This window comes from Notechis scutatus, chromosome 2 (genome assembly GCF_049901735.1).
Source record: "Notechis scutatus isolate UNSWTSFEM ecotype Mainland chromosome 2, rNotScu1.2, whole genome shotgun sequence".
Taxonomy (NCBI): Eukaryota; Metazoa; Chordata; class Lepidosauria; order Squamata; family Elapidae; genus Notechis; species Notechis scutatus.
Window position 1 is genome coordinate 247,636,347 of NC_142010.1, and position 237,208 is coordinate 247,873,554.

General features: G+C 37.1%; 3 protein-coding genes across 4 annotated transcripts; 2 read left to right on the forward strand and 1 right to left on the reverse strand.

The window, feature by feature from the left end:
- Window positions 1-554: 554 nt before the first annotated feature.
- Window positions 555-125,374, reverse strand: WDR70 (WD repeat domain 70). The gene is made up of 18 exons (XM_087958505.1): window positions 124,528-125,374; window positions 124,379-124,441; window positions 121,210-121,293; window positions 120,239-120,350; window positions 117,611-117,806; window positions 96,411-96,470; window positions 95,984-96,117; window positions 94,911-95,064; window positions 91,663-91,739; window positions 58,923-59,097; window positions 38,061-38,160; window positions 32,763-32,847; window positions 31,148-31,286; window positions 13,904-14,004; window positions 8,052-8,131; window positions 6,398-6,514; window positions 5,265-5,427; window positions 555-871 (listed from the first exon to the last, which is right to left on the reverse strand). Exons 1-18 carry the CDS (start codon window positions 124,550-124,552, stop codon window positions 784-786), a joined length of 1,953 nt encoding a protein of 650 aa, XP_087814631.1. The 5' UTR covers window positions 124,553-125,374; the 3' UTR covers window positions 555-783.
- A 1,216-nt stretch (window positions 125,375-126,590) lies between these two features.
- On the forward strand, window positions 126,591-157,099 carry NUP155 (nucleoporin 155). Of its 2 annotated transcripts, none has more exons than XM_087958506.1 (35): window positions 126,591-126,861; window positions 128,985-129,122; window positions 129,538-129,634; window positions 129,848-129,918; window positions 131,303-131,395; window positions 132,048-132,218; window positions 132,879-132,980; window positions 133,292-133,365; window positions 133,772-133,863; window positions 133,973-134,070; window positions 135,018-135,170; window positions 137,230-137,330; window positions 137,578-137,748; window positions 138,990-139,100; window positions 140,237-140,331; window positions 141,598-141,686; window positions 142,328-142,390; window positions 142,507-142,657; window positions 144,492-144,558; window positions 145,099-145,217; window positions 145,647-145,750; window positions 146,791-146,924; window positions 147,259-147,450; window positions 148,786-148,924; window positions 149,123-149,258; window positions 150,009-150,162; window positions 150,476-150,580; window positions 150,705-150,859; window positions 150,946-151,075; window positions 151,691-151,804; window positions 152,056-152,176; window positions 152,931-153,041; window positions 153,954-154,090; window positions 154,908-155,014; window positions 156,684-157,099. In XM_087958506.1, exons 1-35 carry the CDS (start codon window positions 126,723-126,725, stop codon window positions 156,820-156,822), a joined length of 4,173 nt encoding a protein of 1,390 aa, XP_087814632.1. In that variant the 5' UTR covers window positions 126,591-126,722; the 3' UTR covers window positions 156,823-157,099. The 2 variants fall into 2 exon arrangements, with proteins under 2 accessions (XP_087814632.1, XP_087814633.1); XM_087958507.1 differs by having other exon boundaries at window positions 146,794-146,924.
- A 3,330-nt stretch (window positions 157,100-160,429) lies between these two features.
- CPLANE1 (ciliogenesis and planar polarity effector complex subunit 1) lies at window positions 160,430-232,360 on the forward strand. The gene is made up of 55 exons (XM_087958508.1): window positions 160,430-160,501; window positions 162,023-162,171; window positions 163,471-163,635; window positions 164,589-164,724; window positions 171,127-171,246; window positions 171,661-171,887; window positions 173,285-173,391; window positions 173,974-174,130; window positions 174,919-175,022; window positions 175,127-175,309; window positions 175,799-176,036; window positions 176,764-176,919; window positions 177,484-178,226; window positions 178,975-179,186; window positions 179,559-179,639; window positions 182,755-182,919; window positions 184,566-184,718; window positions 185,227-185,455; window positions 187,203-187,342; window positions 188,698-188,906; window positions 189,515-189,679; window positions 192,605-192,743; window positions 198,707-198,816; window positions 199,923-200,084; window positions 200,807-200,915; window positions 201,253-201,559; window positions 202,057-202,969; window positions 203,683-203,834; window positions 203,965-204,128; window positions 206,017-206,090; window positions 207,764-207,846; window positions 208,872-208,943; window positions 209,836-210,010; window positions 211,089-211,382; window positions 211,505-212,248; window positions 212,406-212,569; window positions 212,929-213,043; window positions 214,114-214,165; window positions 215,067-215,120; window positions 215,419-215,547; window positions 215,869-215,961; window positions 217,671-217,771; window positions 217,970-218,165; window positions 218,633-218,874; window positions 219,472-219,565; window positions 221,246-221,404; window positions 221,709-221,742; window positions 223,303-223,434; window positions 224,795-224,957; window positions 226,990-227,051; window positions 228,145-228,309; window positions 229,142-229,233; window positions 229,585-229,707; window positions 230,820-230,983; window positions 231,786-232,360. Exons 3-55 carry the CDS (start codon window positions 163,555-163,557, stop codon window positions 231,921-231,923), a joined length of 9,576 nt encoding a protein of 3,191 aa, XP_087814634.1. The 5' UTR covers window positions 160,430-160,501; window positions 162,023-162,171; window positions 163,471-163,554; the 3' UTR covers window positions 231,924-232,360.
- Window positions 232,361-237,208: the final 4,848 nt, after the last annotated feature.

The following is a 237,208-nucleotide window of genomic DNA, read 5'->3' on the forward strand; positions in this document are numbered from 1 at the left end:
AAAAAAGAAGTTATCTATGAAATGATATCTTATGATATATCTATCTATCTGGTGGAAATAACTTGCCAATAGAAGATTAGTACTGTGCAAAACCTTTTGAGTTGAAAATGACCATTCCAATTTAACCAAGAACATTCTGACACCGTTCCAGATATAGTCTGCATTTGAAACATCTATGATTTCAGATCCAAATGCAGCTTTTTTGAACTTGGAACATTCCAGAATGCTTACAATTGCATCAGGGCATTTCCAGCATATCAAAACAATCATTTTTAAGTTGAAATGTTTCCAATTACAAATGCTTTGCCTACCCGCCTATAAGATTCTGTGCCATTTACAATTCATATTATTGACATACATTGTGGCTTTCATAAACAAACAAACAAAATAATGGAATTCAAATATGGAGCAGAAATTATTCAAGATCGTCACAATGTTTAGGTGATAAACCAGCAAATGAAAAAATAATTTAAGGAGGAAAAAAAGAGGATTGGGCTTTTTTAAAAGTTAATATGATCTACTCTTCTAAAGATACACATACATAAACAAAGGCCTTTGAAGAAATAATTCTTTTTTATTTATGACTTTAGCTATTTAATAAAATACAGACTTTATGCTAAGCAATCCTATTTTACTTTATGGCAATTATAGTCTTTCAAAGGGGCAAAATATTCTTCTGCATAAAAGCAATTTTGCTTGCAGTAATTTGACTTCTTTTGCATAAGGAAAAAGAATTCATCTCTGTCTCAAAATCCCTTGTGAAGCTCCTCCAATTTAAATTCTTCAAATTTTACGTTTTTTCCACTCTGGCTTGTCATCCGTTTCATCTTCATCAGATTCTACTTCTGCAAAAACTGTTTTTGGCTGGGTTCTAAAAAAGCATTAAAGAACAATAATGATTAAACAAGAGCTCTGCAGAAGTGTTCAGGTTTGCTCTTAAAATGAGAAGAAGAAAAAAACCTCCTCCCAAATAAATATTCCATCACTTCTTGACTGATTAAGAAGATTTCTGCTCTCATCTACCAAAATCAGATTTTTAGCTGGATTATAACTAAGGGGACATATAAAAACGTACATCAAAGACATGTACATACCTCACAACATTTATTAATGTATTTCTGGGATCTTGTATTATGGCAACTGTCAGAAAAAGTACATCTTATCACCAGGCTTATTATACAAGTAGACAATGTCCTCTAGATGAAAGTTTGCACACTATTCTAATAACTATTTTCATATGAACATAAACTGAATCCAGTTGAAAAACTCAAGACACACCTGATCAAGATGTCATTTCATATAACATAAAGTTTACATCTCGCTAGATACAAACTACAGATGCTCTTTATTCCAGAGACATTTTCCATTTTAGTCAATACTTTTAACTATAGCTTATTAAATAGTAATCAATAAACTCCAAGCAGTGTTAATGTAACTGAAATATAGTTATATTAAAGACAATGAAATCAATTACTTTTTAGGTATATTTCAATATGGTCTGAAAAAAAATATTTATTTTATAAAGCTTAGTAATCAGATTCTTCAAAATTCAAATCATATCTATTCTTGTAAAAGATCTACATCAATGGCCCCTTCTCAAACAAAGCTCATTCGACACCCTCATCTTTTTGACAAAAGTGCTGGTGGGTCACGGGCCCGCAAAAAATGGCGGCCGGGGTGGCTGCTGAGGCGCGCTGATGCCGGGTCTCAGGCAAAGCAGTTTCCCTAACTAAGGCTGCTGGGGCTTACAGGGGCTTGGAAAGCCCAAGACTTGGGGGGGGGCCCCAATAACCTCAGAAAGACAAGCAGCAAGGGAAAGCTCTTAATAGGCTTAATTGAACATCTGGGCATTCAGCCAAGAGCATTTCATACCTTGTAAAAGTGTTGCAAGCTAGATAAACAAACCACTCAGTGCTTGCTAGGAAGAGCCATTGAAAAAATCAGATAACATAGCCACTAGCCTCCGAGGGGATTAATTCCCAAATAATAAGAATCACATAACTCACCAGAAACTCCACTAAGACTCCAAGATACCTCTCACAATCACTGATATTAAGCCTGGTTTCACCCAGTCTTTTATTTAAGTATTACATGCACGAAATAATAAACAACTTTTTGGTATATATCTTTTTTTAGGTAATTAAGGCAAAGAAGCGACGTTGAGTTGGGCACACCTACCTAGTCACATGACCACACAGCCACGCCCACCCGATCACATGACCACCCACACCCACCCAGCCAGTCATTAGGACAGAGAGCCCCTTGCTAAAAAATTTGAAGCTCACCCCTGCCTTGGGGGCCATGATGTTGTCACGGGGTCCGTGAAGGCTTGAAGAAATGTTAGGGTTTAAACCTTGAGTTAAGTCTTGGTGAACTGTGGCCAGGTTATGTGGCACAAAAGATATTTAAAGGGTGATGAACTAAATGGTTGAGAACCATTGATCTATGTCTTTCTGAATAATAAGTATACTATCCTAGTATGATTTGATTGTTGATTGTACCCTATGACTATCATTAAGTGTTGTACATTATGATTCTTGATTCTTAACGAATGTACCTTTTCTTTATGTATACTGAGAGTATTTACACCAAGACAAATTCCTTGTGTGTCCAATCACACTTGGCCAATAAAGTATTCTATTCTATTCTATTCTATTCTATTCTATTCTATTCTATTCTATTCTATTCTATTCTATTCTATTCTATTCTATTCTATTCTACTGTCTTGAACTGCCATTTTTATGCCCCCTGTGTGAACAAAGTCTAAACTGTCCATCAAACAACAAAGAAACGGTAGTTACTTGAGTAACTTTAATATTTTTATGTTTAATTTGGGGATATCATTCCATTCCAATGACATGATATCCATTAGAAAAGTCCATTAATCTGTCCATAAGTTTTATACAGAACTTTGCTTTAGGCTCGTTTGGGGCATAAATTTGCAATATCAGAGTCTTAAGAGCAAGAAAATTAATTTCTGCCCCAACATAGCTGCTATATTCATCAGTGATATGATCTGGTTGTAACTGAAGGTTAATATGCAAAACAATTCCTTTTCTTCTTCTTTTATTCCTGTTGAAATAAATTCTTCAATAATTTTTTTTAAAATCAAATATTTTATACCCTTTTTTCTAATATGTGTTGCTTGCACGTAAATTATAGCTTGCTTTAATCTTTCAAATAATGATTCTCCCCCTTTTGAGGAGTTTTTGTTCCATTTATATTTCATGTGACACAATTGTAATCAGGCCAAAATGTTAGAAAAATGAATACATGTAGCATCTAATTCGATATCATTTCTTTTATCCCCAAAGTGCTTTTTTTCAAGAGGCAACTGGACTTTCTTGTTTTCTTTGAAGACCACTTCTCATCCAAGAAGCTTCTTCAGCTCTGACTCGATGGTGGGGAATGGAAGGATTTATATTCCTTGCAGACTGGTCATTTGTGTTGTACAACACAGTCCTTTCAGCAGTTGCAAAGAAGCTCCACACCTATTTGCACTATTTAGGTGACCCTGAGGACATAGATAAACCTCCAAGTGGCCTCAATGACTCTCTAAAAGAATGCAGATGGCCAGCTGTCTGTAAGGAATATAAATGCCATATAATGTGTTTAATCCAATTTCTGGCATGAAGATGAGCTCTTTCTCCTTACACTGTACAAGCCTATGGAAAAGGAAGACTGAATATCCCTTATAAATGTTATGCTGTCTATATTTACTTATTTTTAATGTATACATTTATAGGGGAAAATAATTCATGAGAAGAATGGCTGTATAATGTATTTAATCCAGTTTTGGCATTCAGATCAGCTCTAATTTCAGGATTTAGATGGCTCTGATCCTAACTCACCCTTTTCTAATTCCATTTTGTGCTTTCTCCTTTTTCTAATTTATTTTCCATCCACATCAGCCCCTGCCTTTTCCTTATTCTCTTTAATATACTCAAGATAATGACTGGTGATTAACTATTTATCAACAGAATTTGAAGTATGCTTACACCTATGGCTATGCTTTTCCTGTAGTATGTAGTTTATAAAACTTTAGTATTCAAGCCTGTTTTACAGTAGTACAGTCACAATTCAGGATCCAATCTGGGTCGGTCACTGGGATCAGAGGTTTAGTTTTCCGAGCTTTCGGACTTCTCCTGGAGCCCCCCATCCTCAGGGAATTTCTCTCTCTCACCAGAATCTCTTACATGTTCTGGTACAGAGAAGTTCCCTAAGAATGGGCTCCAGCAGAAGTGTGAAAGCTCAGAAGACTAAACCTCTGTTCCCCGTGACCAACCCAGATTGGATCCTGCAACATTATCCTGGGACACATATATTTGCCTTCATTCATAATAGCTTCTTTGCCGTCACATTGTAGGTTGGTGTGAAGTACAATACTAGTTATTGCTCTAATGTTTCTCACCTGAACATTGTAATACGATAATGTAAATGAACATGTTAGACTTCCCTCCTCCTAATTCTTACCCATCTATGTCGCTAATAAGAAACCATAATGTGACCTGCCCTCTTGAAACAATAATCCTTCTGAATTCTGACTGTGGGCTTTAGGGCAGGATGACCAACAACTGTTCAATGTATTGTTGTAAAACATGTAGAGGGAAAAATTTATGATATGTAAAACTAATAAAGTAAATTAAAAAAAAAAGAAGAGCAACAAAGATGACTGGGGACTGGAGGCCAAAACGTATGAAGAATGGTTACAGGAACTGGGCATGGCTAGTCTAGTGAAGAGAAGGACCAGGGGAGACATGAGAGCAGTCTTCCAATATTTGAGGGGCTGCCACAGAGAGGAGGGGGTCAAGCTATTTTCCAAGGCACCTGAAGGCCAGACAAGGAATAATGGATAGAAACTAATCAAGGAGAGATTCAACCTAGAAATAAGGAGAAATTTTCTGACAATGAGAATAATCAACCAATGGAACAGCTTGCCTTCAGAAGTTGTGGGAGCTTCATCACTGGAAGCTTTCAAGAAGAGATTGGATTGTCATCTGTCAGAAATGGTATAATAGGATCTCCTACTTGAGCAAGGGGTTGGACTTGATGACCTACTAGGTCCCTTCCAACTCTGTTATTCTATTCTAAATATATCAAGACATTTTAGTACAACTTATTGATACTGTTACAATTTTCAGCAAAAGTTAGAACTATGGAAACAAAATGGAAGATAGTATTTTTAAATAGATATTCTTCTTATATTCAACCCCACCAGAGTTTAAGGCATATTATCCAATTCCTGCTTTATAAAATTTGCTTACTTGGAATATGCTGGAGCAACCCAGTAGGGACTTTCTTCTGCTTCTTTTGCATGTCGCAAAATAGCTTCTCGGGGATTGCTATCATCAGTTTTATCCAATGCAATATTCTTCACTATGAATGATGACAGAGTACCTCCATGCGTTCCAACACGACCACCACGGCCTAATAAGAACAAAGAATAAACAGTTTTGAAAAATGTAAAACCAAATAGGATAGATATTAAGGAAATCTCTCTTTTTCTAGATAGATAGATAGATAGATAGATAGATAGATAGATAGATAGATAGAGAGATACAGAGATACAGAGATATAAAAATTTGAATATTCTAGTGCATCAGCATTACATTACATTTTTTATAATTAATAGTTTATGCTTGCTTTTATCAAGTTCATTTGATCTTCCACAATGTAAGTCATTATCCCTCTCAACCCTTCTTTGATTATATTTCACCTAGAATATACTGTCTAGTTCTAGGACCCCATTTTAGGAAGGACATAGATAAACTAATTCAGGAATATGGGGGGGAGAATAAGGCATCAGTAGAGAAATTGGGCATGTTTAGTGTGGAAATAGAAATTTTAATTTTAAGAAAAGCATAGTAGCTGCATTCAAGTACTTGAAAGATGGTTATGTAGAAAATTCCAATGTTGCAACTACAATAAGAATATTATTTATCACAGAAATAAAATATATTTTATGAATCTTGCTACTTGTCAGTTGCTCCAAGACTTTACACACAAAGTGGCATATACATGAATTAAATAAATAAACTAGATGAGGCAAGATTGTTCGGAATTTTTAAGAACAAGAAGACAAGGTTAGAAACAATGGGATTAAATTAGAATATGAATGAGAACAGATGATCTTCAGGAAAAATTCCACAACATTAACAACTATGCCACAACAGAGTAGACTATTAGATAGTAAACTGTCTTTTGCAACAGATATTTAAGTAAAGATTGGATGGACATCTCTCCAGGGTGCTTTAGTAATCAGGTTTTGCATGAGAGAGAGGTGAATTAGATAATCTCCCATGTACTCTACAACTTTTGCTTTCTATGATTGCATGAAATAAGCAACTAATGGCTTCTACAGTATTTTCCTGACAGCAGATTTCAAAAATCTGGTTACCTGGTCCTGCTACTGGAGGTTCCGGTTTGTGAGATTTCACAGGATCCATTCTGTCCTTTTCCAGCTGTTTTCTTGTACTTCGCTGGCGTGCTTCCCGAAACATTGGAAGTGCATGAGCTTCACGTGGATAAAAAGGGAAATGTCATATTTAAAAACAGAGAGCTTTAAATGTTACACAACGTCCAACATTTTCTTTTTCCACCTACACTTGTAAACTGAAAATCTTGAACTAGGCAGATAATCTCATAGTCTTCTAGATGTAGCACATTCAGTTGACTAGCCGGGATTAAGCAAGGCATATACATTATGTCTAGGCATGAGACGAGTGTAGAATGCCTCTTATGTTGAGGGAATTACTTTGTACAGTAGAAATTACTAAGTGTGATCTTGCTCCGAGAGTACAGAAAATATTCTTAAGAAGTTAACCTAAATTGTAATTTTAAGGGAACCTGTCTCAGAAATAACAGAATAATGGACTTGGAAGGGACTTTGGAGGTCTTCTAGTCCAGGGGTCCCCAAACCCCAGGCTACACAGCCCACTACTAGGTCGTGGCCTATCCGGAATTGGATGTATAAACGTCTGGCATCAACTTGTGCAAGTGGCGGGCCGGCGGGTTAAGCCAAGCCTCAAAGGTTGGGGATTCCCTTGGAGGTCTTCTAGCCCAAACCTTTTCACCAACTTTATATTAGTAAAACTTAGAAAGCCAGTGTAACATAGTGGTTACCGACATCAAATTATAAACTGAGAGTCTTTGTACCTTAGCCACAAAGCCAATCGAGAACTTTGGGCCAGTCACTGTCTCTCAGCTCTAGGAACAAGGCGACGGCATGAAACCACTTCCAAAAACGGCAAGAATAATCCAGGGGCTTGTCCAGGAAGATGCTAAAAGTCAATATTGACTTGAGCACCAACAAAACAAAAACAGGGGGAAAAAAACACACATCACCCCTTCAAATATTAAAAAAGAGGATTTTTGTTCCATATTTCACCCAAATACAAATGGGAGAGAAAAACAAAAGTATTTTCAAATTAGGGAAAGGTTTGGTGATAGCAGTAAAACCAACACATTCCTCAAAGAACTTCCAAATTTATTGTGATTATGCTCTAGTTTGGAAGAACAAAAGACAAAAACATGTTTGGATTATAAACGCAAGCCATAGCAATAAGCTACTGTTGCAAGCAAGCCCCCAGAAGTGGGAGGAAGAGAGAAATCTCTTCTTTGAGCCAGCCTTTTTGAGAAAAATCAATTTAAGTACCGTGTTTTAATCTAAGGCAGCATCCAAAAGAGAAAATATTGTATGTTTAAAGGATCTGTAAAACTGGAATCCCGCGTATGGTTTCAATTGTTTGCAAAATATAGTAAAGTATTCCGGTAAGGGTTAGTAGCCGGCCCTAAAAATCGAACTAAAGGTTTTGGAGAAGATTCCATTTTCTGATCTTATATTTGGGACAAATTGAACAGAATCTTTTTTAAAAGCTTAGCACATAGCGGTGGTACTGAATAAAGCTACCCACTTCCCTCTCCTCCACCAAACAGCTAATAAGCAACTTTAGTTCTTTTTAAAAAGTCTTTTATGACCCTTTGTATTAGGGTCTTAATACATCAAGATAAAAAAAAAATCTATACTTATTAAGGATTCAAAAGAAACCTACGTGTTATAATATAATCTTGTGTGAGAGTCTCTGCTTGTCTCTCTTTTCTTTTAGTCTTCACAACGCACAGCTTTGCTCCCCTAGGGATGATAAAGAATAAAAAAACATTGTTATAAATGCCATAACAAAAAAAGGAACATTTTATCATACATGGCAACATTAGTCCCAAAAGTATTGGAAGAAAGACATCCAAATATTTAGAAAGGTCCTAAAAATAAAATTTGAACTGAAAAGACAAATAGTCTAATTAGGTATCATTCCAGAAACCCTAAATGAAAAATATCACACAGATCTGTGTTGAGAGCTGCAAAAACAAATTTGGCACAGCATTGGAGAAGACAAACTTCGGAAATTGAGGACTTTGGAGATCAAAATTGGAGAACACGCAGCAAGGCCAAAACTGACAGTATATATCCATAAGAGAAGTCTAACCAACGGTAAGGAAGAAAATTAATGTGGATTTTAAAAATCATTATGTTAGATATGCAAGACTGAGAATATGGAATAGATAGAAACCCAAGTTGTACCACAAGCACTATGGTGTGCTTTTAGCACAAGAAGCATGTTGTCGACAAGATGTAATAGGCAAACACAAATGGCTAATTTATTATGAGATATTACAATTTTGTCAGGATGAATATAAAATGAAATTAAGAAAACAACTGATGGCAGAGTGATTCTCTTATATAGTTACTAGAAAGATTTAAAGTAGACAAAAGACTTCTGTACTTCTGATCTTTGTAAGACTGAGTTTGAAATATAATTGTATACAAAGGTGGCATACAGGTAATGCAAAACTGTATAAACGTTTACTGAAACTTGAAACAGAAGAACAATCTATGGAAAAACTGGGCTAAATGTTTGGTTAAAATATACAGATGGATCAATGGGAACATACAGGGTTGAAATTATTGAAATTTACACAAGGTTATAATCTAAAAAAGAATGTTTATAAAATGATGTATAATTGATATATGTCACCAAAGAAATTGTCTAGAATGTATAAATTTACATTAGAAATGTGAACAACAAAAAGGGACCTTTTTAATGTTTGGTAGACATATAAAACGCTAGGAAATTCTGGATTTACATATACTCACTGATTTAGAGAGTTTTACAGATTAATGTACAATTGAGACCAAAGGATGTTAAACAAACAGTTGGGAAAAAAAGCCATGGAATTGTACATGATAACTACAGCAAGATTATTGTATACACAAAAATGGAAAAAGAAGGTACTACTCATAATAGAGAGATGGTTGTTAAAAGTGATGGAACTTGCTGAAATAGCTAAATTGACTTTTTTTTCAGAGTAAAGGCAGTATTTACATTTATTACTGATTGGTAAACTCTTGTGGACTTTTTTGCACAAAAAAGAAAAAAAATATGATTTATGATTAGATAAGATAGATTGTAGGAAGAGAGTTATGTTGTAACCATAAAATAAGAGATAAACTTATAGTTGTCTTTGTCTGTAAGAACAGAAGCTACTTCTTTGTATGTTTTTCTTTCTTTCTTTTCTTTTCTAATTTTCTTTAACCTTTTTCTTTCTTGCACTTTTAGCTTTCTCTTTGATTTCTTTCTTTTTCTTTTCTTTTTCCTACTTTATATTAGTTGGTATCATTTTTTTTTATAATTGGCTGGTCGTTTAAAAAATCTTTAATAAAATAAAAGCCCCCCACTCCAGGAAGGAAGGCAATGGCAAACCACTTCCCAAAAATCTTGCCAAGACTACTTAATTCCAGATTGAACTCTCTTCTTTCCAACCGAATTATCAATGTGATCACTAGAATCAACAATGACTTGATGGCACATAATCAATCAAAGATTATAGATGGATTTGTGCATGAATGTCTACGGAGATTCCCAGTCATCCAGGTCATGTTGTCCCAAGGGTGCTTTTTTCAAGAGGCAACTGGACTTTTTTGTTTTTCTTTGAAGACATTTCGCTTCTCATCCAAGAAGCTTCTACAGCTCTGACTGAATGGTAGGGAATGGGAGGATTTGTATTCCTTGCAGACATTTGCATTCTTTTATAGAGTTGTTGAGGCCACTTGCAGGTTTGTCTATGTCCTCAGGGTCACCTGAGCAGTGCAGCAAATGGGTGTGGAGTCTTCTTGGAATTGCTGAAAGGACTGTATTGTAGACTGGCAATAGATAATATCATATCCTTCCCCTTTTGTTGAGAGAGGGCTGTTCAACCAGCAGTCCTTTCTGTCCAAAATGTTGACTTTGCTCAAAAGAATGGCCTTTGTCTTTTAAATACAGATGGACTGCTGAATCTTGTCCTGATGGGTTTGTTCTCCTATGCTGTGCCATGTGTTTTTTTCAGCAGTCCGTCTACATTTAAAAGACAAAGGTGAAGTGAAACGTGTTCAAAGAAAAACAAGAAAGTCCAGTTGCCTCCTGAATGAGCACCTTTGGGACATTTATGCATGAACTTAAACGGATTTCAGTGGTTGACTCAAAATGATGTTGATTTGCACTACCTTAAGAGACTTCACAAGAGAGCCAGCTTAAACTCATTTTAAAACTGCATTTTAGCCAGGCTAAAACTCAGGAGATGCTGAATTCTGATCTCACCTTAGTCACAAGGCCAGCTTAGTCACCTCTCTCAGCCTTGAAAGGAAGCAATGGCAAACTATTTCTGAAAACTTGGTGAGAACAAGGACTTGTCCAGGTGGTGGTCAGGAATTAAGACTCACTTGAAGGCACCAAAAATAAAGGACAGTTTATTTCCTTTATTTAACAGACTTATAGGTCACACCAATTTCAACTGAAAAGTTGGACTGTTTGCAAGGTATATATAATGAGAATTAGGATTTCTACACTTTTTCCAGTTGTGTGTCCAAAAAGAGAAATTGGGGGATTTACATTTGTTTTTGTTTGGCTATGATTAGTTGAGTTATCTGGACTAATGAACAGTGGTAATAATTACCACAGCTAGTTTCAAAGAAAGCCAGCTTCCATCTGTAATTAGTGAAGATGGCTTGTTTAGATTAATCATAATTTTAGGTCTTTCTGCAGTTTATAGTTTCTCAAAAGCAAACATGAATGCCTCTGAAGTTCCTCTCCTTGGCTAAGCGAGGTGGAACGAAACCAAAAATCTGTGATTTTAATGATTTAAGTAAAAACATTCTACCAAGAGTAGCTGGAATGTGGCCTTTTGCTGACACAGAATTTGTCTAACAATTTCAGGAACCAATTAGTGTATTTTGGAAGTTGAAGTCCACACTTAAAGTTGTTGAAGTTAAGAAAGACTGCTCAACCTTGGACCCTTGAAGATGAGTGGACTTCAATCTCCCACTCCCCAGCCAGCAAAGCAAAGCTGGCTGGGGAATTCTGGGAATTGAAGTCCACCCATCTTCAAAGGGCCACAGTTGAGAACCACTGCTCTAGGAGATGCCTGGGTCACAGAATAATCAGATGTAAAAGTATATACATTAAGTTAAGATGTTAAGATGGGGACTTCCCCAAGACCCCACTTTAGTTCTAAGACTTCCTGGCATTGCAAAGGCTTGAGAGGTGGTGACAGGCTTACTGCCCAAAAAGGCTTTCTGAATTTAAACAATGGACTATCTGTGAAGAATTAGATTGTCAAAACATCCTTTCCTAATGTGATATCCTCCCTGCCTATGCAAGGGTTGATACAGCCATACTGAAAATGCCTGGAGAAAATCAGACAACCATCAACAAGGTCCATTATTTATATTTCCTACGTTGTAGCACAGACGGAGGATCAGGGGTGAACAGGGAACATAGAATAATAGGGTTGGAAAGGACCTTGGAGATCTTCTAGTCCAACCTCCTGCTTAGGCAGGAAACCCAATACCATTCCAGACAGATGGTTGTCCAATCTTTTCTTAAAAACCTCCAGCGATGGAGCATCCACAACTTCTGGAGGCAAGCGATTAACTTGTTCTCACTGAGAGGAAATTTCTCCTTAGTTTTAGGTTGGATCTCTCATTAATTATAATTTTGAACAGTTGCAAAATGAATGGACGTAAGCCAAGGACTACATGTATATGTCTTATGTGCTTTCCCCCCGCTCCCAGATTTCTTCTTTTATAATTTGTGCATTAAATATCTCACAATTGAGAAAAGGCTCAGCAACTTGATTCAAAAAATACATCCAACATCATGACTTTTATCTTTATTGGCATATTTTGGATTACAACATTGGTTTCTTATTTTCATTTTTTTTTCAAGGCAAGAATAGAATACATTGGGAACAGAAATAGAATAGAAATTGAGTAGAGTAGAGTAGAGTAGAGTAGAGTAGAGTAGAGTAGAGAAGGGAAGGGAAGGGAAGGGAAGGGAAGGGAAGAGAAGGGAAGGGAAGAGAAGAGAAGAGAAGAGAAGAGAAGAGAAGAGAAGAGAAGAGAAGAGAAGAGAAGAGTAGAAGTTGGAAGGGACCTTGGAGGTCTTCAACCCACTGCTTAGGCAGGAAACCCTATACCATTTCAGACAAATGGAAGTAGGATCAAAAAGTTGGAATGATTGTGCCATTGAAGACTTGCCCCTTTTAGATGTGATTCATGCATGCAAATAACTTGGGGCTTCAATCAAGAAGTTATAGTAGCCATCTTGACATGCCCCCCACCCTGCAGAAAATTGGAAAATGATAGGAACTAAGATTTTGAATTTGATGCTGGGTTAAAATAAATCATCTTAATACACAAAATCATCCAATTTTTCTTAAATTTTTCCACCCTTTCACTTACAGAATCACGTATGTGGGAAGTTGTTTTACATTTGTTCCCACATTTATGAGTCTAATTGCCCCATAAGCCTTTTTTAAAATTATTTTGAGATGGAAACTTACATTTTATTCTGTAAAAAGCACTTTTCTACCCTTGGGAAAATAAAAGTGCTGTAAAATATTTCTGTAATGTTTAGAATACTACAAAATGATAGCAAGATGTTCAAATGTCCAAATTCAATGATAGAAATTTTTAATTAAAAAAAAAGATTGGGGGGGAGAAAGAACCATCTATTTGACATTTTTCATTTTCACATTGACTTTTTGTTGTAACATTAATAACAGGGGCTGCAAAAACAGTGGGACAGACCAGAAATCTGTTTTTATTTCTTTACTGTCTGAGTAAAGAGCCCAGCTGCATAAATATATTACACAAATGCATGTTGGGGGGAAAAAAAAACTACCTGGGAATCAGGCTTTTACCAATTCAGAGACAATCTCTTGGGTATTGCCTTTGTTGCTTGCAGAAAAAAAAAATCCCATTTATGCTGAAATTAAAAACAGTGGTTTTATTCTGGATAACAACTAACTATACGTGATTTAATCTCAAAAACCAAAATTAAAACATAATCTTCTATTTTAGACATAACGGGAAAATCTTTTTTTTTTTTATAAAATTATCAGGCTCACAAGCACCAAAGTCAACTGGGGACAAAAATGCCGGTCTTGGCCAGGATATTTAATTCTCAGTTTAATAAATCACCCAGCAGATAGAGTTGCTGTTTTTGGTTCATTGCACTGGTAATACTTCTGCAATTTTTAGATGCAGCATTCCAGAAATGTTAATACAGATAATGCTAAGTTCCAATGTATTTTTGAATCACAAATTGTAAACCTTTTTAAAAACAAACAACAAAAACAGGTTTCAACAGGTACTCACACTATGTATCCATGAAATTAGAACACAATACAACAATTCCTGGGGCTCTGAGAGATGATACCATGCAAGGTAGATTACTGTATTCCTACTGTATTGTTTTAATCATGATCTGAATTTTTATTGTGGCTTATTATCTTTGTTTTATGATTTTAAACTAACAGGAGTCATAACATTTTTGTGACATATAAACGAGAAAAATAAATTTACTACCTTTGACTTTTGAAGGGATCATAGTATACTTTTGCTAATCCATTTCCTGTTCCAACCATGATTTGATTCAGTTTAGGATGCCAGAGACACCGAACGACACTCTGCAAAGTGAGATGACAATGGAAGTCAACAGAAGATCTGGACACACAGGTTTTAAATCCCAATACAATACACTGGGTATTCTTCAGCCCATGAGCCTGTCTGGCCAGCACTGGCAGGGGGCAAGGTAGCAACAGCAGCAGGGAGGCAGGACAGCATCAGCAGCATGTGGGGCAATAGTGGTCCTCCACAACACTCCCAGTTTCTCATGCAGCCCCTTGGAAAAATCAATTGCCCATCCCTGCAGTAAAAACTTATCACAGTTGAAGCCTCCTTAATCTCCAGTTGGAATTATTTCCATGAGGAAATGACTCCAACAAAGAATTCTGACTTCTATACCACATTAATGAATATTAGCAGGCTGTGATACATTCAGCTAGATTTTTTTTCCCAGTATGCAAGGGGGATTAATCTGTAAAGGTAAGGTAGTCCAGAACAGTTTAGGACCTTAATAATACAATGGTGACAACATGAAAATGGTTGCCACTGCATAACCTTCAGCAAATGCCACAGAGAAATCTGGCCATAGTGATTTGCACTACTTTCAGCCTGCATTTGAACACATACAAAGCATGAGTCCTATAATGTTATTTAAGAAGATAGAGAATATAGATTTAGTTATCAGGTTCATTTGTATCTGGGCTCTTTAGAGTGAAGATTTTCCTCTTTTTTTAAAAAAAACAAGTTTTATTAATTTTTCAAAAACAAACAAATCATCATTAACCATTACATACTTGAACCTTTTTCCATTATAAATTTAACAAGTCAGATAAAACCTATAATTCTATTTTAAACCATTTCCATATAAGCATACAAAAACCTCTTATCCAGTTTCTCTTCACTTCTCTTTACTCTTATTCAATTTCATTATTATTATTTCATCTATTTCTTTCTGACTTGGTTACCATTATTCTCATTCAATATTTCTGCAAGGTTTTATTAATTCTCCCAGAAACACACAACACACAAGACATAAAAAAAAAAAAAGATCTTTTAGGAAAGTAACTTGGCCCCAGATATCTCTCTCTTCATGGACTTCAATTATATTCATGCTCATCTTACATGTCATTACTTATTTTATTTACCATTCTAAGTCTTCTATATTAGTTTCTCCACACATTTCACTCTTGCTTAATTCTATCTTAATTAATCCATCTTAATTTGAGTCATTATATTTGTATCTTTTGTCCATTCTTTATTGTCCCTTTGTCTCTGTTCCTTATAATAAAAAAAAAAGAATTTCTCCTGAAATCACTAATCAGAGTATGATGCCTTTCTATCTCCCCCTAAATTAATCAAATTAACATTTAAAATAACACCAAATACCCAATCCGATTCTGCTTGGTACATTCTATCTAAGTAGTAAATCCAAAATAATTAGATACATAGTTAAACAGTAGATCTAAATATTGAATCTTATAACATTCCCATTGCCTTTTCCAAAAACAAATGCTATAATAAATTTTTCTAATAACATCAATACCATAATCTTATTAAACTCTTTAATTAAAACTCAATATTCTAAACCTTCCCTTTAATATTATTAAATTTTAAAATCAATCATTACTAAACATTTCAACATTTTGATCTCTTATCAACTCTTAAACCATTTTAGTTTTCTATTTCTAATACAATGCTACGATATCATCTTATGTACCTTGCAAAATCTTTTTTGAAAAATTTATACTTTACCCTTTATCCCTAAAAAGATTCCTTTTTCCCATCTAGTTTCAAAACTTTGTGGCTTTTCTCCACCTTTTCCCTTCCTTTCTTCCCCCACCAAACCTTTCTACCCCCTTCTTCTAGCCTCTGCCTTACTGGCTTCCCTTCTCTGTTGTGTTCCTTTTTCCTTTTAACAGTTAAGACAGAATTGATCAGTTTAGATAAGAGATACAAGAACAATTATACAAATATTGAAGATATTTGTATTTCTGCTTGATTGTATTATCTATGAATTTTTGTGTTCCTTTTCTTCAATATGTTTTTTTTTTTTGCTATTTTGTGTTTGTAAATAGGACAGAAGCATTTTGCCCAAACTTGGCATACTATTTATCAAAACCTGGCTGAGGAGAAAAAAAAATGATTCTTACATCTGAAGTGATTGCTTCTGATTTGCTGTTTATTTTATTTATGTGCATTTAGATTTTAAATTTGCCACATTTCCTGGCTGGCAACATAAATGTTTTAATATACAAACAGGATAACAAGCATAAATAAAACAACAAAAAAGCTAAACAGATCTTTATTGCATTCTTGCCATTTGCCTCTTTCTCATCCCTTCTACTTTTTTTTAAACCATTGTTAATATTTATGAGGACAGCCACTTTGCTGTAGTGGTTAAGGCATCTGGCTCAAAATTGGGAGACTGGAAATTTAGTCCCAACTTAGGCACAAAGTCAGCTGGGTGACGTTGGCCAGTCCCTCCCTCTCAGCCCTAGGAAAGAAGCAATGGCAAGCTTCTTCTGAAATCTTGCCAGGAAAATTGCAGGAACTTGTTTAAGCAGTCACCAGGAATCAAACACCTACTTGAAGGGTTTCTCCCACCAAAAAAATTCAACATAAATTTTGTAAATAGATATAAGCAGGGGTGGGATTTTACCAGTTCTGTCTGGTTCTATAGAACCCCTTGTTAACTTTCTAAGCAGTTCGGAGAACTGGTAGTTAGAAGCAATCTCCTTTTTTTTTTCTACCCTTATTACATTCTTGGCAGACAGCCTAGACTTACTGTCTCCGGAGCTTTGGGGCTTGGCTTTCTTAAAGGGGAAGGGTTGTTTTTAATATTTTTACATTGCTGTTGGAAGGAAATACTTCCCTGGATAATCAGCACTTTGAAGAAATAATTGAATAATGAAGCAAAGCTTTTAGTGACAGGAAACCAAGACGAGTGACATTCAGCAAGGCTTCTTGGCTAGCTAGAAAAATTGACATTCAAACGTGAGTTTACATACCTTTTCTGAGTTTTGGTCTAAAACTGGTTTTTGGTGAAGTTTAATCCTGTGTTTACTGATGGGATAATTTTCCCTATTCAACTTCAACAAGCAACAGCTACGGTTGTGATTTAATTATTTGTATTGTGTTTGAATTTTTTCCTGCCTCATGGTTTCTTTTTCTATCTGGGGAGGAGGTCTTCCTCACTGCTTTAGTACTATCTGGCACTGTCCTTTTGGGGTATACTTCCAAGAGGCAGGATGCAAGCTTGGTACTCATTTTTTTTTATTGCCTTTCTGGGGGGCATGTGACCTTTCCTTAAATCTGGATGATTTCCTTAGGATATCTTGTGAGGTGAGTGAGACCAGCTTTAAGTGGTGCAAATGGATCTAAGGATTGCTTTTCCTGTGTGTGCTTTTTATGGAGAGCTTAAATAATCTCTCTGCTAAAGGGTTTCACTTTATGAGCAAGAGTTGGCTGCTTGATAGTTATCACTGTATTTTAACTATTTTCATTCCTCAAGATGCTCTGGCACCCTGCCTGATTTGTAACTCTGGCTTGCATGTATTTTTAATCTAATTTATTTAGGGCAGCTTTTTGCAAGCAAAGAAGCTTTTTGTATTTTTGTACAGGTAATCCTTGACTTACAACAGTTCATTTAGTGACCATTCAAAGTTACAGTGGCACTGAAAAAGTGACTTATGACCATTTTTCACACTTATGACTGTTGTAGCATCCCCACTGTCATGAGAGGCCAGGTGAGGAGAAGCGCCCTTGACATGAGTGATGTCGAGTTGGCCATGACCACCCAGTCACATGACCACCAAGCCACACCCACCAACTAAGCCATGCCCACAGAACCAGTTGTTAAAAAAAACTAATCCCTGGATATAAGATTAGTGCTTCTATATTGTGTAAAAATGAAAAAATATAGCGTAATCTATACAGTGGTAACTCATCGTTAATTGATTCCAAGAGGTGCAATGAGTACCAAAAACAATGAGTACCAAACAAATTTTCCCCATGAGGAATAATATAGTGAGTCACAAGGCAGCCGACATTGACATGTTCTAGCTTATGCATTGAATACCAAACAAACAATGAGTACCAGAACAAAATTTTAATGTCAAAATGTGTTGAGTAACAAATCAGATGAGTTTCAAAGCAGTTGAGTACCAAGGTACCACTGTATGTCATCGATATTGCTTAATTCAGGATTGTCAATTAAACTCTCCAAATAAAAGACATCAACAGATGCTAGTAACAAAGCTACTTATCTTCTAAGATTAAAAAAAACAAAAATCCAAACTGTCATTCTTTTTCTTGAGCTGGGCTCTCATTTATGTCTTTTTGTAAGGATGAATTAAGTGCTTTGCTTTCTTCGTTTTTATATTTTACAACAAAGCTCCAAATGAGACAGCTGTTGCTTATATTTCAACTGCACCCAAGAGACAATTAACTGAGTCAGAGTTGTTGCAAGTGCTATAATTAAAAGCCAGTTATAAGATTTGAAACAAGTCTTCAATCGGTTTTTGCTTCTTGCCCAAAATCAGCATACAGAGGCAATTTTGTGCATTTTGTTTTCACAAATCAGCACAAAATATTGACCTAACCCTTGCCCCTGCTTCTTAAGTTTCTGAACTTGAAAATTCTCATATTTGACCAAAGGATTTGTGAAAAACATCATTGATATTTGAGGGTAAAATGTAAAACTTGGTAACTTTAGAAATGCACATTTCTTTAAAAGCCTTTCATCATTATCTTTAGAGAACATAAAAGGGGATTCTTACATTTGAGTATAAGTTCGCAAACTAAGATAATTATGGGCTATCAAGTGGTGTCAACTGTTAGCCAGTCATATAGACCTTCTCCAAGATGATCTATCTTCAGTCTGGCTGTTCAGATCTCAAGACAAATTCCTTGTGTGTCCAATCACACTTGGCCAATAAAGTATTCTATCATCTATCTATCTATCTATCTATCTATCTATCTATCTATCTATCTATCTATCATCTCCCAGTAAGAAACCCATCACCATTGCAATTAGATACATTCATCTTACTTCTAGCAATTCTCTCCTTATCTCTCCTTCCACATTTCCCAGCATTATGGATTTTATAAAGGAGCTGGTTCTTTACATAATAAATCCAAAATTTTATTGTCTAAACCTGCTCACTTCTCCCTCAAGTGAGAATTCTGGACTCATTTATTCTGCAATTCATTTTTCTTCATTTTTCTCCCAAGATTCTTCTGCAAAAGTTCAAAAGCATAAATACTCCTTCTGTCTTGCTTCTTCAAATTCCATACAACATGCAAAATGCTGATCTTGGTAGGCAAAGGCAGGTCACAGCATCTGAAAATATTTTCCAAGATTGTCATGTATACCCTAAGAAGTGCTAGTCTTCAGGGTATTTCTTGACTCTACTTGCAGAAAACAATGAGTCCGGGAAAATCCTCAAACATGAGTAAACAGCCAATCCCTTTTGGGGATGAGTGGCCCTGCCCAAAGTATCTACTAGGATGATGCTATTAGTGTGTCATGCTGTCTCTTGATTAATAACTGCCCTGTTTTGACAGGAATTAAAACTTGTTTTGCCCCATAGCCTCCGAGCACCAATTCAGAACTTCTATGGCATCTCTGGCATAGCCTGAAGTTGTAATGTAAAGCTGAGCAACATTAATATACTGATAACACCTCATCCCAAAGTAATGGATGAAACACTGAATCTTGAGGAAACCCCCCAATGGAGCAAGGGCTCAGGTGTTTCTAAGCACCACCATCTGGGTAGGTAGGAGGAGAACTACTATAAAACAAAGCCGATGACCACTCAACTCTTGTAGGTACATTGGAAGGATTCTGTTGTCAATGGTAGTGACAACAAGAAATTTAATAAATACAAAAGGGACCCACCAAACCATATAGGTCAGCGGTCGCCAACAGGTGGGCCGTGAGAAAATTTTGGTGGGCCGCAGAGAAATCTCACCCCCAGAGCACCCCCACAAAGCAATTAATCCAGGCTGTGCAGAAACACAAGGCTGTGCCACCCGCATGAAATGGTTGGATTTCTTGCTTTCTAGCTAGTCTTTAGATCTTCGGCTCTTCAGCGGAACCTCCCTTAGGACTGAAGGTTTGCTTGCAAGCAAATTCAGTGCAGACTCACGGCAAGCAAATTTGAGAGACTGAGCTAGCTGATGGCAGATAGATAGACCATTGAATGATTCTGTGAGCAACTCAATCTGCCTGCTTTGCCTGATTTTAGGTAAAAGTTGCTCTTTTTAATAAAAAAATCAATATTTCCAATATTTGCATGGTGTGTTGTGAGTTAATTTTGTGAGTTTGCTTGCAAGCAAATTTTATGTGACAGACCGAGCTAGCCAATGGCAGACAGACAGATTTCTGAATGAATCTGTGATTCTGTGAGCAACTCAATCTGCCTGCCTGCTTTGTCTGATTTTGGGTAAAAGTTGCTGTTTTTTTATAAAAAATTCAATATTTATATAAATATTTATAATATTTACATACAAGTCATGCCCAGCCAGTCACATGACCACCAAGCCACACCCACAAATTAGGCCACACCCACAGAACCGGTTAGTGGTCCCTGGGATCTAAAATTATGAGTTTGGTGGTCCCTGAGGTCCAAAAGGTTGGCAACCCCTGATCTAGGTCTCAGTGTCACCCAAAGGCATGACCAGTGTTGTTTCTGTCCCACGGCCAAGCTTGAATTTGATTCTGTTGTTTTTTTTTTAGGGCTTTCTATATCCAGCTCCCCGTTATTTTCTCCACAACCTTCCCCAAGAAGGACTTTTGGAGCCTGGATGTCAATTTTCAAGGTAGGTAGCTTAATATCTTCCATGACTACAGTATTATCTCCCAGAACCAATTGCTCATCTGGCCACATGAAGCATATTTTTTTGATATATTTCTCTCTTGAGATTCATGGATATATCAAGTCTGCTGGTGGCACAAAGGTTAAGCCACAAAGCTTTCCACTTCCGCAGGCTCCACAAGTTCAACAAAATCCCAGATTATCACATATGACATCACCTTTTATACCACAGTGTCTAAAAAATGCCTAAACCTAAACAGATAAGAACATCTTTATCTGTAAAACAACTTGCAAACTCATTTAGACAGAGACTTGAAGTGGAAATCTTTGCATACAATAAGCAGGATGCTTTACCACTCTTATCAGCACAGTCTAGATTTGTACATAAGAAATTACCAGTTGCTTCTTAAAAACAGTTGAAGGAATTGATTTGCAAGTCTGCTAGCAAGGGGAAATGATACTTACCCTAATTGGAAAATAACTTATTTATAATCAAACCAAGTTGACACATTAAATGTGCCTTCCTTCTGACATTCCTTCTGTAACACAATAAAACTGCGCCAGCATGTAGATTATTTTTTACTTGGGGGAAAAAATTGTCATTGGAGACAGTCACGCACATTCAGAAAGTATCCTTCCAAGAAAGGCTGGCATAAATTTAGTCTTAAATGCTTGTACAAGTCTAAGAGCAAAACCACTTACTTTTCTTTTTTCATACTTCTGATTTTAGTTCCACATTAGAAAATAAACTGGCAAATAATAGTTCATGATTACCCTGAAAATCTAATTTAAATTAATTTAATGCTAACTTATAGGGGGAAAGCAACGTATATGTTTGGCGTTTAGAGAGTTGATAGAACAGATGCAAAGATGGGGAAAGAAAACCCCAGGAAGATAGAAAAAATTTAGCAATGGCTGAAGCAAAAAAGGGTTTGCGTGCAAAATGCCTCTAGTATTTCCAGTTCTAAAGGATCCTATACGATGAATGTGGGTAACATATTGATTGCTGATGACTATCTAATTATTGGGGATGGGGTGGGAGGCTGGAGAGAACAAGATAGTTTGGGAATTATTTTAGGGTCCTTTTTCCCTGTGTGAATTATATAATAATTGTATTGGCTGTGTTCATCAAGACAGTCTTAATGTTCTTTGCATTGTTTCCATAACACGGGATCTGCAATTTTACATTTCGCCCTCCACTTTGTCCGGTATGCAATATCAGCAGGGCAAAAACCTACCACTCACATGTCTTCATGAAGGCAGTTCATCTATCAGTTGATTACTATGTACATTGCTGTTGATTACAGTAACTCATGATAAATAAATCAAAGCTTACTACATTATTGCTTGGCCACAAGCTAATTTGATACTGTTTAGCCTAGAATAAAGGGTGACTCCAGTGACAGAAAGCCACATCACCAATCTTCTGTGGCAAACTACAAGACTGAAATTCAGTAGTATAATATGAGCATGGGCTGGTGCCTCATGGGACCTTCAGGCCAAAAGTAGTCCAAGTGGAAGGTTTTTGAAGTAGCCGACAATAAGTATGTAACACTGGTGTCACCTACAATAAGACAGTTTCTGATTTAACCCAGTTACCCAATGCAAAACTCAATTTTCTCCCAATGTCTCACTGCTGGGTGGAATGAAGGATATTTCTGCATTCTGATCTTTTTTCAGCTTCTCCCTTTACTTCTGTCCCATACTTAAATTTTTAGAGTTAGATCCGTAGAGCCTGCATCATGCTGAGATTTCTATATTTGAGAAAGTCTTATGTCAACAACCCCGATTTTACAAAAAAAGAAAAAAAACGTTTTTTCAAAGTACAAGCTAAACAATTTGTGACAAAAATAATGTAAACCTAGAATTTGAAAGATCCCATAATTGAGAATTCACTGAATTTATGATGTTAGCTACTACTGAAGAAATTTACAAATGGAAATGGAACTTGACATAGATATGCTTACAGATGTGTTATTAGCTTTCAATTTCTTCACATTTGTAAAATATGTGTACTCACATTTGGGTAATTATGTCAATAAAACACAGCTAATCCCACTACAAAAACCTCCTAATGAAGTCATATGACAGACATACTTACTTAGGATGACATAAGAAGCAACTGACTTAGGCTATCCCTAGACCACAAAAATCTGTTTGAAAAAAAACCCACCGCTCTTTGTTCTATTATTCATTACCAATAGTCTTCAAATGTACATTGAATGACAAGGGATTGATGTTTTGTTATCCACTCTTATCTGTTCTTTTACTCTCATGCCAATATATGTAGTCTGGCAGAGAAAGAAAGGCTTAAAAAAGAAGACTGAGATAATCAGAAACATTTTGTTCAAACCTGGAAAATGTACGAAAAATATTTACATTTAGGATTTTCTTAATCAGGCTCTCGGGCCAACTGGAGCGATGTCTGACAGTATTCAGACCCTTATCCACAATATACCCTTGTGAATTTTTGACTTTGAAGCCTAGGTAGTACTAGTTAGGCAATACTGTGGTCCATATTTAGCCAATGTGTCTGGGAAGAGACTTAATTGTAGTCTAATTCCCAGGTTTAAACTGTTATCTTTCTAGCTGAAAAGAGAAGGGAGCTGAAGAAAGTATAGAAAATTTCTCTGCATGTCAGCCATAGAAAACCCATACAAACAATAAACAACCCCAGCAGTGGGAAACATGGACTCATCTATATTTATAAGCCAGAAATCACTACTACAGTCATTTCATTCAGTTTTGTTTTCTGATTTGCAATGAAAGCGCAACAGTGTGAAGAACTACAAACTTTCATTAAGTTTGTTTGCTTTTTTAACAAACGTCTTGATTCTTTTAAGATGGCAGTCAATTTGGCCAGTTCTTCCACTAAGTCATATGAATGGTACAAAAGTGACTGGGTCATTGGTTCAAATAAATGAGACCTTCTCTATAAGGAGTTTATCAATGAGATTTAGAGCTGCCAAAGCTATCTATTTGGGGGAGCTGTGATTTTAAGTCTTATCTCTCTCTGCCACACTTATACGTTTGGCCTTGGTCCAGGTCAGGTAAACAGTCTGAAGATCTAAATCGTTGCTGAAGTGCACAAAATACATAGCTCAGCGCCTTTGAAGATTATACAAGATTTATACTTTGCATCCATATAAACTGAGATAAACGAATTACAAGTTTTTTTTGTGCTATAATTCTGACTGAGCTTAGCATAAAACTACTGCTTAGTTTGCTGACCACAGGAGTTATAAATCAGGATGGATATTTACTCATAAGATTAAATCATAGGATTATATTTCATATCATGGAAAAATAAAATATTGTAAAACATTTTCATTGCATATTGCAATGGACTTAAATATATTCATTAATTTGGACCTATTACAAATTTGTTTTGCTTGTATCATGGAGTGTGATACTGGTGGCGTGATAAATATGCGTGTAAGTCTAGGCAACAAGAAGCCCAAATCTAAAGCTTTCTCTTTGGATTTTCAGAAGCTTCTTCATCCAAGAGCTTCAGTAGTTTTGTTGCTGTTGTTGTGCCCTTCAAGTCAATTTTGACTCCTGTTGACTACATAGATATGCCCACATAGTTTTCTTAGCAATATTTCAGAAATTGCTTGTCTTACTATCTTCCGAGGGCTGAGAGAGAATGGCTGACGCAAACTACATAGTTAGCTCCTAGGTCTACCACAAGATCTAGAACTCAGGACTTCCCACTCCTAGTTCAGAGTTTTAACCCCTAGATCAAACTCATCCTCTTAGCACAAATTGGGTCTCTGAAATGTTTAAAAAAAAATAAACCAATCCCTTGAAGCTTTGTACGACGCATCCTTTCATGTACAGGTTTTTAGGTGGCTTTTTGGCAATGTGCATTTCGAAATGAGGATTTCCAAAATTCTAAGTGATTCTGCCAGTAATATGTTTATGCTTTCTCTTTTCCCATTTTAAGGATTTCATTGAGGGGAGAAGGATTTGGGCAAGTAATCCAGCCCTAGCAGGTTTTCATGCTCTATGGGAATAAAGGCAGCAAAAAACCTGTTATCTATGAGAAACAAATCCACCTGAACTGTTCTAAATGGTTGCATAAACCGCAGGGCCACATAATCATAGCAATATGGGTCACATAAAGGCCAGCATTTACCAAGAAGAAGTAGAAAGTGTGCAGCAATATGAAAACTGTAACATCCAACTGGTATTTCTAACTCTGAAAGTATACAGTGTGAGGATGACAATTGATAATCAAGAAAATATCTGAAGCGGACAATGTGAAAAGTAACATTGGCTGCACATGAGGGAAGTAGAAGTCCAACCCTGCTTAAGGACACTATACTGAAGAGGCATCTTACTGGCATTCATGCTTCCATTTGCAGACTGAGGAGTATAAAGAGCCATTCCAGAGAAATTCTGTCCTGTCTGAATGAGACACTAAAGATAGGCAGTCGAAATAACTTGGCCAAATAACTCCCTTGAGTTTGGGGGGACAAAGAAATTTGTGACTTTTAACTACATTTATTTATTACAGGCTACTGACTCATCCCTTAATGGGTCTAGTGCTAAAATAGCTCATTAACACAGTCGCTTATCTGGATTCACAGGCTAACAGAATTGGAAGGGACCTTGAAGGTCTTCTAGTCCAACCCCTGCTCAAGCAGGAAACCCTGTAACATTTCAGACAAATGCTCGTAAAATATCTTCTTAAACATCTCCCATGTTGGAGCATTCACAACTTCCAGAGGCAAGTCGTTCCACTGATTAATTGTTCTAACTGTCAGAAAATTTATGGTTAGTTCAAGCTCTCTCCTTGATTAGTTTCCATCCATTGCTTCTTGTCTTGCCTTCAGGTGCTTTGGAGAATACATTGACCCACTCTTTTTTAAGGCAGCCCCTTAGATATTGGAACACTGCTATCATGTTACCCCTAGTATTTATCTAATTTACATAACCGGCCATCTCACCAAAAACAATTCTGAGTGGTATAACAAAGCTAAGAAAAATGAATAAATCTGTAAAACCGTGATCATCATTAATTATAAAAACATTAACAGCTATAAAAAAACCCCAAACAAACGAGGAAATAATAGATGAAAGGATGTTAAAGGAGACACATCACTAGTTCACCCATCCCTTGCGGTTCCCGGACTTGCTGCATGTTTACAGTTTAAAAATGACTAGTTGTGGACTTCAACATGGATCAGAACGATAGAGAACAGTGACTAAGAACTGCTGCTAAAAAAACATTATGGCTTTAAACGCTTGCTTCTCAAGAACCAATGTTACTCGTCTTCATGCTAGTGAAGCTGTACAATAGGGTTGCTTGAAGAATGTTGTCCTGATTTGTTGTACTTGGCAGCCCTTGTAGTAAGATAAGAAGGTCGTGAGCAAAAAAAGGCTCTGAACACATAGGGAGAGTTGTTCATATGAAGAGTTAGACTTTATGTTGACATTCTAGTGAGGGAAAGGGAGAGGGAGGGAAGGAGGGAGAATGAACCCACAAACTGGGCTTATTATGGCTAACCTGAGATTACCCATTACTGTGCTTTTCATTTAAAACTATTTTTTTAAGGTAGGGATTCAAAAGAACACCATGTGCATAGCAATTACAGACATGTAAAAAAGGAAGTACACCCTTCTTTGAGTTCTATAGTTTTACCTATCAGGACATATTGTACTAAAATCATCTGGTCCTTAGCAGTTCTTAAACGTAGGTAAATATAACTTCAGATGAACAACAACAACACATGATATATTACATCACATCATCATTTATTTTACAACAAGAAACAAAATGGAGAAATAAAACTACACGTGAGTTTATTCTATACTAGCCAAACTTTGGATGCACCCCAGGGAAATAATAACAAAAAAATATTGACAAAAGTTACTGGTTCTAAACTTGACACTACAGTAGTAATATGCCAATATTTTCCTCTTTTCTAAAGACTGCAATTTCACAGTAGCATATATTTGTTTAGCAACATGCATGTAACGTTACGCATCAAAGTTATAAAGGCTGAGTTGGAAATGTTTGTAGACAGAGACAATGAAGATACTATAACTTGTTTTAGCATCTATTAAATTATAACTGGATACTTGTATGACATGGTACCAGTACTGTATATAAACCAGAATATTTGGTGCCAAAGTGACAAAGCTTGTTGCATTTATTAACCATGCTGCATAAGCTTCTAAGGCCATTTCCAACGATTTATAGCATCATATAAGCTCCCCTAGCATACACTATGGCAATATACAATTTGTCTTTATTACTGATATACTGCCATTAGTGAAGGATGGATGATGATGTAAGATGTTCCCAATCACGACTATAGGAAGGGTATAAATGTGAGTTTTATCTATCTGACAAAATTGTGGCAAGGCTGAAAATAGACTACCATGTATGCCATTCTGAGGAGAAGGGATGGGGAAACTGCAGCTTCTCAGATTCATTTTATTAGATTTACACACTGTCTTCCTGTTTATAGAAGCACTCAACGTGGAAATTTGTGATGCTGAAAGTCAGCAGAAAATTACCATCTGTGAGATCTTTTGCAACTAGCCAAAATGATTCCCCTCATCCTTAAGGAGGTACATCTAACAATACCAAGAAGAAAAGCCTTCTCTGTGGTTGCTCCCTTCCCTGTGTAACGTCTTCCCTGCGAAGATAAGATTGGCTCCTACTATGACACTCTTTCACAAAACCCTGAGGAACTGGTTTGCCAACAGGCCTGGGTGGAGTGGATTGGAGCTCCTCTTCTGGCTTATTTGATGAACTGATTATTGAAAAGGGAGTTATTGCTCTTTATTGCTTCTATATTGGAATTATATCTTTATAAGCCTCCCTGAGTCACTGACAGTGAGTTGGGTTGCCACATAAATTTTCATGAATAAATACCGGTAAATCTGGCTAGATAACAAGACTTTTGGAAGAAGGGAGAGTAATTTTGTCCCTGCAGGGGAAGGAGGGACAATGAAAGCAGAGTCTCATGAGAGGGGCGGCTATATAAATTTGATTAACAAATAAAAGTAAATATATGAAGGTGCACCTCTTTTCATATAAATCTCACGATGTCGCATTCATGTATGAAAAGGGTTGAGCCCATGTTGTAATGCTGTCTTAATGACTGCAGAACAGCATGGGCTGTATTGCCTAAATGCCTATGGATCACCCCGCGAGAGTTCTCACATTACCCTATCTAGAAAAAAAAAAGTTTGGAATAATAATGCACTTTTCCCATAAAAACTTAAAAAGGGGCGGTGGGGTTGGTGAACAAAGGCTGTCATGATTAAGATAGAAAGAAATGCTAGACATCTTTTTGGTCAAACATTTAGAATTGGCCATTAAGTTTCCATTAAGCATCAGGTTCATTCACAGGCCAAAATCAACTGGCTATTTACCAAGCAGTTTTAAACAGTAAGTTTACAGCCCGAAAGCAATTTAAAATTATCTCTGTTGTCTGGACAGCCCCCCCCCCCCCCATGTCTGATAAAATAAAACCAAACAGCTGTAAAAAGTGTTTTTCTTCACATGCTTACCAGTCTTTTTTCATGTAATGAACCAATTAGAGGTAGTTTATCCTTTAACCCAATAACTGTTATTAGTCTGTCCAGAGCTATAACAGGGGACCCAAGCTCATTCCTCTATCCTTCCTTCAATTTAAGAGATACCATCTGATTTTTATTTAAAAATATGATTAAGAAGCAATGGATGTTCTTTGGCTGGCATGGACTATTTCCTTTCCATCGATTTCTTAATTATATATGCCATACTTACTTTAATCGTATCAAAAGTTAGCAAATGGATATTGAATTCTACATTTCCTCTTTGATTCCAACCCCAAAACAGATTATTGAAATGTTACAGCCTAAAGCATTCAAATAATATCACATCCCAAAAGCAAAGAGCAAGAAAAGCAAAGCCCAGAACCTAATAATGCCTATTAATCTAGCAAGTGAACTCAGCAATATCAAGATGGACAAAAGCCATTCAGTTCACTGCCTATCAGAGTACAAGGGACAGAGATAAGTATGGTGCTCCAAAATTATTCAGACCAAACTATTTAAAGAATGCTGTGCTCTAATCCATATCTAGTATATTCTCCATCTGTCTGGATATTCATCATCCTATTCAGATAGAGTTTGAATAAGTAACATCCAAACACACTTTCACTTTCTTAACATATTGATTGATTGATTCATAAATATATACCAGTTGTCCTTCTTCCCAAAGCTTAGAGAGGAAAATCCATTAATCATCCTTAAAGATATAATACTCAGTTCTTCATCTTGTAGTGGAGTTTGGAACAAACTATAATATGCTACAATATAAAAATAATGATTCCAAGCAAGTGCACTCATTGTGGGTTGTCCACCCCACTCCTAAACCTAATGTAGTTTACAAACAAAATTTTATCTTGTAAACCGAATTAAACTACAAATAGTCTCAAAGAAACAAGGTAATTTTGAAAAGTTGCTCAAAGGCAGTGTCACATCAATTTACTATTTACTATAGAGCTGTGGTGACACTGCGGTTAGAATGCAACACTGCAGGCTAATTCTGCTCACTGAAAACCTGTTGGCAGTTTGATTCTCACTGGCTCAAAGTTGACTCAAGTCTTTCATCCTTCCAAGGTGGGGAATAGAATAGAATAGAATAGAATAGAATGGAATGGAATGGAATAGAATAGAATAGAATAGAATAGAATAGAATAGAATAGAATAGAATAGAATAGAATAGAATAGAATAGAATAGAATAGAATAGAACAGAATAGAATTCTTTATTGGCCAAGTATGATTGGACACACAAGGACATTTTTCCTTTGGTGCATATGCTCTCGGTATACATAAGAAAAAATAAAATACATTCACCAAGAATCATAAGATACAACACTTAGTAATAGTCATAGGTTACTATAAGCAATCAAATCATACATAGGTTACTAATACGCAGTCAAAACATATTAGGAAAACAAATAAAACAATATAAATTATAAAGATACAAGCAACACGGTTATAGTCGTAAGTGGGAAGAGATAGGTAATAGGTAGGATGAGAAGAATAATAGTATACAGTCTTACAAAGTAATTTAACAGTGATGTGGGAGTTAGTTATTTAGCAGAGTGATGGCATTTGGGGAAAAATGTCCTTATGTCTAGTTGTTCTGGTGTGCAGTGCCCTAAAATGAGGACCTAGATTGTTGGGGGCAATACGCCGACTCTGTAAATTGCTGAGAGAGGGCTACAAAGCGATATATAAACCTAAGTGCTAATGCTATTGCTACTTTAAGAAAAAAGACTAAGAGTGAAAAAGGAAAAACTTTACATGGAGAAATTAAACTAGGGATTCCTCAAGTTTGGTCCAGAGCATCTGGAGGGGGATGAGAAGGCTCTATGATGTTCATTGCCTTAAAACTTTTAACTATTTCAAGACTTGGAATCCAGAAGACATTAAGTAATATTAGCCTCTTGTTTCATTAGCTCCATGGTAAATTACCATCTTGGTGACATTATCAGCCTTAAGGCTCGTCCCCAGCCCAATCACATGCAATACAGGACATCTATGACAAACAGAGACTGGGATACAATTCAGAATATAACAGAATAGCAGAGTTGAAAGGAACTTTGGAGGTCTTCTAGTCCTATGCTTTGCTCAAGCAGGGGACCCTATACCATTTCAGACAAATGATTGCCAATCTCTTCTTAAAAATCTCCAGTGATTTTTCTTGGCTTGCCCTCTTACAGGTTGTATTGTTATTACTAAACTGTCAACTCTGAAGTGAGCCTGGCTGAAGCTATCTTTTCCGGCCTTATGGTTGCCACAAACTTTGGAAGGGGGAAGGGAGGGGAGAAGTAGATCGACTGTCTACCAGTCAAAACAAAAAGTTTTCTTGTGGGAACCAAGAAAACAACAAATGGCAAGTGAAGTGAAGAGGAGGGGAAAGCAGCCTCTTAGCTACTTTCATTGGACAGTGTGATCGGTGACATCTGGGAAGGGAAATATTTGCTCTTTTAATTAGGGGAGTTGATTTTCACTAGCTGTGCCGATATGATGTATCCAATAAACATGTTCTTTGAGGAATCTACCTGCCTCGGAGTTCTGCTTTTGGTGGATGCATTACTCAGAATGCTGACATAAACTGCATAAATCACCTACGCTACAGAAAACATGCATTATTATTACTGACTGATGGGATGAATTTATTATAAGGGATCACATAATTATTCAATACAGGATTAGTACCTTCCATTTAACTGAATTTTCTAGAAAATCAAGTTTGCATTTAATTGCATGTAATCTAAAGTTAATAAACAAAATTCAAAACTCATCATCCTGAGAAATAACGATCATTCTCATGCATCAATAAAATAAGTGATATACTGAACTTTGGCTTACCGCATCAGTGACATCGATCTCATACATTTTTTTAAATGTTTCCCGATCAAAAAAGAGAAGTTTTGCATTGCCATGTCCTTTCTTAACAGAAATGCCAGTAACAAGTAATTGATCATCTGGGCTAAAACAACAGTCGGTCCTATAGACAATATAATACAGATTTGTTTTTTTGAAATCCAATTTATATAATATTTCAAATCTATGTTAAAAAGATAATCGTGTTTGACAACTAAAATCAAACAACATTCCAAATAACGTAATAGAAAAACCAACTAATAAGAGATTTCTCCTGAAGATTTCAACAACCAGAATAAAAAAGTGTCTCATGTGTCTAGTTTACAAAATAAAGAGAGTTTTGAAATCTATAATTCAGTAATAATTCAGTGGGCCATAACGTCTATTTCTAGCAATATGATACCCAACCATTTTATATGACAAATGGTAAACAGACCCATTTTCGAAATCGTTTTTCATGTTTCCTCTCAAAGCAATAAACAAGCACATAGATTCTTTAAAATTAATTTGAGGTGAAAGCTAAGAGTTTATAGACAAGTAGCGAGTAAAAGCAATATGCTAAATCAATTTATATCAAAACCTTTAAAAGCTCTAGCATTATCCCTAAAATCTGGGGGAGATATAATTCTTGCTCTCTGCAAGCTAAGCAAATTGGAATGAAGCCTGGTTAGGAAGACCTGTTCTCTTCCTCCTTTCTTTCATCAGATGCCAATTTCCTTCTGAAGTTTATTGTTGAAAAAGGTGTAGCTTAAGTTTTAAGGCTTAATATTCACCATGATTCCTGTCCAAAGTAGACATGGAATCAAGGAGATCTAATACCATAAACATATGACCTTGCAAAGTATTATTCCCCCAGCCTTGCAAACCTTTTAAAGTGGCTACAGCCAGTATACTGGTATATGCTTTCACAGCTATCATCCATGAAGCAATGATAAGTTTTAGGGCCAAATGGTGATAAACCAAGGCCATTCAGCTTGGCCCAATTTATCACCATTTCATAGTTATAGCCATGCTTATGCTGGACACCACTTATGCTACATCCTTATTTAGATTAATAAGGCTCATCTTCACTAAATCCAAAAAAAACCTAAAAGTCCATGTCATCAGGCAACTCACTATTAGCAATTTAGAAAAAAAAGCATATGTACTATTAAAAAAAGTAAACTAGATTTCTTTTAAGTGAAAAGATTTTTGGATCCTTGAGGTAAACTGAGTGCAACGTTTACAACTTAACATTCCTATGAAATATTGCCTTGCAAAGTAATTCATATTTCATAACCACTGAGCCAATGTCTTAAATCAGAGATGGGGAACTATGGCCCTTTTATGACTTGTGGACTTCAACTCCCAGAATTCCTGAGCCAGAATGCTCAGTCAAGTCATAAAAGAGCCTCAGTTTTCATCCCTGTTTTAAATGGAGGTTTAAAACTTTACTAATACAATCTATTTCTTGCAAACTGGTAAGCCACACCAAAATTGCAAACATGTTGAGTTCAAGCCAAGCAAAATTAAATTCAGAAAATGTTTCTCCAGTGAACTAATCTTGATCCATTTCTGTGCATCCCTTTTCACTAAAAATTATAAAACCTACCATACTTACATGGGGAAAAAACTTGGTAGGCCACTGACCGAATTAAGAGGTGCTTTAAACTGTCTGATATCCCAGGTTTTTAAGGTATCATCACCTAGTAAATAACAAATATTGAATATCTAATGGTTAAAATGCAATTATTATATTAAAAAGCAAAGATATTAATTCCTGCTTCAATCTTTTCAATAATTTTCTCCAACAAAGATTTTGGTCCAAGAGGAATTGTAAATAATACACCTAGAGCTGTTTCAGAGAATAAATAAAATAACACAGTTCTATTTGAAAATTTGCAAAAGATTATATTAGTTTAAAATTAAAAGAAAAAGCTTTCTAAGCCTCCCCTGCCAGCACAAAAGAGGATAAAGGGATATTCATGTGAACTGAAGATTTTTTTTCTTAGAGCGAAAGCTGTAATTTCCCATAGTGCTCAAATGGGATGTAATATCTCCCCCAAATCCCTGTATTGGGGACTGACTAGTGGTGGGATTAAATTTTTTTACTACCAGTTCTGTGGGTGTGACTTGGTGGGCGTGACTTGATGGGCGTGGCAGGGGAAGGATACTGCAAATCTCCATTCTCTCCCTACCCCACTAACCTGCTTTCCAGCTCTGTTCTCCTGTGCAGGGCAACAAAAGAAGACCCAACTGATCAGCTGAGACTCAGGAGGCAGAAAATAGAAGGGGGCAGGGCCAGTCAGAGGTGGTATTTGCCGGTTCTCCGAACTACTCAAAATTTCCACTACCGGTTGTCTGGAACTGGTCAGAACCTGCTGAATACCACCTCTGGGACTGACTCCCAGCAATCTTAGATGGCATGGCCAACAGTGGGATACTGAAGGTTGTCATTCAGTGTTACTGGAAATGTCCCATTTTCCAAATCCTATTGTGGATTCTTCAGTGACAATTCTTCTGAAGTGAAGGGTGAATCTAATGGATTTAGAAGAATTCTAAATGTGGTTTCACAAACCAAGCCTGAAGTAAATATTCAACTGTAGGAAAATTTATTAGATTTTATACGGGCAAAAAACTAAATCTGAGAAGCTAATTTTAGCTTTAAAAGCTTCAATAGACAGGTTTTCAAGTTTACTGTGTAAGTCAAGTACAATTTAAAAAAATGAAAAATAGTATCTTCAAGAGAGGTAAATGTCTTCTTTGCATCATGGTTGTACTGATTTCTTACTCTCACTCTCCTTTTTTTTTTTTTTTTTTGCCCCCAAACCAAACTATTTCCTCTGGTTTTTTTTTAGGTAAGCATGTTAAGACAGCATTCAGATCATTGTGATATTATTCAACTCATATTTAACTTGTATTTTCTTCCATAGACTAGTAACAGCATGTGCATTCAATAATATTACCATACATACTCCTTCAGTTGTGGATGAGATAAAAAAATGTTATTGGCTATGAATACTGAAACTTAATGCATTTCTTATGAAATGGTATATAGAAGAATTGGGACATTTGTTCCTAAGCTCTATCAACTATATAAGGAGAAATTGAAATTGAAATGTCATCATCTTCATTTAATGAACTTTATATCACAGTCACACCAAAACCCTGTTAAGATCATACATTATATGTTAACTATAATCCTACTTTATTGATTAGCTATTCAAATCTTAACAGTTCCCTTTAGCAAAAATTTCTTCAATTGAGTCCATCAAAACTAGGAATATATCAAATAATACTCGTCTGGCAATAGATCTGTTTTGAATAAAGATAGGAAAGACAACGCTGCATTTCTATTGCTTGATGATGAAAAATATTTTGACAAAATATACAGGTTAGCTATCTGTATAGGTAATCCTCACTTACCAATTTCCTGCTAGTTTTCTTATTGACTTTCTTGCCAGAAACTGGCTGGGAAAGTTGCAAATATGGAACATGTGACAGTAAATAAGTACATAAATTAAATATATGCATAAATGCATGCTGGTTGCCAAGCACCCAAATCACAATCAATCTCTGTTAATTTTCTGGCATTCCTCAATACCTGGTTATGCCATCATGTGTGGAGACCATGAGTTACTGAAGTAGCTCCATTATCATTGACATCTGCTGCCTCTCTTAACTTTTAACTGTGATTTTTAATTTGTTTCTGAAATAATAAGTTTTTTATATGTTAACAATTTTATAGTTCTATTGCTTGCTGTTCAGAGTCACTTTTTGTCAAGTAGGTAGCCATGTATATTTGATGAATCTCAGGGATTTTTTTAAAAATACACATCTTAGGTCATTTAAAGGAACACATAGGTGTTCCAAAGGTGGAATTCAGCAGGTTCTGACCAGTTCTGGAGAACTGGTAGTGGAAATTTTGAGTAGTTCGGAGAACCAACAAATATCACCTCAGACTGAAGATTTTACAGTCTCCTTCCCCTGCCACGCCCACCAAGCCACGCCCACAGAACCAGTAGTAAAAACAATTGAATCCTACCACTGAACACATGGTTTATTAACTTACCCTCCAAACTTAAAAAGATCAAAGAAAGAGTCGTTTTCCCTTTTCATCCATTCTGTGGGTCTCTGAGAATGACGGGATACTAGAGGTCACTTCTATTTGCTATCCAATGGTACAAAGAAATGTTAGGGACCACATTTGCTCTCTATCCAATGTTACAAAAGGACATGAATGATTCTACGAGTACACAAAAGTTGAGATAATTCCTCTAATTAACTGAGAGAGGTCACAACGGAGTTAATTACTGTCTACATGACAGAGAACACATAATATGCAAATCAGACCAAAAATACAACTCTTGACCACGCACGTTTTTAGCGTTTTAATGGTTTGAATGCTTTTGTTGTTTTTTGATTATTTATTTACATGTTTTTAACAGTGTGAGCTGTTAAGTATTAGATATGTGAGATGGGTAACTATGCAAATTGAATACTTTATTTAAAAAGTACAAACCAAGACTAGTGCTCAAGTGACAAGTTCTACACTATGTTCAAACACTAAGTAATTCAACTGTAGAAATATATGCAGAAGAACAACTGCATCTGGCAAATGCTCAAATATCTTTCACAAAAAATAAATCACAATCAAGGTTCCTACAGCCTTGACAGACTAGGCCTTGACATGATCATTTCTCTGGAGGAATGATATAAAAGAAAGAAACTCAGGCAGATGACTCTTGTTAATATTTTAAAAATATGTTAGCAAAATTTTTCTTCCTTCACTGCATCAAACTACAAGATCTTTCCATCCTACTTCCTCATCTGCCAGCCTTAATCACAATTATTATTATATCATCATCATTAACCATGACTATTAACGTTCATGATAGTTTCCTCTTAATCTATATTATAAACTAGTTTGTGTGGTTAACAGAAAATCCTGATCGGTACTGATTGTAGAGATGATACTTCAAAACCTTTTAAAGAAGTATGAGATAGAGAAAGTAAATAGACAAGCCTTTATAAACCAAAACTGGAGGGATTATTTTAATGCTGCGCTATAGTTAAAATTAGATTTATCCATTATTTTTGTGTCTGTAAGTCTTTGATAAGAATCAGGAAATGTTATTCAGTCTTGAATATTCACTGAGTGATTGACAAATACCGTCTTTCAACTTATCTTACATCACAGGGGTACCATTTCAAGGAGAACATTGGAGGAAAGAAATATTTAATTTTTGAGATTTTAATCTCTTTCTTTGCTTTACTTGAGAGTCTACTTCTATAAAATGAAACGACCAAAGAGTTATCACCTCTGTGAAAAGTGAAAAGCTATAAAAATGTTTTTAAGAGCCCCGTTGATGCAGTGGTTAAAAGGCAGTACTGCAGACTACTTCTGCTGACTGACTGCCGGCTGCCAGCAATTCGGCAGTTTGATTCTGACTGGCTCAAGGTTGACTCAGCCTTCCTTCCTTCCAAAGTTGGTAAAATGAGGACCTAGATCATTGGGGCAATATGGTGACTCTGTAAACCACTTAGAGAGGGCTGTAAAGCACTGTGAAGCAGTATATAAGTCTAAGTGCTATTGCTATTGCTGTTAATGTTCTTGCTTAAAACTTAAATTGAAATTGCCAAATTCAGTGTCCTCTTCCGCCCCCACAAATTGCAGTACTTATCCTCTTGCATTTGGGCAGGTGTGTCTGATAGTTGACAACACATCTACTATTACTGGGGTTAAGGCCCAGAAAACAATATTTAATATTACATAAAGTAATCCTTTAACACATATTAAAATGAGAAAAATAAAATAAAATTTGGTATGATTCCTGCAAAAGCTATTTTACTTAATGCTATTTTCAATAATGAATTATGTTTAATAACTTTAAATTATGTTACAGCGTAAATCAGGTATAAACATTCTATACTTCTAGTGGAAGGCTGACAAATTTTCTTTTGTGACTACAAACTAGGTTGGCCTAACATTTGTGTTTCTTCTTTTTTCCATGAAGGGGCTTGGTAGGGGGTCATTTTAAGGATAGCACAATCACTCCTAGTTTAACTTAAAGGCTGCAGCAGACATAAGGTTGAAAGTCTGCTGTGGTCACTTGTTTTGTTTAGAATTCTCAGAATTTTCGATCCTAATAGTTAAGTGAGAATGTCCTAAAATCTGAAACAGTTAATACTGAAATTAGCAGCCCAATATTTAATTTCGATGCTTCACTCTGTATAAACAGTAGCTCACAGTTGATGCTTTGATGAGCATTTCTTCCTATCCACCAGTCATTGCAATGAAATTAACAGTGGAAAAATACTAAAATGATTTAAAGGCATATAGTAAAGCTAACTATGCTCAAGAATGAAAGAGTTGAAAATTTGGTAAAGGAATATTGCTTTAGGGCAGGGCTGTCAAACTCCTGGCCTGTGGGCCGGATGTGTCATGCACTGGCCATGCCCACGCCCCATTTAGCGAAGGGGGGAAAAGTCCCAATACGTAAGATGACGCTACCATGACACCCCTGCTTTAGGGTAACTCCTGCTTAACTTAATAACATCTAATTCTGTCAGTGAGTGACACAGATCCACACCTGATAATGGATGCAGCTGACCTGGGACTCCTATTTCTACTCCTTGTCCTTATCCATTTTAAGCACTTAAGTTGTAACGAAGATGATGTGCTTGATTAACCTACTCATTTCCTGACTCAGGATAGTGGTATAATTTAGGTATACAACCACCCTCAGGCAAGTGAGCAATGAGAACTAGGTGTAAGCGTCTTCAAAGCAGGACAGAAATGCCTTTGTTCTCTTTTCCCTCCCCAAGGTTGGCAACCAAGTTTTGCTCTATGAATTCAGCACTAGCTGTGGCCAACTTGTACTCAGCACTATATATAGAAGGCAATGGGGTCACTTACCTCCCCGACTGGCAAGAACGGTACCACTATAGGAAAATGTCAAACTTGATGTATCAGTGCCTGGAGCGTGTGCTTGTCTGCAGTGAAACTTGGTATGAACCTATGTGCAGAGCAAATGAATATTACAAAGGTTTGCTAATTTTAGACAAAGTGCACCTGGTTCTTTGAGAACATCAAACACTTTTTATTTCATTCTTGGATTAAACAACTAGTAAGCAGTTTCATAATCTTGGGTATTAGAGAAAATATGACAGCTGACATTCAGCTATTCTTGTTCATCACCTTTTATATACATTTATATAAATATATACAACAGCTTAACTATATATACAAGGCTAAGGATTTGTAACACTTCCAAATATTTAGCTTTAGGGTCCAAAACTAAAATAATGTAATCATGCAAAAGTAATGTACACACATCTCACTCTTTTATATGAGCTAGAGGCAAGTATATATGAGTAAGATATAAAAATATTTTTAATCAGGAGAGAATATTCCCATCCTTTCTTTGGAATAGAAGATTCAAGACCACAAAATAGTTCATCTTCTTCTGGAAAGTAAAAAAATCTGGGAAAGTTGGATGCCAAGACTGAAAAATGTCAAGAAGCCTGGGTTAAAAAAATTTTTTAAAAGTCCCAAACATTTCAGTATCATTTGGCTTCCTATGTGCTACTATGAAAATGCATTCCTTAGGGTTTTTTGAGGGGGATTTTTCTATTATTATTTTTTTAACAAGAAACCTTATTTATTAAAAGATGAGCAATTTTTTGTAAGCTCTTTCCTCTTGAGGTATATTTTAGAAATATATTTTATAAATGTGGATTATATTTTAAAATATTAGAATGACTTCCGCATATGTCTTACTGGGTTCATAAGGAAAAGTGACAAAGCTCATACTGTAGTGAAAAAATATTGTCTTCTCTCTGATCTGGGAAACTGAATGCCTTAATCGCACATACATTTCTCACATGTACCAAGCCAAAGTTATAAAGGACTACAGGTAGTCCTTGATTTATGACCACAATTGAGACCAAAATTTCCATTGCTAAGCAAGACAGTTGTTGAGTTTTGCCCCATTTTACAGTTTGCCCCATTTTATGACCTTTCTTGCCACAGTTGTCAAGTGAATCACTCCAGTAGTTCAGTTTGTAACACGGTTGTTAAGTGAATCCGGATTCCCCATTGACTCTGCTTGTCAGAAGGTTGCAAAAGATGGTCACATGATCCTAGGACACTGCAACTGCAACACATGCCAGTTGCAAGCATCTGAATGGGGATGCCTCCACAGTCATGTGAAAAATGGTCATGCCACTTTTTTCAGTGCCGTTTTAACTTCGAATGTTTCCCCAATGTGTTTCCCCAAAAATAAGACCCTGCCTTACATTTTTTTTTGCCACCAAAAAAGGCACCAGGTCTTATTTTCGGTGTGTGTGTGTGTGTGTGTGTGTGTGTGTCTTCCACTGACTCACCTCACTTGCATGCATCGCCCCCAGCCTCCTTTTCGTAGTCAGAGGCCTTCAGAAACTTCTTCTGTGGCCAGCAATGTTGGCAAGGCTTTCCTGAAGGCTTCTGCAGCCGAATACAGAGCTCTGGCTCTATCTGGAGCTCTGTTATCGGCTACAGAGGCTTTCAGGAAAGACTTGCTGGATGCAGAAGAAAAGGGATGGCAAGGCAGATGTCAGGTTGTGCGAGACCTGGCTGCAACTGTCCAAAGTTAAGTAGTGTCAGGTTTCCAAGTGATAAAATCCATTTAAAAAGAAAAGAGCAAAGTCCATCTTCCAAAACAATTTCTTTTATTTAGGAAAGCATCAAATTGGCAAAGTCTGTTGTAATTCTGGATCTGACACAACCCGGAATTATACCACATAATATTGGAAATTGGAAACAACCCCCAAAAGTCACATTCCCCCATAGAAGTAAATCAATGTTGCCTGGTATCATCAATCTCCACCTCCAGGTCTCAGCAAGGTCATCTTTCGTTCCCACAGGAAAGAGAACCATCTAACCTAAACAACTCTCTCTATCTCCACTCCTCCCACCTTAGGAATGTGGCAAGCCTGAAACCCTTACCCCCATAACCAGCAAAGAGAAAGAAAGAAAAGGAATATATAACAAGGCTAAATAAAATGGCTATGCATATGTCAATTTCGGGCTTGACAAGTAGTAGGGCATCTCCACCCCCCTATCCCCACCCTAGCTTTTTATGCATGCACCCTGGAATGGGCGGGGTCTTAATTAGGGCTTATTTTGGGGATATTGGATGCACGTGTAAAAATCAAGCTAGGACTTTTGTGGTAGGTAGTATTTTCGGGGAAACATGGTAAACAAACAGCCATAAGTCAAGAACCATCTCTATCACATTTTCAGTCTTTTTGATATACACACGCTAAACTCCATATGAAGCCAAAATCAAGCTACAGAATGGGTTAGGATACCCACAGAGCACTGTTGTCCCGTGCTCTATTTTTGCATTTATGAATGCTTTAATTTTCAATCAGAATTTGTGACTTTGAAAACTTCCCACAAAACCGACCAATAGATCTTTCCACTTTTTTTTTACTTGAAGCCAGATTTCCAAGTTTAATCATGGGAAAGTTTAAAAAATGGAATGGATGGTCTGAGCTTTGAGAACTGGAGTTTGGACTGGTCGTCCATCCTTCCTTCAGAATAAAGTGCAGTTACTCTCAGTTTAGAATAAAAAGGAATAGTAATGGTAGTCATTGCCAATGGTCTGCTTAAAGGACTAGCATTGGAGCACTCTTGCTGTAACTTTTAGTTACTAACTCCAAGGTATTAAGGATATAAGACATTAAATTTCTGACATCTCCAGGAGCTCCTGGAACAGCTCTTGATTTAAATTTTGGAAAGTCTTGGCCATTAGATTAGACACCTGATTCATCATGAAAACTTTGTAAGTTCAACATAGCATAGAAATTCCTTTATTCTGGCAGGTTGGAAGCAATTAGATTCATGAATAGAAGCTGCAGCCCAGCAAATATTTTCTCCAGATGTAGGCATTGATTTAGAGAAAAATATTACGTTGCCATTACAAGCAGTTTTATCCAGTTACAGAAATCTTCCATCCTCTTTTTTCCCCCCTAATCACTAAAAACTATAGGTTACTCAAAAGTATGTGACACAAACCAGTGATCTGAAAAATTTTCTCATGCTTATCTTTCTTCATTTGAATATACTCTTTTCGTTCCTTAGAGATGTTTCAAGAATTTCAACTACGAGGAGAATGGAATAGAAATCACTGAACCTTCTCTGCTTATTATCGTGTGCTATAATCAAAAATATGGTCGCATTTCACTTTGTCTTACCAGTTACTGCAGTATTTTTAAGTGTGGTGTTTGCTATAATGCTGCCTCTATCCATTACTGTACATCTTATCCGCCTTCCAAGAAATCTGAATCAAGAATGCAAAATCAATGCAGAATCAAATTATAATTCAGGATCATTGTAATTTATTTTGCACGTCTTTTTGCATGTGTTAGATACTGGTTCAGAATTTTACCATATCCAAGTAGGAAAAATTCCAACTTCAAACCTTGTGCAGTTTTCAATAAAGATGCTAGTTTGTAAAGAGTGCTCAGATAGATCAATTATCTTAATGCAGGGATCCCCAACTTTGGCAACTTTAAGACTTGTGGACTTCAGCTTGGAATTCTGGGAGTTGAAGTCCACAAGTCTTAAAGGTGCCAAGTTTGGAGACCTCTGTCTTAATAGGTCCTAGATGGTGGGCTTTTTCTGCTCTGGCACTTGCACTTTTCCCCCAAGATTAGGTCAGCCTCCTCACTCCTAAGCTTTTGAAGGTCTCTCAGAGCCCAGTAGGACTCCAAGGGATGGGTGAACTTGTGAGAAGGGCTCCATTATTACTAACATCCCTATATATATATTATTTTCTTTTCCTATTTTGCTTCTATAGTTTTCAAGGCTCTTTTAATAATTATTGTATAAAGGCTTAAGATGATTGCTTTATTTATTTACTGTTTTATCGGATTGTATACTGTAGTGACTGGTAAAACAAAGTGAAATGCTACCAAACTTCTCATGATATCACATCATAGAGAATGTATACTGCTCAGAGAGACTTTCCATGGCCATATAAGTTTGATTAATAATGTTGGATTTACAAAATATGCTTCTTAAAGCTTTGAAGAATTTTGTGAGAAGGGAAAAAGAAAAAAAATGAAAAGTAATAAAGTTTGTGTTTTGTCTGGTCTAGCTGTACCTTTCTGGATAACCCAGGTAGAAAGTGGGAGGTGGGGAGGTTTTACAAGATCAGCGTGTCTCAAATAGGCTATAAGTGAGTGACTATAAGCCGAATCTGGGAACATGTAAAATTATGAAATGGAAGACAAAAAAAAACAACAACAACCTAGCAGCCAAAACAAAATTATTAGAAAAAGATAAAATACCTTTGTCTTATAAAATCACCATTCTGCAAATTTTTTATCCAGAATAATTGTTTTTTTGAAAGTCAAGAAGCCAAAACTGCTCTATGGGAAAATATTCTCAGCTATGACAAATATTCTTTTTTTAAAAAAGGAAGTCCATGTAAAACATTTGGATTTATTGTTAAACTGTTTTATCTGAAAGTAATAATACGAATTGGCCAGCATGAAATAATAAACATCATTAATTAAAACAAAGCATTTGGATATAATTCAACTGCCCTCTCTTTATTTTTATGTTGAGTATGAAAAATGTTAATACACTTGAAAATATTAAGTTCTCACCACTCACTCTGTATAAATTATGTCAGTTGGCAAGTACTGATCTGTTACTTGGGTAGTATTTGCATGGCCTGATTTAGTAGTATATTTAACTGGTTCTCTAAATTTGAACAACTTCTTGAGATTTTTGTACCAGTAGGTAAGCATAGAAATTGCTCATTTGTGTACATGTAGTGGTTTGGGAAGTTGATTGTCTTGCTATCCTTCCGAATGATGTCAAGAAGTTTAAATCAGTGTTGCACCTGATCAAAAGTTTACAGGATTATGAGATAGTTAGAATCTCATTATGGCATTTAAAAATGTAAAAAAGAGGACTATCGTGGTAGGCTATAATTTATATCTAATACAGAGACATTTCCTTATTAAAGACAGTTCTCAGCTAAAACAACACCTTGCACTCAATTTTCTTCAGTCTTCACTGAGTTTAGTACTGGCATCTTCAAACCTAATCCTGCTTAAACCCATTGGAATTTATGTCTAACAAGGTTGCAAATCAACAGGAAGGGGAAGTTATATGGGAGAAGATCCTAATGGTACTCTTAGTTTCTAAACCATTTTAAGGGTATCCGTTGCATACATTTGCATCTCACACAATCAGTAGTGATGGATAGCAACTGCTATACTTAGTTTAGACTTAATTCACCGCCGCCACCGCCGCTGCTGCTTCTGCCCCCGCCACCGCCGCATTTGCATGAGGAGAGGTAGGCGTGAGGCGGGCAAGCTTTCTTCCCCCTCCCCCCACCCCGCAAAATTTGGCCGGAAAATTAATAAAAATAAATAATTTGCAGGAGGAGAGGTAGGTGCGAGGTGGGTGAGCTTCCCCCCCCGAAAATTTGGCCGGAAAATTATAAAACAAAAATAAATAATTTTTAATAAATAATTAATAATAAATAATAAATAATAATTTTATTTTATTTTATTATTTTATTAATTTAATTTAATTTAATTTAATTTAATTTAATTTAATATTTAATTTAATATTTAATTATTTAATTAATTTAATTTAATTTAATTTAATTTAATTTAATTTAATTTAATTTAATTTAATTTAATTTAATTTAATTTAATTTAATTTAATTTAATTTAATTTAATTTAATTTAATTTAATTTAATTTATTATTTAATTTAATTATGTGCGGCCCAAACCAAATTTTCATCTTCTAATGTGGCCCAGGGAAGGTGAAAGGTTGGACACCCCTGGTCTAAATTCTATTGCTATTACTATTAACAACTGCAGTGACTTATTTAACAATTGTGGCAAGAAAGATCGTAAAATGGGGCAAAACACAGAAATTTTGGACTCTATTGTGGTCATAAGTCGAGAACTACCTGTAACTAGAACCCTACAACTCTGTTATAGCTTACATAGCAATAGCACTTATATACTGCTCTATAGTACTTTATAGCACTCTCTGGGCAGTTAACAATGCCCCCAACAATCTGGGTCCTCATTTTACTAATCTCAAAAGGATGGAAAGCCACATAATTAGCTCTAAAATTACTTGATTTATCTTATACATACCCTGATAATTAAAGTATCTGAATTAAGTCTTAGTAATTTTCTGTACTTTTGCACCAGTTTCTACTGTACTTTAAGACTTAAAAGCTGATTGACTTTCCTCTTCAACAAACACTCTTGATTAGCAACTAATTGTAGTGTATTATTTTGGAAAATTATTCAGAAAATAGAAGAGGGACAAAAATAATTAAGAAACTGAAACCTCATGCTCCCAAATCACAATACAGAGAATATTTTGAAGCCAGAGGTCTTTTCTCAATAATATTTTGGTTGAGATTAAAAAAATACGCTCAAGTTTCAGCTAGCTGGGTCCACACACATATATACACAGGACTATAAATTAAGTACAAAGTTTGGCTCATTTAAGGTCACATCAACTCAAGTGACTATGAGAAACTAATTGTGGGCAAATCTAGATAGAGAAATTGGGTTGGCACTGAATTTCCTATTGCATAGGTTAATCTAATTCCTCTTGGATATTAAAATAATCTTCTATATATATAAAAGCGAAATATCACTCATGCATCATCACAAAATCTCCAGAACCGTAAAGCCTACAAACTTGAAATTTGGCATGTACGTTCTTCTTGGTTTCTAGGTGCTCACTAAGAAAGGATTTTTCAAAATGACCATCAGAGCATTAGTATTTCTTATATTATTATTAACATGCTCTGATGCTAAGGAGTTCTACTCCCCCTCCCCACCTGAAAAGAAATCTGTTCCTAATGCAAAACACAAGCAGAGGAATTTCAGTTTTAGTTTCACAGCACCAAGTTTCAGTTTCCAAACAGCCCTCAACTCTCTCACACATTGACAGGACGCTAGCTACATGAATACCGATGGATGCTGGTAGGCAGAAGCAGAATTCCCCCCCCCTCCATTTTCCTCCCCAAAAACTAAGCCCAACCAGTTTCGTACCAAAGCACGGGTATCGAGCACACACACACACATATACATATACATACACACACATAGATATGTGTGTGTGTGTGTGTGTGTGTGTGTGTTTTGAAAAGGTAGAAACAATGTTTGATTGTTAAGTATAAAGGTGCATTTGGTTAATACAAAAGATAAATAGTTGAATGCTATAGAAAATCTTGTTAGTGCTGAACATACTATAATTGTATTGAATGGTTAACATCTCATTTAACCATCTGTTATAAACTAAGATTGTATCAGTTACAGCCATCAATAGCATTTTAAGAATGGTACACATCTATTTCATTTAAAACCAAAAGACTCATCACTGTTTTTAAAACTCTCATATTAAGAGGTTTCCTTGTATACCATAAAAATCAACCTGGGTGGATGATTTGGGATTTGAATCTAGCTAGAATTTTTTTTGGCACAATATTTTTTTGCATAACTTTCAATAGGCCATCAAGATCAGTCATGAGGATAATCCATAGATGGAATTATATAAATTGCAACTTAGACTTATCTACCACTTCATAGTGCTTTGTAGCCCTCTTTAAGGAGTTTAAGTTTAAGGAGTCAGTGTATTGCTGGCTCCTCATTTTACCGACCTTGGAAGGATGGAAGACTAAGTCAACCTTGAGCCAGTCAGAATTGAATTCCTGGCAATGAGCAGTAATTAGCCTACAATACTGCCTTCTATCCACTGTGCCACTCACTCTGTGCCACGACTCAGTAGATTGTACAATTTGATGGCAATGTCCAATCATTCATTCTTTTGGGTTGAATGTTTTAGAGCAGGGCTGTCAAACTCACGGCCTGTGAGCCAGATACGTCACACGCTGGCCATGCCCACGCTTGGTTTAGTAAGGGGGAAAAATGTCCCAATATGTCATGTGATGCCACCGTGACACCATGAGTTTGATACTCCTGCAATTGAGAAAATCATCCAACAGCTTTTCCCAAAGAAGCCAGCTTTTCGTTTATTTATGTATATTTTACTCGGTTCCTGTTGTTACATTCTACATTTGTTAAAAACAAAATACTTGAAGCTAATAAATTTTTTTGCACTGGAACAGTAATATCTAAAAAATGGAAATACTGATTGGACTGAAATAATAACACAAGAAAACCTGAAGAGTTTTTCCATTGGGGATAAATGATTAAAATATAATCCTGATTTATGTTATGGTTATGTTAATAATATGGTTTTAACCAATTAGCATTTTCTTTACAACTACAGTTATGGAGTAAAAATTAATTCTAAAAAAAAAGTTGTTCCACAGATATATCTGGTTTCATTCTGTGTAACATCTCTACGAGTTATATGTTAAGTAAAAGACAGATGGAAAATATTCCTTGTTTTTCATCAAGCCTTCTGTCTACTATCAACATCTGCTCAGAATAAGCTTCATGCAGTAGCTTTGCAGGTTCACTTTTTTCTTGTTATTTAACAAAACCGACACATTAAACCACTGTTTAATGTGTTTATACCACTGTCTTGTCCTTATACTGTAACTTTTCTGAGATTCATAATTGGATCATAAATATTCAGAAATGGTTCCGTTTTTTGCTTACGGAATTATATTTACAGTAAGATTACCTCTGTTTCCTATGGCAGTATTGTTTTTTTTAATCAAACTGCTTATTTCTTTCTGCATGTTTTGCTATATGTATTGTGTCAAGACAGGACAAAAAATTATATCCATCTATTTATTCAAGGTAGTCATCTTCCTTCTAAGATCATCTCTCAGAAGACCTGGAAGCAGGCCGATTTGTTAAATATTTGATGGAAAGAGTATAGAACAGTGAATTAAAGGAAATATAGATATATCTTTCTCAAGTTGGGATTCACGAGATGGGATACCATCATTTTCATCATATAGCAATAGCAGTTAGATTTATATACTGCTTCATAGTGCTTTACATCCCTCCGTCAGCTGTTTATAGTGTCAGCATATTGCCCCCAACAATCTGGGTCCTTATTTTACCGACCTCGGAGGGATGGAAGGCTGAGTCAACCTTGAGCTGATGAGATTCAAACTGTTGGCAGCAGTCAGTCAGCAGAAGTAGCCTGCAATACTAATCACTTGTGTCACCATAGCTCTTATACATTATACATCCAAGATAACGATAGCATGGGAGCGGTAACCTATACATCTTTAGGTTGTCAGTTTTGGGGGAAAAATATACATACTAATTGTGAAAATGGAGCAAGCTAAGTGCTCACCATATTCTGAAGTTTGTGAAAGAAGAATTAAATTGAGAAAAGAAGATGGTACAGTTGGGTAGCAAATTAAAATGCTCCATTCTGCAATATTTTACAGGCCCCATTTGCAATATTGTTTAAGTAAACAATGGAAGAAGACAGAAGTTCTAAAGAATCTATGGATTATTTAACACCATTTCATCTTATACATTTGTGATCCTGAATAGCTTCACTAAAGAAACTTATCTACTTATTATGAAAACAGCATTTTCCGGTTCTTGCCAGCTGCCCCAAACTGCCCAATTCCATGTTCACCCTTTTTCCCCTTTTTACTTTGAACTCATCTTGAACAATATACTTCCTGCCAGATCCTTTAGCTATGAGGGGACTTTGGTGGTCCCTGGGCTTGGCTGTTTTCTTACAGACGTTTCCTTACACTGATGTTACCTAGTTTGAGTAATGAAGCATCTGCAAGAAAACGACCAAGCTCAGAGGCCACTTGATTTGTGAGCCTGAGCCACAAATATTCTCCTTTATTAGATCCTTAACTATTTCAACTTCTCCTTCCCTGAGAGATTATGTCTCTCTCTCTGTGTGTGTGTGTGTGTGTTGTGTGAGGGAGAAAGAGAGACTTTATTTGTTCTCCCAGCTATTTGCCCAATCTCAAGCTGACAGCCAGAAGCAAAGCTTTGTATGACTGGCAGATAACACAACGTAACAAATATTTCATCTTTTCCATTCTATCAGAGAAAGGCTAGTCAGGTATGCTGTGCTCGAATTTAAGAATGGCAGGTAAGGTGCTGGTGAGGGTTTAAGATTCTGGGAAGACTGGTGGATAGGATACTTTCAGATTTTGTTCTCAACTGAACCTTGTAAAAGCTCAAGGGTTCAGTTTTTGTTTGGCTGAAATAGTCTGGCTGAATTTCTGACCCCCTATATGTTTGTTAAATATATTTCCTTGTGTTTCTGTTTTGTGTACATCGCTATCAGAAGAAAACATTATTTTTGCTGTGAGCACGCTTCCCTGGCTGAAGGAAATATGCCCCAAATATTTTGCTCCAAAACATGTCTTCCTGCTAAGAAAGGTGAGAAAGATAAGGCTGGAGACCACATGGAGTGGTGGGAAACCATTCCACAAGTTTTGCTTTTAGCAAATTGGTGTTTCGTTGCACTGCAGCTGTTTTGTGAATGAGCATTTCTTCCATAGCAGGCATTTCTATAAAAATGCTAATCTCTTCAAATAAAATTTTAAAAGCGTTCACCGATTCAAAAGGATTTCATATTTTCTATTAAAAAACAAAAACACAAGAGGTGCCTAGACTAATCACTTCGACAGGTCTCTGAATGAAAAATGACATAAAAATCAAATAAATTCTCTGAGGAGGGAAATGGGATTTGGGGTAGTATCTGTCTTCTTATTCCCTGGAGGATTTTGGTATCATGCAGTTTATAATAGTCTCTCCCTTTTCCTTGAATCATGTCAGTGTTTTCTTTGTAACAAAGAGAAAAGCAGCAGCCCTATATAACTAGAATTTCCCTTGTCTCCCCTCTCTTCACTGCAGGTAGTCCTCGACTTAAAACAGCTCATTTAGTGACCATTCAAAGTTACTATGACACTGAAAAAAAGCCGACTTATGACTGTTTTTCACACTTATGATTGTTGCAGCATCCCTATGGTCACAAAATACAGGTGCTTGGCAACAGGCTGATATTTATGACAGTTGCAATGTCCTGGGGACAGGTGTTCAACTTTTTGTGACCTCTGGACAAGTAAAGTCAATAGGGAATCCAGATTCATTTAACAACCATTTCACTGTCTTAACAAATGCAACAATTCACTTAACAATTGTGGCAAGAAAAGCCGTAAAATGGGGCAAACTCACTTAACAAGCGTTTCACTTGGCCCTATAAATGTTGGGCTCAATTGGTGGTCATCACTCAAGGACTACCTGGACATGAACTGCTAAAGGAGAAGTACAAGTACTATTTTTCTGTCTTCAAAAGGTTAAGCACTAGAGAGAAATATATAAATATATCTCACAGATTTATAAAGAACCCAGCAGGTTGTTTTTGGTAGGAAGAATAGATATGGAACTGTGTTATGTCTCTTGTCTCTGAATTAGCTGATGCAAACAACCTGGCGCTGTATTACTATAAATTGTTTATTATAGAAGAGTGATGGCTTTTAAATATTCCAGCATCTCTTATGACTTGAGGTGAAGGAGAAAAACACCTTGCCCGAACAGACTGAGAGAAAACACAAAGTACTTCACCATCTTGCATCCTGTCTGTCTGTGCAACTGCAGCTGCCAAAAGATTCCTCGAGTTGCAGAAAACGTCGCCTTTTTGTAGGGAGAGCATCAAGATTTTGCTCTCCCAGCAGAGGCAACTTGCCAAGGACTTCATCGCACCAGGCATTAATCTTCTGGGGCTCACACTTAAAAGGAAAGCTGCACAGAGATGACTTGCTTGCTGACAGAGTTGGCACAGAAAGGATGTCATGAAAAGGGACTGCCCCATTGGGAGCCCCTTAGGAGGGTTTGGGGCCAAAGGCAGTCCACTCTTATTCTTTCTATTTTATGTATGCAGTTGGGTTCCGGAAGGAAGGAAGGGACGGAGGAATGGAGGGAGTGGTGTTTTCAGTCAGAGAGAAATCTGGGTTTCTGTTCTTGTCTGTGTTTGGATATCCATTGGGTGGGGGAGGGGATCAAGATGGAGAAGACTAGCCCAAGAATAAATACAGGTAGTGTTGTGGTTAGCCGGCAGCAGGTGCAGATGGCTGAGAAGAGCGAGGACTCTGATGAAGAGCCAGGACCATCAGGGAATGGACTGCTGCTTTCAGAGATTGTGGGGGCTGGCAGCAGTGATGAGGAGGTTCCCGAGGAGCCTGTGCCAAGTGCACGTGCATGAAGGATTGCTCGGAGGAAAGAACAATTACAGCAGCACTGGCAACTCAGGAGTAAGGCTGCAAGGTAATGGCCCCTCCCTCAAGAGGATAAAAGCCAGGTTTGGAAAAGCATTCTTTGCAGACAGCAAAGAAGCTCTGAAAATCAACTGGTGGACATCTTAGTTCGTGTTTGGAGAATCTTGTAAATTAGTTCTTATTTCTGGGTTTTTGGCAGCCTTGACAAACAACTTGGCAAGGCTCTTTCTTGTCGGAGCTAATTAGTGGAAATCAGCCTTCAGAACAGAATTCGCTATTAAACCTTAAAAGGTGGGGGCTGCTGCCTTTGTCTGTGTTTGTTCTTTGGAAACCCGGTTGGGTCAGAACAAGTAGTCCTCAACCAGAGGTGGTATTCAGCAGGTTTTGACCAGTTCTGGAGAACCGATAGTGGAAATTTTGAGTAGTTTGGAGAAAGAGCAAACACCACCTCTGACTGGAGACTTTACAGTGTCCTTCCCTGCCACAGCCACCAAGCCATGCCCACAGAACCAGTAGTAAAAAAATTTGAATCCTACCACTGTCCTCAATTCATGACACAATTAAGCCCCAAACTTATATTGCTAAGTGAAACATTTATTAAGTGAGTTTTGCCCCCCATTGTATGGCTTTTCTTGCCACATTTGTTAAGTGAATCAAATCACTGCAGTTATTAAATTAGTAACATGGTTGTTAAGGGAATCTGGTTTCCGCATTGGCTTTGCTTGTCAGAAGGCTGCAAAAGGTGATTGCATGAAGCCTGGGACACTGCAACTGTCATAAATGTGAGTCAATTGTCAAGCATTCCAATGTAAATCACGTGACCATGGGGATGTTGCAATGGTCATAAGTGAGAAAAATGGTCGTAAGTCACTTTTTCCAGTGCCACTGTAGCTGTCACTAAGCGAACTGTTGAAAGTCAAGAACTACCTGTATGTATGTAATAACCTTCAATATATGTGTGTGTGTGTGTGCATGCACGCTTGCGCTTATTTATTTATTTATTTATTTTACAGGAAAAAAATAGACTGAGCACTACTAGCAGGCCTTGCTTTCTTCAAACTGTAATTGAATCAAGGAAGTTTAGGTAGCTCCTAGAGAGACTCTTGTAAAGAGGTCTCCTTTGTCAGAAGCCCATAACCTGGCCTAGTGGCCTTTTCTTGCCTCATTCATACCCAACAGAATACAATCTCTGGAAAGCAATATTTTTCCTCCACTCTCATCTGTCAGATTTTGTTAATTAATTTTATTTTATAAACAATGTATTTAAAAAATGTGTTAGTTTCTTTAATTATTGTTAGCATCCATTTGAATAAAAGTATGTATTTAAATTGAAGATCTAGGCACTTAAATAGAAGAATGGTTCATTTTTGTCTTTTTTTAGCAACAGGGAGGAGCACTTCACGCTAGAACTTAGGAATTACTGGCAAGACTAGATGTGTATAGAGAGATAGCTAATATTTGCTTCTGGCATGCTATATGTGATTTTTCAGGTTCTGTAGCAGAGGTCTGGCACACATACCTCTGGAATAAAAAATATGGGATACTTATGGGTATGGAAACTTTATCTTGAGCTTGCAAAAAAAAATAATACTGTCTATTTGGATGTCTTTCATCTTATATTTATTCAAGAAATTTCCAGATGGAGCTAAATGTTCTTCAAAGGTTCACATGAAACCATTCATTTGTTATATGAACAGAAGTAAAGATTGATACCCATAGTAAAATACCCAGTGAATTTATATTTTGAATTGCATCAAATGTTTATAAATGCATAATACAAGGCAAAACTCTAAAGAAAATGGCAAAACAATTCATTTATTCATGTAGTATATACAGTCCAAACAGTAACAAATATGATTTAGATCAGGGGTGTCAAACTTTCATTGAGGGCTGCATCAGGGCTGTGTGTGTCCTCGGGCTGTGTGTGGGGGCATGGGCAGAGTGAGCATGGGCACTTCAATGTCACTCCTGTCGGGGGTGCCTGTGGTGGCCAAAGTGCTCTGCCAGTGAAAATGGGCTCCCGAGCTCCGTTTCCAGCTGCGATGGCCTCCTGCAACCTTCTGCCAGCGAAAACGGATCTCGGGAGAGCCGCATGTGGGAGGGAACTTTTTTAACTGGCAGGCTGGTCCTTCACTGTCTCCACGGCAGCCCCATGGGCCAGATCTAAACATCCCGTGGGCCAGAGCTGGCCTGTGGGCCTTGAGTTTGACACCCCTGATTTAGAAAGACAATGTTATAAAAATGTATGAATCATGAATTTAGCCAAAGGGAAAATTAATTTTCAGCATGATATCAACACCCTTTACAGAACCATGGTGGTCCCGTGGTTAAAATGCAGTATTGCAGGTGAATTCTGCCAACTGCTGGCATTTTGATCCTAATTGGCTCAAGGTTGATTCAGCCTCCCATCCTTCCGAAGTTGGTAAAATGAGATTGTTGGGGGCAATACACTGACTCTAAACCACTCAGAGAGGGCTGTGAAGTGGTATATAAGCCTAAGTCCTATTGCTATTCTTAAAATTTCCAGAAGCAATTCATGCTGATTTTACCAAACATAAAGCCTCAAATGTTGACTTTTGTAGCCTGCAAGACTATAAGGAGGAGTTTAAAGAAGAAGATGGTGGAAGGGATGTTGTAATGCCAGCTCCACCCCTTTTGTATACGCATACAGCACAGAAAGAAGCATGAAACGGGTGGGATTTGTATTACAGCATCATTTTTGCTATCTTGCCCTTTTGGGCACCTGTCATGTTGCAGACGCAACTATTTGTCTTGATGATTTAAGCTCCATCTTTGCACCTTGTAGAAAGCGTTCCTTTCATACACAGGAAGGAGCTGATATCCTTCAGTAGGCAGCTCTTTCAGCCTGCCCCTATAGAGAAGACCTCAAATCCAAGCAGAATTTTCAGCTCCTGAATGGAAAGGTAGCACAGTTAAAAAAAAGTGGGGGGAGCATGGGGTATCTCAGGAGGGTGGGCAAGTCCCCAAGAGGCTGGACATAGGATGTGTATGAGTGACCGTTTCTGACAGGCTGGAAATCCTCCTTGGATTTCAGCAGGGAGGATTTTCAGCACCTGAGTGAAGTCTTCCGGGATCTGCTCCACCTTCCCAGAGGCATTTCATGCTCCTCACCTAAACCTTCATCCATGTAACAACGTTCATGATTGCTTAACAACTACAACTGGGAATGCCAAAATTGCAGTTGTTTAGCCAAGCAGTCCATATGGGCAGAGACGTGATGTCTCATTAATGTTTGCTTTGCTCAGCAACTGAGATTCCAGTCTCAATGGTAGTTGTTATGCAAGGACTATTTGCAGTGATTTTAAGAGTTATTTTGGAGTTTGGTTCTGAAGTCGAAGTGAAGCTGTAAACTATAGTGCCGTTTCTCTGTACTTTAGTTCTCTTACTAACAACTTAAATAAATGAAACTTTTTCTCATGCAACAATGCTACTGTAGCATAAATATCGGAAAAAGTGACAAAACTAAGGACTTGGAGAAGGGAAATTAGGTGGTTGAGAATCACTCCTCCTGTCACTAGAATTTTAATAAACCATGAAATGCTTGAGGTGGCTTCCACTTTTCAGCCATAGTTTATTGCTGATACACAGCATGCCACCACGATCTGTGGTAAAGTATATTTACCTGCCCTCTAAAAGGTAAATTTAACTTCAACACAGAGATACCTTACATATGAACTATCACTTTAAAAAGTTGTAGCAAGACATTTGTGTTTGAAAAGAAGCATTTATGAGCCAACCCTGGTTAGTTTTTCTAATCATCCTGGGATAACTTCATGTCATCCTTTAATGAAAAGCTTCATTTTTGCCTAAGATAAACAAACTGGAACAGTTCTACAAACATGGCAAAATTGTACTTTCAACTCATGTTTTCCATTTGGTCAAAGTGAAGCTAAATGATCCATGTAAGGAACTGGTTTCCCCTCCTTCCTCCTTTCACTATAGTTTTTATTTATTATCATTTATTAAATTTGTTTGCCATCCATCTCACCACCTGTGTTATCAAACAGAGTTTTAAAGATATTGCTTACCTTATATGCCTTGGGAAAGGATACAAAACAGAATACTTGACTATTCTGTGGGGTTTTAGCCTTGCAGGTATAGTTTCTGCCATTCCAACACTGAGCAGTGTAGAGACTTTTACATTTTTTATTGATTTCAGCTGCTATATGTATTAATATTTCATAGTGCCTTGGATTCAATATACAGTAAATGAATAAAATAAATTCCATTGTGCTTTATGATGGTTAGCCACACTGAACATTTAAGCAATTGTTTTTTAAGAAGTAAATAAAGAATACTTAAATTTCCCTCTTCTCTGTTGTAGATCTGAAAGGTGGATAACCCATATCCCCCAGTCAATTACTCAGTTCTACTTCCCAACAGACTTAGCCAACATTGTCAAATATGAGGCATTCTGAAAAGTATAATATTTAGAGTATGCATGTTGCCCGCTCTTGTACTATGAGATCAAAAGGCAGATATATTATCTCAGAATCATGGTGGAATCCTATGTTTTGGCAAATCAAGAAATTATATTTCCCCATAGAATTTAGCATACACGGTAACTTGAAGTTGTCACAAGCCTACCATCATCTCAGATGAAAATCATTACCTGAAGCAATTTAAAAGCCAGATGTTATGATGTTAAGATTGTATATGAATTGAGAATAAAATAAAATAGACCATCACAAGTTAGTATATATCTGAATATATTTTGAGTGTTAGTTTTTATTTTATTTTAACTCTGCTGGTGTTTCCAATATAAATCTAATAAAAAGTGCTTAATAGTGAAGGTTTTAGAAGTTTTCCGTGGTTCAAACTCCTTTGAACAGAATAATTTTTTTCAGATGCTGGCTTTCTTCATCTATTTAACTTAACGGTTTCCCCTGTCCAGTCATGTCTGACTCTAGAGGTGGTGCTCATCTCTGTTTCTTAGCTGAGGGAGCTAGTATTGTCCGAAAACATTTCCATGCTCATGTGGCCAGCATGACTATATGCCGAGACACAGAGAACACTGTTATCTTCCTACCGAAGTGGTACCTATTTATCTATTCACATTTGCATACTTTCAAACTGCCAGGTTAAGTAATGAGAACTCACTTGTGCAGTGCAGATTCTCAACTTTCCAGCTCACAAACTCTCCAAGCTTAACTTAAATGCACTCACATATTAAGGGTTCTACTAGGGCCATGATGGTGAACCTATGGCACGCGTGCCAGAAGTGGCACACAGAGCCATTTCCCCCAGCATGCGAGAGCTCTCCCGGAAGGGTCCCACTGCGCATGAGCATGCACCGCCGTCCGATAGCTGATTGTCGGGTATCTGGCGCACATGCGCGGGGGCCATGGGAGACACGTGCGCATTCAGAGACACGCGGCGCTTGGAGGGGATGTGCACACATGTGCAGATGGATGGTGCGGGGGGGGTGATCGTGCGCACATGCACAGAGACACGGTGCATGGTAGGGAATTGTGCGTGCAGGCACAGAGATGCATGGTGCACGACAGGAGAATCATGCATGCATGCACAATGCGCGGTGCATGGCAAGTGGATCATACACGCAGGCGCAGGCACACGGCAAGGGGATCGCGTGTGCATGCGCAGTGGGGTGGGGTCCCAGCATGCATTGCCTTCTGGGTGCTGGCACGCAAGCATGAGCGCACGAGTGCATGTGCAATTATCAGCACAGGAGCCGAAAAAGGTTTGCCACCACTGTACTAGGGAATTGACAATACCAGTTCTAATCGCCTACTTATTAATCTCTTTTTTTTATTAACTTGTTTGTCTTCTAAAAAATGACACCATGCATTGCTCTGCATGCACTGTTTTTCTTTTGTTTTTTTAATAAAGTTTTATTGGGTTTTAACAAAACTTAACAAATAAAACATCTTATTTGAGTACAGCGAGATTCCAGGTTATCACATTTCCATACAGACACAATTTCATATGCATATTCATCTTATGTATTCAACTTCATCTTATCATTCTTTTTCCAACTTCTCCCTATTTCTCCCTTTACTTCTCTTAATTTTCTTTTATAGTTCTCATTTTCTTCTTATTCGATTGCATTTCTTTTGCCTAAATTTCTATATCTTTTTATTCATTATACTTTCATCTGTCTTGTTTACAATTTCATATATTCTCTTCCAACATTATTGAAAAGCAAAATTCCCCCTATGATTGCCAATCGGAGTGCAATACCTTTGGATCTTATAATTATTATCATATGAAATCTCATTAAACATTAAATTTGTGCATTCTAAAATTATAACATTCCAATTTCTAATCTCTATTTTATATCATGTAACTCATCATTCAGATTCTGCTTGGTACTTCCCCTTGAAAATACACAAAAATAATTCTAAGAAAATAGCAAATATATATATGAAAATTAATAAGCAAGATAATTATTCAAATTCATTCTAGTACTGGTATGGATTCCCTTATAGATCTTTCACAAGAAACATGCACTGTTTTTCAGGCATTTATAAAGACGTGACATTTTGCTCCGAACAAACTTTTCCAACTACTTCCTGGAACACTGACCCTTAGTTACTGTTCAGACCACAGATGGACCCACAACATTTGTTGGTGACCAAAAAAGAAAAAGAAAAAACTTCCTTGCCATCTCTGTGCTTTCAGCCAAATGTTTTGTGAATGATGGTGTTTCAGGCTATTTTAGTTGAGGTTAGATGTTCTGTGCAAATGCCAGCACGTGAAGTGAGCTCATAACCATAATAGTGGCAGTAAACTTGTTTTGGTCTATATTTTTATGTTATGTGCTAAATTCCTTTCAACCAACTGATGTGTGGTTGGCAAAAGTACACTAAGTGGCACTGCGTCCTTTCTGCATTCTTGTTAAAGATAATGCTGGAAGATCATGAAATGCCTATAGATCTATCATATTAACATAAAGATGCCAAACGCACCTCAGATTGTAATGAAAAGATCCTTTCTGTAGATGTAACAAGGGAGGATGGAAGGTTAAAATAACTTAAACCCAAAGCAAATTATAGTTCTTTTAATAATGCAAAAATTATGCCAGCCTTGGTGAAGTCCAAATTGTAACAACTCAAATACGCTACAGCTTTCTTTTTTAAATCTATTGCTTTACCATCAAAGTTTCATAAATTTGTTATTGTTAATGTAATAGTGTCTGTACGCTCAGCAGAAGAACAATTTCTAAAATGAGGGCAGCTGCTTCTTTAGGAAAGCACTGCAGATGTTGCTGATCTCCCTGGCTTGGGAAATTATGCACACTTGTGGTGCTCGATGGGTTCCTTGCAGTTGTTGCAACCAATGACTCCAGACTGAAAAGACAGATGACTGTGTGCCTACACAAAGGCGGCTCAGACAGGACCTTGTATCAAGGTTCTATTACAATAAAGGGCAGGACCTGCTCATCCCCACTATTTTATTCTCCCTGCCACTACTCCAGCAGTTTCTTGTTCCCAGTGGGTGGATATCCAGCATGTACCACAGGCAGCTACATGTTACTTTACATCTTACTTTCTCAACTTCTCAGAGCACCCAAGGCAGAGAAGGAATCCACATAGGGTGTATATAACAGGATTGGGTCTGAACTCAACTGTGGAGCATGAGAGAGGAGAGATGGCCCTGCCTGGAGTTTCATTATTGCCATATCACAACAGAGTTTTTTCAGCTTGGATGATCTTAGGTGTTCTCCATGCAAGTCCTCTCCACAACACTTCCAACTCAACATTAACAGTAACCCTAACATTATTGTAGACGTTATCAACATGGCCTATGTTGACAAATAGAATGGCAAAATAGTAGCTCTTTTTTGCAGGTTTTTTTTAAATGTTTAGCAACATATTTGTAATAATCTTCATTTTTGACTAAAAATGATGGTATTAATATTTGATATCATATCTTACATCTTACATCCCACATCATATTCACTTTGTTTTTGTATCCTAATATAATATTTCAGTATTATAGCCCTTGGACCAACAAACCAGTCCTCTTGTGGACCAATTTTCGGCTTAAGACCCCCAAATAGTCACTGAATCGCATGGATTTATGGTAAATTGGGTAAAATTTGGCACTGCCGTAGTATTGAACTTAGGACCATTGGTTTAACAATGATTCAAAAGTTACAAAGGCTTCAGAAAAAGTGATTTATGATCTGTCCTCCCACAACCGTCACACCCCTGCGCCATCATGTAATCGCAATGTACATGCTTTGCAACCTGCTCACATTTACAACCAGTGTCCTGTGGTCATGTGATTGTGATTTGTGACCTTCCCAGATAGTTTCCAAAAAACAATGTTAATTGGGGAAGCTGGACTCTTTTAACAACCGTTGTAAAAATGTTTATAAAATTGAGTCTGGTCACATGACAACTCGCTTAATGACCACATCACTTAGCAACTGAAATTCCAGTTCTAACTGTGGTCATAAATTGAGGACTATGTGTAAACCTATTAAAATTAAGTAAAATGTGGAAGCTGGCAAGGAATTCACTTAGTATATCATACCATCAATTTGGATTTGGAAAACATGATTACTTACATTCATATTCCTATCCCAGATCTGGATGGACCCATCTTGGCAGCCAGCTGCAATAAGTTTACCATCTCTGCTGTAGGTGCAGCTTGTTGGAATCACCCTTTTGCCTTGAGCTGAACGTGGTTTAAACACATTTTTATGTTTTTTCTCATTAGAGACATCCCACATTCTTACAGTCCTAGGGAAAAAGCACAGAAATAATGCAAATCATTATGCATTATGTATAGGAATGATGGTAAGTACATTCTAATACATGCTTACACATAATATTCTCTCTCTAGCTTTTAATTAATAAAATTAATAAATTGTGAAAGATATGTATATATCGCCCTCTTGTTAAGCAACACAGAGAACAGCTATAAGGCGAATCTGTCAAATTCTTTTTTCAAGTGGATATTGCTTCAAATTCTACCCATTCTTATGTGAACTTAAAGAAAAAAATAATAAACAGAACTTACAATAAGCAAAAATCAAATGTCCAAAGAATCACGGTGGTACAATGGTTAACAGGACCAGAGAGACACTATATATATGATTCACCTTTCTGATCTGCTGTCTTGAGGAGGCAATAAACATGGAAATAATGACCTGGATCCAGAATTTGATACAAAATTCACTGATGAACAGTCAATTGATGAATGGGACCTAAGTGGGACCTAAGTAAGTAAAAAAATGGCTAAGCATGAAGTGATTTTCCTTTCACCTCACTTTTCCTCTGTTTTTCCACACATTTTTTTATTTGTTCAATGTGTAACCATTCTTCTTGACTTAGCCAGCGAAACAGGGTGGATTAAGAACAATGGGAAAGAACGGCCTCCTGAAATTAATCAGGCCAGTGTCTTCTCAGTGCCTGAATGAAAGATTGCTTGTGAATCCCACAGATATTATATTGCAATTTTATGGCAAAGATGGAGAACCTCTAGCCTGCAGATGCTTTTGAAACTACAAATCCCAGAATTACTATCAGCTGGCTCAGTAGTGGGAGTATAGTAGTGGGAGTATATCCCATTATCTCAGGAGTGGGAGTATACACCATTCTTGCTGTATGGGAATAAAAACGGGATAAAAGTGCACAAAATAAAATATGCAAAGTATGTTATGTAATTGATGGAGATTAATCTATCACTTTGCTCTTTTTATAAACAGAATTGGAAAAAGTATTTGACATTTTCTTCTTTATCTACATAATGAAGGATGTGCATTGCTTGGACTAATTTAAAAATGCTAGCATTTGTAAAAACCAAACATAAAAATGATCTACCAAATTTTAACATAAATCAGTCAAAAACACTGACCTTAAACAAAGTGCATTTAAATTCAGTGTTGCATCAGGACTAAAAACAAAACCCTGAAGATTACACAACACTTCTCAGCTCAAAAGGCTGACACGTAATGCACAATACATACCCTGTTTACATGTAACTTTTTTTTTTTTTAAGTGGTGGGTTCTACATCTGTGGAGCAGATTCTATGAAATGCTTCTAAATGCCAAGAAGTGATTTGAAGCAATTCTAAAAGGGATGGAAATGCTCTTTTGGAAAACAATAAGCATATATTCATGATGTGAGAATGTAAATACTTTGTATACAACTCAATGTTCCTGGGTTCAGTTTTAAGTCCCCTAAATTTGCATTTCTTTTAGATTTACAAGAATTCATATACAATGTGTTCCTCCTATCAGTTGTAGAATGAAAAGAACAAACTCAAGAGGCAGCCCTACTGTTACGAGTGATCATGGGGATTTAAAGAGCTATGTTTATTGTTGCCAAAAATACATCCCCCTTCAAGTAGGATTTATAACAAATGAATTTATAAAGAATCCAGGTTGTAAGTAGCTCTGAGGAGGCCTTGTTGTAAATCGGGGATTATCTGTATGATGAAACTGCAAACTGCAAATACTTTGATATTAGGAAACAGAAAAAATGAATAAATATAAAATACAAAATAAGCAAAATTAATGAAGCTAGTTGAAACTACTGGATGCACATGAATGGAAAAAGGATGTTACATTACTATGACCAGGGCTCCAATTCTTCACTTCCAAATCTCTTTCCCGGTTCCAATTCTTCACTCCCAATTCTTTTCTTATTTTATCTACTATTGCAGGCAAATGGCAGGCCAGCATAAGATAGTAAACTTGAGTATTCAGTTCTGTGACTCTGCCAATTAAATATGGAACTTTAGGAACGTTAGAAAAGATTTTATTAGGTGATTCGTAACATCTTTTTAAAATGAAAGTCTGATGCATTAGAAATACAAGATGTTGTAGTGTTACAGTATCTTATAGCTTTGAAGACACAAAAGGCCAAAACAGAAGAACCTTAAAACAACAATGAAAGGCAGAGCTGTTTTGAATGGTTGTTTGGCAAAAGATTCTCTGAGTAAACTATGTACATGAAAACTATGCATCTGAATGTAATTACAATAATATAGTCCAGGCTACAGAAGAATTCTTAATCGTATACTGAAAAAAGTTAAAGATTAACAATAAAATCAAAACTGGAAGAGAGAATCTCAACTATTAATATCTATACGTAAGAGTATTTTACTCATTCTTTGGCTCATTGTGGTAGATTTGAATAATCAAGACCTGAATCTGTAATGTTACAGAGTGTTGGGGATGTTGAATATCCCTATAAAAAGAGCTTATAGTGTCTATTGTACTTTTTAATTTCTCCTTCTATCAGGCCAGTTTCCCTTCTGGAGAGAGAGAAAATAAATATTACAAATAATAATAAAAATTTTAATTCCCCCCTCAATCTCTTTCTGAGTCATAATTTTGTGATATTATCGACCGTTGAGGGCCTACTGATATCCTCCTTCAGCTAAGAGAGGTTGCATAGCCCTAATTGTGAACAATGTATAACTTTTCAAATATACAGGTCAGCACACACAGCAGAGAATATGCCCATGTTTCTCTGACCTCCAGAATATTCTATTAAGGAAGAGCTTGATTTCTGGATTATCCTGACAGCTGTACTTGCATTGTCCTTCCAAGTTCCTATCTGAATATATGGAGGCTGGAGAGAGATGAGGGTGTGACTAAATATGACCCATTTTGTCCCCATCTTGAGCATTTTACTGTCTCTGAATTGGATATCAATCAACTCTGAATCCCCCAATGTTATTTTTATTGTTCCTATAGTCCTCAGCCTATTTGACTAATGACCAGAGGTTATGGTCACCATAGCCTACCATCAAGGGATCCATGTATGGGAAAGTCCATAGTTAAAGATTCTCAAACATGGTTATTCTCAGGGGCGGGATTCAACCGGTGTTACTACCGGTTCGGTACTTACGTTTTGCGTATCTAATTAGTCCTACTTTACTACACTAAAGAGAGGCATAAAGTTTTAAAGTGCTCACAAATTTGGAGGAATAGCCAAAAAACTCCCAAGGAATTCCTGTGCACAAAGCCACTAATTAACCTAAAACCACAAATTTGGGAACCAAACAGAACTGCTCTCCTAAAGAATTATGGGTCCCTAAGTATAAGGAAAAGGCTTTTTTTTTTTTTTTTACAAAGACAAGAGCTAGAGACACAAGTTTATTCTTATAGAATACAGAATATCAGAGTTGTAAAGGGACCTTGGAGGTTGTCTAGTCCAATCCCCTGCCCAAGCAGGAGACCCAATTCCATCTCTTCTTAAAAACTTGCAGTGTTGAAGCACCCACAACTTCTAACGTTAAACCGTTCAATTGATTAATTGTTCTAGCTGTCAGGATTTTTTTTGGTCTTAATTCTAGGTTGAATCTATCTTTGATAAGCTTCCAGCTGTTACTTCTTATCCTGATCTCAGGTGCTTTGGAGACACCCTCACAAATATTGGAAGACTGGCACCATGTTCATCACTGTCCATCATATTCTTTATAGTTCATTTTTTATCATTCTTCAATAGTTTCTTTGATTAAATATATCTTAGCACTGGTATACTGATTTTTTAAATATTTAGTACAAGTGCTTGCTGGTCAAGATAATGTCTCTTAGCATCAGATACTGGAAAATCAAAATATGGAACTATTTTTGCTAATAATAGTCCGTAAATGAGTTACTTTCTGTAACTCATTATTTCAGGAATCACGTATGTTTTCACATTTCAGCAGGATTAACACTATTACGTGTATCCTTGATCCTCTCTGAGCTTGGTTGTTTTCTTGCAGATGTTTCATTACCCATCATCAATACACAACTAAAATCAGAGAGCACCAAGGACCCCTCATTCCAAACCTGAGGGTTTTTTAAATTTTTTGTAGTACATTATTGATATTATTTCAGTAATTATTTCAAGAATAATTCAAGAATTGACATTTCTGGATACAGATAGTCCTGGATTAAAACGATTCATTTAGCAACTGTTCAAAATTACAACAGCACTGAATAAAGTGACTTACAACTGGTCTTCACACATCACAGGATCTCCAGGGTCATGTGATCAGAATCTGGGTATTTGGAAACTGGCTTGTATTTAGAATAGTTGCACCTTCTCAGAGTGACCGCCATTTGCAATCTTCCCAGCTGGCTTCCGATAAGACAATGGGAAAAGCAGGATTCACTTAATGACTGCATGTTTCACTTAAGAACTGAAGAAATTTGTTTAACAACTGTCGCAAAAAGAAGTTGTAAAATTGGGTGTGACTCACTTAAGAACTGCTTTCCTTAGCTATGGAAATTCCAGTTGTGACCCCCTGTATTTCTTAAAATTACAACAATGCAGTACAAAATGGCTAGCTGTAACCACTAAATCTCTGTGCCCTAATCTCTTGAAGACAATGAGAAAAGCCAAAGCAATACTGTACTACTGTTAAAGGGCAGTGGAAAGCACAAAATACTTAACAACTGTTCTCCTGGATATGAAGAGGCATACCAGGCAGTTGAGTTTTGCAGGGGATCTCATTATTATAATTAAGGGGATATTTGAGAAATTTACTTTGAGTGACCATCAACAATTTAATCATAAACCAGTCTGATGCAGCACCGCACAAAAGAAAGTAAGAGTGAAACACTGAGAAAATGGAGCAGTCCCTGAAGATCCTAATTAGTGAAGGCTGTAAATAACTTTGCCGTTTATTTGGGTTTAGAATTATCTCCACCGAAATCAGGACTTTGGACTGAGACTGACATGAAACAGCCATTACCCCCCCAAAAAACGATAAGGTTCTCAAAAGGAAATCTGTACAATCACAAACGTTAGCATTAGCAATTTGCTTTCATAGACCAATATACTGCCATCTTATTTCTCACCATCACAGGCAATTAAATTAACACTGAACAGAAATCAAGCACTCCACCAGCACACGGAGCAAAATAAAATAGGCAGGGGACATTCCGTGCTAGATTTTCTGTGTTCTTTACTTTAGGCCAGGATACATGTGCACATTGATATGGTTACAACCAAAAGACAAGTGAACCTTAAAAGAATCCTTTTATTCATTATTTTTTAAAAAGGAACAATTTCACATTGGATGTGATATGTTTATTTAACTCCTCTGTGAGGCTTCTAGGGAACTAGTTTGTTATTTTAATAGGAAATGAGAAAAGGAAATATTAAAGGAGCCTTTCTCTTTTACAATGAGTGGGACCATTTGTTTATTAAGCTGGAAGTTCTCAAATCCCTTCAAAATCCCCCAAATGAGAGACATTAAACATTCAAACTCAATAGGAATGCTGTTAAGAAATTAATGGTTAATGCATTTTAAAACAACCATCAGGGTTATACTCCTTGAACTCGTGTTCATCACCAGGAGCTCAATATCAAATACGCAATTGACTTATGATTGTAACTGAGCCCAGAATTAAGGTTGTAAGTTGAGGCATCAGGTGACCAGACCTAATTGTTTGGAATTTTTCCAGCAGTCATTAAGGAAATGCCACTGTCATTAAGCGAACACTGCAGTCATTAAGCAAAACCATTTTACCCAGTGGATTTCCCCCCCCCCCCAAAAAAAAACCTGTAAAAAATTGCAGTCATGTGATATGGGACACTGCAAATGACCGTCAAGGTGAGCTGATTGCCAAGCGACTTAGGGGGTGGGGTGGCTAAAGAAACTTCAAAATTGAATCGTAAGCAGATTTTACAAAGTCTGTTATAGCTTTGAACACTCACGAAGTGACTGGTCGTAAGTAGAGCTCTACCTGTACCCAGTCTATAGTCCAGGAATCAAATTCTATTTTCAAAAATAGGATTCAAAAGATTGTTGCCAGCAGCATCATGGGAAAAAAAAAATCAGAATAAGTTTTAAATATAAAAAGCTAATAATTATCCCTAAAAGATTTATCAAAGTATTGCAAAGTTTCTATAAATGTATCCAAATTTAAAAAACACCACCAGGTTGGTGATTATCACTAAATACCATGGAATTGATGTAATTCAGTCCTGTCCAATCTGATGCCTTCAAATATGTTGGGCTTCCATTATTTTTAAGCAGCTGTGTTGAAGCCCCTTATCTCTAGTGAGAATCTGACTGAAGAATGTACCCACTAAAATGTTATTATTCACCACACAGAAAGAATGCTGGAATGGCGATATAAAAAAGAATCATTCCAAAAATGGAGAAATACTTCCATGGTCATTTTATAAAGCTATAATTTTCATATTGTATGAGTTTGGTACTCTTAGAGGTCAAAATTATAGCAATGACTAAAATTCTGTGAACCTTTTTGAATTTTCAATATTTCTGCATAAATATAATTTAAAACAAGTTCTATTCTCCACACAAATCCTAAAGAGAACTAGCTAAAGAGAACCCAGTTAAGCAAATGAATTAAAAATATCATACATATTTATTTATAGAGGGAAATGTTCCTAAGCTCATATTTGTGTGTACAAAAGTATGAACAAACCTCTAGGGTTATCAATTTATTTGAAGGGGAAATCAGATCTTTCAATCAATGGGATGATTCTCAGATATATGTGGGGGAGTACCTATCTTAGTTATAGAACAAAATTCTAGATATTCACGATCAAATCTGATCTTCACAACACAACTCGACAGCAGTCCAGGAATGCTTTGCGAGTTGACAGTGTCATAGCTCAAGCAAGGGAGATATCTGAGGACTTCTGAAAAACACTTGTTGATGCTTACTTTTAGATGGAAATACAGTTCTGGGCCTAAACTGCAGGTTCCATTACACAACAGAGTACATAGCATGAACAATGCTTTAAATACTCCTTGAAGCCAGGACCCAGACAAAGCACCGCCACATACTTAATTCTGCACTCAGGAGAGCATTAATGCTTTTTATTAAACAGGAATCAAGCATATATACACACCCTGTCTTCAATTGTATAACAGGTCACTTTTAACATTTGGAGGATGTGTGTGTTTATGCAGGTCAGCCAGACATTAAGTCACAATTTTAACCATGATAAGACAAAATGCAGAATTTGTTTTAAGAGGTTTCTAGGCTGCTATATCCTCTCAACCCCGCAAACCTAGAAATTGTTTATTTCTACATTGTCTTCCTTTTCCAAACCCACCTTAAGTTCTATGCAGCTGAAAAAGGTGGAGTATTACTGTATATACACTTTCTAACTAAATAAATGAAATAGTTTATGAATGGGGTTTGAATGAATCATAATTATGCTTTAATCTCAAGTTGAATCATTTAGCATTATGATTAATTATTTGTTTCAATTGTTAAAAAGCAAATCAAATTTGAAATTTACTGGGTTACTGCAAGAGAATTACTGAAATAGAACATAACAAGAGGGGAAAAAACGTATTTGAAAAAAAAGTCAGCCTAAATATTTTAACTAGAACAAGGTAAAAAATGGGAACATTTTGAACTACATTTTGTCCTTTAGGTAATCTAGATGACGAACCTCTTATCCGAAGGTGAAAAATTTCTAAAGTAGCTTTTCAAGAATGTTTGCGTAACTAGTTTTCCTTTTCTGGATTCTGGTTATTTCTCTGGGGTATTTTTTTCACAAAAACCACAAACAACCCCTTCTGTGATTAAAAAGTTTGATATATAGATGAATTACAGGCACTTCTCAGAACATATTTTATGCATTGATACGGAGAAGCCAATAGAGTGAGACAGCTGACTAGCAGCAGGAGAGATGGACACTACAAGTATCTTTGTTGTAGAAATGCCCCTCTTGGAGCTGTTGTTGCCCATCGGGCAGCTAGTGGAACTGGCAGCAGAGTTGAACAGTGAGGAGGTTGGGGAGGAACATGGGCCAGTCCTGGAGGCTGAGGAAGGCTCAGATGAGCACTCTGCGTCAGAGGCAGAGATGGAGCCTGGGCAGGCTGGCAGTTATCAGCTGCCTTCGGAGTCGGACAACAGTGAGGCGGGGGAGCAGCTGGAGCCGGTTCCCAGCCTGCGCATGAGCAGAGCTGCCAAAAGAAAATAACAATTACGAACTAAGGGTCGATATGGGAGTAAAGCCACAGGTGGACGATGAATGCCCCCTCCCGTAGGGATTCAAAGAGGAGCAAAAGGAGAAGGGGCTTTTACAGGAAACAAATTTGTTCGTTGTAGCAGTGCGAAGATCTGTCTGTGCATCTCAGAGACTCTGTGCTGAGTCCTTCCTTGTCAGCACTGCGTTTGAAAATATTTACTTGGCAGCTCTCCAAGCTAGATACGGTCTGTGCTACTAATTACACCCTTGAAAGACTGTTTGCCAGGCCTTTGGCTGAATGTGAATGCAAGAAATTCACATTCATTTAATAAAAGGGTTTTTGCCGGGACAAAGACTCTGCTTAGTGCTTTTTGGGGAAGCCTAGTTCAGAACACTAGCTAATATGGTATTCATCATTATTACATTAATAATGTCATGTATTCTGTGCAGGGCATTCCTTGAAGATTGTTTGACAGCAGTTTTTGAAAAGTTAAGAGCTGGCATGCGATTTACACCACAATACACTGATTTTCAACCAGCTATTCTGGCCCACTATTATAATTTCAGATACAATTTCAGATTCTGGCTCTTTTCTATAAAGCTGTGAAGTTGGAAGAAGCCACAGCACAAAGGCCACTTCCAATCCTATAATTCCATGTTTTACATTTGCAATCTTTGTCTGGTGATCCACTGCATGTCCCATGGGGAAAAGGGAGAGCGTCATGTAAATCTGGCCAGAGTCTTTTCTGCAGTAGCATTCAATTGTGGAATTACCTCCTTTGAAAGATTAGGGCAATTCCATCTTTGCTGAATTTTCGACAAGCAGTGAAAAAGGTTTGTTCTATTTAGCTTTCAACAGTTTTTTTTAAAAAACAGAGAACATTCTCCAGTCTTTTGTTATTGTTCAGTCATTAAGTCGTATCCATTCCACACCAGCCCCCCTTTTTCTTCCATTGTCTCCCTGATTCTGCCCAACTCATGCCCACTGCTTCTGTGACACTATCTACTCATCTCAGACTCCGTTGTCCCCTTCTCCTTTTGCCTTCAATCTTTCCCAACATCAGGGTCTTTTCCAACGAGTCCTCTCTTCTCATTTGTGACCAAAGTATTTGAGCTTAAGCTTCAAACTTAAGATTTTATATATACATTTATACCATTTTCCCGAAAATACGCCCTATCCTGAAAGTAAGCCCTAGCTTGATTTTTAACCATGTGCCCAATATAAGCCCTACCCCCCAAAATAAGCCCTAATTAAGACCCCACCCACTCCAGAGTGCAAAAATTAAGCTAGAGTGGGAATGGGGTGGTGGTGGAGCTGCCCTATTACTTACCTTTGGACAGTTGTAGCCAGGCCTCGCACACCCCAACACCTGCTTTGCTGACCCATTTCTTCTGCATCCGGCAAGGCTGGCAAGGCTTTCCTGAAGGCTTCTGTAGCTGATAACAAAGCTCTGGATCGATCCGGATCAATCTGTTATCGGCTGCAGAGGCCTTCTGGAAAGCCTTGCAGGCCACAGAAGAAGTTCCTGAAGGCCTCTGACAGAGAAAAGGAGGCCGGGGGGCAATGCGCGCAAGTGAGGTTAGTCAGTGGATGGCATCCCCAAAAATAAGACCTGGTGCCTTTTTGGTGGGAAAAAATATAAGACGGTCTTATTTTCGAGAAACACAATATATAAAAGCTCAGCTCTTAAGGGTGGATTTTTAAATTTGGGAATGCCTTAATATTCTATTGTAGACATCATGTGGATGCTGTGAGGGCCAAAAACAGTTTACAATCAAGGCAGTTGATGCTCACAGGCCAGTAGGAATCTCGCTAACCCATTTGCATAAAATATGGTCAACATCTGGTTTCCAAGATGCACAGAAGAACTGACATACATCCCAGGACAGGACGCTGCTCTTATTTTTGTCCATTAACTAAAAGCAAATTTCTACTGCATTTATTTCTACACACACTAACGCACCCCATAGGTAAATATACGCCTTGGGCAGCAATAATAATTAAAGGTTAATGCCACTGAAATGTTGACAGTGACATAACCCAAGATAAACACTTATAACACATCTATATCACTGCATTAGCAAAGCTTACTAGGAAATTGCCCATTAAAGCAATTAGGTACGTACCAACAACATAAGCAGATGTCAACATTGCTGGAATACTCTAGTCTAATTAGCTAAATTCAGAATATTATTTATTATCTGTTCAGTTACTTTTACTAAACTAGGGAGAATTGCATTATCTATCTATCTATCTATCTATCTATCTATCTATCTATCTATCTATCTATCTATCTATCTATCTATCTATCTATTAAATTTTGAACCAAGAAGAAATAATTTGGCATCTTCCAAACCAGGATTGAACATATACCTTATTTATCAAAATCACCACCAACAAAACACTTGGAAAAAACCCCGTTCCAAAATCTCCTGAACTGAAATATTTGATCTTGTCACTTTCTTTCCATACCACTCCTCCACTGATGGATGAAGCTCAGTTGGAATCCTACTTGTTTCTAATAGGGAAAGAAGAATGGAATCACGGCAGATTAATAATATCAGGGCAGATTAATAATTAACATTTCAGGAAATAGACCAGCTTTTTATAATGCATTTTCCAAGAAGTTGAAAGGCCCTTTAGTAAGGTTACTGTTGTAAATGAATCATGGCCCACTGATTGGTCAGGATAGTTAGTTGCACCTGTATCCAAGATGATCCCACTTCCTTGTTTTCTTAACAATGCAGCTGCATTAACTGCAAGTAATCCTCAACTTACAATTGTTTGTTTTAACAACAGTATGGAATTATGATGGCCTTGGAAAGGGTGCTTTATGGTCCATAAAGCACTTCTGGTCATCACAAAATGTTGCACCACTGCCCCCACAGTCAGATGATTGGAATTTGGGTGCTTGGAAACCTGTTTGCACTTATGACCACTTGCCAAGTGTCCTGCGATCATGTGACCACCATTTGCAATCTTCTCTGCTGGCTTCCCCAGAAAGTCAATGGGAAAGAAACAAAGAAGTTTGCAAGCTGTTCTTTGCAAACTTGCTGAATGAGCTGCCATCTGAGGAGAGCTGAACTCCCTCAGCGGGGTGCAGAAACAAGCTCTGTTCCTTCACCTGGCCAAAGGAATTCCCTTCCATGCGTGAGGGGAAGTGAACTATTTAGTGGGGTGCAATAATGGAACTCAAATCTTGAGCAATCTTTCTATATCCAACTGAAGGAGTTCCCTTCTACACATGGAGGGGAGCTGAATGACTTCAACTAGGACAGAAATGAAGCTTAAATCCTGAAGACTTGAGCTCTGTTCCTGCACCCTGTCAAAGGAGTTCCCTTAGTACAAACAGAGAGGAGCGGAATTCCTTCAGAAGGCAGCTCATTCAGTCATCCTTCAAAGATGAGAGGGAGTCAAAATACATACAGAGTTAAGAGGTGGCATAGTAAAGAAGTGAGCACAGCCTGGGGGAAGCCTTGGATGCCAGTGCAGGCCACATGCGAGTATCTCTTCACTCAGGGGCTGAAAATCCTGCTTGGATTTTGCCATGAGCATAGTCCCTAGGGTCTTCTCCCACTCCTTTTCTGGGGTGCTGTCTGCTTAATAACCCACAAGACTACTTAATGACCTCAACTTGGAGTGCTGGGATTGCAGTTGTTGAGCAAAGCATTTAATGATCGCTTGCTCAATGGCTGACATTCTGGTCCCAATTACGATCGTAAGTCAAGGATTATCTCTAAATCTTATTTTAATTCAAGATGATGAAGATAATAATTATCTATGAAGCTTGCATGATGCTGAACTCTCAATGACCTCTGGAGTCACTGTTAATAATTCTGACATTAAAAAAATCAGTATCATTTTTTAAAAATCAATGATAGCTTTTTATTAAGTCTATGATTTGATCAATGATAATGTTATAGAAGTTCTAGGAAGAATTTTCAGACTTAGGAATGAAAACTTTGGTATACCCTATGCAAAGCTTTCATTTCATGGTTTGGATTCAGTGAATATTTTCCAGTGAAAGTTATCAGATGCACTGCTGCTAAACAGAACAGTACTAAATATGTAAACTACAAACATGAGTTAAAAGAACATTTCACCCCACATTTATCATTTTAGCAAAACAATATGAGGCTAGCCATGAAATCAACACACATGGCTAAAATTAGACATCTGAATTAAGTTAAAAGATTAACACAGTAACTTTTGACAAACTTGCTAGAAACATTTCGTGCAAAGCAAAAATCAGGCCTATGATCTCCAAAGGCCCAGAACATCACTTTCAGGAGAAGGCTTTATGTTACATACGTTGTGTGCGTGAAGAAAGAAATTTGTGCTGTTAGATTGCAAGTGAAGTAACTAAATATAAAATCTTAATTTAACAGTTTGAAGAATCTCACCCAATAGTGGTCTTTGTTAACTAGCCTCATGCTACAAGGATTCATAACACTTACAATAATTTCAAGAGGCTGGATGAAACAACTTCCTTAGCAGTCCAACAATTCTATTCTTAGCCTTAGATTAACATAATTATATAATTATTATGAAAGCACCCAAACATAAGAGCTAACTATTTTATCAATCAAATACCTTGGAAGTTGCCATCATTATAGGCTGCTCTCATCCCCATTAACAATAAAAAGTTTGTAATATATTAAGATGGGTGCAGAGGGTTTCCTCTCATTTTTTTTTCCTACACACCTAATTATTTAAAGGAATAATCACTGCCCCTTCGTTTTATTTGTTGTGGCAATGAAGAGTTTTTTTTATCAGAACAGATGGCACTGATGAGCATTCATATTTTGTCTAAATGCAATCTGTACATCTAAGCAGATACATAGCTGGTTTGTTCTTTGGAGTCACATTTACTTCTTCTAGATCAGGGGCATCAAATTTGCGGCCCGTAGGCCAAATGTGTCACGCACAAGCCACGCCCACCCCAGCTCAGCAAAGGCAAAAACCCCATCATGATACATCACGTGATGTGATCGAGTTTGACACCGGTGTTCTAGATAGATGGTTTGTGTTGAGCGCATGACAATATATTCAGGACTCTGTGTGTCTTTCACACTGAGCACATCCTTGAATGCAGAGGTGTGGAGAATGGGATCTTCTAATCTTCCTTGGGAAACCACATTTTTCCCATTGGGAGAAAGGCAGGGTACACTACATTGGGTCCAGTATTACCTGCAGTTACCAAGAATTGTGCCAACAGGTAGAAGACTAACAATGCACTTTATATTTAAAAATGTAAGTATTTGCAATTATATAGCTGCAATGTGCGTGAAAGAATGCCATGAGAGAACACACCACCAAGAGAATCAGAAAAGAGAAGCGGGATGATTCAATTTGAACATTTTTCTCATCGTTCTGGAACCTTCTCCTGTATTACTGTAATCCTTTTTGCGTTTTCATCGACCTTATTATGTAAAAAAAAAACACTTCTCTTTCTCTTCATGTAGACTAAAATACCTTTAAAGTGCAAAAGGATACCAGAAGGACTTTTTCAACTTAGCAGCTAGTGTTTTAATCAAGACAAACCCTAGCAATTAACATAAACATACATAGTTTATAAAGACAAAAATAGCTTTACTAAGCCTTTTGTAAACATATAACACTCAACATGAGCCAGAACAATGAGAGCCATTTTTCACAGTTTTGGGCACCAGGTTAGCTGACTTTGCTGGGAAATCTTTTGACTGTTCTTCCGCTATAAGACTTGGATCTGCAAATTGGTGTGACAGTCAAAGAGGGACACGCAACCTTGGGGGTGGTTGGTGGCTTGAGTGTGCTTTCTCTGCCTCTTAATTTATTTACATATTAATTTTTAATTTTATACTTAATTCTGCTTTTAACTGTTTTTAATTATGTTTTTATTATGTTTAATTATGTATATTATTATAAATGGCCCAAAGTTACTCAGATGAAATGGGTGATGTAGAAATTTAATAACAAATACCAAAAATTGGATGGGAAGGAAGAGAATGAATTTCTACTTTCAAGCAAGAAAGGTTGTTTGTTTTCTAATTGTGCACCTGTCTTTTCCATAAACTACTTGTCCTCAACACCTCTGAGCTTTTTTTGGATTTGGGTAGTAAATTTAGAAGGCAAGCCACAGCATCAGATGTTGCAACTGTCTTAACTTTCAACTGAATTCTCAGCAATGCCTGTACAAAATGTTGGCATTTTAGCACAAAAATAAAGGCCTTTAAAAACTTCTTGCTGATTCAGAATTCATACAGTTTGGGTTTATCTGGTTCTTTGTCCAATCCAAAATGTATATAAACTATTACAAATAAAGTATGTATTTATGGAAGATGGAATCTACATGGTCTAGTTCAGTGGTCGCCAATCGGTGGGCCGGGGACCACTGGTGGTCTGCGAGAAAATTTTGGTGGTACGCAGAGAAATGTTCCCCCAAAGCACTCCCCCCAAAGCAATTAATCCAGGCTGAGCAGGTACACAAGGTTGTGCCACCCACATGGCCTGACCACCTGCTGGCCCTCACCCTTCAGCCAAGCACAAACCTTACCTTGAGTAGAGCCATGTGAGCTGGAAATGGAAGGTAAGACCAATGGCGAGGGAGGGAAATCCGCCCTGGGGTGGCTTGCTGACGTTGGTGGGGAAGTCGGTCCCATATTCCAGAGCTGCAGTAGTCACAGGACTGGCTCTTTGGTCATCCCAGAGTAGCTTCTCCAGTCCATGGCAGGCCGTGCACCCAGGTGGAGAAGCAGCTGCTCCGGGATGACCAAAGGGCCAGTCCTTTGACTACTGCAGCTCTGCAATATGGGACCGACTTTCCCACCAACATCAGCAAGCCGCCGTCAGTCAAAATTCATATTAGTGGTCCGTGGGATTTAAAATTATGAGTTTGGTGGTCCCTGAGGTACAAAAGGTTGGCAACCCCTGGTCTAGTTGTTTTATGATAGCAAAGGAAGACCTGCATGTTATCCCAGAGTTCAACCATGGAAGAACAGAACATTTGCCAGTAAATGCTTAAATCACACTGCCATGTAGCCCATGCATATCTCAATACGGAGAGATTTGACAGGAAAGTTTCCACTACCGCAAAATAAACTCAAGTGCAGATCATCTATCATAATGTTTTCATTTCAAAATAGCCGGTATAACATAATGTAAATTTGCGGTTTCAGACTAGAAACTTCCTAAAGTGCAGAAAGACAAGTAAATGTATTAAACCTTTAAAAAAAAATCTTTCTAACAGCTTCAGCGGTAATAAGTGAATGAATAAAAATATAGTGAAGTCAGATACAGAATCCTTTTAAAAGCATTGTTAGCACTGTGTTTTAAAATTAAATATCAAATCAACCAGTTACATCCCCAAATATAAGGCATTATGAACGGCAAAGCTGCAGGCAACTTTGGAAAAATGGACAAAAATTATTTTGTATGTTTGCAAAACAAGTGGTAAAATTATTACACCGGATAGGAGGTAAAACATCTTTCCAAAGAACCTCAACAAATCAAAATTAACAGAACCTGTCTCCTATATTGAGCCACATGTTTATGAAGAGAACAAACCCATCAGGACAAGATTCAGCAGTCCATCTGCATTGAAAAGACAAAGGCCATTCAGATGAAGGCAGCAAAGTCCATATTTTGGACAGAAAAATTTGAAAGAGGGGTCAAAGAGGCCATCTTTGCCAAATTGAACAGCCCTTCCTCAACCGAGAGGGAGATACACAACATCATCTATTTCCAGGCTACAACACAGTCCTTTCTACAGTTCCAAGGAAGCTCCACATCCATTTGCGCTACTCAGGTGACCCTGACCACACCGATAAACCTCCAGGAGGCCTCAAAGACTCTCTAAAAGTATGCAAATGACCAGCCATCTGCAACAAGTATAAATCCTTCCATTCCCCACCATCCAGTTAGAGCTGAAGAAACTTCTTGAATGAGAAACGAAATATCTTTTTTTAAAAAAATAAGAAAGTCCAGTTACCTCTTGAAAAAAACACCTTTGGGATGACTGAGAATCTCCATAGACAATGAACTGTATAGAAATGCATTTTGAGGACATCTTCAGGAAATAACTATATAGCACCTAATCTGACAGTCTATTATTGGTTCAGTTTAGAAGGAATGAAAGACAGTTTTTGATGTAAACAAAGTCGTCATTATAAACTTTACCTATTATAGCACTCTCTGAGCAGTTTACAATGTCAGCCTATTGCCCCCTATTGCCCCTCATTTTACCCAACTCGGAAGGATGAAAGTCGACCTTGAGGCAGTTAGGATTGAACTCCTGGCTATGGGCAGAGTTAGCATGCAATACTGGATTCTAATCACTGTGCCACTATGGCTCCTATAGCTAAATCTTCCCAGATTGCTTAGTACTATACAACAAAATGAAAAATGTTACTACATACATGTTGAAGTTTTGGCATGTATTTCAATGTAATCAGATCATAATTTCCTTTCTTTGGGGTGTACCCCCACTGAAATTCCCTTCTTTTTTAATCCACTTTAAAAATATACATATGCACAGTTTTGCTCAACCTGACAGGGAAATTTTTAGGGATACCAGAACATTATAGTATTGTGTGGAAAATGTTCTTACGTGCAAATTTTAAAAATGCAATAAACATAAAGCAATAGTATGAGAACCAGGGTAAAAAGCTTGATATATTTGCACAAAGCCTTTTTGTAGTATTAAGACAAGAATTTCTACAAATACCATTTCATGTTACCTGAAAACTTTTACTTCGTGCAAATAGCCTTACTATAAATACCATGCACTGTTCTGAAAATTCACATAGTTCACAGCTACATTTTTAGAGCTTTGTCATGTAAATAATGTAGGATCTAGGTTAAAATTAGAAAGTTATGCTTCAAGAGGATTCCTCTTAAAGAAAGAAAAGAAATGTAGTTTTCTTACTGTAGATCCAACTGTAATCAGGAGAACAGATTTCTTTTAAAAAAGAGTTCTGGATTGATAGATACAGCTGGAGAAAATCAGGCAATGAGCAGACTAGAATTGCAACTCACCCTGCAGGCTTTGGATGTGTAAAGTGTTTTTTTGACCCATTTCAATAAAGGACTCTGATCTCAGATTTGCATTTTGCCATATGCATCCAAAGGGGGGAAAAGCGGGCACTTCTTTTTGCAGTGCATAATTTGGTGGCGGTCCTGTATGATGGGAGGCATTTTAAAGTGCACATATATACAGAAGGTAAAAGAGAATCATAACTGGAAAGGCTTCAAAATGAAATCTTTCAAACATTGTTGATGGCAATAATATATTTCCTTCCTTGATTTCTGAATAACTTCTGAATATAAGATATAAGACCCATATTCTTTAGGTCTCTAAAGAAGCTGTAACTCAGTAGTTAAGACACATGTTTTCAATTCCAGACATCTTGGGGGCCTGGAGAGCAGAGAGGCACAGCACTGCAGCTGGATTAACCACTTAGCTTGTTTCTTGGTCTCAGGGCTCCAGCCAAGCGCTGAGAATAGCAGGGCGCACCACTAAAATTCCCAAACCCATTCGCAGAATGTTTGGATTTTGTTTACCAAGCGTTTGCAGTTCTTATGGTGACAATAACAGAGGGAAATATACAAGCAGTATTTCATCGGACTACCGTGAAGCAGCAAAATTCATCTCTTATCGTGGTCTGGATAATGCATGGAAGGAACTGAAATGACAAGGAAAGTATGGGACAAAGTCTGACTTCCCCTCTCCTCCTCTCCTTTGCTAAAGCAAAGAGGAAAGCATTTTTGGTTCCCCTTCTTAACTAATTTGCAATAAGCGTTCCAGTTCATTCTCTCTCTATTTAGGCTTCTTTTCAAGGAAGTGAACATTATTTTTCCTTGTTTCAAATTTTCTATTTGGCAAGCATAAAGAAACACTCTTGTGACTTTTTTACTTGCTTCGGGGACATGCTGGTAAGCAGAAAAAATAAATGAAAATGATTCCAATAAAGTTGTACACTCCTCCAGAGAAATAGTAGTTAGGGTTTTTGCCACTTTTCTGGCATCTAACAATGTCAAGGAACAATACCTGACTATCTTTCAGCATTTCCTGAGATAGATCCAAGCTGTTAATGGCACAAGAAGGCATCTTATTGCTAAATTAAAATGAAACTTATCACTTTCTGTGCGATACATCAAATTTAAAAAGAATTCCTGCAATAATTCTAGAATCTTGGGAACACCAGGTTCATATCTCAACAGCTATGACACTTACTGGATAACCTTGGGGAAATCATTTCATCTTACTCTAACTTAGTGTCAAGTCCAGAAACGTCAAAGTGAGATTCAATTAAGTCCAGTTCTTTATTTGCTTATACCTAATGGACAGAATCTTGGCAGATTAAAGTTACAGTCTTCAAACCTAATAGATATAACCTGGGAGATTTGAGAGGGTGGCTACCCTGAGCCTTTTCCTCCTTCCCCCATCCAATTCAAGACGATGCAGTCTCTTGTCTTGGCCCTACCTCTGGAATGTGCTGTCTCTTTTCCCTGGGAAGTCACGGTGCTACTCCCGACATTCCCTCCCCCCACAGTCCTTGTTCAGCTGCATGTTCCATCACACCTAGAAAACTGCCAGATTATAAACATGTATTCAGAGAAAGAGGATTAAGTGCTATCCAGATCTGAGAAGAAATAAAAAAACAAATCTATATATATAAAAGCGAAATACCACTCATGCATCATCACAAAATCTCCAGAACCGAAAAGCCTACAAACTTGAAATTTGCCATGTATGTTCCTCTTGGCTTCTAGGTGCTCACTAAGAAAGGATTTTTCGAAATGACCATCAGAGCATTAGTATTTCATATATTATTATTAACACGCTCTGATGCCAAGGAGTTTTACTCCCCCTCCCTATCTGAAAAGAAATTTGTTCCAAATGCAAAACACAAGCAGAGGAGTTTCAGTTTCAGTTTCAGTTTCAGAGCAGCAAGCAGCTTTAGTACAGAACAATTGAGCTAAGCCATGCCCAGGCTCCTTGCTGTCTCCTTGCTCACACAGCAAATACTGTTTCCGTTTCCAAACAGCCCTCAACTCTCACACACTGACAGAATGCTAGCCAGATGAATACCAATGGATGCTGGTAGGCAGAGGCAGAATTTCCCCCCCTTATTTTCTTCCCCCAAAATTAAGCCCGACCACATAGTTTCATAGCGAAACATGGGTATCGAGCTGGTATGTAATAAATGAATACTTTCATACTGTGGGTCTCGTTGCCCTTTCAGATTCCTATGAATTAGGCAACATGAACCAAAGTGTGGGCAAGGATATTCCTAGGGAAGGACTTTGGACATGATTCCAGGAGCCCATTCAGAAATGCAGCCTCCAAGGAAAGCCAAACTACCTTACTGTATTTCAAAATATATATCTAACATTTCAAACCCATCTATTAAATCTGGGATCTAACTTCATTAAATCATTGTTTTTCTAGAATTAGAACAATTAAGCTGGGCATACTTTCTAATAAACCTTTCGGCCTTAAAGACAATCCATTTTAGTTTATAGAGAATTTTTTGCAATATTACCCTGAGGCCAAGAATAATATGGGAAAGAATAACAAAACTATAAAAGATCTTCCACTGAAATACATAATCTAAGACAACTAAACAAAGATTTAGTAGCTTAATTTTCTGTGCTCTTTGTCTGGAGTCTTTAAATGGTGAAAACAAATGATCTATCTAAGCAAAACTACAGCAATATATGCTGTTTATTCAAATGTCTCATGTCCGCTCTGGTGTGATTCTACTCCAGCTGGCCAATATTAGCTGTGTACAAAGCACAAAATGTTTGTCCAACCACTGTGATGACGCAGAAGGTGTTCAGCTAATAACCTTCATCCTCAGCTTTCTGCACCACAGCAACAGCAATTGATGGACAACAGTGAGAAAATTCTATTTAAAAATTTCCCCATCTTATTTTGTTATATTATCTAATTATTAGATAATATATTTTAGAATGAGGCAGGGTTAGAGTAATCGAATATGTATCATAAAACTGACGAAGATTTTAGGCTAAATAGCATTTGATATTCAATGTAATTTGAAAATTTTCATTTAAGAGAATATTACTCCAAAGCACTTTATTGGAAGAAAAAAAAAGATATTAAAAAATAAGATCAATTATTTTGAGCCTTGGTGGCGAAGTGGTTAGAGTGCAGCACTGCAGGCTACTTCTGCTGACTGCCTGCTGCCGGCAATTTGGCAGTTCAAATCTCACCAGGCTCAAGGTTGACTCAGACTTCCACCCTTCCGAGGTGGGTAAAATGAGGACCCAGATTGCTGGGGGCAAGAGGCTGACTCTGTAAACTGTTTAGAGAGGGCTGTAAAGCACTGTAAAGTGGTATATAAGTCTAAGTGCTATTGCTATTTTGTTTAAAAATCAGAGTTATTGAAAGTGAAGACATGAAGTAGATTCATTACTACCTTGAGTACTGACCTGAATTCAAAGATGAGCCCTAAAATAAATTAACAAAATGTTCATTGGTTGGCAGTTTGCATTAAGAAATATAGTTGGAGAGATTGCTGTATTCCTTTTTAAAAATTTGTCTGTGATATAAAAAATACAAAAGCAAAAAGTAAGAAAAATAGGGGAGGGAAAGGGGAAGGGAAGAGTGCAGAAAAGAAGAGAAAAAGAAAGAAAAGGCATTGACTCCTGACTCCCTTTGCTACAGTAAAATAAGATAGCAGCATCCAATCTCAACTTTTTACTTTTACATAGTAGCAGGGGTGGGATTGTACCTGGTCAGACTGGTTCTATAGAACCAGTTGTTACGATTCTGCGCAGTTTGGAGAACTGGCAAATCACCACTGGCTGGCCCGGCCCGGCCCTCCCCTCCCACTCATTCCTTACCAACTTGCCTGCCTTGTGCCTTCACCTAATTTTTGGTAAGTTGCTATTTTTCCTTTTTTTCCCCTGACCACCAGCTGTTCAGACTGTCAGCTGTGCTGGGAGATTTAGATTAGCTAGAAAGCAGGACATAGTTGGATTTCTTGCTTTCTAGCTAATCTAAAAGCAGAATTGAATCTTCCTTAGGACCGAAGCTTCTATTTTTCAGCGCAGACTCAGGTAGCAGATTGCAGAAACATAGATCTCTGAGTGAATCTGTGAGCAACTCAATCTGCCTGCCTGCTTTGCCTGATTTTGGATAAAAGTTGCTTTTTTAAAATAAAAAACTCAGTGTTTACATACATGGTGTGTTGTCAATTAATTTTCTGAGTTTGCTTGCAAGCAAATTTTATGAGTTTGCTTGCAAGCAAATTTTATGTGACGGACTCAGGCAGCATATTGCAGAAACATAGATCGCTGAGTGAATCTGTGATTCTGTGAGCAACTCAATCTGCCTGCCTGCTTTGCCTGATTTTGGGTAAAAGTTGCTCTTTTTTAAATAAAAAATTCAATATTTAAATAAATATTTACAATATTTACATACAAGCCATGCCCACCCAGTCACATGACCACAAAGATACACCCACAAATTAGGCCATGCCCACAGAATTGGTTGTTAAGAAATTTGAATCCCAGCCCTGCATAGTAGTATAAATTAGCCATTTCTATATCAACAAATCTATCTAATTGGTAAAATCCAAAATCCAAATCAAATCAAGCACAACTTCCAGAAGCAGTTTCCAAGTATTCCAACAAAAGAACCTTATTCCTACTTCATAGAATAAAATGTTTGGAACTGCTTTGTAGCCTCAGGACTTGGACAATTGTCAGACATTGATGGAACAATTGTACTAGCAAACTCCATAAGAGTATATCAGCAACACAAGGTGATGCTTAAACACATATGGATCATAAAGCATGACAAACCACAAAATCTACAACAGAATAGCTAAAGCAGGACGCTTTTGGGGATGGCCAAGTTAAATCCTGACCTAATTCAAATTGAAATGTGTAGTCAAACCTGAAGACAGCAATTCATGGATAGCCTCCAAATATCATCAAGTAAAGCAGTTGTAAAGTATGAGCCAAAATATATCTATGACAATGTTCGGGATTCATCAACAAATATTGCTGCCAAAGCAAGTGCATTTAAAACATTATGGTATTAAATGTTCACGAATTTTTTTCCAACAAAAAACAGTAAATGTCAGTTTTCATTAAAGATACGGCCAGTACAGAGTTTTGTATATTGTTTCTTTCACCAAAATGTCTACCTAACCTCATGTGTTAGATAAAACTTTGACCACACTTTATATTGTGGTAGTGTAGGATTACAGATAGCTCTCTCACCATGATACCTTCTGATTAGGGATAAGATCTTCAAATAGTACTTGCAGGAGAACAGCAGTGGGATGAAAGCATGTTCTCTATTTTCTGCTTGAGAACACTGCAGAAGCTTCTGGTTGGGCACTATGAGAAACAAAGCACTGACCTAAGATATGCCTTGGCCTGATCAAGCAGGATTTTCATGTTCTTAGATGGAAAGGCTCACTAAAGCCATCAAGTCAACTGATAGGGATGTTAGCTAAATTGTATTCCCAAGATAAGACTATGTCAAAATAGAGTGTTCTATATTTCTCCAACAATGTGAATGCCAACTTGGTAAAGGAGTATTTAGCAAATATTAAGATACGAGTTTGACATGCCAAAAATTCCTAAGCATAATTTTAGCCTCTCAAGTTAAAATGCATTATTTTAGTTATAAAGTGTCCAGAGATGCCCTTCAAAACAACTGTTCAGAACAGGTTATGACAAAACAATTACAAGTGATGCTTGAGAACCTCCAAAGATGGATAAAAACTGGCAAAAGGCAGCTTATGATGCCATTATTCATTAGTGGGTCAAAAAACGAAGAAAGTTTAAATTCTCATCAGTACAGGTGGTCCTTGACTTACAATATTTTTTTAGTGACTGCTCAAAGTTACACTACTGAAAAATGTGACTTATGACTGTTTTTCACAGTTACAACTTTTGCAGCATCCCGATGATCATGTGATCAAAATTAAGTGACAGGTTCTGACATTTTTGGCAATTGGTTCATATTTATGACCGTTGCTGTCTCCCAAAGTCATGTGATCATCTTTTAACCTTCTGACAAGCAAAGTTTAGTTCATTTAACAACCAGACTATTAACTTATGAACTGCAGTCATTCACTTAACAACTGTGGCAAGAAAGGTGTTAAAATAGGGCAAAACTTATTTAACAAATGTATCACTTAACAACAGAAGTGTTGGGCTCAATTGTGGTCATAAGTTGAGGACTACCTGCATGCATAGCCCCAATGTGTCACTTGTATAATTCCACCCTTTAGTTAAGGTTCCACTTCCACTGACGTAGAAAAAACTGTATGAGACTAAACCATTTCTCATCTCTACACCTAACTTACCTCATAAGGCAGGGGTGTCAAACTCAATTTCACTGAGGGCTGCATCGGGATTGTATTTGATCTTGGGGAGACGTGGTGGGCATTGACAGGGTGGGGATGCCAGCTTGACGTCACTCATATTGGGGCGCCTGTGGTGGCCTGACCAGTCTGCCAGTGAAAATGGGCTCCCGAGCTCCGTTTTCAGCTGTGATGGCCTCCTGCAACCCTCTGCCAGAGAAAACGGAGCTCAGGAGGGCTGCACATGGCCCTCCCGAGCTCTTGATTTTTGCTGGCAGAAGGCACCCCAGGCTGGTCCCTCACTGTTTCCAAGGCAGTCCCGCAGGCCAAATCTAAGCACCCTGCGGGATGGATCTGGCCCCCGAGCCTTGGGTTTGACACCCCTGTCGTACGGTTAACATGAAGACAGAATATCGGGAGATGAGGACATTGCTGCCTTAAATTCTTCAGAGAAAAGTGAGGTAAAAATGGAATATATAAAACATGTGTCAGTGAAAACCGAAAACCTAACTTCAGTTGTATTATTAAGACAGCCTTAGGAAGTAGAACAGAACATGTTTTGTTTTGAAAAGTTGTCCAAGTACTAACCTGAGCAGCTAAGAGGTGGAAAGAGGCAGATCCTGTAAAGGATTTTTCTACAATAAACCAGCTGTAAGATAAACTACACTACTGACTCAGATGACAAATCACAAAACACAAGACTGCTACATTTCAAGGTTGGCTGCAGTTCTATTTCTGAAGGGGGGCTGTGGGGTGTGGAAGAGAGAAGCTAGGGACGTAGAACACCTGCTGCATGGGAATTTAATAGCGCTCAGTTCCATCTTGCTTATTCACAAGAAAAATCATCACGTATAGTAAGAAAAAAGCCAGATAGACCAAAGTTCCTTGACAATTCAATTGTTATTCTCATTTTGGTTTCATATGAAAGCTCCAGAATTTGGGAATCCCATAAATTATCTTCTGCCTATTATTGAATTTCAAAAAGTGAATGTTGACCAATGCAGGAATATCACTGGGCTAACCTGAAATACAAAGATAGCATTCATAAAATTCCAAACTTTTCAGTTCTGCAGACTATTTATATGTTTTCCCCTACATTTTCCTTTATTTTATAACTAGGCCAAGTCACACAGCATATCTGAAATCCTGGTTTATTTGCAATATGCACAAAATCAATGGTCAGCAGAAAGTCCTCAGAATGCTTTCCACATTAAAGCAAGTTAACTATGGTAGATTAGCCTTCCATAGAATCAGTCAGAACCTATGAATAGTTTTAGCTTAAATTAGCTATTGGCTATAATTTATTGCCTAAAACTTTGATCGCACAGAAATGGTGTCTGCAATGTCTCTGGTTTGCAATTTTAGCTTTTGGATGTTAAATTCAGATGTTCTTTTATTTCTTCAGTGACAACCCATTAGCCATGTTCATATGGCATTTTAAAACAATGTTCGTAGTTTAATAAATCACAGCATGAATGGGTAGCAGCATGATACAACCAGCCTGCTGTTCCAACTTTACTTGTCCTAGGTTCCGAGATCAACTCTGTTATCTACTTTTGCAAAAGTAGAAATGAAGGAGTGAATGAGTTGTGTATAGCAGCATGAAGCTCATTCCCTTTAGGGATTTGAAGATAATATCACTTTCAGCTGCCTCTTTTCAGTTCTAAACGTATTCAGGTGGCTCAAACTCTCTTCATAAGCATTAAATTGCAATATCCTTTTTAAAGCCAGATAAAGCACAACTCATTTTATATTGTCTAATACTGCTGTTTTATAAGACATCCACTCTCTTTCTCTCTATTCGACATTGTCACTTCATTATGCTGTTGCAAATTTTCTGCATTTTTATACATAAATCTGATAATACACTTTACATTACATAGTGCACTACATTCTGTTCATACATTTTAATTTGGGGAAAGGACTTTTAGTCACAGGACCAAATGATCATTTGTGCCAAAACCTAGACCATCTTTTCAATTGGCATAATTTAGAAAGTGTGAAAGGAGCTAGTTAGTGTTCCATCTTCTTGAAAAATTCAATCTTATACTAAAACCACTTATTGGTAAAGGTATAGATGGCATCTTAAATTATTTCATAATACAGGCAAGTATCAGTCTTATTTACTATAAATAATTATGTAGGCAATAACAGACAGCTTGAAGTCTGATTCTCCTCCATCTATCTTATTCATTTGCTCCAAATGCTTAATACCAATTCTTGAGTGATTTTTAACCAAAGAACTACCTTGGTCACTCAATTTAACTAATACAGAGCTAGTACCAAAGTTATCACTACATGATAACTTCTAACTTAAGTTCACCCCCTGCTGGCCACAAATATAGAAAAAAAAATAAACAGCTATTAATTGGTTTTCTGCCTCTTCCCTATTCAAAATAAATAAACAAACAGAAAATGACTGTTCCTCTTACCTAGCTTGTATACTTATTATTAAATGTCCTTTAGCTAAACAGCATCAGGAGCAATTTAGAGATATCATCACTAATCCTTCTAGTCAGCCCTCAGAGGCTAAATCAACCAATAATACAGACTGGACTCAGAAATAGTCCAACTATAGGATTAAGTCAATGACATTTTAAACCTCTTAAACGATAGCTATAAAAATAGAAAGCAGGTAAACCGTGAAATTTCCTTCTCAGAAAAAGTGGCTTTTGGAGTTTTATTGCTGGTCAGCCGCATGACCTTTCACAGGGCAATTGGTGGGACTTAAGAAAATAAAGTCTTTGATCCAGGACTAAAAATGGTGGTGGTGAAAAAAATACAGGAGAGAAACAGCGGTTTACCAATTCTCTAATGCTTAGCAGTTACAAGTCTTATTGCAACCTGCTAGGACAGAAGTTGTTCATATAGCCTAATGGAACAGGCAGTGAGAGCTTCTCTCAGCATTTTTACTCATTACTGGGCAGAAATTACACATTTACACAGTGGTAGTAAAGAAACGGATTTTCAGTTAAACAGAGGTCACTAGCATAGCCTTTCATACACAAAAGGTTTTTTATTTCCCATGTTTCATCATAGCAATATTTTGTCCTACTTCCAGCATAAAAAGCCTGATTTGGAATCAGAAGGCTTCACTATCACTTCGTTATAAAGCACTAGGAAGGTTTGGAACCAAACAGTAGAAAAATATTAGAAACAAAACTAATCAATAAATATTTCTTCCTAAACCACATTATCAGATAGGAATGCTATTTATTTTTTTAATGACAATTCAGCTGCTGCCAGATTGAATGGCCCATAAGCTTTAGGTACATAAAACAGTAGAACTTAACAAGGTATGGAACTGGTATGATAGGATTTATGGCGGTATCACTTTCAGGGTGCAATGGCAATGAAATATTAACCACTATATGCTGGTCTTGTTACAAATGTGGAGACCACCAGACTAGCACTTAGGATGCTCCTGCTTTTTGCTCACATAACAATCTGAAGGTCCCAAAGGTGCTTTTTCAAAAGTGACTGGGCTTCCTTTGTTTTAGCTCGAAGATGTTTTGCTTCACATCCAAGACGTTTCTTCAGTTCTGATTGAAAAAATTTCAGTCAGAACTGAAGAAGCTTGTTGGATGAGAAGAGAAATGTCTCCAAGCAAAAACAAAGGCAGTACAGTTGCCTTTGAAAAAGCACCTTCGGGACAGTCATGACCTGGATGATTGAGAATCTCCATAGACAACAATCTGAGGGGATACAATACTCTTCTATTGCTCAAACTAAGATGTGAGATAAATGACAAGAGACAGCTTACTTGGGAATTTCATGGATTCCTCATCTCTAGCGCACGTGTGATTTAATTCAAGACTACTGATACACACTCACACATTAATTTGAATTTAAAGCATTTAAGAGAGGAAAAATTCTTAAGGAATATGGATCTGTATTTCCCAATCTAAGCATCTGCTTGTAGATATTTTATACATTTATTACTTTATTCATTTATTAAATAAATATCTGCCTTATAATTAATAACTGCCTCATTTATAAATAAATAATTACAGTGATTCAGAGAATATAGTGCCAATATAAATAGGTAGCAGATGGGATATGAAGACCTCATCCCTGTCCCACCCAGCTCTTAGCTCTCTCAGTTTGGTTTTAGTATAGCACTTGATAATATTTGAACTCTGTGTTGTTCAAATATTTTACCTATATAAAACAGCCCATATTCCTAACTATAGTTGCCATAGTTATAGAACTGATTATGATATATTTTACAAAGACATTTGGTAGCTTTTAAGAACATCTTTCTATTGTAGTTATTTGTTAATTTATTAAAAAATATGCACTCATTTGATTTGATTTCTTGTGTTTTTCACTGATTTCTTAAACAAACACTCAAAACTATAGTTACATTTTAAAAAAATAAATAAGATAAATTGATTGTTCCTCAGAACGAACCCATGTCTCATAGATTATTGGCTACCTGTAATAACAATGCATTATTTCCTCGGGCATTACATATATCCCCCAAAAGAATATGGTGAATTTGTTTCCATTAGCCACTCAGAAAGCAAACTGCCAAGAAAAACAGAGATTTTGGGAATAACCTTGGAGTTCTTATTCTTGAAAGTGATGGAAACCAGAAATTTTTAGGAGACCAATTCTCTCTCTAAAAACATAAAGGCTGTTAATATTTACACAGCATATGAACACCACCAACCAGCAGTCAGCATATGTAAGAACATTTGTTGTAAACAATTCGGTATCCAAAAACTAACACGTAGCCAAAAAGAAAATGGATGCTGTGAAAAATAACCATGAAACATTGAAGCAACTAATGGAAACATATAAATCAAGCATTCAATTTTGTATATTTATGTTTTTAGTTAAAAGGAAACAGAAAAGGTCTTATCACCATCACTAGGAGGATACAGAAATACAAATCTTTAGTTCTGTGAAGATAAATTCCAGTGACTGCCAACAGTTGAAGAAATGAGATGAATACAGATATTGCAAGCCCATTTCATGACTACTGTAAGTTCTACATACAATGCTGCATAAACTGTGATCAATGCCATTCACTATCAGGATGCTATGAATGTATAATTGCATTTATTCATAACTAAGACATAAAATTGTTAAGTAAACATTCATCTCATGTAATGCTGAAATATCACAACCAAATATATGATTTTCTAGAAAAGCTTGAGAGGTTGCTTAATTTTCTGAAAGGAAGGTGGCACACAGAGAAGTTTCCCTCCCCAATTTCAAAATGCCAGATTGATTTGAAATGAGGTTTAGGATAATTAGAACATCACAGAACTGAGAAATTCCCTTCTGCAAGATATAATGAGGGCCACCTAACTTTTTTTCTTGTGAATTTGAAGAAAGTTTACAAATCTCAAATAAATCACATTTAAGTCAAACACTGCCCTGGATTCCGTTTAAGAGCTCCTTAATTATCATATGTCTAAGAGAAATCGTTCATATTTTTATAGAAGGAATTAAAATATTTTATGAAATTATACCTTTAGCTTTACTTGTTAAAAAAGCTGCTAAGAAATTAATTTTTCCCTCTAACCAATGTAAGGTATTTTGTTATGAAATATTAAAATATTGCCTGAAAGTCTATGAACTCTTTTTGATTTTCCATAACCCAGCAGTACTATATTCAATAGAGTCGTCTACATAGTTCAAGAGATTCAGATTAAGAAAATCAATTTTAAAAACTGTGCAATGTCTTTATTGAATGCCAACATTCACTGGGTTTTTTTTTTTAAAAAAGTGTTATGAAGCCCTAGGATAATCACTGTACTGAATATATAGGTACTACTTTAGCCACACTGTGCAGGGGGCCCAAAAAGGCAGAGATGAGGCGGGGAGATAATCTGGGGGGAGTTGCAGTGCCCCAACTTGCACACGGCCTGTACCGGACCTCCAACCCCACCCTCCCATGCAGAATCCCAGCACTCTTTACCTAGGATCCCTTCTATTTAACAATCCATACTTTTCAGTTAATGATGGCAACTGATTGTTCTAGGATTGTGGTTGTTAAACAATGCAGTAACATTTTTTATTTATTTATTTATAAAAAAACCTAAAACATACTTTAGTTGGGCAATGTGCTTGAACAAAAATCAATATGCCACAGTGTATATATAGCATTGGGGGGGATTCTCAGGTTTCCATGTAGCTTAAAATTAAATGTAGTATGGAATATGAAATTGTACCCTATGCCATCTTTTGCAGCAGGCAGATTCTGTGTGGCTGGCTTGGTTGGCAGATTGATTGGTTATGTGCCTTCAAGTTGGTTAGTGATTATATAGTGATTACATAGACAGATTTTCTCCAAGAAAATCTCTCCCCATATCTATATCCAATCCGTGGCAGGATTACATAGCCTTCTATTTATTTGGCCAAACAACCAAATACTTGCAACTTGGAAAACAACAAAAACATCTACCTTTCAAGAACTTCACACGCAGTGAAAGAGTGCTTGGAAAACCCATTGTTAAAGTACAATTAATGTCTGAGTAAGTTTTCACTTCAATTAGCATGAAAAGTAATTCTGTCATTCTGACAAATTACTCCTGTTAATCTATAAAATGTCTGGTAATGCACCGCTGCACCTAAAGTCCTAACTTTTGGCATGTGAACATACAAATCTTACTGCTAGCAGTGACTTGCTTCAAATGTTTTTTTTTATTACGTAAAGCAGCTTGGAGTTTGGGGAAATAAAACTATATATCCATTCGTGTTTACATGAGTTTTACACAATTAAGCAGGCTAAAAGATGCAGCATGAAATGAACCCATATTTGGTATAACTACCAAACATATAGGGGGAAAAAACAGGAAAGGTTAGACATTTATATATATTTTTTCCAATGTCAAAAGCCATCTTCCAAGAAAAGAAACTCTAAGTTTTAAATTGATGCAATGATAACATTCTTAATGCTTGTAACCCTAAGTGACCAAAATGATTAGTTCGAAACTTAATGGGTTTTGAAACGTTAAGAATTTTCTTGTCTTTTTCTGCTGAGAACAGAACGTTCATAATATCTTATTGGGCTTAGAAACAATAACAAATCCTCCAGACACATTTGATTCTGTTATTGCTTTAATTGTCTAAACATCAATCTCTTTAAGTTCCTATCATGGGAGTTTTAAATAATTGGGTCATAAAGACCTAAGAATAAGTACTCAGTGATGGAAAACTCCTGTCTGAAGGATTTCCTCTTGCATTTCAAGCAACTTCATAGTTTTCTTTTGTGCCCTTGTGTATTTCAAAAGGTCCTTCAGAATTAAAAAGGACTACAGTCTTTGACACAATTAAGCTCAACATTTATGTTGCTAAGTGGGCTAAGTTGTTACGTGAAATTTGCCCCATTTTATAATCTTTCTTGCCACAGTTGTTAAGTGAATCTGGCTTCCCATTGACTTTGACTCTGAGAAGGTTGCAAAAGGTGACTGCATGACCCCAGGATGCTGCAACTATCATAAATATGAGTCAGTTGCCAAGTGTCTGAATTATGATCATGCAACCATAGGGATGCTGCAATGGCCAAAAGTCACTTTTTCAGTGTCATTGTTAACTTTGAACAGTCACTAAATGAACTATTGTATGTCGAGAACTAAATGCAAGAGCCATTTGTAATAGTATGGTGAATCATAATTTTAAAGCATATTTTGGCATAATACCTAATTTTCAAATCTACAATCTAAAACAGGAGCAGAAATCACCGACAGAGTAAGGGTATATTATATGAAATCTGAGGACTACAATGACCTTTTCCCTTGAAGCCTTGGCTCTGGCTTCCACCTGCTCTCCAAAACTTTCCACCAAGTAGATCAAGGGTGTCCAATCTTGCTGGCTGGGGAATTCTGAGACGTCCAGAAGTCTTAAAGTCGCAGTTGGACATTGCTGAAGTAGAAGTTGTGAATACCCACAGCAGGGAGAAGTACCAGGCTGACATGCTTAATCTCAAGAAGATTCAGATCTGGTTAGAATCTAACTAGAAGTCCTAGGGTTGCAGATTAGATTAGAAAATTGCAACAATATTCTGAGGGAAGGCAATGGCAAACCACATTCATTCAAATTTCTAGATTCTAAAAATATTTCTATATTTTTGCCTAGAAAACTAGATGGATATGGCTAAGATGTCATTAAAATCAACTCAAAGAAGGCTTTACTTTAAGGCACTATTAATGTGACAGAGGGGGAAAATATTGAATTATTAAATTCAAGGAGGATAATAATATGTATTATTTTTTGCTTTAATTTTTATTAAATGAAAATGAAATTATTATTATTGTTGTTGTTATTGTTATTATTGTTGTTGTTGTTATTAGTATTATTATTTATTCCTTAAGAATGCAAGAGGCATGGTGGCTCACTGGCTTAAAAGCCACTGGAGAAGGTCTAAACTCTGGCAGTTTGAGTCCTACCATTCTGAGACAGAGTGAGCTCCTGTCACTTGCCTCAGTTCTTGCCAACCTAGCAGTTTGAAAGCATGTAACTGCAAGTAGATAAACAGGTACCCCTTTGGTAGGAAGGTTAATAGCATTCCGTGTCTTGCCATATGCTTTGCGCTGTGGAGTTATGTCATATTTTCATATGCCACGGAAACATCTTTGGACAAAACTGGCTCAATCGCTTAAAGAAGCAGAGATGTCTACCACCCCCTAAAGTTGGTTACAACTAGCAGAATAACACCCACATGGACTCCTTTAAGAATGCAGCTTGAAATATTATTTGAAAGCCAAGATATTTAATCCTAAAAAGGTTACATATCTTATTTTAGAGCAATAATTTCTATTGATAATAATTACTGAATAATTCTAAGAACTACATCAAGGAAAAAGAAGCTAAGCAAAAGATAAACAAAATAGGTAGCAGTTCTTCTTAACTATGCCTAGCCTTTATATTTCTGTTAAATATGAATTGAGCTTCCAAAATTAAGAGATATAACATATGAATCTTTCATAAACTAGCTTTAGAGCTAATTAGTATCCTTTACCCAGTTGGTAAACATCTTAAATTCTGCAAAGTAAACAAATGGCAGGAATTCAAAATAGAAAGTTTACTTTTTGAATACTTGAAAAATTACTTACCCATCATTGGAACATGTTAAAAACTCTTCTTTTAATTTTGGATGCCAACAGCCTGAATTAAGCATTGCTGTGTGTCCCTAGAATGAGGAACAGGAGATGTAAATATAATACATAATAAGCTGTTTAACCAAACAATTTATTTGTTCTCTTCTTTTCCAAATACTGCAACAAGCAAACATAATTATTATCCAATATTTTGTAGGAGCACAGTGGCATGCATGGTTAGGATGCTAGTTTAACCAGAAGCAAGCTCTTGTTCGAGACCCGAGTGCTGTCATGGGGTGGGGTGAGCTCCTGTCCTTTGCTCCTGCTGGGGACATGAAAGGAACCCTCAACTAGTCATCCCCCTGGCAACAGTGATGTCACCTGCTAATCCTTTCAATCTGGAAGCACCTTAGTGCCTCCAACCCAAATGAAAAATCCAATACCCTTACAAACGTTATTGAAAACTAGAATAAGGAGGATAATCTTGCAACTGTTCATGTACTCAAGCATTGATATCTTTCCATAGTTATTTCTTACTTTTTAAAATTCCACTCAGAATCTATATAAATCATTTATACTATCAGCAACAAAAAGTTCTAGTGAAAAGGCAATGTAAAAACACAACTATTTTAACTACCTTCATAAAAGTATCTAATAAGGAAACCTGAAATGAAAACTTGCTCTATCTTCCTCTCAGTTATACTTTCAAAATATCTCTACAGGTAATCCTTGATTTACAATCATTCATCTCCCAACTATTCAAAGTTAGAACAGCACTAAAAACAGTGGCTTATGACCAGTCTTCACACATATGACTGTCGCAGTATCCCCATGGATCACATCATCAAAATCTTGTCAACCCGCATGTATATACGATGGTTGCAGCATCCCTGAGATTATGTGATCACCATTTGCAATCTTTCCAGCCGGCTTCCAACAAACTATATCAATAGCAAAAGCTGGATGGGATGCTACCAGTTCTGCCCGGCTCTATAGAACCGATAGCTCTGAAGAGCAGCAGATACTGAACCGGTTCTGTGTTTGCTGCTGTTTGGCCCACCTGCTTTTCCAACCTCAGCTGCTTTACGCAGCACAGCTGAGGTTGAAAAAGCAGGGAAAAAGTGGCTTTTCAAATGCTGTGCACCCGCGCACAGCACTTTTCAGCTGTCTGGGCGGCAGCTTAAGGTTTTTTACACACGCGTGCAGCATGTAAAACGTAGTCAGTGAACTCATAGTAACACCGGTTGAATCCCACCCCTGTCCATGATTCATTTAAAACTGCACTGATTAGCTTAACTACCATCGTGAAAAGGTCATGAAACTGAGCGTGACTTATTTAACAACCACTTTGCTTAGCAACAGAAATTCCAGTCTCACTTGCAGTTCTACGTCAAGGTCTACCTGTACAGAATTAAGAGATAAAACTCCTTATTCAACCCTAACTTTCCCTTCAATGCTGCTCTTTACTATTCTTTCCATGCCAGACCCATTAGCCAGTGATCCAATGGCCTTACAAGTTTGTCAGCCCAGCGTCCTAACCTCATGAGTCAACACACTCCCTGTTGTTTTCTTTCTTTTTTGAATATCTTTTATCTTTGTATATATTTTTTTTGCCAAAGTGTGTGTTCCTTTTTGTTTTCCACATTCCGGCAAGAATTGCGTGTTCTGAAAAAGTCCTTTAGGCTTTATTAGTATTTGATTTTGCTCATTTGTTATTATTTCAATTTCAATTATTTCAATATGTTGTACATTGACAATAAATGTTTGATTTGAGAATGGTGTCCTTCTGAACCTCTTGGAACATTTCTGATCTGAGGGATACTTTGGAGCTGCTCTTTTAGTTCTGTAATTCTGAACTATCTCCAAACATTGTTAAGATGATGGATCGTTTTAATTTTTCCTTTCAAGTTTACTTCCAACAATCCTTTAATTTTTTTGCAGATCTGCTCTTCTACAGTCAAATGTGTGTGAGAGATAGGCTTTATTGGCAAGCACCATTTACATCCATATTTATGTTTATAGCATTATCAACACTTCTCCCAATTAGTTTATCTAGGTCTTGGACAAGACTATAATTAATACTGAAAATTAAGGCCAATGTTAACAGTGATGTTGGCTTCCAGACTGACTGTTTCAAGGCTCAATCATTTAGAGCAGGGGTCCCCAACCACCAGTCCGCGGACTGGTACCGGTCCGCGGAACAACTCCTACCGGGCCGCTGGCTTGCTGGCGCCGCCATCTTTTTGATGAAAAAGTGCTTCCGGTGAGCTTTTCCGGTAGAAAGCTCACCGGAAGCACGCTTTCATCAAAAAGATGGTGGCGCTAGCGCTCGTGAGCTTTTCCGGTAGAAAGCCATTTCTACCTGGAAAAGCTCACCGAGCGGACGCCATCTTTTTGATGAAAAGTGCTTCCGTGAGGTCACCGGAAGCACTTTTTCATCAAAAGATGGCGGCGCCAGCTGATGCCGGTACCGGGCCGCGGCGCCCAGCTGATGCCGGTACCGGGCCGCGGCATAGAAAAGGTTGGGGATCACTGATTTAGAGTATGTAAAACGTTGTTGTCTTTGTTAAGTCCAAAATATGCATTTTGTCAGTCCATGTGACTACAATTGAAGTTGCCCATTACTATTTCCTTCTCAGATGTTTTTATTATTGTACTTTCAGTAAGTTAATTAGAGATCACCCAAAACTTTAAATTCCCAAGAGACAATATGTCGCTCTAACTTTGTATACAGTTACATGAATGTAGCAAGGTTGTGATCAACTATCTGGTGGACCTATATGAGCAATAAAACTATGCCTTAGTGAAAACAACAGGGAGTGTGTTGACTCATGAGGTTAGGACGCTGGGCTGACAATAGGTAGGCTTGCGTTCGAGACCCAGTTGCTGCTGTGGGAGCTCCCATCATACACTCTTATTCTTGCCAACCCCGCAGTTCGAAAACAAGAAACTGCGAGTAGGTAGATGGATACCACTTTGGTGAGCAACTTAACAGAGACATGAAAGAAGCCCCCAACTGGACATCCCTGGGCAGCAGATATGTCATCATTCAATCCTTTCAACTCAAAGGATTTCAGAGCTCTTGACATGAATGTAGCAGTAGTCAAAACAACATTACCTGTTTGCTTTATTTTAGAAAAATATGCTTTGTAGTTTTCAATGAATGTTACAATATTTTTCAATGAATGTTACAATATTTCACAAGAATATGAGACAAAAATATCTAATATTACATTATTCCAGCTCTAAATTTATCTTCTTACCTTAGTGTTTGCCATGTCTACAATATACTGGTCCCCCTTCACACACTCCATTACAGGAAAGCCATCTCTGTCAAGGACCTTAGCTTGAGAATTACCCGCAACAACAAGAATGACATCTCCGGTGCTGCTGTACTGCAAAGACTTTATCTGGTGACTGAAAAATTACAGAACCAATTAAATACTAACAATTATATACAAAATTGCCAAGTCCGTGCTTACAAAATTTAAAAAATGGCAGAATATTTTCTATTTTATATCATTTTGGCAATATATGAAATATTTCCAAGTTGAATAATAATTGACAAATCTATTTTTAGTAGATGTACAGCAACTTCTGATCCATTTTTTTGGAAATAAAAATAGTCCTTGTTTAGTGACTGCTTCATTAAGGGATCACTTGCTATTATAATAGTGATGAAAAGTAACTTTTATAACTAATCTTTACATTTACAACCTTTGCAGGTCTATAAAGCAAAGGAAAGTTGAAGTGAGATCATAAGCACGGTTGCTGTTTTGTTAAGCTGCCATTTCACTTAATGATTGAGTTGCCAGTTCCAATTGTGCTTGCTAAATGAGGACTACTTATACGGGTATCTTTTTTCTTCTCTTTCCTGCTCTTTTCCACAATTCACAAAATGATGCTATCCATGTGATTCATCTCAATCTCATAAACAACCAACTTAATATCAATTATTTACATCAGCTTTGCAATGGAGTACCTTCTAGATATGTTGAGCTATCATTACAACCCATTTGGAGGCTATCACTTTTTAAATATTCTATATTTCTATTTTAAAACTATTTGTAATCCTAACCCCATTACAATTTCAATGACTATTGTTTTTGACAATTTCTTATTTCTAAATGTTTCTTGAGAAACAAATAAGTATCTTCGAGTTTTACGACCTAAAAATATAAATATGTGAGAAATAAACAGCATAAATTGAGTTGTCATTTTACTGTTATTCTTCCAAATATGGCTACATATTTTTATATTTTTATCTCAAAGGTATTGGCCCACATATTATTTCAGTAAGTTATCAATATATTTGGGGGAAAGCATCATGACATACCATTCACATGGTTGCAGAGATCTAAAAGCCTGAAGAGATGCATCCATTCCAGCAAAATCCCAAAATTTAACATCATAATCATATCCTCCAGTTATCAAACGGGCACCCGATGGATCCAATCCTAAAGCAGAGACCTATAAAGCAAGATGTGAAAATGAACTGTGAACCAACTTGATTTGTTAAGTATACATATGCATATGTACACACACACAAAATCAAGAATGCACATATATATATAGGTTTATGTGTGGTTTCTTTTTCTCTTGGCCAGTTAACGGGATTCTTATGAATTCTTATGAACCTGGATTCAATTCCTTCTTCTTGTTTTCACATAATTTATTTTCTTCTCAAGTTCAACATATTCTATCCTAAACCTATTTAAATTGTATTGGGGAAATATAAGAAAGGGAAATATCAAGATGCTTACTGTTTTTGTGCCATGGTGGAGAGTAATTTCATGTGAGTCGGGAATTTTCTTCACAGGATCCTAAAATAAATAATATTGTTCTGAATAATATTTAAGTATGCATATAACATCTATATAACCACAATAATTCTAGAAATGGGAGAAAGGAAAAATTACAGCAGGAAAAATCCTCTTCCACTTGCCTAAGAAGCAAGTTCCACAGATTTGGCACAGTGGTTAGATTGCAGTATTGCAGGCTAACTTTGCCCACATTCAGCAGTTCGATCCTGATTGGCTCAAGGTTCAGTTAGCCTTCCATCCTTCTGACATTGGTAAAATGAGAAACCAGACTGTTGAGGGTAACATTCTGACACTTGTAAACTGCCCAGAGGGTACTGTAAAGCACTATGGAACAATATATACCGTATTTATCGGCGTATAATACGCACAGTTTATAATACGATCTTCATAAGAGGGAATTAGGAGCGCTGCTTCACCCTCACTCCCACCCCCGCGCTTCAATCTCACAGTGTGTCCACAGCTTGCTCATGCCTGCTTTAGTTTCTGGTTGTTTGGGAGCAGCTTCACATGAGAATACTGGGAATCAACCATTCGCCTCTTTACCTGTGTCAATGCTGTTCCGATTCACCCAAGGCAGGCAGGCAGGCAGAACGGAGCACCGAAGTGGGTGCATGGGCGGCGGCGGTGGGGGGGGGGAGAAACGGGCGCTCAGGAAGCCCCCAGGCTTCTGAAGCAGTTTCTTCCTGTGCTGGTGGAGGAGCGAGAGAGCCATCAGACAGAGCTTGACCCAGAGAGAAGGACAGGCTTCGCTGCTTCCCTCCCTCCCTTCTTTCTTTCATTTGTGTCCTTGATCCCCGATCCCAGCAGCATTCACCAAGGCTTAACATATATCGGCGTATAACACGATACATCGGTCTGCCTCATTTTCAGGGGGAAAAAGGGCGAGCAATACAAGTGTAAATGCTATTGCTACTACTATTTTAGCTAAGCTAAGTTTAGATACTAAAGTACTTCTCAAAACTGCCTCTGAAGATTTCATGGTTTTACATGCTTCTGCTATAATGAGTAAAGATCTTATTCTGGAAAATGTTTGTAAATAGTAGCAATAAGCTTTGACAATCAAATGCCGGTTATATCTGGGTTAGGATGAAAATGTATCATACAAGATAATTCTTAAACACCTAAAATGAGCTAGGAGGACTGAACCAATAGTTTTCTTCTACAGAAAAAACTTGAAATTTTGAAACGTTTTAATGCAGCCAATTCTACTGCTGATTTTAATACTATCTGCCAAGCTTATCCAACACCGTGAGCCAAGCTTGGTCTAAATCCCATTAATTGATAAAAAGATTATTGTATCATATTTTCACAGAGTTGTTTCTATTTTACTTTAGAATAATGTTTGGAAAAAATATGTAAACTAGAAAAAAAAATACATGAGCCATAACACTTCTAATTTAAAGGAATAAAGTTTAGCTCACCAATTTATCCATCTTTGGTACAGTGACCATGGGATGTAATTATTTGCAAATGGGTGATTAGCACAAGAAAGGTCAAAATATTTTAGTGCCAGGAACAACTGAGGATGTGGAGGAAACCAAGAAGAAAATTAAGGGGCAAATGAAAGGAAATGGGAAAAGAGATCTATCAGATTCACAGGAAAATTAGGGTATCTTTGACCAAGCTAACTGAACTCTTTGTAGCAAAAGGCTGGATCATTTAGCCCATTATTAAGTAGCATTTGCTTTTTCTATCTGCGCTGCATTAAAAAAATGTGCAGATCCATCCTTTGGAGCTCCAAATCCAAACTGCTTGAAGTTCTTTTTTGGAGAGAGATTATTAGCCATTCAACTCAAGGGATTCCTAAATTGTTTAACCAAACAACTAAAATTGTTTAATCAAAATCAAAATTAAGATAACAACCTCAAGGGACTAGTCTTGGCATAACATCTCTGCAAAACAGCCAAATATTTATGAAGAATCATAATGTGACCCCATTCTATTTTAATATCACTAAAAGTCCTAAATTGTAAAATATATTATAAATATCCCAAACCCGCCCCCAAAATTGCCTATATATGAACACAAATCCAGTTACAATTTGAGATGTGCCCAATGGTTTCATTCCCACAAAATTAAGAACATCAGAAAACATTTGAGGATCCAAAGAAAATATTTAAATAGTATATTGCAAGAAGTGATGTATCATGTGACAGAAGGCACTTTATACGATTCTGAGTGTTATCATAAACCTCATTAATTTCAGCAAAGCACTCTATCTTAGCCCTTCACTCATTCCTAATATTCAGAAACAATGAAAAGTTGGGTGTTCTAGTCCCACCTTAAACATGAAAGCCAACTTTGGGCCCAACACTTTATCTCAGCCCAACCCACTTCACCTGGTTGTTGTTGTGGATAAAATAGGAAGAAGGAGCATTATATATATTGCTATCTTGAGTTATTTATATAAAAGTACTAAAGGTTCCATATAAAATAAGAACTATTTAATACTGCTGCCCTTGCAGCATTTTCCAGAAGCACTGAGCACATTGGAAAAGGCTTTTATTGAGACTAGTTTATTTTTATTCATAAAAATAGTTCTTTTTAAATGACAAAAATAAATGTGGACAATCTATAAGAAGTCTAGAAAAGAGAACTAAGGGGTCCTTTTGCCTAATCAATGGATTCAGACATTAAGTAAATGTTAAATATGTTTCTTGTGAGTAAATTCAATTAGTTCAGGAAAAAAATATTTTAAAATCTGTTAGACCCCTCAAAAATGTTTCTCTGGTAGAGATGCAATAAATTTGAAGGAATTATTATTTATTCCTTCTTTTATTATTGAATTATTTATTGGCCTGATGTTATTATGATGAAATAGCTTCTTGGAAAGCAGAAGAGTTAAAGAGGGTTAAGTTTTGTAAAAAGTATAACCCCAAAATCTGCAATCTTTCCATTTATGAAAAAAGTTCAGTATTTCCATTTGGGGTTTTGCAAAAAGGGTGATTCCCCCCCCCTTTAAAATTAAAGCTTTCAGTATCTGATACAGCAAAGGATAAAGTTCCAAATATGTTGATTTTTTGCATCCCTACAATGCTGATGGTTTCTTTTGCCTTCAGTGCAACTTGCCTTCCAATTATTCCCAAAGAAACAATGAGGATGCTGCATTCCTTAAAGTTCAGCAGCTCATAGATTTATTTTAAAAGGTAAATATATTTATAAATATTTACTAAATAACTTATCATTGATATATTCCTACCAAATTATATTTTATATCACTTCAGAGTTGTGAAGAGTGCTACAAATATATTCTGTTTGTGTGGGTGTATGTGTGTGGGTGTGTATACACAGTGATACCTCGGTACTCATTGTTAAATGGTTCCAGGAGATGCAATGAGTATCAAAAATGATGAGTGCTAAACATTTTTTCCCCGATAAGGAATAATGGAATGAGTCAGGCAGCTGATAACAAGAAGTTCTAGCTTGTGTGTTGAATACCAAACAAACGATGAAAACTGAGTCAAATTTTTCACATCAAAATGCATTGAGTACCAATTTTCAGGAGTTTCAAAGTGGTTCAGTATCAAGGTATCAATGTCTGTATGTGTGTGTGTGTGTGTGTGTGTGTGTGTATGTGTGTATGTGTATGTATATATATGTATATGTATATGTGTGTGTGTATATATATATATATATATATATATATATATATATATATATATATATATATATATATATATATATATTTGTTTTCTTAAGTTTTCGTGGTACTTACATGTATGGCATTCAGCTTTGTTGGGTATTTTCCCACGTCATAGTAGTTGTGCTTTTAAAGTTGTAGCGACGTTTTGGCAGAATCTCATCTGCCATCATCAGGCTTCTGTATAGTGTTCATCTGTGAGTCAGGCTTTTACAGTGGTTTCAGATTTGAATTTGGGGCAGCCTATTGCTGTGCCAGAATGGTTTTTTCTTCATCCTGATTGGTTGAGAGTCTTGGTCTGTGTTTATTGGTCTTGGAGTTTGCTGTGTTCTGCTTGATTGGTGTTTCTAATATCTTCTGTCTGTTTTTTGGCTCTTTTTGTATCTTGATTGGCTGGCAACATTGTGTTACTTTATTGGAGGCCTTTAGTGCAGCTTGGCTCCGGGTAAATGGACGGCTATCATTAGTTAGGAAGCTAGGTTTCATCTGGGTGCCTGGTTGGGGTGTGTTTGAGCTGGAGGTATCAGGGGGATCTGTTTGTGCCCAGGTGTTTGCCTGGCTTGTGGTGTGGAGATTTTTTTGTTTGTGAGTGCAGGCTTCCAAATGATTGACAGTCTGGTGGAATCATCTCTTCTGTTCATGCTTTCTGGTCTTTTTCAATCTCTATGGCTTCTCTGATGATTCTGTGGCTGGGGTTTTCTATAGTGGCTAGGGTTTTGGTGCCACTGAAGTTGATGCTATGACCTGTGGCTTCCATGTGTTGGACTAGTGAGGAAGTGTGTTCCAGCTTTTTGACTACATTTTTGTGTTCATCCAGGCGGGTACTTATTCTTCTATTGGTCTGTCCAATGTATGTGGCCGGGCATGATGCACAGGGGACTTCGTATATGCCTTGGTTTTCCAGGTCAATTTTATCTTTGGGGTTTCTGAGGATCGCTGCTATTTTTCTGTCTGTTTTGAAGGCAGTCTTGATGTGGTGTCTATGTAGTATCTTACTAATTTTGTCTGTAGTGCCTCTTATGTAGGGCAGGACAGCTGTTCCATAGGTCTGTTCATCTTCTGGGTCTCTATTATGTCTCAGTGTGTTTTTGTGGATCAAGCTGGTAATTTTGCTTTTGTGGAAGCCGTTGGCTGTCAGTACTTTGGTCAGGGTGCATGTATACACAACTACAATGACATGGGAAAATACCCGAACAAAGCTGAATGCCATACATACATACATACATACATATATATATTCAGCTTTTTTCGGGTATTTTCCCATGTCATTGTAGTTGTGCTTTTAAAGTTATAGCAACGTTTCAGCAGAATCTCAGCTGTCCAACACATGAAAGCCACAGGTCATAGCATCGACTTCAATGGCACCAAAACCCTAGCCACTATAGAAAACCCCAGCTACAGAATTATCAGAGAAGCCATAGAGATTGAAAAAAGACCTGAAAGCATGAATAGAAGAGATGATTCCACCAGGCTGTCAATTATTTAGAAGCCTGCACTCTCAAACAAAAAAATCCCCACACCACAAGCCAGGCAAACACCTGGGCACAAACAGATCCCCCCTCATACCTCCAGCTCAAACACACCCAAACAAGGCACCCAGATGAAACCTAGCTTCCTAATAAATGATAGCCATCCATTTACTTGGAGCCAAGCCACACTAAAAGCCTCCAATACAGGAAACACAATGTTGCCAGCCAATCAAGACAAAAAAAAGCCACAAAACAGACAGAAGATATTAGAAACACCAATCAAGCAGAACACAGCAAACTCCAAGACCAATAAACACAGACCAAGACTCCCAATCAATCAGGATGAAGAAAAAACCATTCCAGCACAGCAGTAGGCTAGCCCCAAATTTAAAACTGAAACGGCTGTGAAAGTCTGACTCACAGACGAACACTATACAGAAGCCTGATGATGGCAGCTGAGATTCTGCCGAAACGTTGCTACAACTTTAAAAGTACAACTATAATGACGTGGAAAAATACCCGAACAAAGCTGAATACCATACATGTAAGTACCCGTGAAAATTTAAGAATATATATATATATACACACACACATACACACACACACAGAAATATAAACACATGCATACATTCACACACACACACACCAATTTTTCCTCAATTTCATTTCCATCCCAAACATTTTTATTATTTTATTCCCAGAAATTCTACATCTGCCAAGCTTTTACAATAAAACATTAACACAGAATTTCAAATGTTCAAACATTTAATACACAATTGTCCTCCTGAAAGAATTAATGACTAGTTAAATTACTACTACCATTTTTGTTTTTCAAATGAATGGCTGGGATGGAAGTCTTGAACACCTAACAACTTTAGATGGATGGACAATTTGTACCTCGGAAAAGGCTTTTAGGGCTCACTCTCTAAGCCACTAAGCTACATTCATTCACATAATTGGGTTGCTTTTGTTTCCCATTCTGGTGCATCCAAATAATTGGCACTGAGCTGCCATTTCTTTCCAACCTAATAATACTTTAATACTTATATTAAATTTAATTGTGAGGCTGCGCTAACATCAAATCTAATATGAAATGCTGTCAGTATGCGTTGCAATCAATATTTTGTATATTTCTAAGGCCAATAAGTGCTCCGTTTTATCAGGCCTAACTAATGCCTGGTAAAGATTTCCAGTAACACTAATCAAAAGTCTGAGGTAATACAAATCAATTAATTGGCATTTAAGGAGAAGAATAAGGGTGAAACATTGACAGAAATCTGTATCTTAAGAAGATCACTTGGATCGTCCAAACCATGGTTTGCATAACTGTGGATTTTTTAATCAACTATAATGGTTAGACTCACCCAATGTTCTGCAACAGAAACAATGATTTATGGTCTAGATTGAATGGAGTCATATATTGTATTAAACATTCAACTAAACTACATAAAGTCTGCGACAACTAACTCAGGTGGGAGGGGACCATTGATTAATTCCAAATTACACTGAAATATATACATTTCATATGACTATTCCCCATGTACTTAATAATTTCCCCTTCTGTCTCAGCAAAGAATTAGAATTTAGCAGAAGTTTTTTTAAAAAAAAACTTTTGAGCCACATCCAAAGCTTTTCTTCCAGGAAAGAAAGAAATGGATTTCCTCCCCTTCAAGTGCTATTGGTCTTTTATATGCTAATGTAATTTTTTAATCAAAGTTTATTATAGTATAAATACAAATATAGATACAGATGACGGGGGAATAAGGAAAGGTAAAGAAAGGTAAAGGGAAATTTTAAAAGGCAGTGACTTTTTCTTTTCTTTGGTGCAGTAGAATTCAAAAGACTGTTTACAAATTCAACTTTTTGCTTTACCTATTCAGTGAGTACTAACCCTTTCTATAACAACAAAATTAATCTTATTGTTAAAACTTAAAAACAAAGTTTCATTTTTTCTGTTTTGAGCTTAAAGTCCAGAACAGGTTTCCACGTGGAAACAAAACTGGATAAATTCCTTTCTTTAATTAAAGCACTTTGCCAACTCCATCACTTTTCCCATCCATTCTTCCGTTGTGGAAATGAATGTATTTTTCCATTTTTGCATATATAGGATTCTCGCTGCAGTCAACATATGTAATTTAAAAAGTTCCAAATTGTTTTTAAAGTTCTTTATCCCATAGTCCTAAAACTAAAATTTCTGGATTCAGTTTGATATTTGCTTTGAGAATCTTTTGAATTATGACAAAAATCTGGCCCCAATATTTCTTTCCTTTATCACAGGTCCATCAAAGATGATAAAAAGTATATTTACAAATTCCACTTCTACAGATATTTGAAACACCTTTATATATTTCTGAGTTTCTCAGGCATTCAGTACCAATGATACACTTTATAAAAGTTTTTTGCAGATTATAATTTAATCTAAATTTCAATCCATTCCTCCACATATTTTCCACTGGTCAAGCATTATGTTATAAGCAAAGTTTTCAGCCCATTAAAATATAATCATTTTCCAGTTCAATTTCAACATTTTATAAACCTGAGCAATAACATGTTCATTATTAGCACAAGTGCAATTTCAATTTCACTTTTTATATGAATTTTCTTATCAGAGGTAAATCTTTTGTTTAGTTGTAAGTATATAAGCCAGTGTCAAACATGCCATTCTGACTACTTCTTTTGTCCTAAGGTTAGGCTGACCTTGAATAAAAGATACATTTCATCAGAGGTCCACCAAATTAGTCTCATCTTTTGTTTTAAAAAGTTTCCTGTGGTAACACCCAAAAAAGTACTTTAGGAGATAACTTTGCTTTGAATTTAATCCAGACCCTTAAAACAGCACACCTAACAAAATAATTATTGAACTCTGCATTTGTTTTAGCTTTATTATGCCACAAATAGGTGTGCCATTCAAAATTCATGGCCCTCCAAATCTAATAATCTCTTATTTTTTTAGGGCGACCTAATCCTTCATCCAGATCAAAGTGCAAGTATCAGAATAAATTTAAGCTCAATCCTCCTCTCTCTTTAGCATCTTTAAGCAATTTATATTTAATTCTCATTTTTTTCCTTGCCATATGAACTTAGTTCCAATTCATCCCACCTAAATGAATCCTTTTTGATATTGTTCCAGTCACATTATTTTGAAACAATTTAGAATTTGCCATTGACAATATCATATTTTCCCACCTTAATATCTGACTTTCTGAAGTTTCATGATCTTGTACAGTCATATTCCTAACTAGCATCTTTGCTTTTTGTTGTATTTTTAAACCCAGTTAAGGCTCCAAAATCATTCATTAATAATGACACCACAAAATCATTTGTTTTTCATTAAATATTCAATACCATTTTTTGTGTTTTGTAGAAATGAAAACTAAATTATCAGTAAAAGTTTTTACTTTGTGCACTCCAATTTTAATTTTTACACCAGTCTAATATCTCTGTTCAGAACCTTGACAATTAAAATAAAAAGCAATGGAGGCATGAACATCTTTGTCTTGTACCTGTTTGTATCTCACACAGCTTACTTAAATCACCATGGATAATGATATGAATTTGCTGAGATGTATAAATCAACAATCCCTTGAATAAATTTCTCCCCAAAGTTCATGTGTTCTTTTAACATTAAGACCCATTTAAATTGTCAAAATCTTTCTCTATATTCAAAAACATTAATGCAGCTTGTTTTTCATTATGATATTGTATTGTAAATATTCAATAACATCCACAAGCTTTCTTACATTATCTTTCAACTACCTTTTTGGCAAAAACAGAAATTGATCTTCATGAACAAATGTCTGTAGAACTTTCCTCAATCTTTCAGTAAAAAGTTTATAGTTATTGTTTAACAATGAAATCAGCTTATATATATATATATATATATATATATATATATATATATATATATATATATATATAATTTGTCAAAGTAGCATCTTGACCCCTCCCCTTTGGAAATAAGGCAATATTGGCTTCTGCTCAAGACTGAGTCATCCTAGATCCCTGCGCTCATTACATCTTTCAATGGCTGTAAAAGTTGGTCTTCAAAACATTTATAGTGTTAACCTGAAAGGCCATCTGAACCTGGTACTTTGCCTATTTTCATCTTTTAATGGCATCTTATTTTTTAAAAATAATTATTGGTTCATTCATAAATTGTCTTTGTGTTTGTGAAAGCTTTGGTAATTATTTTCATCTATTCTTGACACATTCACTTCTATATAATTTTTTCCCTTTTCTTTCTTTTCTCAATTTATATGCCAAACATATTCTTGGTTTATTTGAAAACTCAAAGTGCCTCTGTATCACATAGATCAATTTTGCATCTCTTGGACAGTCAACATAAATAATTGTTGGCGTAGCAACTTAATTTGATATAAAATTTGTGAGTCCATTGGTGTCTTCTGCAATTCCATTTCTATATTTTGACTTTCATCCAATATCCTTCACCTCTTCTCTCTTTGCCCGATGATTGCATTGAATGAAGTAGCCCCTATTAACAAGTTTGCTAGCACCTCAAATAGTCCTCAAGTCTATACCTTTCTTCAAATTATTATCAAAGTATTCATTCAGTTTCTTTTTACAATCCTCTATAACCTTTTATTTCTGTAAAAGAGTCTCATTTAATCTCCATCTGAAATGTGAAATCTTTCTTTTAAGTAGTGAATTAACTGGATTATGGTATGAAAATGATTTAGATAAGATACCTACTTTTGAGATATCCATCACTTTTGAGATTTTATTTGCCAAGTTCATTGAAATCATATCAGTTCTTGAAAATATGTTTTTCTGAGAAGAAAGTATATTCTCAAGCAAGTCCATTTTTCTGTCTCCAAGAATTGACCATGTAAATTGTCCATCAACTCAAAAAAAAACAAAAAACCTTTTCGGTAATTTACCCTGATAGGTTTAATCTCTTTGGCTGACTTTCTATCAAAGATTAGGGAAATTAATGCATTCCAATTGCCCAATATACATCAATTTTCAGGAGAAGGATAATTGATCCAGTTTAAATTTCAGTTTGTCTTCATTTGGTAAATAAAGCAGATTTTGTCCCGTACACTACCACTTCAACCGCACCAAACCAACCATCTTCGTCTGATAACAATAATTTTGGTTTAAACTGTAACTTCATGTATAAAACTTGTACATTAATCTTTTTAGCACCAGCTAAAATAAATTCCCTTAATTCCTTAATTAAGTATTTTTTGTCCTTTGTCTTAGCATGTGTTTCTTGTAAGCAAATTATGTCAGCAGTTAATTTTCCTTAAATACTGAAATACCTTCTTTCACTTTGAAGGAGCATTGATTCCACTAATGTTCCAAGTTATGCAGTTATGCTCCAACTTCATGCAAATAATATATCAAAGTCCTATGCTGTCTCCCTCACCTCCTCATGTTTTTATGTGTCTGCTGCTTGGAGTGGGTCCAAGTCAGATTTATTTTCATTATCCATTATTTCTTGCATCTGATCCATAGTTGATTTATATTTGGCTAAAAACTTGCATTTGCTACAGAATTCAATCGAAATCTCTGTGCTTGATAGGTGAAAATTACCTCTTCCAGCTTTTCCCAACAAAATGGAATCTTTCTGTTCTTCAGAACATTTGTTAAGAAGGCATACGATTTTCATTTTCTCAAAATTCTCCCAGGAATTTCTTTCAGGACAATTAAATCCACATTGTCTATCTTCAATTTAGACTTGAAATGAAACTCCAGAACTTGTTCTCTTGTTCTTCTCCTTATGAAGTGGACTAGCACATCCCTTGGAACTTTTCTAATTGCAGAATACAATTCTATAGACCATGTCTATTTTCAAATCCATATTTTCTTCCTCCCAATCTATTAACTGACCCAAAGATTGGACTATTCTTCTTATGTCTTCTCCCCTTACTTGAGGCATACCTCAAAATCGTAAATCCTGCTCTTTTTGTCCAATAAGGCAATGTTATCTAAACGACCTCTATATTATGCATCCTTACTGCCCATTCTATGTTCCAAGAAGTCACCCTTGCCATTTGACGTCCCCTGAAATTTGATGGATTTCTTCGTGTGGCCCCTTTAAGATATTATCACACAGGGCTTGAATTTCTTGAATTATTTTGTTTGAGTATTTCTTGAGGATGCTTCTCAAATGATCCAGCTCACCTGATTCTCATCTCTCCTGCTGGCACCTAGTCACCATCTTAATAATTGCAAAATAATTGCAAAATTTAATATTTGAAATAGTATTTTGTATATATCCAATTCTAAAAACAGCTTTTACTCAATTGTATAGTCTGAGTTACCTTTTTGTGGTTAAACTGCAAACTGCTCAAATAATGTCCTAATTTCTTCACTTTGATTAATCAATCACCATCATATAATGAAAACCAGAAACAGTTGGGTTTATTTAAAATGTGGCATACCTAGATTTTGGAAGATGCAGAAGCATTAAACTTTTATTTTCAGAACAAGCAATTCCTGGTGATTTAAAGTGTTTTTCAATGGGCCACTTGCCACCCAGAATTTTTAGAATCTTTAAACACCTTTTAATCACCAAACTACCAACTTCTTAAAATTATTGATGGTGATATGGACAGCATAAAAATTTAATAATAAATAAATGAAATCTGGTGTATGATTAATGGAGGCTGTATTCTTAAATATTTGGTCAGATTTTTTTCAATTGACAAGTTTATGTTAGACTCCCTCCTTAAACCCGAAGAGAAACTATGTGAAGCCAAATAGTAATTTCTGAAAACTCTCTCAAGATATTTTTGAAACCTTGAGAAAAAAGTTATATGTCTTATTTCTTACAGGAAGGAAGGAAGGAAGGGGCAATTTCATATACTGCATGCACAGCTGGTTCCAATTTGATCATTGTTTTGATTAGTGACTCTCCCATGCCACCCATAAATTGCTTTCAAAACATTAATATTTAACTTTCTTATAAACCATCATATAATAGTGCATTTTTCATGCAGAGGAAAACATGGGGAATGTATGAGACTAACTGTGTAGATGATATTTTTTTTGTAAGTTAAGGCAGTAACTTTATATGTGCTTTCCAGGAAGGCTACCGCATTGCTTTCAATGGGACTTTTTTCTGAATAGACATGAGAAAAGTGAAACTGCTCATTATTTAGCATATCCTCTCTCTGCAATCTAATGACTATCATCCTCATCCTGAGGATGTGATAAATTAAACTCACAATGGCTTCAGTTTGGCATGGAGCACACATGGATGCAATTCTACTGCTGGTTGAAACAAAGAATCAAAGGTTTAGCACATCTTCTAACTTTTGATCACAAACATTCCAATTTAATGGAGGAGGAGAGGTGGCGCTTTAAGGCAGATTCGGGCTGCGCATCCAGTTTGAAAGTGCGGCTTCCTGGAACACTTCAATTATACCTCTCTTCTTTTCCCGTTACCCTCTCATAACAGAACTGAAATATATTGAAAGTACATCAGACGGACCACACTTCTGCCTGCAGAGTTTCAAACCCAGGCAGTAGAAACAAATTAACACAAAACAAAATAACTTCCCCAGGGTTTGGGATAGGGTAAAGGACAATTTTTTTGTTTGGTTAGATATGGATCTCTTGAAAAAGCATGTAATTTCTATGTTTTTTAAATATTCTTCCTTTTTATTAGATGAAATAAATCTGAGTAAAGCAATATGTATGTATGTATGTATGTATGTATGTATGTGTGTGTGTGTATATATATATATATATATATATATATATATATATATATATATATATATATATATATATATATATATATATATACATACATACATACATACATACATACATACACAAACACAAACACACACACACACACACACATATATATATATATACAGAGAGAGAGCGAGAGAGACAGACTGGGGGAGGTGAAAGGGCATCATTTGGTGTATACACCACATTTTTTGCTCCATATGACACACTTCTCCCCCTCCCAAAGTGGGTGGAAATGTCTGTGCGTTGGTGCTGGTCCTTTGGTGAATAGCAGCTGGGCCGCTGAACCCCGTCTCTTCTGTCTTTGTCATTGCCTGCCTCTTCTGTCTCTTGTCCGCAGTGCAGATGTCAATAGGCAGAGCTGGCACATGACAGAACACCAATCTGTGGTCCTCTCACGCTCCACTTGATATTTTTTTTTCTTCTTTTCCTCCTCTAAACCTAGCTGCATCTTATGGTCAGGTGCATCTTATGGAGTGAAAAATATGACATATACAGAAGAGAAGGAAAAAAGGCTGCAACTATGATTAGGTCATGAGCAACTGCTGGCCCCAGTCTGGTCCTTTCAGTAAAAGACTTCTAGGGCACCAGTCACGATGCTCTTCCTTACTCTCAAAGCTGCTTTTCTCTGCCTGATGATGTGATGGGTGTATGCATGACCGTTCATCTGACTTTTCAAAAAGGACTTCAGAAGGTGAATTTAGCCTGCCTTTATATCTGGATATTTTGTAAAGAATTAAGAAAAAGGACCACCTACCCACCTATCACATTGCCTTCCCAGGCCATAGTGAGTCAAGCAAAAAAATAAATAAATCCATCACTGATTAAAATTCAGGTTAAGTTTGTGAAAGTTAATGTTCCCAGAAGCAAAAATCCTACAAGGGCTAAACATTAGAAAAATAGGTTAATATTATTAACAGGTTAATAACATTAACAGAAAAACTCAAACAATGAGGTTTGTTTCATTATTAGATAGTAATCCCTCCCTCCCTGGATTACCTTTCAGTAAAAACTTGGGAACTTGATGGCCGGCTTTTCTGATGAGGATGAAGGGTAGCAGATACCTGATTAACCAGTGTATTTATGCTTTCTATGTGCTGCTCTGCAGTTTTCAAAGTTCAGGTTTAGTGTATATTTAATGCTCCCTAGCAGCTCCTCAAACTGTCTGTATGTGTAGCAATGATGACACATTATGAACATGACAAGCATCTATTTTCAAGATCATAGATCTGTGATGGCTAACCTTTTCGGCACCAAGTGCCCAAAGCACGCGCGGGCATCCCAAAAATGAAATGTGCACGTGTCCCTGCGCATGCGCCCGCCCCCATGCATGAATATGCATCCCTGCACATGCACCCCTGCACACGTGCCCCCCACATGCCCCCTGCACATGCGTAACAGAGACCCAAACACCAGCTGGCTGGTGGGAGGCACGCGCATGCGCAGCAGTGGTGAGGTGATGGCTCGTGTGCCCACAGAGAGGGCTCTGCATGCCACCTCTGGCACATGTGCCATAGGTTTGCTATCATGGCCATAGATGGTCTTGGACAGCCTTCTCATACAGTAAGAAGGCCATTCCTTTAGTAGGCTCTTTCTTCCAATCTAGAGATACATGGGAACTATTGTTTATTTTGTTAACTGGAGCTTTAGGGCCCATCAGCTTCAGTCAAGTTCAAGATGGTTGCTGGTGCAACAGGGCTAGATGCAAAAGGATGGGTCTTGAGCAGAACAACTTACCTATTATTACATTAAAAAATCTCAGTGCAACCACACAGGATAACCTGAGCATCCGCAATTCTGCATGTAGGAGGTAGTATATGTGAATGTGGAAAGGGATCAGAAGTCCTAACAATTTCTTTTAGGAAAATAGACCCATTTATTTATTGTTTTTATTCCACTTTTATTCTTTTTATAAATAACTCAAAGTGGAGAACATATCTAATATTCTTCCCTCCTCCTGTTTTCCTCCACAACAACAACTTTGTGGGCTGGATTGAGAGAGAGTGACTGAGTCAAAGTCACCTAGCTGGCCTTCATGTCTATCGTGGCACTAAAACACCTAATCTCCTGCTTTCCGGGCCTGCACTTTCACAACTACAACAACTAGCTCTAAATATTAGTTATCCAAATATACAATACACTAAAATAATATACACAAATATGCAGCTTAATATATAAATGAACACAAATCCATCTTCAGCTCTCCCTAGTATAGCTCAAACCCTGTCATCTGGCTGAATGATGCAATCATACTGTAATTTTTAATTGTAAACTGCTCCACTGCATGCAGAATTCAATCCCATCAGTCATTCAGACTGCTGGCCTTTGCCTGTCTGATTTACATTAAATGAATGTCTTTTTCTGGAGAACAGAAAATAAGAATTGATCTCATTATTGCAATGCCTATGTCCTTCGTAACAGGATCAAAAGGGCACAGCTGATTCTAAACCCATGCAAACCTCCTTTTTGCGTAATTTTTTTTTAAAAAATCATACAGAGGAGTCAATTGCAAGGAAAAAACAGGTCAATCTGAATCTATTTTGATGATTGAAGAAATTTGAGTGGCAAGAAATTTAATCTTGTTCTTGTGAAAAATAAATGTTTTTAAAAAATCAATGTAATCAACCAAGGACTTGGAAAGAACGTACATCTCTAACATGCAGAACTTGAATAGGTATCCATACAGTATTATTTTGCTTTGAGGTAGACCAGAAGCCAGAACAAAGCAATGTTTTATTTAATTGAATTTTGTCAAAATTAAATTAATTAATTACAAGTAAATGTGATTAGTCCCCATGTATTTAATGACTTTTCTCTTCTCTCATCCTCACGTCACAAGCACAGCAGCAACGTCTGGAAAAGCATAAGTTGCCTATGTCAATATCTAGATAAGCCTAAAGGCTAATAGTTTAATGGACAATTAATTAAAGAGCCTTTAAAACTTATGGATAATATAAATTGTGAGATATTTCTGTTCTGCCTCTGTCTTGCTGGTCGGGGGGCAGGAAACACATAGCATTCAGAGGCTTCTATTCTACATCTCCAATGCATGGGTCTAAAGAGGTTTGTCAAGCCTTCTCCAACAAAGGGTGCATTTGCACAAGCTATCAGCTTAATGGACTTTATTACAACGTATTAAATAGTCCAAGGATAACTCCTTGTATCTACTATGTGGAAAGTTTGTTCCCTTTGGAGGAGATTTAATGTATGCTTTGCTTAAAAGATTTTCTAGCATGCAACTTTGAAATATACAATTGTCCTAAGCATGAAAACTGCAATCTACTACTATCATGAGAAGAGATAAAATGAAACTAGGATGACTCTTTCAGTTTTCCAGGCAAGTGGGAATAAGGAGAGAAAACAGCATTGTACTTTAAAAAGGAAAATCAAAAGGAAAAAAAAGCCAAAATCTATGGACACAGAGAGACCCTTTAGAAAACAAGATGGTAGGAATGATGAACAACATTTTAGTCACTCAGCTCTTTCTTTTAAGAGGGTGAGGGAGTGGAAGTGTCAAGAGCCACAATAGGTGGACAATGCTATAGACTGGGCAGAGCCACAAGACGCCTGTAAATTTCCCTGGTTTTCTTGGCATGCTCTTTTCACTTTTTAAATAAAGCCAAGCTTATCTTAGGGCTCCCACTTCAACTTGGCTTCAAAAAAGTCTAACTTAGGGCTCCCATTCTAGTTTGCATATTTTTCCACCTCAACACAGAAGAAATTTGTGCCCATCACATTCAGAATTTAAAACATTTGGGGGGCTGCAAAAATGTGGATGTAGTGTTCTAAAGCCAAGATCCAAAGGATAGCTTAGAATATCGTACAAGGACTACGCGCTGACCCATTGATACTGCAAAAAGATCGATACATACTTATATCAGGAAAAACAAAACAAAGGCTGTTTGAAAATTTCCTCTATTTAAATCTTGTATGAAGATAGAAAATTAAGAAAGCCAAGTGTTCAGAACCATGGAAAGTCTAGAGTGAAAAGACTTTATGAGCAGTTTTTCTCAATCTTAACCATTAGAAGAAGTATGGACTTTAACTCCAAGAACTCCCAAGCCAACATTGAGCAAGGATTCTGTAGGCTGATCATTTTTCCTTCCATTAAATGTAATAAAGAAAGACTATCTGGTATTGTAATTAGGGCATCAGTCTAGAAACCAGGAGACTATGAATTTTAGTCCTGCCTTAGGCACAAAGCCAGCTGGGTGGCCTTGGGCCTCTCCCTCTTTCTCAGCCCAAAGGAGACAAGGCCAAACTACCTGTTATATAATCTATAACAGGGTTGTCAAACTCACAGCGTCACAGCAGTGTCACATGACGTATTGGGACTTTTTTCCCCTTCGGTAAACTGGGCGTGGGCATGGCTGGAGCGTGACATATCTGGCCCATGGGCTGGGAGTTTGACAGTCCTGATTCTATATCATATAGCAGGGGTTCTCAAACTTGGCAACTTGACTTGTGGACTTCAACTCCCAGAATTCCTCAGCCAGCAAAGTTGGCTGAGGAATTCTGGGAGTTGAAGTCCACAAGTCTTAAAGTTGCCAAGTTTGGAGACCTCTGTCATATAGCATCCAGAAATTTAAGAGAGAGAGAATTAGTTTTGTGAATATCATAGAAAGTCTTATTTGCTTTTTTTTTTTTTTTTTTTGTTAAAAGTTTCACATCAAATAAATCTATATAGAAAAGCATGGAAACAGGCAGGGGAAGAGAACAACAACTAAGCCATGCTACTCTGAACACTGATCTTAGTTCCAATAAAATTATAAGCGGATACTTTTTATGAAAAAAGTTCCAGTGAGTTAAATGGAAATCTCTCCCAAATAATTGCATTATAAATACAGTAAAGTGAATGGCTAAACCTTTAATCTTTATTGCATTTAACATTTTGAAACACTGCTGATACAATACCTTCATAATATAATAGCTCACTAGTAAATGGTAATAAAAGCTGTACCGTAAAAAGAAACAAAAATGTTAATTAATACTATTTTTAAAAAAATTAGCTAATGTTATCTTTAATTTAAAGGTTTATATATGGTTAGGTGGAGTAACAGATCTCAATAAAGTTCTTTTTATAAGTGATTCTTAACTTTTTGGGTTTTCTGTTTCCTTGGAGAAAACGAATTAACATGATTTATGAAGGGATGTTAAAATGTTATTTTTGCCTGTGGTGCTTTTGTAGTTTTACTTAAGAACACAACCACCAGCAATATATTTCTCTATACATGTCTTTGGGTTTCCAAGGGAAAATATTTTAAAGTATTTTCAAATGTTGCTCATCTGAAAAAGTCGTGTGAATTGCCATTCCAAGAAATGAAAGCTGGAGAAAAAAGCAACTTTACTTTTATATAAGCAATACACGTTGAAATGTAAGTGAACAACTGCAAACTAACAAAAATAATGAGAAAATGCCTGTGATTTTATTTTGAAAGCTTTTAGGAGAATTTTTAGTAGTATTGATAGAATAAATCTGACCTCGTGTGGCTCTAAGTTAAAATGTTAGTTTAATAGGAGAGAAAATTCCACCTCCATATGGCTCCTGGACTTGACTTTTATTTAATTCCTGTTACTCTTAATGTTTTTATATTATATTTTTGCATATCGTAAGCTGTCCAGAGCCACTTTGGATAGGGAGATGGGGAGCATATAAATTTAATAAATAAACAATCAACATTTGTTTATCTCCAATTCTTTCTAGTCGCTTCGTTCATCTCTTCGTTCAATTGTTAAAAGCAGCCCATAAACATAGCTGCCAAGAAAATATTATTGAATGCCTGGAAATAAACCAATGCTAGAAATCAGCATTACAGCAGGCTGGAATGAATCTCGGGTATTAAGCATACTATTTCATTCCATAACTCCTGTTCTCTGTCCAAACCACTGCAATACAATACAGTAGTTGTTAACCTTTATTGGCACAGCCCACAGCTGTGATCACTAGATGGGCCTCTGAGGAGAGAACTAAAACAAGTCTATCTAAAAACTGAAAATGGCATGTATCATTTGGAGAAGCGTATCCTATGGAATGAGAAACCACACATAAAATCTGCTATGGGATGATCCCTCAAGAGAAATACATCTTCATTAGCGAAGAGAATCACTGGCCTCCTGAGGATAACAGCATATCCACCACAACCAGGTAATCTTTCCAGTTCTCTGCTACTGAGACGAAAGATGGAGAACACACAGAGTGACAGGCATTCATGTTTGCAAAATGAGGACCTTTCTTAAATTTGGACCATGCAGAAGTTGCATTAACTTCTCAGTGAGAGATTCATTGGCATAGATCAGTGGTTCTCAGCCTGTGGTCTGAGGCGGAGGGGGGAGTGGGTCCCTGAAGGCTTGAAGAAATGTTATGATTTAAATCATGAGTTAAGTCTTGGGGATCCGTGTCCATAGTCAGCGGCCACGAAAGGTATTTAAAGGGAGTCCATGGTGAAGAAAAGGTTGAGAACCACAGACATATATAATTTCACCAGAGATACCTAAACCTTTGCATGCAACTAGAGATAGTCCTTGACCTATAACCATTCATTTAGAGACTTTGAAGGTACAACCGCACTGAAAAAAGTGACTTATCACCGGTCTTTGCGCTTACAACCATCAAAGCATCTCCATGGTCACGTGATTGTCTCCATGGTCACATGATCATATAAACCCTTCCACCCCACTTACTAGAGGTTTAAACTAAACTCCCTACCTCTGCTTTCCCATCTCTATCCCCTCTAAAAGCAAGTCCTAGTTGGGTCTTAAAGGCAGACATTCAAACAGCAAAGAGGTTCGCAAGGATGCAGCAACTATCCTTTTGTAAGTGTTGTGTTTTAGCCTAAACTTTATGAGCTGAATTTTTTTATGTAACTCCTCAAGGCAAGAAGTTGCAAAAAGGTTCTTTGCTTGCTTGCTTGCTTTCCTCTACACTTCAGCCTGGAGTCAAGGTGAGGTTTTTTAAAAGAGATGAGAGATTGGAGGGCAGAGAAAGTAAGCTTTGCTTCAACACCCAATGGGGAGGGGGTGAGAAAGATCAAGAAACCTATCCCTCCCAGTTTTTTTTATTTTATTTATTTAAGAAATTTTATTTTATCTTTATTTTTTGTTGTTGTTATTGAAGAAATGTGGCTTTCTGGGGAGGGAGGAGGTTAAAGCAAGGGAAATATTTTGAAGTGGCTGCCTTAGAATGCACTGTCTGTCTATAGAGATTCTCAGTTATCCAGTTCATGGTTGTCCCAAAGGCGATTTTTCAAAAGGCAACTGGACTTTGGATTTCCACCCCCTTTTTAGATGTTTCACTCCTCATCCAAGAAGCTTCTTCAATTCCGACTGAATGGTGGACAATGAAAGGATCCCCAACTGTCACTATTCAGTCAGAAACTGAAGAAGCTCCTTGAATGAGAAGTGAAACATCTTCAAAGGGGGGAAAACAGTTGCCTTTTGAAAATGCAGGGTCTGGTTTCCCAAAACCTAGCAAGAGATAGAAAGGGTTTGCAGACTCCTGACGGCCAGCTTATTGGAGGAGAAAGGCTAAGCAACTGGTCCTTTTTTGCCCCAGAAAGGCAGGGACTGTGTAGCCAGAAAGAATTTAAAACTTTTCAGTGCTCTCAGTAATAAAACTAGGTATAAAGATACATTGAGCTTGCACACAACAATAGGCCCAATTTCTTGTGAACTAGCACCATGCTGTGCAATACATCTCAGATGCTGCTAGGACTTTCTTTTTCTGAATCAGTTACCAGGATACTGGAACCCTATATTGTTGCTCCCATACAAGTCCCAGCAGCATCTTCTATATCCAGCAAAATAAGATCATTGCAAGTGAAGCTTTACTTCTTCGTGCATTCATTTCAATTAATGGGAATGAGATTACTGTCCTAAATAAAATGTTACTGTAGGGGTCCTTGGTGCTCTCTGAACTTGGTTGGTTTCTTGCAGGTATTTCATTACCCAACTAGGTAACGTTGTCAGTTGCTCTTGGTTTAAAAATAACCCACTCTCTTCTAACAAGGATGATGTTGCCTAGTTTGGTAATGAAACATCTGCAAGAAAACAATCAAGCTCAGAGAGCATCAAGGACCCTAGGGTTCAACCCTGAGCTACAAATATTCTCTTATAATTGATAAAATGTTAGTCTTTATATGTATGGTTACCTTCATAATTCTTAGGAAGAAGAAAAAGTTATTGCTGCAAATTAGGTATCACATGTTTGCCTTACGTGCAGGGGGCACACCAATAATGAGTGATGACAGGACGAGGCAGAAATTATAGTTTCTCATCAGACCTAAATTGAGAGACTAAAGGCTAACCTCATCTTCTTCCTGGGCACTTTCATCATCGTCGTCGTCGTCGTCATCATCATCATCCTCTTCGTTCTTGTAGCCAGGAGGAAGTGGTGGGCCAATCAGCTCCTCATCAGAGTCATCGACTGACTCCTCGGGGGGTAAGGGAGGACCAACAAATTCTTCATCCAGACTGTCTTCACTTTCGCTACTAGACATCTCTCTGAGTGGAAGAATTACAAGAAACAGAACGGCTAATAACAGGTATTCTGACTACTTAATTGTTATAAGTATATAAGTAATTGGTCAAGGCCAGATATTGCTTATGGCATTAATCAATTGGCGAGATTTAATGCTGAACCAAATGAACGTCACTGGCAAGCGCTAAAGCGTATATTAAGGTATCTTAAAAAGACAATGCACTATGCATTGTATTTAGAGCCAAAAGATGATTTGATTTTAAGTGCATATGCTGATGCAAGTTTTGCAACAGATATAAAAACTAGAAAATCAACTTCAGGTATGGCTATACTATTAGGTAAAACACTGATTGGTTGGAGGTCAATTAGACAGCAACATATAAGTATGTCCACAATGGAAGCAGAATTTTCATGTTTATCATTATTATGTACTGATTTAATTCTGTATAAACAGTTGTTGTTAGATATGGGAGTAACTGTTAAGGATACCATTGTAGTGTATGAGGACAATCAAGCAGCCATAAGGTTGGCTACAAATATTGCTGTAAAGACTAGATCTAAGCACACTGACCTTAGATATTTGAATGTTAGACAATCTGTGAAAAATGGTCTAATAAGTTTGGTCTATTGCATGACTGAAGAAAATTTTGCAGATGGATTTTACAAAAGCCCAAGGTGCAGTAAAGCACAAGGAAAATTGTGAAAACTATGGGTTGAAATTGTAAATAGATATATATATTATTATATTACCCAAAGGGGAGAATGTTAGGGATAACATTGGTTACCTAACTTGGTTTGGATAAAAATAATATATATAAACTACGTTAGTGAGTTTAAGTGTATGTATCACTTTAAACTGTAAACCAAGTATTTGGGTGCGGTTGTAAAATCACCATAAGAGGGAGCAAGAGAGCTCACTGTTTCCCCTGGCTTATACTGGAATGCTGACAATGATAGATTGATGGTGATAACTGCGTGTTTGCTAAAAAGAAGAAAAGGGTTTGATTTTTCTTCATATCTCTGACTGCAAAGAGATATATCACTGGACTGATTGATTGTAAGTTTAATGAACTCTTTTTCGACACTGGACTTTGCAAACTGAATAACCCCGGACTGACTGAACTTAGTGTATGACATATGGACCGTTTGACTATGCTATAACTCTTGCTGGAATAAAAACTATTTAACTTGCACAGTGTATCTGTTTTACTGAGTGTAAGCTACTACAACGTTTTGTCTCCCATATCTGCCTGTCTGCTAGACTGCCGTTGCACGTTCTGCTAGGGTGTATATCCCTAACAGAAGTCCCTAACCTGTCCCTTCTCTTTTTTTGTCAGTTGCTAAATCATGTCCAAGTCTTCATGACCCTATGGACTATAGCAGGGGTGTCAAACTCAATTTCATTGAGGGTAACATCAGGGCTACGGTTGACCTCGGGGGTGGGGTGGCGTGGCTGACTGGGTGTGCATGTCAAACTCAATTTCATTGAGGGTAACATCAGGGCTATGGTTGACCTCGGGGGTGGCGTGGCTGACTGGGTGTGCATGATCGACTGGGTGGGCGTGGCCAGTTTCACGCCACTTCCCAAACTGCTGACACGTTTCCTCTTTGCATTGGGTGGACCGGGCCGAAACAACATTGGCTTAATCTTTCTTCTTCGCACCAGGTAGACTGGGCTGAAGCCACATTGGCCTGAACTTTCCTCTTCGCACCAGGCAGACTGGGCCGAAGCTACACAGGCCCGATATTTCCTCTTCATATTGGGTATACCAGGATGGCCCTATGGGCCGGATCCAACCACATCGTGGGCCGGATCCAGCCCACAGGCCTTGAATTTGACACTCCTGGACTATAGAAGGCTCCCCTGTCCTCCATTGTCTCCTGGAGTTTGCCCATGTTCATTGTGTCAGTGACATTGTCTAATAACCTCATCCTCTGCTGTCTCTTTTTCCTTTAATCTTTCCCAACATCGGGGTCTTTTCCAGTGAGTCCTCTCTTCTCAATAGATGGCCAAAGCATTTGAGCTTCAGTTTCTCAAAGGGGCTAATGAAGAAAAGATAGCCTGGAATGGAACTGGAATGGAATGTCTGTGCAAAGAAATAAAGAGAATGAGCAAGAAAGATGGCCTAAGATTTGCTAGAGCACAGAGGGATGTGCAAACACAAATGGGCTAACCATGATGCTTGTCAAGTAGTTACATTTTTGGAAAAAATGAAATACCTGTTCTTGCAATATGTTTCCCTATGCAACACTTTATAATGCTGCAAAGAGGAAAGCAATGATTCTCCTCGGGAGCTTTGTGGTAACCTGTCCTCTGTTGGTCTCCCTAATAAAAGAGGAATTCTCTCTAAAAGATGCTGAACGCAATTAGACTTGCTCTTCTCTTTCAGGGGGGAAACATTTATTTATAAAATGCACATGCTGCCAAAACTTTAAAGATTTATAATATTTATACCTGGAAGATACTTTTTTCACTGGTTGTGATCCTGCACCCCCTGATGAATCGGCACCTCCTTGCTGGCCTGCAGATTCTTTTTCTTTCTCAGCTGCTTCTTTCTCACGTTCTTCTGAATAATAAAGGATTCCCAAAAAGAAACATGGATTGATATAGTCAAATATTATTGTATTACATCAAAAGTCTCCAAACTTGGCAACTGTTAAGACTTGTGGACTTCAACTCCCAGAATTCTCCAGCCAGCATAAGTACAGTTGCCAAGTTAGGGGACCCCTGCATTATATGAAAAAAGATGAACTCCTGGTTTTCATGGTAATACTGCCACCTACTGAAAAAAAATCAGTTAAATCTCTGCAAATTCCTGTTTGGTTAATCATTCCAAATATATAAATTAAACAGATCAGCCCAGAGTTTTCAGAACTGAACTATCAGAAGACCAATAAAAAAACCCGAAACATCTAAAAATATTTTTCTCCAAAAAATTTCAAAAATTCTTTCTTTCAAAAATTCACAAATTTTAAATGTTTGAGTTGGATAGTACTTTGGATGACTATTTTGGATAGTAAAACAAGCTAACACTAAGCCAAGTAAACTTTAGCCATCACTGCTTTTTCTTAGTTGCTAAAACATTGCTGCAATTTTTATTTTATTGTAATTCCTTTGAGCCAGTGGAGTAGAATGGGACTTCAATCAAATAAGTAATGCAATTATTTATATTGTTATCTTTTAAAAATATAACTAGTTTGTCTTATATTACAGAATGAAAAAGAAATTTAAAGTTCCATCTAACATTCTAGCAAACTGTGGTTTTCATATAGTATGTATGCATATTAATTTTGATAACTCTAACTTATTTTTAACAATGTGGCGGTCCTGATTCTCGGTCTTCAGTGTAAATACAGGCAGGAAAATGTACATTTAATGCTCAAAACAAAATAAAGTAAAATATTTTTTTGTACAGCATATCTCACCAAGAATTTTTCTACTTCGTTCTGCAGCAGTTCTTCGGGTTTGTTCAAACATTGCAGTGAAGTCAAATGTTCGAGCTTTCTTTCCTAGATAGAAGAAAGAAGAATCTAATTTCTTAGAAAGTGATATTAAAAGAAAACATCCCTAGGCAATCTCAAAATACCACTATATGAAACTCAGTGAGAACTGGTTGCCTTACCAGGATGAATCCCACAACCCTCCAGCAGGCCATGCTGACTGAGAATTACAAACATAATTTAGCCCACCTGAAGATTAAGGAATGCTGTGGTAAATAATATATATATTTTACAATGCAATCCTATATTGCATACTGTGCAAAAGTCACACAAAGTTAAGGGACTTATTACAGGTAAATATATTTAAGATTGCAACTTTTATTAGAACAGCCCTGCTATCAGAAACCAAAGGAGACTCTGAGAATCAGTTTCCTGCAATCAGACACTTCAAAGAGACTCAAGTATGGATTTTAAAATAATGTTTCCCAATAAGTATATTCTTGCTTTTCTTACTTATATATGCAAAACAGAAAAATACTGATAGATTAAAAATTCTTGCTATATTATTTCAAATGCTTGATATCTGCAAGCCTAAAATATTAAGATAGTAAATTAGAATGATCAGTTTTATTGCCAGAAACAAACCAACAGATGAAAATTCTCACTCAACAAGTCTCTTTATATACCAAAGAATTTACATAAAAATAACTTCATCCCACCAACTTTCCAGGATCTGACTGGCTCCCAGAATTATTTTCAGGATGAGATAACCAGACCACGAAGAAAAGATATAAATCTGATGTTGATATCATTTAGTTACTTAGCCATGGATAATAAAACTATTTTTCCATTCTTCTATAATTAACACCAGAATAACTTAGACATACTTCCACACAGGAAATATGTGGAAATATGTGAAAAACAGATGGACAACTTAAAAGACATGAGAAAATACACTTTAAATAAAGGACCAGGCAGCATAACATGGAATACAGATTCCTTTTTCTTAGAATATTCAGAATGTTTACACTTAAACATTGGACTACAGAACAGAAAAATTCCAGCCTGTGGCATGAAACATTGCTTTATCAGCCAGCTGATATTAAGGGTCTTTCTAAAGCAATAGAATTAATCTTCTTCCTTATCTCAGCTTTTGCAAGATATATTTTTAAAAAATCATTTTTTAAACTTCATGCATCACACAATACACTCACAATGGTAGGAATGTTTATGCAGTGACTTAGCTGCTGGCCTGCTGTTTTTTTCCTGTTATTGTAAATTCTAGTTGTGTAGGTTAAAAACTAATCATATTGTGAAACTTTTCTTCTTGGGGGGGGTGGGTGGGTTTGAGGGAACTTATGTTAAGAGCTTTACAAAATTCAAAAGTTAAGGACAAGCTGTCCTAAACACTGGTTAATCTTATTGAAATGGAATAGGGAGTGTGGGGAGGTAGCTTTTCATATTCTGCTGCTTTTTATAGCAGGTGTGTGTGTGTGTTTGTGTGTGTGTGTGTGTGTGTGTGTGTGTGTATCAGAAGCAGCGCTAGAATAACTGAGAAGATGAAGGCATTTGCAGTTGGAAATAGGAGTCCTCCAGAAGAGACATCCAGAATACAGCTAAGATAGAAATACCTTCTAGTCCAGCGGTCACCAACCAGTGGGCTGTGAGAAAATTTTGGTGGGCCGCAGAGAAATCTCACCCCCAGAGCACCCCCACAAAGCAATTAATCCAGGCTGTGCAGAAACTCAAGGCTGTGCTGCCCACATGGCCCGCAGGAACCCTCCCTGCCCACTCACTCCTTACCTGGTAAACTTGCCTGCTAAATGGCTATCTTTCCTTTTTCCGACCATCATCTGTTCTGCTGTGCCGGGAGATTTAGATTAGCTAGGAAGCAGGAAATGGTTGGATTTCTTGCTTTCTAGCTAGTCTTTAGATCTTCGGCTCTGCACAGCCCAATGCTTGCAAGCAAATTCAGTGCAGACTCATGGCAAGCAAATTTGAGAGATTGAGCTAGCCGATGGCAGATAGATAGATCACTGAATGATTTTGTGAGCAACTTAATCTGCCTGCTTTGCCTGATTTGGGGTAAAAGTTGCTCTTTTTTTCAATAAAAAATTCACTATTTACATGAATGGTGTGTTGTGAGTTAATTTTGTGAGTTTGCTTGCAAGCAAATTTTATGTGACTGGGCTAGCCAATGGAAGATAGACTGGACTAGCCAATGGAAGATAGATAGATTTCTGAATGAATCTGTGATTCTGTGAGCAACTCAATCTGCCTGCCTGCTTTGCCTGATTTTGGGTAAAAGTTGCTCTTTTTTATAAAAAAAATCAATATTTATATAAATATTTATAATATTTACATACAAGCCATGCCCAGCCAGTCACATGACCAAGCCACACCCACAAATTAGGCCATGCCCACAGAACCAGTTAGTGGTCCCTGGGATCTAAAATTATGAGTTTGGTGGTCCCTGAGGTCCAAAAGGTTGGCGACCCCTGTTCTAGTCTAAAGCAAGGGTTTTCAAACTTGGCAAGTTTAAGACTTGTAGACTTCAACTCCCAGAATTCCTGAGCTAACATGACTGGAGGAGGAATTCCTGAAGTTGAAGTCCATAAATCTTAAAGCAGTCAAGTTTGAAGACACCCCCCCCCCCCTCTAAAGCAAAAAAGAAAGAAAAAGAGGAATCTGAGCAATGAAAAAGCCTCCAAAATTCAGTATTACTTTATTGCAGAGATACAGCTGCCAAGCTGAGAAATCTGAAAAGGAGGGTCTCCGGTTGATACTGAACACAGTTATTCTTCAGCCCGTAGATTGCCAAAATTTGGGATTCAGTAACAACTGGAAGCCCCCCCCCCCTCCTCTCCATCTCATGCATCCCTGGGCTTCAAAAGCCCCCGAGCATCACCAGGTCTTGCTGTTTCGGGGTGGGGTGGGGGAATCTATGGGGCCAAATATAAACATTCCTGCCCCTGTCAACTTTCAGCAAGGTAAGCAAGGGCGTCCAGGATTTGCAGAAACTATACCCCCCTCACCCCCAGAGCCCCGTCCCTCCGGATAGGGGGACCCCCGATTCACGTAGAGATCTGCATGAAGTTTTGCATCCCACCCCACCTCTCTCCTTCTCGTCCCCCGCGGTTCTCCTCCAACTTACCGAAGCCCGAGAAACCCATCGTAGCCGCCAGCTCCGGATCCGGTCCTGCCATCTGCTCGGCTTCTGAAAGGATACAGATACATTCAGCTCTCTTTCCCTGCGAGCCTCTGCGGAGGAGGAAAGAGAAAGCAACACGCCTGCCCACTCACCGTTCTCCATCGCGGGCTGCTGCATCCCAAACGCAGGTTAAAACTCTGCCGGAGCCACCACCGAAAACCACAGGGAGGAAGCGGCGCTTTGGAAGAAGAAAGGGGCGTCTCCTTGCTTGGGAGAGTATAGAGGCCTCTAGCGGCCGGAGGGGGAAATGACCAGAGAGAGCAAATTCAATTCAATTCAGTTTATTACAGCCCTAAGACTAGACCAGAGACCAAGACAAAGCGAGCTTAGGGAAGCGATTAAGGCACAAGGGTTGAAGCCGGGAAGTCACTCTCTCTCTCTCTCATCCCTAGGAAGCAGACAATGGCAAATCACTTCGGAGGAAACTGTAGGGATAAGTCCATGTAGTCGCTTTAAAAGAAGTGTCTGTGCACCAATGGAACTCCTGAAAGACCAGGTTAAGGGGAAAAAATCACCATGGAAAAATATGTCTATGATCACTAGGAATCAACAACAACTTGATGGCATATAATCAATCAAACATAGACTGTGAACGGGTTTGTATATGAACTTAACACCGATTTCAGCACTAGAGTCAAAACTAGTCAAAACAAGATTGTCTGTGCCACCCTATAGACTTAACAAGACAGCCAGCCTGGTGTAAGACAGCTGTGAATTCTAATCCCATTTTACTTAGGTGATCTTGGACAGGTCAGTCTTTCTCAGCTCTATGAAAGAGGCAATGGCAAATCATTTCCGAAATCTCGCGGAAAGCAAACGCTGGGAAGGAGTCAACTCTGTTCATCAGGGGTCAATTAACCCACACAGAGACAGACCTGAGTCATCCTTGCTCCATCCAGAGAAATGTCTTTTCTGTCTTGTAAAGTAAGTAGGATTAAACTGCAGCACAATGCTGCAGGCCTTGATCAAGTCTCATTTGTAATTTCTTGAACATGGCTCAAGATTTTCTTGGCCAGAACAGTGAATGGCCATGACCTTCTCCTGTATTGTGGACTTCCCAGCTTATTCTGTACTTTCGGGATGTCATGAAGGTCTCCCATTCAAGTACTAATCAGATCTGGCCATGCTTAGCTTCTTCTGCCAGCCAAGGTCAGGTCAAGCAGGTGCTGCACCTGTGGAGATTCTGCAGAATGATGCACACTGAATACAGAGGTGTATGCGTATGTGTACTAATTTCTTGAATTTATATAGTTGCCCATCTCACATACATGACTTATAAGTGAGACCTACCAGAGATAGGAGGATAAGTTGTCAAGTATTTGGCATGTTGGAATCAATGCATTCTTTTGAATAAAATACTCAGTAACAAAAATGCCATGTAATTTAAACCAGCACTTCCCAAATCCCAATCCACCTCGTGGCTGAAAATAGACAAGCAGTGCTTTTACCACATGCTTAAAATGTATTACATTTGGAAGCATGGACACTAGAGGAGGGCAAGAGTACAGGTAGTCCTCAACTTATGGCCACAATTGAGCCCAAGATTTCTGTTGTCAATGATGAGACATTTGTTAAGTAGATTTTGCCCCATTTTATGATCTTTCTTGCCACAGTTGTTAAGTGAATCACTGCAGTTAAGTTAGTTGTTAAAAGAATCTGGCTTCCCCATTTACTTTGCTTGTCAGAAGGTCGCAAAAGGTGATCATTGGGACACAGCAACGATCATAAATATGAACCACTTGGATTTCGGGCACATGTTCATGAGGATGCTGCAAAGGTCATAACTGTGAAAAATGGTCATAAGTTACGTTTTTCAGTGCCATTGTAACTTTGAACGGTCACCAAAAGAACTGTTGTTAAGTCCTGGGCTATCTATATCTCCACATCTGCATTGAGTCTGCGTGAAGAGGAGCAGTATATTTCCACATGACATTCCAAGGGACCAAAAACTGGGAATGACACTTTTTCCTCTTTTTCTTCCCCTCCCAGCTGCTGTCAGTTTCCTGGGCGCCTCGCGCTGCTCCGGGCAAGAAACAGTCGCGCTCTTCACAAGCCCCGCCCTCCAGTCAGAGTAAGAGGGAATTCCTCGCCTCTCTTCGACCCAACAGGCCGGAAGTGTGCGTTTGTGATTCCTCTCTAGAAGCTTTGCTCCTCTCTGACCAGCCGCCGCGTTGGGCGGGCGGGCGGGCGAGCGCGCGGGGGTTGCCGGGATTGCCCGCGAGGCGCGCGGTTCCTCAGCGGCCCGCGTTGGCCCCCTTGAGAGGCCGGGATTTTCTCCGCCGCGGTCATGCCGGTCGCTCTGAACCCCGCGGCCGCCCCGGCCCTTCAGGAAGCCCTGGAAAACGCGGGGCGTATTATCGACCGGCAGATCCAGGAAGACCGGTGCTACCCAGACCTCTCGGAGTTGCTGAACGTGCCCGCGCCCGGTGAGGAATGCCTTGTTGGGAAGCATCGGACTTTCCCTCCTGGGCGACTACAGCGCCCATAATTCTCGCCCGGCATGCATGCTTTTCCGAGGAATCCTCTAATTTTGTGCAAGGCACCCACTTTTTCCTGTTCTACCACCTTTTTTAGTGACACCCCTTTTCAGTGTCGCACCTCTGACTGCAGTGATTAAATCGCTTTTTTTTAATTAAATCGTATTGCCTAATGGTTAACTGTCCACTCTTACCAACAGCAGTCTCGTCTGAGGGTGCCTCTCCGAAACTTAATGTAGCTTTGCCAATGGCAGAAGTATAGGTAGCCCTATACTCAGGATCACAATTCATCATCTTTTAACAACCCCATAATCCCTTGTGGGGTGGAGTCTGGGCAACTAAATGGAGCTAGCAGAGTGTTTACTGGCCGGATGCCCTTCCTGTCGCCAATGCAGAGTTTTGTTTAGTAGATATGTTCTCACTATGCCCAGAGAGAGAAATACCTGCCTCTACCTAGGATGGAACTCACAGCCTCCTGATTGTGAAGCAAGAGTTCCACCTCTAGGCCATTGCACCACTTCTACTTAACGCCCACAATTGACCTCAAAATGTATGTTGCTAAGTGAAAAGTTTGTTGAGTGAGTTTTGCCCCATTTTACGACTTCTCTTGCCGCATTTTTAAAAGTGAATCATTACAATTGTTAAGTGAATCTGGCTTCTCTATTGACTTTGCTGGTCAGGAGGTTGCAAAAGGTGATCACATGATCTGGGGACATTGCAAACCTTCATAAATATGACTTAGAATAATGTTATTATCACTTTGAATGTACACAAATCGGCATACATTAAAATGAAATTTCGTTGCATACAGCTGAACCAGTTGTCAAGCATCCAAACGTAAATCACATGACTGTGCGGATACTACAACGGTCATAAGTGTGAAAAATGGCCTTAAGTCACTTTTTCAGTGCCATTGTAACTGAATGGTCACCAAGTGAACTGTAAGTCAAGGACCACCTGTATTCATATGCTTTTATGACGGGACATGGGGAGAATAATCTATCTCTCCTTTGCTGTCACATGACAAAATAGAATGATCCAATGAAACTTAAGAATGGAAAATAGGATATATTAAAAATAAAAGCAGTTAATAACTACAACAATAAAGCTGAGTAGTCGGGTCTAATTTTTTGGATAACCATAGTCAGGCTGCAAGCTAAAAGTGATTGCAAATATATTGTTTCCAAGAAATTACAGCGTAAAATTTACCAACATGGGAAGGTTTTAAAAAACATTTCACTTTTAAAAACCAAAAGGATTCAGTTGAATGAAAAGGTTTACATTTGGCTTTGAAAAAGTAAGATACATGTCAGGTAAACCTGATGGTTATCTTGCAGCCAGCCTGCCATATGTATATGATAGAAATATATTCCAGATTTAAATTTGATATTTTTAATAAGGTAGCCAAGCAGTTTCTAAGCAGATGGCAGTTAATTTGGCTGATCTCGAGATCAGTCATCAGAGTGGTTGGTTGTGTCATCTTTTTTAACCTAAATCCAAGGAAGCTGTTCTGGGGGTAAAATAAGTGTCTAATAGAATGAGAGAAAATAAATTTAGTCAGTTGAAAGGCAGATTAAAGATTCAGTTCAGGTATGTGTGAATTCCTCTAGCAAAAAGGTAACTCTGAGGCATGCAGCCATAAAAGAAATCAAAATATTCCAATATAAAAATAAGAACAAAACCCACAGTCAAAGCATGCAAAGACACATTGCTTCCCAAAATAACTCACCTAATTCCTCGTCCCAATGCCTGAAGTAACATCCAGGTCTTCAAAGATATCGGTGACTGTGGAATCCTTTTAGAACATATATTTGGGCTGATTTTTCAGAAGGTTCTAATCTTTTTTTTAAAAAAATATTCCTTGAAGAATTGTGCCCCCCTCCCCCAAATTTCTCTCAGATTTTTCAGAGGTAACTTCTTATAAGTAAATAGACAAACAGAAACAGAAATATCAACCAAAAAATACTAGGAAAATCATTTATGTACTGTATCTCATCAGAGTTACATATTGGTATAGCAGTATTTTTGTTGTGTCTTCTTACTGTTTCTTTTTTCATTCCCCTCAATTACAGGTAGTCCCTCCGTTTCTGGCATGTCAGATATGGATTATCCATTACAGGGGCCTGGCTTCCTTTCCATCCCCTGCCTTCCAGAAATAAGTTCAATTCGAAGAGTTCCTTTACCCCATGAACTTGTTGAGCAATTTGGACGTATCCTCATTTTGATATTAGTGAAATGTTATGACAAAATTTTATCTCAAAGATTGAAAAATGTATTAGAAAAGTATATTTTTATTAATTTTGAAGGACTGAGATGTTGGTACTTTTTAAAAATTATAGTTAAGAATAAGGAATTTTGTCCTGTGGATAATTCCTCCCACCCTTCCCCCCAGAATAGACTTTAAAAATTGCTTTTATTTACATAAATTTGTGCCAGATAATGTTAAAATTCTCAGAAGTTGAAGCATTAAAACTCTCAGAAGTGTAGCATTAAAAATGTATTTTCAGGTTTGAGTGCCCAGCACAATACTGCAATCTGGATTTATATAGTTGCCCTGATCTCTTCTTGTATCAGGCAATATCTTCTAAGTTCCATGTATTTATTCCTTAAAACTGGGTACCTCAGATATGCAATGTAACTGTATGATGGGAGTGTTTCCTGAAATCAGTAGAGCATGGTTGACTATTGATAGTGACATCTTTATGTGGAATTATGAAGATGGGTATGTAGATGAAGAATTTGTATCTTGGAATAAATGTATATTTGTGTACATGTATACACACAGGATATTCGACTCAAAATTGACTGTGATATATATGTACGATCTGCATAAAAATTAAAATGGTACACTTACCAGTTCCAATTCAGGTTCCTTGAGAAATATGTCCTACATCTCTTATATTTTAATACAGCTTTCTTGTGTTGCTTTTCTTAGGGGAGACCTTGCTTATTTTGATGGTCTCAGTGAAACCATTCTTGCAGTTGGATTGGTGAAACCAAAAGCAGGTAAAAGATTATATAACCAAGCCATCTAGGGACAGAGCAGAGAATGGGGAGTTCTTATTTTTTGAGAGAACAACCCTCTATTTGGTATCTGTAAAAAAAAAATTGAAGTACAGTTTTTGTAGAAATTGTGCTTCGTGGATATCTTCATATAAAGCAATTAGGATAACAGCAAACTTCCATGTCTTCTGAAAATGGAAGCACAGTTGGCAGAGTATCTTTCATGCTGTAAGCATGATTTTCACATACTTAAAAGTAGCAATGGAATCTTCTAGCCAGAACAATATAAAGAAACCATGGATTGTTGGTTTTGTGTTTTGTGTGTGTGAGTGTGAAGGGGGGTATTCTCTGGTTTCTGACCAGAGCGAGCCATGCAGCAGGGGTCCCCAACCGCCGGTCCGCGGACCGGTACCGGGCCGCGGAACAAGCCTTACCGGGCCGCTGGTTGCTGGGCGCCGCCATCTTTTTGGTAAAAAAGCAATTTTTCGTCAAAAAGATGGCGGCGCCATGCTTCGGTGAGCTTTTCCGGGTAGAAAGCCATTTCTACCCGAAAAAGCTCACGAAAGTGCTAGGCGCCGCCATTTTTTGATGAAAAATCGCTTCCGGTGACATCACGGAAGTGATTTTCATTAAAAAAATGGCGGCGCCCAGCTGACGCGGAACCGGGCCGCGGCGTCGAAAGGTTGGGGATCCCTGCCATGCAGTACATTTGGATGAAGTGGAAAACCAGGCTGAACTAATCGGGATAATTCTGCAGCCCTGTCCATGCACAAAAGAAGCCAGCAGCTTCAAGCAAGTATTTTCCAAATAAGCCTTAAGCCTTGTTCATGTGAATTTGATAGTACTGTATACATTAACAGAGCGGCACAAATTCTTTCAAACAGACATTTTTCAATGCATCTCTTCCAATCCTAAAAGTAAACCCTCCCTTCAGGGTAGTGTGTTTGCTTTGTAAGCTTATCCCAGTTGCCTTCTTTACCTGTGTTTCAAAGCAAGGGGGTTAAAAGCATATGTGTATAGGGAAGTAGTTGATAGCAACTTTCCAAGCAGTCATACAAACTTGACTGGTGATCAAAAAAGGCTTTCTAAACACTCCCATGCATTGCAGTATGCCTCTTTTAAAGGAGTTGTATGGTTCTATAAATCAGCCTAATTGAAGATTGACTACAGGGATCTTCCCCAGGATAGAAAATTAATAGTTACAAGACTTGCAGTAGTATTTCAGGCTATCAGGTATTATGAAAGTTCTCTTCGTCAAACTAACGTGCTATATGTGAATCCTGATTTTAATTTTGTTTAGAGACCACTATTTATAGATTTGGACAATATTTTTGTTAGTGAAAAACTGATATATGGACACGTTTTCTTTTATTTTTATTATTCACAGGAATCTTTCAGCCACATATACGGCACTTGCTGGTTTTAGCTACTCCTGTGGATATAGTAATTTTAGGACTCAGCTATACTACCTTGCAAGCAGGTAGGTTGAAAGTGTATCCTTTCTGTATGCCACCTTGAGATGGGCAGTCATATAAATTTTATCTATCGATCGATCCATCCATCCATCATTATAATGTGGAGAAGTACCAGGTTCTGAAGGAGGAACTAGAGAGTATGTGGAAAGCAAAGGGCAAAGTGGTCCCAGTGATAAGTAGGAACATTCAGAACAGTGATTCCTAATCTGGAAGAATGGCTCCAACAGAATCCAGGAATGCCATCAGAGCTCTGTGTTAGGAACAACTAAGATACTATGCAGAATCCTCAAATTCCCATGCCTCTGGTAGAAGACTGAAGATTGAGGAAGATACATACCATCCATAGGGATGTTTCGGCTTGTTTTGAATTAAATGTTGCCTTTAGCATAGGATGGAAATATGACATGCAAAAATATGTGTGTTAATACAGGCATTGATCTTAAAATTGTTTCTGCAGACTTAATAGATGGTTAGACTACAAGACGCCTGAAGTCTCTTCCAGCCCTATGATTTTGTGTTCTAACTTTTCAATGGGTTACTTGAGAGAAAATAAGACGTAATAATTTCTAGTACACAGATGAGATTCTTGTTTTTTTTAATAATTGCAGTATCAAGGGGTTTAAACAAACCAAACAATAATGTATTTTGTCTCATCAGGCTCTGGAACCCTCAATGATAGCATGTCTGGTGGAATGCAGCTTCTTCCTGACCCCCTTTACTCACTTCCTACTGATAACACGTATCTGCTGACTATAACCTCTGCTGAAAATGGACGCATTTTTATGGCTGGCAAAGATGGTTGTCTGTATGAAGTTGCTTACCAGGCAAGTCAAGTTTGAAATGGCATTTAAATGGCATTTAAAGCCAGGAATTACTGCATTTTTAAATATAAGGATCATAAGAGAAAAGGTTGAAGTATTTTTTTTTTTATTTTAGTAATGGACAGTGCTAAGAGATTATCACCAGTAAATTTTTGGGGTTAATGTTTAGAATTTTGTCGACTACAAAGCATTTAGAAGTGTATTTAATATCAATAGTTGCTCTAATAGATTTCACAGAGATTAAACTGCTTTTTCTTGCACAAATATTATCACATATACAGAGGTGTAACAAAGTTATTTTTTTTAAAAAAAGAATCTACATCTTCCAACTGGGAAAAAAATACTGCTTAAGCAGGGATGACAACCTACTGAGGCTTTGAATAGAAATTCAGTGCCCTTTATCAGTACAAACTTCACAGTTTAAATTCACAAGTATGAAACTTATGCAGAATCCAAAAGAGAAGCACAACACGCAAAGTGTGCAATTCTATTTTGTATACCTTCAAATAATTTTTGGATTAGCCTTGGTTAAAAGTATTTTGATTTCCCCCCATTTAAAATTATCATTTGCTTTTTGTAGCAGTTAGGTTTACTGAATAAATTAATAAAATAATCCACTGATTTGCATACTTGTTTATAGCTAATGAATTTTTATTTTTACAGGCAGAAGCAGGCTGGTTCAGTCAGCGCTGTAGGAAGATCAATCACTCAAAGAGCACCCTTTCTTTTCTTGTTCCGTCTTTACTGCAGTTCACATTCTCAGAAGATGGTTGGTGATGAATAATTAATAGTAACAATAAAACATAAGTATATTTGTGTAGACAACTCAATAATATGCATGGCCCATCTGGTTCAACTAACTGATTTTATTTTACATCCTAAATTATATATATAACAGTTTCTTTTTAATATTATAAAACTAAATTCTTGGATAATTATTCTGAGTTTAGATACTTTTCAGACTTGCTATGCAATTGATTTAGAAAAGTGAAACAATTCACATTATTAAAAAAATCTTTTTTTGCAAATAAGCTCTAGGCCTTCAACCAATAATTCTGAATTTTAAAATTAATTTTGTAGATCCCATTGTTCAAATAGCCATTGACAACTCCCGGAACATTTTATATACACGCTCTGAAAAAGGGGTGATACAGGTATGACTTTCAGATATTCTGATTATTTGTGCCTTCTTATGTTACACATTGTCAGCACAGTGCATGTTGTTTTTATGCCTAAATTCCATTGAAAGTAATACAGAATTGATGGTAGAAATGAATGCATCGTATGCATTTGCTGCAGGCACTTCTATGTATCCTGATTGCCTGCATTACAACAATCCCAGGTTTGCTGTGTCCTTCATCCAGAATGTCCCTTTTCCTTTGGTCCTGTGATTTTTTTTTTTAATTGTGCCCATGCTTGCATTTAATTCAAGAATTTCTCATGTGCTTTCCTCCATTGGGCCATGTAGCTTGGATACTGCCTTTCTGTTGAGTACAGCATGGAATTAATGATAGATTGTTTTATTTTAAATCCACTAAAAACAATGTAATTAAATTACAGGTTTATGATTTAGGTCCTGATGGCCAAGGGATGGTGAGAGTTGCTTCTGTTTCTCAGAATGCTATTGTGTCTGCAGCTGGAAGGGTTGCCAGGTAAATTATGTCACCGAAGAAGCTGTACTTAAAGAACCCACCTGTTTTATTTGAGATGATTTTGTTTTTACAAAGTACTTCAGGTGCCCTTTTGATTTTTTTTTTTTAGGACCATCGACCGTTCCGTGTTTAAACCAATTGTGCAGATTGCAGTGATTGAAAATCCTGAGTCTATAGATTGTCAGTTACTGGCAGTCAGTCACGCAGGTAGGAATTCAGTGTCCTATCTTATTTGTCTAGTAGGTGCTCGTGAAGAATATAGCATTTATAAGATTTTTACATCCTACTTGGGTTGGTTATTGTAATGGTATGTGGGAATGACCTTGGGAAAATGGCCAAGAAACACTGCCCAGGGAACAGTCAGATAAGAAACATTGTAGCCTGTAGCTGGATAATGGCAGGGCAAGGAGCTCAGTGGGGACCCTCCCTAGTTTCTTGGGCTCTAAAGGAAAGAGCAGAAGGATTGTACTTTCAGACTTACAAGATTTATGTCATCCTTACTAGGTAGACCAGACAGGAAATATGGCCAGATGAGATAATTGTATTTTACTATAATGCTACATTAACACACTCTTGCACAAGGGAAAGATAAGTGGCAAGGCACCCAGAAGAAACATAGAGATACAATGAATTAATTTTGAGAGAGGGGGGAAAATATCTAGCAAGACGTGGAGGCAGGAAGCTCCGTTAAAGAAATGGTGCTTAAGCTAAACTGTAGCCATAAAGTAAAGTTCTACAGTGACTATTGGGTATTTCAGCAGAAATCGCAAGAATGGCTCCAGCTGTTTAAAGGTCCTATGTTCCAACATCTGTTCACCATATGACTTGGGCCATTCTTGATAATATAAGATATCTTCCTCAGCCTTTCTCTGTAACATCATCCTACTTTCAACAAATACTATAATGCAACTTTGATCTTCATCTTTGTGTAATTGATTTCTTTCTTCACTCTGCCACAATCCACATAACGACTGTGTACTTTGTATATTTTAAAAGAGTGAAAAATAATTACCTCATTTGTCACAACAGGATGTAGATGCACATCTCATTTCTGCAGTATTAATGTTCTGAAAGCCATTGATTAATGAAATCTCTGTGGCTTACGTATTTCTGTCAAACCTATAAGCATTACAACCGCATCTTTTTTCCTGCAGGTGTACGGATGTATTTTAGTGTATGTCCATTTAAGCATCCTTTTGCTCGCCCTTCAACTTTAACGTTGATTCATATCCGCCTACCTCCAGGATTTTCTGCAGCTTCTAATGTGGAAAAGCCGTCAAAGGTTCACCGAGCTTTATATAGCAAAGGTACATTTTGTAGATGGCAAATGTTCATTTTGTAAATAAGTGGAGCAAGAGTGAATAACATTTGAAGGATGGGGACCGCATACAGCCTCCTGACCCTCTTAAGACTATAGACATAGGAGTGTGTAAAATATTCCATGCACAAACCATAGAAAGCATGGAAAATTAGTTTTCTGTGGTCTTTGTCCAGACTAAAATCTTTGGTCCAGATATGTGCCTGGGACAAAGGTTTTGGGGCAAAGCGAGAACAGAAAAAAGCCCAGAATATTGATGGCATGGTAGTAGAAAAACCAAAAGAAGTCATTGGAAGGCTGGAGAGGGGAGGGCGGTGTAGACTAGTTGCTTCAATATGATGCTTTTGGGCTTCAGTGGGGATGGTAAAGTAGGTTTCTTCCTACAAGAACTTTTTGAAGAAAAAGAAACTTCCTACAAGAAACATTTTTTGGTCTAAATCCAGAACAATTCAAGTTTTTGTCTTGCTTCTCTGCTTGGCAGAAACACGGTTCTTTTGACTTGAACCTGAAAAAAAATGTGTTTCTCATTACATGAGCACCCATAAACAAGAAGCTTTCGGGCACATCTTTGAAAGTTGCGGAGCTAAACTTTTTAAGTTTCTTTTTAAATGTATGCCTGTTTAGTATTTTAGGGTTAGGGTTAGAGCATAAAATTGTGGAGTGAGAACCTTTGGAATCTTTGGATGCAAAATATTTCCACTTCACAAATAGACATTTAGCAGGAAAGTAGTTGCTCAGTTATGTGAATTTAGATTGCTTGGGGTTGGGATCAGGGTTTTCCATTTCAATTTTTGAAATGTTGGGGAGAAGACATGATATGTACAGAATAACCCTTGAGTAACAAGGATATGCACATAGAAACGTTTATGAGAGTAGTTATGAATAATTATTCAGCCACACACAGATACACTAAATTGAGTTAAAGTTTACTTTAAGAAATAGCACAGTCCAATAAACGATCCAGGTCATACACGTTTAACAGTCCAAAGAATATCCAATTACAAAGTCTTCTTACTGGTTGCCTTTGTCATTTACAGTAAACGAAGATATCAAAGTATAAGCACACCATAAATACAACAGAGAACCCTAGATAGCAACAGAATGTGTGTGTGAGAGAGAGATGATCTCTAGCTCCCTCTTATGGCAATTCGCAATACAATCAACCAATCGGAATCAATACAGCGATTTTTTCTTAAAGCTACAAACATACATTGTTGATTTATATATTGCCAACCCAACTAATTGGTGGACAGATTCCTAACAAAACCCCTGAAAATCAGAGAAAAATTTGGAGCAGAGGGCTATGTACATGTCACAGGTTACCAATCCCTGTAAAGTAGTTCTTTTGTCTTAGAAAGTGAAAATTTAATTTCAATATTTGAATCTACCATATTCTGAGAAATTAAATAGATGAGGTCACAATGAAAAATGCCAAAATCCTTATATACATATACAGGTCTGTTAAACTGTTCCTTTTCAGTACAAACAGCATTACGGAAAGTATGGAAAAGAATAATAGGCAGGAGAGAAGGGGTATACAAGGAAATCTTACTAAAAGTAAACCCATTCACATCTCTATACCTCCCTGTTCTCGGAAACATATTTCCACGGTATCCATGTATCACTTCATGTATTAGTTTTTGTAAAAGAATGTAGTGTTGACCTTGAAGAATGAAGCTGTTAAAAAAAGATTATGCTATCCTGAGATGGACTTCTTATAAGATGGGACAGAAAGCAACTTGGACAAGTGTTCAAGATTCTGTTTTTCAGGTTACTATAAGAGCATTCTTTAAATGCTTGCTGGCCTGCTTCTTGACCTGGCTTACTGTACCTCAGAGGACTGGCATCAATCTTTAAAAGTTTTTTTAGCCTATTGAAAAAACAGCCTTTATTTATTTACTTGGTCCCATTGTCATTTCTTTCCTCTTGATGACCAAATCAAACTGGATAATTAACTTAATAATTAGAGGGGTATTAAATACTACCTTCACATAGTATGGTATATTCCTCTTTTTCCAATGTAAAACTAAATATTATTTTTCTGCCAGGTATTCTCCTAATGGCTGCTTCAGAAAATGAAGATAATGATATCCTGTGGTGTATTAATCACGATTCTTTCCCTTTCCAAAAACCAATGATGGAAACCCAGGTAATTTTTCATTGTGTGCATCATTGTTGTTTTGAAAGCAGCATTTGTAACAGAATTTACATTTTCTTTCATCTTGATCTTTCTTAATTTGGTTGTTCATTTAAGTTTTCGTGCTGCTCAAATTCATTGCCACCTTTTTGACATTAACTTTCTTCCAGTGCACTAGCCACATTCCAGATTATGAACAGCTCTGCTCATTGCTAATACTAGTGTGTGTGTCTGTGTGATTGTTCACATTTTGTTTCAGACAAAAACAGCTGTCGATGGGCATTCTTGGGCGCTTGCTGCTATAGATGAACAAAATGTTCCTAAGATTGTAACACCACTGAACAAAGAATTAATTCCAGTAACAGATTATCCTATAGTTGTGCAACAACATATGTTACCACCAAAGAAATTTGTTCTGCTGTCAGCACAGGTAGGCATGTGTGCCTATTACATATGTTATAAAAGGCTAAGATGTAAAGTTCAATAGTAAGAAATGAAACACTGGACCTCCACAGAATCACTTTCAGAATCACTTAATCTCATTATTTAGAACGCACAATTCCATAGTGATTGTTGATCCAATATGGAATTGTTTTGACATTTTCCATTTTGCTTAATTGAAATGCAATAGGAAGAAATAGTGTTATTTTTAAGAACTCATCCACATTATCAGTTTTCTGAAGTATCACCCTACTTCTGTTTTTATTTATTTATATTTATATATTTATATATATATATATATATATATATATATATATATATATATATATATATATGTGGATCTTTGTTATTCGGCTCTCCCGCGTAGATTCAAAGTATCAGGCAGCGTTGGCGAGGTCCCACTGCCATCTTCAGGCTGGTGCTTCGGCCAGTGCCAGTACCATCACTGCTTGCACTGGCACTAAGCCGAAAGCACCAGCCTGAAGATGGCGAGTGGGACCTCGCCAAACGCTGCTCAGATACTTTGAATCTTACGCGGGAGAGAACCCGAATAACCAAAGATCCACATACAAATACCCGAGAACCTCAGAAAAATATATATATATATATATATATATATATATATATATATATATATATATATATATATATATATATATATATATATATATATATAAAATTTCTTATCCTTTGGAAGGCTTTTTAGATTTTTAAAGATCTTGAATATTTTCTGAAAATTTTCTGAAATTTAAGAAAATGTCCTTGAGCTTCACAAATTTCTCAAGAAGTTGCAAATTATCAGATCCTTCAATGTAATGGCTGTTGCTTGATAGTTAGCTATTTAGGATACAATAGATGCAAAATAAAGATAATAAACTCAAAACAAATGTTTAACTTATAAGAATTAGATTTGGGCTTTGTAACTCTGTACATATTCCTCAATTGCATAGGATTGGGGAAAGATTAGAAGTATATGCCTACAAATAGACATAAGAAGTGTGTGTATGTGGTGTCAGTAATTTAGCTTCAAAGTGTTAGGTATTATAACTGCATGTTTTAGTATTAGGTTCAAGTTGACCTGTATTGATGTGGGGAATGTTCCTGCTGCACTCATTATTCTCCAGTTTTGTAAAATGGAATTATGAGCTGCCTAACTTTTCTGAAATTGAGTAAGAATTGTAAAAACGTTATATACATTTTCAACCATTTGCTACTTTTGTTTTCCATTAGGGGAGTTTTATGTTTCATAAACTCAGACCAGTGGATCAGCTAAGACATCTCTTTGTGTGCAATGCAGGAGGGGATGGAGAAGATATTGAAAGATTTTTTAAACTTCATCCAGTAAGAATTCTTAACTTCCTTTCTTAGCTGATTCGCACATCATTGTTAATTGTTCACAAGAACTTGTGTTCTGTCCTAGGTCTTAACATTTCGCACTTATCTGATATTTGATACTGTAGCTGGTTTAGTAATCATCGTTGTGACCTTCAGTCCTAAATAGCTAACTTGGTTATTGTATCTTTATCCACTAAAACATTAAATGCCCAATAGCTTTCACTAATCCCTAAGCCATACAGATGTCTTAATGTATGATTTGCATGTACAGAAGCTATGAATTGTGATTTATAGACTACAATGGTTGGTTTATGCATTTATACATATCAAATCAATAAGTGACTGAAGTCACAAAATAATGAAAAAAGTATGTTCTGTGAAGCAAGAGAGTGTTTTAGCAGAGCTCAGTTTGTTCCTATAATATAAAACCTGGGCTTGCTCTGAAAATATGGATTTTAGTTCACCACAATATACAAGATTATAAATAGTTTTATGTTTTCCACAATATTTGTAGTTTGCAAGCCCAGTTCAATATCACATTTGTTATTAAAGAAAATAATACTATTTTACCACATTAGTGACCAGCTAAATGCTTCTTACAAGATTGGAGATGAATGTTAGTCTACTTTGTAGACTTAATTTAGCTGTCCAAAGCATGGCATTTAATTCTCTATAGATTCATTCATTTTTATCCCAATATATCACAATTATAATAACATATTTTATGTAATATGTTGCATAGCTAGATAAACAACCAGGTAACTTTACAAATTTTAGTAAGAATCCTATTATTTATACTATTGATGAGAAAAGTTTCAGTTTCCACTCCAATGTCATTGAGTCCCACTGAAGTCATTTGGAATTAAAATGTATAGATTATTTTTGTTGTTTAAACTTATATGCAGCCTAAATGTCAACAACTCTGGGCGGCTTACAATAATCAAAGTAATTAAAATAAAATCAATATAAGATAAAGATGAAAGATGACAAGTGTAATGAACCTAAGGGCTGTCGTTCTTCCTCACCAAACGCTTGAATGTAGCTATTTCTTACTAACCAAAATGCCTCTTAATTCTTACCATAACTATTGTGTAAAGATAGATCTATCATTTTACCTTATTATTTACTGGTGATTTTTGCAGGTAGAACAAGCTTGTGCTACTTGCCTAATCCTTGCCTGCTCTTCTGCTGCTTGTGATAGAGAAGTATCTGGCTGGGCTACTCGAGCATTTTTCAGGTAAAAATAGTTCATATTTGCAGTAGAACAGGAGATGATAGTTAATCTATTGTTATCACAACAAAATTGGATTGCTTTGAATTTTAGCTGGAGTATATCAGATTTTGTTTTTTTTTTAATAGCTTCCTCATGCTATTTTTTTCTTTTTGGGTACTCTTCTCAGGGAACTGGGGGCTGTTTTGTTGGAGGCCCACTGTTAGTTAATTCCAGAGCTATATATAATAAGTTCAAATGCCTCTAAAACTTGGTGAAGGAAGCAAAGGCATGCGTAACATGAATCAGCAAACAGACTGGGAGAGGGTGGGGAAGTATTTCTCATTTTGGTGTGCTTCTGCTATCATGACACTGTGATCTGAGAAGGTAGTGGTGATGATCCCTTGTGATACCCATACCAGGCATCCTGCTCTACAGATGGCAAGTGTTTGTACGCAAGTAAGTTGAGGCTGTTGCTGATACATCTGTACTTCTTAATACCATTAAAGGATTAATGTTGGATTCTCCTGAGCCTTCCACTCAGTATGGGAATCTAGTATGGCTCAGAAATTGATTGTCTCCATGGCAGCTATGGATTTTTCCCAATGCAGACTGGTCCCCAATCATACCTGCTTTCACTGGATCACAGTCTTTAGTTCAAAACAGATAGAGTGTGATCTGAAGGATACGAATATCAGATCTTCATCATGGCCACATAGTCTACTTATAGCTACTCAACACTACTGATCTCAGTATAGATTGGGGACTGATTAAGATGGTCCACTTGAGATGTCTAAGGGATCTGGCCCAGTTTCCAGCAAATCCTTGGGTTGTTGTTTTTTTTCCTCCTGTCAGTAAACCAGACAATTATGCTACTGCCTTTCATCTCTGTAATATGAAGGTTTTCTAATCTGCTTTTTTATTTAACTGTATCATATTTGTTTCATTTTAATGCTGCTAAAAAATCTGGAAATAGATTGCAGTATTATGAGTTTTCATCTAAACAATTACAGATATGGTGGTGAAGCACAAATGCGGTTCCCTTCTAGTCGCCCTGCCACCTCCAAGCAATGTTGGGACAACATTAGGCTCCCAGTCTTTACCTGGTAAGTGGTGAATGTGATTTGTGCTCTTTCAGTATGTTTATGTTGTGCCTGTTTATTCCTTGTTGGGAGCGTTTTCTATTTTTAAATCTGCTTTTTATTTAACTGTATCATATTTGTTTCATTTTAATGCTGCTAAAAATCTGGAAATAGATTGCAGTATTATGAGTTTTCATCTAAACAATTACAGATATGGTGGTGAAGCACAAATGCGGTTCCCTTCTAGTCTGCCACCTCCAAGCAATGTTGGGACAACATTAGGCTCCCCTCTTTTACCTGGTAAGTGGTGAATGTGATTTATGCTCTTTTATGTTTATGTTGTGCCTGTTTATTCCTTGTTGGGAGCGCTTTTTCTATTTTTAAATATTATTTTACAGCAACTTGTTCGTATTCTCTTTTTAAGTATTAGTAGTGCTTGATTTCAGAATCTATTTATTCTTGTTCGGTTTTGAAAAAAGGGATGAATTTTCTACGGTACCATCTTTAAAAAAGAAGAAGGCAAGTGCTTGTTTTGGCAAGAAAAACTGAAGCTTAAATTCGTTTCTCTTTTTTCTCTCTCAAACATGTCTCTGCTTGTATACCTTCTCCATTTAAGCATTGAAAAAGGAAAAGCAATCAACAGATTTATACAAATTGAACTTTCCTCTTCATTTCTATTTCTTTCCTATATGCAGTGCAAAGACAGATTTTTTTTTTCCTGCTGTCCTTACTTTTGGCATCTCTTTAAACTTTAAAAACACTCTCCAGGAACAATGCTTTCATGGTGCCCATTTGGGTATGAGAAGGAATGATTAGTTTTATCAAAAGAGAATACTGCTTTTCAAAAATTTCCTAACCCTAGGGCATATCTCCTGAAATTTATTAGAGTTACATTCATATGTCTGACAGAAAGTGGTTTCCTTGTGATTTTTATGCATTAGGTTCACCTCTGCCTGCTGGTAGTCCCTACTCTAATCCAAGCTTTTTAGCAACACCCACACAAGGTATTTTCTTTTCTTTTTCAATAACTTATTTCAGTTGTTGAAACATATTACATACATATATAACAGCATATAATTAAGATTAAACTGCACCATTAAATAATGGGTTAATATTTCAGGTTTGCAGCCTCCTACCATGTCCACTCCAGTATACACTGCAGGTGGTCACATGACTCAGCCTGGCGCTTCAATCAGTGGAATGGTGTGCCCTGAGATAGTGTATTCTGGAAAGCACAACGGTGTCTGCTTATACTTTTCCCGAATAATAGGGTGAGTATGTTTTTCTTCGAATTCGAATGCCTATCAGGGATATGCAAAACTCACTCTTCCAGGACAGAGCATTCTACCAGTAGCAGAACTTTGTGTTTTTCATCTAGATTATATTGATCTGGCTGTTCTGAAGATGGTCTGCTAGTTTTCCAGAAATATATCTGTCAAGCATCCAGAAATTATCCGTTGCAAATCAATAACTCTGAGACAGGCATAATCTCCAATTGATTTATTAGGAACAACCCTGGTAACGTCTGTGAAATTTTAAAACTGAAATCATTCCCAGAGCTTCCCACAAATTCCACCCTATCTCCTCCCACTTTACTATACTTCATTAATCACGAGAACCAATTACTTTGCAGCTAAAATTTCTAATGCGACATACTAAATGACCTTGGACTTTTCAACTACTTCAACCCCCCACCCCACCCACCCCAAAAAAAACATTCTTCACACAACATTCTTGTGGCATCTATGAATTCCAAAGCTGACAATATCTAGTTTGTGGCATTCCAGGTGTGGAAGAGTCTTTCCCTGAAACAGTGAGTTTTGCAGACAGTGCACAGCCTAACCGGATTGTTTAGTCGTAGTTACAGTTAGTGGTACCAGTCCACCTTCCACTAGCCAAATTTAAGTTTAAGGATGATGGAGGCACATAATAAAGTCTGTTTTAGTTAAAAGCATAGATTCCCAGTCTTCCTAAGGCTGTGCAGGGAGAACATGGCCCAAAGAGTCATGACAGTATGTCTTAGATAGATTAAATTATTTTTGGCTATTATATGTGTATTGGCTCACTGTTCCTTAATGAAAAAAATGCTGAAGATAACATTATTTTTCTGTTTTGGGAAAAAAAAACCTTAGCAGTTTTGTACATTTGTACATTTATTTTCTACTGTGCAAAATATATTTTGGTAAAAGTCTCAATATGTTACTCTGATATGGTAAAAAAAATGAATTATCCAAATATGATTTTAATATTTTAATTATAATAGTTCATTGAAATGGTGTGAAGAAAATCCAAGTTTTGCTTAGTTGTTGTTAGGACACAAATTGCCCAGGATGGGCAGAGGCAGGTTATGATAGAATCCTTTATTGCCCTGTTAAACTTCACAACAAACGGCCCTACAATGGCTGTTAAGGTTGCACCCCACACTTTCCAGAAGGCAACCACCCACATTCCAACAAATAAAAAACAATGACCAAAAAGACTAATTTGGAAAGGCAAAGAAGAAGTCCAAAGATGAGGGACAAGTTCATGGGGCAAATATTCAGAATCGAGGTCCATAAGGCAAGGCGAGTCCATGAGGCAAAAGACAAATTCACAAGGCACGACACAGGCAGAAACAAGAGTCAAGGCTGAGTTTTTTCCAATGATGGTAGACAATGGTAAATGATGGCTAAATGATGGTAGGCTTTACAACAACATCACTTGGTGACAGAAATTACAGTCCCAATTGCCCGTCTAATTTAAAGACTACTTGTAATATATAATTATGCCTATGGATTTAGTAATGAAAGGGGAACTAGTACATATATATTACAAATTAGTTACCTTTTGAAGTAAAAAAATTAAAAGGGGGGGCGGACCCAAGCCCATATTATAGTGTAATAAATTTGTAAATTTTGAAAAAACTTTCAAATGAAAAACTGCCAAATACATATACAGAATTTGTTATAGATGAAAGCATGAGTGGTTTTAATGCAAGTATTAGCATATATTTTATATATTACATATAAAATAAACTTGTCTGTGTTGTTGGGTTGGTATACATAAGATGAAAATTTTCAAAGTAGATTTTTAACAGAATTAAAAGGTGAGTTTCCTGCTTTCCAGAAACATTTGGGATGGAAGCATCGTTGTGGAAAGAGTTTTCAAGAGTGGCAGTCGAGAAGTTGTAGCGGTAAGTGATGATGGGCATTAATGCTTCTCAGAATTTTTAGTAAGGATTTTATTGGTGATATGCAAAATGTTTTCAACTTTATATCAGCTTGATCACATTCACTTTAATTGATAGCAGGTGTGCACTGACTCGTTTGAATGTGATTGGTTAATTCTGAACCACAGCCACATCCCTTCTTATAAGAGTGTGAATACTCATGCAACTACATTATTCTAATTTATTATTTTTCCCCCACAAAACAATTTTAGTTTGTTTTTCAGTTGAACTGTTCAGCTTATATGTTATATTAAAGATGGAAAGAATTCTGAAGTGATTTATCTTGGTCTGGGTTTTGGATTTTTACATCTCAAAACAGAGGGTGTCTAGACTTTCTATATCCACTGTATATTAAAGGCCCTGCCTGGAAAAAGCAGAAGGGTATGTTTATTTGTGGCATGGCCTGCTGAAGGTGGCTCTTTGAGAGCCTAATGGTATGGGACCAAGGGAATGGAAACAGGAGTAATTTGGGCCTAAACCTTTGCCTTTCTCTCCCTCATTTAGGTTGAAAGTAGTGTTCCCCCACAACTATTGGAATCAGTGCTACAGGAATTAAAAGGGCTGCAGGAATTTTTGGACAGGAATTCCCATTTTGCCACAATAGGATCTCTTAGAAATCCCAGGTAGGATGATTTTCATGCATAACAATAGATTTTAAAACAAATAATTGGAGGTATTGTTTTTAACTGTTCTATTTAACGATATTTCTGTTTCTGAAGCTGATTTGGTTCCATAACAAACTTTTCAAATGGATTTATACATTTTAGTGCTGGCTGTAATTACAATATACTAATTCTGATAAATATTTCTGTACAGTTTGAAGAGTGAACAGAACAAGCTCAGTTCTTGCTGTTTGCTAGTTTTGCTGATCAACACTTGGTGTAGAAGGGTTGTAGGGTAAAAACTGTCCCAACCAGTCATTTTCAACATTTGTTGGCACTGATACTGACATAATTCCTAGCCAGCATGGCTATTGGAATGTTAACCTATGTCTGCTCCATTTGCAATTTTAGCATGCTGTTTACATGGTTGCATTTGTTTTCTTTACAAAGTTTCATCAACCCAGCTACCCTGCAGCAGCGTTTACTTGGAGTGATGCAGTATGAGATTGGAAGCTCTCAACAAATGCAGCAAGAAATTCAGAGGAAGTTTCATGGTAAACTTTGGTTTTATCATATATTTTTGTTAGGGGAAAAACGTTATGAGAAAATAATCTTTCTTGCCTCAATGAAAAATAGTTTGTTTTCTAAAAAAAATTGATACTTAGAGAAGAAATGGTCTTTTCCAAAAGAGATTGAGCTCATAATGTTTAGTGAAGTCAACATATCAACAGATATAAGGCACATATAACAACTCTCGTACATTAGCTGCACTAGTTATTACTGTGTTTCGGGTGCAATTCAAACCCCTACATGGCTTGGGACCAGAGCGCTTGAGGAATCGCCTTTTTTCCAGAGTCTCTATCTGTCCAACCTGGTCAAATAGAATGGGCATTCTGTAGATCCCATCAGGCAAAGAATGTTGGCTGGCGGGGACTAGAAGGTGAGTTTTTTCTACAGTGGTCCCTGCTCTGTGGAACATCCTTCTTAGGAGATTAGAATGGCCCCAACCTTGCTAGCCTTTCATAAACCTCTAAAAACCTACATATGCTCCCAAGGACTGAACATCAAGGGTCCCTCCTCTTGACTATATTGTTAACAGGCCAGATACCTTGCTTTTGTATGTATTTCAAATTAGATATGTTAAAGATTTTTTTCTGTTTTAATGCTTTTTATTTTTATTGTTTTAAAATCTTTTAAAAGTTTAACTTTAATATATATTTTGCATGCATGCGTACATCTACTACATATATATATTCCAAAATCTAAGAAATAATTTGCATTTAAGTTGAAGTTTATTGCATTGCATTACTACATAGACCTAAACTAAATAAATTTCCCTCAAGGCTGTTTACCCTCAGCAACTTTTAAAATGTGTGGACTTAAGCTCCCAGAATTCCTTAGCCAGCCATGTTGGCTAGGGAATTCTGGAAGATGAAGTCCACACATTTTAACATATTTTGAGATTGTGAAACACTGCCTTTGGCAAAACTGAATGAATATGGTGAGCTACACAGTCATATATTCTTTGTTGGTTTCTTGAAAAGGATTATACAAAAGAAAACAAAAAGCAGCAATCCATGTTTTCATTTTACAGCAGAAGCACAGTTATCTGAGAAAGCTTCCCTGCAAAGCATTCAACAGCTGGTGCGAAAAACTTGCCAAGCGTTGGCTCTGTGGAAGCTTCTTTGTGAACATCAGTTCAATATTATTGTAGGTGAGCTACCAAAGGTATGTAACAGCTACATTTCTTTTTATGTGGTTTTTGATATTAGGGTAGCACAAAGCCATCTTAAAAATCTAGGTAAGTTTTCAGAATATATTTTAAAGTATTATATAAAAATCTAATTTTAATCAGAACACAAATATAAAAGGATGGTTAACAGGCTATGTCAGTTTTTCGGCTAGCATAATTAAACCAATTTTAAATATGTACATATTTAAGGACAAGATACTATGTGCTGCAAATCATCTTCATTAAATAGTTTTTCATAAATATATTAAGATATCTGCTTAAGGTATATTTGGAGTGTAGCAGAAATGTGGTTATGCTTTTTTTTTAAAGGAGTTTCAAGAACATCTGAAGATTACTACTTTCAGAGACCTCGTCATTAGAGATAAAGAACTAACTGGAGCTGTCATCGCTTCCCTTATCAACTGCTACATCAGAGACCATGCTGCTGTGGATGGCATCAGTTCACATTTACAAGACATTTGTCCGCTCCTCTACAGCACAGATGATGCCATCTGTTCTAAGGTATTTGAGAGTAGTTAAGTATACATCGTGCCACCTGATCCAGATTTATTACTTGACGGGATATGCATATGAATTTTATTTTTTTAAATAAAAACTACTACAAAAATGACTTGTTTTTTTTTCATAAAATGTATTCATTGACAAAGTTCATTAGAAATAGTTAAATGTTAAGACATATTTACTTATCACAAGATTGTATAGACATTCACTTGTATGTGACAGAAAACAGTTAGTCCATGGCTTCTCTAATGAGACTAAACAAAGGATGGACAATTAGGCCAAAAGATCACTGAAGGAAAAGGTTTTAGATTAGGTTGACAAGATATTAGCTTAGCATCAAGGCAGCATAACTCTTGGAGACTGTCTTTTACCACCAATCCAGGTGATTATTGCGAATCCTTAATCAAGAACAGACATTGACTGGCTAAATTCAGTCACTGATGGTAAATTCCCAAAAATGCCTTCCACAAATGACTTTTCCTCTGTGATTCCCAAACCACAGAGAACATGTAGGCTGTTCTATTGCAGGAGTCTCCAACCTTGGCAACTTTAAGACTTGCTGGCTGAGAAATTCCGGGAGTTGAAGTCCACATGTCTTAAAGTTGCCAAGATTGGAGACCCCCGTTCTGTTGTATTGTAAGTTCTACCCAAACTTATACAATGTACTAATTTGGCCTCTTATAAAGGAATTCTCAAGGAGAGAGTATTACTGATATGTGACACAATTGCCCATAATGTAGCCAAAACTGCAATGAGGATGAGGTAGCAAATACTGAGTAATAACATAGCATTTCTTTGATACCTTCAAAATTTTGTCCTCTCCACCTCCTTTTTAATTCTTAATTTCTTTTTAATTATTATTTTTATGAACTATGTAGAACACTTTATTTACTCCAGGTTCTCTTTCTCATGAGACAAAAGAACCTGGAATAAATAGGGCCTAAAGGTAAAACTAGAGATGATTGGAAAGTGAAGCTGAAAGTGACTCCAGTAGTGGTATCACAAGCCGTAGAGCCTGTGACTTCTAAGCTATGAGAGTGGGGCTCTTCACAGATCCCAGGATCATCAGAGCTCTCTTTCCAGAAGAGTGCAGTGCGTGAAACAGCTGAGTTAGTATGCACAATCTCAAGACAAGTATGACTCAGAACAGATACTCGTTCAATGTAAAATGTTGAAATCTCCATTTGGTTTTTGTTTTAAATCTTACAGTTTTAAATCTTACAGAATACGACCAGAATCTTCTCTCAATAACTTCCTGTGATGAAAAATTGACTTCAACTTCAAACACAGATACAGAATGAAAAAAAAAATTGATGTCTGCTTATGTTATTCTAGGCAAATGAACTACTGCAAAGGTCCAGACAAGTTCAGAACAAGTCAGAAAAAGAAAAAATGTTAAGAGAGTCATTGAAAGAGTACCAAAAAATTAGCACTCAGGTGGATCTTGCCAACGTCTGTGTACAGTATAGGCAAGGTAAGATGCAGCTATTTGTTGAAAAGCTTCCACATCTTTTCATTTCAGCTATTGCAAAAATAATAAAATGTGTCAATACAGAAACAGATTTACCCAACTAACAAGAGTTTAAAACAGTAACAGAGAAACAAATAGTTGAATTAGTTTTAAATTTTTGAGGCATTTTGCCTAATATCATTTCCCCCCTCTCTTTTTAAGTGCGTTTCTATGAGGGTGTGGTAGAACTTTCTCTGACAGCTGCAGAGAAAAAGGATCCACAGGGCCTTGGACTTCATTACTACAAAAACCATGAACCAGAAGAGGATGTTACTGGCTGGCAGGCTTTCCAGGAGAGGTGAGTATTTGGGGAAATAGAAGGGATTTTTTTTCCCTAACAAAATATTTCCAGCAAAATATTATTGTTATCAGGAGTTGGGAATTCTCATATATGGGAGAAACTTTAAATTGCTGTAGACCGAGATATCACACCCAAGGATATGTTGTCATCACATACAGGTTATGTTCAACTTAATAACCACAATTGGAACCAGAATGTCCCTTGCTCTGCAAGGCCGTTGTTAACTGAATCACGCCCAATTTTACAACCTTTTTTTTAGATGTTTGTTAAGCAAATCACTGCAGTTGTTAAGTGAATCATGTAGTTGTTAAGCAAATCCAGCTTCTCCCCCATTGACTTTGCTTGTCAGAAGCTGGTTGGGAAAGTCACACGACAATTAACACGACCCCAGGATGCTGCACCCATCGTTAATACATGTTAAATGCCCAAATTTGATCACATGATTGATTGTAGGGATACTGTAAGTGCAAGAACTATTCACATTACTTTTTTCCCATGCTGTTGTCATTTTGAATGGTTGCTAAAGGAATGGTTGTAAGTTGAGGATTGCCTCTATTTCTTTACCGAATTTACTGAGTGTTTTTTTATTTGTACTGTAGAAGATTGTTCCAGTCTAATAAACTTATGTCCAAGTAACATGTCACCTGAAACATGCGTGATTTTAAAATGATAAAACTTAAAGACATTGATGTACATTGTTTCTTTTCCCCTCATGAGCATGTTACTCCACTTGGCATCTTTTTACAGGTTAAATTGTTATAAATGCATCACAGATACCCTTCAGGAGTTGGTTAATCAAAGCAAAGCTGCCCCTCAGTCTCCCAGTGTGCCCAAGAAACCGGGTCCTCCTGTTTTGTCCTCCGATCCCAACATGCTGAGCAATGAAGAAGCAGGGCATCATGTAAGCGCTATTCAAGTCATATACTGAGCAGTTCCTTCGGGATAAATGGGATTTCTTGGATCGTTTTTTTTTTAAATCTATTTATTTTCCTTATTAAAGCATAATAGCTTCTTGCATACAAGATTTTCAGAGATTTATTGGAGTATAGAAATATTCAATATTTGGTACTTTAGTAAATACTGAAGTATTCAGTATTTAATACTTTAGCATATGCTATTAAGGGTCTTTTTTAATTATTCTAAAAGTGAAGGCATGCTTTGTATTCTTGCAAGCACAAATAACATTTAAAATGTATCTGTCTTCCTGATTCTAGTTTGAACAAATGCTTAAACTGGCCCAACGTTCCACAGATGAACTTTTTAGTATTGCCCTTTATGGCTGGTTGATTCAAGCTGATTTATCAGATAAATTGCTGCAGGTAAGATCACAGAACAGCTTAATGAACTATATTCATAAATATAGTTTCTGGTTCAGTTTCAGAAAAATAACAGATTAAATACAGCAACGGCAAATCGATAAGATTCCTCCCTCCATTTCTCTAGGTAAACTCTCCCTTTCTGGAGCCATATCTGGCACGCATGGCCAAAATCGATCAAAACAAAGTTTGCTATATGGATTTGCTATGGAGATTTTTTGAGAAAAATAGAAGTTTTAGTAATGCAGCCCGGGTGCTCGCAAAATTGGCAGACATGCACAGGTAATATAGCTTTTTGTCCATTAAGACTTCAATTATGATTGCATTATTCTATGGATTATTAATTACATGGCTTTATTATTTAATAGCACTGAGATTTCGCTTCAGCAGCGCCTTGAATATATTGCACGCGCTATCTTGAGTGCTAAGAGCTCAACAGCGATATCGCCGATAGCTGCAGATGGGGAGTTTTTACATGAATTGGAAGAGAAAATGGAAGTAAGTAAAAGCTGGTTTGCATGGCATTGATGCCAGTATTGCTCGAAGGAAGCATATAATTTTTTTCATACTGTAATTAAAAATGAAAAAATATGCTTATCAACACCTTTCATCTGTGCTTTATTAAAAATAATAATTAAAAATGATAGAATTTTATTTGGTTATTGTGCTTTTGTATTGGGAGTGGTGCATTGGCTTAGAGGTGGAGCTCTCGCCTCACAATCAGGAGGCTGTGAGTTCAACCCTAGGTAGAGGCAGATATTTTTCTTTCTGGGCACAATGAGAATATATCTGCTGAATAAAACTACATTGGTGACAGGAAGAGCATCCGGCCAGTAAACACTCTGCTAGCTCCATTCAGTTGCCCAGATTCCAGCCTGCAAGGGATTATGAGGTTGTTAAAAGATGATTGTGCTTTTATATTGCCTTCTATGTGATAATCAAAAATATGCAGAGCAGTAAAATTATTGTAACAGTAATTTGTTAAAATAGTATAAAGGTGTTTTTTAAGTGAGCAAAATGGAGTGATTCAAATACAGAACCATTATAAGCACAGTAATTATAAAAAGTTTACCTTTAAACTTTTCATTTAAATATTCTTGTATGTTTAATTAGGTTGCCAGGATACAGTTTCAAATACAAGAAGCCTTACACCATCAGTGTTCTCATCATTCTTCAGTGCAAGATGCGGTTTCCCAGTTGGATTCTGAGTTGATGGAAATTAGCAAGGTATCTGAACTTCACCATTCTAGGTTCCAACTCTAAATAACTTGTTCGTTGGAATATATATTTACATTTTAAATAATTTATTTTTCCTATTCATACTTTGAAAACTGCAGCTGGCTTACTGTCTGTCTTATTGGCTATTTCAGGTGAAGATATGATATTTAGTATTTTCATTACTTAATTAGTGTAACATAATGTTTTCCATTTCTTACAAGTGACCAAATTGTTGTTATTTTGCCTTTTTAAAACTTTAGCTCTATGGAGAATTTGCAGATCCATTCAAACTCTCTGAGTGTAAATTGGCCATTATACATTGTGCTGGACATTCAGATCCTATCTTAGTGCAAACTCTTTGGCAAGAAATAATTGAAAAAGGTAGGTCTTTTGCAAGTAGAATAAGTCTTTGTCAGATCATTTTCCATCTCGTCATTTATATTTCCACTTTTAACAATTGTTTCTGTCATTTGACAACAGTTTCTTCATTTTCCATTATTCTTACCTCTGTTTGAGATTTTTCTCTTCTACTTCTGTCAGTAATTACCATCTCCCAATTTCAAAGGTCCTTTGAAATGTCTTGATGCCATGCCTTTATCTGTCATCCTGCAAATTTCACTGTTTTTCCCCCTGCCTGGAGCTTTAGTCCCTTCTAGTGTTCATTCATAAATTTCTCAAGTTTGTTTTCAGCTGTCCACCTATATTGCATTTCTTTATAAACAACTCACATTTACATGAAAATGTTATTCGATTTACTCAATTTTTCAGGCTCTTAACAAAAGTTCTAATCAGTAAAGGAGAATATTTGTAGCTTGTGGTTGAAACAAAAGTCTTTGGTGCTCTCTAAGTTTGGTTCTTTTCTTGTAGACATTTCATTATCCAAACTAGGTAACAGAATCAGTGCACTGATGACATTACCTAGTTTCAACTGATTGGAGTAAAAATGGGCTACCCTTGTTTGGAGAAGCTCCATTGAATGGAGCTTGCCATCGGTCATTGCCATGGCATTATCACTATTCATTGGGAGACATCTAATTTGCCATTTTCCTCAACTGGACATCTGTTTATTGTATCTAATTGTATTGAGTTGAAGTTTGAAAGAACATATGTAATAGATTTTCCTTTTTTATTTCAGCACTGAGTGACAGTCTTGCAATGAGTGCTCCTGATAGGATGCAGGCTCTTAGTCTGAAGATGGTAACACTTGGGAAAATTTATGCTGGAACACCACGCTATTTCCCTTTAGGTATATAAGTCAATTTTATATATTGAATAATATAGACGTGTCAAGAAGGAAGCTGAAAGAAAATTTGAAAAAGTCCTACTGCTTGTTTTTGTTGAATCTATGCCAAATACTTATTTCAAAATCTTCAAATGGTAGAATCCAGAAATACTGTTTGTAGGTTTTGCTTGTCATTTAAAACCAATAAAGGCAGAGCAGAAATAGGAAAAGAAAATGATGGAAGCCACCTGACTCTGGCATTGTATCCAAGCAAACATTTTAAAGGCTTACATTTTACCTTTTGCCTTGTTAGTTGCTATTGTCTTGATGAAAAGCAAAATTGGGGAGGGTAATAAAAAACTAGTAAATTGTGGCCAACTCAGTAACTAAATATGTTTCAAGTTATCATAGGACCAATGAATATTGATGTGGTTGCTAAGAGGAGAAACTAAGATACCCTCTTGGATTCAGTAATCTTATACTGATAATATAAATGCATGTTAATGAGCCTTTTACGAGACTACTCTCTTTTGATTTTTCTTTTATTTTTCTAAAGACCTTTATTTTTATATTAGTCAAGATAGTAGTAACTAAGAGTGTCCTGTGAGTGAATTCTAAAGACTCTAGGTTTGGCCCTTTTAATCTAATGTGCTCAGATATGTCTATTTCTTTCTATACCTAAGACTTCTTGATCTCCCTGACGCTTTAGAAGCTATGTTAAAGAACCTCAGCTTCTTCCCCAACAGACTTAAATCCTAACCTGTCCTGTCACAGGCAGCAATGTCTCTGTTTTTTATATCAGGAGACTGGTCAGATGGAGTCAAGAATGTTCTCTGGTTCCATAGATGAAAAAAAAATGAAAAAAGAAAGAATAACATCGTTGCCATAACTCTATGCAAGAATTTGATGTTTTATTGCATTACATTTTTTTCTCAGATTTCTTGGTACAATATCTAGAACAGCAAGTGTGTTCTTTGAACTGGGATGTGGGATTTGTAACTTACACAATGCAAGAAATTGGTGTCCCACTACCACGGCTTCTTGAAGTGTATGATCAGCTCTTTAAAGCACGGGTATGAGAGTTCAAAATCTAGTTTTCAGTTTAATTATTTTATGATGTTCTCTATTATAACAATGCATGGGATGAGAATACTTACGTTTAGATGCAGTATTATGAGATGTTCAGTTAGAAAGGTTTTTGGTGATTATAGTTAAGATCATTAAGTTTCCAAACTGAATGTATTTTCTATCACATATCAAAATTAGAAATGTGTGTAAAGAAGAAAGATGTACTATATCTTTCTTCTTAGGTGGAAATGAGACCTTTGGGCTAAAAAGGGTTTGCCTGGTTTTCTTAGCTCTAGAACAAAATTGATAAATTGAATTTTTGGAACGGGAGAAATTTTAAAGGTCCACTGAGCGGAGTGGGGTTTAATATCTTTTGAACACTGCTAGTGCAGGAAAGAATACTGTTTATCTACTGCTATCATTGGCAGAGGAGGGCAATTTTTATGGGAACTGGCTTCTTGCTTAAAAAAAAAAAGCAATGAAAACAGAAAGCTTATGTTGAGCTCAGCCCCTAGTGATTCAACAGGCATGTCAAGTTGTTTTGTAGTATGTTTTAATAGTGGGCTTTATTGTATACTGCCCATAGCCACCTTGTCTAAGATGAGCATCTATTTAAAATTGACAAACAAACAAAATATCTGTAGATTTCTGAGCAGCAATGGCTGCTGTTCTTTGTCAGTTTAGTCTATGTCTTGGTAGCAATGGAGAATTAACAGTCTCTAAACTGTGAACACATGTACAAGCTGATGAGTCTTTATTTTTCCATATACACGTGTGTGTGTGTTAGTACATGTATATATTTCCATATTTTTGTCTTTATAGGATCCCTACTGGAGCAAAATGAAGAAACCATTACATCTTTTAGAGTGCATACATGTACTGCTGTCAGGATATGTGCAAGATCCTAACAAAGTAGCTACTTTTGAAAGGTATTTTAAAGTTTTTATACATTGGAAGGGAAGTTTTAATAATAGAGCACATGCTGAATGATCATGTTGACAATACATACAGGATTGTTTAAACATATCAAAATTAAATAAGGAAAAAAAAACTTCAGTCAAGCTTTTTAACAATATGTTGAGTATTTTCAGGCCTTTTTAATAACTTACATATTTTTAATCCATTTTTTATTCTTAAAACCACCTCTTCTAAAATAACACATTTTATAGAAAAGACATGTGGCAAGATGGCAAGAAGTATCTAGTCTTTCACCTTCCTATTCCAGAAAGGTTTTTTTTTTTTTAACCAACTGAATTTTCATACCTGAAACATTTATGTCATCAGCCCAAGAGTAGAGTGAGTTGGCAAAAAAAGGACAAATATCTATACAGGTAGTCCTTGACTTATGACCACAATTGGGGCCAGAATTTCTGCTGCTAAGCAAACTGGTAAGTGAAGTACACCCAATTTCATAACTTTTTTTTTTGCCATGGTTAAGTGAATCACAAGGTCATTAAGCAAATCCAGCTTCCCCCATTGACTTTTCTATTGGAAGCTGGCTGGGAAGGTTGCACATGGCAGTCATATGACCCTGGGATGCTGCAACTATACCAATTAAATAAATACATACCAGTTGCAAGTCCCTGGATTTTGAACATGTGACTCTGGGATGCTGCATTAGTCATAACTTCAAGGATCGGGATGTTCTGATGAGTCTGGTGGATCATTAGGGATTACTGCGCTTGCAATTATTTGTGCCATTATTTACTTGGAAAATCATCACAACCCAGGTGGTCAGAAAGGCCCAACAGAGACTCCATTTCCTTAGGGTCTTGCGAAAGAATAAAGTGGAACGACAACTGATGACCTCCTTTTACCGGTCAACAGTAGAAAGTGTCCTCACATATTGCATTACGGTGTGGTATGCTGGCTTGATAGCCGTGGATAGAAAGACATTACAGAGGGTGGTGAGCACATCACAAAACATTGTGGGCTGTTCCCTGATACCACTAGATGATATCGCTAGGGCTCGCTGTCTTAGAAGAGTGAGGAAAATGCTCAGGGACGACTCACATCCCGGTCAGCACTTCTTCACTCTCTTACCATTGGGTAGGAGATAGAGAAGCATAGCCAGCCACACCAAAAGGCTGAAGAACAGTTTCTATCCGTGGGCTGTCAGATTTCTGAATGGAAAATAACTTCATGTCAACATTGCATGATAGAGACTTGTGGGGCCGGCACATTGTGCAACAAGTCCACATAGTGTAATAAGATTGGAACTGGGTTAGGGACTTCTGTCTTCACTGTGAGTTGTGTTGGGGGGAGGGGGTGCACAAAGGGAAGCTCAGCCAATCTCATTTTACACATGCTGTACTCTGACAATAAAGGTAATAATACTTTTCAGGCAAGCCTCCTTAGAGCTGGGCCCTGCATTATGGAATTTCCCCACCTGAAATTTGTGATTGTAAATTTGTTGTCTCTGGAATGCCTCCCTCTTCACCCAGGCTTCCCAGAATGAATGTTGTGTTAATAGGTCTATTTTTATTTTCCTTCCATCTACCAACTTTTTAATGAATATAAGTTTCAAGACGTTTTAAGTCACTGTCTAGTAATCTAGTAAAAAAAGGAATAAGATCCATCTGTTTTCTTTCTCTTTAGACGGCGATTCACAAATATCTGCTTAGATGCTGTTAGCCGTTACCTTGTTGAACTCCAGTCTATAAGTCCGACACTAGCTGTACAGACCATTACAGGGAGCTTTAAATCTCTGCAAGCAAAATTAGAGCGGCTTCACTAAATCCAATGATGCATGTCTGCCTGGCCGGGAGAACTGGCTATTAATGTACTGGAACTTGAAAAGGCAAAATGAAGAGAATCAACTTCTACTGATCAGTTTTTTAGTGTATCTACTTAAGGAATGTCACATGGAACAGAATGTATAAATAACATTGTTTTGTTGTGTTCTTTTTTTTACTACTGCCAAATTTTTCTAACAGTGAAACTGTTTTATATGCTTTGGATTAAGATGCATTGTATAATTGTGTTCTGGAGATTAAACTTATTTGTAAAATGTTTTTTTTTTAAATCTACAATGTGCTTAACCATAAGACTTCCCTATTCCATAGAGTCCCAGCTGGTAGTTTAGGTAATGAAACTGATTAACTGCATTTCATTTTAAAATTTATTATGCCTCAGACAGAAATTCTATTTCTACAGTGTGTACCTACCTCTCTTACTTTTAAAAGAAATTACTATTTGCCTGTACTATGAGAGATTTTGATAGTGGTCATGTCAGCAGAAATACTGAGGAACAAACAAGCCATTCATAATTTTTAATCGAGCAACGTTTTTTTACCACTATATTGTTTATATGCCACCCATCTCACTGTCCAAAATGTTTTCTGGGCAGCTTACAATAGAATAAAACCAAACCAAACATAAAGATATTAAAATTAACAAGAATCAAATAAAAAATTACAAACCAAGATTAAAATGGTATGGAGGTGGAATCTTCTCTATTACACCTCCAGCCACCTCCACCATGGAGCCCCAAGTCAACCAGCAGAGCCAGGTTTTAAGGGGCTTCCAGAAGGATGGGGTCAGATCTCACCTCCAGTAGCAAGCTGTTCCAAACCCGAGGTCACAACAGAAAAGGTTCAAACAGGAACCTTGGAGGTCTTCCAGTACAACCCACCCACCTGGTCAAGCAGTAGACTCTATACCATTTCAAGCAGATGGTTTTCCATTCCAGTCTTAAAAACCTCCAGTGATGAAGCACCCACAACATCTGAAGTAAAGTTGTTCCAATTGGACTTCCCCTAGATCCCTCTAGCCAAAATTCCTTTATCAAAGGGGTCCTTTTGCCAAAACGATGGAACAATCCCATTGGGGCAAGATAGTTCCTCAGATAACCTGGTCCCATGTCATAAAAGGCTTTAAAGGGGATAACCAACACCTTGAATTGGGCCCAGAAATAAACCAGCAACTATTCTGACATTCAAAAAACAGGATTTTTTTAGAAGCAGCACAGAACTTTTTAGAAAGGATATTGTGCAATGGGACATAAATAACATTAATTTTTCAAAGAGGTTTTTACTTTCCTCAATATCAAGTTTAGCATCAAAAATAATGTTGGTATTTTACTAAGATCTTAGTGTAGGCACTTTTAATGTTAATCATCCAGGGGATTGAAGTACAGTTCCTATGCTGGCTGGTAAGTTACCCTGTTTCTCCAACAATACGGCCTCCCCCAATAGGAAGTCCCAGCATGTTTTATAGGCATGAAATGAAATTAAGCCCCTCCCCCAAATTAAGGCCTATATTAAAACATGCGAAAGGGGGAATGGTGGGGGCTTGCCGTTAGGAAGTACTTTTGTTGTACACATATGGTGCTGCCTGCGTTGACCCCGATGAAGTGCCCCACCAACGCCGAGGTCAACATTCAAGCTGTCGCCGCCCACCCGCCCGAAGATGCAAGGGGGAATTAAGTCACCCAAAAGGCGACCTAGCCATTTTTCACGGCTCAAAAAAATAAGACCCGGCCTTATTATATGAGAAACACGGTATTTGTGAAGGCTGTCTTAATGCAATAATAAAAAATAACTGGCCCTAAGTGTGCATTCCTATATTGGATCTTAAAAAACACACGTTCCTGTTCTGTTCTTGTTGGAGGTACCGTAAGAGGCTTCCAAGTTGATTATGATTAACCAGTGACATCATCATTGCTCAGGGGATGCCAAGGCAAGTTAAATCCATGAGTTAGCTACCGGTAGTATGGTACTTATACTGTGCCTTCGGTTCAATCAATGGCCAACCTGAGCCAACTGAAAAAGCTAAGATGGCTTACACTTGTTATTCAGTAGGGAACATTGAGTACTAAAATATCTTAGAAAAAGGGCAATAGCAAACCATTTCCATACTAAGTTACTATCCAGAAAACAATATGGATCTGTTCAGAAGACCAGCTTGATATAAGGTGCCTTTAATTTCTAAGTAAAATAATGAGGACTCAGTGGGATTTAGAGTTGTACGTGTTCATAACCAGTTTTCTGTATATGTGTAATAGTTATGTGGCAATGAGATGCTACCTAGGAAATGATAGAATGAGAGGACGCAGCCCCGATGACTTCATGGTCAGGGGCTAATTAAGCAGATGGCTAAAAGTGAGAGTTATACCTTCCAATTTGCAAGTTTCTGTCAACATAGCCTTACAATAAAGTAAAATTACTTCATCTAGTCATGTTTCCTACATTTACCTGGGAGTGCTGAGAATATGAATCATAGCAGGGAGGAGATACTATTTATTAGCCCCAAGTAAAATGGCATTTCTCAAAAAGTACTATACTGCTGCAACAGGGACTTCTTAAGCAGATGGATATTCTCTACTGTGTTTACTAAACCACTTCTCACCTTTCTTTTCACCTGATGAGATCATCACCCACAAAGCTTATGCTCTTTCCCCCAGTTTAGATGCCTTCCAGAGGGGTTGCCTAGAGATGTTGGGGCTGATGGCACAACCACTCTAGGAGCACCAGACTGGTTTCTGCTCTTAAATCTACTTTAATGCCCTCTTCCCTACCTATGGGACTGTAATCAAAGCCCATGTACCAGTTGAGGGATAGATATTAATGTAGCACAAAATGTCCATCACAGTGAAGAAAACAGCTCACAATCAAGTCTTAATTGTGCTCAGCTACCAAAAAATTCACGTGTACATCTCTGCAACCTTCCTTCCTCTTTTTCTTTTTCTTTCTTTCTCTCTCTCTCTTTCTTTCTCTCTTTTTCTTCCTTCCTTCCTTCCTTCCTTCCTACCTACCTACCTACAATAATATTGAAGGAACTTGCCATCTCTTTCCAGGATTTTTTTTATTTTATTTTTCAGGTGTAGCCTATACTGCTTGGCTTTCCTGGTGGTCTCCCATCCAAGCACTAACCACACCCTAGTCAGCCAGTACTCTGTGCTGTGACTGTTGGCCGTGATGAACTGCTGAAAGATTGTCTCCCCACGAGTCAAGTTGTGGCTTTGAAGGAACAAATTCGTTATAGTTCTCTTGGCAGTCATCTGGAAGCGGTTCACCTTTCCCTGGGACTCCCAACCCCCCGCCCGCAACTTCTCCGTCTATTCTTAAATCCGGGGGCTTCCTCTTGGTCTCCGGCTTAGCTTCTTGAGCTCAACCAACGGCTGCTGGCTACTTGGCTGGATTAAGTCGTTCAAAACGCCCCAAATTTTGAGCAGAAGTCGCAATCTCACGCTTCACTCCGGCAACGAAACCCCTCAACTCACCGCCAAGAAAAGACCAGAACCGAGCAGGAGGCGGAGAAGGCGAGGCGTCCGCGGCTTCAGAGGGGCGGAGCTTCCCTGTTTACCGTTGGAACGGGCGCGGGGGGCGCATGCGTGGTGCTCGCGCTCCTCCACCTCTTGGTTGGCAATTTGGGAGCCTGCTGAACCCTGAAAGGAAAACCGTTGGGCTGAGGCGGTGAGTAATGGGGCGTCTATCTCTCTCTCTCTCTCTCTCTTCCTTTCTCTCTTAGGCGGGATCTTGCGGCCGCGAGCGATTGCAGAGCCAAGAAAAAGCGGCAGCACGGAAAGCCAAGCCGCTCCCTGCACTAAGCGTGAGGGACGCGCCCCCGTTGCAAAGCAGCCCTTGATTGGCAATTAGGCATAAAAAGGAGAAGGCGGGGGAGGAGGGGATCTTGCGGTTCCCGCAGGATCCATCCATCCATCCATCCTGGAGCCCTCCAGATCTGCTGCACCACTTTTTCCTATTGGCTTGTCAACCTGGGGATCTATGTGGGAGTCATCCGTGGAGCAAGAGATTGGAGGAGAAGGGGGAGCCATTAAATAGATTTATATTTTTCACTGGAAGTCAGATGGCTTTGCACACCAGGAAACGGGAGAGAAGGTGGTGGGCGGGATTGTGCCTGGAAGCCTCATTAAGACTGGAGAAGTTCTCTCATGAATCCAGGGCAATTCCTTGTGATGCCATGGTGATGTGGGTTCTTTAAAAAAAGAAAAGAAAAGCAGCATTACAGAAGTGAGTTTATGACCATTTTTCACACTTACGACCTTTGTAGCATCCCCATCAAAATTCAGAGGCTTGGCTTGACTCATACTTGTGACTATTGCTGCAGCCCAAGGTCATGTGATCACCCTTTGCAACCTTCTGACAAGCAAAGTAAATGGGGAAGCCAGATTCACTTAACAACCGGGTTACTAATTTTTCACCTGCAGTGATTCACTTAACAACTGTGGCAAGGAAGGTCATAAAATGGGGCAAAACTCTCTTAACAAATGTCTCACTTAAAAACATAACTTTTGGGCTCAGTTGTGGTTGTAAGTCAAGGACTACCTGTATAGAAGTAGCATGTCATTATCTCCTGGGATACTTTACAACCCAGTTTAGTCTGTTGCTTGGATTTCCTGATGGTCTCATATCCAGTCAACCAGGAATTAACAGCTTTAAGACTTGTGGACTTCAACTCCCAGAATTTCTTCTCCAGTCATGTTAGCTCAGGAATTCTGGGAACTGAAGTCCACAAGTCTTAAACTTGTCAAGTTTGAAGACCCTTGCTGTATGGGTTTTTTAGATCATCCATCGTCAACTAGATGCTGCCACCTGCTGTACTCAGGTGTAAATATCTATGGAGATTCTCAGTCATCCAGGTCCTGGTTGTCCCAAAGGTGCTTTTTTTCAAGAAGCAACTGGACTTTCTTGTTTTTCTTTGAGGATGTTTTGCTTCTCATCCAAGAAGCTTTCTGAGCTCTGACTAGATTGTGGGGGGTGCAAATGGCCAGCTGTCTGCAAAGAATATAAATCCTTCCATTCCAGTTAATGGAATGCCCTTTCCTTCTGTTTTGTTTTTATCTTAATTTAAATTGTTTGTTTTAATGGTTTTTATATATTCTTCATTACTACCACGTACATCTCCCAGTATCATTTTATGTAAGATGGGTGACTATACAAATGAGAGGAAATAAGTTACGTTTATATATGCAGTAGGCTAGCAATGGTTTTGGATATCAAGAAGAATCCAATTTGAACAGAAAGACAGCTTCATCTGGCAAAGCATCCTGATTCTTACCAGCCAAAATGCTTTATGGAACCTTGTGGGCAAGAAACAATGGGATGTTTGCTTCATACAGGAGGTACAGTTTAACCAATATGCTTATGGATCTAGACTTTAAAATTATGTGAAATTTCTAGGTATATGTTAGCTCAAATGAAGTACTTCTCAATGGCTTCAGAAACTATCCAAATTCTTTGCATAGCATCACAAACAAAATGGGACTGCATGTACATGCCTGCAAAGTCAGCTGAGAAGAGCTTCTAAGGGAGTCATACAGAGATGCTGCTGATTTAACAATCTAAAGAATGGATCTGTATTAATATACATTGTGAAGTAACATGGGTGTCATGCTGCTCTAGAAACCTCCATGAACTTGACACATTTCCCTTTAAAACTTTCTAAATCCGTGACCATTGGCACATCTTTTGGCACTGAATTTCACAAGTTTATGTTCATATGTATACTGATAAATATACAAGTCTGAATAAATACCAAGTAATGAGAAAGATCTTAGGATTGCAATGGGCAGGCTGATGAAGAACAGGGTATAGCAACAATAGAAATTTTATGTTGGAGGTGACTGAAGAAGAACCAAGAGAGATACTACCAATATTGTATTTATGTATAAGCCTTTAGTGTGATCATACTTGGAATATCTTATATTGGAAAACCTGAAAAAAATGCAAAATATGGCAACAGGAATGACTGAGGGATTATTATGAAGTTTAGGGCTTTTAACTTGGAAAAATGGAAAGTAAGGCGAAATGAGTACAGGTTTATAGATGTATGCTTTAATGTAGATAGTGTTTTTTTCTTATCACTAACACTAGAATTTGGGATCATCCAGTGAAGTTGAAGGGAGACTTATATATCTTTATCTTGTATATAGTTTCATTGATATAATATACGATCTTGCCAGATTTTTGATCTGCCAGATTTTTGCACAAGAAGCTATCATCAATTCATCCTAACATCCTCATGAATCAGTGATCCTAGGCTATGCAGTTATTGAAAAGTCTGCTTGGCTTTGAAAAATCTTTGCGCAAGTACCCTTTAAAGCAGCAGACCCTGAGCAGCCACTGTGCTTTGATCCAGATGGCAAAACTCTTCTGTGCATACTCAAATGCTCATCACTTTCCAGGGAAGCAAAAGATGTAGTTGGATGACTCACAGTAGAGGGATTCAATTATGCAAGTTGAGGCAGTGCATTGAACCTGATTGCTGGTGTTCTGAATTGAAATGCTATCTTAAAGCCTATTTGACATGCCCTGGTATCTGGTATTGAATGTTATTTTGAAATAATTATAACATGAATACATGGAAATTATATCTCTGGTTTAATTATTTCAATACTTAAAGACTTTAAATTGTTTTGCAGAGATGCTGTTGAATTTTCATTAAGGAACCATTTAAAAGCTATTTAAAGTTTGATAAATATTATGGATTATTGTATGTTTTAATCATGAAAATCAAATTAGAGGTACTAGCCTCTACCTGTATCAAACAGAAGAAGCCATGGCCTCGAATCACCTGGCTAGGAGAGGTAATTATAATTTTTTTATATATTGTACATTAAAGGTACATTCCTCCAGAAATTAAATCTTACTGGCATAACTTCAAGTCATTATGAAAATCTAAGTAATATAGCAACAGCAATAATCAATCTATACACATTAGGAATTACAATAACAATTGTCTGAGCAGTTGAAAAATGCATCATTGAAGTTTAAAATATCTACTTTGCTTAGAAAAGAGCTGAAAATCCAAAAGTTTGGATTTTTCTTAACTTAAAGCATTCTTATCTAAACTTTTGTTTTATTAACTAAAGATAATGTTCTTGAATTTTTCATTTCAATCTCATATTTGTATTACCCTGACTACTATTATTGCAATTTATTTGATTTTTTTTAAAGTTATTTTATTCAAGATATTTTAATATACAATACTAATCATATATTCCTTTTACATATTATTCATACTCAAGATGCTTGAAAATCTTTTTTTTATTCGCTATGTTTTTAAAGTATTTTCTATTTTAAAATAAAAAATATATGTTCAAACTTGGATTTGTACTATGGTGTCTTATAACTGAATCAGTGATAATTAATGTATGATGGTCGAAATTGCTTTTTCAATTTCAATTTTTCAACTCAATTTGTTTTTATTTATTTTATTGAGTTTTTAATTTAAACTATATTGAATCTCTGATTTGGATACCTTATAAATCTAAATTATTACTACTGGTATTATCGTTATCAAAATTCCATATCAGATCTTTTTGCTCAGAAAACAATTGTCAGAAAAATCAGCAGAAAAGTCTTGTTTTCAAGGAACATTTTATCTTTGTGTAAGGATCAAGGAAAGAGTTTCTGAATCAAGTATTATGTTATTTAATGTTTTACTTTTATTTCTTATAATGCTAGCAAAATTCTTGAATTAATCCAGACATTCATTAGCAAGAAAAAAAATGTAAAAAGACTGACATTCTTTTAATAGGAAAAAGAGGCCGTTTTCCTATTGGATGACAAAAACATACAGGAAATTAACCTACTTTCTGGAAAAACAAAAAAGAAAATTCCCCAATTACAGACTTTTCTGAAGAATGTCATTGTATTATCAACTTCAAGAAATGGTAAAGTATTACACTATGAATTCTTTCTACCTAAGTGTATGAAGTTCTGTTTTTATATAATGCAAAGAAGTTTCTAATAATGAAAATTAGCAGTTCTTTAGTTGTTTCTGATGTAAATTGGTTAACCCTTTTTCTGGTCATAAATACACTCATGATGCAAAATTATTCATGTATTTGGAATATTAGATCCTTATGGTGGTCTCTCATGAATGAAGACACTGAGGCAGTCGTCTTGAAGCCAAATCGGGATGAGAGCCCAGGGCAAGCTCTGACACCCTCTTTTATTAGAAGCAATCTTTGTTAACGTTCGCAATTTTTGTTAGTGTGTTGTTACAAACTCATTACATCACACAAAATACCATATGAGAATACAAAGCTGTAAAGTTTAAGTTTGCTACAATTCTGGGTAAGAAGTGGCAACATTTCGACCTTGTCCTCGCCTCGTGTTACAAACAACTACCAGAAGGCCCGTTGTCCTTGCAGCAGAAACAGATAGCAATTCCCACATCTCCTCTGTTTTTCTTTTTTTAAAAGACAGGAGTGTTTTAGTTCCAACAGCAGCCTTTGTTAGGCGCGTAGGCAAGAGTGCTGTGTATGCTGATGTTATCCATGGCGTTCGTGACTTCTTCGACCATCACAAACATCTTGTCCTCGTCTGGGTCATCACAGGTTGGCTCTCCCATCTCTTCTTCGGATGGCAGTGGTTCATATGTGTTAGTTATTTGTTGATTCCAGAGAGCCATTACCTGTGCAGTGGCTTTTTCTCAGCCAAAAGGGATAAATTGTTAGAAATAGTGCATACAAAGATAGGTAATACACAAGGCATATAATACATCCTGCAGCAATCATACCAATAAGCGCTACAATAGCTTGCAAACCAGGTAATTTTGGGAACCAGGATCCAAACATGTCTCTAAAATCAGGACCATTCCATGTTTGTACAGGTACATGTGCAATCTTGATCATTCTATTAGTAATTTGTTGAATAACTTTTCCACTATCATCTATTTCAATACAACAATTACTAAGGTTAAATTTTCCACACACTTCCTTCTTTGGCAAGAAGATAATCTAACGTAAGCGATTTTGCATGATATATGTTCTAGACAATGCACTTTCTTTAGCTAATGTTTTCAAAGCAAGAGCAGTTTCATTGGTTATAATTTCTAATACAGCTTGCAACCTTATAATTCTATTGAGCATATATATGTGGGGGTATGGTACCCCTTGTTTCAGGTAAGTGAGTGTACAAGCAAATAGGATTACATTTGTCAGTGGTACATGAAGTAGAGCTTGATTTAACAGTGATATTAATATTTTGAGGGCCTCTTACTTGAGCAGAGTCAATAGGTGGGGTGTATCAGTAGTTGTAAACAGTGGTGGCCCCCACATTAGTCCCGGACACCTTTTGGAAGAGATATTTCTTTTCCTGTAGATAAGATCTTTGCCAGCTGTGTGAGCCGCAGGTGACTCCTGCAGCGTCGTTAGGACCTTGGCCTTTGCTGATGGCAAAACAAGCATCAAAACACACAAAATTGTTGGTAACCCCCGGTGACATTATGGGTAATGTACCCATTTTTTGCTTGACTGGTTGAGAACATTGAGGCAAGGTCAGAGCTGGATCCTCCTTTGTAGGCATAGACATACAGTGAGGCGGTGATGGGCCCCACAGCCTTTGGTTCGTAGCATTGGATACCTTGTTTGGTGTAGCATCGTGCATATTGAATGTTGTTATGCAGACAAGGGGAGACTGTCATGGAGTTGCATTCAGGCTTCAAAGTATGATAGATCAGGGTGGACTGGGTCTTTGTTCCGCTGCGAGTAGTTTTGATGCAGGCATCGCAGGAGGATGGGGTGGCTGTCATATCGGCAGGAGCGATGTGGAAACCCAGGAAACAAATGATGAATGCAGTGGGCAGCTTCATGATGTTGATGTAGGCAAGGCTGGTTTGGGTAGAAAAGGCCTTACGTGTCGTCCAGGCACCCAGATGGTGTTGTTGTTGTAGGAAACAGCAGCGTGCCCTCGTCCCCAGGTTATAAGTTCAGCAGGACCTTTCCACTGAGGATCTGGCATGATGCTGATGAAAATATACCGTTGGTCTGGGTTCAAGATGAGGCGAGGAAGCGAAATGACATGATGCTGCTGTGCATGGGGGATTCGGACTCATTGAGGAAGTTAAGAGTAAACAAGCAAACATTCAATGCATTCTGGAGTCCTGGCAACCCTGTGACATTTTTAAATTTGAATTTTTCCAAATTATTTTTAAGGGTTTGATGAGCTCGTTCAACAATGGCTTGTCCCTGGGAATTGAATGGAATGAGTAATTTGGCATTGGGAGCAAAATTGTGCAAAAGCAGTACTGGTGTATGCAGGGCCGTTGTCTGTTTTTATCTCCTTGGGTTTTCCCATGGAGGCGAATGTTTTAATGCAATGGTTGATAACATGTTTTGTGGCTTCACCCCTTTGAGATGTGGCCATGATAAATCCTGAATGAGTGTCTACGGTGACATGAAGATATTTCCATGGATTAAAGGGTGGATATTGAGTAACATCCATTTGCCAAAGTTCTAAGGCGTTTATGCCTCGAGGGTTTACCCCATGGGTAAAGAAACACCTTGGCGAGAGCAAGCGGGGCATTGCTGGATTATTGCTGCTGCTTCACTCTGAATTATTTTTAAACTGTCTGGCCAAGGCTTTTTTATTTTGATGAAAATAACTATGACTGTCCCAGGGTGTTTGTTGTGAAAGAATCATGCAAGAGATGGCGCTGTCTGCGGTTGCAGCTGCGGCTGCCGCATCAGCCATATCATTGCCTTCCTGGAGAATTTCTGGGAAGGGTTGGTGGCTGCGAATGTGTGCTACAAGAGCGGGTGCTGGTGCTGTGCAACAAGGTGTTGCAATGTAACAAAAAAGAGAGAAGATTTTTAGAGACAGAGACTGAAGTGAAGGATAGGCAGTAGTTGAAAACATTTTATGCGTATGGAGTTAGTACTTGATGAAATCAATCTGTGTTCTCTGGAAAGGCCAGCCCATCAGGGGTCGCCCTCACATTTCTTTTTCCTTGCTACTTTCTTGTTTACTTTCAAACATACTTTGCATTCACAGAAACCACCTTCACCCCTTCTCAGTTTCCCAACTCATCTTTCTCCTTTTCCTCAGGTTTCCAATCCTAACAACTCACATTTCTGCGCAGACCATGAAGGAAGGGAGGGAGCCCTTTTATGACCTCCCCTGCTCCTATCATGACTGCAAATCCTGATTTCCTCTTTCCTTCCTCAACCCTGCTTGATCCATCCACAAACCATCTCTCTCCTTCCTTCAAAGGAGTTTCTTCCAGATACTCCCTCACCTTTGTCATCAGATCTACTTGCAACAAACAATCATGGTCCTCAGTTCCCACGATTCTGCAAGCCTTTAGATAGTCCGAGAGGGAAGCCCCCTCGGGCAGATAGAAGGCTACAGAATCCTCTTGCAATCCTCATTTGCATTTTCAACAACCAGTTTTAACAGACTAAGAGATTTTTAGGAGTGTTGAGGAAGATGTATCCATTCTAAGATAAGGAGGTTGCTAGTGTGCTGAGACTTTTGGGTTAATACAGCAGTAGGTAAGGAGGGGGTGTATTGAGCAAGATTAAGGAAATAGGAGCATTGTTGTGACATCGGTTGACCCACCTTTTCTGCATAATGTGCTATATGTCCTGGGTGATTTTTAATTGTTGATCTGTAATGGTAATTTTATCCCCTGGAGTGGTTCCTCCCTTTAACACATCAAACAGGGGGTTGAGCATGTGTGTAGTGATGCCAAAATAGGGACGGGTCCAATTAATAGCCCCTAAATATTGTTGTAATTGTACGAGGATGTCTACACAATGGCATCACGTGTGGATGGACTGAAACTTGTATATCAAAATTTAAAAAAAGAAAAGCAAGAAGGGAAAGGTGTCCTAGGCACTCTTTTCCAATATTTTACAAGGAGAAGAAGAAGCAAGGAAGAAAGGAAGAGATGAGAGGCCTTAAGCAAAAGTTCTCCAGAGACAATAGACAAATTCCACTGAAAAAGGGATTCCAGAAAGGCACACAAGACCGCACTTCTACACCTGCATCCAGAAATAACCATAGAAAACTGGAAACAACATGCAATTCAAAATGTGACAAAACACTCAGTATAATCTAGTGAAACCTTTGCCAAGAAAAGGAGTACTGTAATGAAACAATGATTTAAGACATGGGATGTGGGGGGGAAAAACAATCCCGGAAAGCATAAGTGTTTCCACAAAGGCATGATATCTAACCGAAAGGGGTAAAATGTTCAAGACATAAATGATTGTCAACATCAATGATTAGACTATGTTATCCCAGCGAAACCTTTTGTGAAATGAGAGATCTGAAGTAGGAGAAGGTGGAACACTGCAATGAAATAATGATCTATAATATGTGATGTGGTTTAACTGAAAAGCAATGTACCAAATGTTCAAGACACAAATGAACATCAACACTAATGAATAACAATACTGCACAATTTCAGAATGCACCAGATAGAATCCCAGTGCAAATTATGTGTTCTATATTAAGTATTACAAATATAGGGGAAAGAGTTAAAGGCATCACACTCCATTCAGTGCACAGGAGAAGTTTTTCTTCAAAGAAGAAAGACAAATGGATCGAATTGAGAGGAGATTAACAAAATAAAACCGAGAAAATTCAAAAGAGAGGAGAAGCTATGTAGAAAATTGAAAATGCCAATAAGATGCCAATGGTATGCAAAATGCCAATGGTATGCAAAATGCCAATGGTATGCAAAATGCCAATGGTATGCAAAATGAACATGAATCTGAATCTGTGTCTGTACCAAGAGTTTTGACCTGGGACTAAGCAACTTTCAGAAAAGAGATTTTTATGCTTTTATGTTTTGTGTTTCTGTGTATCCATGTTCTGCATGTCTTTAAAAATTAACAAAGTTTGTTAAAAAAAAGAGAGAGAGAGAGGCTGAGAGTTTTGAGGAAGGATAGAGCAGATCGGGAACCACAGAGATTCCTTTGAGAAGGGCATGAGGGTGAGATTGTAAGAGCAGTTTTATCGGAGAAGAAGGAGGCAGAAGGAGGAAGCTGTGTGCTGACAGAGATGGGGAAAGGATATGAACGCATCTTCTGCCATTGATAATTCATACACAGTGGATGGTATATGGGCAGCCTTGGGAGAGGGGCTAGCTGCCGGCCCCTCTACTGTCAAGCATCTCTGCTGGCGGAGGGCTTTGCTGCCCCCCGCCGGGCTCGACATTGTGATTTAAAATGACCAGGCTTCCCACAATTGTAACAATTACCAGATGGTTTATTACCTCTGGTGATAGCTGCAGCCATCATTTTGGAAGTGTCTAAAGAGGCTTTACTGAGGGGTTTTTCAAGAGAGCCCCCTCTTTTAAAAAGGAAAAAATTCGTTTGGTTGATTCTCTTAACTCCTCAATGTGCAATTTCTGGTTCCGAGAGAATCCTCCACCCATACTCACGAGGATCCACGGCGATCGCCTGCGATCGAATCAGGATGAGGTATACCAAGGCTATGCCAGCCGATGAGTATGGATGGTCCAAAGACGTACCACCTCGCAGATGATCACGTCGGGGTCACCAGTTATGGTGGTCTCTCATGAATGAAGACACTGAGGCAGTCGTCTTGAAGCCAAATCGGGATGAGAGCCCAGGGCAAGCTCTGACACCCTCTTTTATTAGAAGCAATCTTTGTTAACGTTCGCAATTTTTGTTAGTGTGTTGTTACAAACTCATTACATCACACAAAATACCATATGAGAATACAAAGCTGTAAAGTTTAAGTTTGCTACAATTCTGGGTAAGAAGTGGCAACATTTCGACCTTGTCCTCGCCTCGTGTTACAAACAACTACCAGAAGGCCCGTTGTCCTTGCAGCGCGAGGAAACAGATAGCAATTCCCACAATCCTAATTGAATATATCAGTATTTGCCGGCGTATAAGACGACCCGGCGTATAAGCGCACCCCCACCACCACCAGAAACGCCCTCCAGAAATCCCGGGGCTGCAGCGGCAGGGCGGAGTGCCAGGGGCCGTGGGAAGAGCAGGAAGGCTGCAGCCTCGGGCGGAGCGAGGCGAGCGGGATGAAGCGGAAGCGGCGCAGGGGATCCGGGAAGCCAGAGGCGCCTTCGCTGCGTCCAACAAGCATCCGAAAGCCGGCAGTGGATATACCGGCGTATAAGACGACCCCCACTTGGAGGCATGTTTTTGGGGCAAAAAGTCGTCTTATACGCCGGCAAATACGGTACATTTAACTGGGAAGGAAAGAGTGAACTCACTGAAGAGTTAAGCTCATAGTGTAAATATATAAGTATATGTGCATCACACTCTAAAATGATGCACTTTAATCTTTTCACATAGGAGCTTGGTTGGCAGGAATGCTTAAAACAGGAGAGCTCTTTCTTTGGAACAAGGACCAAGACATTATAAAGACTGTTCCAGCCATAGAGGAATCTAAAAAAGTGTCTATGGCAGTGCAAGGTATGATTATTCAATTAATATAATCGTTAAAAAAATCTTTTTTTTGCTTTCATCTTTAAAAAATACTCAGCATTTTTAAAAGAAATATATTAAGAACTGTACTTTAAAATGGTCATTTTTCTTATAGTATTTTTCATAAATATCAAGGGTACTATCTAATTGTCATGATGACTCATTAATATCTAAAATGTATACTTATTGAGGCTATTATTACTAAGTGTGTTGCTTATTTATGCAGTAAAAGCATCAATGATAAAACAAGTATTCTAGTTTAAATTCTTTATTCTACTACCTGATTTCATATAAGAAACTATACTTGTTTGTGATAGCATGTGTTTCGTTGTCATAAATTAACTATATATTTTGAGTAGCTTTAGAAGAACTGAATAATTCTAACTCAACACTATTTTCTAGAACATTCCTTGAGGTTATGCCTACGTGTTTCTGGCAAAGGAAATAAAATACTTCTTGCTACTCCAGATGTCTGTGTCTTATTGTGGGAAAGTATAGAATCAAAAGCAACACCTTCTCAAATTTCTGCAATGGGGCAGTGGTCCCAAATTATTCCTGAAGCTTCAGTTGTGTTACCTGCCATCAAAGAGAAAGAAACTGTAATTGGTGCTGATTTTATTGAAAATGAGGTAAAATATAAACTGCATCTCATCTTATTCATTGATAATCTTATTTTTAAAATAGATAGTGAATTTCTTATAACAGCCACATAATTCTGGTTATTAGGAAGAGTATGTGTTTATCTTAAGTAAATATCTACTTTGTATTGAAAGTAATTTATATTGAATCTGTGGTTATTGCCTGTATTATTCATAATTGGACTATGAATTATGGTGCTTATGCAGCCAGACATGTCACCCCTCAAGTACATACTTCTGGATAAACCGAGCATTTTTTAGGTGTCAAAATACACCCCCCAAAAAATCAGGTTTTGCTTATTTCGAGGATAGGCCTATCAGTGACTAAATACAGTAACACTTGTTAAAAGTATCTGTATTTTCCGCTTATATGTAAGACAATCTGCAAATAAAGTGACCCTTGAATTTTTAACCAGACTACCAAGAAAAAGATGGGTTGACTAAGAGTGCTAAGAGTGGCATATTTTTCATGGTATGTCAGTTTAAAAAATTTGAGAGTTGGCTTATACACGGATGGGCTTGTACAGAATACAGATAGTCCTTGGTTAATGACTAGCTTAGCAACTATTTGAAGTTACAACAGATCCCAAAAATGCTTACAACTTGGATTGAAAGTTCCATGGCTGACCCCCATGGTCACATGATCACATTTTGGGTGCTTAAAAAGCAGCCCACGTTCACAGCTCTTTGCAGCATTCCATGGACGTGTGACCTTGATTTACAACATATTTTTTTTCCTGAAAACTTTTACTTCCTGTTTTTGGCAAAAAAATAAATCTTATTGTGAACTGTAGGTTTACTTAACAACCACTCTATTCACTTAAAACCTGCTTCACACATACACTTAACAGTCACTGCCAAAAAATGTTGTAAAATATAATGCTCAGCTCAGCACTACTTAAAACTATAATTCTAGACTAAATTATATTAATAAATTGAGGACTATCTGTATGTAAGCTGAATCCTGACATTGTTCAGGAAGGGATAAAATTGAATGACAGGGATCATGAATAGGGAGTCTTCTATCTTGGCAATATTTTTATAGATCCTCCTTGGGACATATTTAATGCCCAACATCTTGGTCTTATTTATTTGCATTGGCATGTTCGCATACAATGGCAATATATTGAATTTTCTGCTGTGTTTTGTACATGTTTTTTTACAGACAGCACAGTAGAACTTAGGATCCTAATCATCATATTGCATGTGCAAGATAGTTCATTATGACTGCAGTTTAAATTTCTAAGGATTAATAGGGGAATGGTTAAGTGTTCCATAACATATTAATTGCTGACCACTTGATAAAATATGAATAATTATATATAAATTTAAATAATTGATACATAGATACTTCAAGTGAGTTATTCAAAATGTTGATTCGTTGACAGGTATTGGGAAATTGTTGCTTGGGTTCTTTTGCATTTTATTCTGAGGACCAACTGGTGCTGATATTTTTGAAGATCAAATGGCAGGAGAACAGTTTAAACAATGCAAGGTAAAACATAAATATACTGATATTTAAATGCAGATGTTTATATCAGATATTTAGTAAAATGCATATGGTTTATGAATGAAAATTGCTGTTTATATGCATGCATGTATAGCAGGGACTAGGTGATAAATATATCATTTTGAATGAAAAATACATTAGATAGACAATTATATTTTTCCCCTTGACATCTCAATGTATATTTTAGGAATATATATAATCTGTGTTTGATAAAAAGTGGATAACAACTGCCAAAACAACTAGGATGGATAGTACATAAAACCATAATATTTAGTAGATGAGATAGAAGGAACTTAAATGAACTTTTGGACTAACATAGCTTCTCTTTCACTATTTTTCAATTGCATAGCTCACTAACTTAACTTTTAATTTCAAAGAATCTAGGTTTAACTTTCCAGAAACTGTAGCTAATAAAAATGGGTGAAGTAGGCTGGTTTAATTATTTGAAGTCCATGTCGATTAACAATATCCTTTGCATGCTTAGCAAGAAGGAAAACTTGACTATACATCAATAAAATTATTTTCCATTTTTCCTGTAATATGCACTTTTTTCTTCATCCAACGTAGCTCTGTACCATGTCAAATCCATTGGGCACAACAAACATGCTCTCTGCTTAATTTGGTTCCCGCTTGTGAATCAGTGAAGTCAAGAGGTGCTTTGCTTACTGCATTCTCACATGATGGACTTGTGCTAGCAGTTGCTCTCAATCAAAAGGATCTACAGGTACCAATGTTAAAAGCATACTGAGAAAGTGACTTTATTAATATGGTGTCCTTTGTTAAATTTGGCTTTGTAAATTAGTTTGAATACATCCAGTATCGCCCTGGTAGAAGAAGATGCCTAGAATTTAATTGCCTTCCCCTTTCAATTCTTGGCAGCCGTCACTTTCTTACATTTATACATGATCACAGAACCTATCTGGCATGCAAGGCCATAGAATAAAAAGGGAAATCCCTGTGAACCTTCCTCTGGCTACTTTTAAGGAAACTGCCTAGTCTCCAGTTCTACTTGCTACCCTTCATCCTATTAAAAGAATCTGCTACTGCTTTCCAGGAAGGGGATGGGGGAACACTTCCTTCTGGTGGTGGAGTCTTTAATTTATTTAATTAATTTTAATTAGTTTTAATTAATTTAATTTAAGACTCTTTTAAGTCAGGGCTGTCAAACTCCCAGGCCACAGGCCGGATGCATCACGCGCTGGCCACGCCCATGCCCAGTTTAGCGAAGGGGGAAAAAGTCCCAATATGTCATGTGAGCCATGAGTTTGACACACCTGCTTTAAGTCTTAAAGTTTAAAATTATATTCAGCAAAAAGACTTGTGATGTAACCAAGGAACAGAGTAATTTTGTATCTTGTCCAGAACCAGCATTTATGTTCAACGAATAATTTATAAAAGGAAAATCAATTTAAGAAAAGATAAAGACACATGAAACATTAATAAATTGTTACATTTTATCCTGGTCTTTTGTCCATATTAAACTTATTATTATTCTTTTTTTTTAATGCTCAGGCAACTCAAATTCTGTTTATGAGCACTAAGAATTTTATTACTACTTCAGGGAGTCTTAAAGGTTGTGGTAGCAAGAATCCCAAAATTCCATCCAAATTAATAAGGTCAGTATGAAACCAGCTTTTTTTCCCCCAGGAGATACTTTGAAATCCAGTGTGGATATTTTAGTTGCATGTTCCTGAAGATATTATTCATTGTATTGTTGAAGGTCTTACTGGATTTCTGACATGAGCTGGACTCCTGATAGTCTGTTTTTGGTTTGCATGTTAAAACGTGGATCTCTGATCATAATGACGTGCTTGGGTGAATTGATGACTTTAATTACTTATGGCTGCTCTGTAGAATTTGGACCAGCAGAATTTATTCCTCTGCATCCATTAATAACACACAGGTGAGATAATAAAACAGTTTTAAAAATGTCATCTGAACTTTATGTTTTCTTCCATATATTTTCTAATAATAATAATAATTGGTTAAACTTGTATGCTATTCAACTCTCAACAACTCTGGCTGGCTCACAATAGTAAAAGAAACTACAATAAATTCAGTAAAATAAAAGATAAGATAAAAGGTGATATGCATGATAGTCCAGAGGGAATTAAGCAAGGGGTCTTGCTCTTCTTTGCCAAAGGCGTATTTATATTTTAAATGTTTCATTTTTAAAACTTATTTCTTTTATTCTCTGTCAATGAAAATGGCACTGGCAAGAAAGATTAACTCCATCTTAAAGGACCTCTTCTCATTTTCTATGAGTGTAGCTTAACATACTGTATTCGGGGTGGGGATTTAGCCTAATATACTTTTAAGTGAGATAAACATTTTTGCATTATGATACTGTACATTAATTTTTATTTTGTTGGTTTATTCTTCTATCTGCTAGATCACAGAACTCTTTCTTGAATTCTCATGATTCATCAGTTTCTGAAGGGGACTTCATGAGGCAGAGGTTTTCTGTCACATGTCACTCGAGTTTGCCTTATCTCATTGCTTCTGATGGATATATGGTTACTGTTCTTAAATTTTCCAGTGAGTTTTCACCTTCTACATATACAAAGTCATTGCTGCTTGATTCAGCCCAACGACTAGAAAAGTTGCACCACAATTTGATTACGTTCAAGGTAATCACTGCTTTCTTAATTTTTTATTACCATATAATATTGGTTTGCAATTAAGGTCCATAGAGTCCTTTCTGAAAATGGCCATAAAACAGTTGCTACTTACAATAATTTGTTTGTTTCTTTAAGAAGGTATCCAATTATGAGTTAACACTCTCTTTCCCCAAGAATTGGAAATTGTTTAATATTTTGCCAAAGGGTAATTCTCAGTGTTCTTCTGTATTTTACTTAAAATCAACTTTTCTACTTTCCTCAACTTACAACCATTGTTTAGTGACTGGCTGAAGTTACTGTACACTGAAAAAAGTGACTTATGACCATTTTTCACACTTAATGACTGTTGCAGCATCCCCATGGTCACACGATCAAAATTCAAATACTTGGCAACTGGTTCATATTTATGACAGTTGCAGTGTCTTGGAATCATGTGATCCCCTTTTGTGACCTTCTGACAAGCAAAGTCAACGGGGGAGTCAAATTCACTTAACAACTGTATTACTAACTTAATAACTGCACTTATTCATAACTGTGACCAGAAAAGTCATAAAATGGGGCAAAATTCACTAAACAACTGTTTTGCTTAGCAGCAGCGATTTTGGACTCAATTGTGGTCATAAGTCAAGGATTACCTGTATTCTTTTCTGATGAAAATGTCTTCTGTTGCTCTCTTCTATACATCTCTTTATTCTTCTGCTTAAAGTTTCAGACTTTATGTTGTTCTCTTCCATAGTCTGAGGGGAAAAAGCAGCCACTGCAGTCATTGTCTTCTTTAAGAGCTAATCTCCTACAATATGAAAATCAACTTTCTACTTTCTCTGGCACTCCAAAGTTTCTACAAGAAGAAGAGGCAGCCACTGAACTAATTGAAGAAATATCACTATTCCAGGTATTCTCATTGCTTTGTAACATTGAATGATTAATGTTAATAATTGTAAATCATAATAAATAAATAGTGAAATATTTAATAATATAATGTGAATGAGAATAATTGTCATAAAGAAAGGCCATTTTGTTTGTTCGGAGGATAGTAATGTAGAATTTTATGTTTGAGATTTTCTGTTGTTAAGGATAAATCTTCCTTTTTTCTGTTCTGGTGCTCAGAAGGCTACTTATGTGATTCAGGATCCCTAATCTTAACTTAGAGTGAACCTATACAAAAATATCAAACATTTTATCTTGGCTAAGTATTCATTTACATTTTGCTGAATAGATATTGAACCATTCATACACCAAAGTGACCATAGAGCCATGAAGAATTTAGATATCTCACTTGCAACAGTTTGTAGACCAGCACTTAGAGAAATATTATGTTTCACATTTTTTTCATGTGTTGTATGTGTATATGTGTGTACATAAATATATTGTACTGTATATGTGGATATATAATTATTACTGATACATATGTCACAAAATAAGCATCTTTCAGATGTATAACATTTTTTTAATATAGGAATGCAATGAAGAATCCAGTGATGACAATTTTTTTCAAAGTAATTCATACATTTTGAGAAGCCAAAAAACAGATTTCGCTTTAAGTGATGAAGGCCAGCTGGAATTTGCATCAATGTTTGACACAATTCATGCAATAGATGGAACAGACAGAAAAAAAGATGGCCTGTTGTTTGAACTGAACCATATTCAAAAGAATCTCATCGCTGCTTGGAGAGTGGGCACTTCAAGAAGTATAAAAGAAAAAGACACATTATTGAATTTTAACATTCGTTGCATTGTATACTTCTTTAACATTCTGCAGCATGTGAAGCTGAAAGAATTAGATCATCCTGTCAAGTATCAATCATGGATACAATGTGTCTTAAACTGTTTCCACCAATTTTTGACGGTCCTAAGTTGGGAAAATCAACACGGACAAACATTGGGGCATTTAATGAAATTCACAATGCAGACCTTGAAACTGATACTTGCAGAACAACAAGATCACTTTTTCTCCACTAATCTTTTGGGAGGATTCTCATTGCTGAAGATGGTTATTCATTATTTAAATGCCAAAAAAATACCACAGTATGAAGGTCTTCTAGCAGATCTGAATGGTAGTAATACAGTGGAACTAGATTCTATTGATGTGCCTCTGTTTCAACGCATGGATTGGAATAGTCACCAGAAGCACTGTGCAATACATTCTGTGCTAACGTGTTCTCTTCCAGTGGCAAACCGAACTGAGAATCAAGAAAAAAGGTATTTCTTGTATAAAAATATTACTTTAAATATTTTACTATTTTGATGCATAGTGTAACTTGAATCATGAATAAAATATCGTAAATAAGAATTCTGGGACAAGTAAAATGCAGCATTTGAGTTTGTGTAACCCTTCTGGTTTCTTAACACCTGTAATAGATTTTAGTATGCGATCCAATATGCCAATAAACAGTGGGACCACCATAGCCAATTTATGCCATGATCTGTCAACATCAGTTTTCAGATCTTAATACTTTATCATCATCTCCAGTTCTTTGTCTTCTACAGTATTCTTCTATCCCCTGGTATTGCCCATCAATTAATCACACTTTCTTTTTTTCAACCACAGTTAAATTTGTGCATTATGAGCCAAGACATTACCAGTTTGTATTTGGAAATCCCACAATATTTAACCTGCTCATTTTCAATTTTTCATTAGTGTCCCATGTTATTTTTTATAAAATTATTTATTCCATTGAATAATTTTGGTGACTGTTATATCATTGTTCATAATCAATTTGTGTGATCTTGCATGAGCTGAATATCTGATCTACCATTTCTTCACACAATCCACACTTTGAGTCACTTGATCATAATGATGGTAATATAATTATTACTTATGGGCCTGGTTTGCAGCCCTGAATTTCCTGGTGATTTCTCTTTGAAATACTAGTATAAGAATATAGAATGTGTAAGGATTTGTCAATAGCTTGCTTTAATTTGTGACTTTAATTCTTTTTAAATTTAGGTTAGCTGTAATCTGGCGACACTTGTATAAGCATGTGATTTGGTATTGGGCACAACTAAGCAGAAAAGTGAATAACTCAAACAAATCAATGACTGAAATTCAAATTGCTCAGGAAATTCCAGTGGCCAAAGCACTTGCAAGCCATATACAGGCAATCTTACAGTCTTCGGGAGAAAGTTTGGAACAGCTTCTGAATCTTAGGTCTCTGAATGGTTAGTGTCTTGAAGAAACCACCATCACTTCATCACCTTGCATAAATATATACATGTAAATAAAAAATTGATCCTCCACCACCTGCAATGCTAATAACTGACACAATTTAAGGGGCTGAATTGACCTTAAATTCTGCATTCAGTGGGATGAGATATCCAACAAAGGGTTAATGTTCCCATTAACTCTTATGTTGAGAAACAAAACAGATTCCTGATAATACCCACAGTGAACTTATTCATTCAGATTTTTTTTTCCTAATAAGTATCAATGTCATCTGTGTGAGAACAAAATAAATAATGGTTGTTGGTCTCAAGCAAACTGGCCTGAAGATTAAGATTAGTTTAAATGCTAGATTTCAATTTGTTTTTAAGGTGAGGAAGAGTTCCTGATAGGATCGTATAAAAAGTCTGTGGAAGCCTGGGAGAGAGCTTTTCAGGAATCAAAAGCAAAAGGTATGATAGTGGTTCCATTTTTAAGGTTAGTCCTTTCTGCAAAAATTACTTGTTTTAAGAGATATGGGTGGTCTTTTTGTTATTGTTGACATTGTCTGTAGTCTCTTTGTAGCAGTATGGTGAGTAGAGTTGAAGAAAGCAGTGAATGGGGCCAAAGCCAAAAGTAGGTGATAAGATCTTTCTAACTCTGATACACTTTCTTGCACTTTGTGTTCCCTATTTTCTGTGCTGATTGTTTCTATCCCAAGCAGCAGACTGTAAGGAAGGTTGCTCTTAAGATTTTCAAAGGGCATTTGACATTGGACAAAAGAGCAGAGGTGGTCCATCTCTAATTTAAAGTTTTTATATCTTTCTCTTTACCTTGGAAGTATACAGGTGAAACTCGAAAAATTAGAATATCATGCAAAAGTTCATTTATTTCAGTAATACAACTTAAAAGGTGAAACTAATATATGAGATAGACTCATTACATGCGAAGCAAGATAGTTCAAGCCGTGATTTGTCATAATTGAGATGTTTATGGCTTACAGCTCATGAAAACCCCAAATCCACAATCTCAGAAAATTAGAATATTACATGCAATCAATAAAACAAGGATTGTACATAGAACAATATCGGACCTCTGACAAGTATAAGCATGCATATGTACTCAGTACTTGGTTTGGGCCCCTTTTGCAGCAATTACTGCCTCAATGCGGCGTGGCATGGAAGCTATCAGCCTGTGGCGCTGCTGAGGTGTTATGGAAGACCAGGATGCTTCAATAGCGGCCTTCAGCTCTTCTGCATTGTTCGGTCTCATGTCTCTCATCTTTCTCTTGGCAATGCCCCATAGATTCTCTGTGGGGTTCAGGTCAGGTGAGTTTGCTGGCCAATCAAGCACAGTAATCCCACGGTTATTGAACCAGGTTTTGGTGCTTTTGGCAGTGTGGGCAGGTGTCAAGTCCTGCTGGAAAGTGAAGTCATCATCCCATAAAGCTCGTCTGCGGAAGGAAGCATGAAGTGCTCCAAAATCTCCTGGTAGACGGCTGTGTTGACCCTGGATTTAATGAAGCACAGTGGACCAACACCAGCAGATGACATGGCTCCCCAAATCAACAGAGTCTGTGGAAACTTCACGCTGGACTTCAAGTATCTTGCAGTGTGTGCCTCTCCATTCTTCCTCCAGACTCTGGGTACTTGGTTTCCAAATGAGATGCACAAGTTGTTCTCATCAGAAAAGAGGACTTTGGTCCACTGAGCAACAGACCAGTTCAGTTTTTCTTTAGCCCAGGTAAGACGCTTCTGACGTTTGTTGTTCAGGAGTGGCTTGACAAGAGGAATATGACATTTGAAGCCCATGTCCAGGATCCGTCTGTGTGTGGTGGCTCTTGATGCACTGACTCCAGCCTCAGTCCACTCCTTGTGTACGTCCCCAACACTTTTGAATGGCCTTTTCCTGACAATCCTCTCCAGGCTACGGTCATCCCTATTGCTTGTGCATCTTTTTTTTCCACACTTTTCCCTTCCACATAACTTTCTATTAATGTGCTTTGATATAGCACTTTGGAAACATCCAACTTCTTTTGCAATTACCTTTTGAGGCTTTCCCTCCTTATGGAGGGTGTCAATGATGGTTTTCTGCACAACTGTCAGATCAGTCTTTCCCATGATTGTGATTCCTACTGAACCAGACTGAGAGACCATTTAAAGGCTCAGGAACCCTTTGCAGGTGTTATGGCTTAATTAGCTGATTAGAGTGGGACACTTTGAGCCTAGAATATTGAACCTTTTCTGAGATTGTGGATTTGGGGTGTTCATGAGCTGTAAGCCATAATCATCTCAATTATGACACATCACGTCTTGAACTATCTTGCTTTGCATGTAATGAGTCTATCTCATAAATTAGTTTCACCTTTTAAATTGCATTACTGAAATAAACGAACTTTTGCACAATATTCTAATTTTTCGAGTTTCACCTGTATATAAGTTCAGTGATGGTAAACCCATGCAGTTCTTTCTGTTTATAATCTAAAAACAGTGTGATATTGCACAAAAGGAATAAGGCAACAAGATTTGCCAATTTCAATTAACATCATTAAGCAAGGATTACCTGCATATTAAGGTATGAGTTTAACTGAACTTCAGCAAATTCCTTCAATACCCCTTAATGCAATTCATCTGCAATTGTGTATTGAAGAATATTCCTTAGCTAATAATTTGGTATTTGTTTTTATTTCAAGTCTCAATCTGGCCCTTTCATCCAGCTCCTGTTCCACAATTGGCCTGCATCCAACATAGCGAGGCAAGATAAAAGTATGCAAATTGTCAGTGTGCTGTAGTTGCAGCTAATAATCTTACAGCATGTAGACCTTAAGTCCCTTATATGTGATGCTACCTACACTATCACCCCTTAGAATTCCATTTCATGCTCCTATCATCACCATAGCAATTGTTTTGTGTCCTCTTTCACAGAATAGTTTCATGCTTGTCAACCTACCGCATCATTTTCTCTTTAATTTGTCTTTTATACTTTGCCCATATAGCCTCTTAAAGTAGTGATTATGTTGCTTGGAGAGAAAGATAGAGCTCCATCACAGCATTCCTATCCTAAATGGGTTTGGAATTGCCTGGGGAAACATGGGGAGAGAGAAAGATTGTACAAAATAGAAATAAAGATAATATGTGTACATACCTGAATTGGAGGTTTCTAAAACTGCCTCATGCTTTTCTTATTGGGTATATGCAGACAGAATCTAGCAATATAGCATTTGGTGCAGATAAGAAAAAGCCAGAAGTAAAAATAAGATAATTAAAATTATTAAAAGTTAAGCTTAATATTTATAAACTAGAACACTGGGATTCAAAAGAGTTTGCCTATGGTAATTTTTCTTTGCAATAATGCTGGTAAAGAGTTCAAGTTGAAAAATCATTCAGTTAATCTTGTTTAAATTACTGTTTATCAAATGATTCAAATGAAATGTATTCTTATATAATAATCTAATATAATAATTGCATCATGTATTTCTATTTTCATTTATGAATATGGATCTGAGAAGTAGATTTGCAGTCATATATGCATAGGGCTTATTTTTATATAACTAGGATTATGTCCAATTATTTTTCTTTCTAAATATAGGGGGAAAGAGAATACCCTTTCTTCAAACTCGATATTATCTTGCTATTTTATATTCCCATCTGTATCATTATAATATAAGTGAAGCTCAGGGTCTGTGTGATCATCTGGTATATGAACTTCTAAAACGAAACCAAGTTTCTGTAAAAAACCGAGATGTTATGACAGGTATGTAGATGCAGAATTCTTCTTTCATCACTCAAGTTACATATAATAATGCAAGTAGTTTTCAGTTAAGGACAGTAATTGTTACCAGCAACTCAGTTCCTAAGCAATAGGGTCATAACGTGAAAAGTGTTTGCACCGAAATATTCCAGCATTCCAGTTGCTATCATTAAACACAGTGTCATGTGACCACAACTTGTAACTCCCTGCCAACTTCCTCATTTGTTTTGTTTGTTGGGAGTTGGCACTGAAGGTCCCAAATGGCGATCACATGACCATGACACATTGCAACAGTCATAATTATGAGCTATAATTGCCAAACACCCAAATTGCAATCATGTGACTAAGATGCTGTGATAGTTGCAACTTCAAGGACCATCCATAAGTCTCGTTCAGCACTATCTAATTTTGAACATTCACTGAATGAGTCATCACTAAATATATTTAATTTGATATGTTGCAGATGTATTGTTTTTGTTACAGTGTTATAAACATATGTTGTTCATCATTTCTATATGGATAATAGAACATTGCTTTGAATTACATTATGCATTTTTTATTTGGTTGCTTTTAAACTCTTTCCCTCCCAAATCTCCCAAAATTTTCCCCCAAATCTGGCTTAAGATATAGGTAGTCCTCAATTTATGGCACAATTGAGCCCATGGTTTATGTTGTTAAATTAGAAATTTGTTCAGTGAGTTTTGACCTGTTTTGTGACTTTTCTGGCCACACTTGTTAAGTGAATCACTAAAGCTGTTAGTTTAATAACAGTTGTTAAGTGAATCTGCCTTCCCCATTGTTTTTGCTTGTCCGAAGGTCTCAAAAGGGGATTGCATGACCCCGGGACATTGTAACTATCATAATAGGAACCAGCTGTCCAGCATCCAAATGTAAGTCACATGACCATTGGGATGCTGCAACGGTCATAAGTGAAAAATGGTCATAAGTCACTTTTTTCAGTGCCATTGTAACTTCGGTCACTAAAATTGTTGTAAATCAAGGACTACTTGTACAGTGTCTTCAAAACTTAAATGGCTATTATCTTGTAATAACTATCAGCGTATCTGCTACAACTCTTTTTTTCTCTAAAGCACACTGATTGTCTTGCATCAAAACACGGTGTTTGACATTTAAAATGGTTCGCTTGAAAATATTTTGTGTGTCACTATTTGGGGGTTCAGTATAGTCCTATCCCAGCAGCACCTGCCCTCTGCGGGAAGATGGCATTTCAGAAGGTCTTAAAGTCCTAGCTGTTCTCACATGCCCTTGGCTAGCTTGACTGGAGCTCCTTGCAGGATGTATATAGTTGTGAGGTTGGGTGAATTCCCAATTTTGAACTTTATTTTTGCTTGTTCTTACTTTGTTTCTTTTCTTACTCATTGTATACTCTATTTTCCTTGTTCTATTGTGAGCTGCCTGAAATTGTTCTGGAGTTTGGCAGCACTTACATCAAATCATTCATTGTTATTTTTGTTATTATTGAAGTAAGCTCCGTTAAGATCAGTAAGACTTACATTAGTATAAGATTTCAGTCTTTGACTTTTGTTTCTGAAAGACCAAGGAATTCTTACATGCTGAGTAGTAATAACTTTATTTTGAGCTTTTTACTTCATTCAGTTACCCCAGACTTGTTTAAATTTTCATTTTAGATGCTGAATGGATAAAAGATATTCATGCTGAAGCTGCTCTGGCAGTGGTTCAGTCTTTGGCCCGATTCATGGCAGCCTACTTCACTAATGGGCCAATTTATATACTTCCTCCCCACAGTGTTGGTATCTTACCACCACTTCATATCAAGCCAGGTACCTTTTGATATTGTTTCATATGCTTGCTTACTGCTATAGTGACAAGAAACATTACAGAGCTGTATTGAGAGGTAATCTCCATCCTGCCCTATAGAAATGCACATAACGTGGATTGGATATTATTGGTTAGTAGTATTTTGTAGTTATTTCCTAATGTACAATTTATCTCGTTCATTATCTCTTTTAAGTAAACTAATGGCATAATACTTGTCTTTGACATTCCTCTGAATGAAAAATGTTCCTCCTTTACATGCATCCAATGTGACAGGTCCTGTTCTTGCAGAACTGAAAATTGTAGCTGCTGGTCTAAATTTCTGGGATAAAAGTAGGATGTTTGGTGGGTTGGATATCTGATGCAAATGATCTACAGTTCTGATGACTGTTCAGCTTATCCGAAAACAGGCTCAGAACTCACCTGGTCTTACTTTTAAGTAAGTTTGCAAAGAATTAGCCATTGAGCAATTTAAGAACAAAAAAAACTCACAACAACTACTTTTTATTATAGATGGGAGCTTTCGTATTATTCCTCTGCAACATTCCAGAGTCACTGAAGCAGTTAGGGATAATGGCCTGTCTTTTACTTGGACTGTAGAATATACTCTTGATTTGTTGCTCATCAGTGGACTGATTCCAGAAGCTGTGTGGCTAGCCCAGAAACTTGGAGATTGGAAAATAGCTGTTTCAATCGGAGTGGCTTATCAACTATATTGTCAAAGTAATAAAAGTTTACCAAGGTCAGTCATATATACAAACAGTAATGTATAATTATCATGAATTGGTATTATAGTATTTACCATGAATAGATATTTATCATAAATGGATACCATCATCATTATCATCCTGAATCTATAGCAGGATAAAAGCCTCCACTTGAAAGTTATGAAACATAAGCTACCATAATGGTTAAGGGCAGGTTGATAGGTAGTTATTTTTTTATTTACCAGTCTAATGCCAAAGATAAAGTGGACCCAAATCATCAATTTTGTTTCTGTGCCTAAGGAATGACAAGAAGCTGCTTTTCCAGCTCATGAGCTAGTACCTTAACCACTGTGGGCGGATGGATGGATGGAGAGAGAGAGAGAGAGAGAGGGGGGCTCTGTGTTTCTCTGTGTGTGTTAGTAAATATAAAATAGGTAAATCTACCAAATCTAGCAGAATTTTGTCAGAAATATAGACTATGAACTTTTCTATTTAGTTTATTGGTGGACCACTTCAAAGAGAAGTGACAGAAAAACAGAGCAATTTTCTTTTTTGTAGTATTTTTTTCATCATTATTGGTTCCATTTTAGTGACATGGCATGATATAAGTTGCTAGCACATTGTGTGATGAAGCTTTAGCTCACACACCATTACTTGGTTTTGTCATAGCATGTTTCAACCCAACCAGTTATGGCTACTCAATAACTGATAGGTAAGCAACTATGGTTTTGGGCAGTGTGATAATTCAGACATAAATATTGGGCTCTTAGTAGTAATCTGTGTAAGTAGCTGGGTTGTTTGGGATTTGTTGTGTATATTGAAACTTCAGAGATGATCTCTACATAAAGAATCCAACTTTTAGAGATAGTTTTGATGTTTTAAACACAGATTATTAAGAGATTACAATCCTTGCAGAGTTATGGATATCATCTCTGTTGAGGTAATTCCCCGTTAGGAGAATGAGCGCATACAGGGAGACGTATTTGAGAGAAGTGTTTGAATAATACCCACACAGAACACAGATACACTGTACAGTAAATGTAGGTTTTTACTTCCAGAAAGGTTTAAGCAAAGTCCAAACACAGTCCAAAGTCATTCACAAGTAAATCAGTCAGTTTTCAATCCAGGGATAATCCAAATATCAAAGTCCAGTGTCAAAAAACAGTTCAGTATCAGACTTACATCAAATCCAGAAATATCAGTCAGTTAGGAAAAATGGAGGAACGGCAATACTTTCCAACAGAAGGAAACAGAGATACTCACTCAGACACACTCTCTTCTGAGACTAAGACAAAAACAAACCAGGTTTCTGGCTCCATCTTATGGCTGTTTGAGAAACCACACCCAATTGCATGCTCTTGCATTCCCTTAAAGAGACAGTATTAAAATGTCTATCCTGGTTTATATATTTCTAACCCAAATACCTGTTAGGTGACTTATATTCCTAACAATCTCTTTCCTCCATCCAACAGATATTGCATTTGTAATCCATGGCAATTGGGCATTCACTCCTTCTAGTTACAATGTATGAAATGATAGTTGCAATAATTTTACAGGTCAGTAAGAAACATCTCTAAGTTTCAAAGGACACCCCCCCAATAGGTTTCTTTTGCAATATTAGCTCTTTTAGAGTTTCATATTATACTGAATGGGACAAATATCATTTGCTTTAATCAATATTTTTCTTTTGTGACTACCCTTGAGTAAATTCCATGTGTGACTAAGCAGAGGCCATTTTGAGAATTATTTGAAGCTACCCTGTTATTCTTAATACAATTTCAGGTCAGGGAAGGTGGAATTATTCCTGCCATTACACTTGACTCCAATAAACATTTTTCAAGAAAAGCTACAATCTTTCTTGGGTCAGCCTGTCAACAGTGAAACAACAAGTCAGGGAAACCTGAGATTTAAGCAACTCACAGGCGAGCAATCTTTTAATATAAATTTGTTCTTTTATTGTATTTCTAATCACTTTCATGTAAATGATGTTATTTCCACATCAGGAAACAAGTGAAAATATCCTTAGGTATTCTTTATGCCTTTCCTAATATACATATTTATTTAATAGACATTTACAAGCAGACAACTATCAACTCTTCCAAATGATGAAATATGATTATATAAAATTTTAATCAATTTATACATTTCTGAACTAGATTTATAGAGATAAAATATTTCTTCAAGTATCTGATATATCTGTGTTGTGTCTTTTTGGTCATTTTCTAAAGATTTTCAGAAATCTACACGTATTACTTTAATAGCTCTCTTTTTATAGCCATTCATTTTCAGGGATAAGGTGTCATTAAATGATATCAACTTTGCTGGTCATTTTTTCACTGAAGCCTTTTCCATACTTTATTGGTCTATATCAGGGTTGTCAAATTCGATTTCATTGAGGGCCACATCAGGGTTGTGTTTGACCTTGGGGCATCGAGATGAGTGTTGTCAATGTGACGTCATTCATGTCAGGGTATCCTATGGTGACCCGAGCACTCTTACCAGTGAAAACGGGCTTCCAAACTTCATTTTCGGCTGGGACAGCCCCCTGCAACCCTCTGCCAGTGAAAACGGAGTTCAGGAGGGCTTCACACACCCCTCCCGAGTTCCATTTTCGTCGGCAGAGGCACCACAGGCCAATCGTTCGCTGTTTCCAGAGTGGTCCTGCAGGGCAGATCTAAGCACCCTGAGGGCCGGATCCAGCCCCCAGGCCTTGAGTTGACACCCCTGGTCTATATGAATGATTTTGGAGACTTTTTTGATATTTAATTCACTAATATTGTGGTTATATTTGTGTTACAACCCTGTAGTGTTTATCTGGAAATATATTGACTGTTATAACTAACATAATAAGCCATTGTTATGAAAGAAATACTGAAATATTTTTATTCTCGTGATCTTGTTATTGTTAAAAATTTTAAGCCTGAGGCAACACAAAGGCTCCACAATTTTTTATTCTGGATCAAATGCAGCAACTGATAGACGTATCAAAATTCTGAATAAAATTCTCCTGGCATTAGCAAAGATCCTTAGACATGTTAATTAAGTGAGGCAGCACTTTGAAAGTTAAAACTGTCATATGTACTATAACATACAGAATACAGCCTGAATGAAATGAAATACGTTCATTTGCAAAATGCAAATGCAAAAGTCTCAGGAAATTATATTATAAATTATATTAGTAACTCAGTGTCACTATCATTTTGAACTAAAATATATATCTACATTTTACCATATATTATTGTCTTATTTATTATTATTGCTTTTTTGCTTGTTTTAGATCCTATTGAAGAAGAAGATGCAAGTGCCCTTTTTAATTCAGTAGAACAAATATTAAAAGCAGCTGTTATGGCAGAAGCAGACATTCTGTCAGAAACCTTTCAGGTTTTGATGGACTTTGCCAAGGATCAAAGTAGAAAATTCTGCGGCTTAGTTCCTAATAGCTTATATCTCCCAGCACCACCTTTATATTGTCCTCAGCCAACATTTGTGAGTGAAGAATGCATCTCAGGGTTGCATGAACATTTTTTTATTTTTTATTTTGTCTTGCTAATTTTTTACTGTTACGTTTCAGACTAGTTTTTTCTTTCGAAGAAGTACTAGCTTTATACACTGTATGCATATATTTATCAGGTGCTCTTGTAAAGAATCAATACTACTTATATTTTTGTGTGTTTGTTCTAGTTTCCTAAGTGTGCAAAGGAACACTATGTAATCCACTGTAAAGGAACTCAATATAGTTCCTATATAAAGGTAGATAAATGTTCCCTTCTGTGGTACCTCTGTTCAAATATTGTATCTGTATTTATTTATTCAAAGAACTTGGTTCCTTGGCTTAGTGTAGTTCTTTCTGTTGCAGTACATTAACCCCTGTGAACTAAACATTCACTATAGAGCATATAGAACTCTGTATATATTTACTTATATTTATTTGATCATAAAACACATTGGTAAATACTATGAAACTATAGTGCTTTTGTTTTCACACTTTAGTAGATCAAAGGAATTAGGGAATTAGGATGGGTAATTTGTATTGCGCTTACACTTTCCTTGGGAATGTTCATATTGTAAAACTTTTAAATTTTATAATAATCTAGGAAGAATATGCCGATGTACCATTAAGAGTAGAGAGAGACTGCAGACAGAAAATATCTGGAATTGTTCAGCGGATTCTTCTTCTTTTCCGAGCTGCTCATTGTTCTTTTGCTGCTGCTCAATGGTATATTGCGCAGCTGAAACATGTACGAAGAGTCATGCAAAAGGTACATATTATTTTAATAGTATACAAAGTGATGATAATATATGGAAGACCACCTTTTTGGACTTGATATATTTCGTACTTCTATGATAGCTCTGGGTTTTATTTTTTTGTTCTCTACCTTAAACCTAGAATTTTGCTATCCTGTAGGTTACTTTCAGATACAATCTTTTAAATAATCTCTGGAAGGCAAATGCCATGATTCACGTGAGGTTTATTTGCTTTTTATTATATAGATTATCTTTAAAACATATGTCCTAATTTGTTTGCAAATATAATCACTGGGACATTTCCAAGTTGACCATGTTCTGGTGAAACAAAGCTTGAAATGGCTTGACTGTTCCAACAGTGGAAAATAATTGGAGTTTAGAGAAGTATTTTTGGTTATCTGTATTTCTTAGAAGTAAATTCCAAGCTGTTCACCTCTCTTAATGCAGAAATGTAGCTGCAGCCCGATCACCTTCTTTACAACTTTCCCAAAAAGGAGAGGTTGTAGATTGGATTGCCCAGGAAGATTGGATCTGGCGATGACCTCTTAAGGAAGATGTACCACTCCCTCCTTCAAAGCTAGCAGAACCACCTTCCTCTCTTGAGAAAGGCCAATGCCCAACTGTATATCCCTTTCCAAATGGTCTTCACAAACCGGGAGTGACAAAACCTGGCCAGATAACAATCTTGAGAAACCTGTCTAGTTCATTAGGAATTACAGAATCTAAGAGATGTATATATTGATATTGTCTAGAACAGGGGTCGCCAACCTTTTGGACCTCAGGGACCACCAAACTCATTATTTTAAATCCCGCGGACCACTAACGTGAATTTTGACTGATGTGGCTTGCTGACATTGGTGGGAGGGAGAAGGAGAGAGAGAGAGAGAGATCCGATCTAACCTCGGAGGGCTGGTGATTTTCTTTCTCTTTCTCTCTCTCACACACACACCCTCACCCTCTCCAAGGCAGCCACATTCCTAGCCTGCTTTTGAGCTCCATTCTCAGGCTTCATGCAAGGAAAGCAGCAGAAGTCTTTCTTTCTCTTCCCCCCAAACTCCGCCAGAAGTGAGTCTTTGCCAGCGCAGCCTCTTTGGAGCAGGATGCCTTGGAGGGTCCCAAAGACTCATTTCTGGCGGAGTTTGAGGTAGAGAAAGAAAGACTTCTGCTGCTTTCCTTGTGTGAAGCCAAAAGCAGAAGAAGAAAGAAGCAGAAAAAGCAACCCAGTGGCCAGGCAAGTTCCCCAGTCCGCCCTTTCCCCCCTCCACTCACTGCCTCGTGTTGTTCCTAATGCAAGCGACGCAAACCTTGTGTTCCCACCAGCCATGTGGGCAGCGCAGACTTGTGTTCCCCCACAGCCTGGATTAATTGCTTTGGGAGGGGTGGCATTTCTCTGCGGACCACCAAAATTTTCTCACAGACCACCAGTGGGCTGCGGCCCACCGGTTGGCAACCGCTGGTCTAGAACATTCACAGTGTCCCAATAAATGGTAGTTAATGCTGTCCCTCCCATATAAGGAATGGGTCACCACAAAAAGGCCACTGGTTAGCTATTAGCAGATACATAAGAGATGATGAAGAAACAACTATGCTTTGCCATTCTTATTGCCAAAATGAATAGGCACCACATACACACACACACATATACATAAGCTGCATTCACTAAAAAAAAGTCATCAAAAAAGCACAACAAAGAATGTTCTTTCTGCACCAACTCAGAAAGCTCAAACTGCCCAATGAGCTGCTGATACAGTTCTACAGAGGAATTATTGAGTCTGTCATCTGCACCTCTATAACTGTCTGGTTTGGTTCTGCAACCCAACAGGACAGACACAGACTTCAGAGGATAATTAGGACTGCAGAAAAAAACAATTACTACCAACCAGCCTTCAATCAAGGACCTGCATACTGCACGAGTCAAAAAGAGGGCTGTGAAAATATTTACAGATCCCGGACATAGACTGTTTCAACTCCTTCACTCAAAATGACACTATAGAGCAGGGGGGGAAAAACTCCCTCCCCCTAAACCCCCCCATCCGTTTTTCTATATAATCCCAAAAAAAAAATTAAAATAAAAATAAGTTTTAATTAAATTAATAAAATTTTATTATTTTTTTTTTTAATTTTAGAAATAAACATATTCACCCCACCAAGTTCCGGCCAATCAAATAATATAAATAAAAAAAAAACCAAACCCAAAAATACCCCCCCCCCCCCCTGCACACCAGAACAACTAGACACAAGAACAGTTTTTTCCCAAAAGCCATCACTGCTAAACAAATAATTCCCTCAACACTGTCCAACTATTTACAAAGTCTGCATTACTATTACTATTAATCTTCTCATCACTCCTTATCACCCATCCCCTCCCACTTATCACTGTATGACTGTAACTTTGTCGCTTGTATCCTTATGATTTATATTGACTGTTTCCTAGTATGATTTGATTGCTTATTGTACCCTATGACTATCATTAAGTGTTGTACCTTATGATTCTTGACTCTTGACGAATGTATCTTTTCTTTTATGTACACTGAGAGCATTTCCACCGAGACAAATTCCTTGTCTGTCCAATCACACTTGGCCAAGAAAGAATTCTAATTCTAATTCCAATTCTAAGCGTATGAAATGCCCTCCCGCATCCCCTTTACACATGCAAATTGCTTACAAACTGCCCTTGTTAAAAAAAAAAATGCAGCAAGCTGAATTAATCCTGAGTAGTGAAAAGAATCAGAGCCAGGAACTTGTGGCCCAGTAAACCAGGTTGTTCATATTCACTGACCATATTTCAAAGATGCTCTACTTAGTTTGCTGACCTAGTAGGAAGGAATAAATAATAAGGTCATTACAGATGGTTTTATCTAAAACATTCCAATGCCATGCTGTAATTTATATTGTGTCTTCCTTTTTCCTCTGTTGTTTGTCCCTCTTTCTCATTGCAGATTCACAAAAAAGGTGCTCTTCCTCCTTTAAGTGATCTTCCAGAAAATTTGCTGAAGTATTCCAATTATCATACTGTGTTCTTACGGCCTTCTTCTTTTGGAGACCATAACTTTGATGCTGTTTCATGTAAAACTATAGGTGTGTATCTGCAAAAATTCCAATATGCGTTTAAAGAAGAATAAAATGCAAAGCAAAAAAAAATGCCTGTCTCCCTGTAACAGCACTTAAAAATGTTTAGGTACTATGAGGACAGTGTCATCTAATCTAGGTTTAATAGTATAGTCAGAGCCTGTGGGAGATTCCCATCTGGCCCCTTGCATATTCCTCTGTTATCAAGCAACGAATCACTTTCCTGGTCCATTCAAGTCGAGAGAGTGTGTTAAAAGAAGAAAAGATTTCCATTCTAATAAGCTGAGGACTAAATTGGGTTGTAGGATGAAAGTAATCTAGTTGCTGATTTTTCTGACATTCCATTCTGTTAGGTATAACATTGATACCAAATATGGTTTGGGTGAATAAATATATAAAACTTAGATATCATGGTTTAAGTGCTTATCACTTTAAGCACAATGCAGCAGGCAATTAGCCGATTAAGGGTGCGGTTAGAAGTTACAATATAAGGAAGCATTAGAAGCTGGAAAGCTTACTGTCTGTGACTGTCTGCTACTGGCTGTAACTGTCTGTTACTGGCTGTAACTGTGTGCTGCTGCGACTAACTGTGATTACTGACTGTGAGTGCCTGTGACTGAACTGTTCTTGTTTGCTACTGTTTGCTGATTTACTGCGTAATTCTACTGAATATCCAGCGTTTGTTTCTCTGGAGAGTGAAACCGGAGGAGGAGAAGATATCTTTATCGGCTGATAAAGATATTGCAAGGACTCTTAACTTGGACTATACTAGTGAGTCTTACTGGATGGAAATACTGTGAATGACTTAATGGACTGAATGACAATGCTTAAACTCTAACTGGATTAAAAACTATTTAAACTATAAACAGTGTTTGTGTTCAGTGTGTGTGTATACTCTGGGGCCCTTCCGCTCTCCTTTGGCTTCCTGGCTTGACTACTGCTGCAATACTCTGCTAGGGGTTAATTCCAAAAACCCTAACATTGGTTATGGGCCCAGCAGCATAGTCTAATTAACCAGGATATAGCAGAGAGAGTTGGTGTGAGTTGCACATTACTGTAAAAACAAACTGTTTTAATTAGTTTAAAATAGTCAAAATATCTGAAGAGCAATGGCACAAGTAAATTTGTCACAACTGTCCATGATATCCAGGCTGGATGGAACAAACTATGTTTCATGGTCAATGAAATGTAGTTTACTTCTACGCAGAGAAGGTTTGTGGGACATTATAGCAAACCCACCAGATGTGAGTAGCTGGGATCCTGCTAATGATGATGATAACGAAAAGTTACAAGACTTTAAACTGAAGAATGAGCAGGCTTTATGCATCATAGGACTGACTCTCTGTGATCAGCAGCTTGTCCATATTCGTGGAGAAGAAAATGCTGCAAACTGCTGGGAGAACCTCAGGAAGATTTATGTTCGGGACAGTGTAGGAGCACATATAAATCTTACACGGAAGCTTTTTCGAACGCATCTTCAGAGGAATGGAGATATGTTAGTTCATTTAAACTGTATGAAGAGCATTTTTCAAGATTTGCAAGAAAAAGAGCTTATATTTAATGAACTGCAACAAGTCTACATAATATTATCTTCATTAGATCAAAGCTATGATGACTATGTGACTTCGTTAGAAGTATTGCCAAAAGAAAGCCTCTCATTAACCGAGATTACAGGCAGGCTACTAGAAGAAGCCAGAAGAAGGCGTGAGCGTGACGAGCTGAGAGAAGATAAGAAAGAAGAGAAATTATCTTCAAAGCTTGAAAGAAACCAGCAAAGCAAAGTAAAGCACCTGGAAGAAGAGAATTTATCTTCAACAGCATACACAATTAAAAGTGTTTTAATTGTGGAGGCAGAGGACATTTGGCAAGATTCTGCAAAAGAGAAAAAGCCAGAATGTAAAAAAGCCAAAGAAAGCATTTGAACTAGCCATGTTTAGCAACTCTGATGTGAAGAATAATTTATGGGTGGTTGACAGTGGCGCATCCCACTGCATCACAAGAGATAAGACAAAATTTATAAAAATGTCTACAAGCTCTCAACATATATCTCTTGCCAATGGCTGGAACCTGAAAGCGAAAGGTCAAGGTTTTGCACGTTGTCCGTACATAAACCAGGATATAAAAATGTTGTATGTACCGCAACTAAAGTTTAATTTGCTTTCAGTAAGGGTATTAGATAAATTAGGTTATGTAATTACTTTTAAGGATAATAATTGCATAATTGAAAAAGATAACAAAAGGGTAACTGCAGCTTTAAATGGAACATTATATGTATTAGATAATAGTAAGAAAGGGGAGGCACAAACTGTATTTAATAATATAAAGCCTCATGAAGAATGTATCCATTTATTGCATAGGCGTTTGGGGCATGTAAATTTTAAAATGCTAAAACGTACAGTTGAGTTATCTGAAGGAATAAGGTTAAAACCTTGTGATAAATATTTGCGTTGTAATGTTTGCTGTGAAGATAAGAGCAAAGTATTGCCTGCAAATAGGCTAAATGGTTTCAAAACAAAAGAACCTTTAGAAGTGGTATTTGCAGACATCATAGGTCCAAAGAAACCCAGTATGGGGGTGCTAGATATATACTGAGCATTATGGATCATTATTCTAGATATGGGTTTTGCTATTTAATGAAAAGCAAAACTGAAACATATCAACATTTTTTCAATTGGCTTAGGTTTGCTGAAAGAAAGTCTAAACGACAATTGATAACCCTGGTGACAGATAATGGCACGGAATTTATTAATAACAAATTCCAGAACAGACTTAAGGTAGCTGGAATAGAGCATAAGAAGTCTGCTCCATACAGGCCAGAACATAACGCTTTTATTGAAAGAAGAGGCCAAACAATACAGGCAATGGTTAGAACAATGTTAAATGATTCTGGGTTACCTGATTCTTTGTGGGGAGGCTACAATGTGTGCTAATAACATATTGAACAACGTTGTTAATACAACAACAGGTGAAATTCCATTCACCAGGTGGCATGGCAGGAAACCTGATCTAAGTTACCTGCACACATTTGGTGCACCAGCATGGGTGCATATTCCTGCACAACTCAGGAAAAAGGGCAACATAGAGCTAAAAGATTTTTCTTCGTTGGTTATCAGGCAAACCATAGGGCATATAGATTTTGGGAGAAAGGCACATCTAAAGTGTTATGTAGTGCTAGTGCCCAATTTCTAGAACATGAAGGATGGGAGAAATTAGAACAGGATGCCAATAAAGATGTAATTATTGAATCCTATAGAAATCCCATTAGTTATCCCTGTAACTTTAAAAATAAAGTAAAGAGACAAATACAGGATGAAATAGTGCCCATAAAGGAAGAAACAGATTCAATAACTGAACAGGATGAGGAAGATGAACAGGTAATAGTTCAACAAAGTCCTCCTGTAAGCCCTGTAATTCCCAGAAGAACTACACGTGTATCTAGACCGCCTGATAGGTACCAGGCTAACACAGTGTGCCAGATTAATGAAGTTCCTAATTCTGTTGAAGAAATTAAAAAGTATCCTACTAAGGAAAAAGAAAGATGGTATGCAGCAATGAATAAGGAACTGAATTCATTAAGTGATATGAAGGTGTATGAAAATGCTAAATTACCTGTAGGAATGAAATCCATTGGCTGCAAATGGATATTTAAGGTAAAAATAGATAAAGATGGTAAATTAATCCATAAGGCAAGGTTAGTAGCCCAAGGTTTTAGGCAGAATGCTAATGACTATGATGAGGTGTTTGCACCTAGTCTTAAGGCAGCAACCTTGAGGGCAGCTTTAGTGTGGGCAGCTAGTAAAAACTATATAGTTAACCATCTAGATGTGGAAACTGCTTACTTGCACGCCCCATTAAAACATATTATTTATATGAAAAAACCTGTTGGTATTAAAAGTGAAAATAAGGATAATAATGATTGTTGGTTGTTAAAGAAAAGCCTCTATGGTCTTAAACAATCAGGCTATGAATGGAACCAGTATATTGTAAAGGAACTAGACAATATAGGATTTAAAGCTGGTTTAGCCGATCCATGTCTGTTTAAGAGGGAGACAAATGGGAAAGTATCATTATTATTACTATTCAAAAATGACATTGCATTGATAACTGAAACTAATGATGAAGCAAATAAAATAATAGCATCATTAGGAAAGAGAATAAAGATCAAGCAATTAGGGGAGATAAAGAAGTATCTCGGTTTGAATATAAAGAAAACTCAGAAAGGTTTTAAGATATCTCAGGAAGATAAGATAAGCAAATTACTAAAAGATTACAAGATGGAGCTTTGTAAGCCAGCTAAGACTCCAATGAGTCAGGAGTTTAGCAACACTGATGAACAAAGCCCTGAGTTTGATAAGGTGATTTATCAATCTTTAATTGGTAGTTTGAGTTATATTAGTAATTGGTCTAGACCAGATATATCGTACTGCGTGAAGCAGTTGGCTAGATTCAATTCTGCACCATGTGAAAGACACTGGAATGCAGCTAAGAGGATATTAAGATATCTTAAAAAGACAATGAATTATTCATTGTATTTAGAACCAAAGGGTGATTTAATTCTGTGTGCTTATGCAGATGCTAGTTTTGCATCAGAAAGAGACACTAGAAAGTCGACTTCAGGAACAGCCATAATGCTGGGTAATACATTAATAGGCTGGAAGTCAATAAGACAACAGCATATAAGTTTGTCTACTATGGAGGCAGAATTCTCCTGTTTATCATTGTTATGTACAGAGTTAATAATGTATAAACAAATGTTAATTGATATAGGTATAACAGTAGATTATCCTATAATTATACATGAAGATAATCAGGCAGCAATTCAAATGGCCACAAATATTGGAGTAAAAACAAGGAGCAAGCATACAGATCTAAGATACCTAAACGTGAGACAATCTGTAAGAAGTAAGATGATTCAGCTAGAGTACTGTATGTCGGAAGACAATTTAGCTGATAATTTTACTAAAGCCCAAGGTGCCAGTAAGCACCAGGAGAGTTGTGAAAAATATGGGATAAGATTGTAAAGGTATTATATATTTATTTCACCCAAAAGGGGAGTATGTTAGGTATAACATTGATACCAAATATGGTTTGGGTGAATAAATATATAAAACTTAGATATCATGGTTTAAGTGCTTATCACTTTAAGCACAATGCAGCAGGCAATTAGCCGATTAAGGGTGCGGTTAGAAGTTACAATATAAGGAAGCATTAGAAGCTGGAAAGCTTACTGTCTGTGACTGTCTGCTACTGGCTGTAACTGTCTGTTACTGGCTGTAACTGTGTGCTGCTGCGACTAACTGTGATTACTGACTGTGAGTGCCTGTGACTGAACTGTTCTTGTTTGCTACTGTTTGCTGATTTACTGCGTAATTCTACTGAATATCCAGCGTTTGTTTCTCTGGAGAGTGAAACCGGAGGAGGAGAAGATATCTTTATCGGCTGATAAAGATATTGCAAGGACTCTTAACTTGGACTATACTAGTGAGTCTTACTGGATGGAAATACTGTGAATGACTTAATGGACTGAATGACAATGCTTAAACTCTAACTGGATTAAAAACTATTTAAACTATAAACAGTGTTTGTGTTCAGTGTGTGTATACTCTGGGGCCCTTCCGCTCTCCTTTGGCTTCCTGGCTTGACTACTGCTGCAATACTCTGCTAGGGGTTAATTCCAAAAAACCCTAACACATTCCTTTTCAATATATCTTATTGATCTGCTAACACAAGAAAGGGCACTTTTAAAATGTTCATGTGACTTCTTGTTAATATGTTGGGTAAATTGTTGTTATAAAATGAGACAACACATCATAGTTAACGTTAATTGATAGAAGGAAAGTGAAGAAGCTGATGATAGTAAACAATATAGCCATTAAAATAATACACTCATTGCCTGCAGAAAATACAGAAATGTTACTTATTTTATGATGTACTCCCTGTTCCATTTTGAATTTTTTGCATGTCTCTTGCAGGATGCTTTCGAGAATTATGTGTATTGTGCTGGATGCTTCATGTTCGTGAAAGACTGTCTGATAGTTGCAGACGGTATCAAAAAGCAAGGGAGAATTTGGAAAACCGGAATGTAATTAAAATAAGACATACTTCTCTCTCTCTCCCTCTCTCTCTCTTCTCTCTCTCTCTCTCTCTTCTGTTTTCTCTCTCTCTCACTCATCTATCACTTGATTTCTATAGCTGCCCACCTCAACAAATGACTGGCATATATAGGACATTATCTTTGCACCTTTTTTCTTCTTTCTAATTACAAAATCTAAGCTAAGTCATTTTAAATAAGTCAGTTTGTAATAATCCCCCAATTATTTGAAGGACCATCTTACGTCAGATTCCACAGACTTTACCTTTTTAAGTTTATCTCTTAAAATATCTGACTAATGTAATTGGGATTTCATCTACAAATAATCATAACCATATGTTTATTTTTATATCAGCTTTATTAATATTATATCCCATTTTTGTAAGCAGCCCTGAAAAGGGTTTTATCTTAAAAGTTGCCCAGAAATATTTTTAATAATAATAGTCAAAATTTATACAATATACCACAATGGCAGATCTGTAGGCTTAAATCCAACCTACCTGAATTATTCATAAAAGGAAGTACAAGAGGGTGAGCTGTGGTCAATATTCCCTTTAGCTTTATTCAAATACTGTGTTTCTCATATAATAAGGCCGGGTCTTTTTTTTTTTTTTGAGCCCCGAAAAAATGGCTAGGCTGTCTTTTCGGGGGTGACTTAATTCCCCCCCGCCTTGCATCTTTGGGTGGGCGGGTGGCGATGGCTTGGATGTTGACCTCGGCATTGGTGGGGCACTTCGTATTGGGGTCAACGCAGGCAGCACCATATCCGGGTGTGCAACAAAAGTACTTCCTAACGGCAAGCCCCCCCCCCCACCATTCCCCCCATTTCGCATGTTTTAATATAGGCTTTAATTTGGGGGGAGGGGCTTAATTTCATTTCATGCCTGTAAAACATACTGGGACTTCCTATTGGGGGAGGCCGTATTGTTGGAGAAACAGGGTATTAAATTATTAGCTTTATTCAAATGTCTTAATATTACATACATTTTTGTTGTAGACCAGGGTTTAACAAAATGGGTTTAGATCTCATGTAGTTTGAGACGGTAGTAATCGTGTACCTAAGTTTTTAGGCCAATTACAAGATGTTCTTTCTTTAGGAATTCAAGAGGGTCGAATTTGATGCTTGCATAGTTGAGTCCTCTGTCAGTGCTTTGGAGTGGGCATGCCGAATGCTTCCTTTTGCTAGATTCATGAACATTGAAGAACTTGTGCAGGATATCATTCTGAGCCTTATTGGAGAATTACCACCAATTAAAAAGGTATGCAGGATTGAGGAATTTAGCTTTTTATATATACAGGTAATCCTAATCTATTTAACAACCATTGAAAGTTAAAACAACCTTGGAAGGAATACTTTACGGCTCGTAAAACACTTCTGACCATTGTAAAACTTTGTGCCAACACACACACACCTCTCCCCCATCATGTGACCACATTTCAGATGCTTGGCTACAGGCTCACATTTACAATCAATTTCCAAGTGACCCGCAGTTATGGGATCCCCATTTGCAATTTTCTCTGCCGGCTTCCCCAGTAAGTCAATGGGGAAGCCTTCAAGAAAAGTTGCAAGTAGGAGGGGATGGAGGGGAGCTGCAATCCTTTGTGGAACTACAGGAAAGCTGCTGAAATTTTCAGGATTTCATCTCTTTTGGCATGCATGGAAACCTTCGCAGAAATGTTTGAGAGCAACAGGGCTGCTTGCCACATGGAACTGAAATCCTTCAGCAGGCAGCTCTTTTGCTTATCGATACTGGAGGTTGCAGCCAGGATTATGGTTGTTGAATGAAGTAGTTACATGGACATGTTGCTTAACGACTGCTTCAACAACAACAGTGATTTGTGTCCCAGTGTGTTTGTAAGTTGCGAACTATCTATGTACCTTTGAATGTTTATTTTTACAAGTATGCAACTGATTTTTGGAAACTTTATCAAATATCTGGAAGCAATTGAAATTATTTTCATGCTGGTTTGTTTTGTACAGGTGGCTGAAATTTTGGTAAAAGCATTTCCTAGCTCTGAAGATGTGAGGGTCTCATTGAGGGATAAATATAATGATCTATACCAACGACTTAGGCACTGCACAGTTAAAGGTACAGCGTATGACAAAGACAAACATAATGAAAGCAAAGCTGTATTTTTTCTTTAAAAGAACATTCCTTGAAAAATGAAAATATAAATGATGAATATAAAATGTGAATTACAGTCTAAGTAATGTGAACAATAATATCTAGAATTCTTTTCAAAGGAAAACTAATATAAATGACTCTAGATTATTGGTCAAAGGAAATGTTATATACTGAATAGACCCAGAATAGTATTATCGACCCACAGCATATACAATGTAAATTATCTGAAAGCTCAGTTAAAATGATTGGTTAATGTGATCCACTTTAGAAATAATAGCATATTTTCTGTCTTTATGGTTAGGCCCCAGTAGTGAAGAAATTATGTCGGTTGTACTACAGGCTACTTACAAAGTGAATGTGAAAACCCTGAAACGTGTGATAAGAAACATAGGGCCCATTCAAACAAATATCTGGGAGCCACCGGAAGAAGAGATACAGGACTCCAGAAGTACCTGCTATGATCAGTTTTCTTTGGGGACTACTCTAAGCAGAAGCACAATTTCAGATTTCAGAAACTTTCAGGGGTGCAACAATGCTGAATCAGCAGACTCACTTTCTGAGTTTGGGGTGACAAAAGCAGCAAGAAAGCTGAGGCAAGAAGATCCCAAGTAAGTGTTCAATAACGATTTGTCTTGAATCAGAGAAAATATTATTTTGTGTAATATCTTATCTAAATTTGTGCACATCGGCTTTTCATGAAGTTCCATGTGGCTTACTTCATGTCAGTCTGCATAGGATTGCAACCTAAAATCCTCATGTCCTTGTTCTACTGCTCTTATGCTGGGGATCATATAGCAAAGTGTGAGCAAAGCAGTGTTGGACTGACACAATTCACCCAAGAAAATCCTTAACGCAGAAGAACACAGTAAGGATGAGATTGTGATAAAAATAATCTTTAACACATTTTTTCAGTACGTTAATATGTTTCATAAAATGTAGTATATGATTGACATTATGCCATGTAGGCTTATTTTACTCTTAGCTACTTTGTAATACTAGTTTCTTTCCTGGATTGAAAGCACCTTTCTTGCCTTTATGGATATATAGAAGTTGCTGTAGAAGGGGAAAAATGCTTTTTTTATGTTATTTTTAATCTGTTTTGCAGGGATATACCCTCGTGTATAGATGTTTCCAACCATAAAGAGTGGACTGAAAAGTTAAAGGACTGCAGTGGGGAAGGAGATCTTAAAAAAGGGACCCATAAAGACCTTACCAATCAACTCCATATGCCTTTAGTCGGCGAATGGGAATTTGAACGTGATGATGATGAATATATTAAGTTTTTAGACCTCTTCCTAACTTACGTGCTTGAAAGAGATCCACTCAATCACAGCGAATCTGCTGTTCCTTTTCTGACATGCTTTTCAGCCCTCCTTAGAGAACATGAGCTCCATTCTCTTCTTTTTGATGTTCACACAACACTGATACGTCGACAGGTCAGAGCTGAAGTCCAAAATGTATTTAGAGCTGGTTCTTGCTACACCCTTGGTTTTGGATTTAATGATTCTAAACTAGCTCCTGTATGGGATAAAAAGAAAAAAGATTGTGAAAAAGACACTTTAGCCGATGAGCAACCCTTAGAGCTTTCAGACTGTGATTCAGTCATGAGACTTACTGAAAGAAGGGGTTTATTTGGTCAAAGCCAGCAATCAGTCAGTGACTCACATGATTCCAGTAAGACCTTAACATTCACGCCAGCGTTAGCTCAATGTTGGTCTACCCCTAAAACAGCTCTCTTTCAAAAATACATCTGCAAAACTGGACAAGTGAATGATGTCACACAACAAGACGAACCAGTCCCAGAAATACATCTTAAATTTAACAATATATCTCGTCTACTGGAATGGATGATCAGATGGTCCAGTAAAAGAATGGTTCAAGATCCCATTACAACAGGGACGTTTCAGGAATGCCAATCAATGATGCATGTGAAAATATCTTCATCTGCCATTCTTTCGTCATTGTGGATTTTAGAGCGACATTTCGGCAACAAATGTCAAGACCAAAACTACAGTTTGGTAAGCAACCACAAATATTTTGAACATTCTTATTTTACTGTCGTGGAATTATATTAAAAATCAAAAGTGATATAAAACATTATATGAAAGTTTTGCTTTACCAGAGATACGTACTAATTCAAAATATTTGTAGCAATCATTTTATGTTTTCTTGCTGATTAATTAGCACATTGTCAGGGAGGGCATGATTTTAGAATGTTAAGTAATGAACCACCCTATAGAGCAGTCGCTAAGCAGCATCAAACATTCCATAGCCATGGACATTCCGTGTAATGTGGTACATTTAGAAGGTAGCAGAAACTTACGTGAAAAATACTAAGGAATGGTATTTATCTCATGAAATCTTGGCCTATAACTTTTTTTAGCAGAAACATAATTAAAGCCAAATGGAGCCTTTGGATAACTAATAAGGGACAATTTTTGTGAAGGGAAAATTTAAAATTTGATATATAATTTTTCAGAACACTTATATTATAACATTGTAATTTGTACTAAAGGCTATTTATAGGATGGCATATTCTTCAACAAGATTTACATTCTGATCCAAATCTGAAAATATATAGCCTCTACGGATGAGGATTTTCTTAGGCAGATAGGTTTCTTGTGGTGCAATAACAGCTATTGACAAGATGCACAACAGGAGTGTAAAGGAAAGCTATGAATACACACCATTTTTTTTAAATTAAAAATTATACATGGGGTTGTTGTTTTAGAAACCACAGAAACCATGTGAAAAAACTTCCACTATCATACCCAAATTGGAGAAAGATGATGCTGAAGATACAAATAGTTCTTCATCGGAAGGAGCTCCAGCTGAAATCCAAAATGGACATGTATATGGTGAACCATTTAAAAATATTCCAAGGTAAGAATTCAGCATTCAGTTTGATGTAAGGGCATAGACTACCAAAGGGAGTAAAAAATGTGCTGTATAAAAGGAGTGAAAGTTACTATCAAAAATCTTATATAGTTTTTTTTTAATGTAACTCTTAAAGGTGCAGAACATTACCTGAAAAGCAAAATAGGAAGAAAGTAAGTTATAGGGGCCGTTCTATAGTACCTGATATAGACACTGGAAGTACAGCTGTTGATATCAGTCTGGCAGAAAAAGTGGCAGAGTTTCTACGAAATGAAATAGTTGGACCATCTGAAACTGAAGGTTGGTTAAAAGAAAAATGTTTTTTTTCATCCATATGAAGTCATTTATGTGAAATAAAAGAGATTTTTGCATGGGATGTGTAATATTTACTCCCTCTAGTATTACTGGAACACTATGAAACCCTACAGGATTCCCCCCACCCCCCGAATTTGTTCTCTCATATTTAGTTAGAATTCTTTATTGTCTGTGATTGGACACACAAGGAAATTGTCCCCGGTGCATACGTTCTCAGTTTACATACAACCAACAAGTGATAAATCATGATCGTAATCATAAAATACAATTATCATAAATCATAAGATGCAACACTCAGTGATAGTCATAGGAAACTAAATAAGCAATCAACATAAATCATAATAGGATACTAAAGAAAAGTTATAGATATAATTTAAATGTAGTTAAAATGAAGCAAAGGAATCTGACCCAGACCCTAGATCCATAAAGGCAAGGAAGAGGTAGGACGAAGTAGAGATACCCTTCCACAAACAGAGAAATTATAACATATAACAGGAATTTCTCTCTGCCCTCACATCCCACTTTGAGAAAAGTTCTTTTACTTCACTTTGAGGCCCATATTATTCACAAAATAGAAAGGTGTTTTGGATAAAGGAGAATATTTGTAGCTCGGGATTGAAATGAGGTGTCCTTGGTGCTCTCTGAGCTTGGTTTTTTTCTTGCAGATGTTTCATAACCCAAACTAGGCAACAATCACGTGGAAGTAAACAGCCAAGCTCAGACAGCACCAAGGATCATTAAGAATGGTGTTTTAAGATTTCCCTTATTGCCAGATTCTAATTTAGAAGCAAAACAGATGCATCACTAAACAGTAATGGTCACTCTATGCTTGAAGAATTCCCAGGGAATTAAAATATGTGTTTGTAAAGGAAAGGAAAAATAAGTATTAGGATGCCCTTGCTGATCAGAAAATGGAATCCAATAGTGTGTTGATGAGAGCTGAATACAGAGAGGTTTTAATAGGTTAAGAAATGCAGATAGTAATAAAGCCTAAAATTACTCTGATGACTGGCTTCCCAGAGCAGGATACTTGCTAACAGAAGAAAATGTAAGGTCGTTAATGTAAAGATGATTAGGGGATTAAAAATAAAAACAAAACAGAAGCAAAAACAAAAACTGAATTGAGTGGAACTTGTGTGAATCTACCAATCACTTCAAAACGGAGGACAGCTTGAGGAGTCAGCAGTTTGTCAGTTGAAAGAAACAAACAAAAAAATATGAACTTTTTGAGGTCCCTGTAACTTAAAATATTATGAGGGTGTGGAATTATGTAGGATGATTTTTCTTTTCAATTTTCTGCTGGATAGCCACCAACACACAAGCTTGAGGCAGACTGTCTTCTGACACTTTATGACATAGATGTATTTTGCAATGTTTGGATCTGAGGCAGATAAGGATCTTCTGAAAGAAGTCACAGATTCTCCTGTAGCACTTGAGTTACCTCAAACACCATTTTTTAAGTCTTCATGGTATCTGTATAAATCTAGGAAAAGGCATGGTTTCTTTAAGTACCTGCTGCCAGCTACAGTTTATCCCAAATAAAGGGATGAGTGGATGTATGCTGAAGAGAAATTAATCAGAAAGTTTGCATTTCTATTCTGGAAAATTCTCATTCTGGAAACCTGAACAATTTTACAAAGATATAAGAATACTACTTTAGGTGAGGAAAATAAATTCAGCCTTTTTTTTAGAGGTTCAATGCATCAGAGTTTAAGAGCCATTTAGAAACAAATACTGTTAATACTGTTTATCGTCTCTCATATAAACACGAGAATTAATGAAAAGGATAGTTAGTAGAAAGAGAAAGATATGGAAAAAAAATACATGGTTCTCTTTATTAAATTGTTTTTTTAATGTTGTGCTTGTTTTGAAGTCTTTAATGAAGATCCAATTTCAAGAAATCCAACGATCTCTGTCAGTATTAAATCAGTAGAAAAGAAAAAAAAGGTAAGTGGTTCTCAAAATAAGTGTATTTTCTTGCAATTCAGTTTATAAAACCTATGTTTTATATATCACATATAACATTATCGGTAGATATGCTAGAACAGTGGTTCTCAATCTGTGGTCTGCAGACCCCTGGAGGGGCCACAGTGTTGTCACGGGGGTCTACAAAGACCTAAAGAAATGTTACAATTTAAATCTTGAGTTCAGTCTTGGGGGGTCCATAGCCATGGTCTGTGGCCACAAAAGGTATTTAAAGGAGGTTCATGTTGAAGAAAAGGTTGAGAACCATTATAAGAATAGCACTTAGACTTATATACCACTTTACAGTACTTTACAGCCCTCTCTAAGCGGTTTACAGAGTCAGCCTCTTGCCCGCTACAGTTTGGGTCCTCATTTTACCCACCTCGGAAGGATGGAAGGCTGAGTCAACCTTGAGCCTGGTGAGCTTTGAACTATCAAATTGCAGGCAGCGAGCAGGCAGCAGAAGTAACCTGCAGTACTGCGCTCTAACCACTGCGCCACCATTATGCTAGAATATGTCACTCCAGAGGCCTTCAGCATTGTTTAATTTGGCTTTCGTAGAATCATGACTTGTTACTTCAAAATCAAATTCATTCATACAATTCTTGGTCTAGATTTCATGTATAATAATCAAGAGAAACATATATCCTATATTTAATTACTTATGCTTTCCGTGATAGTATAAAAAGCATAAAATCTGAATAAAAAGAAATTCAGATTAATGGTGAGTGATAGTTTATAGATTGACAATGAACTATTATGGACATTTATTTGATTTGGGAATAAAAGACCTACAGTTTTTTGCTTGAAGTGTTAAGTCCAAAAAAATTTTCATCACAATAGTGAGCTGTTGTGTTCCTCATTCCTTATCAAAATTTAAAATAGATAACAGTTTTCTGCTTCAGTTTTGGTTCTCAAACAATGTTTCTTTGATTTGATGACTTTATATTCTGAGGCTCTTCAGAAATTACTCTTAAAAAAGCTACTGGTTTTCACTGAATTTTAATTTTTAGGTAGGATACACAAGCTGTTTTAAACTAAGGAAACAATTTTTGAGTAGTTGGTTTTTAGGACTAGAATTATCAAAAACATAACCTACGTATTCAGTAAATTACAATTAGTTAAGTTGATAATATGATTACTTTCTCTGCATTTAGTAATTGTTCTCTGAGGGACTCAGGATGGTAGACCAAGTATCTGGCCTGTAGAATTTTATTAAATAAAATATAGTAATAGATTAGAAACTAACATTTGCAGATATTTTACTTCTGGTCCCTGGTCCATTTTTTCTTAAGTTCTATTTTTTTTTAATTTAGCCCTTATGTAACAGACTGAAAGTGGTCCTTAGATTTCCCTCCCCCCATCCAAGGTACTCAAGTTATTTTTTTTTTCAGTTTTGTTAGGTATTAAATCTGTAAAATGACACTGCAAACTACACATTTTAGAAGATACTCATAACTATATTGTATTTTACAATTTATATAATATAATAACCTTGGCTGTATGTCATCGTGACAGGTTAATCATTTAAGAAATTCCAATGATTGGCTGATGATCAAAGTATTAACGGAATAAATAAATAGTAAATTTTAATCATTTTAAAGTAGTGAAATGATAACATGTTAACATATGCTTAAATACTCCTTAAATCACAGCACCTCTCTGAATTAAAAGTAGAATGTCAACAGAATGAACCTTTAATGGAAACATCTGAGGGAAAATGTACAAAACTGGATGGGTGAGAGAAATTAATACTCTGTATATTTATTGGTCTCCATGTTTCATTCTTCGCTTTATTTTTAATTGTTGATTATTACAAGTACGTATAAGAATTTAACCAGCAGGTTATGTCTTAGCTTTGTTCTACATCCAGCAGTAGGAAGCCCTGATCTATACCCACATATTATCTGCTGATATCTGGGGGTTCCCTAAAAAATAATAGTATATAATTTTGATAGCCAAGAGTGCTTCACAGTGAAGTACTTCCGGATTGACATCTTTATTTTCCTGAATCTTCTGGACCCCACATGAATGTAGAAATAATCCAGGAAGTAAAGATGACTGAAATCTTGCTTTTTGAAGTGCTCTTAGCTGCTTAGAAAATAAAGAGGTCAGAACAATTATTCTTCCTTCTTTGGATTCTGTCCATTTGTACCTACCGCGTAACATTTATTGATGAGAACTGTGAATTTTAATATACTATTAAAATGCAATATATTTACATATTAACATAGTATTAATAATATTAATATTCAATATAGTCAAACGTATTCAAAAAATGATTCATTGCTCTTTGTTAATTTTATCCTCTTTAAGTTGTTTTTCCATAGCTAATGAAGTTTTTGTAAATGATTTAAATGAATAATTTGTCCTTTGAAAGAAAAGTATATAGGAACTCCCTTTAGAACTTAACTTTTGTTCACTGAATAGTACTGATTTCCTTTTCTTTTTTTCTTTCTTGAGCAGTTATCTTTTATTATTTCAACTTAGCATTCATGTCACTTAGATGTTGATGTTTTGTTGATTTAGTTACTACTGGTTACAGAGACCAGATGTAAACAGTCTAAAGTTGTGCACAGGGTAACAGTGTTTGTTTAAAAACAGAGTTTAAAAAAAGCTTACTGCTGTGATAAAGAATGAATAGTAAGTAATACATTTGAAACTTTTAATTAAAATTGTTTAGTTAAAATTCATTCGCATGCATTCACATTGAGATTCATCATATGTTAAAGATATTACATATTGTTCTCTTTCTATCTCCAGTATTACAGGTGAAGTAGATCCCAGTGATTTCCCCCTTTCATTTTGTTCTGAAAAGCGGGCAGAAACAACTAGGTAAATGTTACTAAATTATTTTTTAAAATTTATGATATTCTGTCCCTAACCCATCCTTTAATTTCTAGCATTTTACTATTAGTTTAAAAATTTTAAAATCACTATTTCCGAAGTTTAATCCATTGTCATTAGTTCACAGTTGCTTATCCTTAGATTTATTTCTGAACTGTCTTGGAAGAACTGGGCAGTCCCAGGAAGACTGGGAGGTAATTTAAATACATGGGAGCGGTGTTGATACTTAATTCCTATTCTAAAGTGGAATGTTTGAATAATAATAATCCCAGATGGAGGAATTTTAAATTGATAGAGTAATTGCTAATTATTGTAATCTCCCTGGAATTGTGGCTGAAGAGGAGAGACTATTGTCTGTAATGTTCATTTATGAAAGAGTAACTGGAATGTGTATAACTACTTAAAAGAATGTCACTATCACTTTGGAGAGGAGGGGGAAAAACCTAAATAAGGAGAAATATAAACAAGGAGGAGATATTAGATGTAATGGAACTTTATTGTCTCATGTTCCTCTTATAATTTTATATCTGGGTTTACCAGTATGCAGCTTCCACAGTTGGACTTTCAAAGCAAACAGACTTTCATATCTTTTGTTATTTAGGGATTGCTCACAATAGCTTTTCAGATAGTCAGATACTCATATGATCCTCTCTAAGTAGTCGCTTTCTAAGCAGGAACTATTTATTTTATACTCTTCAACCATTAACAAATTACAATACATCCTTAATGTACAATTTTCCTTGGAGTGGTTTGTCCCCGCTATTTCAGACTTTCTGTGCAGCTCTACAGAACTAGATATTTAAGAAATTAGATATTTAAGAAAAAAAGTTTAGACTCCTGGTTTCTCTATCACAGCTGATTTCCCTTTTTATCTCTGCAGTGTAGACATCACTGTTTCAGATGACCAGCCTTCTTTCACAGAGGTGTCAGACATTCCTTCAAATGACACTGGTGTAAAAACAGAGGTGATTGATAGAGAAATGACAGCACAACCACCGAACACTTCAGAGGTTGTTGGGCAAATGCTACAAGATGAAATGTTTAAGCTGATTCAGGTGAAAATATAACATTATGAAAAATATAAGCATATGCCTTAGAATAGAGTTCCCCAACCTTTCTGTGTTGGTGGCCTGGAGTGGGGGAAAGGGGATAGTTCTGAGGGAGGGGCAGGTTCATGCACACATGGGTGTGCAAACACCCGTTGCTCGTGTGAGTGGGCCCACAAGCACCTGCAACAACACTCACATGAGTGGCCTCAGTGCCCGCACAAGTGGAGCTGTGCGTGCACACATGCACGCACACTGTCCAGCTATTCAGGCGTCCTGGTGGCCAAGCCACAGGTTGGAGACCCCTGCCATAGAATAAATTAAATTCATATTTTTTTCGTCTGAAATATTTTCAGCTTGAACTGAACTGTTAAACTCTCACCAAAAGTGTTCCAAGGTCATTCCCACCTTGTTAGAAATTTTTCAAGTCCAGAAAAGCCTGTTTGAGTTCAGAATGTTTCAGTAAGTTTAAAATAGCCAACTGCATTAGAAATATTTTGACCAATACAGCTCTACTCTATTATTATTCCTCAAAAGATAATGGCAGACTAATTTGGTAATGCTTCAAGAATAGTACCATGCTGCTAGTTGAGTTTGAAGCCAGAGTTTCTTTATTCTTCAAACAATCTGTTGACCGCGTAGAGATTAGAGATATAGCTGCAAGTAAGACTATTTGGAACAATCCTATTTACCCTTCTGTGTATTAGATGTACAACTGGAAGTGTGACAAAGTAGTTGGCTTCTGAATAGTGGAAATGTTTTTAAGGAAGAATAAAATACAATAAAAATTATACAAACACACTACCCATACTTCAAATATTAGCTAAAACTATGCCTAATGTGGCTATGCAGTAACATACTTGGTATTATTTGGCTCCTAATTTTACTGTCCTTAAAATTATCTCATATTCTTAAATTACCGGTCATTTTTCCATTCTTCAGGTCATAACAATGTGGTTATCAAAGAAGGATAATATTTAGGATTTTACCTGTCTCAATATGATAACTGCATAGTTGCAAATATGTTCAGTAATAGATTTTAGCTAAGACACATTTTTAGTAAATGTATTCATATCTTATATTCTAGCTGCAGCAGATTAACTATTTGAGTCTCATGCAAATAGTTGGATTTGCCAACTTGCCGAATACATCACAGCAGATGCAGCAACCTCAACCTTTTCCATTAGGAAGAAACTGGGCTTCAAGCACTGAAGCGAATAATATCCATCAATCTACCCCCATGCAGCCAGCAGGTGATGTTCAAAAACCTACTGACCATCAAATACCAACTTTGGAAAACAGTTGGAATGTTGGTAAGAAAAATAACAGTTCTCCGGAAGAAAAAAACTTACCTGATCAGAACCAGGATGAAAATAACACGGTGAGTTGCTGAGATTTTTAAAGTTTTAAAGCTCATATTCCATGTTTTTGTTGAATATCATCATCAAGCAGTACTACAATTAAAAAAAAACACCTTACATTATTATCTTTTGCCTTATTTAGAAATTTGTGCACATGAATGATTCTTCAGCATTACGAGAGAGTCAGTCTGTTGGTGCAAGATTGATGCTACAACTTCAAAGCTCACCTCATCAGAATCCAGCCAGGCCATTCCCTCTGTTATCTGTTTCCCTAAATGCTGAGAAGAAGCCAAAGCTTATTCCATTGGCAAAACCCTTAAATAATGCCGAGGGATTTCCTTTGCTTAAGCTCAAAACAAATTATCAATTTCAGGCACTCAATTTCTGCCCAGTAATTCCCCACAGATCTTCTGGACCATCGTCAGGACCGAGAGAAGCCTGGGGTCCCCCACCTTCTCTGGCACAAAATCCTCCCGGTTTACAGATGTCAGAACCCAGAAATGAGACAGGAGCACATCTAAACTTGAACCGTTCTGTTCAAAATATTACAATCCAGGTACAAGAGCAGACAAAGCATTGGGCAGAACCAGTCAAGACAGGAATTTCGAAACAGTTTCCTGTAGATAAATATGGAAAAAAGGAAGATTCAGCACCATTACAACCCTTCCATGAACATCTAAGGCCAGAAAAACCATTGGTTGACAGCGAAATTAATTCACATCAAGCCTATGGGCATTTTACTGAAATTCCTTTGCTATATCTGAAGACCAGGTCACCATCCAAATGTTCACCAAGTAAATTTACAACAAAAGATACAGATTGCAGAGGATCCCTTGGACAGACAGGATTACCATTGCTTTATTCTAATTTACCTCCACTAACCAAGGTAATGGTTTTATAAAATATGTGTATTGTTTTAATGTAGATGTCATAACAGCCTTTTCATTTAAGTTCATAAATGAAGTATTTCTCAACTTGATCTGCTCTCCAAAAATTGAAAGGGAAACTTGAATTGATTATGATCTCTTTTGTTTGATGAACAGTTTCAGATACCGAAACTCATTCCCCTTCAAGATCTGATTGCATTTGAACAAAGCCAGCATTTTGTTCAGTACCCCCAGCATAAAGAGAATCCCAGGCAGATGCAGTTATTGAAAGCTAATATTAAACTAAATGAAACAAGACAAGTGAGGAGTAATAAGAAAAGGTAAAAACCAAACCTTTAATCCTATGTACCAAAATCCTATTGCAGTTGCATTAGTTCTTGCACTAAAGAGAGAAGAACTTTTCTTATAAAGTGATAAATGCTTTAAATTAGGTGTAATTTCTCCAGACGTTAAGAAAATATTGATTACATTTCTGTGTGACCCGATTGTTGATACAGCTAGTTCTATTCTTGTATTGTCTCACCAGCTTATTAGATATCTAGCACCATCTTCCTGAATCTATCAGTCTAAGCAAAGCCATCATTCTGCTTTGGAGGCCTTATGCCAGATGAATAGGACTAAGTCTGGAACATTCTGGCCATTTTTCAAACAACCTATTTCTCTATTATTATCACACTAGACAGAAGAGACGTGTTAAAAATCAGCTCAAGGAGAAGGAAGAAAAAATGAAAGCCATTGTGACTAATCAACAAGATGATTCTTCTGTTCTTCCTGATGCTGTAAAGCCAACAAAGGCAAGCAATAAGAAAATGTTAATTGATAATTAGCTTCATTATATTGTTTGGTTTTAAAGTAAAATATAGGAAAAATAATAGGGTAAAATATAGTAAATATCATCTAGAACTGGACTGATGCAGTAGTCCACTTTTTTTGACATTCATTCATTTTCAAACTGGAACTTGATTAGTGTTTGCTAATGTTCCAGGAAAAAAACTCATTGTCTGTTAAGACAAATTTAATATGATCAATACATAATAGTTCTATGAGTTAACATTCTATCATTCTTATTTAATTTAAGAAAGAAGCATCAAATATATCTTGTTAGAATGTAGAAGACTTTCCAAATTGAGAAAACTTTTTAGCAAGCAGTATTTACATTTGAACATCACAGCTTCATATATTCCCTTTGTATGGGTTTTGAGTGATGATGCGACTCACAGAAGCAGATTAAATGCGATGGAATGATATGCTATAGAAAATGGTAACTAGGTAATTCATTAATTGAAAAGCATGCAAGTAGTCCTCAGTTAACAGTCACTCATTCAGTAGTTGTTTCAAGTTAACAATAACGCTAAATGAGGGGAGGTTATGACCGATCCTTGAAGTTCAGCCATCCTAGCATCCCTGTGGCCACATGATTGTGATTTAAGTGTTTGGCAAGTGGTTCACATTTATGATTGCAGCATGTTACAATCAAGCTATCAGAATTTGTGATTCTCCATGACAATTTCCCCCAATAAAGTCAATGGGGAAATCAGCAGAGAAGGTATGAAGTTGCTTGGGTACGTCTTTCCCACCCACATACTCTTCCTGAACTTCCCTAGTTCAGCACCTCTTCTTATTAATTGTTTCAGATTTGGAGGGGTGTGGTGTGTGTGTTTGTATTTTAAATTTTGCTTTTTACTGGTATGTTTGCATCTTAAATTCCGGATTTGATTTATTGGTCTGGGACTGTAATCAAGTCTTGTTTAATCTTCTTGTTCCCCAGCAATATATACTGAAATTAGTATCTATTAGTATCCTGAAGTATATTACTAACATTAAATCACTTGTGTACATTTAATCATACTTGTTCTTGCTTCAGGAATCTCAAGCTGAATTAAGTGCTGGTCCGTGTGATGCTAATTCATTACTAAGTAAGTTTTTTCAGCAAAATTGTCTTGAAAGATTGAATGTTCTTTCCAGGATATCACCGTTTTATATTTGTCTTGAATGGGAATGGTTACCTATATAGACTGGGTATGGAATTTCTCACTGGCTGCCCTTAATCTTTGCTCAAATGATTCATGGAAAACTTTCAGAAATCTGTCTTGGCCTCTGTATTTAAGATATTTTTACTGATAGTGTAAGTACTGGTAAGAGATGCATTTTCAAACAGGTTCTGGCTTAGAGTTCTACATTTCAATTGTGCTTATAAATTCTACCAATTTCCCCTTAAAGTATGCTAATTACAAGAGCATTGTGGTCACTGTAAGAAGGAACAGAGTAATTGTTTATTGTTTATGCATGTATTGAGTTTATATCCCATTTTTTGTTCATGCATCACCCTAATGCAGACTATAAAACATAAAAATAAATGCAGTACATTGTAATTTAAATCATAGGTTAAATTAAAAATCATCATCATTAGAGCCCGTTCTTTTAATAATTATAAAGCTTGTCATCTTCATGAACATGAGGAGTGAAGGCCAACTCTCTTTGTTGGTGGGAAGGAGAAATCCTTCCTGTGCTTCTTCAACAAGGAAAAGCAATTCTCTTCTCACCCTCAACTGATCAGCCAGTTGCTTGGACAGAGCAGAGAAATGCAGATTTATTTACTCTTGTAATGAGGATGCATAAAATGTCATCTTAAAATTAGCTGTAATTCCCAGATTTATTGCTATAGCTAAAGTAATTAAATTCCTTTCACAGGCAGTGGGTGGGAAGCTTTTGAGTGATTTAATAGAACATAAATACAGCCAGGCTTAGGAGGAATTAGCATTTGACAGTAAAGCTTTATCACCTCATGTCTCTTTTTTAATCCATCTCCTCTCTCAGCCTCTCAGCCCGCAAAATGGAGCTTTACTGACTTCAGTGTGCTCCAGAACAATGGTACGTCAGGAAGCATCAGAAGGGTTGCTCTCAGATCCCATCTACTTGTTTTCAGCATTAGAAAATTAAGGGGGGGAAATGCAGGTGACAGACAAAATTGGTAGGCAGACCTGTAGAGGAAAGAAATTAAACATGGGTCCTGTTCTGCTCATATTCTTCATAACTCCCCCCCCTTGAGCAGATAATTAGATTTTGTCCGCTTTCAGGCAAATGACTGAAGTGACACAATTAACAATAGCTTATGAAATAGTACTTTTGTTTTTGAATTGGATAATAATGTGATCTTCTATTATTTTAGAATCAGATACGTATATTTCTTCAGCAGCGCTACATTACCTGGCTTCTGTAGGAAAAAAGACTGCAGAACTTCAGGACGCTAGCACAAATACAGCAGATCTGCAGAATGCTAGCACAAATACAGACCCTGGTAAAACTCTTGCAAGAAATTATTTTGACTGGTTTCTTAAAGCTTTGAAAATGAAATGGTTTCCCACTGACATAATTTGCATTCTCTAAGAACACAAATGTATGTCCATTTTCTCAAATAATGTTAAATGGTAGATTGCAAAGTAACAGTTGTATAAGATAAATGCTCGTCCAAATGCTTTCATTTCTGCATTTCAAATTGGTTCTGCTCTGCAAAATTATCTAACCTTTCACTCCTGAATAAATGCCTTTCTAATAATTAAGCAAGATACATTCTCCTCTTGATTCATCTTGATCTTATGTTTTTCTCATGGGAATAAAGTTCTGAAATCATCTCAGAATATACAAACTGTATCAGAAGAATTAATTGATGAATCTGTTGGGAATCAATCAGTCACTTCTGCATCTGTAACAGGTGTGTTTTCTTTCAAGTTATTTTTGAAGAAGCACAAAATTCTGTGTTTCAGAAAATAAACAAATATTATCATGGTGGGATCCAGAGTTTCAAGACCTGAGTTATGAGCTTTTGCTGACATAAAGGAGAGAAAAAACATTTTTATTGAGTTTTATTCTCCCATTGTTATTTTCTTCTTCGCAAAGCTGTCCCCAGGGGCAAATTAAAGAGGGGCTGAAGGAAACCTTATAGAAATTATAAGAAACATGGAACCATATAATTAAATAAAACCAAAAATGACCAGATCTTCTGAGAGTTCAGAAATTTTGCCATTGACAACATTTAGCAATTTAGATTAGAATGCCAAAACTTCACAATATCATGTGAGATCTTGGCATTGAGATTTTTCTTTTAAACTGTTTATTTTGTGAAGTCTGCTGCCTGAGAAAATTCCCAACCTCTGTTTTATGGGGAACTGATTGAAACAATCTTCCTGTCTTGGGGCAGCAGATATTTCTAAATAGCCATCAAAGGTAGATAGATTATCCATTCAAGAAACAAGCAGCTGTAAATTGATTTTTTTCTGACTTTAAAGTTATCCATAAGATACTCAACAATTCCTAGAAAATCTAATTCCCAGAAGTATCTCTGGTATATGAAAAATGGAATGTTTTATCTGCTAAAGGTTTCTGACTTTATGTTTTTCTCATCAATCAAGTTGAAAAAACACATCAGGATGTTATAACAGACTCAAAGCAAATAGTTGCTGAAACTAATAAAAATAAGCCAATCATTTCTCCTCCCGCTTCTGCTTCTGAAACAGGTGTGCTTTCTGCTTATCTATTCTGTGAAAATACATTACCAAATTTCACTGTCTTTAAATTTTAAAAAATTGAGGTTATGTATTGTGCAAAGGAATATTTTATCCAAAGAATGAGGGGTGACGGTTTTTATTACTAATATCTAATGCTGTCATTGATTTATATGTTACTGTTCTCCTATCTGCATAACTTGTGATTGTTGTACAAAATATAGAGCTCTTAAATATTAATATTAAACATTAAACATGCTCTTAAATTTACATTTAATGACTTGGGCGTGCATATGAATACTAAGCATGCTTAGTATTGTTTGTTTTGTTCCTCCAGTTTAGAACTTAAAATACATGTTTAGAGTTTTCTTTCACTGTTAAAAGAAAATCGGAATACCTGCAGTTGTTATCTTGATTGGACTTTACTAAAGTTTAAGATCATGATGGACAACCTTTTGATAGTTGTTGTCATACCCAATCCCTTTTCTGAGGAGGGTAAAGGTCACCATGGATGAAGCAAGGAAGCAGCTACTCAAACACAAGGTTTTCTGGTATTTTTTTCATAAAGTGAGGCTCATTTGTTTTTAAATAAATTTAGCTTAAGGCTCACATCACACTGTTTTTTTCTTGTATGTATGTACCTTATTTTCCGACTTCTAAATGGTAATTAAAGCATGCCATCAACTTTAAGCAACAGTTAAGATGCTTCAAGGGCCTTAACAAAAGAGTTTCAGAAAACACATGTGACCTTAGAAGTCAGCTTGCTTACCCTTCATCTGGGTGTTAAAAAAAAATCTTCTTCTGCAATAACATTTTTAGCATTTCAATATTCATCACAATGCTGTTTATCTTTCCAAGTAGTCTTTTCAGCTCTCCAAGTTGCTCGGGTGACTTTTAACCATGTTCTTTCCTTCTACAGAACTGTTGCCTTCTTGCATTAATCAGACTTTGGCACCAGAGTTGTATTTCAACTTTGACAGCGCAACTACAGAGACACCTTTGCCATCTTCATCTGATTTGGTCAGTCAATGAGAAACGTCTCCTGAAAATGCAGCCATATGTCTAAACTATTCAGTAAATTGGTCAGTTACGGGAGGAGAGAGGTTCAGTTCTTCAGTGCAGTTTTATAAATATTTAATATAGGTTAACATTGTTTGCTACCTACAGTTTGGTTTGTTTATATGTTTGTTTGTTTGTTTGTTTTAATATATGGTGTAGGCTGAACAGAGATATATCAGTGTGACCGATATAGAGGCTGGTGATCTTTTCAAGAATTTGCCAGTTGAATCTGAGCCCACTACACAGCCTATTGTCACACAACCTGTGAAGTCTGAATTCCCAGCTTCTACAAAGCTGTATTATCCAGCAGTCTCTGTTACTAGTGTATTACCACTGGATGAATTTGAGAGGCAAGGTAAACATCTACAATTTTTGTTTTGTACCATTTGCTTTCAAAATGTACTTAGGGGAACTGGGGGGAGGTAATCATGTAAAACATGGGTCTCCAAACTTGGCAACTTTAGGACTTGTGAACTTCAACTTCCAGAATTCCTCAGCCAGCCATGCTGTCTGGGGAATTCTGGAAGTTGAAGTCCACAAGTCTTAAAGTTGCCAAGTTTGGAGACCCCCTGATGTAAAACCTCATACAGGAATGTAACATCTGTATCTCTCTATACTGAGAGCTTGATGGCACTTTGTGAGTAGGCTTTGAAATTTTGTAGATAAATAAAACTTTATTGTGACTTTTAATTAAAATGTCACTTTTTTCAGTGCCGTTGTAACTTTGAACAGTCACTAAATGAACTGTTGTAAGTTGAGAACTACCTGTAATTGGTTACGTTTGAAAATATTTTGCCCTTTTTGTCTTTGTTTGATTGAAAGAAAAGAGTCTCGAAATAGAACTGCCTCTACTACCACCAAGAATAACAGAAGAAGAAACTTCTGTTGATCATCTTACCTCAAGTCTCCTTTGTGAAGATTTTTCCAGTATTTACACAGGACAGTTGGGTCAAAAGATCAGTAAACAGCATTTTTCTGGAAAACTACAAGAAATGGATAGACAACTATCGTACCTACAAAATTTGGCAGAAAAAATGGAGAAAGAATATAGCACTACTAATTTGGTATATTTCACTTCATATTTTTATTTTAAACCTTTCTTCCCTTGGTAATAGGATTTATGTTTAAATAGATTGCAGTTATATGTACTTTCAACTGGAGGAAAAATCACATATCTTCGATATGATACAAGAGTTCTGGTTGGTAGTGAGTTGCCTAGAAAATGTTGTGTGAAAGTTAGGGATGTATATGAATTTACTGTGATTGAAAAAAATACTTCATTGATCAATAATCAATTTAATTTTAATGGAAAAAAGATTAGATGCAAACCAATATATAAAGTGTAGAATTTTATTACTATTTTTATTGTGAGGACAGAGATACACAAAACTAATAAACTGTAGTAAACTCAGTGTTAAAAGCATAGATATACTTTCTAATTTATAAAAGAAACTTCTGCAGATGTGAACAAAAATCAGCAAAGAAGAGAGGTTTTTTTTAATATTAGCAGCCACAGTTGTATTTTTTTCAATATATTTGGGTTAATCTTAGACTTGTGCATTAACTGAAATGGAAAAGAAATGCTCAGAAAAGCATTATAATATTCTTTATATCCAGATGTAGGTGAGAGGTGATAAATATCACGTGTCTCTTTTTTACAGTTAGGAGAAACAGCAAAAGATGTCAGTCTGATACCTGAGCAAGAAGAAGATGACATATTGTTCTTTGCACCAGGTGTTCAGCTTTGCAAAGCAGGTGAGTTTACTAATGGAGAGTTGGGTTGAAGATATTATGGCTGTATGGCAATTAGATATAGAAGAGAATAGGTGATTCAGAATATTGCTTTACATAATAGGAACACATAGAAGAGATTTAGTAGATATAGAGGGAAGAAGAATAGCACTTAGCAATAGCACTTAGCACTTAGACTTATATACCACTTCACAGTGCTCTACAGCCCTCTCTAAGCAGTTTACAAAGTCAGCAGATTTCCCCCAACAATCTGGGTCCTCATTTTATCCACCTCGGAAGGATGGAAGGCTGAATCAACCTTAAGCCTAGTGGAATTTGAACTGCCAGATTGCAGGCAGCCAGCAGTCAGCAGAGTTAGCCTGCAGTACTGCATTCTAACCACTGCGCCATTGCAGCCTAGGTTGCAATGGGGATCAGAATTTCCATCACTAAGCAGCACAGTCATGAATCACAATGTCATTTGACTGCATCACTTAGTAAAGGCAATTTGTGCAGTCCTGGTTGCCAACATAACCCAAGGATAACATGGGATCTTAAGTTCACATGATTGCAATTTATAATTTTCTAGAGGCTTCCCCACTGACTTTGTTTGTAGAAACCAGCAGGGAATGTCAGAAATCACTATCATGTGACTGTGGCTTGTTACAATCAAATAGTCACCTGATTGTGAGCAAGTGATCGTAGGGATGTTGCAACAGATGGAACTCGAAGGACCAGTCATAACAACCATTTGTTCAGCACCATCATGCCTTTGAACGGTTGCTAAACAAATGATCATAATCCCAGAACAGATTTTAAAGATCAAAGCCAGAACTGGAACTGAACATGGAAATTTGCTATGGAAATTGATTAATTCTGGTTATAATGTTACTTCCAACTCCAACCAGCAGTCTTATAACCCTGTTTTGGACTACAAACATTTGGGAACCTACCAATGGAAGATAAGTGTGGCCAAGTTGCTTTCATCTTGAATGACTGATTGACATAACAGCTGTGTCAACTCATAAAACATTCCTATGCCTGTTTTAGCAGTTGCCAGAAAAAAAGGGGGGGAGGAAGAAAATCTGGAAGAGCAGTTGAAAGCGAAAGTACATTCCAACTCTTACCTTTAAAAGATTGCAGCTAAAATACCAGAGTTTTTGCCCAAGAATGTGAATGATGATACCCAGCCTCTGAACGTGCTCAATTGGAGAATCTGGTTTATGAGACACCCAGGGGGGAGGGGGGAAACAGGGTCATAGGTGACTGTAAATTACAGAGTTGGCTTGCTGTCAGGATTCCAGCAATCGCTCTAATTAAATCATGATTCTCAAGCCAAATTTCAAAAAACATCAAAGGATTCATTAGAGGCGACATAGTGTATTTTGAAATTTGGCTCAAGAATCATGATTTAATTAGAGCGATTGCTGGAATCCTGACAAGCTGCGGTTGATAAGAGTCGCTATGATGCTGAAACCCCTTGGATTTTTTTAAAATGATGCTATGGTATCAGTAAGCATGCCCTGAGTTTTAAAGCAATATCACTCCTTTACTGCCCATCAACGCACATGCCATAATAAATCTGCACTCAATTCTTGGTTGTACTTGCTGAAGAGGAACATAGCTTCTATCCTGAATGTTGCATAACTTTTTATATTGCATTCCTTTTAACTTTGGTTTCACTCTGTTCTTCTGTTAAACTAGAACGTTATTCAACCCGTGCAAGGGTGGAGAATTTTACAGAGGAACAAGACGACTTAGAAGCAGAATCTTCCCCAAAGGATTTCATTGCCTTAAAAACACCTTCTGTTTCACCTTCAGTATCTGCTGCAAATCACCCCAGGGTCAACAAGTTGTTTTCTGGTACTACTCTTTCTTGGTTTTGGTATTTTTTTGATAATTTTGTAAACATCTTTTTAGTTGTTTATAGAATATGTTATTTGCTAGTACTGTGTCCATATTTTTACATTAAATTCAATCAGAATAGAGCTGGAAGGGATCTCTGAGCTTTTTTAGCACCATTGCACCATAAGGAAGTCTCAGTCCGTGTCTCATAACATGGTTTGACTTGAAAGGAAATATTATTTTGATGATTAATATTTTAATTAATTTTATTGATAAACCAGGCTAAAACTTAGTGATGATTTTTGTTTTTTGTTTTTAACAGCTACTAGTTTTAAAATGGAAGAACAAGATGAGAGGTATGTATGAGAAAATATTTCAGAAGCATTTACTGAAATGGGGAGAGTCATATTGGGGGGGCTTTCCTACCACTTCAGTATACCAGGTTTGAAAATAGATTCTATCCTCTACTTAGTGGCAGATTTCAAAATTATGGGAAGAAGTTATTTGTTATAGCAGGGGTCCCCACCGCCGTCCGCACCGGTACGGCCGAACGCCTTACCACCCCTGTTGCTGGCCCCCCCCCATCTTTTTGTTACAGCGCTTGGTGAGCTTGCTCTCCACCGAAGCTCCGCCGCTTATCATAAAAGAGGGCGCACGCGGTGAGCTCCGGAGAGCCATTCACCCAAAAGCTCACTGAGCCGCCGCTTTTTTTATGACGACCGCTCAGGGCGCCACCGAAGCGCCGCAGAAAGAGGCGGCGCCCAGTTGACGCCGACCGGCAGGCGCCACTGATGTCGCGGCCGGTTGGGACGCTATAGAGTACTTAAGTTTTTATTGAAGAGCCAAATTTGACTTAAAGGTTTTCCTTAGGATACAACCGCTCATTCAGCAACCATACAAAGATTAGGATGACACTGAATGAGGGGGTCTTGTAGTCAGTTGAGAGCATTTCCAGTATCACTGCTTTCCTGGGGTCATCGGATCATGATCTGAATGCTCAGTGCGCAACTCACGATCATGGTGTTGTAGCAAGCCATGGTCATGTCATAATTTTCTAACATTTTTCCAACTTTCCACAATCAAAAGCAATGGAGAAGCTGGTGGGAAATCAGAAATTACTCCTACCACTTTTTCACTCACCTGCACATTAGAGGCCTGCCGGAAGCAGCCCTTATACTTCTCCTGTCCAGTATGGCCTGCTGTCTCTCTCCTACTGCCGCTTCCCCAGCAAGGCCTAGAGCAGGGGTGTCCAACCTTGGCAACTTTAAGACTTGTGGACTTCAACTCCCAGAATTCCTCAGCCAGCTTTGCTGGCTGAGGAATTCTGGGAGTTGAAGTCCACAAGTCTTAAAGTTGCCAAGATTGGACACCCCTGGCCTAGAGAGTGGCAGAACAGGTTCTGCTGCCTTGCTGAGCTCACCGTATCCATCGCAGGGCCGTGCTTTTGCCTACCCCCGGATTCCAGGTCAGCAGTGTAAGGAAGAAGATGGCAGTGTCAGGTGGGGGTGGGGGGGTGCCGAGTAGGCCACAGTGATGGGCAGGGCAGCTGAAAAGACAGAGGAAATAGACATATGGGGGAGCTGAAGTCCACGCACTGGTTGTAGATACAGGCTGGTTGCCAAGAACCTGAATTCTGATCATGTGACTGATGGGGCGCTGTAACAACCATCGGTTCAGTGCCTTGCAAGTTAGAATGATAACTGAATGAATAGACATTAAGCAAGGATGATTTGTAATGTGAGAAAATGATTAAAATCCATCTTTTGCCTACACTTGTATGTTCATAGCATCTGTCCTTATATTTCAGCTATTGTTTTATGTGAAGGTTTAGAAGTGCTGTTGTGATGTTATTTGATCTCTGTATTTTTAAAAGTAGCTTTCCAGTTGGCATCAATTTAATTAGTTTTTTTCAATAGAGGTTCAGAAGATCGCCTTCAAATCAGTGGCTTGAGTGATGTTTTGGACATCATTAATGATCTTATAGTGGAGAATGGTGTTTCTCCTTCAGAGCTGGGCCTTACAGAAATTCAAGCTCAAAAAATGGCCAGGTAGTGTTACATTGATACTTTTAATAACTTTGATCTATATACCAATGATGCTGTGTTGCAAATGTAAGGTTGTATGATGCATCCAGGAGTATAGACCTGATAAACAGTAGTTGTTTTGGGGTAAGGGCAAAATACAGGAAGTAGATGAATTTACTATCTGTAGTCATTCTTGTTATTTACACATTTTATTTTTATTTTTTTTATTTATTTGATTTGTCAATCGCTTACAAGATAATAGGTATAAGTATAAACATAGTTATGAATACATGAAATGGATACATATAAGAAAAATAAAAGAAACAATAGGACAGGGACAGTAGGCACGATGGTGCGCTTATGCATGCCCCCTACAGACCTCTTAGGAAAGGGGTGAGGTCAATAGTAGACAGTCTAAGGTTAAAGTTTTTGTGGTTTGGGGTTTGAGGAAGAAACTACAGAGTATTCCAGAGTATTCCAGACATTGACCACTCTGTTGCTGAAGTCGTATTTCCTGCAATCAAGTCTGGTGCGGTTAACCTTGAGTTTGTATCTATTGTGTGCTCTTGTGTTGTTATGGTTGAAGCTGAAGTATTCATTGACAGGTAGGACATTGCAATGTATGATTTTATATACTATACTTAGATCAGACTGAAGGCGGCGTAGTTCTAGGTTTTCTAGGTCTGGAATTTCAAGTCTGGTGGCATAAGGTATTCTGCAATGAGTAGAGGAGTAGAGAACTCTTCTTGTGAAATATTTCTGAACTTTCTCAACTGTGTTAATATCAGATACGTAATGTGGGTTCCAGACTGATGAGCTGTATTCGAGTATTGATCTAGTAAATGTTTTGCCATAAAACCAACTTCATTGTAGATGCACCTTCCTTGATGCATAGTCACTGTTCAACTTTAACTGTGTAGTGGGCCATTACTAGTGGCTGGCAATTCTGAACAGGGATGCTTACCTCATGTGTATCCAATGACAATACACTATGAATGAATCAACATCCATGGGCAGATAGAATTGCTAGTTTCCATACTTAGGATTTCCACCAGTCAGTTAAATAATTGGGACGAGTGTTTATCACTAAATGACAATAGAAAAAGGGGAAAACAACACTTTATGTATGAAGGGTAATTTTTTTTCCTGTAAATTACACCAGTTTGTAATATTTTTACTTTGACTTGGTTCGCCCCCTTTAAATAACTTCTTTAAATAACTTACCAACTTCTGGCTGTTAATAGAAATTCAGAAATAGCTTATTTCCACTATACGAATCTGGAGTCGTTAAATAATTGGTAGCAAAATATGCTCTATTCCTATCTTAGTTAAGGAATCATGATGTAAGAAAATAATGTCATAGACTCTGACTTTGTTATTTCAGTCTTTCAAATATGCCACGTAAGCAGACGTACAAAGCTGAGAAGGATAAAAAAGAGTTACATGCTTGGATGAAAAGAAAACGAAAAGAAAGACTTGCCGAATATATGCAAATACTGTCTGAAAAACGGGCAAAAGAGCGCAATCCATTCCATCTGAGAAAGATGGTAAGGCTATTTGCGTTGAATTGGTAAAAGTACAGTAAAAGGAGAATTTTTATCAATATGAATCTCTGTTCTAAATTTGCATTTCTAAATCTGGATGGCCACCTCTTCACAAAGATGGCATATCAATTATAAAATCAAGTGTGGGAAGAAATATGAATATGCATAATAATAACAATTCTAGAATATAAATTCCTTTTTAAAAAATTACAGTGTTCCACTGAAAATTTCTAGCCTCCAGCCACCATTTTTATTTATTTCTACATAATATGCCTGGATCTCATGTAGACTCAGATATTTCAAAGGAAAAAGATGGATGGAGACCGCAAGGCATACTTTTGTTATGCGATGCATCCAGCTGTCATAAACAAGCAAGCAAAAAGACATGCATGGGACCTGTCTGGTTAGCTGGTTAAATAAGTAAAAGAAATAAAAAAAATAGAAATAGTATAAAAAGCCATGGGAAGGGTGCCCTAGAGAGGGGAAAGTCATGGAAGGGTATTAAAAAAACCCAACCTGAGCTATGGGGACTGGGGGTGGGGAGACAGTGTAGCAGATATCCAGGAAAGTAGGAAGAAAGGAATCAGAGATGAAGCATAGATGGAAGATCGAAAGGCGTGTAACACTCCCATGTGTAGAGAAAAGATGTTGATTCCACCATCTTTGATCATCTTCCTCACAGCAGTTAATTTTGGTGGCACTTGAGATATGGATATACCTTAAAAATCCAAACCGAACCTACACCCCCCCCCCCCAAAAAAGGGAAGAGTTCTCGTTTTTATATTGCTACATTGTTCCTCAAAGTTTTATATTGCTACATTATATTGCTACATTATTCCTCAATATTGCTACATTATTCCTCAAAGTTTAGTGAGAGGCAGCCCAAGTGCTACAGAGTACAGCACCCAAGTTTAACCTTGTGCCCAGGCATTTCTTATAGTGGAGGTTGATGGCTCTTTTTGCTCAAGCAGAGAGGAAAGGGGATATTTCCCATGGATGTCTCCATTCTCAAAGGCCTCAGTCTTCTAGCTCAGGGGTCTCCAACCTTGACAACTTTAAGACTTGTGGACTTCAACTCCCAGAATTCCTCAGCCAGCAAAACTGGCTGAGGAATTCTGGGAGTTGAAGTCCACAAGTCTCAAAGTTGCCAAGGTTGGAGACCCTGAATCTAGCTAGTTCTGAGAAGAGGGGAACATCAATTTCTCCCCTTCCATTTGCCAAAGAAGAAACCATAACTCACAAGAAACATTATCTTATGACTTGCAGTTTTAAAACCCTGGATTCTTCAAATTCATCCTTCATCGGTAGAAACCTTAAGCAAGAGTAATTCAACATTTCTCTGGGTCTCAGTCTTTGACAGCATGATTCAGAGGGAATGGCTGTTGTCCAGGAAGAACAGGACATGTCAGGAGACTTTAAACTTCTAAAATCCTTATGATGATTTTATGATCCTTTAAAATCTCTGCAAGACCATGATGAAAAATTCTCCTGAATGAAACAATTACATTAAACAGCTGGAAATTGTCATCTCTAAGGACAAAGGAAACTTTAAAAAAATAATATTGATGGTTAAAAAGTGAGCTTTTCTTTAAGAGTCAAATATTTATTTCAATTATAGTCCAACATAAAAGCACAATTAAGAAAAATTACATCCATTTCTATAATACTTTCACTTGTAAGAGATATAACATAACTAAAAGCTAGGATTACTATAACACTAAAACACTCAAAACTGTTTATAAACACATATTAATATTAATGTTAAGGATACGGACCAAAGGAACAGGGACTCAGAGGGCTGAAAAAAATGGATTTAAAAAATAGATAAATTTAAATAATTAATTCTCTAATATTACTCATACCCAGTACTCTTAACTTGTATTCAAACGTTAATTGTTACAGAGCAGAATCTAGCAACGTATGTAATAAACTGTAAGCATTTTGTCAGTAAATTTCCTGAGAATAATAGGACAATCAATTAGAACAGTTAATAGACCAGATAACTGATATATATCTCTTTGCATTTTTTGTATAGCCCCTTGGACTGTCAACACGAGAGATTAAATTACAGCAGAAAAAGAAAAAGGAGAAAGATAAGTATGTTATTTTTCAGGAGCTTTTTAGATTTTTAATCCATTGTATATGGTAGTTGAGCTATTAAGTGTGAATTGTCTACATTTCACCATATATAGTTCACTGGTCTGTCAGATTTTATGATAATTGAATGAAATAATTCTAGGATAAAGCATTTGAATTCTATGCCCCAGGGGTAAAATGAAGGAAAGTATTGGGAAATTTTTTGAATAGATCTGGTAAAAACCCACTTGAAAGAGAAACTTTGTGTTGGGGACACTATAAAACAATTCTATTGTATTCACTCTCTGGGTAAATTCACTCTGCTATAGATTTGAATATTGTTTGGCATGGTTTTATATTTTAAGAGAACATATTTCACAGATGCAAACCTGACAAAGAAGAACCAAAATTTTTCTACAGATTTTCCTCAGCCATTTTCATTGTTACTAAAGTATTTGATATTTTTGGTCCTCTTGTCTCTGATCTTGTTCGTTATATGGAAGTAGAACAGACAAAATCAGAATACTGTCTCTTTCATACAGTCCTTTACAGATTACAGGTAGTCCTTGACTTATGACCGTAGTTGAGTTCAAAATTTCTGTTGCTAACTAAGACAGTTGTTAAATGAATTTTGCCCCATTTTATGACCTTTCTTGCCACAGATGAGTTAAGTGAATCCCTGAAGTTGTAAAGTTAGTAACATTAAGTGAATCTGGCTTCCCCATTGACTTTGCTTGTCAGAAAGTTGCAAAAAGTGATCATATGACCTGGGACACTGCAACCATCATAAATGTGAACCAATTGCCAAGCATCTAATTAATTTGGTGACCGTGGGAATGCTGCAACAGTCAAAAGGGTGAAAAACTATCATAAATCCCTTTTTTCAGTGCTGTTATAACTTCAGTCACTAAATGAGATGTTGTAAATCAAGGACTATCTGTACTTCTACTAGTATGTTTTTCTAGTACACGGACTATTTTTATGTGTCTCCTTTTCTCCCCAGTAGTTACAAACTTAGATTGCTTTTAAATAACCTAGAAAGGATGTTGTTTTAAAAAAAATCTGCAATTGTTGATCATTAGTAGTTAAATGGGCCCATTTACTTTCTCCGAAGGGTCTTGCTATCTGAACATCATAACTTAAGAATCACTGAAGCTCTAAGTCTGATGCAAGACTTGCTGTCCGACACCGCACAGCTCCCTTCCAGTAACTCTAAACCATCATCCAGAAGAAAATCCTCTTATGGTTTTGAGCAGCTACGCATCGCTTCTGCTGGAGGGTAAAGTATTGTAAAGTCGTATTGTCATTAATTTTTCTGCTTCCTTCTCAGATTTACCAATGTGACAATACTGTGCAGGGCTTGTTAGACATAAATCTGAGTACAGTTGCATTGCTCTTATTCCTAGAAAAAAGTACCGCACTGAAATACTGAAAATTTTAATACTGAACATTAACAGCCCTAATTTTAACATTTACCTTCACAGTGGTTCAGTATCATAGCAATGGCAATGTACTGAGGGATGGTTGACAAACTTTTTTGGGGGTGTTCTGTTTCAAAATTGCTGATGCAGACACAGTATTCCAAAGCTGAAATATTTGCTATTGTTTAAGAAGTTAGCAGTCAACAGGAAAGTAATTCAAATGCATAGCAGAGAATGGTTGTCTGAAAAATGCCAGTACAGTCCGAAGAGCGGTAACATAATCCCAATACATTCCAAGAGTCACAGAAAACCAAATTAGGTAGTCAGGCCAGTCAAAGGGCCACAAACAAGAAAGAGGAACAAATGATACAAACTAGGATTCCAAACACTTGTTTCCAAGCAAAGCAGCTACCTGAAGCTGTCTGCTGACCCCTGACTGCAATCATTCGTGCCTCACCCTTTGCCTTGCGATCGGCCTATATAGACTAGTTTATATTTTCAAAAAGTTCTAGAACAGGGGTCTCCAACCTTGGCAACTTTAAGACTTGTGGACTTCAACTCCCAAAATTCCTCAGCCAGCAAAGCTGAGAATTGAAGCCCATAAGTCTTAAAGTTGCCAAGGTTGGAGACCCCTGTTCTAGAATAATCATTGCAATTATAAAAATACAATATATTTTTTTTTAATTGAAGTTTCCATGGGAGGAGCAAGCCATTTGCCAAAGTTGGTTTTGGTCCAGCGAGATCCCTTTCAAGTCTGTCTTGTGACACAGCTTGGAAAAAGGGTAAGAAACAAAGATCTCTTAATATCATACCAGTAATGAGATATTCAGTACAAAGTGCATGGAGCATTTTTAGACTCTAATGTTCTACACCTGCATTTTGCATCATAAAGTTTAAATCAATAAGCAAACAAGCTTTATGGAGAAATGGAACATTCATTCCATTTGAATAGAGCCTTGACATTTTAGAGTGATGCAAATAGAAAGACATAGCAAAGAAAGAAACTCTAGGTTTCTGCCATGCTGAAGATAATAAAGATCGCTAGATCACACCGAATTGTAATCTGGCAACTTCATTTGAAGTTCCTAATCCATAATGTGAAAAGAACAGTTTTGTTGTCTTTTTTGCTTAAGGTCGACTCTGCCAAACTCCCTACAGAAGAACACCACTAGAATCCCATCAAGGTGAAGCATATGGGAAAAGCCGTAGAAACCAGAGGCAATGGATGAGTAGCAGGCTGGACCTGAGAAGCCATGGTTTGTGGGGGCATAAAACTCAGTGCTGTTCATTGGCCCTCATCTCCACACGCCCTTCTGTTTTTAGAAAAAGGCTTTTTCAGTTTGGATTAATTCATAATGATTAAACTTTTTTCAGAGTTTTAACTCTTCTTGCTCACCTGCTTTGAGTACTTTAGGGATAATTTAATACAAATCCAATCATTAGGTAAAATGAGGTAGCTCACAGAGCTTTGTCTAATGAGCTGAGGAAGTAAAGACTTATCTAAATAGATCACTGGCAATACTTATAGTTTAAACGTTGTCTTCTCTTCTTAGTTGGAATAATTTCCAGATCTTTGGGGTGGGGGAACTGTTCCCCTACACTGTTTGGAAGCCTCATTGAAGAGAATCACTACTGATGCAGAAAGATTTAAAAATAGGTTCTGCAAGCAATAATTGGAGTCCAAAAATTGATAACTATGGACATAAATTCTGTGCAAGGCCTATATACATTTTTCCCCTTATGAACGCTTGTGGGAAACTATACTCTATCCCAATATAATGGCTAGTATAGACTCATACATTATAATAACTTTTTGACATAATTTGGCAGCAGTGATATTGTTTTGTAGCTCACTGTCTTTTGATGGACATGAAGGAACTACAGGGACATATAGGGTTGCCTTCTTGATACCCCACACCTGAATGAGACAGTGCCAAGTTGGTCACATATATATCAAGGGACATGGAAATTCAGATTAACAGAGTTGTTAATGTTCTTGATAGTGAGCTTCCCTCCATTCATGGTCAAGCCAGGTATTCTTGCACTCAGGTATTCATGGCTCTATAATTGTTGGGATGTTGAAGCTGGGAGGAGAAGCCTGTGAGATCTTCAGTGGGCCCTCTGTCTCTGTCACTGATTAACAGATGCCTGATAGATACCAAGGTCAACCATGGGAGCGTAGCCTGAAGTCAAATAGAAATGCTTAACTAGAAAGTCCCTTTTAGATATTTTTAAGAGATAAAAAGCAGCACTAAAACTTATTTTTATCAAATTGGATTCCAAATTGAGGTCCAAATTACTGAATACTTAAATAGTTAAGAATTTCAGATAAACTAAAACAAAAAATCTTTCAACAACTTCCCTCCAGCTTCTGATCAGACAAGAGAATCAATGAATGAGAAAAGGTTCTTCACTTCTAGTATGACATCTCAGGCCACTGAAGAGACTGATGACAATACTGTGAGTGGTTGGAGTGTCCCCGAAGAGATCCAGCAAATACTGTATGGCACATCGAATGCACATTTCAACAAGGTGAGGACGGCAAAAATAGAACAAATTGGGCTATAGCTCTGAAATAGTTACTTGTTTGTGTCTTTATTTTATTTGGTATTTATATCTCTCCTGGGGAAAGGATCAGATTCTTATTGTTTACAGTGCCTTTTCATATGTTAACATTTGATCCCAAATCTAGTTTTGGAATTGATAAATTCTTGTTAATCTTCTACTCCCAAAAAATAGAACTATAGTCTGAGGGTTTGAAAAAAAAAAAAAAAAGAGGGTGTTCCTTAAAAGGAAAATATGAAAAGGTTTCATCTGAAGAGCCAACAACTTTTGGGGTGAGCAAAATCATCTTCTCACAGGATACCAGTGGGCCATGCTATACGAAGGGTATCCCTCCCCCCCCTTTTCCCAAAAGTGGGGGCAAGTTAGACGGAAGGTCTTTCCAGTGTTCCTCACTATTGCTGTGCTGTATTTTAAGGAGGCAAAATAGAAGGGGAAGATGAGAAAAGCTTAGGCCTCCAAATGAATCCCTGTTGTACTATATAAAATGTACTTCAATAAGGCACAGAGCAATCTAAAGAGCAGGGCAGATGCATCCATTGGAGATAGTACTATAAGAAACTGGTGACTACGGAAGTAGAAAGCAAGGAAAGAGTGGGGCCAATGAATGATTTCCAACAGAGATCAAACATTATGGCTTTTTGTTAATTATATACTTTCGTTATTAGCCGGCCTAATTTTAACCCAAGGGGGAAAAGACTTTTTTGGCCTTGAAAAGGTCTCTTGACTGGTCTGCTTCTTATCTCCATCATGCTTCTCTTCCTCTCTCCAGGAATCACTTCCAGAAGATGCTTGCTCGATTGCCAGCCTTAATAATGCTGACAGCGTGAGTGAAAGTACCGGCAGCATCCTTAGCAAGCTTGATTGGAATGCCATAGAGGCTATGGTAGCAAATGTGGAGGAGAAGTAAAACTGGATCTAGTCTGTTCTGGTCTTTAAAAGGACATTAAGTGGAATATGGAAATGAATAAATAACTGGTGGTGAAGTTGGAAGATGATCAAGCAACCTCACCACAAGTAACATCAAGGGCCAATATTCACCCATTCAGGAGATTCTGCATAATGTTACAGAAAAATTCAAGGACTTTTTTTTTTAAATGATTACCTTCAGAATAATTTGATTGGTGGTGGTGGTGGTGTTCCACAAGATGCCATTTTAGGACTTGTAGAATATGTAAAAGTTTAATAAATCTGGCAAATAAGGTCCTAAGGATGTTATAAACTTGTATTTTTGAAAGAGTGTTTAGAATTTAGGTAACCAGGCTTGCATCTTGATTTCAGTGAATCTTGCTTAAAATTATGAACATTTAAATATTTTTGTAATAAAATATTTGGGGTGTTTTGTTTTGTTTTGTTTTTGTTATGTTTGGAAATGTTTTTGGTAGGGGTGACAAGTTTGTGTTATATCAGGTTAGTTTTGAAGGTGTTGCTGATACCCAGTATCTCTTGCTGGGTTATTTTTTGGTAGTCTGTGAGAAGTAATCAGGCCTTAAAATATGTTGCCTCCTTCACTATGTGAATATTTAAAAGAGTTTCATTTCTTTTAATCCATTCTCTTGGTAAATTTTTAGTTACTACAATTCTTATTTGTGGAATACTTGACATTTTCTGAATATATCTTCGATCAGAACTTTGAAGCCGTTTTGAGTTGTTCTTTTAAAATGAAAGATGTTGAAACATTGAGTGGATAAATATTTATGCTCAAATTAAGAAAATAACAGGTATTTCATATATTCAGTTTACAAATTTGCCAGTGTTACAGTTTATCATAAAGACATGTTCTGGCTCCTAGTTTGGGAGCCCCTTTTCACACACTAGACATGCTCCCTCGGAAGGTAGCTAATTGTCAGTCCTTTGAGGTAGGCCAGCTAAAGAACAAGAATGACTGGAACTCTCCTGAACTCTAATATAGGTTGTAGAAACAATCTTGAAAGCCTCTTTTGCCTTCCCACCTTCTTATACCTCTGGGAATTAGGGTGAAGCCAGTTTGAGTTTTTAATGTTTTCTTCATGCCTTGTCTAACGTCATCTCTGTGGCTCCAAACTCTGGTGGAAGAGGATTCTGATGAAGCAAACTATCACTCACAAAAGCTGGTGCCTTTTGATAACGGTTTGAACAGGCATTACCAGACTGGGCTATTGTAAACTAAATGATTCTCCTCCGTTTGGTAACGAAATGAACTCTAATCTTTTCGCTCAGTTACTAGTGAGATTATTCCTTTTGTAATTAAGATGAGGTTTGTAAATAAGGAAGCCCCATTATATTTTAATGGGATGAAAGAACTTTCAGAGTGCTTAATTAGATAATCTGGTGGCATTCAGGAGATTTGCACAGCAGGATGGGATGCACATGATACCACAATGATGTAACTTTGTAAATCATGATTACATCTTATCTGTATTTGTAGAAGTTGTACAGCGATACTCTAGATATGCAATATACACTGCTCAAAAAAATAAAGGGAACACAAAAATAAGACATCCTAGATCTGAATGAATGAAATATTCTTGTTGTTCATTACATAGTTGAATGTTCTGACAACAAAATCACACAAAAAATGTCAATGGAAATCAAATTTAGCAACCCACGGAGGTCTGGATTTGGAGTTACACTCAAAATTAAAGTGGAAAAAAACACTACAGGCTGATCCAACTTTGATGTAATGTCCTTAAAACAAGTCAAAATGAGATTCAGTAGTGTATGTGGCCTCCACATGCCTGTATGACCTCCCTACAACACCTGGGCATGCTCCTGATGAGGTGGCGGATGGTCTCCTGAGGGATCTCCTCCCACACCTGGACTAAAGCATCCCCCAACTTCTGGACAGTCTGGTGCAACGTGGCGTTGGTGGATGGAGCAAGACATGATGTCCCAGATGTGCTCAACTGGATTCAGGTCTGGGGAACGGGCGGGCCAGTCCATAGCCTCAATGCCTTCGTCTTGCAGGAACTGCTGACACTCCAGCCACATGAGGTCCAGTATTGTCTTGCATTAGGAGGAACCCAGGGCCAACCGCACCAGCATATGGTCTCATAAGGGGTCTGAGGTACCTAATGGCAGGCAGGCTACCTCTGGCAAGCACATGGAGGACTGTGTGGGCCCCTAAAGAAATGCCACCCCACCCCATTACTGACCCACTGCCAAACCAGTCATGCTGGAGGATGTTGCAGGCAGCAGAACGTTCTCCATGGCGTCTCCAGACCCTGTCAAGTCTGTCACGTGCTCAGTGTGAACCTGCTTTCATCTGTGAAGAGCACAGGGTGCCAGTGGTGAATTTGCCAATCTTGGTGTTCTCTGGCAAATGCCAAACATCCTGCACGGTGTTGGGCTGTAAACACAACCCCCACCTGTGGACATCGGGCCCTCATACTACCTTCATGGAGTCTGTTTCTGTCCGTTTGAGCAACCACATGCACATTTGTGGCCCGCTGGAGGTCATTTTGCAGGGCTCTGGCAGTGCTCCTCCTGTCCCTCCTTGCACAAAAGCGGAGGTAGCGGTCCTGATGCTGGGTTGTTGCCCTCCTACGACCTCCTCCACGTCTCCTGATGTATTGACCTGTCTCCTGGTAGCGCCTCCATGCTCTGGACTCTACGCTGACAGACACAGCAAACCTTCTTGCCACAGCTCGCATTGATGTGCCATCCTGGATGAGCTGCACTACCTGAGCCACTTGTGTGGGTTGTAGACTCCGTCTCATGCTACCACTAGAGTGACAGCACCGCCAGCATTCAAAAGTGACCAAACCATCAGCCAGAAAGCTTAGGAACTGAGAAGTGGTCTGTGGTCACCACCTGCAGAACCACTCCTTTATTGGGGATGTCTTGCTAACTGCCTATGCTTTCCACCTGTTGTCTATTTCATTTGCACAACAGCATGTGAAAGTGATTGTCAATCAGTGTTGCTACCTAAGTGGACAGTTTGATTTCACAGAAGTGTGATTGACTTGGAGTTACATTGTGTTGTTTAAGTGTTCCCTTTATTTTTTTGAGCAGTGTATTAGAATGAACCAACTGTTTAACATATTGGTAATAAGGTATCTATGGGAGTATATAAAAAATTATGATTTGTCCCTTCTTGTTCTCCTAATACTACTCCTAATTACTATTACTACAAAAACACTCAGTGTTAGTAAAAAGGTATAGAGCATGGGTGTCTAACTCATGGCATCTCATTGCCGTCGTGATGGGCTGGGGTGGGCGTGGCCTACACGTGGCGCATCCAGCCCATGACACCTCTGGTGTAGAGCATGGAACAGGGAAATACACACAGTTCTCGTTTAGTGACTGCTTGTTCAATGACCAGTTACCAGGGTGCTGAAAAGGATAGTTATGACCAGCCCCTTAGCTTGCAGCTGTCATGTTCCCGCAGTCATGTGATGACGACTTGGCTGCTTGGCAACTGGCATGCATTAATGACAATCACAGCATCCTGCAGTCACAAATGATCACCATTTGATACATTCACAGCCAGTTTTCCTCAAGCAAAGTCAGTGGGGAAGTTGCAAGTCACAATAATATGATGTTGCACTTAATAACTTACTGACATAAACCAGTGCAGTCCAGAACATTTCAATTTATGACATTACTTAGCAACAGAATTACCAGTTCCTATTAAGAGTTTGGTGAGGATTACCTATATTAAGACATGGAAAATACTTGTGTATCTACAGGTAACCCTCGACTTACGATCACAATTGGGACCAGAATTGTGTTGCTAAGCAAGGCAATTTGTTGAGTGAGTCCCTCTCAATTGTATGACTTTTTGCAGTTGTTAAGTGTATCATGCAGTTGTTAAGTGAATGGGAAGATCACAAATGTGATCATGTGACCCCAGCACCCTGCAACTGTCAAAAATACATGCTGGTTGCCAAGTTACTCATTTTCATCATGTGATTGTGGGGATGCTTTAGCAGTTGTACCTGCAAGAACTAGTTGCAAGTCACTTTTTTCAGTGCTGTTGTAACTTTGGTCACTAAACAAATGGTTGTAAATCAAGGACTACCTGAACAGTATAGCATGGATTAATATGGCTTCAGATTAATGCATATCTTGAGAGCATTGCTTATGTTAATTCCAGTTAATACATCAAACTGCTCAGAATGGTGTTTTTTTAATGGAATGGACAAATTCCAATCATTTCTCTTAAAACTATGACTTTCATACACTGGTTTTAATTTTGCAGATTTTAAACTACCATTAACTTGTTAAAGTAATGCTTTGCAATGAAAATATTAAAATTATGTACCATTGTGGGCTCATCTATAATCACCCTTGGACCTAGCTATAATTCCCTCAAGATAGTTAAGAGATAGGTAAGAAATTAAAATTGGACTTCAAATTTCCATGAAGCATCTCTGAAAATCTAGAACTCATAATGTTTTGGCTTTGAAAATGAGATTGAAAACAACCTTATGATAAATATTACAGAAGGAATATACCTACAAGGATTCTTGGAAGATAAATCATAGACTTCCGTTTATTTTGCCAGTTCTTAACTCAGAAGTAACCAGCTTCAAACTTTAAGTGGGCTTCAAGAGCCCGAGTTGAGGGAGGAGTCTACAGTCATACATATAAAGTCCATCTATTTGCATCCTATGTTTATCAGTTTAGAGTATATCACCCAGGTGAGCTGGGAGAACAAGCAGTTGCGGGCAATTGAGGAAGTATTTAATGATAGCAACTGGATTAGCTATTCAAGAAGATAAACTAGGAGCCAGTGAAGCTTGGTAACTTTGGGAGCAATACAGCCAAGTGGGTGAATTGTGATTAGATGACTGCAAAAGCTCAAATTAACTTGGAAGACTTGAGTTCTTGGAAGACTTGGGTTGCAGTGTCAAGTATCTCTCCTGCCACAATAGAGAAGCTATCAGATGTGCATCAAGAACATGCCCTCTCTCTGCTTGATATGTCTGTGCCATGAGGCCAGCAATCATTTGACTTTTTCACCATTTAACTCTTGATTCCTTGCCGCCATCCCTTTTTGGATAACATAAATTCAAATTTAATGGCAACCCACTCATGATTCTGCATATGTACAATAATGAACAAATTCCCAGGGGATGGCATGTAAGCTAATATACAGTATTCCAATTAAAAATGTAGTTTTAGGGCTCAAATAATCCTGTTCAACTGAACCCATCCCCCTAGAATGACTGTCAGATGTTGGGTGGAATAAATAACTTATTTCTTACAAGA

Excerpts from the sequence above, each read along its gene's own strand:
- CPLANE1 (XM_087958508.1), top strand. The coding sequence starts at position 163,555 with ATGAAAATCAAATTAGAGGTACTAGCCTCTACCTGTATCAAACAGAAG. Across the intron at positions 213,044-214,113 it reads ATGCTGTAAAGCCAACAAAG|GAATCTCAAGCTGAATTAAG; the intron begins GCAAGCAATAAG and ends TTCTTGCTTCAG. Across the intron at positions 230,984-231,785 it reads CGAATGCACATTTCAACAAG|GAATCACTTCCAGAAGATGC; the intron begins GTGAGGACGGCA and ends TCCTCTCTCCAG.
- NUP155 (XM_087958506.1), top strand. The coding sequence starts at position 126,723 with ATGCCGGTCGCTCTGAACCCCGCGGCCGCCCCGGCCCTTCAGGAAGCC. Across the intron at positions 137,331-137,577 it reads AACCAATGATGGAAACCCAG|ACAAAAACAGCTGTCGATGG; the intron begins GTAATTTTTCAT and ends ATTTTGTTTCAG. Across the intron at positions 150,860-150,945 it reads AAATTGGCAGACATGCACAG|CACTGAGATTTCGCTTCAGC; the intron begins GTAATATAGCTT and ends ATTATTTAATAG.
- WDR70 (XM_087958505.1), bottom strand. The coding sequence starts at position 124,552 with ATGCAGCAGCCCGCGATGGAGAACG. Across the intron at positions 124,442-124,527 it reads GCAGCCCGCGATGGAGAACG|AAGCCGAGCAGATGGCAGGA; the intron begins GTGAGTGGGCAG and ends GTATCCTTTCAG. Across the intron at positions 95,065-95,983 it reads TCTCTGCAACCATGTGAATG|TCACCAGATAAAGTCTTTGC; the intron begins GTATGTCATGAT and ends GTAATTTTTCAG.